The sequence below is a fragment of the Saccoglossus kowalevskii genome, chromosome 6 (assembly GCF_978046115.1).
Source record: "Saccoglossus kowalevskii chromosome 6, keSacKowa6.1, whole genome shotgun sequence".
NCBI classification, from domain to species: Eukaryota; Metazoa; Hemichordata; class Enteropneusta; family Harrimaniidae; genus Saccoglossus; species Saccoglossus kowalevskii.
Window position 1 is genome coordinate 23,484,697 of NC_140646.1, and position 288,358 is coordinate 23,773,054.

The window sequence follows — 288,358 nt, forward strand, 5'->3', positions numbered from 1 at the left end:
GATACTTCAATGCATATTGGTAAAATAAAATGTATTGACTGATGTATTTATCCAGAGAAACACCAAACTTTTATATTAATAGTAGTTATAAACATACGTGAAAGTCCAAGCAGTCTATGTAGCTTGGCTTGATATGTGTATTCATCCCAGATAACTACGGAATAGACGTCAAAATCGCCGAACTCATCAAGAGCGCCACCGGCGTTAAGCTTACATCCCAGCGTGAGAGCATCGTAATGGGTATTGGTGAATTCATCTGTGTACTGAACGCTGTCCGGCTCCCGAACAACGCCATCCACGTACAATGTAATGTTTTCGTTCGCGTTCCATGTAAACGCCAAGTTAAACCATTTGCCATAAGGTATCACCTGTGATACAATTAGAAGGTAAACTATTGATATGTGCTATTACAATTAATTGTAAATCAATTGTTGTTGCCTCAGTTGCGTTGCGTATTCAGTTCCTCTAACCCTCATGACATCAATTATCAGCCAGTGTTTTAGGGAAAACTGCCAGTCCCATTTTAAGTCTTTATAGTTGCTTCGACTTCCGTATTACTCCCAATACACATTAAACGTAAATGGTCGCGACGATCTCATGAGAAACCATTTCTGATGCTCCCAACCCCAACTTGTGAGCTTGTTTCCCAAATGTATGTCGGGTTCATTTAACTCCCACGCGCACACAAATTACAATTCCTATTTCCTTCTTTGCGTTCAAAGGAGTAAGGTAAATTGTTCTAAAAAAAAACATTAACAATTGTAAATTGCTACACCCGTTTAATAAACCAGATATTGGAAAATATTCTTTTGTTTAGTACATATATATATATTGTTAATTATGATGTAATACATCGCGAAAACAAAAAAATCGACACCGACTACAGTGACGTCAAACACCTAAACATTGAAATGGTGTGTCGCGTAACATTGAATAAACTTATACTTTAATCTACTTTAAAAAACAGAACTGAATATTTATTTCATTTATATAGTAAGTTGTTATAGGTACTCTAGCTGTGGTTTATAAAGTATTTAACTCACCGCCATTGAAACCAAGGATTCCCATTTATTGGTTGTATCACGTACTGTAACAATCAGTTTACCATTATGTATCACAAGACTAAATCCCTCCGCTGCAACGCCGTCTGGTGCCCCAGACCTGTATAAATATAAATACATTTACTTCACAAGCACAAGTATACTGAGATACTATATCTGCTCTGTATTAGTTTAGCATAATATAGACGGACTGATATACGCTATACCATACAAGTATGGACAGTAATGGACTGATATGGACTATATAATATTAGTATAGACTGTTATAGAATGTATAATAACAGTATGGACACTCAGGTATAAAATAGATAATATTAGTCTGGACTGATTTACATTGTATAATATTAGTATGGACTGGTGTGGACTGGTATAGACTATATATAATTTTAGTGTAGACTGGTTCTGATATATATTACACAATACATACAGTATTAGTATAGCGCAAAATAGATTACATAGTAGTATTGTTTTATTTAATATATAACGTTGCATGGATGGATATCGATTAAATAATAGACGTATGGACTGATATAGTCTATGTAATACCAGCATATACTGATAAAGCTTATAGTATAGACTGACATTGACTGTATAACACTTGTGTCTATCGATATCTTTCATACAGCAAGTATTTGATTGCGACTTAGATATATATATATATTATATATACGATACGTGTACCATGTAATAGGAAAAACTCTCGCTCGTTTCGAAACACATGGCTTTAGTACATTGTGTTATGCTGTGAGGGCCCTGCCCATGTATTGTAATATCGTGTTTGTCAGTCTTGTCACTGGTTGTTCCATTGCTTACACGAATAATGAATTTTATATACGTACATCAAAATAGTTTGTCTCGGAGTGCCTGGATCTGTTGCATTCTCCATTCGTATCCACAGGGCTACGCTCAGTCCGGTCGTACACACGCTCGGGTTTTGAAGACACTCTCCTTGGAAATTACCTGAAAATGAGAGAAGAACGAAATAAAACTGAACTCATATATTATAATTTTGAAATTAGTTAAGAAACTCGAGTTCACAATTATTTGTGTTTCATGATATAGAATCGACATATTTATCGGAAATGTCCATTTCAATTCACACTGAACAAGTCCTTCAATTGTTGTTGTTACAAAAATGTATTTTAATTTTTGGTTTTATTATAGAAAAATATATAACTAAATGACAGTGGTAAATGCATGTAGAAAACGTATCTCAACCCAGTACACGCTAAGTTTATGTTTATATTTTATTTACCTTAATACATTCAAAGCGGAGGGTCGTCACCTGCGCACGTGCGGAAATTGAGTTCCAAGCGACGATAACAACTTGAACACATGCTGAAAACGCAAAGGTTCACGGGAAGACGCTTGTTTGTAAACAATAGACATCTGACGCATGCGCAGGTGACGACTCCCCCCGCTTTAATGTGTTATGGCGTGTAAAATTATTATAATTTATACAATACCTAAAACTATGCATGATTGATTTACTAGTTTTATAATGTCTTCATCCTCCACGATAACATTACTATTTGGACCGATGGGTACCTGCTCCGTCAACTGTTTCTCGCTTAGGATTGTGAAGGAGGAGCGGACAAGAGTGTGACCTCTCCAATAGTAGGACGCGTCGTCATAGTTGCCATTATCTACGAGTTGAAGAGACATAATAAAAATAGAAATCTGTTTAGTAGATGATATGGGAAATATGCAAATGATATTATATTCAATTATATAAAATATTCTGGAAAGGATCTAGCTCGAGATGCTCGCAGTATACGTAGCATTCATTTATGTTCAAAACGTTTGATTTGTCTTTTTATTTGAAGGGCGGTGGTCATCGCGCAGCTCGTGTTCGAATTTCATGTAAATAAACAATGTACACATGTATTTTACACGCGTTGTATACGTCGCTAGGAGTCCCATATCGAACAGGACGCGGCGCGACGACCACCATCCTTTAAGACATTACTACGCAGGTACTCGCCAGTTAAATGAAACACTTCTCTAGCCTGCCAAGAATCTACAAATCGCTCCCAGTATGAAAGTGTCTCAAATGTCACATTGGCAAAATTGTCAAGAAAATCATTTCTTCGCCCGACGATCACTTTAGGGTCGAGATCGAGATCGCGTATTTTCCTATATCCTGTCCAGTCGGCAGCGACGAGTTTTCCATTCTTGAAGAACATCAGACCTTCTCTTGGTCGCCATGACAACGCGAGATTCACCCAATCGTCTACAAAAAATAGAATTGTGCAAGTTTAATATCGAGTGTCAACGAATTGGTGTACGGCACTTTATTTTAATAAATGCATTGCTTTTGGTCAGTTTTTTTGTATCCGTTTTTCATCCTCCTATTTTAGTATATACCCGCCAAGCAACACATGTATAAACAAATAGTTACGGAAGTAAAGATCAATATGTCTGTTTTTGAAATTGCGAAATGTATAAACGAATATTGTGAGCTCAACCTTTGACGTTTTGTTTTCAAAATGTAACCATTTGAATGGAGTACACGAGTGCCAAAGAAAAGAGACTAGTAATTTTCCCCTCGAGTACGAACGCATACATACATACATACATACATACATACTGCCATAGGTAATAATGGGTGCCTACATTCACGGCAGCATTTCAAAATAGTTTAAGCAAATTAACAATCTGCACAATGAACAAATAACGAATTAGTACACATGCCTTCTTTAACATTATACTGTAGCTCAATAATCCAACGCCTTGTGCCATCAGTAACTCCAATACCAAGATTTCCGTCCCGTTGGTAAAAACTAAAACCACGCGTGCCTTGCTCTCCTGACGACAAGATAAAGTGGTGATCATCGTCTTCGTGGTTCTGTAGCTTCACCCAGGTAGAAACCGCAAAGCCATTCACACACCTCGCCGGATCGGTTATACACTCGTATTTAAACTCTCCTGTAAAGAAGTATATACATATATATATACTCTGTTTAACTGCGAAATGATTAAAAAATTGGAGATTCAACAATTAACATATTAAAAAAAAAATTAGTGAGTTTGTGATGATCGTTATTTTAAATATCTTACGAAATAAAACCTACCTAACAACAGCCAGTCATAATTTACGCCCTCTATGTCAACAGCAGCACCTTTGTTGTCGCGTCCAATCGTCATATTTAGCGTTCCCTCAATGGGAATGTACATCGATAAATACGGCGCATGCGTGGCCAGAGTTTCGTGGTCCCTCCTGAAATATGCATCAGTTGTCCAATAATAGTCGTCATTCGACATATGGTAGTATTCTTCATCTGAAAGTACCAAGTAAGGAAAGTTTTTGAGTCATAAAAAATCACGAAACCAATACTGCTTTTATTATTTAGTATAGATAGAAATTGAGTATATGTGGTTTTGGTGTTTTGCACAATTTCTGTTTTAACAATACATTTATGTTCTATTTTGTCGTGGTTACCATGATACACTAGCGACAGTTTTAGATTTTGTCGGACAGTAAGGGTGATTTTATATCAGTATTATAAAAAAGGTGTAAGTTGACAAAAACCAAGCAGGCATATATAACTACTGAACCTTCCATTTTATTACACTGAATTCCAATTCATAACTTTTTTTTAAATGCGGTTGTTTTTAAGTAGAGTGCAATGGCAGAAAAATATGTCTAATGACACCCTCTTCATTTCTACTAGAATTTAAACTCAAAAGGAAAATATGCAAAATATCGTAAATAGTAGATGAGTGTAAATGTTACTTTTACTTCACTGCCATATTATAAGCAAGATGGCCAAATTGCAACTACTGCGACCTTAAAATACAAATGTATAACAGTATATAAATTGTGGGTATTTTGTGAAATATCAGTTTAGATGTTTACCTGTAATACCCAGTAGTTTAAAACACTCGAACTGATACAATGCCCTGCTCCATATAACGAGATCTCCAAAGATGGCGCCGGGTACACTGTTACCATACTGACTGCCGATAGTAAACTTTAAGTCGGAGTCCGTCCCGTTTGTGACGTATGAGTACATATTACCGGTTACCTTCACGGCGTTTATATATACCGTGATGCCCACATCTGGGTGCCACGTAAATGCGTAGTTTGCCCATCCGTCCCACACTAGTCTGTTGCTAGAAACACTGACGATGTTTTCTACAACTCCATCAGCAACTTCAAAAATAGAACAGTGCAAGTTTAGGAATTTAAGGTATAAATCTGTTTATAATTTAGGGGAATGTTAGTCAAATATCATCGCAATGCTTTAAGAGCATAAGTAGTATGTTCAGTGTCAGAGAAATGATCTTGCGATCATAAAGTACCATATAACATTAATTTCATTCCGACCTGTTCGTATTTTTAATCGCATATTTTATTTGATAAAAAAAGCTGAAAAACGACACGAATCCTTGCAGTCGTGGTATTTAATGTGACAGTTATAACGCCCTGAACGTTTTCTCGTTTGGGATACAACACCGCCACGTGTTAATCAAGATCCCCTTTCTAATTCGTCTAATTTCCTGGAAACTAACTACTCATGGCTAATCATATAGCAGACGCAAAATATGCCTGAAAAGTAGGGAAAGTGACACCTATCCCACAAAAACGAAGATACGATGAAACCATACACAGCAATCGCCTAGATACCAGACAGCCGTTCCTTAGTTATCTTCTGTCTAACAGTTCGGGGATCTGGCATCCAGGCTAGTACAGCCCTCTAGTACTGTCGACTTAACAAATATTTGATTTTTGAAAATATTCACAAATTTCAAAATTTTAAACTAACGTGAACAAATTCTACTCTTGGCGCAGCAAAGGCAGTTCCTTTTATCTTTTATACATATTTAAAAAAATTTAATGTCAGTTGTATCAAATCAGCTAATCAACCAGCACAGTGCGAAATGTCATTTGAAAACGTTCCAATGTTATTCAATCGGTCAATGTGATATTCATAAATATTTATATAGATGAAGGGGTGCCTTTGCTGTGCTGAAAGTATTGGACGATGATATAACGTTGGAACATTTTCAAATAGTGTCATCGCGCGCTCGTCTAAAGCAATTAGTTTAAGTTGCTGTGTTGGCATAATATCGCAATACCATTTTTCACGATTACGCGATCTTACTACAAATATAACTGGCGTAATAATGAAACGCGGTACGACACGTGAAATAAATACAAACCGGATAACGTTCGTTGACGATAAAAACATTTTCAACCCGCATTAAGTCACGTGAATTCCAAAGTAGTTTATTGCGAGAAAAATTCCCTTCAGAAACCCCCGTTAACACCATAACAGATATCAATATGCCTATCGATATTTTTGTTTTTGTTTTGTTTGTCCAAATCAACTGTCTTCATGAATAATTAATCACATGACGTAGAGCATAGTGACGTAATTAATCACATGACGTAGAGCATAGTGACGTAATTAATCACATAACGTAGAGCATAGTGACGCAATTAATCACATGACGTAGCTCGTAGTGACGTAATTAATCACATGACGTAGCGCGTAGTGACGTGGTTTGAAAATAACGCTGTTCCTTTAAATTGCTCATCCAAATACGCGGCATGATTTAGCTCCTCCGTTAATACGAATAGAATGACAATCGAATAATTTACCAAGAAACTGCATTTGATAAGAATCGTCAATCTGCATCGCCATTCTGTTATTTGTCTCTCCTCCTGCGTAGACGAGCACATTCGTTTGATTATCTTTACCCGACTCCTGTAGGTAGAGCCAAAGTGACACCGTAAACCCATCATGACAGGTACTTGGACTATTCACACAGTGAGTGATATCGGTATCAAAGTACGTGTATCTAGAGTTGATATTCGGATATGTTCCAATCGAGGAACGCCCGAGCGCTGGTATATATCCCCTCCCATGTACGGTATATTGTGTATCCACAGCCAGGTTCCTGTACACGTCGGCTAGCTGGTAGTATGGGTTAGACAGAACACTTTCCGCACCTACACAAAATAATCACAAACCTGTATCATGAATAAATATAAATATACGGTAGCTAAATTAGATATATCGTGAATTAACTAAATATTCGTTAGCTCAATCAGCTAGATCATTCATCAACGGGAATATGTAGCTGAAATAACACCGTGTGTACACTATATTTAAAGGGCGGTAGTCGTCGCGCCACGCATGCACGAGGTATATGGTCTCAAATAAACAAAGATGGCGACTTTGACAGTTGCGCAGATCATAGGTGTTTTGTAGGTGGTTGAAAAGTATCGAAGTCACCGGCGGTAATAAGTGCAAGTCGCATCCAGGTAAAACCTCATGGCGCATTGGAGTGTGGGAAAACCAATGTTCATCAACAAAAATGTCGCACATGCGCAGCGCGACGACTGCCGCACTTTAAATTTAATTTCTGGCATGTTTACGTGTATACAGTTTGTAGTACAGCACTTACCTATGGCAACTCCGTCCAAATGCTGTGGTTTGATCTCTAGTATATTGCTGAAGTTATAGTTAGGTGTAATATCTGGAACGGAAGAATCGTTGAGTGCAAGAGTCACGTGGAACACATGAAATCGAAAGTACTAATATGCAGTACTGTACATCTGTTTAAGTATACTAGTAGGTAGCACATCGGGACAGGGGGGGGAGTGTTTTGTGGACGTAGCCCGAAACAGCTCCCTGATGTCCCGTGGTGCTACAGCCAACCACACCACTGCTCCACCTTCTCAAGAACAGCACTGAAACATTCGGGGCAGGTACTTTAAAATATACAGCAGTTTATTATGGCCAACAACACCATGCCTTGTCTTACTTCAACAAATAACCAGCTGTAACGTTATTGCTCTCAATCACCTTTTGGTTTTTTCATTTTCATATTGAGAGTTGTTAGCTTCTATATTGGTGTGGCTCGTTACATCACCAAATAGTTCAGCTAGGACAATGCAAATGAAATTTGGGGAAAACGTACATCGACTTCCATTTATATAACAACAGTTTTTTTAGATGGAACGGGAAATGTGCAAAAGTAGTAGAAAGGATTAAGCTTATTTTTATCGGGTAACATTTTTATTTTAAAGTGCGGATTCCACTCTAGTATATAGATCCTGGGAAAATTAATGTTAGTCGTAATAATCGTTTCCGTGCGATAAACGAGGTAGAACGTTTTACGAGAAGCATTAGCGACTGCACGTCAGCTCTCAACTACTGCAGAACGTACATCGTGTTAAACACTGGAGGTTTGTTTGTAGGCATCACGGTTTGTCAAAATACAATTTTGCAGTTATTTTCGTGAACTATCAATAAATGCACACGAATCGGGTGCTAGAAATGCCACCCTCATATATTCATGAAATCATACGACACCCACTCACCGGTTTCACAGTTTATCCCATCATAACCGAATACGCATTCGCAAAAGTAGTATCCATCTTCATCGTGACAGGTGGCGCCATTCCGACATGGGTTTGAGATGCATTCATTTAGAGCTGTATTTTGTGTGAATAACAACAAATACAGCGTTACTGAAAATTGGTGATCAATGCATATTATATGAATAGTACCAGAGGTACATTACTTGGGGTTTGCAACTCGCATAAATAACTGTATGGTGACATCATGTCAAGATCCCATTCACGTCTCTTCTCGTAGATAGCGAGACTGAGGCTACGACCTTCTGACATGACGCATATCAATGTTCAAGGTTTGTAATGAAAAAAATAAACTTTTCTTGTCACTATCATAGTGAAAAATGTAATACATCGAAAATGTACGTAATCCGTCATATCGTGGGCAGCTATTTTGATCCACCTGGACATCACACAAAAGGTTTCAGCTTGATTTTGGAGGTGGACGCCCCAACATTTTTTGAAAGCACTTGAAAGCAACCAAAGTTGTAGTGACAAGTATAATCATTATGATATTGAGTGTAGAGCATTGGCGAGTAGTATTAGTGTCACGTGATCTATTCCGTCTGGGTACGTCATCGCGATCGTCATTTTGTATTCAAATTTGTAGCTTGTAATGTGCTATAACCACTGAAATAGTGCTCCAAATCAATGTATAACTATAACACGGCGGATTCTGGATTTATTTTGGATTTGAATTACATACGAACCAAATGATCCTACGGGTTTACAATCCAGCTTTGTGGGTATTAGAATATCTCAATAAACGTATGTAACAGGTATAGCAAACAGTCCAAAGCATGATAATACACACTTATAAATTAAAAGTTCAATGTTTAAAAAAAAATAAAACAGGCTTTGTGGTAAATTAAAATAGTGTTTCTCATATATTTCCTATTATTGTGAAAAGCAAACCAGAAATGTCATTCAACATATAACTTTTATATTAATATCACATAATTTTGAACAGAATCAAAATATTTTAATGATAGAGGGACTGTGTCTAAACTAATAAGTTCTTACCTATCTCACACAACGTGCCGTTGAACCCAGGGGGACATTCGCAGTAATAAGCTTCGTAGCCGTCATCATGGCATTCCCCGTTCACACACGGTCGGTGTGTACAATTGTCGCCATCTGGTGACACGCGGAGTGCAAATAAGAGTCAATGCGAGAGAATGTTACGTGTAGCAACACATATTGAATAACACAGGAATGTTCATCAACAAGGTAGTCACAGATATTATTATATTCAGAGATGGACTAATAATTCTGCTTCTAGAATGTTCGTTTCCTTTATAGTGGCACATTTCTGTCATAGTGAGGATCATGTGCATTCCTTCGTGCAGATTTATTTTCTGTTTTACTCTGCATTTTTTTATTCTGAGTAAAGTGCAGCCACACCACCAAACGTAAGATCTAATCATACTTTTTACCAAAAACAGGAACTATAAACAATATGGACAATACCCATTTCCAGTGACGATGGCCCGGCTCTTTAACTCACCGTTTCCACCCATGAACACTAGACGCATATCAGCATCTGGTAGTTCATCTATACTCTGTAGCCACATAACCAGTTCGTCGTATTTCCCGGTAGCAAGCTCATCCATAGCACCAGTTTCATTTATTCTACATCCAAGAGTCAATGTGTTATCACTAGATGGAACAGCATTCGATGAAGGCACGTTCTGCTCTTCGATGAGGTATCCGTCAATGAAGACCTGCGACGAATATTGTATTTATTTATTTATTTATTTATTTATTTATTTATTTATTTATTTATTTATTTATTTATTTATTTATTTATTTATTTATTTATTTATTTATTTATTTATTTATTTATTTATTTATTTATTTATTTATTTATTTATTTATTTATTTATTTACGCAAAAACACAAACAATTACAGATCTTGATTAAGCTGTGACAATGATGTTGTGAATTTTTCATTTGCATTGAGTATAGACATAGTACCCGGGACCGATAGTTTTACGTCTCCTCCGACTAGATGGCATATTCCCAAACCGGGATGTACTATTTTTTGTTCACTGCTAAGTGGGCAGTTGGCCACGGGAGTCGAACCCACATTCAGATTCAGTTGGTTGATTGACATCGCTTGGCTTTTTTATCACCCACAAATTTAATAATACTCACAAGTTAATCCTCCTTCGCCACGAATATAATAAAATGAAAATTTGGCATATTTACCGCAGAATTTAAAGCGGAGCAGTTGTCACCGGCGCATGCGGCAGTACAAACAAGCGTCTACCCATGAATCTTAGCGTTTTAGCGCCGTTGTTATCGTCGCTTAGAACTCAAATCTCGCACGTACGCATATTGTTACATTGGATGTTGCTATCACATTTTGATGATGGTAACTGACCTCCAGCCCACGATTGCTCTCCCATCTGAATGCAAAGTTCCTCCATATGTCATACTCAATTGGACGAGTCAGGTTAACCAGCCATTCTTGATTCCCATCGTTTACAATCACCTGGAAATCTGGACCATTCCTTGAAACCACAAACCCATCCGAGGACGGTGCACCTGTGTGTGGATAAAAAATAAACCCTCAACATAAATACTATTGTCATTCTCATATCCCAGCACGCCAAGCTGATTGGAGGAGAGACGGTCACGTACAATGAAATAAATATAAATCAGTTTCTATATCCCCTCTAATGGCGTCCAAAGGTTGAACCACAAACTACACGTAAAATAAGATATTGAATGCAGTACTGTTGTCCCAGGACTGTTGTGCAAGCTTGTTGTAAGTTTGGTGATGATGAGTGAACGCGTTTTACAGAAGTAAATAGAATTGTTTTAACCTAAAAGTATAAATATGTACATTAAAGCGTGGGAGTCGTCACCCGCGCATGCGTCAGATGGCCATAACGTGTCATTGTTTTTCAAACAAGCCTTTGCGTTTTTAGTGTGTGTTGTTATCGTCGCTTGGGACTCAATTCCCGCGCGCGCGCAGGTAACGATGCCAGTTCTGTCTCGGATATTGTTACCACATTTTAGTACAACAATGTATTTGTTAATGAGACTCAACTACTTCAAATTACCTGAGGTGATGATAGTTTGGCGGCCATATTGGCTGAGCTCGTCGATACTGAGACGAATCCACAGTGCTACAGTGAGTCCTGAGACACACTCTGACGGCTTACCAAAGCAGGTGGTAGAAACATCCCCAAACTGGATACAGTCGTCGTTAAGTTGCTGAAAAATGACTGCCTTGTCATCAATGCCGGGTTTATACACATCGGTTGTTGTTAAGTAGCCATTATGAGCGCCATTGGCATTGAATTGTGGGTAATATGGTCCCTGTGAGTCAGCTGCGTCTTCCACGGTATCAAAAGACCAGTAGAATGAGTCTGGTATATACGTGGTCGTTGTTACTTCGTACGAAGCATCTACCGAATCCAGATTTAGAAAGAACGGCATTCATTTGGGTAAAGTTTATGATAGATACATATATTAAACAAAATGTATTATGTTGCATTCTTATCAAAATATTGTTCAGTAATAACTGTTTAACGCTGCAAGTGACAAAAAAAATCAAATTTGAGTTCAACGTCAGATGGGACATTACTGAACACTGGTTCTAATTGATTTCATTAAGTTTAATCTCTTATTATTCATATATTAATTGCGCGTTCACTCACTATTTGTATAGTTATTCTAGGCATGAGATTAGTTTTTTGTTTGCAGTAGATTTTTGTCATATGGTCTACGCTATCTACTTACATGAACAATTGGTATATAAATTGTTTCGTGTGGAAACAACAGGAATACCCCCCCCCCCACACACACACACACACATTTCACATTAATGATCATTCATTAATATGTTTATATATTTTGTTGAATGTGGGCAGGCCAACCATACATTCACTATAGTATTATCCCGAGAAAGGAGCAGGGTATACATATATTAACTATGTTATTATATTGCTACTTCACTATTCCACTAAGACATGCTTACCGTTTTCGCACTGCAAACCATAGTAACCATGGACACAAATACATCTATATTTGTTAATGCCATCTTCGCAGTTACCATGGGAACTACAATCGATGCCATCACAATCATCAATATCTGAAAATATCAAATAATAATTGTTTGTGCAAACATGTCATTCGGCGTGATATCATAATTGGTAGAGGAGACGGGAATTATACATATATACTGCCACCGGTTTTAGATCAAGATTCCTAAAACAAATTAACCGTTAGATGATTGACAAGTGGTGGCGTGAAATGAGCTTACTTTCACATAAGTTTACGCCATCACCGGCGTACCCATCTTTACAAGAACAACGAAAACTTCCAATTGTGTTGGTACATGTAGCAACATCGCTTGACAGACAGTCATTAGCATCGGTGACACACTCATCGTCGTCTGTAAAACAAAAAAACAGTTCCAAATTAATTATTCTTTTCATCCCTGAATGTAGTCTCAAGTTCAACCAAGCTAGCGGTGTAGTATAATTAGTATTCACACCTCCTATCTCAAAAACTACGTCAAGCCAATAAATGTTGATGCTGAAAAAAGCACGTGACATTTTGTCCTCAAATTCTACCACTGACAAAAATGTAAGATTATTCCATTATTTTCAAATTTATCAAGTAAATGCATTACATCGAATATATAGATCAGCCGTATTTGGTCATACAAAGTTGTGGTCATTCACGCCATTGAAACATTATAAAAATACATTAGACGAATTATAAATGAGCCAAATGATTTATTTCTCACCTAAACAGGTGACTCCATCGCCGCTAAAGCCAGTGAAACACACGCAGTCAAACGAGCCATCTGAGTTGGTGCAAGTGGCGTTGTCATGACAGTTGTCACTTTGCAAAACGCACTCATCCTCATCTTGAAGAAAAACATGTTTAAATGAACTTAATATACTAACTCTGTGTTACATCCTTTGCCATATTACTATAGAAAATACTTGGCTACATGATTCTGAAAGATGTGATTAATTGCACCAGCATCATTTACTCACATCGGGACATCCGAATTATGTATTGTGTAGCTTTGTTTTCCGGATCACATATTAAAACAATACCGAATTATTGTCGAATTCCTCTTCTGGAATTATAGGAAAGTTCATTACTTTTCAGATCTGATGGATTTCAGATTTCATGAAATAAATTAAAAGCAAGGATCGGACAAATACCAGTTATCGCTTCCGTTCATAATCAGCTATATGTTATGTTTAATTTAAAAGTAACTTTAGCTTCCACTTACTAAGGGTGAAAGTTAGTACATGATCAAATAAGGCCTTTCCCGAGATCAAGTGACCTACCTTGACAACCGGACGCCTGTTCCGTCGCGAGCCCATCACCATCATACCCATTGGCACACTCACAATTATAACTTCCATCAGTGTTCGTACACAATGCCAACTCGTCACAGGGTTGGTCGTTGATACATTCATCATAATCTGTTAAATAAGTACAATTTATTGTCAATGACATTGTCCCCGTTAATAGCATAGAGACGCCAAGGCAATCAAAGCAACAAGAAACCAATTATGTCAAAATATAAGCAAAATTGACCTAATCACGTAAACTGTTCCATAATTTAAACAAACATGTCAATATGTAAGCAACAGAGGTCAAGTGTGTCCTAAAAATGGGCTAGAAATTGAAATTGAAAAACAAAACAACAATTTGCTGCCAGATGGTTATATCAAATAACATCAACAATTAAAAAGAATATTTGAATCATTATGATTTGCTATGGTAATCAATATAAAAATCGGTTAAAGCGAAACAAGTTGGACAACATGGAGGAAAAAATAAATCACTGTTAATCGTCAATTTTGAATCAAATCATAAAACAAAATGAAGTTCATCAATAATTCACTATGGATTCACAATATCAAGTCCAATGTATGCCCGAGAAACGGCTGACGACATGGTGAATTAAGTTTTTGATTCAGATCCAGTCAATTGTCAGCAAAACAAGAATAAATCGACATGCAAATGTTTACTAAATGTGTAAGTCCTTCCTTTGTAGCAACTTACAAAATTGTTCAAAGCATGTCCGGGAATTGAGATTTGACAGACATGCACTCAGTGGGATGAACAAATGCTTTGATAGAAGTAACCCAAAACATAGGTTCTCGTTTTTGAATACTTCCCCTTGGGTCTAAAAATGTGTCACACGTCAAACTGGCGTTATTATCACTACATAAAATAATAAACGCAAATAACGAAATTATACTTTATGTCAATACTAGTAAATTCGTATATAATGAACCAAAAAACCCCACCTTCACACCCACTTCCGGTAGAGAGACCATCGCCGACGTATCCGTCCCTACAATTACATACATAACTTCCGTCTAGATTGATACAAGCAGTTAACTCCACACAATCATTACCAGTGGCACATTCGTCAATATCTGTGTTGAGCGAACGAGAATGAACAAAAACATTTAAAAAATGTATTTGTGACACTTAGGCAAACTACAATATCTATTTAACAGAATTAAATAATAATTGGACATCATATTTAACATTTCTTGATACATGCAGTCACTCCATCACCATCATATCCATCAGGACATGCACCACCTACCTGTACACACAGTCACTCCATCACCATCATATCCATCTAGACATGTACCAGCTACCTGTACACTTAGTCACTCCATCACTATCATATCCATCTAGACATGTACCACCTGCCTGTACACACAGTCATTCCATCACCATCGTATCCATCTAGACATGTACCACCTATCTGTACACACAGTCACTCTATCACCATCGTATCCATCTAGACATGTACCACCTACCTGTACACACAGTCACTCTATCACCATCGTATCCATCTAGACATGTACCACCTACCTGTACACACAGTCACTCTATCACCATCGTATCCATCTAGACATGTACCACCTGCCTGTACACACAGTCATTCCATCACCATCGTATCCATCTAGACATGTACCACCTATCTGTACACACAGTCACTCTATCACCATCGTATCCATCTAGACATGTACCACCTACCTGTACACACAGTCACTCTATCACCATCGTATCCATCTAGACATGTACCACCTACCTGTACACACAGTCACTCTATCACCATCGTATTCATCTAGACATGTACCACCTATCTGTACACACAGTCACTCTATCACCATCGTATCCATCTAGACATGTACCACCTATCTGTACACACAGTCACTCTATCACTATCGTATTCATCTGGACATGTACCACCTACCTGTACACACAGTCACTCTATCACCATCGTATCAATCTAGACATGTACCACCTACCTAGACACACAGTCACTCTATCACTATCGTGTTCATCTAGACATGTACCACCTACCTGTACACACAGTCACTCCATCATCATTGTATCCATCCAGACATGTACCACCTACGTGTACACACAGTCACTCTATCACTATCATATCCATCTAGACATGTACCACCTACCTGTACACACAGTCACTCCATCACCATCGTATCCATCTAGACATGTACCACCTACCTAGACACACAGTCACTCTATCACCATCGTATCCATCTAGACATGTACCACCTACCTGTACACACAGTCATTCCATCACCATCGTATCCATCTAGACATGTACCACCTATCTGTACACACAGTCACTCTATCACCATCGTATCCATCTAGACATGTACCACCTACCTGTACACACAGTCACTCTATCACCATCGTATCCATCTAGACATGTACCACCTATCTGTACACACAGTCACTCTTTCACCATCGTATCCATCTAGACATGTACCACCTATCTGTACACACAGTCACTCTATCACTATCGTATTCATCTGGACATGTACCACCTACCTGTACACACAGTCACTCTATCACCATCATATCCATCTAGACATGTACCACCTACCTGTACACACAGTCACTCCATAACCATCGTATCCATCTAGACATGTACCACCTACCTAGACACACAGTCACTCTATCACTATCATATCCATCTAGACATGCACCACCTACCTGTACACACAGTCACTCCATCACCATCATATCCATCTAGACATGTACCAGCTACCTGTACACTTAGTCACTCCATCACTATCATATCCATCTAGACATGTACCACCTACCTGTACACACAGTCACTCTATCACCATCGTATCCATCTAGACATGTACCAGCTACCTGTACACTTAGTCACTCCATCACTATCATATCCATCTAGACATGTACCACCTACCTGTACACACAGTCACTCTATCATCATCGTATCCATCTAGACATGTACCACCTACCTGTACACACAGTCACTCTATCACCATCGTATCCATCTAGACATGTACTACCTATCTGTACACACAGTCACTCTATCACCATCGTATCCATCTAGACATGTACCACCTACCTGTACACACAGTCACTCTATCATCATCATATCCATCTAGACATGTACCACCTACCTAGACACACAGTCACTCCATCACCATCGTATCCATCCAGACATGTACTACCTACCTGTACACACAGTCACTCTATCACCATCGTATCAATCTAGACATGCACCACCTACCTGTACACACAGTCACTCTATCACTATCGTATTCATCTAGACATGTACCACCTACCTGTACACACAGTCACTCTATCATCATCGTATCCATCTAGACATGTAACACCTATCTGTACACACAGTCACTCTATCACCATCGTATCCATCTAGACATGTACCACCTACCTGTACACACAGTCACTCTATCACCATCATATCCATCTAGACATGTACCACCTACCTAGACACACAGTCACTCCATCACCATCGTATCCATCCAGACATGTACTACCTACCTGTACACACAGTCACTCTATCACCATCGTATCCATCTAGACATGTACCACCTACCTGTACACACAGTCACTCCATCACCATCGTATCCATCTAGACATGTACCACCTACCTGTACACACAGTCACTCCATCACCATCGTATCCATCTAGACATGTACCACCTAACTGTACACACAGTCACTCTATCACCATCGTATCCATCTAGACATGTACCACCTACCTGTACACACAGTCACTCCATCATCATCGTATCCATCCAGACATGTACCACCTACGTGTACACACAGTCACTCTATCACTATCATATCCATCTAGACATGTACCACCTACCTGTACACACAGTCACTCCATCACCATCGTATCCATCTAGACATGTACCACCTACCTAGACACACAGTCACTCTATCACCATCGTATTCATCTAGACATGTACCGCCTACCTGTACACACAGTCACTCTATCACCATCGTATCCATCTAGACATGTACCACCTACCTGTACACACAGTCACTCCATCACCATCGTATCCATCTAGACATGTACCACCTACCTAGACACACAGTCACTCTATCACTATCGTATCCATCTAGACATGTGCCACCTACCTGTACACACAGTCACTCTATCACCATCGTATCCATCTAGACATGTACCACCTACCTAGACACACAGTCACTCTATCATTATCGTATCCATCTAGACATGTGCCACCTACCTGTACACACAGTCACTCTATCACCATCGTATCCATCTAGACATGTACCACCTACCTGTACACACAGTCACTCTATCAACATCGTATCCATCTAGACATGTGCCACCTACCTAGACACACAGTCACTCTATCACTATCGTATTCATCTAGACATGTACCACCCACGTGTACACACAGTCACTCCATCACCATCGTATCCATCCAGACATGTACCACCTACCTGTACGCACAGTCACTCTATCACTATCGTATTCATCTAGACATGTACCACCTACCTGTACACACAGTCACTCCATCACCATCGTATCCATCTAGACATGTACCACCTACCTGTACACACAGTCACTCTATCACCATCGTATCCATCTAGACATGTACCACCTACCTGTACACACAGTCACTCCATCATCATCGTATCCATCCAGACATGTACCACCTACGTGTACACACAGTCACTCTATCACTATCATATCCATCTAGACATGTACCACCTACCTGTACACACAGTCACTCCATCACCATCGTATCCATCTAGACATGTACCACCTACCTAGACACACAGTCACTCTATCACCATCGTATTCATCTAGACATGTACCACCTACCTGTACACACAGTCACTCTATCACCATCGTATCCATCTAGACATGTACCACCTACCTGTACACACAGTCACTCCATCACCATCGTATCCATCTAGACATGTACCACCTACCTAGACACACAGTCACTCTATCACTATCGTATCCATCTAGACATGTGCCACCTACCTGTACACACAGTCACTCTATCACCATCGTATCCATCTAAACATGTACCACCTACCTGTACACACAGTCACTCCATCACCATCGTATCCATCTAGACATGTACCACCTACCTAGACACACAGTCACTCTATCACTATCGTATCCATCTAGACATGTGCCACCTACCTGTACACACAGTCACTCTATCACCATCGTATCCATCTAGACATGTACCACCTACCTAGACACACAGTCACTCTATCACTATCATATCCATCTAGACATGTACCACCTACCTGTACACACAGTCACTCCATCACCATCATATCCATCTAGACATGTACCACCTACCTAGACACACAGTCACTCTATCACCATCGTATTCATCTAGACATGTACCGCCTACCTGTACACACAGTCACTCTATCACCATCGTATCCATCTAGACATGTACCACCTACCTGTACACACAGTCACTCCATCACCATCGTATCCATCTAGACATGTACCACCTACCTAGACACACAGTCACTCTATCACTATCGTATCCATCTAGACATGTGCCACCTACCTGTACACACAGTCACTCTATCACCATCGTATCCATCTAAACATGTACCACCTACCTGTACACACAGTCACTCCATCACCATCGTATCCATCTAGACATGTACCACCTACCTAGACACACAGTCACTCTATCACTATCGTATCCATCTAGACATGTGCCACCTACCTGTACACACAGTCACTCTATCACTATCGTATCCATCTAAACATGTACCACCTACCTGTACACACAGTCACTCCATCACCATCGTATCCATCTAGACATGTACCACCTACCTGTACATGTATTCACTCCATCACCATTATATCCATCTGGGCAAATACAGGTGTAGCTACCGATGATGTTATTACATGTTGCTAATTCCCAAACAGTCATTCCATCACTATCGTATTCATCTAGACATGTACCACACACGTGTACACACAGTCACTCCATCACCATCGTATCCATCTAGACATGTACCACCTACCTAGACACACAGTCACTCTATCACTATCGTATCCATCTAGACATGTGCCACCTACCTGTACACACAGTCACTCTATCACCATCGTATCCATCTAGACATGTACCACCTACCTAGACACACAGTCACTCTATCATTATCGTATCCATCTAGACATGTGCCACCTACCTGTACACACAGTCACTCTATCACCATCGTATCCATCTAGACATGTACCACCTACCTGTACACACAGTCACTCTATCACCATCGTATCCATCTAGACATGTGCCACCTACCTAGACACACAGTCACTCTATCACTATCATATTCATCTAGACATGTACCACCCACGTGTACACACAGTCACTCCATCACCATCGTATCCATCCAGACATGTACCACCTACCTGTACGCACAGTCACTCTATCACTATCGTATTCATCTAGACATGTACCACCTACCTGTACACACAGTCACTCCATCACCATCGTATCCATCTAGACATGTATCACCTACCTGTACACACAGTCACTCTATCACCATCGTATCCATCTAGACATGTACCGCCTACCTGTACACACAGTCACTCCATCATCATCGTATCCATCCAGACATGTACCACCTACGTGTACACACAGTCACTCTATCACTATCATATCCATCTAGACATGTACCACCAACCTGTACACACAGTCACTCCATCACCATCGTATCCATCTAGACATGTACCACCTACCTAGACACACAGTCACTCTATCACCATCGTATTCATCTAGACATGTACCGCCTACCTGTACACACAGTCACTCTATCACCATCGTATCCATCTAGACATGTACCACCTACCTGTACACACAGTCACTCCATCACCATCGTATCCATCTAGACATGTACCACCTACCTAGACACACAGTCACTCTATCACTATCGTATCCATCTAGACATGTGCCACCTACCTGTACACACAGTCACTCTATCACCATCGTATCCATCTAAACATGTACCACCTACCTGTACACACAGTCACTCCATCACCATCGTATCCATCTAGACATGTACCACCTACCTAGACACACAGTCACTCTATCACTATCGTATCCATCTAGACATGTGCCACCTACCTGTACACACAGTCACTCTATCACTATCGTATCCATCTAAACATGTACCACCTACCTGTACACACATTCACTCCATCACCATCGTATCCATCTAGACATGTACCACCTACCTGTACATGTATTCACTCCATCACCATTATATCCATCTGGGCAAATACAGGTGTAGTTTCCGATGATGTTATTACATGTTGCTAATTCCCAAACAGTCATTCCATCACTATCGTATTCATCTAGACATGTACCACACACGTGTACACACAGTCACTCCATCACCATCGTATCCATCTAGACATGTACCACCTACCTGTACACACAGTCACTCTATCACCATCGTATCCATCTAGACATGTACCACCTACCTGTACACACAGTCATTCCATCACCATCGTATCCATCTAAACATGTACCACTTACCTGTACACACAGTCACTCTATCACCATCGTATCCATCTAGACATGTACCACCTACCTGTACACACAGTCGCTCTATCACCATCGTATCCATCTAGACATGTACCACCTACCTGTACACACAGTCACTCTATCACCATCGTATCTATCTAGACATGTACCACCTACCTAGACACACAGTCACTCCATCACCATCGTATCCATCCAGACATGTACCACCTACGTGTACACACAGTCACTCTATCACTATCGTATCCATCTAAACATGTACCACCTGCCTGTACACACAGTCACTCCATCACCATCGTATCCATCTAGACATGTACCACCTACCTAGACACACAGTCACTCCATGACCATCGTATCCATCCAGACATGTACCACCTACGTGTACACACAGTCACTCTATCACCATCGTATCCATCTAGACATGTACCACCTACCTAGACACACAGTCACTCCATCACCATCGTATCCATCCAGACATGTACCACCTACGTGTACACACAGTCACTCTATCACTATCGTATCCATCTAAACATGTACCACCTGCCTGTACACACAGTCACTCCATCACCATCGTATCCATCTAGACATGTACCACCACCTACCTGTACATGTATTCACTCCATCACCATTATATCCATCTGGGCAAATACAGGTGTAGCTTCCGATGATGTTATTACATGTTGCTAATTCCAAACAAATATTCGCATTATTATTTTCACACTCGTTGTAATCTGTAACAAACATAAGTCGTGTTTGTACATAGGTAATTTTATAGTATTATTGATGAAGAAAAATGTCACTGGCTAGCAGTTAGTGAACATGTACTTATGTGGGACCTATGTCATCAATTTTGCAGTCGTTTTCATACGCCATTTAGTGGTGAAAAACAGTTTTTCTCTCGGTTGTGCAGTCAGCTAAATTTACCCATCAATCTGTAGAAAATCTTTTAGTTGTTATCAGTGAATGCCCAGGTCTATTCTAGACGAGAATTGCTTGAGCTGATTGACCCATCACTTTATATTGCGAAAACGTGGTTGTTTTAGTTCTAGTTTTGGAGTATACAATCTATTGTATAGGAAGAAACTCTGCCACAAACATGCCGATCATCTATAGACAGGAATACAATGTAATAAGACTTAATTTAACTTTAAATAAATTGTGTTTGTTCACACGAGTGTGTGCATTTCTCGGATATTGGCTGATTTGACCCAGGCTGGCAGTGGCAGCGTTCCAATCAAAGAAGGTCTATTGATGGCGTTTAGAATATAATGCTTCCAGTCGTATGTAAGACATTCATTTGGCGATGTGATACTTTGGAGATATTATATGTTATATAATCAATTGGATGTTGGTCGGTTTGTTTTCAGAGAAAAAAATCTGTCTTTGTCAATTATCAGATAATTTGAATGAAACTAAAATATTTTGAACCTTATAAGTGTCTTTATTATGCAACCTGAGTGGCATACATTTCATATGTACGACCATTCAACCGATCCTTCTAGTACTAACTCATACACAACTACGAATTTATCAAAGAGGGCATCCATAGCCAAATCAGGGTTGGACTACATAACCACAGAGTTGGATAAATCACCGCAGGGTTGGACCAAATCAACACAGGGTTGGACTGAATCACCGCGGGTTGGACTAAATCACCATAGGGTTGGACTAACTAACCACAGGGTTGGACCAAATCACCACAGGGTTGGACTAAATCGCAACAGGGTTGGCCCAAATCACCACAGGATTTGACCAAATCGCCGCAGAATTGAACTAAATCAAGACAGGGTTGTACTAAATCACCACATGGTTGGACTAAATTACAACAGGGTTGGACTAAATCACCACAGGATTTGATCAAATCACCAAGAGTTGGACTAAATCACCACAGGGTTAGACCAAATCACCACAGAGCTGGACTAAATCACCACAGGGTTGGACCAAATCACCACAGGGCTGGACTAAATCACCACAGGGTTGGACCAAATCACCACAGGGCTGGACTAAATCACCACAGGGTTAGACCAAATCACCACAGGGTTGGACTAAATCACCACAGAGTTGGACTAAATCACCACAGGGTTGGACTAAATCACCACAGGGTTGTACTAAATCACCACAGGGTTGGACCAAATCACCACAGGGCTGGACTAAATCACCACAGGGTTGGACTAAATCACCACAGGGTTGGACCAAATCACCACAGGGTTAGACCAAATCACCACAGGGCTGGACTAAATCACCACAGGGTTGGACTAAATCACCACAGGGTTAGACCAAATCACCACAGGGTTGGACTAAATCACCACAGAGTTGGACTAAATCACCACAGAGTTGGACTAAATCACCACAGGGTTGGACCAAATCACCACAGGATTGGATTATATCACAACACGGTTGGACCAAATCACCACAGGGTTGTACTAAATCACCGCAGAATTGAACTAAATCACGACAGGGTTGTACTAAATTACCACATGGTTGGACTAAATTACAACAGGGTTGGACTAAATAACCACAGGATTTGACCAAATCACCAAGAGTTGGATTAAATCACCACAGGGTTAGACCAAATCACCACAGGGTTGGACTAAATCACGACAGGGTTGGACCAATTCACCGCAGAATTATCACTCCATCACAATACTATCCATCAGGACATGTACAACCTAAATCACGACAGGTTTGGAATAAATTATAACTAGATTGGACTTAATCACTGCAAGGACGTTTTTTTGCATTCGTTATAACCTGCAAAAATAATATTAATATTGCGACGCGTTTTATGATCACTACATAATTCAAGAACTCAAATACCATAACTATACCCTATGTCTACACTATTAAATATTTATTAAAAAGAACGTCTCACCTTCGCACCCACTTCCGGTAGACAGACCATCGCCGACGTATCCGTCCGTACAATTACATGCATAACTTCCGTCTAGATTGATACAAGTAGCTAACTCCACACAATCGTTATCATTGGCACATTCGTCAATATCTTGGGACGAGAATAAAAACAAACAAACAAACATCAAAATAAGTATACCAGCTCCCGAAATTGTGTGTTTTTTGGTATCTTCGCGGTGAGTCACCACAACATATTGTCTATAAACTACTAGTGTAACTGCATATTGTTTAGTTAACTATAGGGGGTTTGTGTGGAGAAACATCACTCAAGAATTGTTTGATTCAATCCAGTCTACGTTTGCACGGGTCTGAAAGATGGCTGCCATTCAAACGCAAATCGGCCAAATATGACAACCTTGTTGCGTCTCTTTCTTCTATTGCTAATAGTGCTTGCAGGCGATGTTGAAGTAATTTCTGATTCAGATAACTCTCCTTGTTCAGAAATAGAGTCTATGAAGTCCTCACTTTCTCATGGATTTTCTAAAACACGACATAAATGCTAAAATCAATAAATTAACAGGAGAAGTTAAGAAAATTAGAGAAAAAATATACACAGAAAGGAAAGCCAGTGACAAACAAGAAGGCCAGATGAAACCTGATAACCTGATTTTCCATGGAATCAACTAAGAAGATATCAAGCATCATACGATGAATCAGAGGAAAAGTATGCGAATTTATACTTAATTATCTTGACACCGGAAACACCAGTGGCGGATCCAGCAAAATGTATTGGAGGGGGCCAAGCTACGCTTAAAATTACGGAGCGTAAATCGCAGAGAAGCTATGCGTAATCCAGATGATATGAATTGTCATGCATTTGGAGGGGGCCATGGCCCCCCTGCCCCCCTGGATCCGCCACTGGGAAACATCAATATTGGATTCGAGCGTATACATCGGTTACCAGGTCGTTATGAACTCGCCAAAGGCCTTCAAGCTATCATCGCAAAGTTCAGCTATTTTAAAGACAAAGCTCGAGTATACAATTTATCCAAGAAACTCCATGATTTGAAATCCATGTATCGTGTCAATGAAGATTATTCATCCATGGTTAATGAAGCGTAAACTTGGTACTATGTTAGTCGAGGCAAGAGCGGAGGGAAAGTGAGCGACGATGTAATACGACAGACTTGTTATTGACGATGATATCTACATATATCAAGACAATGTCGACGAATTCGGTTTAATAAACACTTATAAATAGAGGTTAGACCATTGCTCAATTACTAATAACTTTGGACGTGGTGCTAACATTATTGACACTGCTGACGACGATAACGACTCAGACAACCCAACTCAGTTTTGCATCTCAGTTTTCTTTGTTGAAATGTTGGTGGCCGAAAATACAAGCTACAGAACCCTGACTTTTGTGATTTTCTGCCAAATTATGATATAGTCAGATTATCAGTTTTAAATGTGTTAATATTGTCAGGGATAACCCAGATATAACACCGTTATTGACAGTAAACCACAAAATGGTACGTCTCAAGACATATTATAAATACAAATTAACAGGCAATACTGTGAATTATTACTTGTAGGCATAATTTATATTTCACCCGAAGGTTCTACATATTCAAATATTACTATATTCGAAGTGTTGGGAAATATGTTAGTAATATTCAATAATTTTTCTGATTGCAAAATTATTTTGTGAAAGTCGATTTTGGTTAACTTAACGCAGAGATATCATACCATGAATTAACTAAAAGCATTGATAGTCTCAAAACCGGTAAAGCACCGGGTTTCGATGGTGTTTGTCCTAATTATATTCCACGTCATTTACCAGTCCAATTTAATAATTTGTTGTTAAAACTATTCACTAAGATACTAAATGATGATTGATTTGCGCATGAATGAGCACAATCTATGAATTATCCATTACATAAAAAGGTAGCAGAGAGAAAGCACAAAAATATATACTTCTATTTTATATACTAGAATCAATAAATGGATTGAATTGAATCCTCCAATTGTTAACGAGAGAAGGCTGGTTTTCGTCAAGGATATTACACTGTTGATATTTTTTTTATGTTATACAATCATTGAACGTTATCTGTCATATCCCTGGTAGAATGTATTACATATATGTGAATTATGAAAAAGCCTTTGATCGCATTGACCGCCATCGTAAGGTAAGGCTTTTAAATGGAATCAAATCAATGTACAGAATGCAAAAACATGTACTCGTATCTCCAATGGTTTGACAGATTATTTTTAATGTTTTCGTGGGGTTCAGCAAGGTTCAATTTATTCACCTTTGCTATTTTTGTTGTATATTTAAAAAAAAATCGGGTATTCATATTAGCGTTCTGAAGTTGTTCTAGCTACTTTTTGCCGATGATCTGGCTATATTTTACAGTAATGTTATAGGTTTACAGCGTATTTTAGACCAATTTGAAAATTGGTGAAATGAGTGGAAATTATCAGTGAACAAAAACTGTTATGATTTTCATGTAAGGAGCTAGGATCCGTGCAACAGAAAAGTGGTTTCCTAAAGGAGAAAGTAAACCGGTTGTGTCTCATTACAGTTATCTTATCAAGTACAACAAATTGTACAGACCACAGATATATATACCTGTGCGATCAAGCCCTTAAGGCTCTATTTTCGGTTAAAACTTCTCTTTTTAAATTTAGTGAAGTGTCAGTTGAAACCATTATGTCTTTTTTTTGAAGGAAAAGTTGTATTAATTGTAATGTATGGATCCGAAGTGTGGGGATTTGACGAATCAAAGGATGCGGGGATAATATGACGCACGTTTTGTGAATAGGTCCTTAAAATCCCATATAACGCATAAGCCTTGCTGCTATGGGTGAACTAGGTCAACCGCGTTTCAACTTCACCCAAACAAACAATAATGACACATGCTGGGCTCGTAATTTTAAATGAATGTTATTATCCTTTCGTTTTGGTGATTCCTGTATAAATCAAGGAGTTGGTTGCGAGCAGACATTTTTTTAAATTATTTAAACAAAGATCGTGCGACATGGATTTCCAATGTTGGCAAGAACAAATCACCTCGAAACTCGAAAAATATACCAATATATATTTTTTTAGCGAGAATCGAAAGAAGTTGTCCATTTTGTGTAAATAACACCGAAAAAGACGAATACCATTTGTGTCTCATTTGTACCACCTTTCATAAATGACGTGTCAAGTATATCCCGTTATATTATCGTACTGATTATTATCCTTATCGAACTCATGAGTTGTTCTAAAGTTGCCACCGTGACTACGTAATACAGCTTCACCTCGTGTTTAAGAAACGAGACACGCTTCTCGGAGTATATTATTTATTGTGTCCTGTATATAGTGTGTTTCCTCAGTTATTATTGCTAAACTTGGATATGACTGCGTACCTGTGCAGGTAGTCACACCGTCACCCTCATATCCGTGAGAACATATACAAATATAGCTGCCTATGGTGTTATTGCATGTTGCTAACTCCAAACAAGCACTCGCATTGTTTTCGCACTCGTCGTAATCTGTAACACAAACAGAATGTTGATAACTCAAATGAATAACAATTTATAAAAGATTATAGTCTGAAATACACACACACACACACAGATTACATATACATCAGATGTCGGGGGTACCAGTCAACTGCGCTTTGAGGACGCGCGCGCAAAACTTCCGCGCCATAGTACACGCTTGAAAAAAAAATAAAGAAAAACGAAACACAAATTTTATTTTATTACAGTATTTTTATTCGACTAAAGTAAAAGTACATGTCATTGTTGTTCATTGCAGGATTGTAAAATGTTTATTTCATAAAACCAAAGAAATTCAAGATTAGTAGTACGTACCTGTATGGCGTTGTTCCCATGACTGTATGTGAACATTACCTGTTTTCACCGGAAACAGCCGGGTTCGGCTGCTCCCACTTCTTTCATGACTTCAAGACACATTCCAATAACATCAATACATGCAAAATAGTATTGGCAAAAGACTCGGTAGACTCAGCTTTATAGACATTACTCCTAGTTTTCTTGGCTGTGACAGTTCCTCAACCAACTCTGATCATGTCTGATCCGCTCAACCTAAGAAAACTCGTTTTTTGAGAAAATGTGTTCACAATAAAGAGATTGTCCCAACCGTAAGTGCAGCAATTAAAAAAAACAAATCAATAATCAGTATGCTATGATCGATTTTATAGTGTGTTATTTCAACATGGGTCTCGAATTACCTAGAATCGACTGTATGGGAACTAACTGTAGAGCTACAGCTGTCAGTATGCAGTACTGTATATTGTTGTCAGTGTTGAAATACAGTTAGTTCTTGCTTTTCATGACATAATGTTACCATGGAAAAGATTCGAATTGGCGGCTATCCTAGCGGTGAAAATAAAAAATTACGACACGAGCTGATGTCATCAACCGGACGTTTTTAGCTTCAGCTTCATTCCTATACGAATGTTTCTTTATTTATTGCGGGAGTTTGGGAATATGCCACGCTTTACCCAGAAAGAGTTTTGTGCAGATCGTGCGTCTGCCCTCATTAGTGTTTTGTTCACTGTAGCTTAAAAATGCATGGCACGCCAGATATAAGTACTGTTTCTCTTTGCTTTAACTTAAAGACAGAATATTTGAATAAAAACAACGACCGGCCATGCACGATGCGGTACACCTCGGACAACTAATAATTTTATTAATTGGCTGAGGGTACACGGACCATAGTATATACACACATACACACATTGCAAGAAAATCAGCGCCCTCTGTCAGAACTAGATGAAATTGTGAAATTGCGTCGATTGGTATTGCCTATGAGTGACCAAATGCATTGAATGGTTTTCAATTTCTATGTTGTTGTCGACATGAAAGTCGCCTTACCCCTTTTAAATCGCAATAAGAACAAACCCAAATATATGCCGAGAAGCTCCCAGACATTCAGAATTCAAACAAAAATACACACCAAATGTAAACAGCCAGCAAAAAAATGTCGAAAATTTTTTTCATCTGTGAAACATGATTTTTCCTGTATTATATTCGTGTTTCAATAATTGCAATTATTTATGTATTCTTGCATATCTCGTTTCAGTGAAATGACGGCAAACGTCTGATACCATTTAATAATTAATAAAAAATATAGTATTTATAGTACATACGTGTAATGTTCATTTCTTCAGTGGTTTGAGCATACGTTGATTGAATTAAAGAACCAATGCATACAGTAATAACCAGTGCAATCTGATGCCTTGAGATCTTTTGAGAAGTTAAAAAGAGAATTTAAATGAAAAGTACCTATGAATAAGCTACAGACAGGAAGAAAGAAATAATAATAACGTAGTCATGTTTATAGAGCAGATTTTTCATCAACAGTACATTCAAGTACTGTAGAATACTTTATTTTCGCTTGGAATTTATTTTTTGCTATTTTCGCTGAAGGGATGATTCCTTGAAAATAAAATCCAGCGAATATACTTTTTTTCCTATATTTCACATTAAACTCATCAAAAATCAGTGAAAATAAATTCCAAGCAAAACGCCCAAAAAGCCTTTTCAGCGAAAATTAATTCCAGCAAAAATAAAGTATTCCACAGTATTAAACGTAAGTCTCACGTGACCCTTGGACAGCAACATTTCAATCAAATTATAACAAATTCATTGTGTTATATATCAGTAAATTGATTTCATTAATAAAAGTTAATGTATTCATGATTTCGTGACATATGGCTGACTAATGTAATATAAGATGGATAGATAGATGAAGTCTGTTTGTACTTTTAATGTAGATTGTAATATATAACGTCCTTCCAATATTCCCGCAAAGAGCCTGGTGCCCTATGTACACCTCTTTATTTTGTTTGGATGAGAACTGGTATCTGTTTGTTGCCATCACAACGCATCACATTGTGTTACTATGCGCTAAACATTCCGGGGGTTGGTAGAATATGTGACTATAACAACAAATATACAAAATTTGCGACAAATTTTAATTTTCCCAGTGTCAAAGAAAAATGTACGCTCTTCCAGTCAACCATTTACGTCACAAAATCATTCCATCACTAGAGATGGAAATTATTCACAGTATCGCTGCATCAGAAAAAAGACATGTCAGTCGAGTCGACTCGGATGCATAGATAAAAGCAGGATTTGGTGAGTTGAAAACAAAACTGCCCAATAATTACAAGCTACTCTCTGATTGGTCTGACTGTTGGGTGTTAGGATCACCTTTTTCACATAATTCACTAAATTTGGCAAAATAATACTGAATGTATTTTTCTCACGAAACAACACAATGTTTCTGAAACTATGCCGTTGCTACACACCCGATAATGATCTCTAAGTTAAACAAGTCGAGACATTCTTCTAGTCCACCCAAACACCATGAATAAAATCGTTGCATTGCGTGAATTCATAATTATACTCATTCGCAACCGTGACGTATAAGTATTATTCAAATCACATTAAGATAATAATAACATAAATAATTAATAATAATTATTAAATAATTCTACTCACCTTATATACACATCTGTTCATTGTAGCAATCTCCATGATACATGTGATATATAATTATGCATAATAAGAATCTATGGGACACGACGTGTATAAGCGGATTACCATGGTTACCATCTACTATCAAACATGATCGATTCAAGTAAGTCCAATTATTTACCGAGCCTAAGTTTAATAATAGTTGTAATCGATTGATTTTAATTTCATTCACGTTATGATCAATCGTAAAACGACATCGATCTATATTAGATACATATGTAAGTTAAAATATACAACAAATTGAATAACTACTGGGAACAACTGTTGTTATCTTTCAATTCACAAAGTAATCCCTCATTATTTATTGCGCATTGTTTAAGCATTTGACCGAGACATGACACTAACTCAGAAATGTGTTCATTTAAATAACACATGAAAACGTGAAAAATATTGCTGCAGCACCAAATATTTGACACGGAAAATATGGCGATCGAAGAATTCAAATATCATGCAATTCCCACGTGTTCACTGTTCTGTCGTTGACCAAACTGCATCGCCAATCTGTGTCACGTGATGCGGGATATACTAGTACATAATTACTTCGCTCAGGAATTTAAAAGTTAGTCATATCAAATATAGACATTTGTTCCAATGAATGTATTTTTGTTTGTACATTGATATTTACATAATTTATATAACCTTCGCTCAACAAAATAGGTAGTGTTTATAAATGTTCTTGATATATTTCTAATTAGTATGCACTCTGAATATTAATAATCCAGGTGAAATTCGTCTAGTCCGAGTCGTTACACGGTGTGCCTTCAAATTTCGTGTCAAATAAACAATGCATTTATACGCGTTCTATGCATTTTGCTACGTTAATTGTGGTGCTTCGATACATCTCTGTTATTCGAACGAACACATGGATTATTTTCTTGCCTCGAAACAAATATACTTTCACAGTATTTAAATATTGATGGAAACCAACACATAAATATTAGTTGCCTGTGACACACGACACAAATCTTTGAAGCAACTAAAGCAAAATGCACAATTTATGAGAAATTTGCAAATAACTATTTTTCACATTTCACACTAATTTTACTATTTACCGGTATATATTATGTACTGTCAATCTCAAATTGTTTGAATAATGATGAAATGAGAAAAAAATACATATTTTTGCAGATAAATATGCAATACATGTTATAACATATCTACATGTATATTACATCACTGGAAAATAAGTGTCCAGTATTTGTAAACAATTATAATACAATTGGCCTTCCCATTGAGTCTGTGGCACACTCATCCAGGGCAGGGGTCGACCCTTTTTGGTGTTCACTAGAGGGTAAAATATGTATCCATTGTTAAAGCGGGGGGGGGGTCGTCACCTGCGCATGCGTCAGATGGCCATAGCGTGTCATTGTTTACAAACAAGCGTCTACCCATGAGCCTTTGCGTTTTTAGCGTGTGTTGTTATTGTCGCTTGTGACTCAATTCCCGCGCGTGCGCGGGTGACGACCCTCCTGCTTTTAACTTCCGGCGATCTATTATAAATTGAACATACACACAAAACAAACACGCAAATCACCAAATAAATGGATAAATATTCATTGAACTGTGAAGTGAATAATGAAAGAAACAATTCAATGTTTTGCTTTCCCTGCCACGCCTGGCTGAATTATTTGCAGTGTGGACGTTGATATATCATTGTAAGAACTCATTATGTATGCATTATGACGTCATGGTATTCAAATTTTAACACGTGAAGTGTCACAATTACGTATTCCCCTACTACCTCCGGTCCTATCAACGCGTGTGACAGTGTCCGATGAGGGCGCAATATACATTTCTTCAGCTACATTCATCAGGTAATCGGCGTATTCTTTTGTTATAGCAACATTTGACACTTGTCAATACATGTACCGAGAGTGTGTCCGTGGGTGTGAGTATAGATTGTCTGTCTGTCTCGTTGTGCGCCAGACCTTCACGGCGGTCGACGCACTCACAAACAAAGCATCCTCAAAAGAAAAGGAAGCACTTTACACCCCTTCAACTCAACAGACTGGCTTCGATTTTTTCCCACTGAAAATCACAACACCGGTTATAAGCAGGTAGCAGCTGAACGGAAAGGTAGGTAATTATCGCATGCACTAGATATCCCGGATATACAATGCATTGATTTTTTTTAAACCGACAATTATATATTGACAATATTTAATTTCCGTACCGTTATGTAATACTTGGGTGGGTGGGGGTGTACAACTTGAATGACCTGGATGGCGATCACTAAGGTGTACGCATTTATCGTATTCTTTCCATCTCTCAATGTGTGTATGTTCGTTCCCACAGGAGTATTGGCGTGTACAACCGGTGACGTACGTATCAACACGATCTGTGAAGCTGCGTTTGCCGACTCGGTCGTGATTGCTCGATATACGATCTCAGGTGTTCTCGTTGCCTGCCATTATAATACACATCTGACCTTCCGTGTAATATATGACTAGCGTGAACGTACGTTGATCACTGCGCTTAAAGAGAACCGTTGGGATCTGAGCTTCGGGGAAAATAGAGGCGGTGGCAGCACACGAAATCATTCTGCAGACTTGATTTTGAATTCAAGGAGACAGAGTGCAACGTTCCCGTTATAGGATCGGACGAAACACGGCGGATTTGGGGGAGCTGACAACTGAGACAAGACACCCCGTGATATGATTGCAGTAATGTTGTAATGAGACTATGTCAGCCAAAGCAGTGAATTGTTATATACTGTTCTTGCGTGAGTATTTATTCCCCTTCTGTTACTTATCAACTGCATGACGGGCTACCTCGTATAACCAGCATCAAACGACTAGTATTCGGTTCACTCTCACCACTACTACTGTCCCACTGTATCCATAATATCTGAGGTATACCGGTCATAATGACGGTGACCCATTATCATCCGACCTATAATAGAGAGTGGCTCTACGGGGTATGTGATATACGTTAAAAGGTTTAATAGATCGTGCTTAAGTACCGTCTTTGTATTTTTATTTTCAGTTACCTGGACCGTTGAATTCACCGCACAAGTATCAGGTAGGTCAACGCCCATTCTTGTTTTTACTTTTAGCCCGGACGTCGCGTCTAAAATTTATTATAGTCGAAGATTATTTTTATGTATTTTAACGCGACATGTACTGGCTTCTAATAAATTGATGCGACGTTGTTGTCAATGTATTCATAGCGAGATAGATATTTGCAATATGCTGCTAGATCCTGTTTTCTGTCGATGATAGCACTAACAGCGCTATAGTCATTTCCATAGCAACTCTATTGCTACAAGAAAAAGATAAATTACTGTTAACATCAAACGTACATTGTTTTGGAAACGCAACCCTATTCTGAGATTTGAGCCATTGCTAAACACATTCCACTGCCAAGGGACTATTCATTGTTATAGATCGTTTAAAGACAGTGCTATCAACGGTCCGGTGATGCAGAATAACTTCTCACCTGACTTCTCGCTTTCGGGTCTGTTGACCTCGACACCCGAGAAGTTATTTATGTGTTTTTGCTTAATAACAGTCCGCCTGACAAAAGCTGCGAACTTTGATCCCAAATAGAAATCTCAAAACGTTCCCGTGTTTTATTGAGCGTTTTACTATCTTTTTGTGGTGGTTCGTTTTGTTACTTTCACATGTCAGCGACATCTATAAATTTTGAAAGGTCATTGACCATACTTTCCCCAAGTCACAACGGGTTTTTCACACGCTGTTTCGAGGCTGTCTAGGTGTGGGTCAAACATCTCATGCAATTTATTCATATTATAACCTATGTTATAACAGAATCTTGTTTTACAAAATCGAATATTCTAGTTTCTTCATGCGTTCGCGATGGCTTTTGTAAACAAATCTGATTATTTCATATGTTTTTTTTTGTTGAGGCGGGGGTGGGGTGGGGGAGTAAGCTATGCAAGTATTTTTATACACAGGCGATTGCAATATCTGAAAATATTAATAATGCAAAACTACATCATCAAAACCATGTAAAGAGGCCGCAATGTTATCCCAATAATACACCACGCATAAAGTTCCTGCTTTTAAGACTAAGAAATGGTGACATAAATTCCCATATAAGAATGTATATATACTCTTACTGCCATACTGTTTTTGTCGTGGGAGCGTCCTGAGACTTGACGAACAACGGGAAATAGTAATACAACTCTACACCAAATTGAATCGAATTAAAATGTAATAATAATTATTGAAAAAATGTGCACAGTTTTACATGATGCTATAATGTAACAAAGATGAAATCGATATACGTGTTGGTGTTACCATGTAGATTTCTATTTATATCTCCATTATATCACAACGTTATTATTACTTTATATCGATCTCATTCTTTGAGTTGTAAGCCATTAATTACGTAGACGGAACAAAGCAATGTCGTGAAAACAATTGAAGCGTGACATCATGATCCCAGAACGTTGAAGAGGAGTCGAACAATACACACGGCGACGACTTATATGAACAAAAGTCCAATTACGATGTTCCAGCATTTCATAAAATGCATTAATTTTAATCAAACCACGTTGCCATGACAATCAATAAATGGATGTTTTCTAGCACAACATCAGATTGTATTGGTGATATGTCGCGGCGGTGTTTATTGCAATATTAAGCAACTTAGTGTGTAATATAGAAAGAAATGTGACGTCACATCACGTAAGAATCTTGCATATTTACAGATTAATACAAATATAAATAATGTATATTTTAAATTAATGTAAGTGTCGCCGCGTGGAGCAATGGAACTCTTTCGATGCGGTAAACAGTGTTCCGTTTGTCGTGTCGTTTATCGAGAACGCGATGTCCTCTATAATATTGCGAATGGCATGGCATGGAGCGCCTCTATTTTGACTCTGGCAACGGGATTGGATAGCACGCCTGCCATTGCTGCTGCAATTGTGCACGGTCCTATTTTGCAAAAAAGTAACAATATTGTCAAAATTCTACCAAGTTCAAAATGAAGGAACAGACTGTATTGCGTTTATTCTGACTAGAACAAAATGGCGCCATGTAACAAGACACGTAATAACCTTTCAGCAGATATGCGGGTGTTATTATTACTCAGCTATATTTTGAGAAAACACTCCAAACATGACGCAATATCAATCTAGTTTATTGTGCCAAATCGTTTAAATGTCGATCTGTGTTCTCCTCTCAGAGGCAGAATTGGTTATCGTTGTATACATATGTTCGACGATGCATTAATCTGCATAAACATAAGGAGCCACTTTATGCCTTTTAATCGCTACGGGGTTTATTAAATTATTAAATATCCAAGTCAAATCGACCCGGATATGACGTAAACGTTACAGCTGATACATGCATGGACATTATTCATTACATTGTTCTCGCTAACCACCTGCTCACTAGTAATAAGTAATAAGCTGAATAAGTCAATAAGTAAACTCACTAGCAAGACAGTTTGCAACGAAGAGTTTTGTAGATATCTGTTGATATCCCGTTTATCCAAAATACATCGAATACAGGCCACACATTACATTATATAGGGATTGACATTAGAAATGTACCCCGGGATACCTGCCGATTTCCGGTCATTCAGAGTACATTACTAGTACTAGTATTATTATATTATAGAGGGGCTGTGATGGAAGATATCCCCCGCGATACCGGTCGATCTCCCGTTTAGCCGGAGTATATTGGAGCACAGTCCTCTATGATATGATATAAAGACAAAGATTAGACACTATCCCGGTTATCGCGAAAAAAATAGAAATATCCACGCTATAATTGGCGATAACGATTGATTTTTCAGATAATAAACTGAGTTTTTGCAGCGTTGGTGTCAAATATTACCACAGTAGTTATCACGTTTCGAATTTAAATCCAATTCTAACATAATTTTGTTTTTCGTCGCGAAATATGGCTACTGGTTTGGCTGATTTGACCGTGACGCACGTTTGATTTTTTTATGTTTTTGCTTTTCAACTTCATTTCTTTGTGTACATATTTCAGCCGTTTTTTTCTCCAAACCACTCGTGCCCCTTATTGCTTTCATCTTCTATTTATAATTACTAGCTTTATTTTGAATAAAGTTACCCGTTGTTATAAAACGTCGTGATTTCGGAACAGGCTTACATTTGTGGTCAGATTCGATGTACCCTGACTATTGGCAGTGAATAAGCGAACCTTGAGCGCGGTAATTGAGCACAGTTTGGAAAAACGTCTTCAATCTTCAAGGGGGAGGACAATAAACCTATTTGTGAATGATGATTTTGTCAAAGATATTATTGAATGCACGATATGACCAAAGCCTCGTAATTGCTGTTAGGGGGCCTACGTAGCGTCATTACGGTGCGTAAAGTCACGTGACTATTCTGTGATCGTCTTCATTACTGCGAAAACGAATAGAGGGCGTTCTTTTAAATTGAACATTCGTGTGATACTTTATCCGTGTATTTCATTTCATTTTGAATACGAATTACGTCATGTACAAGTTATTCTAGTGTCTCGTTTGTATATTGAGCTCATTTTAATGGTAGGTTTCAGATTACAATATTTTATTATTGTTAGACCACCCTCACGTTCTCCTGAGATGGAAAATATCCACATCGCGGAAAACTTTCAACAAAAGTTGGGGAGGGGCTGTCATCTTACTACTTTTGCTTTTATAATAGATTCCTGTGATAAAACTATTTTGTGAGGTGGCATACTGTCAGAATGTATACATCTTGAATACCGGGTACTATTTATTGTCTTGGAATGAACAACTATATTAATAAAAAAAACATGCTTGTCAATTGCGGTGATTGCACTATGGAATCATGGGATACCATTGCCTAGACAATTAAGAAGTTCTTTGTTTCCTATACTGTAATTTACTCCGTCGGCATTTGCCGAGCTATTACGATTATAAAGCACCATTCGTCTTGTTTGACATATATAACGGCAATCCAGATGTGTGCCGACTTTGCTTTGAAAAGAAACGATGACCTATTCTTACCTTCGTACAGAAAAATAAGCAAAACGCGTGCAATTTGTCAAATAAATCGACAATCTATTTACAGAACGAGAAAATCGAAAGTCATGTGAGCAAATGCCATTTTTTTCTAATCGCTCGGATAATGAAAAGTATATATTCGGGGATTATACATACATTCTATAACATATGCGAGGAACCGTTAATAGGATAAAACCTTATTGTACGTGTTGTGCATTTGGATTTGTTTTGAAATTGAGATGCTAACACTCTATTTGCTCTATATTTAATCTGGGAATACATTGAATATGATATTATCTCCTCTGAGGCGAATGTTACATCATCGATTTTTTTTAATCTGGATGTATGATGTTGTCATAGAAACAGACATTTTAGCTTGACTGTTCGCAAAAATTGTAAAGGCGATTGTGGTTTACGTTACGTCGGCATGCGTGAATGTTTCTTATGAATAACATCACTGGTTGAAAAATGAATCGCGTGCGCACTGGATTTCACGCACCGGAAAGCAATCCCCAGTCTTACCATCTATTCACATAGGTATCGTGACACCAACAACTTTAATTGATTTTCCCTGAGATGTATTACTTGTGGGGGTTCGTGACTTAAAATAAATCCAGCAAAAGAGTAATTGATTAGACAGGTCATTCATTACAGCTAGCGTGCGGGAGGGAGTCTTTCATTGATATCTGGTTTACTGAAACGCAACTAACTCTTAAAGGTGGAATATATTATGTAAGTCACGGTGTCGATGGCACTGCATCGTCGACGGATGAGTCACGGTGTGGATCTACCATTTGTTGCCGATTCGATATATCTCGACATTGTGTTATGTCATTATTTTCTCAGTCACGCACATTGCTTCAAATAATGTGTGTTGGTCTCAATATTTTTATTAGTTAAGAGGTCGACGACGACGTGTTCTGATACGTTGTACGTGAACGCACGTCTCCAACTCTTCGCGCGACCTCAGTACAGATTAATATGTGACGATAGCTTTGAGTTCTACGCGAAATATTGTTTTAGACACAATTATATGGGCAAAGTGCTAATGCTAATGCAAAACACAATGCCTATGTCACATAAAATGCGATGTAGAAAGTAGGGGTCAAGCAGTAGACGTGTTGTTGAAATCGGTCACGTGATGCGGACCATGGAAAATTTTAATGATGCACTGTGCACACTGTCATGCAAAATCACACATAAATTCAACGATGAGAGACCTTCGGAGAAGAGTCTCAAGATAGCGACTTATTTAATAATATCCCGGTATGTTGTCATTTTGTGCCGTAATCTCTGTGGTTCGCTTGAACAAAACTATATTTCAATAGATGACGCCCTCTAGAAACCTAGATTCAAACCCCGCGGCCATTTTTTTTCACAAGCAAGTGATTTAAAGTGCGGTGGTCTTCGTGCAGCGCGTGTTCGTGTAAACAAAAAATGTATTTTACACGCGATGTGTAATTCGCTATGACCACCACATTTTAATATACAACGTCGGTATATAGCGTACGTGGTATGCGTTCAGTGCTCACGTCTCCGTGATGTCCTTTACAAATTTGCACTAATGAAACATGAACTGTAAATACTAGTAGATCAATTGCTTTCATATTAAAGCGAAGGAGTCGTCACCTGCGCATGCGTCAGATGGCCATAGCGTGTCATTGTTTACAAACAAGCGCCTACCCATGGGCCTTTGCGTTTTTAGCGTGTGTTGTTATCGTCGCTTGGAACTCAACTCCCGCGCGTGCGTGGGTGACGATCCTCTCACTTTAATTATATACGGATTGTATGTGACTTTTACAGTTGCATAGACCAACGAGAACAAACTGAGAGGCTCAGGCTACCAAGCTTTAATTTAGGTATTTTTTGTTTGGTTATTGCAAGGTATCGAAGGAGTTACAGGTGGTTATTAGTGAAAGTCACGCCCGGATCAAAACTCGTAACCGTGATTTTAAAAGAAAAGCGCATTGCATTGTGAGAAAATCTATCTTTATCAACACAAATGTCACACATGCGCGGCGCGACGACCACCGCCCTTTAACATGTTAGGCAATAATAATTTGTACATGTACCAGGTACCTCTCTGTTCTGTTTAGTTGATCTTACACTCATCATCACTATGAATAGTGCGCACAGTGATCCAGATTCAGTTAGATAATTTAGCCAATCAGATGGCGAAAGTAAACCTGACATATTGAGACTCAGATTCGTCCCTATCATTCGATGACATTGGCATGTGACTTAAAATCCACGATAATATAAGTTTTGTAAAATAAAAAAAACGTCGTTTATAATACTGACAGCACGTGACCAATGCACTATTTTAACTAGTGAAAATATTTAAATACTCGGTATTTAATTTGCGACTACTCATGACGATCAGGGGTTACATAATGTACACATGTGAAGCATGCAAACAGTAAAATTAAATTTAAAATAAAACTGATGTCCTGTCGCCTTTTCTGATTACCTCGACGACGGTAATTGCTTTGCAAGTCGTTAAAATATACGTAAAACATCAGTGGGCATGAGACTCTAGTACGTAGTCATTATGTTTCGTCGCTGTACGTTTTATATTGTTTTAATTGCGTGCCCGCAAATTTGTTATAGTTTCTTGATACTGTGATGAAAGACATTTTTTCCATCCTTAGTTTGGCATATGTCCGTGTACGATCCAACGCTACGTTTCCGCAGACTTTGCATTGCATGCCGTGTATTGTCCACGCTAGATGTGATTCTAATGGTAGGACAAGGCAACTTTAAACAGTGATCAACGCTTATAGTGTTTGAATTTAAAGCACGGTGGTTGTCGCTCAGCGCGTCTTCGCATTTCATGTAAATAAACAATGTATTTTGCACGCGTTGTATACGTCGCTATGAGTCCCATATCGAACAGGACGCGGCGCGACGACTACCGCCCTTTAACAAACGTATGTCTCCACTTCGTATTCAATGTGGCTTCCATGCGATATATACAACTGGCGTATAAAAATTCCGAACGCGCGCTGCGTGACGACTGTAGTCTATACCATTCCCTTGTCCGCTTTAAGCGCGGTGGTCGTCGCGCAGCGCGTGTTCGAATTTCATTTAAATAAACAATGTATTTTACACGCGTTGTACTAGTATACGTCGCTATGAGTCCCATATCAAAAAGGACGCGGCACGACGACTGCCTCCCTTTATGATTTTTTTACAAGAATACTCCAAACATATACTAGTACTTTATGGAGTATATGTATCAAGTCAATTCATTTGACGTGTTCATAAAAATATCTCATAAATTCTATTTGTTAGTTACAGATAGTTACTTCGCGTTCATAGTACTTCCTAAACGATTACCCCTCACAAAATCGAAAAATAATGAACCGTACATCCGAGATAGTGTCATGGGACCAGTTTCATTTAGACCGTTCCCTGGGGTAGTATATAAGGAATCAGTACACGGAGAACAGTGAAACATGCGGTTAAATAGTGCTTATGTAATTTAATAAAGTTATTTAAATCCTTGTCAACTTGTACGCATGCGCATACCATCTTACGCTAATTTCAATTTATTTCCATCCGCTGTTTCCGTGCAAAACTGAAAACAACGCTATTTACTATTAAAAAAGGTAATTCTAACATCAATGAAAAATACTCACAAACTAGGTAAATTTGTCGAGAGAAATGTTTGACCTTTTGGATAAATTGACATTTGTGATGATATAAGAAAACGAGTCCTTTTATGACACACCGGAAATCGGTCACTGTCTACGCAATATACGGAGACAAGTAAATGAAACGAAACAACAGTGTTGTTGTTGCGTATAGCATTACTAATACATCGTTATCCAGAGAAACGTTTATTGCCATGAAAACAAATTAATATCAGGCCATTCATATGTTTTGAAGTTTTTTCTTAACAACATCATGATGTGTCTTGATAAAATAATAAAATTAGTTGATTGTGTATGTCCAGCAAGTCACGACCTAACAGTAGGGTGTTTTCTTTGACTGTTTGGTGCGTATTTTGAATTAGAACCATTGTTGACTGAGACTACACCGGTAATAGCGTACCGCCTGAATACGTGATGACGTGATCCCAGAGTAAAACATGTCTCCAATTTAATAAGGTCGGTGAGCATCGATGTGTATCGTGCAACCAGGTGTAAATTCAATTTACCGTATCCATCTGTCAGATCGTGGTTTATCTACACAGTGAATGAGAGCTGTGTGACTGGAATGCTGACTTCCATCGATGACGTCACCACTGCCAGTCTGATATTCGTAGCTTGGCGACTCAGTATTCAGATGTGATATACATGTATGTGAATATACGTTTATAGTACACCTACCCCGTTTTATAGTACACCTACCCCCTCCGCTAGCGTACGATTACACGTTCCCGGCTTCTCCCGCTATTAGCGCTGTGTCGAAATAAGCGGGCATAGTGATCGACGCCCGACTGGCTTACAAAAACTGATTAAACTTGAATCAGGTTTTAGTAGCGACATGATCAACTTAATGCGGTATGTATGTACAGTACAATCAGTGAAATGTAATACATGAGGGAGTCACACTACCGAACATATCTGAGTTTTAGTTCCAGCAATTAAAACTGAAAAAAAAAACTTTTCTGGGGAGTATATGTACCTTTATATGACTATCCACTAACATATCTCATGTTTGCAAAGGACACATGAGTTTGGCATACAAAAATCCAAAGGCAATACATGTATTTGTATTCAAGAAGGAATTAAGTAATAAAGCATCAACAATATAAAGTATATTTAAAATTATTTATTTTTCGTTCGCGTGTCCTAAAAATGGTAAGTACATGGTGTTTCAGTTTATAACACATACAGAGAATCTAAAAAGTTAGCCTCGAGGAGTTAAACCAATTTAATGATGTGTTAACTCAACACATTACTTTTTAAACACAATATGCAAGTCGTTTGAAATAACATTACATGCGATCAAATCAAGTTTTATAAGTACATAGTTGGATGGGAAGAAAATGGGAATTTTACAATATAGAAAGATATCATGCAATAATGTGTAAATAAATTATCTCTGGAATTATATCAAATATTAAAATCGTGCCAGAATTCCCTAATATATGCACGCCTTTGCCACACCTCGCTGTTCAACTCGTAAACGGACATCTGTAGAAAAAATAGAATTTTCTTGTTACAGTTGTGCAAAGTACAAAATCAATGCCATTGAGCCGAGTTTTCATCACTCGTTTCTCTGAAACAAAATCTTAAACATGTATTATCTTTTGAAAAAAATGAATTGTGTGCCAGTACTGGTGAAATTTGCATATACTAGTACTTGTAATAAATTAACATTAGATACAATAGTGGTAGATAGTGGTAGATAGTAGTAGTACTCTCTATTACAGTATATGTGTCTTTCCAATGTATTACACTGTTTTGTATGATCTTTACGCATACCTGAGAATTATGTTTGTTCCCACACACGCACCCTCGAGGTTAGTCGGGGTGTATTTTTTTTCCGTGAAATGAATAAATAAATAAGCATAAAATAGACTTGGTTATTGGTTGATACGCTACTTAAGTTTAAAATACTTCATAATTGAATGTTGCCATCAGAGATATCTTGTAATCTAATATTTGAAAGTGTAACTGAATACTCAGCAAACAACGTGTTATGAAATCCCCGGAGACTGCATTACGAAGTACACGTGTGTACGGGACATAGAAGGTTTAGAATGTGTTGCTATTGCCCCCATAGAATATACTAGTACATATTAAACATGTTGCCTTCAAAACCTGACAATGAAGCGATCTCAGTAGCATGATTAGATTCTTATGGATCAGTAATTAGGCTTCGCTCTCAGTGATTGGTCAATAAGCTCTAAGAATATTTTATCAATAATAACGGGATTATATTTAACACTATAAAGAAGTATGGCCATCTACCAAGTAGGTATGAACTTTTTATTTGGTTAGTCTAACTAAACTGATAAAGCAAGTCATTGCATGCTTCCTTATATTCTCATATCATTGTTTCAACATATGTACCTAATTTAAAAATGAAAACCCCAGAAATGCATGTGTTCTGTATAATGGCGATAAGTCTACGTTGAACAGGTACCGGATTGTTAATGCTTAGGGCATCGAAGCGAATTAATAGATATTAACAGTTGTACGCAAACTGAACTCATCGATTGGAAAAGTATGTCCTAGTTCACGAACTGTGTGTCATTGGTCGACCTACTTACATACGCGTTTTTGAATACAATATAATGCAACTAACTTTTACATTAGAGCAATATTTCTGCCTCCCTCCTACAGGGCAGTGCAATGGAAGCACGCTTGAATTGGATGCACTCAACGTCACAGAAGGGATTATCACTTCGACTCGTCTCACCGACCACTATAACAAAAGTGACGTCCGCTGCAGTTGGTTGATAACGGCGCCCCCTGACAGACGAGTTACACTGACTGTAAGTCTGAGTACACTGCGCCCCAGGGACTCAAACGGAAGGTGCTCGCATCACGTGAGAGTTTTAGACGGTAAGAGAGACATTGTTATTACACTGTCAGAAGTAATTGCTTATTTTTGAATCCAATATGGTCGGTCCACGGGGGAATAGAAACATAGTCTATTTAATTGAGCTCAGTATATCCCGGCACATCTTGTTAATGTAACTGTTTGTTGTAACGTGCGGTGTTCCCTCATATCTCCAGAGATATTATCAAATCCCTTGACGCCATCTACGGTATAAACATATGTTCATACATGGCAAGGGGCATTTGGATTCGACTTCCGCGGATAACTCTCCGTGAGTAAAAATTAGGGGTGTTCAAACTAACTCAAAATATTATATATTACTGGGAGAAATTATTCATTAACAACATTATACAGTAATCTCTCTATATCCCTGGTTTATGAAATGTAATGTAAATTCATTTATTTTCAAGGAAACAATGAGTTTTATTGTTATTTTACATGTTCACGAATTTAATTCATTTGATTTAGAATTTAAATTCCCTGTCAGACGCTATAGATGATTTGATAATAATAAATGCCCTGTCTGACGCTATAGATAATTTGATAATAATAAATGCCCTGTCTGACGCTATAGATAATTTGATAATAATAAATGGCCTGTCTGATGCTATAGATGATTTGGTAATAATAAATGGCCTGTCTGACGCTATAGATGATTTGATAATAATAAATGCCCTGTCTGACGCTATAGATGATTTGATAATAATAAATGCCCTGTCTGACGCTATAGGTGATTTGATAATAATAAATGCCCTGTCTGACGCTATAGATGATTAGATTTAACAATGTCTGACTGATTAGATTTAATGCCCTGTCCGACGCTATAAATAATTTGATAATAATAAATGCCCTGTCAGACGTTATAGATGATTAGATTTAACAATAAATGCCCTGTCAGACGCTATAGATAATTTGATAATAATAAATGCCCTGTCAGACGCTATAGATAATTTGATAATAATAAATGCCCTGTCAGACGCTATAGATAATTTGATAATAATAAATGGCCTGTCTGATGCTATAGATGATTTGATAATAATAAATGCCCTGTCTGACGCTATAGATAATTTGATAATAATAAATGGCCTGTCTGATGCTATAGATGATTTGATAATAATAAATGCCCTGTCTGACGCTATAGATTATTTGATAATAATAAATGGCCTGTCTGACGCTATAGATGATTTGATAATAATAAATGCTCTGTCTGACGCTATAGATAATTTGATAATAATAAATGCCCTGTCAGACGCTATAGATAATTTGATAATAATAAATGCCCTGTCTGACGCTATAGATGATTAGATTTAACAATAAATGCCCTGTCTGACGCTATAGATGATTAGATTTAACAATAAATGCCCTGTCTGACGCTATAGATGATTAGATTTAACAACAAATGCCCTGTCTGACGCTATAGATAATTTGATAATAATAAATGCCCTGTCTGACGCTATAGATGATTAGATTTAACAATAAATGCCCTGTCAGACGCTATAGATGATTAGATTTAACAACAAATGCCCTGTCTGACGCTATAGATAATTTGATAATAATAAATGCTCTGTCTGACGCTATATATAATTTGATAATAATAAATGCCCTGTCAGACGCTATAGATGATTAGATTTAACAATAAATGCCCTGTCTGACGCTATAGATAATTTGATAATAATAAATGCCCTGTCTGACGCTATAGATAATTTGATAATAATAAATGCTCTGTCTGACGCTATAGATAATTTGATAATAATAAATGCCCTGTCAGACGCTATAGATGATTTGATAATAATAAATGCCCTGTCAGACGCTATAGATGATTGGATATAACAATAAATGCCCTGTCAGACGCTGTAGATGATTTGATAACAATAAATGCCCTGTCTGACGCTATAGATAATTTGATAATAATAAATGACCTGTCTGACGCTATAGATGATTTGATAATAATAAATGCCCTGTCTGACGCTATAGATGATTTGATAATAATAAATGCCCTGTCAGACGTTATAGATGATTAGATTTAACAATAAATGCCCTGTCTGACGCTATAGATGATTAGATTTAACAATAAATGCCCTGTCTGACGCTATAGATAATTTGATAATAATAAATGCCCTGTCTGACGCTATAGATGATTTGATAATAATAAATGCCCCGTCAGACGCTATAGATGATTTGATAATAATAAATGCCCTGTCTGACGTTATAGATGATTAGATTTAACAATAAATGCCCTGTCTGACGCTATAGATGATTAGATTTAACAATAAATGCCCTGTCTGACGCTATAGATAATTTGATAATAATAAATGCCCTGTCTGACGCTATAGATGATTTGATAATAATAAATGCCCCATCAGACGCTATAGATGATTTGATAATAATAAATGCCCTGTCTGACGCTATAGATGATTTGATAATAATAAATGCCCCGTCAGACGCTATAGATGATTTGATAATAATAAATGCCCTGTCTGACGTTGTAGATGATTAGATTTAACAATAAATGCCCTGTCTGACGCTGTAGATAATTTGATAATAATAAATGCCCTGTCTGACGCTATAGATGATTTGATAATAATAAATGCCCCGTCAGACGCTATAGATGATTTGATAATAATAAATGCCCTGTCTGACGCTATAGATGATTTGATAATAATAAATGCCCCGTCAGACGCTATAGATAATTTGATAATAATAAATGCCCTGTCTGACGCTATAGATGATTTGATAATAATAAATGCCCCGTCAGACGCTATAGATGATTTGATAATAATAAATGCCCTGTCTGAATGTTATAGATGATTAGATTTAACAATAAATGCCCTGTCTGACGCTATAGATGATTAGATTTAACAATAAATGCCCTGTCTGACGCTATAGATAATTTGATAATAATAAATGCCCTGTCTGACGCTATAGATGATTTGATAATAATAAATGCCCCGTCAGACGCTATAGATGATTTGATAATAATAAATGCCCTGTCAGACGTTATAGATGATTAGATTTAACAATAAATGCCCTGTCTGACGCGAAAGATAATTTGATAATAATAAATGCTCTGTCTGACGCTATAGATGATTTGATACTAATAAATGCCCTGTCAGACGCTATAGATAATTTGATAATAATAAATGGCCTGTCTGATGCTATAGATGATTTGATAATAATAAATGCCCTGTCTGACGCTATAGATAATTTGATAATAATAAATGCCCTGTCAGACGCTATAGATAATTTGATAATAATAAATGCCCTGTCAGACGCTATAGATGATTTGATAATAATAAATGCCCTGTCTGACGCTATAGATAATTTGATAATAATAAATGCCCTGTCTGACACTATAGATGATTTGATAACAATAAATGCCCTGTCTGACGCTATAGATAATTTGTTAATAATAAATGCCCTGTCAGACGCTATAGATGATTAGATTTAACAATAAATGCCCTGTCTGACGCTATAGATAATTTGATAATAATAAATGCCCTGTCTGACGCTATAGATGATTTGATAATAATAAATGCCCTGTCAGACGCTATAGATGATTAGATTTAACAATAAATGCCCTGTCAGACGCTATAGATGATTAGATTTAACAATAAATGCCCTGTCTGACGCTATAGATAATTTGATAATAATAAATGCCCTGTCTGACGCTATAGATGATTTGATAATAATAAATGCCCTGTCAGACGCTATAGATGATTAGATATAACAATAAATGCCCTGTCTGACGCTATAGATAATTTGATAATAATAAATGCCCTGTCTGACGCTATAGATGATTTGATAATAAATGCCCTGTCTGACGCTATAGATGATTTGATAATAATAAATGCCCTGTCAGACGCTATAGATGATTAGATTTAACAATAAATGCCCTGTCTGACGCTATAGATGATTAGATTTAACAATAAATGCCCTGTCTGACGCTATAGATAATTTGATAATAATAAATGCTCTGCCTGACGCTATAGATGATTTGATAATAATAAATGCCCTGTCTGACGCTATAGATGATTTGATAATAATAAATGCTCTGTCTGACGCTATAGATGATTAGATTTAACAATAAATGCCCTGTCTGACGCTATAGATAATTTTATAATAATAAATGCCCTGTCAGACGCTATAGATGATTTGATAATAATAAATGCCCTGTCTGACGCTATAGATGATTTGATAATAATAAATGCCCTGTCTGACGCTATAGATGATTTGATAATAATAAATGCCCTATCAGACGCTATAGATGATTGGATATAACAATAAATGCCCTGTCAGACGCTATAGATGATTTGATAATAATAAATGCCTTTTCAGACACTATAGATGATTTGATAATAATAAATGCCCTGTCTGACGCTATAGATGATTTGATAATAATAAATGCTCTGTCAGACGCTATAGATGATTGGATATAACAGTAATGCCCTGTCAGACGCTATAGATGATTTGCTAATAATAAATGCTCTGCCATGGAAACAAGCTACAATCAATGTTTAAATGCAAGCAAGTCGGATTATCCGATTTTGCGACACGCAATTCAATTTGTTTTCCTGCAACACAGACTGTGTTGTCAATTTAGTCTCGTATCTCTTTGAAATGAATTTATATGATTTGTGGCAGGTTGGAATTCAACGTCGCAGCTGATAGTTGAATGGTGTGGTGTCGAAAATCCCGAATCTATAACCAGCTCTGGTGGCGCCCTTTACGTCGAGTTCGTTAGCGATGACGTCAGCATATCCAGTGACGAGTATGGCTTGTACATGACGTACTCAAGTTTCGGTAGGTCGTTCAGTTGTTTAATGCCATTACGCTTTTTATCGTCTACCTAATTTAATTTTTACGTTTCCGCCATTATTATGTCTTGGTATTTTGGTAAGTTGCATGCTTTCATGAAAACTATAATTTTGAATGGCAGGTAGTTATTGAGCTATTGGGTAAAGCTATTTTTTAAATGACGACACAGTCTGAAAATGGCAGTGAAAGAGTACTTTAAAGCGGGGAGGCGTCGTCACCTGCGCGCGCGGGAATTGCGTTCCAAGCGACGATAACGACACACGCTAAAAACGCAAAGGCTCATGGGTGGACGCTTGTTTGTAAACAATGACACCGTTGTGTCGTCACCGGAAGCGCTGTCCAGCACAAACCTCATTCTCCTTCCCAGAGTTCCTTTCGGTTAGATCACCGAAAGTATCACTCTCCCTTGCAGAGTCTTCTTGACCTAGGGAGCCACAGAGAGCTGCAACTAGACTCTGCCACAGGTAACATTTTACACCAAAATTGTTGGTATTCCGCGTTTTTTTTAATTCATTTGTTTCTGATATCCTAAGCTTCTGTTGAAAAAAATGTGTGTTATTTAAAATAAATATGTCAAATATTTTTACATTCAGTGCTAAAATCTTTTCAAAATGTTAAAATAATGAAAAAGTAGGTCGTGAGGTAGGAGACGTAGATGTGAATCGTCAGTTCAAATCGTCTGTGCGTTCGCGTAGTTGCCTCGGGGTGACGCGGGCGCCTCGCGCCTGCCCAGTTTTCGTTCGCCTGCTACTAGTATTTGACGTCACAACTGTTAGAAAAGAGATAGCGAACTAGGAAATCGATAAGTACAAACGTGTTTAGGTAATTTTCTCAAACATAAAATGCCAGTGGGCGTGATTTCAAAATAAATTTTATACATTTTATACGATTTTCGCTCACATAGCAACGGACCAATACATCTACTTTCTGCCACGTCGTTTGGGGCACCCTCACGGAGCGACGCGAACGCACTCATGGCAAAGCAAAATGTAGGTCCGGTCATTAATATTTAAATTAGTCTGTGGGCATTGACGCTGTAGTTCGGCGTCTTCTACACCGATCACAGGTTTGTGTTGGCTGGTTCCCGTCTCAAGTGTCATGGCGTACCAAGCCACAAGAGGCCGGTAACTAGTAACGAATCCGGCATTCTGATTAGTACATCACTTTCTCGTTGCTTGTTCCATTTCCCTTAGCACAGTCCCTCAACAGGGACTGTGACCTTAGTTACCTGACGTCAGCGCTTACGCTCGTGGCCGTTCAGGGGTTTCCTTTTACTTTCGAAAGTTGGGCGAATAAAAAGAATTGTTTCTTTTGTTATAAATTTGCACAGAACATATCAAATCTGTAAATCTAAGTAGGCAGTATGTATGAGCAAGGCTTTATTGTAGCATTACAGACACGTTTACGCAAAACGGAACTTGGAATGTTTTCAAATTACGTCACCCAGTCGCGTTCCTTCCGGCCGGAAAACCGGCCCAAATGGAACAATATGGCGATTACTAGTTACCTGCCAATCTCCTTCCCAGAGGCCTTTGCGCTTTACGCAATAGTGCCTCTGCCACAGGCAGTCTTCAATTTTGTGGTCAATCACCTCACTACGCACGGCCATTTTTCCGCGGTTGTTTCATTTGAAACCGAACTACAAAAAGTGGGAAAAAACGTACGTGACATCCGAACTATTTATTAATGTCAGACTTAAGTAAAAACAGAGGTACATTACTTGGGGTTTGCAACTCGCATAGTACTGTATGGTGACATCATGTCAAGATCCCATTCAAGTCTCTTCTCGTAGATAGCGAGACTGAGGCTACGACCTTCTGACATGACGCATATCAATGTTCAAGGTTTGTAATGAAAAAAATAAACTTTTCTTGTCACTATCATAGTGAAAAATGTAATACATCGAAAATGTACAGAAAATATAGTTCTCGTAATCCGTCATATCGTGGGCAGCTATTTTGATCCACCTGGACATCCCAGTATCCTAGTTACCTCGGGCATGCGCATTCGCATTTTTTCTGAGTTGGAACGCTTATGCGAGAGCGAGATTGTGACGGGATCTTGGTATCATGTCACCGTAGTTACAAACCCCAAGTAATGTACCTCTGGTAAAAACGTAAATACGAACCATTTTATCGCGGACTATGTTTTGCAAGGTAATGTTACTGTAGTGAAATGGCGCACGTGATACACTAAAACTTGGAAGAAAACAACGTTCTGTTATCGTATATAGTTGGGAAAGAAACATTAAAGACTAATTTAACTGAAAAAAGTTTCCTAACATCTCCGTTCATCTTGTATACTGGTAAATATATCAATACTATTTCTGGCTTGAACGGGTTCGATTTTGCGCGTCTAACAGCATTAGAACACACAGGTTCTAGTAAGTTTATAAAGTTAGTCATTTAGAGTAGAAACTAGTGCTTTGGCATGTAGGAAAGGATTGTAATTTTCTAACGCAAGTCATGTATATTTTGTATAAATAACTGAACATTTTATTTATAGTCAGGGCTTGAAACCTCTTAATAAAGTGATTAAAGTAACCGAGTGACTTACGCATAACTTTGTTAACCGACAGGATCTTGTAGTTCGAACATATTCGAATATGCAAATGAGTTCTATGAAAAGCTGCTTTGTGCAGTGATGATAAGTAACGCGCATCGAACTGTGCAGAGTTCGCACAAACCTGTGTCATATGACGCCTTACTAGCCGATTTTGGCTAAAATAGCGCTCCGCCGCCTCTTTACACTAGTGTTTATACACGGAACTTTTTTTCCAATTTAAGTTGCTTTTTAATCCCATATTTTAGTGAAATATTGTTTAGTGAGTGAAATATTAATGTCATAAATAATTAAATCGTGGAAATAACAGAAACCAAGACATGATAACGATAATCAAATTTGTGTTTGAAGTTCGAAAGTACTTGCGTAATTTCCGGTTTCAACTAGTTCGAAAATAGAACGTCCTTTAACGCGATAAAATCACGCGTAGAACTTCTTCCGAACCAGACACTAGCAGCCGTAAACTCATTGCAAATTTGCGCAATGTTGGGGCCAGTTTGTCCTTACAATATTTCTAAGTTTCATTTATCATTATTTAGTAAACAGGCCCCTGAAACGATTTAATTTATCCGTAAAATACGTGGCAATCGACGATTGACTTCGAAACGTTCGAAATTTCGAACAAACTCCCGGCACACCTTGCGCGATATGCGTCAGATCTGTTTAGAAGACGCCGACCTGCGCGTCAATGCAATGACACGCTATGGTTATCTGACGCATGCGCAGGTGACAACTCCCCCGCTTTAATAACGAGGCGTGCATATGGCGCAAAGCGCGCGACGCCACGCCACGCCACGCCACGCAACGCGATGTGACATGACTTGACGTTGCAATGGTAATGCAGGAGGTTCTAATAAAATAATTCAATGAGACATATTACTAATGCAATATGACATTGCAATCTCTTTAGTGAAATTATACATGGACTTTTTAATCTGTTAACATGTGTGCGTGTTTTTCTGTTTCAGTTGTCGGCCATGATTGTCCGAACGGTTGGACGCTGTACAACGACCATTGTTATAAACTGCGTAATTTAATCAAACAGTCCTGGCAGAATGCCCAGACCATGTGTACATACGATGCTGCCAATCTATGTAGCGTGGCAGATGACTTGGAAAACTATTTTATGGCAGGTTAGTCTTAGACTTTTATATAAGAAAAAATACAATTACGCCACAGTTTTGTCCAAAGGCACGCCTTTCAGTATTGTGATATTTTAACCATAAGGACAGGGTTTTAAAGTTGTTAGTAAAACAGTGAGTTATATCGTAATGTTTCGTGACCATATGGATTTTCAGCTACAAGAGCTAATCTCAGTAAAAAAAAAAAAAAAGTATTTACTGTAACTGCGTATGTTCTTCGTCAATGTTACTGTATAAATGCCGGAACGTGTTGTCCTTACATCATCGTTACTCTAATACGTGTTCTCTTCTTCGTCATTGTCACAGTAATACGTGTTCTCTTCTTCGTCATTGTCACAGTAATACGTGTTCTCTTCTTCGTCATTGTCACAGTAATACGTGTTCTCTTCTTCGTCATTGTCACAGTAATACGTGTTGTTTTCTTTATATAGATGCCTTTGGTGCCTTTGGAGAAGACAGTGACTGTGCGTGGATTGGCCTACAGGATTTTTCAACTAGTCAACGCTCCTACGAATGGGTTGATGGTTTAAACTCTACGTATTTAGGGTATATATAATAACACGATATCACCGTCGTTACAATTACAAAACGATTATATATTATATAACACTTACAGATACTCAATCGTCACATTATATCTCTAAAATGTACAAAATATCCCCTTTTCATCATAATCATTCTCCAACACCGTTCCTTTTTCGAAAAATTGTTTGGCGACCTCTTTATTTTCATTGTCGGCATCCGAATAGCATTAACCGATGCTTAAATCGGGGGAGTCGTCACCTGCGCATGCATGCGTAAGATGGCCATAGCGTGTCATTGTTTACAAACAAGCGTCTATTCATGAGCCTTTGCGTTTTTAGTGTGTGTTGTTATTGTCGCTCGGGACTAAATTCCCGCGCGTGCGCAGGTGACGACCCACCCGCTTTAAGAATGCATGAAGAAAATGACATATATACTTTAATTCGTCTCGAACGTATTTAAGTCTAAGCCAAACTGGCGACTGGATTAGAGAAAGCTACCTCGAGGCAGATGGGTCTTGTCTTGGTGAAATAGTATCCTTAGGGCATTGGCTTTGCAATAAAGTTCTGAAAATCTACATAAGTATAGCCGCGATTTAACACGTAATAAATAATATCTATGTTTGTGTCCTGACACATCATATCTGCGTTGCACGCCGGAGTACACCATAGCTGAAGTTCTATAGCCCCGGCGCTTGGTTTTGGGTTATTTCAGGTTTCGAGTTAACACCACGACGAACGAAGTAGCACGCAGCGAAAGCAAGAAACTGCTAAGTATTATTCACATCCAGGTTAACAGAAAGCACGCCAACGCCACCAACGATCAAAGTTGTCACATGCATCTTATAAATAATCACTGTCTGTGTCACTGGCTGTGTGAGAAGTCTTATTGAGACTTTCTGTTGTTTTTTTTCTTTCTAGATTTTCATACGACTACTATGAAGACTATGCCCTCTACGCCTGTACTGTCATATGCTTTTCTGACGGCTACTGGCACAAACGAGCCTGTGGTAGCCGGCAAAAATACATTTGTAAGAAACGAATAGGTGAGCGAAAGTACATTTTATTCATATTCCCATATGTCACCGCACGCATGCGTACTGTAAAAGACAGGTTGCTACTCCTCTCGAAATAAGCGAGGCTTGGTGGTTACAACCACAGTCAGCTGGCGCACACGTGATAATAAAATAAATGCGATATTTACTATGGGGGGCGTCATCTTGAATACGGCATACAACTAAATAAGAGACAAGTTGTGAAACGCTTTTTTCAGATTCTTGCAAATCAGACAAAAAAAGAAAGAACTTCCACAGCCAAACGATCCGCTGGGGATAATATTAAGCCAACCGCTAACGAAATTCGGCCGAATTCGTCGTTTGTGTGTGAAAAAATACTAACACCTAATTAGATGAAGAACATATAACACTTTCCTGGGTTATTTAAAACCAAAAACTGTCACTCCAGGGTTTCAAATACCCCGGGAAACTATTCTATGTTCTTCGTGTAATTAGTTGTTCGTATACTAGAAACTCTTTGTGGTCGTCACCCTGTTCGCTGTAGTAAAATTAACAGTAATTTATTGCATAACATGAACAATTCTATCATTGTTAGCAACAAATATATACGTAACAAAACTAAAATGAACTACGCCACTCCCACCCCACCAGGTAGAAGCAAACACAAAACAAACTTGTTCCCATATAGCTCACTTATGTAGTCATTAATGTTTTGATTTATATGTACATGTAATGGTTTCGCATGTTTTTTATGTGGTCAGTGTATTTGGCTTAGAGCCCATGTATGAATACCCCCCCCCCCGCCATTTGTTCACGTTGTGTATCTGTTTATTTTGCAGACGGCACTACTGTACGACACACTGTGCCCCAAACTGCCGATTTCTCTAACGGGCTGGAATTTGTTGCCATAGCAACTGTGGTCATAATGATTCTCATCTTCATTGCACTCGTGTGGTCTTTTATTATTTTAAATGCGAAGTCGTGTAAGAAATATCGTTCCAAGGGAGACATTTTAATACCGTCGTACAGTCGAGTCAAAGAGCACCCAATGGGTACGGGGGTGGTTCATGATCTCCCTAGCGTCTCGGATTCATCGGATTCCAAGTACGGGGATGAGGAGTATGTGAACGGGGCTTGTGCCACTGCGCATGACGGGCCAGAGTCCTTACCGACAGTTGCCATGGCTGTAAGCAAGATGACCAATACTGGTACCGACAATTCCGTAGATCTGAAAACCATATCAGCTGCGACTTTACAAAGCGTTAGCGATGAGGATTTGTTGACGCCGGGAAGGCGACATTTGTCGTCCAAACAGAGACTGTCACCCGGCACGATTGAACTTAGACCCCTTGGTGGCGCTATGAATACGTACAGACGACTGCCATTGGCGACATCGACATCGTCCTGGGAGACTACAGAGTCGCCGTTATCTTTAGACTATTCTCCAAGTGACGATTTGAAAGATGGTTCAGAATCAAAACATGGAGTATTCTTTGTATGAAAGGAATATTTTTATTAAAAACATATTTCCATTAATATCTAATTCTAAGGTTATTTGTAATATATAGATATATTTTCATGTAAACAGTGTAAAACATGTTAAAATGGTTGTCAACTTTCACTTTCCTACAACTTATCACACTGCCCGACAATCGTAGTCTCGTCCATAATTTCAACCACTGATTTAGTGATTGGCAAAACCGGACTTCACCATTTTATTCCATGTACATGGAATAATTCCTTTGTACTCAAGAGTTACCCTCATTATCATATAAAAGTATTTGGGTACTCTAACAAGATAAGCTTGTATCTTTCAAATTTGTGTTGTACCGTTTATGTTCAGATGGTCACTTTGAGTGATATATTTTTGGAAAAAAGTTTTTTTTTGCCAGTGAATTGTTCAAAATTTGAATTTGTATATAATAAAGATTTCTTTTATTGTCCATACAGTATTGTGCGATGGGATAACACATGACTTCACATACATACCTTCCAAGAGTCGACGTCTTACGTCACACACATCGTGCAATGAGATTTACACATGGCGTCGACCCACCAACCACATATCGTTCGTAGTCAAACATAAGTAGAACATGGCACTAATTGGGAACTAACTGGTGTGACCAGGCTCTGGAAACTGATGGAAGACAACAAAGTGCATTGCATAAGAAATTATTTAAAGCGGGAGGGTAGTCACCTGCGCACGCGCGGGAATTGAGTCCCACGCGATGATAACAACACACGCTAAGAACGCAAAGGCTCATGGGTAGACGCTTGTTTGTAAACAATGACACGCCATGGCCAACCATGGAAGGTACTAACATTAGTACCTTCCGTGGGTTAGCTGACGCACGCGCAGGTGACGTCACCCCCGTTTCAATGCCACACACGTGGAGGCTGATCACTGGGTTGATGATGTCCCAAATCTATAATAGTAAAAACTATTCAGTGCATGTTGACAAACGGCACGTACACCCGAGCATAAAACACCTCGACATACCAGTTGTGAATCTATACAGGAGACTGAATGAACATTTCGAAATTATATTCATCCGCGCATGGAGCTCCATGATCCGCGTTAGTGATTTACAGTTGTTGTGATTGACTGAACGGATTTCAACTGTCTTGCTAATTTTTCTCTGGGGTATATGTTTTGATTGCACGGTGATTGCATTATTGCTACATCGATATGCAGCACAGGTCCGCTCTATGTATATCCCAAGTTCATTCTGAAAGCTGAAGACCATGAATTGACCGAGATGTTCGGTTGTCTTGTCAACAATTATTAGCAGTATACGAAGATGGTACTACCAGTTTCTCCCTGCATTGATGCTACATAGAGAAAGCAGGGAGCTGAATAAGAGATGATTGAGAAGTCCATGTTCTCTTAAAACGACTTCTACAATGAAGAGTGCACCCTCGCAGTGTCGCCGTACCCGTCTACTACACGACAATTGTGCTGTAAAAGACTAATTCACACCATACTGCAAGCCATCGAGATAAATGATCTGGTGTGTGTGTGTAGACATGGAAGAAGATGGTTTGTAGCATGGTGTAATGTGTGGTTTCTTTTAAAGCACAGCATTTTGGGGGTGGTGACATGATGGGTCAAGGTTTGCATTAAGGTGGATGCAACACAACCTTTGAATATAATAACAATAACACAGAAGGCGAGTTATGTGGATGAAATGTGGGTACGATCTTTGCTACGGATTTGTATGCCTGGTAGTAACATGTCATATCATCAATGGAAAGTTTTATACAGTCAATTGCAATGATCTCCCCAGTCACGATCTTTAGTCATATCTGAAACTGTTGCCTACATCTTCAACATCGCTTTCCCACTCACAGGTGTTTTTTCTCTATATGGTAAAACATAGTAATTCCATCACAGGTGTAGTTATTGCACTTCTGCTTTTCATAATCAGCTTGAGTTTGTCTCCTACAACTATGGTTATTAATGAGGTATTTGGTCCATGGTGATGTACACCCACGGGCATTCTCTGTCACAATCAGTGGTAGAATTATGTTGCAGCAGTGGACATTTGGTGAGTTTCATCCACATTAGCATTCAGATTCTGGACAAGTCTTCCGGAGATGTCATAAGGTCTCTACTGTTTATTGACCCAAGTGAGCTTATAATGGCGGTTGCATCCTGCTGTCTGGCCATTTAGGCTATAGAAGGAGATATGTCTGTGAGTGCACTCAGAAAGGTTTTTACTTCAGTATGGGGGCTCATCATGAATGCATGATCAGCGTATCAGTACTTTAGCAAAACAACACTGACATACAGTATGTCTTTTAACCAAGATGGTTTATCAACTCAGTTATATTTAAGCATAACGTCTTCTGGATCGCTCCCTCTACTTTTTACACCACAAGGGACAATGATGCCTTGTACTCGTTCAACTCATAGTCGAGACACAATACTCAAAATTTGCCATTTGAAAAAAATATTAACTGTTGTTTTATAAGACGGGGCTTTATGCTTTTGATATAGATGTAAATGAATTTCAACACAGTGTCTATATATCATGCATTCAATTTACTTTTGGTACAATATAAACAAGAAGCAAAAGCTCCACTATTAAGATGTGCAGGAATTAGCAGGTTAACTAAATATTACCGCTTTAACCACCATTTAAGGCAGTCACCTTTTGAAAGATCGCCAGGCTAGTATGCTTGGGATTGGCTAGTTTCAAAATGCTAGTTGAGTTTGACCCTTTTAAAGTAACCCAATGTGTGGCCACCCCTAAACAAAGGGTGGGCAAGGGGGTAGCTGGTACAGTTTTACGGGAAATAAAAAGGGTTTTTTACAATTTACCAAGAAAAAAAAGACGTTTTTACAGTTTACATTGAATGGTCCGAAGAGCTCTCCGACTCTCCGTGTGTAGAGACGCATAGCATATTACCCTTGTAATGCTCTTCATTCGAGGGCCTTTTACGTCTTGACATTCAATTTTGCAGTGAATTGTGTCATCTAGTCGTTTTACAGTTTCTATAATGTAATTTCCCTGGATTATTCTTTACGATTTTTTATTTGGATGTAAATTCTTGTACGTACCGAGAAACAGGACACATTTTTACAGTGTACGAAAACAATATTTGATTGATTACGTTGTACATCTAGCCTGTGATTACAGAATTACGGAATTTATTTTTTCAATTTACGTTGTACGAACCAAAAAATATTGCAATTACGTTGAACGAAAATAACCCTTGCCCCCCCCTAAACAAGCTCACTAAAAATCTAATGCACTGTGACCTGGTAGTCCCTGTTATGTCAATGGACAGCCCAAGTTTGATTACTAGTCTTGTGAGGGACAATATGGACTTCAGTAAGAAGATCATCCGCAATATCACTAGCTTGCTTGCAACCCCTCTAAGGCAGACTTGATGGTTTGCCCAGAGGAAGCGTAACTGGCCGAGCAATAACTTCCATAACTTTGAAGTAACATTCTGTGTACAGCTTTTGTAGGTTTACAATAGGGCTGGGTGAAGAGCCATGGTAGACCCTAAACACGTGTTTGTTATTCATCAGCACAAAGATCTATTAAGATGGTATTGTCTGGCACCAAGCTCAGCTGGAGAAAATTCGAAAACTTCAAACGCAAGATGAGTGAGTAATTTTGTGAGAAAACTATCAGTAATAGCTTATTTAAGTCCATGTATGTCCCATGACGCAATCTTTAATTGCTGTTTATGACTATTCATAAAGTTTGGAAGTAGTGTGGTTGGAAGAAAGATACCGGTTATATGTTTGTGACCATGTAACGGTTCTGCAGAACAATGCATATCACGCTGGTACCAATTTGGCATTTGCATTTGTTATAATCCTTGATTTCCATGATCCTGGGTATTCTCATTGTTTTCAGGCTTGAAAGCCCATTGTTATTGCTTTATTGCTACCAATTCGTGATTAGTTAAAACATTGAAGTGCTCAATCGCACCACGTTTTTGAAAAACATTCAAACAACTAGTTTATAGCTACTTGTTCAATCGACGTGACATTTGATATATGGCATCTTCAGGGGAATCTTTCCAAAGTGACTTTTTAAATCTTTGATTTTGTAATTAACATAAATTGACCAATTATCCATAATCCTATGATGTTACATTTGGCATGTTGCATCGACTCTACTAGCGCAGTCTACCCTGTGAAAATTGTGTTTAAAGGTTGTGTAGTTTGGCTGCCATATTCGTTTTTGTGGAAAATTGAAATTGCTTATTTTTGATTTGAATTTTGTTTTGATGTCATTTGCATATTTGTTATTGAAGAAAAATTCTAAAACAGTATCTTTTTCTCCACATAACCCAGTCGTTCTATTGAATAGTAATACATATTACATTAATAGGAAGTGTTCATTCCAAATTTGCGTTTTTAATTGGAATTTCTTTTAATCACATGTATTAGCTTTCAATAAAGTTGGTGATTGGAGTTGCTCATTAATATGTATATCTGCAATATCCCTAGCAGTGTATCAGATAGAAACATGCAATCACTGCTATATTGCAGGCATTATACATTTCATATGACTAACATAACATTTTAGATGACCACATATTTTATGTTAACTCATTATTATGCATACCTGTAATACTTTCAGCACTTTTGCAGATAAGGACACACAATCAGTGCTATAATGATGGCATCAGGCAAAAGATACGACTAATTAATATGCATAATGATCATGAAACTAGTGCCATAGTGATGATAGTGGACAAGAAACATGACTAACATATCGGATAACAATTTATGATCATGTAACCTAATTAATATGACAATATGACAAGTGTCATAATGTGTGCGCAACATGATGACCTTTTCTCCCAAATACTGATGACAATCAGACAATATATACATATTTGGTTTTGATAGCTCACTTAATAAATAAATACAAGCCAAATCATTTATGATCATCATCAGTGCAAATTGCATAAACATTCCACTTGCCTATTGATGCCTTCGCTATTCAAACTTGGAGTTTCATTCTTGGCAAAGTGATCATGTGATCATCATTTATGAGTTGACAGTTTAAGCTGCAGTAACCTGGTTATGGCATGGTATGGTATCAGGGGTACTGACAACTCAAAATCTCTGATAAATTAACTAATTAGGATCGCAATTCCCTCATACGCGAAGCCCGCATCCCTTCATGGATGCTGCACGTAACCACTCACCCTCGGAAACAATCACCTGACCATGATTTAACTCGTATTCTGCAACTCCTGGAAACTTAGTGATCGTGCGACGGGCACTACCTATATTATAAAATTTCAGAATAGACCTTCTAGAACACCCAAAGTCATGTAAAGTCAAAAGTCAATAGTTGCTGGCAACCAAGTTGGCATGAAGTGGTTGTCACCTACAATTTCTACATCATCATCAGGAGATTTGATAACATCGATTGGTTATCTTTGGATGCATTGTAATTCCAACAACTTCTTACATTCACCTTTAGGTACTATAACTGCTTTCTGCCTATATTTGAATGTACCCCCTATAACAAGCTGCTGATTCACTTTTAATTCTTAATGTCCTATGTTATACCTTCTTTCTGTGAAAAATTCACGACAGGTTGTCTTGTTATGTAGATTGTCAATATATTTTGACCTGTTTGCCTAGGAATTGGTGTCCCAGGATCTGGATTCTAACCTCCAGAGCAGAAGATTTGCTCTCCTTTTTTTATTCTCCTGCTTTAATTAACATACTTCTATATTCAATACCACATCAACACGGACACAAGCAGTTTTTCCCAGTGGTTCAGTAATCAGTTGGTAATGCTTGATTACAGGTTCACTAAATGTTAATACACCACCATTCATGATCACTTTGGCCATGACAATGTTGTTGATAACTCAACTACAGGAAGGTTGAACTTTCGTTGTTTTTTTTAATTTATAAAAAGAGAAAAGTTGATAGAAAAGAGCACAGTTGGACAGTTCATAACACATAACCTCTTTCAGATTTATATCTCTTGATCTTGCATCAATCACAAGACATCCAAATAGTTCTCAGTCAGCATTTAATGTATGTACCTTCTCTTCTTTTTTTATTTGTTTACCATTTATCGAATTATCAGCTTGGTAATGCATTCCGGATGTCTCCGTGATTGTATTCAACCTTCTTGCAATTACCTCCTTCATCTGCTCCTTGCCTAAGGTATATGATTTCAGAACACACTCTAAACGGCCTTCTGGTATTAGTTTATTAGTGTCATCACTAGTTTTGTCAAGGCAGAATAGATCTGTCATGAGGCCCGATGTTATGAGTGAGAGCAACTTCACAACATCTTCCTCTTCTCTTCTAATTCTGGCTGAGGCACCTTCTTTATGTGTACAAACGTTTTCGAAATCTTCAATGCCACACAATTACTTCTAAGATATTTGTAATAAATCCTCAGTCATTGCTTGTTGAAAACCAACGTTCAAGTGCTCCTGTTTTTTGACTGGTACCAATGATGCCTCTTGTGGTTTTTGAATCCAAATTAATGGATTGTTCAAGGACCATGTCTGCCCATACTTGAGCAAATGGTTCCATTGCAAAAAACATTAGGTATCATTGCAGCAGTTGATGATAGATGTAATTGCTTGTCACCAGGTCTCTCTGCCTTGATGAAAATAATTATAGGACTATATCAATATAGTAATCCCAAAATACAAAAAAAAATAGATCTAAGTTGAGCTTTCTTTTTGAATGCATTGAGTTGATGTTCCACATTGTTTACTTCTGCAATGGCATTCTGTGTGATCTTTTGTATTCATTCCCCTTTATTTATTTTCTGCATCGATGTTCACTCTCCATTACTGTGTTTTTATCTAGATCACCAGCAAAAAATGTCACTGTAGACGAAACATGGCTTCCATTACAAACTTGTGTGCCCATACTTCTCTATTATATAGACTTGTTCATCAAAATAACTGTTGTGGTATTGCTTCCATGCACACCTGATTCAATGCTTAAATCTTCTATTCCTGAACATCCATACTATTCCTGGGCAGGGATAATTAGTTGATTGCAATGTGGAAACCTCCCATCAATATCACCGTGTTTGTAAATTCATTGAGAACACGATATTGAATGACTTTGGCCTTGACATAAATAGCAAGGTCTTTTTAAGGCTGGCCATTATAGACTCCACATTCTTAATTATAGTGCATACTTAATGAATTTAGTTAGTGAACCATTTATCATGAGACAGTAGCCAATATTATTTTGTATAGGTAAACAGGAATGGATCCACTCAAGTTTGTCACTGTTCTACTTATGTTTGCGTGATTTCCATTCTGAATAACAGGGTAAGACATTCTTACTCATGCCCAAGCTAGGTTCATAAGCCTGTCGGGTAAAAGCTGGTGTACATCGGGTCCAAACCATTCATCTTTTATCTTGCCTATAGACACTGAACTGTTGGACGTTTTACATAAGCACTAAATATCAGCAATAGATCTAAACTATCTTTTCTGAAATAGGACAAGTCTAGTGACATATATAGTTCTCTTCCCGTCAAGGTTTCCTTCATTTATATCAATGTTGTTTCCTGCAACCTGTACAAATTGACCAGGGGAGGTATTGGTAGGAATTACAACTCCAAATATAACGGAGATTTAACAAATATTTCTCTTGCAAGGCTGGTGTCAATAGCTACGGCATCATCATGGGATGCACTGTGGCCAATACTATTCAAAATTGTAGTAAACTGTAAAAGTTGTAAACTGTCAAATATCAATTGGAACGTCTTGCCTGTCATAATATGTGTTATATCTTCTGCTAATTCATTTGATGCTAATCATAATTGGCTGTTCGTTGTATGTTGTGAATTCATAGATGCTCACATTTGATTTGCTAACATAAAATGGATAACATGTCTTATAATACAGCCACCGGAGTATTAATAGCCTTGCATCATCATGTTTTGCTTTGAAATGTACATTTTGTACTTGAATCCACCAAGATTTTCATTTTCACGTTTATATCAGGGAGAAATTCTTCTGGTCTGGGGGTTCTCCAACATGTGTCAGGGGGGAATATCGTCTGGTCTCTATATCTCGTCTGCTTGAGGTACCGGACCGGGAAAGTCACTTAAGCTTTACAGTCAAATAGACGCACACAACATAATACGTTTCAATAGCTAGTCTTCAGCCACATCGAGAACACCTCGAGGCAAACTGCCTTGTTGGGGTCTCTCCCCAGCACTCTCTAAGACTCTCTCGCCTCATGGAGTTCTCTCTCTCTCTCTCTCTCTCTCTCTGTGACCAAAGACTTAGACTGTTTATTACGTATCAAAACTTAACCCATTACAAAGCAGTTAAAAGACTCTAAGGCGTGGCCTTCATACATTCAACTTACACATAGCCAATCACACTAAGTACTGGATACGTCATATCTTTTGATTAATCGTTCACTATATTAATAAACTACAAATACCAAACGTTAGAAATAGTAGTCCGGATGGTGACGGTTATATCGTAATTAGTTCCAAATCACTGAGTCAAGTTCCGTCCAGGATTTCGCATGAGCTTAAATGATGACATATATAACACAGCCATTCACTAGTAACTAGGTAAATAAGTCAGACAACAGATACGTGAAAACTAACTCATGACATTTATATAATACACATTTCATTCAATCAGCAGGTGTGGTCGGGATATTCGGGGAGTTATGACAGTTTCATTAACATCACTAATAGTGGGGCCGATAAGTAGCGAATTTAGCAAGAATCGTGCATTTTGGGTTAAAAGCATGAAATTTGGCACACATATTAAGTTGACCCTACTGATCATTTTCGGATATGAACCCACGTGAACAGCGCCCCCTGGTGGCCGCTAATGCAATCTTTCTAAAATGGCCGCTAATTGTTCAAAATGCATGTAATTTCGGATATAGGACAAGCATACGGGCAATAGAAATGTTGAAAGGGAGTATCAAATATGTTAAATAGTGGCTATAAAGTAAAACCTAATCGGCTTCTTCATTGTTGTCTTCATTTTTCTAATGCTGTTCCCGAAAACTGACCGCTAATTATCAGAAATACAAGAAATTTCAGGGTATACACTGTGCATGTGTGCAATACACGTGCTGCAAAGAAACATCAAATTTCTTGATGGCTTTTAAGTGACACTTAGAGATCAAATGAAATAATCACTGATTATTTTATAATACAGCCAAGCTGCCGAAAAACAGATGAATAAAACTATATCTAATTGTTTAATATTTTCCGGTCATGGGGCCTAGCAACATGATCAGAGACGTCTATGATACGAATAACAAACAATGCATCTTTTCTTTGTTATAGGTAAACGTCTGAAGTGAAGAAAGTCAAAATCAACAATACTAACAATTATTATGATGGTGTTGTGGTGAGGTAGATAGATAGCATGTCAAGACAATACAGGCTTGTAAAAAGTACATCATCAGGTTGTACTGAACAGAGTATCAGTCAAACGGACTGGAAGTTATGTGTACTTTGTCAGGTAGAAACCTCAGAGACATTGCAATGTCCAGCATATTCCAAACGAAAAGATGTTGGTGTCGGGTATAAGTATGTTGCTGATAACTTCAAACAATTCCATGAACTTGGGGAACTCCCTGATGGTATAAATATACAACACTTAACCTTGGATGGGAGCTTGGAAGATACACTGCATGAAAATGCAGCAGCCTGGCACAAGTCCTGTAGAAATAAAATAGGCAATGATAAGCTACAGAGGGCGCAGAAGAGGAAAGCAGAAGAACCAATGGAAACAAGTCCAGTGAAAACAAGACACTCTAGTGTCGAGAATCGGGAACAAGAAGAGCTGAGAAATCTATGCATTTTTTGTGAAAAGGCAGCAGGAAAAGATGGTCTTCATAAAGCTGCCACATTTGACATTGATTTCAAAGTCAGGAACTGTGCAACAGAACTCCGTGACACAACGCTGTTGGCAAAATTGGTCGCCGGGGACATGGTAGCTATTGATGCCCAGTACCATGCAAAATGCTTGGCAAAACTATATATACAGGCACAGCTTTCAAAGAAAGACTTGTCAGATAGCTCTTCTGAAAAACTGTTGCATGGCATTGCCCTTGCAGAATGAGTCTCATATATAGAGATGCACAGGGACTCCATGGAAGCAAGGTCAGTTTTTAAAATGGCGGAATTGAAAAGCCTTTATATATCAAGGTTACAAAAACTAGATTTAAGTGAAGTCAACGTCCATACAACACGGCTCAAGGATTGTCTGTTGTCTGCAATTCCTGATCTCCGAGCCCATGCTGAAGGCAGAGATGTTCTAATTGTGTATGACAAAGATATTGAAGCAGCTCTTAAACATGCACACCATAAAGATTTTGACTCTGAAGCACTCATCCTTGCCAAAGCATCCAAGATTATTCGACGTAATATGTCAAAATTAACACACACATTCATTGGACACTTCCCAGTGGATTGCCAGGAAAAAGCAGTTCCCCCCTCACTGACAGCTTTGGTAAATATGATACTGACAGGACCTAATATTAAAGACCAATCTATCCAAGAAAAGGTTACAACCCGTGCAGGTCAAACTATTGCACAACTGATTTTTTTCAACAGTGTGAAATCACCTGCCGTGAATAAGGTTTCACAGGGAGTTACAATGCATCGTCACAACAGAGATAGGGAAACACCAGTACCCATTTACCTTGCGTTGAAGATCCATGGAGAGACAAGAAAGAGAAGACTGGTTGACACTCTTCACAGTATGGGATTATGCATTGCCTATGACCTTGTCCTTGGAATTTCTGCTGATGTAGCAAACAATGTATGTACTATGTATGAGAATGAAGGAGTGGTGTGTCCTCCCAAACTTGCCAAAAATGTATTCACTGTTTCTGCGGTAGATAACATCGACCATAATCCTAGTTCCACCACAGCAAAGGACTCATTTCATGGAGCAAGTATATCATTGATGCAGCAACCATCACATGATAATATGGGAATACCACGAGACATTCCAGTAGTTGCTGAAAATTCAAAGTCGAAAAAGAAGATTCCATCACTTCCTGCTGCATACACCAATGTACCACCTACAGCTTTGACTAGATCTTATCCGATTGTTCCTAAGGTATGTGGTCCAATTCAGCCTGCAAAAACTACTACAACTCTCAGGCTGTCAGAAAACAATGGTTGGCTTAAACATATGCGAGAACTTCTCAGAAAAGAAAAGCTGGACGACAGTGACTCCCTCTCACGGGCTGCTTATCATGCATCCATGCAGCAGGCATTGTCCATTTCTTCTACTGGTGTGGCCCTCATGCCACTCTTCATGGAATGTGCACATTCTGTAACCATAATCCAGCATGCCATGAATGTAGTGAAAGCTGTGGTGGAATTCCTAAATCCAGGACAGATTCCTGTGCTTGTGATGGACCAACCACTTTATGCCATTGCAAAAACGATTCAGTGGAACTTTCCTGCAACACACGGGGAAGACACATATCTCATCATGGCTGGTGAATTACATATAGAAATTGCAGCATTAAAGATTGTTGGTGACTGGCTAGATGGCAGTGGTTGGACAACTCTCATTTGTCATGCAGGTGTTGCTACTGGAGGTGTTGCTGACTCGCTGTTGAAAGCCTCACATGTCACAAGAACCAGACATGCCCATCAGGTTACCGCTGATGCCCTCTTCATCTTACAACATGATGCCTTTGAAAAGTATAAAGGATCTGTTGCCATTGGAGATCAACCATTGAATTTTTTTCTGAATGGTGTGACAAAATATCATTAGAGCGACCCCAGTTTAAATACTGGTCACTGGTACTTGAGCTGGAGCTGTGCATTCTTCAGATCATAGAATCAATTCGAAAAGGAAACTTTGACAGCTATGTTGAATCACTCAAACTGTTTATCCCTTGGGTATTTAGCCTTGATCATATCAACTATGCAAGGTGGCTGTCAGTACATATCAGCCAACATGTGCAGCCTGCCCAAAATGCATCCTACCCTTTATCAGGAATTTGTTTCAGGGGGGGGGGTTTGTGCGAAAATTAAATCACCTGTTTTTGGCCATGGCCATAAATTAGGCACATGAACAAGAAAATGGTCTTGTCAAAGGAAATGGTGGTGCTGTTGGCCTAACAGACAATCCACATGCCCTACAACGTTGGATGGTGGCAGGCCCCGAAGTATCCATAATGATACAAGAATTTGAGGTTGTCAGACAAACCAATGGTGGGACAACAAAACACCACGAACAAACAGCTGCAGTGCAAATTGCATTTGCTAAAGAAGTGACAGCTCTTGTTGGGGTATTCCAAGAAATGGGAAACCCATTCATGGAAGATAGTGGTGATTTACTTGCCTTGGACACAAAGGAAATTCTTGACGCTGGTATTCACAGGACAATCCAAAATATTTACAATGTGGGGAGTAAACAATATGAGCTGTTCGTTAAAGAAAGGTTTGTGGATCAGAAAAAGTCAATAAAAGATCCAATCAAGAAAATTCAGCTTCAGTTGTTCTCCACAAAACATAAACCCAAAACACAGAAATCTCAGGTTGCAATCAAAGAAGACTGTACACTGTTCTCAAGGTTATATATTGCATGTCAATCTAGAGAAGGGAACCTTGGAGACTTTTTTGCACACGAAAACCAGCCATGACCTCTTCTCTGTCCAAGTCAGGTGATATGAGATCAGGCAGCAAGGCAGATTTGCTGGAAAACTTGGACTCATTAGCGCAGCCAAAGGAAGCAAGTCCAAATGTGACTGGACTCCTTTTAGATGGTGCAGTAATAGTTCAAATGTTGTCCCCAGACAACTCGGACAATTTTGCAGATTACATAAACAATGTATTCATCTCATATATTGAACATTACCTACAGAATGTTGACAGACTTGATATAGTGTGGGATGTTTATGACCACAGCAGTCTGAAGTCAGCGACCAGAGAAAGAAGAAGAAAGGGAATCAGGAGGAGAGTAGAAAGAAAGGTGCCTAGTAACTGGCAAAGCTTCCTTCGTGTGGATGATAACAAAACAGAACTTTTCCAACTGCTTGCAAAGGAGGTTACAAGCAAGGATTTTTCAGACAAGTGTACAGCACGTGTGGTGAACGAGTACTATCTTCACCAAGCAGAAATGACAAAAGTAGGATTGAACCATGTTCACATGAAGAGGCGGACACACGCTTGGTACTACATCTCTTTGATGTAGTACATGTTGGTCATGGGAAGATTATGGTTAGAACATCTGATACGGATATTGTAGTCATCATTCTTTCCAATCTGTCCAGCATTCCAGCAAGTGAAGTGTGGTTGTCTTTTGGAGTTGGGAGGCATCACAGATATATTGCTGCACATGAACTTGCAAGTGCTCTGGGCCCAAAAAAAAGCCCCAGCTTTAGCAATATTCCATGTCTTTACTGGATGTGATACAACGTCATTTTTTGCTGGTAAGGGAAAAAGAACAGCTTGGGCCACATGGGCTGTATATCTGGTATATCCTGATGTAACAGACGCATTCCTATTCCTGGCTGATGCACCACCAAGTATTCCAGATCATATCTTCAATGTTCTTGAAAGATTTGTGGTCCTTCTTTATGACAAAACATGTGGTCTTTCTGGGGTGAATGAAATAAGACAACATCTTTTTGCCAGGTCTCGGGCATTGGAGAACATCCCCCCAACACAGGCAGCCCTAAAGCAGCATATATTGAGATCCATTTACCAAGGAGGGTTCATATGGGGGCCAGGTACTTCAAAAACAGCCCACTCTACCAAGTCCTGCTGATTGGGGATGGCTCCAAATTGATAGTACATGGAAGCCCAAGTGGACAACCATTGCTCAGGCCCAAGATGTGTGCTATGAACTGATACACTGCAATTGTAAAAAAACACGCAGGGGTCTGTGCAAATGCAACAAGGCCAGTCTCCAGTGTACTGCTCTTTGTCGATGTAAAGGCAATTGCTACCAAGAGTAGCCTATTGCCGGATGTTTTTTTCAGTCTAGTTGTAATCACCAGTTACACCATGAAATATACAATGGTTGCCCTGTTATGTGCAGTTCAAAAACCTTGATGTCTTGGATTAAGTGCATTGGATACATTGATATGTCCCCCTCATGGGAGACCATTCATCGTAAATGAATACTTTTCGCTGGCAGAACATGGGACCACTGTGCATGTATATGTATATATGCCGCCACTTTTAAAAGATTTAGCAGTTGTTCTCGTAGTTCTAGCTAATAATTTGGTGACCCCCAGTTTCCATGAACTTATAGTTTTGGGCACTTTAATTGGTGATATACTTATTCTATACCCTAATTATACGCATTTCAGTTGATTAGCAGTGTGTTTTTATACAAATCGCATTGGCAGCCACCAGAGGGCGCTGTTCATGTGGGTCCATATTCAAAAATGATCAGTAGGGTCAACTTAATATGTGTACAAAGTTTCATGCTTTTAACCCAAAGTGCACGATTTTTAACTTATCCGCTATCTAAACGAAGAAGATATTATTTGTCTATGAATGTAGCACAAATTGTCCTTACATATTTGCACCACACCTTGAATGCCAAACAACCCAAGAGCTAGAAAGATGTGAAATATATTTTTCAAGACGTTTAAATACGTCACGCTGAGTTTTCAATGCTGAAAACAATGATTCCCGTATATATATATATATGGGATTAGACTTACATACTGCCTACTCATATAACTATTTCTTACCAACAGGTTTGCTCCAAGTTACAAACAATATTATTTATTCCTTGAAAACTATTTTGTAATTTTGAATAGTTATTTTTTGCGTTTGCATGTCTCAGAAAATCGCACAACGAAAGACAAAAACGAAGCATAATCTCAATTCTTACCTGAGATTAGGTGGATGAACTAATAGAACAACACAAATTATAGTAAGAACAATACAATCAAAAGTGTGGACCAGAATATTAATAGCTCTGTAAATACGATGACACACTTGGAACAACACTCGATCAATTCTAAGGAAAACATGATGTGATTTATTATCATCTCAGTAAATAGTGGAAAATAAATTGTTTGTGGATGTATAGTTCGATATATGGATAGTTACAGATCGGACTACCGATGTAAAACATCTATGTAAATTATTAGTAACCAACTGTACGACCAAAATTCACTGAAACAAAAAAAAAAAAAATTACGCACCTTCTTACACGAAAAAAAAACAACCCATCAACAATGCATCCCATAAATTGAACAGAGGAACAGAGTAGTGAATTACATTACATCATCGTGGTATAATTAGAACTATGAAACTTTACCAGATAAACTCGCTAGTTCAAGTAGTATTAGACAATGAACAACGAAATAATGCGTTCTAAAAATGGCTATATATATCTAACACATGGTATTCTCAATATTGTTATTATTTCCAACAAGTTCAAGCTACTAAAACATATTTTTATATTCCAATAAATTGTATTTTGTGAAATACCCTTGTAGTGACTTCACAGTTTACAAAACATAAAATTGACACGGAGTTCGATCTTTGACTTATATTTGGAAATATAATGTAATCCAAACGACCATAATGTGAAAAATCTCCAGACATCAACAACTTGACAATTGAAGTAGTATTGGCCAAATAATACGCAATTATATTAATTTTAATCGAGGTAATTGAATAAATATAAATAAATAAATAAATAAATAAATAAATAAATAAATAAATAAATAAATAAATAAATAAATAAATAAATAAATAAATAAATAAATAAATTAAAGATAAAGATTTTATTCAATATGATGTTTAGTTGCAGATTTCCATAATGTTTTTTGTCAATGAATAATCAGTGTATGATTTTGAATGCCAAAGACATCAAATTGACGGAAAGCTTGTAATTAACTATTACCAAAGGTACATTACTTATTATGTATGGTGTTACTTGATCTCTCATTTTAATTTCCCAGAGTTCGGAAACCGGTTACCGGTAATCAGTTGAAATTGCGCCCTCTATGTAAATACTGATTGTCACGTGTGGTTCCCGTAACTATATAATAGTACACTGTATTGGCTGGTTTCCGCCTCAAGTGTCATGCCGTACCTGCCATTCGCAAAGGACGCCGGGAACCAGCGAATACACTGTACAGGTCAAATGACTGTGTCAGCACGACCTTTACTCTACTCTTGATGCGGGAAAATGTGCAACGCTGGTGCGAATATGAAGTTAGACGAACTAAAGCAGATGATCGGAGGATTTCCTGACTTTCCGAAGCCTGGAATTCTCTTCCGGTTAGTGCCACGCTATTATTTTAAACTGTACAAACCACAGACTGGCAGAGGAGTTTGTTAAGATTTAATTTTTATACCTCCATGAATGAATGAATGAATGAATGAATGAATGAACTGTGTGTGTGTGTGTAGTATCAACGTTGTGACGACTTTCATTTAACTTCACACCTACCAAATGACGACAGTACAGGATTGAATTATTTTGATTTGGCTGTGATCGGCGGTGGTGGTGATGGGTGGATTGTGGTGAGGTGGTGGTGCTGTGTCTGGGGCAGGCTACCCTCACAATGTGCTGTTGTCTGTTGATCGTCCACCATGTCAGTGCATCACAAGTCAATACAGTTGTTGTTCTATATAATCATGGAGCAACTTAGATGTTATAAGGGAAATGAACTCGTAGAAGAAATGTAATGGCATTGACGAGGCAGTACATCATTGGCAGTTTTCAAAATCTCGAGACAAGAACCAAAATGTATTAAATTAACATGAAAATTGGATGAATTTATGTTGAAGTTATGATGAGTTTCAACATTTTTCAAGTAAAGCTTAATTTCATATTAGTGTTGATACCATAAACTTTTATCATGGAATATTGTCACATCAGTAACCATGATGACACATGATGTCATCTCCCAGAAAATGTTCCACTAACTCACCAAGTATTATCTGCAGAGCAGATATCAGTAGTCTAGCAACAAAAGTCATCATCATCAATGGGAGTTTACTCTCCTTTTTTTATTTGCATGATCCACTGGCCATTTTACTGTACCATTTAGACAAGTAATAATAAAATATTTAAAGCTCAAAGATTATGGAATTATATCTAATGCAGCCTAGTCCTACCAATACCCTGAAAATATGCAATCTACAAAGGTTTTAACATTAATCCCACTTTTTTATAAACTTAGATAGGATTAAAGTTAATCATTTTTGACTCCTGTGTGCAAACCATACTATGGTAGTTGTTGGGTTAGTGCATATGTATGTGTGTCTGTATTTAATGAAACTTGCTACATAGATGATCTGGGAAAATGCTCAGACCTGATTATTTTTTGGTTGATATCTGTGCATATTAATTAACTGATTTGCATATTAATTTTTTAATGGTTTTTAATTCACTATTAAATAGATTTCAATGGGATAATTTGCAGTATGTGTGCATTTCTGGTATTTAACCCTAATTTCTAGTATCTAGTAATTGCAATATAATTTTCTGGGTGCCTGTTAATAGTATAGATGTTTTTCATGTTTTCAGGTATACCTATCAATGCAGCTGATTTTATTCATTCATTCATTCATTCATTCATTCATTCATTCATTCATTCATAAATAAACTTATATGTGTCTTGTATTTTAATCAAAATCAAAATAATGGCAATTAAATATTAGGTTGTAGGTGCACATTATTTGTATTGATTATTGTTGACTGGTGGGTATTTTGTTTCTCTGACATACAAGTTTATGACGAAATATTTTCAAAGTTGGAATACAGACACTATTTTATTAAATACTTGTCCACCCCTTTTTTTGTCAACCTGATAGAAGTTGTCCCAGTGGCAGCCTTTTTATTAATAAAACAGTTTATTTTTAAAACTTTATTTTTAGAAGAATATTTGTAATTGAATTGCATATATAATGAAGAGCATAAAGCTGGTTGCAGTGTTTGGCTCTTGTGCAATGTTTAATTAATTTCCACCATTACAAGTTGTTAAATTGAGAGAATAAATGTGTCAACAAATATTTGACACTTATTTAGGTGTAAAAAAACATTTCCACCAGTGCAAAGTTGTTAAAATAATGAAATAAATACACTGGTATCATTGAATATTTGATGTAATTGTGAAACTTTAAAAAAAAAAAATTTTCGAACCCTCTATCAACAATTCAATGACTAGTATAATTACCACTACACCACAAAAGATAATCAGAATTGTTTTCAGAATTGTTTTTGTAATATAGGGCATGCCATCGTGACACTTTAAAGTGCCTGTGAAATGGCTGCTATTTTCACGCCTAAAATTATCAATTGATAGATAAATATTATTAATTTTTATGTTTCTAAGCATGAATTATTTTTTTTAAGTGAAAACATGTGTTTTAAACTTAGTCTATGGCAACTTTATTTTTGTGTATTTTAAAACGAGGCTCCTCATTAGCTTCTCATTTGCATACAGAAATTTCCCTTGTGACGTCAGAAGGGGAAGTCGCATGGCAGCTTGCATTGCCGATACGTGTAAATAAGGCAAATTTCTTGTGCAGTTTTCTCGTCTTTGACTATATTGTCACTTATGTACTTGTTCGTCGAGGAAGAATGGACCATAATGAACACATAGTATCAATTTTTGTTGCATGGGGTTGAGTCAGATGCGAAATATGTTCGTTCTGGTGTAGCTGGTCACCGTGATCGTCACCGACACCGGCGCACGTTTGTACACTGTTGCTGGACAAAATAGAATTTGACGTCGGAATTATCTCGTTATTTAGCAGGTTACTAGGCACGTCACTACACTTTTTTATTTCATCAATCGTCTGAGTAAAACTTTCAAAATTAAAATAAAAGAGAACATATTTTTACATTCTAAACATTAGACTATAGTGATCACTATAAAATAATTAAAAAAACGACAAATCACAGTTACTAAATAAATGACAGCCGTGTGGAAATAAATTGACATTTTGTTGAAATAGGTAAACGCGTCTGGTCGCGGCGAGGGCAAGTGCGTTAAAAGCGGCGTTTAATTGGATAACAATAATAATCGAGATCGACACACATACTGATACATTCAGAGTGGATTTGAGTTTAATAGCTTGATTCATGGCGTGATTGTCATAATTATAACATCGTATTAAAACTTTATTTGGTGGAAACCATTAACCATAGACCCTCAAACACATTGACCAAGCCCGGATTCTTATTTCATAAATTATTACGCAGATCAAGCTGCAAGCATGGAGGTAAAAAAGAACAGAGGTGTGAATTCGACATTCAACACCAATCACCAAACAATTCAGAAACTTTTAGCCTTCGAAAATGAAAACAGTTAGCAGTGTGTAAGGGCTGTGTAATTTCCTGTTTGTCCGACGCTTCGTTTTCGTGTCACTGTCAAAATTATTGCTACCTTTTACTTAACAGGGACTATTAAAATGGTCTCTATAAAACGATAATCAGGATCGCAAAAAAAGTCAACTGACTTGAAACACTTGCCAGACGTCTCTCTCTCTCTTCTGAAATCCGCCTCGGTGATCATGGGCTGGTCCGGAATCTATTTCTTTCAAAAGTGTTGCGCCAGGTTTACGTTGTTGGCGTTTCTCTTTAAACCTAGTCGTTTTTTTATAGACGAGGACAGTTGAATGAATCTAAGGTTAAGTGATGTCGCACCTTTGGATCGATTAGAAACGTGTGAATACATACACTATGGCTATACGTTTCACTGCAACTGCCCACAACACAACATCTAAAAACTCTCTCTCAAAAAAAAAAATAGACAAAAAAAAAAAGAAAAAACGCCGACCGAAAAATGTATATCGTTTAAAAGTATACTGAACGACCAGTGTTATTATGGCTCAGGGGTATGACTTCCTCTCACATTTTGTCATTTGGTGGCGCACTTTCGGCGAGAGTCGGAAATCCGGAAACAGTCGACCGTTTCACGATAGGTGGGCGTGGCTACAACACGAGAAATATCCCAAATTTACTTGGATACGAGTAATCATTTTCAGCAAAAAAATCAATAACTACCCTTTTCAGTGGGACACAGATCTAAAATGGGAAACGTGAGGGTGGGCATTGCACAGGCACTTTAATATCTAGCAAAACTTACCTTGTCTTCTGTTTCTCTCTTGTCACAATCTGGTAACTGTTGAACAAATTGCGCGACGGTCAGTTTACATCTAATTCCTGTTGATACTAGACCAGCCAATTATTCACTCTCAATTATCAACTATGCTTTTGGTTCATATTACTTTATTTTTGGCATAAATAACATTTCCCCTAATTCCAACGGGGACTATGTCATTAACAATGACTTGTTTACTTTTTATGGTTTGATAAGTTTCAGTTTATTTGATTTCCATTTTTCTCGATAGCTCTGAGCAGGCCACTTACTGACTACCTTTTCAAGCTAATTTTGTTTTACGTCAATGGCATGCTTGTGTACTACGCCACGACGTTGGTCGTTGAGTGGTGTTAATTTTTCTAACTACTTCAATGTCCTGATTAGTTGAATAGAAAAGCCAAAACGATCGCTTTAGTTCCGGTGAGTGTTTATCGAGTAAGATTCAAACCCTTGACATTTGTAGTAGGCAGTTTTTCATTTCCCATGTTTGCCACGTCGTAATATGCGACCACATCCCCGTTTTATACAACTTTGTGAGTGTTTATTGATGTCTTCCTCATGCATCGCACCATGACCTAGTTTAAACCACACAGCCATGTTGCAACAAAGTGTGTGACCCGACTGACTATATGATCGTTCTGTTTAACTGTTAAGCTAGAATTTATTACCGTTATTATCATTATATTGTCACATGATTTGTTCCACCTCATTGGTAATATCTATATTGTAATTTGTATATACCAATTCGTATATACCGAGGAAACTACCCCGATTGAAGGGCATGCATCTTGTGACATCATCAATTCTTTGTATATACAACTTATAGAATTGTGCCCAAATAACTATTTATATTTAAATTTGAACGAGATAAAGATGTTTTAAGCTAAGGTACAGTTTTATGCCGTTCAGTGTTCACTGTAAATTAAAAATCACATTTGTTATACTGTAAAACACTTTATTTTCGCTTGGAATTCATTTTCGCTATTTTCACTGAAGAAATGATTCAGTGAAAATAAAATCAAGCGAATATATACCTTTTTTTGTATATTTTACATTCAACTTGTCAAAAATCAGTGAAAATAAATTCCATATCAAACACCCAATAATTCCAGCTAAATTAAAATAAAGTATTCTACAGTATATTGAATGTTTAAAATATTACTTAATTTGACAATTCTGTAATTTACGTAAGCCTATCTTTCTGATTTTATAGTGCTGAGTAAATACTCGGCTCCAGGAATCAAACTCACAAACGAGGTGATGCGAGGCGATGATGTGAACCACTGTACTGTGTCAATAAGGCATTTCAATCTTGTTGATAACTTTCATCACCAAAGTTGTGTTTTGAGGTTCATGATTTTTACATAACACAACACACCCTCGACAGAAGAAGGTGATTTTATCTTGTTCAGATCTCACCTTTTGTGAGAGTTCAGTGTGTTTGTGATTGGACTGTGGGGACGCTATTTGTTGTATCATTCGTGATCAACCCTTGTTAACAAAAGCTTTCTGATTACAACTTTTTGCTCTATTTTAATGAAGCAATCAGTCTGAAAATAGGGACTTGTGCTTGGACGAATTAAGTTCAGATTCTACACATACATCAGTCATTATATTTTACATATGCACATGCATTTGTTTTATGATCTGATTCAAGATGGCCGAATGGCAGCCATTTTCACCAACATGGTACAATGGGACCTTGATGCATGTCATTTGATTTTCCAGATCAGGTTAAAAATGGCTGACTACTGGCCAATTTATTCTAAAGAATGCCATATATGCCATGATTCATATATCTGACATACTTTGACCATTTAAATTTCACACATACATCAAACATTATATTGAACAATATGAACATGAATTTTTGTTTCAAGATTTGATTCAAAATGGCTGAATGACAGCCATTTTGATGTTAAAAAATGTATCCAAATCACACATTTTCACCATTCCAGAACCTTATCTCAGTCGTGCATAGACAGATTCTTGTTCAAAATTGATACATACATTTAACATAATAAGACCTTTATTTTTCAAAATTGGGTCCCAAAATGGCCAAACCAATGAAGTTTAAATTTTACACATACATCACATATCAGGTCATATATCTTGTGTCTACAATACAAACAGGGACTATGTTATTGACAATTAATTTTTTACTCCCATGTGCGAAGCACAAAATGGGAGTCTTTGCAGTTAGTGTGTGTGTGTCTGTCTGTGTGTGTGTGTGTGTGTGTGTGTGTGTATGTGTGTATGTGTGTATGTGTGTCCGACTGTTCCACTGCTATCTCAAGAACCATACATCGGTTTTTGATGAAACTTGGTGCATAGATGCTCTGGGCCAATGCGCAGATTTGATTAGGTTTTGGTAAAAATCCATGCTCGTTAATTACCTAATTTGCATGATAATTAGCTAATTTTTAGCTGTTCTATGACTGTTCCACTGATATCTAAAGAACCACTCATTGGATTTTGATGAAACGTGGTACATAGATGCTCTGAACTAATGCTAGGTTTTGATTAGGTTTTGGTTAAAATCCATGCTCGTTAATTACCTAATTTGCATGATAATTAGCAAATTTTTAGCTGTTCTATGACTGTTCCACTGATATCTAAAGAACCACTCATTGGATTTTGATGAAACTTGGTACATAGATGCTCTGAACATATGCGCAGATTTGATTAGTTTTTGGTAAAAATCCGTGCATATTAATTACCTAATTTGCATGATAATTAGCTATTTTTTAGTGGTTCCATGACTGTTCCACTGATATCTAAACTTGGTACATAGATTTTCTGAACTAATGCTAGGTTTTGATTAGTTTTTGGTAATAATCCGTGGATACTAATTACCTAATTTGCATAATGATTAGTCAATTTTCGGTTTTTCCACTGATATCTCAAGTACTAATCATCACATTTCAATGAAACTTGGTACATAGATGTCATATGACACTGCACAGACCTGATAGTTTTTATGGTAATATCAGTACATGTAATTACCTAATTTGCATAATTAATTAATTTTCAGCTTTTGATATAAGTAATGAGCATTACATTTCAATGAAACTTGGTACTTACATACTCAAGGACTATGCAGAGATTGATTGTTTCGGATAAATATTTGTGCATATTAATCACCTAATTTGCATAATTAGTTAATTTTCAGCTTTTCCACGGGTATCTCAAGTACTAATCATCGCATTTCAATGAAACTTGGTACATAGATCCTTTAGGACTATGCAGAGACCTGATTAGTTTCAGGGTAAATAATTGTGCATATTAATTACCTAATTTGCATAATTAATTTTCAGCTTTTCTACTGATATCTAAAGTACTAATCATCACATTTCAATGAATCTAAAATTATGCAGAGACCCAATTAGTTTTTGGTAAATATTTGTGCATATTAATCACCTAATTTGCATAATTAACCAATTTCCAACTTTCACACTGATATCTCAGGTACTACCGTAATCATCACATATCAATGAATGTTTATACATGGATGCTGTAGGACAATAGACAGACCTGGATAATTGTGGGTTAAAATCTGTACATATTAATTACCCAATTTGCATAATTAACCAATTTTAAGCTTTCACACTGATATCTAAAGTAGTAATTTCCATTTTAATGAAACTTAGGACAAAGATGCTCTAGGACAATGTACAAACCTAATTAGTTTGGGGTAAAACTCTGTTCATATTATTTCCCCAATTAGCATAATAATTCATAATTTTTTGGTTCTAATCACATTTCAATTAAACTTGGTACATAGAGTTGTTGTTACATTGCGCAGACCTCATTAGTTTTACAATCAAATCTGTTCATGTTAATTTTCTGATTTGCATAATTAGTTTTCAGCTAAGTAATTTCAAATTATATTTAATGTGTCTCCAATACTCTCAGCACATGGGAGTTCTTTCTAAGCTTTCTTTGATTTTACTTTGTTTCACTTACAGTGATATTTTCCCAATTTTCCAAGACCCCAAGGCAGTAGAATCACTGGTAGATATTTTGGTTGAAAATGTGAAACAGAAAGTTGAAAAGGTAGATGTAATTGTTGGTAAGCAACTAACTTAGCTATTAGCAATGTATTTCACAGAACCCCTCTCAAGATATGACATAAATTTGATAAATTTTTCACATAAACACATGCAGCCTGGTCATAATGCAGCAACACTAAAGAAATTGACAATTTAAGGATGCTGTACACGTTTTTTTAGCTTTGAAACCCCAAATTCTACTTTTTTGTATTTTTCAATGCTGGACCACAGGGAGCAAACAATCAGTAGGAAAAAAAATGAATTGGATGTTTTTATAGGGTGTAAAAATCAATTTTTGTTAATTAAAAACAAAAGCACATGTCATTGTTTTGAAAGCTGTGTTTTAATTAATCAGCCATAAGACATAATAGACAGATAATTTGCATAATAGTCACCACCTATAGCAAATATAAACAGTCTCTTGCGTTCAGTACAAGCTCAGACTAGTAATACAAGTATTAGTAGTCCGAAGTACAAGTTACACGCATTCCATTTACGATCGTCCACAAATTTAATTTCGTTGAATTTCTCGCTCTTTAAGCAGTCGACTGTGAACCTGTTGACTATGACAGTGACGAAAGAAAACGAATCCAAGGAAATTCGGAGAAGAACGTCGACAGTATGTAAAACGATTATTATGAAAATTTAATCATGGAAGTTGCTAATGTTAGTACCTTCCACGATTTAATCGATCAGAGCATGAAGGTATAAACAGAAGGTAGAAAATTTGAGCACATGGCAGACTTAGTTTTTGTGACCAAATTACGTGTTATGGACTCCGACCACAATGAGTCGGAAGTGAAACACTTGGCCCCGGACTTGGCCACACATAAAGCCTGAGACAAGCAGCTGTAAAAGAAAACGTACATGTCTGTGTGTGTAAGCATCCTTGTTTTACCTGTTTTATTTTTCTTAATCTTGACGGATTCAATGAAGTTAGATTTGTTATACATAGATATTGAAAGTGAACTGAATGTAAGATACCAGCAGTAGTCCCCGCCAGCGGTTGTTCCGTTACTATGTGTTACGCGTTGAAGATGAAAAAAGAATCATCACACTAATTTTGTCACAACAGTTTTGTGAACTAAAAAAGGAAAACACGATTTATGGCGAACAGTTTATTTTACAAATCTACAAAATAATAACAGGACAAACAAACTAAAAAATTCACCGCCCTATCGACAGACAACTTCAAACCCAAGCGATTGTATCTCCCGATTCAGTTCAGCACTTGCTGTGACTTCTCTCCCCCTCATTCAGTCACGGTTATTGATTCAGCAGCGGAGCAAGAGAATGATCTTCCATGGAGGGCAATGTATGGTAATGAGTTTTCCAGAAAAAGAGTGTCTCCTCCCACAACTTAATAATGAATATGTAAATCATGACGTCATTTTGGCGCGGCTTTGTCACGCCGTGGAACAGTGATTCCTATTGGATTCGGGAGCATAATTTCGTACTGTATAACCAATTGTGACCACGTATATTCACACATCTGCGTGATTATGACAGACAGATACTATGACTCGTCGTTACGTATTTGTTTTGATCCAAGGGACACATGGATTTTGAGTTAGCCGACGATACGTTGCTGCTAAATTGTTTTTGCTGTTTTCTCTGTTAAACAAAACAGCGATTCACGGCAACTGCAGGCCTTTGATCTCGAGTTTTAGTGGACGCATTATACTAATTTTTTGCACAGACACTCTTCGATATGTTCCCTCTCAAGCGGCGCTGGGATTTTTCTATTTTCCTATTTGTTTCGAAATAACGTTCTAATTTCTGCATACCGGAAAGAACCAGATTGCATTGTTTTTTCGAGATAGCTAAATTATTATTTCTTCTCCAACTATCATGTAAATATATATATCAATCAACGAGGAATGGTGGTGAGCGTCGTCTGAAAAACTGTTTTGTTGCCAATGTTCCAATAAATTCGTTTATTCATTGGTTCAGTTATTTGATTACCGAAAATGGCTTTTTGTGTTTACACAAAGATCACGTGACTATACGTCCATATACACACTATCTTGTCGATTTCATATCCAGTGTGAAATAGGCTTTCCATCAATATATAGCTTTGTGTGATTCAGTAAATATTTTATATGAAAATATCAGTTTAAAAAATCAATACCAAAAACCTGTAAAGCATCCTTAACTGTTGGGACATGCGTATACACATGTACCCCGGTATCTCGGACATGCTTGGACCAATCACCTTCAAACTTCATACATACATTGCATCTTGGGATATATATGTTCTGTGACCTGATTCAATATGGCCAAATGGTGGATAGCTATTATTGTGCTAAAACTTCATCAAAATCAATTGTTTTAATAAATGCTGTTCCAGAGCCATATCTCTGACATGCTTTGATCAATCATTTTCAAACCTTGTATATACATCATGTCACACGTAAGTACATGTTATCATTTGGCAATCAAATTCAGAATGGCTCATTGTCGGCCGTCTTTATTTTTAAATTTCATCAAAATGAAATATTTCTGCCGTTAGGGATCCAGATCTTGGTCATGTATGGACAAATTTCAATCAAACTTGGTACAAACATCAGACATTACAAGACCTTGATGCAATTCATTTTGTTTTCTCAGATCAGATTCAAAATGGTCGCCATTCATCGTTTTTTACAAATGCTATTCCAGAGTCATATTTCGGACATTCCCTGACCAATCATATTCTAAATATACATTATGTGTTCATTTGACAATCCAATTCAAGACTGATTTGCAGTCTATTTTTTAGATTGGATTCATATCTGCCATTCTAGGGCCAGATCAAATCACACTTTATGCCTAACTTATACATCATGTTGCTTTTTGAATCAAATGGCTGACTAAATTCAGTTTTGCACATTATTGGCTTGACAGGGACTGTAACATGTCAATGATTGGATGAGTTATTAAGATAAGTTAGTTTATTAAGCATCAAGCTCAAATTCATTTTTTATTTTGTTTAGTTTGTTTCTTATCCTCTTAAAATTGTAGTCTTGATTTTTGTTTTGACAAAAGCTCTTTGTATTTGCAGGGCTGGAATCCAGAGGATTTCTATTTGGACCATTAATGGCCATCAAACTTGGAGCAGCTTTTGTCCCCATCAGGAAAAAGGGCAAATTACCGGGAAAATGTCATAAGGTCAGCTACTCATTGGAGTATGGTACGGTATGTGACATAAAAGCTTGTTGATAATTTATTTTCTGTTTAGGGTGCCTATTTAAATCTAGGGTTCAACTGTGGGCCAAGAGACTAATAATTAACTACAAAGTATAAACACAGAATTGTGAGAATTAAAGTAGATCATTGGCATAGGAGTTTACGGTTATATTTAAACATTATTTAGAAACCTAAAATGGCATTTGAAAATCGTTGACCAATCACAGCATGGAATTTCGACACTGATGTGGATGAATATAATGTCATCATCTTATCAACAGCCAGTACTTTGCATCGATGATGGTGGTACAAAAGAACGTTTTATTTTGCATAACAAAAATTTACAGTTGACAACATCCATCATATATATAAATGTATCAAAATGAGCCAAGTACGGGTGAAAAGTACGGGACGTACTTTTCACAAAATAGCGAGTACGGGTGATATTTGCAGCGAGTACGGGTAGTATTTGCAGCGAGTACGGGTGGTATTTGCAGCGAGTACGGGTGGTATTTGCAGCGAGTACGGGTGGTATTTGCAATGAGTACGGTGGTATTTGTAGCGAGTACGTGGAGGTAATTTAGCGATATACGATTGATAAAATGTAGCGAGTACAGGGTGGGGGTATTGTGGGGTAAAATGTATGGGATTTATACAAGAATTACGGGTTCAGCAAAACATTCCATTGAGAAAGAAAATATCGGAGGTACAAACTGAAACTAGTTCAATCTACTGAACCGAAACTAGTTCCATCTTATGAAAACTAAATGTGGACGTGAAGCAGGCATGTTTAATTAATTATATATTCACGCAGTTTGACCCCTATGACGTAGCAAAATGGACGCCTCGTAAACAAAAGTGTCCCCTAACTGACCAGACAAGTGTAATCTTGGAGCTACAATAATAAATAGACTCATTCCCCTTGACCTGACGAGAGTGACGCAACAGTGTTCGTAATAACACTTTTGTCTAAATATAACATTGTTTCACTGTAGTGTACATTTTTGTTGAGTAAGCTGTTGAATCTATGGCACGATTAACACCTCGGCGTCGTGGTGTGATATCTTCAAATCTCTTATTTTGATGAATATTTTTGGTAAAAAGTGATATTTTTGACTTCTTGTTAAAAAACGCTAGTCCAGTTGCTTTGATATTATACATATAGGTCCTACAGGTAGACCTTTCTCAGATTTGTTCATTTCATGATGATATCTTCAATTCTCTAATTTTGGTGAAAATTTTTGTAATTTTTGGTAAAAAGTGATATTTTCGACTTTTTGTTAAAAACCGCTAGTCCGATTGCTTTGATACTATACATATTGTTCATTTTCTAATGATATCTTCAGTTCTTTAATTGAAATGTTCATTGCTAACAGCGGAGCTATCTCAGCTGACAGGCTGCTTGTTTAAGGTAGCGGGACTATTATTTGCATACTTGTTTTCATCTTCTAATTGTGACTAAATGACTACAAATAGACCCGGGAAAGTATATATTTTTAGAATCGCCAGATTTCAAGCTTTTCACAAGTGTATTTTGCATGCCGGTATCTGCATTCTACGACGTGTTACTCAATCAAAGGTGAAAAATTACTTTTTCTGTAAAAAAAAATAATTACGCATTTATGCTGGTGATAAGAAGTATTTTTTTCACTTTTCCTAGTTGTTCAATAGTCTGGTAAATTGAATGTGTCTGGTCAGTTTTATTCAAGCAACACGTTTTAAAAAATAGTGTGCTGAATTTCAATTACTGTTTTAGTCGCATTGCTCCCAACTCAAACCACAACTCGTTGGTAAATAATCGATGAAATAGTTTGTCTGGACACATTCAAGTTCCTCTCATTGTCACCTTAAAGCTGTGAAAATTTGGTGTTAATCCAACGAAAATAAGTATACGTTATTTTTTGTTAAAGACCTTGTATTTTGAAAAACATAAACTCCTAGAAAACGTTCATGAAGTAACAGCAAAGATTTTCAAACTTGTTTATCGGCACAATCAATTTGTTTTCCCATCAAGGTCTGTTTTAACATGTGTAGGGACATCCAAATGTGTAAGGCTATTGGAAACCAAAAAAATAAAGGAATGGGATAGCTATAATTGGATAAATTCGGCATATGAAAACACCAAAATCAATGATTTTTTTTTCAGTGGCTGTATATATTTTTTATTAGACGCATAAAATCCTTAGGAAAGGATAAAAAGGGTCTTACAGAAAGAAATTAAAAAAAAACAAAAAAACTACAATCTAAAAAAGAAAACAAAAAATAAAAACTTTTCTAAAAAAAAAAAAAAAAACAAGTCAAAAACAAAAAAATACAATTTGCAGCCAATGGTGAATACAGAATATAGAATGAACACAAAATGTAGCCTAATACACTGATAGTTGTTGCTGTTTTGTTCCATAGCTGTTTTTTAAGAAGACAGCTAAGGCTGGTGCTAGAGTATGGTTTGCCATAATCAAAATGAATTTATTCTGACTATTTTCTTTATCAAAATTTGTATGACCTTGTGTCTGACACATTCATATGCAAATGACTAATCTGTGAAACAAACAGGGGCGGAGACAAACCACTCAAATGTTTGGAAACACTCATTGTGTGTCAGATAGCTACTGATAACACATCCTAACATTGCTTTGTCTTGAGTTTATCTTTGAAACTTATAGGCACACAGATTAAACCTGTGTTGTTGATTTTGGAAAACACTACTGAGGCTGCCTTGCTTCCCTTCAGAAAATCTACATTTTAACCAACTTACATGACATTCTATGTTATGTTGACTTTATCACATGAAAGTTTATAGTGCATTTCATCAATTAATAAATAAATGTGGAAATCGTAATTTTCAACACAAATAATAGTCTCGCTACCTTAAATTTGGTACATAAATATAGCATCCTAGGACCTAGATAACATAATTTTATATATGAATACATTTAGTTTTGTTTTCAACACCCTGCCTATTATCTTCTTGTACATTACAGGATTCATTTGAAGCACAGTGCAGTTCCATAAAAAAAGATCAGTGCGTCGTGATTGTCGATGACCTCATTGCCACAGGCGGTGAGTAAATACTATGAGGTTATTACGAGGATACCTAAAAGTATGCATGAAGACAGTACATCGGGAGTATCGACCGACGTGCAGCAGAGTTTGATGCATTGGTGTACTGTCTGTGTGCATACTTTGAAGTAATCTTGTAATAACCTTATTATTATACATCTTTTTCTTCCAAGGATACATCATAGGTATGACGAAATTCAAAAAGTTTAGAACAGAATCGGCAAACTTCTTTGTGTGGAGTCCGGTCAAACTCTGGTGGTAGCCATGTTTGTTTTTAAAGGATGCTTACGTGCGTAGTCATTCCATATTTGGAATTTGCATTTCCCTAATATGGTTGGATGAAAATACCCCGTGAAATACCGCAAAATTACGACAAGCTGTAACTTATGGCATTACCGTGACAGATGTATAATAATAAGTATTATTAATCACCGTATGTTATTTTTTCTCATTACAGGGACTATGGCAGCAGCCAGCAAACTGATCACTGATATGGGGGGAGATCTGAAACTGTGTATAGTTGTGATTGAGTTGAATTGTTTGAATGGAAAAAGTAAACTGTCACATCCTTTTCTTTCACTCCTGCAGTACTGATCTTATAAATTATATTTTTTGGCATTGAACGGTTGTTGTTGAAGCCTGGATGCACAGACATTCTAATTTAATTTCATCCGACAACCATCCGTCAGTACTGTATAACCATATATACTGAATTTTATTCTTACATGTACTTAAATACTGTACTTATTCTGGACTCACAGCTAACAATTATTTCTGTTTTCCAACCTTGAATGGAAATTTCATTGTACATGTAATTCAATAATTTATTGGAATAATTACTGATAGAAAATGAAAATTATTTCACTATGGTAACGAGCAAATACAAGAATGCATACTGCCGTTTCTAACTCGAAAATTCTGACCATATTTTGTACTAATTACAATATTGCTCAGAGTAATAGATTTGTGATTTTTAATCGGGTTTTTGTGATCAATAAAAGACTCATTAAGGTTACTTTCATCACCACTACAATAAAACAGCAATGTAATTGCCAGTAAACTTCTGCTTATTTTTTCCTGGTACTGTGGAATACTTTATTTGTGCTGGAATTAATTTTCGCTGAAAAGGCTTTTTGGGCGTTTTGTATGGAATTTATTTTCACTGATTTCTGATGAGTTTAATGTGATATATAGGAAAAAAAGTATATTTGCTGGATTTTATTTTCACTGAATCATTCCTCCAGCGAAAATTAATTTCAAACGAAAATAAAGTATTTTACAGTAGATCAAATGATTTTTACGTGGGTGCACTATTATGCTAAAAGTGATCAGTGTAACACAAACTCATTTTGAGAGAAGACAGTTTCTGTAGTCTTGAAGTGAAATTGCCCTTCTGAATAAATTTTTATAAAACTCTTGTATCATAAATGGGAATATTAGAAATAAAACAAACATATTTGGAACCAAAAGTTATGACCACAGCAACAACATTAAAAGCATCCCGATGACCTGTATAGCTGACCATGTAGTGAGCGTGTAACACTGAGACTATACATCATGTTTTTTTGTTTTTTTTAAATAACTTGTATTTTTGTGTACAGCAATTTGGATACAAATGGATAAAATAAGTTGAAAGGAAAGTGTTTCTGCTATTGAAATTGTCCCTCAGTTTTAGGTTTCATTTTGGTTTGACCCAACCAGCTCTAATCAGATCTTGATCTAGCAGCAATTAATTGCAAATAAAAATAAAGTATTTTACAGAACAGTAAACCACTTAATTTTTGCTGCTAAGAACGTTACACTGACATAAAAAAAGCTTAAAATATTTCAATCTGATTAAAATCTGATGTAGTGTACAGGCTTTAATTATTTTGGCCATAAACTTATTTTAATTTTATTTTTATTATTTTTGTTATTAATGCCTTTTTATTTTACTTTGATTTTGTGATTTTTTTTAATTTGTTGGCTTTCGCAATTACCAAAACTTCAAAAAATAAATACTAGATCAAAATAAAATAAATATACAAAAAAAAAAAGCCGAAACTAGGATCTTATTTTAATCAGATTGAAAATACATCAGCACTGGTGGTAGCTATTACGTGACTTTTACCCGCATGAGAAAGCAGATATGAACACAAAACTGGGCTTAATGCAGAAGCTTACTCCTACAGGAAAATACCTATAATTTATTCGTTTTGCAATAAATTGTACTCCAGGTTAATATAAGGATATCAGTGATCACCAGCCTATTGTTTGATAAAATGGTGGTTGTATTTTTAGTGAATACTGGTAGTGGCCATTTTGTCAGTATTATAACATTAATACCATTAGTTCATTGATATGACAGAAAAATTGTGCTATGTCTCAAATTTTAAACTTGTGACATAGGGTGAACAAATCATGACTGGGTACTTTTTGTATAGGATGACAACAATTTTTATGGAATAATTTTAAAATATCGTGACTGCCTCGCTAAGTCGCATTAGTTGGCTCCCAAAAATTCTATTGTGTTTTGTTGAAAGTTTTGAAGTAAAAATAACTAAAGTAGTTTGTTTCATCGCATTGTGTATTTAATTGGCCGTTAAAGTGCAGAAGGAGACAACTTAACACCTACTGTCCATCCAATTACTGAGAAACAAAGGGGTGACAGCGGCCTAACTCGAAGGTGTCGACGTGGGTGTCAAGTCGCGACTTTAACATCTCAGTTGGTCACCCTGCTATAGCTCTGTAAAGCTCAATACAATAAGTTGAATCCATCACTCTGATCTCTAGTTCTCAACTGAACAGCATGTCTAAGCGAAAGCTATCCCGTCTGTTCATACAAGAAAAACTCGCAGCAATTGACTGCGATACGCGACTGAAATTGAGCGAAAGTATCAGACAATGATGACATTGATAAACCTATGGCTTCAAGAATGGTCTGTTTGAAAAATTTACAAGAACAATTTCATTGAACCAATGAACATTGTCATGGGATTTATGACATGTGGCATTCTCAAAACTTATGAGTAGCCTTCCACATTAAGCGGCATTATTTGATGACCATTCACAAAGAGTTTGTAAGGCTAGACTTTTATTATCCCTTGTTTTGCGAACCCGCCGAATGAACAGGAGCCGAAAATGAAATAAAAATAGAATTTTATTTCAGCGTAATTTCTAGTGCCCGCTGACTTGTAGATGCAAATGATTGCTAACAAAATATTATTTTTATCTTCATTTTTTTACCACCCACCGCATACCAAATCCAAGTTGCATTTTGGTGGGAGTATCATGATCAAAGTACCGAAGTCTCTCGCAGACGAGAAACAAGGTTATACATGGAATAAAATTTTATTTAATTTCTTCTCTCCAATCAATGATCTCACTTACAATTCTTTGAGAATCACACAAATCTAATGGGGAAAAAAGAATTAATTTTATTTTTCGCCCTCCTCAAAAAAAATTTTCTTATAAAAACTTGAGAAACAAGGAATAAAAAAAAGTCTGGCCTAAGTGAATTGAGGTCATAAACTCCATTTGAATGTCATGGTCAACTGTATTCACAATGAACTTATTTACATCTGATACCTCTATACCGGGTAATAGTTTGCTTGGAATCACTTGTATGCATATTAAAGAAGTCGCATGACCACCCAATCATACAGTTGTAAACATTGTTTCCATTGGCGTGGTCGTTAATGTATGTTAATGTATGTCATGTGCATACCGAGGAAAGCACAAGATAGGTTATTTTTTAAATTAAAGCGAAAGGGTTGTCACCTGCACATGCACTGAAATAGAGTCCCAAGCGATAACACATGCTAAAAATGCAAAGGCTCATGGGCAGACACTTGTTTGTAAACCATGACACACTATGGCCATCTGACGCCCACAAAATAAAACTAAGAGGGTAATATACCATAGATCATGTCGCAATTCCAAATTTTGGTGCATTGAGGGATAGCTTTGACCGATTCTCACCCTTATCATACACAACTTGAAATTCAGATATGGTCTATGGCTAAGATCTGTGCCTTAAATTTGATTCTAAGAGCCAGCTTTCTACTTTTTGACGAGATAATTTTAATTTCATCAATTTTCAACACCTTTACAGCAATATCCCACTGGAGTGCACATATCCAAACTCATTCACTATGCATGGGCCCATAGTACATATGTAGTACTTTGCAAGAGAGCCTCAACTTTCCAAATTTGTGTTGGCAGATATAACAGCTTATGGTTAACACTGATGTCACACTCAGATGATATCAATGTTACTTAACTTGGGTTTTACATAGAAACCAGAATAAACCATGGTTCCACAAGTGATGCAGAATGTGCTTACTTTTTGAAACTCCTCATTTCATGTATACCATTGGGTCCAAACATCTTTCTTTTGCCGAGAATTGGCTTACATGCAAATTAGGAAATTAATATTCGAAGTTTAAAGCAAACGTGCTGTTAATATGCTCAGATTTCAAACTAGAACAGCTATGTACCACGTTTCACTGAAAGCTTTAAAAAGCTAATTAATATGCTCAGATTTAAATCAGGTCTACATTATCCTCGTGCATCAATGATCAGTTCTCGAGATGTCAGTGAACAGACGCATAGTCACATTGCAAAAACTATCATTTCGTGCATCATACAGGAATTAAAAAAAAAAACACACTCTTGTTTCTGGAGATCATTACAAAATTTAAGACCCAAGGTTTCATTGAATATTAACTACAGAGATGCATACCGGTAGTTTCATACTAATATACATCACCACAATTCAGTGGTGGGGGGGAGAGGAGGAGGCAGGTTTGTTACAAGCTTACAGCGAGCCAAGTAAGGTTTCTTAAATATACTATTCATTACTATTCAGGCTTAATCAAAAACAGAAAATACATGTATTGTCTTTGGTTCAATCCATTCAACATTCTTTCTGAAAACTAGCTCACCTTTCATTGATAATTTTGCAACAATTTCTGCATTTTTTATTCCCAGTTATTTTCAACAGCTTGATTTGTATTTGTGTCCTACACACATGCATCATTTTCAAATTCCTCTTGGAAATCTCAAGACAGTGCTTGGATACCAGAAAAACTGGTTTAAGCCGTGACAATTCCCAGTTCTTTATAGACACAGATAATCAGAGCTTCATGTAATTTAATCCCATAAAAGGACAAAGTTAAAAACATTTGTAGCAGGTAAGTTTACAGTACACTCACTTACACACAGAGAAATGAGAGTCAGTGATGCATCATTTCCTTCCATTCATTGCAATATTCTACGTTATATGTGAAATCGTACATAAAAACACCTTCCAGCTGAATAACGTGCTATACACATACACAGTCAGTTTGAAGAAGTATGGGCATCTCAATTGAATGCGATACCCCCCCCCCCTGAACGTTCAGCATTTCAACACTGAAGTATGAAAAAAGAAATTTAAGTACAAAATCAAATCATTTGTTTTTTCAGTCGACGTCTTTCACGCATTACGCGAGATTTCACAGTAAGCAAAAAATCCACCTAGTATCCTTTATTTTATCAAAATCTGTATTTCTTTTATTTTTTTAAACATAACATCAAGTAGTTAGTTTTTTTTTTCATCTCAGCCAGTAAAATAAAACAAAAAAAAAGTCGACTACATAATAGTGTCATATATATAAATACTACTAGATGCAAAAGCATTATCTAACGGTACATGGGAATCTACTCTAAGTGCTGACACAAGAAGATAGGTTGAAAACTAAACTATTCTGCAAGGTGAGCTGTTGACTGTTGTATTATGGTATGCTGAATTTACTTCTATTTAGGTATGTGAAATTGATCAGTGTCAGTCATAATTAATGTTCGACCGGTCAGTTGACTAGATGATGACCACCTCGGAGTGCCAAGACTAAATGAAGAACAGAACCACCTTGAACTTTGTAATCAGCTGCTGTTTTATCGTCATTCCTGAAAAGCAGAAATATGTCAAGAGATTATTCTGATGAGAATTTGGTAACATTGTGTGGTGAATGTGAGCTTTGTTTTCAGAACTATCCATGCTGCATATATTATGGCAAGTCAATATGAATGCAGAATATATAATCTCAAGTAAACAGTCAGCAACAAGGCGCGACTGTGACATAAATAATGATTTGATCTGAAGTAATTTTTCAACATATTTTTTCAATCTAGATGTCAATTATTTTGATAAATGTGTATTGTTACACTTATAGACAAGTCATTGAAAATGACACAGTCCCCGTTAAATTTTTGAAAGTTCTCTTTGTGCTCGTCATATTAAAGCGGAGGGGTTGTCGCGAGCGTGTCCTTGAAACTTGAGTTCCAAGTGGCGTATACAACAGATTGTTTATTTACATCAAAACACGTATTCCGTGTAGTAGTAATATGGCCAAAAATAAAAACAGCCGTTATTCGGCCATCTTTGATCTGATTATGAAACACACTGATATGTATGATGTATGTGCCAAATATGAATGAAAATACATAAATTGTGCAAATATAGTCGTAAGGCCAAAAAGTCGGATGGCTGTCAATTGGCCATTCTTGACCAGATTTTGAAACAAATTGTCATGGACATGCATCCTAACATGTATAAAGTACATGTATGTGCCAAATTTGAATGAAAACTGACAGAGCACGTCAAAGATATCGCATAAAAAAACAAAATTTTCAAAAAACAAGATGGCTGCCAGTCGGCCATTTTGAATTGAATCGCTAAACCACTGCATGTGCATATGTCCCACATAAAGTACTAGGCACATGCAAAGAATGAACGGAATCGGTCCAAGGGATTCTGAGATATGACTCTGGACGGACGCACGGACACACATACAGAGACCGAATTATAAGTCCCCGTTTTCGGACTTCGTCCGAACGGGGACTAATAAATATAAATACATAAACAATTTAATTTTAGCTTGTTAGTTATTTGAGTTCTGATGTGCTTGTTCGTAAACTGGTTTATTTTTGTAGACTATGGTGTACTAGTCGGTTAAAATTCAGAATGATACCGTACTCGACCGCGTTAGCGCCCAGGGGCCTCAACTCAGAAAATCACGATTTTGTAGGGGTGGGCGCTTACCCGAGCACCCCCCTCGAAAAAGAGTGCAAATGAAAATTTTGATTCATCAAGTGACAGATTACGTCTTTGAGGGAAAATCAAATTACTTAATTAATTTGCATCGTCATTGATTTTCACAATGAAGAAACAGAAATGATCACAAAAAATATGCACGTTTTATTACAATATTAATTACGTACCACCATAATTTACGGAATTAAAAACATTTGAGTCTGTAGAACACAGTCGAAGTCAAAATTGTCATATTATTTCCACTAACGAAGTTGTTGGATCGTACGCAAACTCTTGATGAAAATCACTTTCCGCCATGATGCAATTGCAGATTTGACCTACAGCAGCGTCGTTTGACCTAATGGGTCAAAGTTGGTTATTAACTCATCAGAATGCTGTGTTGTACTGACGCAATTCTTCGGAAATTCCCGAAGACTTTCCGGTAACGCAATGCGGGAGTGAATAATCGATGTCGAAGTACGATCTGTTGGAATTGATTTCAGCGAATAAACGACATGGTTTTTCCAAAAAACTAGTAACTAGCCATTTTTGAGAGGTAAACTGAATATGGCATGAAATATTTATCGCATTTTACTTGTATTAACAGGTCATTGTCGAAGCGTAGTTTACGCACGGTTACCGTGTTCTACGCATTCACAACATATTCACAGCGATCGATGTCCACGCTGTATCATACAAAAACGATTACCAAGATTTGTTACGCAAAACCAAGTTTTAAATTAGTTGCATTTTGAAGGGGTGGGCGCTTTGCCGAATGACACCCCAAATATAATCAAAGAAAGCTTAGAAAGAACTCCCGTGTGCTGAGAGTATTGAAGACACATTAAAAATTAATTCAAAATTACTTGTACATGAGATATTGATAGAAAAGCTGAAAACTAATTATGTACATCAGGTAACTAATATGAACAGAACAGAACAAAAAAATTATGAGTTATTATGCTAATTAGAGAATTAATATGAACAAATTTTAACCCAAAATTAATCAGGCCTGTCTATTGTCCTAGAGCATTTATGTACCAAATTTTATTCAAATGTGATGATCAGTAATTGAGATATCAGTGTTAATTATGTTAATTAGGAGATTAATAAGCATAAATATTTACCAAAAACTAATTGGGTTTCTGCATAGTTCTCTTTAAAAGTTTCATTAAAATCCAATTTGTGGTTCTTTATATATCAGTGGAACATTATGCAAATTAGGTAATTAATATCCAATTAAAACTAATTAGGTCTCTGCATAATCCTAGAAGATCTATGTAGCAAGTCTCATTGAAATATGATGATTACTACTTGATATATCAAAAGCTGAAAATTAATTAATTATGCAAATTAGATAATTAATATGTACTCATATTACCCTAAAAACTATCAGGTTTGTGCAGTGTCCTATGACATCTATGTACCAAGTGTCATTGAAATGTGATGATTACTACTTGAAATATCAAAAGCTGAAAATTAATTAATTATGCAAATTAGCTAATTAATATTTACTGGTATTAGCCTAAAACTATCAGGTCTGTGCAGTGTCCTATGATGTCTATGTACCAAATTTCATTGAAATGTGATGATTACTACTTGAAATATCAGAAGCTGAAAATTAATTAATTATGCAAATTAGGTAATTAATATGTACTCGTATTACCTTAAAAACTATCAGGTCTGTGCAGTGTCCTATGACATCTATGTACCAAGTGTCATTGAAATGTGATGATTACTACTTGAAATATCAAAAGCTGAAAATTAATTAATTATGCAAATTAGGTAATTAATATGTACTCATATTACCTTAAAAACTATCAGGTCTGTGCAGTGTCCTATGACATCTATGTACCAAATTTCATTGAAATGTGATGATTACTACTTGAAATATCAAAAGCTGAAATATAATTAATTATGCTAATTAGGTAATTAATATGTACTCGTATTACCCTAAAAACTATCAGGTCTGTGCAGTGTCCTATGACATCTATGTACCAAGTGTCATTGAAATGTGATGATTAGTACTTGAAATATCAAAAGCTGAAAATTAATTATGCAAATTAGGTAATTAATATGTACTCATATTACCCTAAAAACTATCAGGTCTGTGCAGTGTCCTATGACATCTATGTACCAAGTTTCATTGAAATGTGACAATTACTACTTGAAATATCAAAAGCTGAAAATTAATTAATTATGCTAATTAGGTAATTAATATCTACTGATATTACCCTAAAAACTTTCAGGTTTGTGCAGTGTCCTATGACATCTATGTACCAAGTTTTATTGAAATGTGATGATTAGTACTTGAGATATCAGTGGAAAAGCCAAAAATTGATTAATCATTATGCAAATTAGGTAATTAATATTGCACAGATTTTTACCCAAAACTAATCAAATCTGCACATTAGTTTGGAGCATATGTGTGCCAAGTTTCATCAAAATCCAATGAGTGGTTCTTTAGATATCAGTGGAACAGTCATGAAACAGCCCAAAATCAGCTAATTATCATGCAAATTAGGTAATTAATATGCATGGATTTTTACCAAAACCTAATCAAATCTGCGCATTGGTCCAGAGCATCTATGCACCAAGTTTCATCAAAAACTGATGTATGGTTCTTGAGATATCAGTGGAACAGACGGACACACATACACACACACATACACACATACAGACAAACTAACTGCAAAGACTCCCTTTTTATGCTTCGCACACGGGAGTCAAAAATTGCGCAAAAGTGGGGGATGGGCGCTTGCCCGGGCATGGGGGCTAACGCGGTCGAGTACGGTATATACATGTAGCGGGTGCTGCATGTAGAGCATTATGTACATCCTAATTACTAGTACTAACACCCCCACCATGAAAATGTGACTTACATTTGTTTTCCACTAAAAATTAATCGCTGCTGCGGTGGAGGGATTCCTTCTTTCTCTTCTACTCTTTCTTTTATTCTTTCAACCTGTAAAACATAGGATTGATAAATTTAATTAATAAGTACTTCCAATTACTTCACTATTTTGATATTTTGAGCATACTCATATGAAACAACCATTTTTATTTTACCGGTACATGTTCACACAGATTTAATTTAGCAAATTTGACTGATCAGCAAAATTTAAACCCAGTGACTAATTAATACATATGCAGTGTCCATAGAATACATGAAATTATGCCGTAATAGAGAATATTGTCATCAAATATTCGTCTTTTCTTTAACTCTACCGCTTGGTTATTTTTAAGTAAAGTGTGTAAATACGGCAATATCTGGTACATGCAAGTGAAACTGAACTCACAATCGCCAGTACCCAATGAACTCACAAAGGGAAATATGAGGCTCCCTGCAGGGGTCTGCCCAGCCTGATTTGAGTGACAGTCTCTAATTAATATTCATGAGTTCATTAATATTCATGAGCTAAATAATAGTCATTTTTCCCATTCTACAAGCTACGGTTTAACTACTTTAATTATTTTAACTTTTATTTTAAATATTTCAATGTAAAATTAATCTGCGTTGATAAAAGTGAAAAACTATATACACTTTATTTTTCCCATTAACATTAACCTCTGACCTGGCAGCCATTTATTTTGTCAAAGCATGTCGTCAGTTTGTTTTCTTTTCCAATGGAATGCTGGTAAATCACATTAATAGTGAGAAATAAGTATTCCTTGTATTGCTGACTGAATATAGCTTATGAATTTAATTTTATGAACGAGTCATGAAGCCAAAAACACCAATGAAGTTTACTACACTCGATTGCAAGTGCAGATTAAATAAACAACAGCTTGCCGCATCGCTGCCGATTAAGTGAGCAAGTTATTGTTCAACTCGACAATTCCTACACACAACTAAACTTGCGATGGTAATCCTTCCTTCTGTTTATTTATCGTTGTCTTCCCTTCCATTATCTTGATGTAAGACTTATTTTGATCTGGTTCGTTTGTTAAGCTAACAGAATGTCAATCAGAGAAGGTTAAAACAAAAACACATTAGGCCGATGTCACACGTACGATGATTTTGAACAGCAGTGTCTTCTTTCATTAAAGTTTTGTTGTGTGTTAATTTTTTGCATTGTGTTGTGTGTTAAATCCAACAATGACAATAGAATGATGGTCCAGTGGCCGACATCCTGTGAGTATCATAAAGAAATAGAATTGTGTCGGGCGCCAACTTTTTGTCCTAGACGGAAATTCTGATTGCCGGTCACTAGCGACCAGCGCCGACCAGCGTGGGCAGATATTGCCACATTTACATACTTGCAGCACTACACGCCTTAACGTTTAGTATATAAATCATAACACCAAAAAATATTATGAACCATCATCCAAAAGTTATATATATGAAAATGTGAATACCTTATCTGTTGGTTCTATGTCAATTTCTATCTGTAAAATAGAACAAAGAAAGATTTGAAAATGAAACAGATTTTTTTTTAGTCTGGCCTAAGGCTAGGACCAACGCAATGTTGATGCTGTCTTTTCTGACCTGTTCTACATCTCTGCTTGCCAATCGCCCTCAAACGTGATTCATGGAGATGCTATTGTGAAAACTGACAATTACATGTCATGTTGCATTTCATCACATAGACTTTCCAAATCCCATAGCCTCTGTGCATTTTTCTATGTCAATCACAAGAATTTCCCTTCATTTGTGGTAAACCGTTTGCTACAGCCAAATTGATTGGCTGAAACAGTGGACATCTACTCCAGTTAACTTAAATTTATTACGCAACTTAACAATCTGTGGGTTTAGTAAGTTAAAAATAAATACAAAGACAAATAAAATAAAATAGGACAAACTAAAACACTAAAATTAAAAAAAACATTAAAAGCCAATAAAAAAACCTGAATGTGGAAACATGATTGTATATTTTCTCGTCATTAAGCCAATAACAATCCCACAAGGCGTGGTCTATTATCTTACTGCATTTAGTATAATTTATATTTACAATAAATGTTCAATTTAAGTTCTGTGTGTGTATGTGTAGACAACTTGTGATGAAAATATTTTGCATAAAATGTCAGGCATGCAAGCAACCAATGTAATCATAAATAGGAGTCTTATTCAGTATGTTTGTTTTTGTGAGAGTGAATCCTGAAAAATATGCAAATTAGTCCGCCATGCTTGCCTCTGATTCTGGGGAGAACACTGTAGGACCACTCATTGTGAATGAACACGCGATATTTGAACATGCATTTGAATTATATTTGGGTGTTCTAGCATAGAAAATATGAACACACCCAAGAAAACATGTGTTGTCTTTTGAATGAGTCTTTGAAAATGGTAACATTGTTACCATACTTCCCAGATCATAAGCCCAGGGGCCTCAACATGTAAAAGTCAGGAGTAGCTTTATACTTGAGAACCACCTCAGAAAAGAAGATTTACCGGTATTTGGGTTTAACATTGTAGCCATCTTGCCACCATGAAAAATCACTCAAATTTTTCCCCCTAAAAACTAGTGATTCTCTAAAGGTAAACAAAGTGTGGAGAAAGTATTTAAACATCTATCACAGTCGCCAACAGGTCAAGTCAAAGAATAGATTACTCATTCACACCCCATTCATGATAGTCTCAATAGACATGATTATTCGGAAAGGTAAAACGATGTCCAATGACCAGGTTTCATGACTTCATGGTCAAGCTATTGGTGTTTCGAAAGCTACCACTCAATGAGATATGGATTACTTCAGTATTGCAACATTGGTGTTCATCCTGAGTAAATATAGGATGCGAACCATGTAGCGTACGTTCCCCATGCACTAATAGGTGATTTTCCGCACAATTGCGAGATCTCGCGAGATGCATGAAAGACGCGCGTCTAACGTCTGCTGTAAAAATCAAACGATTTGATTTCCAACTCGAATTTCTTTATTTCGTAGCTCACATCGACCGGCCGATCTTCGACAGAGGAATATTGCTTCCGAATACCCTCACTTAATCGAAATTGCCTATCATAAAATGTGGACAGCACATTATTAAGCATGGAAATGTCCCCCAAAATACTTTCACGTTTGTCGAATCCCACGCGATGTTTGACGCCACTACGACGCTATGACCTTTGTTTGTCCTGTTTTTACGTTCGATTTCACGCATAACGCGTGATTCTCGCAGTGAACGGAAAATGGTCTATTAATGCGAGCTTTCTCATACATGTAAACGCACAAACCAAACTACTGTACCAATCATGATTTTTATGCAATGAAACACACTTTTTACACACATATTTTAATAAATGTTGTCGACGCCCAGTAAAAACACCCTGGGCCTATAATCAGATATGCCCTCAACTATTATTTGTGATATATTGATTACTTTGAGTCCCTATCTCAGCAAGGTATTCAGTTCATGAGCAATCATAATCAAACGTTTTCTTCAAAATGCAGTATAAAAAAAGCTGTTTTCAAAATATTATAAGCTCTCATCAATTTTTCATCTTTAAAATGTTTACAATCTGTTTTTGATTTTTATCTCATGAGACAACTTCCGGTGTGATCCAAGTTTAGACAGTATCAGGACGATCCGGCCCTGGTTTGTTGCGGCCCTGGTAAAAAAAAAGACGATCCGGCCCTGGTATAAATTATATTCGATACGTGTTCATATCTAATGTTAATACATGTATATTAAATGCATAACGAATGCTTGACTATCTTGTTTAACAACTATTTTTCGTCTTTTGCAGGGCATTTTCACGATTTCACACCATATTTTACACAATGCAACAGATGTTTTTTTCATTTACTCGCCGCCTTTGTACTAAGCACCATATGGCCCAAGTGATTGTCACTGTGCATGTGGACATGTGTGGCCCGCAGACAGATAACTTGAATACATATCTAATACAATCCGTTTTAGTCAGGGTTCGAATACACATTTGTGGTTTGTCACGTAATGAATTAAGAACGTTAATCAACAAAGGAAAAGAATGTAGAAGGCAGACAAAATGGTTTTATTGGTCTTTCAGTAAATAAACAAATAAACTGTTTCTTTGTACGTTGTGCTTCTGGTTGTTGAGCAATACATTTTAGTTCCGCACATGGTCCGCGTTTGTGTGGTTCGTTTGCATGTGTTTCCATGGGGAATTGCGTGAATAAATTAACAGCAGAAGTCGGAATGTAACAATGTAGCAAGATGCCTCACTTTGTCGCCATGTTAAATGTTCGACTTTTTGTACTAAAAGTAATCGTGATTATACGCTAAATTACAAACAATGACCTGTCGGTTGGCGGTAATAATAAATAAATCGTCCCATGTTACAGTACGTCGCATTATATCAGTCCCACTGATAATAAATAAATCGTCCCATGTTACGGTACGTCGCATTATATCAGTCCCACTGATAATAAATAAAACGTCCCATGTTACGGTACGTCGCATTATATCAGTCCCACTGATAATAAATAAAACGTCCCATGTCATGGTCGTATTATATCACTCTCACTGATTATAAAAAAAACTCAAACTAGGCAACAATGAGTCAGGTGGTGCCTGATGATACCACACTACACTGCATGTACTGGTAATGTGGGACCTAGTGCCGGAGTGATTTTCTATATGATGTATAGCAAATGTTTCAAACGAAATATATTGAAATCAGCAGATTTAATGCTATATTACGTTTGCAGAAAACTAATCATGTTGATTAGAAAATTGATTCCCTACACTTTAAATATTCGTGGGTACTTTGACACATTGTCTCTGGAGCTTGTTTGCTACATTCCTCATTTCCATTACAATGATTGTGTGTACTTTGACGTTGTACCGCCCGACTGGAAGGTGTGTACGACCCTTGCATTGTGCTAAAACGTAAGTGTTAAAATTGGCTGCAATCTTTCCATGAACTCTGATAAGTCCTACAAAAGATGGAAAAAAAAATTGTGGATAAGATAGTCACACATTTAATATATTGACGTTCATTACGCGACAAACCACGAATGTTCATTCGAACCCTGACTAAAACTGATTGTATTAGATGTGTAATCTAATGTCTGCCGCTGCCGTTCACGTGCTGGTGGCGAATAAATGAACATACATCAAACACTGTGTGAAATCGTGAAAATGCCCTGCAAAAGACGAAAAATAGTTGTTAAACAAGATAGTCAAGCATTCGTTGTGCATTTAAGGATGCTGTGTAGGTTTTTTTGCTTTGAAACCCAAAATTCTACTTTTTTGTATTTTTCAATGCTTGACTACAAAGAGCAAACACTCAGTAGGAAAAAAAGTGATTTGGATGTTTTTATAGGGTGTAAAAATCAATTTTTGTTAATTAAAAACAAAAGCACATGTCATTGTTTTGAAAGCTATGTTTTAATTAATCAGCCAAAGACATAATAGACAGATAATTTGCATAATAGTCACCACCCATAGCAAATATAAACAGTCTCTTGCATTCAGTACAAGCTCAGACTAGTAATACAAGTATTAATTTCGTTGAATTTCTCGCTCTTCAAACAGTCGATTATGAAACCGTCTTGGGGTCGACTATGACAGTGACGAAAGAAAACGAATCCAAAGAAATTTGGAGAAGAACGTTGACAGTATGTAAAGCGATTATTATTAAAATTTAATCATGAAAGGTACTAACGTTAGTACCTTCCACGATTTTATCGACTAGACCATGGAGGTATAAACAGAATGTAGAAAATTTGAGCACATGGCAGACTTAGTTTTCGTGACCAAATTACGTGTCATGGACTCCGACCACAATGAGTCGGAAGTGAAACACTTGGCCACACCACCGTCCCTCAACACGTGGCCACACGTAAAGCCTGAGACAAGCAGCTGTAAAAGAAAACGTACGCGTCTGTGTGTGTGAGCATCCTTGTTTTACCCGTTTTATTTTTCTTAATCTTCACATTCTCAATAAATAACTTGACGGATTCAATTAAGTTAGATTTGTTGTACAAGATATAGAAAGTGAACTGAATGTAAGATACCGGGAGTGGTCCCCGCTAGCGGTTGTTCCGGTACTATGCATTACGCGTTGAAGATAGAAGAAGAATCTTCACACTAATTTTGTCACAACAGTTTTGGGAACTAAAAAACGGAAAACTCGATTTATGGCGAACAGGTTATTTCACAAATCTACAAAATAATAACGCAAAAGCAAACAAACTGAAAATTCATGGCCCGGTCGACAGACAATTTTAAACCCAAGCGATCGCAACTCCCGATTCAGTTCAGTACTCGCTGTGACTTCTCTCACCCCCATTGCCATTCAAATCAGATAATACAGATCTTCGTCGAGACATCTCGCGTTGTAAAAACAAAACTTGGAAAGAAAACTACATGTAGTTGACTCTGGTGGTGTGTTCAGCCACGGTTACTGGTTCAGCAGCGGAGCAAGAGAATGACCTTCCATAGAGGGCAATGTATGGTAATGAGTCTTCCAGAAAAGGAGTGTCTCCTCCCACAACTTAATAATGAATATGTAAATCATGACGTCATTTTGGCGCGACTTTGTCACGCCGTGAAACAGTGTTTCCTATTGGATTCGGAAGCATAATTTCGTACTTTATAACCAATTGCAACCACGCATATCCACACATCTGCGTGATTATGACAGACAGATACCATGACTAGTCGTTATGAGTTTGTTTTGATCCAAGGGACAAACGGATTTTGAGTTAGCCGACGATACGTTGCTGCTAAGTTGTTTTTGCTGTTTTCTCTGTTAAACAAAACAGCGATTCACGGCAACTGCAGGCCTTTGATCTCGAGTTCTAGTGGACGAATTATACTAATTTTTCGCACAGACACTCTTTGATATGTTGTCTCTCAAGCGGCGCTGGGATTTTTCTATTTTCCTATTTGTTTCGAAATTACGTTCTAATTTCTGAATACCGAAAAGAACAAGATCGCATTGTTTTTTCAAGATAGCTAAATTATTATTTCTTCTCCAACTATCATGTAGATATATATCTCAATCAACGCAGAATGGTGGTGAGCGTTTTGTTGCCAATGTTCCACTAAATTCGTTTATTCATTGGTTCAATTATTTTTTTACCGAAAATGGCTTCAGTGTTTACACAGAGATCACGTGACTTTACACGTCCATACACACACTATCTTGTAGATTTCACATTCAGTGTGAAATAAGCTTTCCATCAATATATAGCTTTGTATGGTTCAGTAAATATTTTATATGGAAACATCCGGGCAGAGCTCCAGAAGGAGTACCTACACTTTATGCAAATTTTTTTTAAATTATGCTAATTTATTCATGACGTAGCAGTTTCTGTGCTCATGAATATTCATTAATTTGTGGGTCAATACATTTTTAAAGGGGCGATATATTATTTTTGGGGGAAGAGTTAGAAAGGGGGATTAGCAATCCTTAGGGGGTCAATACAAAAGAAGGGACCCATTTGGACAGCAGCCATGCTCCTCGTGTCTGTTGTTGCACGTGACCTACAGCTGTCAACTGTGTTCGTTCTTCAACTGTGTTCGTTCTTCGACGACTTCCATGTGGGGTAGTATTCTTGTGTTCTGTTCTGACTTGAGTTTTTGAATCCGCTGTTTATGTTTTTAACGTCTTTCATGTCTTTTGTAGGATTGTCCAATCCGTGATTCGAACTTGTGATCTTTGAGTTCCCAGCGCACTGTCTTGTCCACTGTACCACGAGTGTCTTCACACAGGAGTTAGGATTTAAGTCCTATTCATAGGAGCACTGTCTTCACTAGCATTCAAAAATCTAACTAAACATACTGGATTCGAACCAGCGATCGCTCACATTGCTGACATAGTACAAATCAACTGAGCTATGTGGGTAGTCATGCAAATTAAATAATTTGTTGTCGTATTTAGCTTTATTGCCAAATGGTGTTTGCGAGAAAAAGATGGGCAGGCAAGGGAATTGAACCCAGGTCCTCCTGATCACTATGTAGAGAACTGACCCACAAGACCACAATGGATTGACTGGATGTGTTTGCATTTGATAAGACTATATAGTGTGTATATATATATAGAAATACAACATATTTCTATTATTGAGTTACAATTGTCCAAAAAATTGCCAATTTTGTGTTTTTACTTGTGTAAACTATATGCATGCCATAACTCGTTAGTGTACATCTTGCCAATTGGGTGTTTGCCATTTGCGTTGCCCATACTTGACCCGACCCTAACCCTAATGTCAAGACACGTTCCTGTTAATAATTCCGTTGCCCATACCTGACCCGACCCTAACCCTAATGCCAAGACACGTTCCTGTTTATAATTGCTCAATAATGATACTCTGTTGTGCACTGTCTGCGGGTAAGTTGCATTGATGTCAACTGATTAAACAAGTCGCGTTTAAGTAATTTCCACTATTAACAAGTGGTTAAATTGTGACAATAAATGTGTGGACAAATATTTGAGATTAATTTTGGTGTAGACAACTCTCGTTTAATTATTTTACACCATTACAAGTTGTTAAATTGAGAGAATAAATGTCTCAACAAATATTTAATACTTAGTTTGATGTAAACAACTCACGTTTGATTAATTCCCACAATTACAGGTTGTTAAATTGAAAGAATAAATGTGCGGACAAATATTTTAGACTTATTTTTATGTAGACATCTCTCGTTTGATTAATTCCCACAATTACATGTTGTTAAATTGAGAGAATAAATGTGCGGACAAATATTTTAGACTTATTTTGGTGTAGACAGCTCTCGTTTAATTATTTTACACCATTACAAGTTGTTAAATTGAGAGAATAAATGTATGGACAAATATTTTAGACTTATTTTGGTGTAGACAGCTCTCGTTTAATTATTTTACACCATTACAAGTTGTTAAATTGAGAGAATAAGTGTGCGGACAAATATTTTAGACTTATTTTGGTGTAGACAGCTCTCGTTTGATTAATTCCCACAATTACAAGTTGTTAAATTGAGAGAATAAATGTGCGGGCAAATATTTTAGACTTATTTTGGTGTAGACAGCTCTCGTTTAATTATTTTACACCATTACAAGTTGTTGAATTGAGAGAATAAATGTGCGGACAAATATTTTAGACTTATTTTGGTGTAGACAGCTCTCGTTTAATTATTTTACACCATTACACGTTGTTAAATTGAGAGAATAAATGTGCGGACAAATATTTTAGACTTATTTTGGTGTAGACAACTCTCGTTTAATTATTTTACACCATTACAAGTTGTTAAATTGAGAGAATAAATGTATGAACTAATATTTGAGACTTATTTTGGTGTAAACAACTCGCGTTTGATTAATTCCCACAATTACAAGTTGTTAAATTGAGAGACTAAATGTGTGGACAAATATTTTAGACTTATTTTGGTGTAGAAAAGTCGCATTTAATTTACTTCCACAAATTACAAGTTGTTAAATTGAGAGAATAAATGTGTGGACAAGTATTTGAAACTTATTTTGGTGTAAACAACTCTCGTTTGATTAATTCCAACAATTACAAGTTCTTAAATTGACAGAATGAATGTATGGACAAATATTGACCATTATATTTGTGAGTAAATACCTGTTGTTTAATTAATTTCCACCTCTACAAGGTTGAGAGAATAAATGTGTCGACAAATATTTGATACTTATTTAGGTATAAGAACTCGTGTTTGACCAACTTCCACCATTGCAAGTTGTTAAAATAATGAAATAAATATACTGGTATCATTGGATATAATTGTGAAACTTTCTAACAAAATGTTAACTGCTGGCTTTGAACCCTCAATCAACAATTCCGCAGACACAGTATAAATTCAACAACACCACAGAAGATATTCGTCTGTTGCCTGAATTGTTTTCGTAATATAGGGGACGCCATCGACACTTTAACAAAACTTACCTTGACTTGGGTCTTGTTTATCTCTTGTCACAATCTGGAAACTGTTGAACAAATTGCGCGTCGTCCAGTTTAAGACGTTAGTTATTTTATTATTTATTCATTTTTGTATGGTGGAGTTTTGTGAGGTTTATTATTTTTTGGCGACGTTCTTTGTTTACTTGTTTACGGTTTGAGAGATTTCAGTTTATTTGATTTACGTTTTTACGGTAGCTCTGAGCGGGACTCGAACCCACTGTCTTTTCAAGCTAATTTTGTTTTATTTTGATGGCACGCTTGTGTACCACGCCACGACGTTGGTCGTTAAGTGGTGTTCATTTTTCTAACTACTCCAGTGTTCCGATGAGTTGAACGGAAAAGCCAAAACGATTGCTGGTTTCTGATTGCTTAGGTTCTGGTGAGTGTGTATCTAGTGTGATTCGAACCCATGTCGTTTGTATTGGGCGTTTTTTTATTTCCCATGTTGGCTACGCCGTAATATGCAACCACTTCCCCGTTTTATTGTGATTTTGAGTGTTTAATGATGTCTTCCTCACCCGTCACGCCATGATCCAGTTTCAACCACACGGTCATTTTGCAACACAGTTCGTGACCCTCGGCGTCACCCGACTGACTATATGAGCGTTCTGTTCAACTGTTAAGCTACATGTAGGATTTATTACCGTTATTATCATTATATTGTCACGTGATTTGTTTTACCTTATGTGTAATGTCTTAAGTATCTTTATTGTAATTTGTATATACCAATTCGTATATACCGAGGAAACGACCCCGATTGAAGGTCATGTATTTTATGACGTCACCAATTCGTGTGTAGGTACTGCTTCTAGATCTGTGCCAACATCCGTTTAGAAAATCAATACCAAAAACCTATACAGCATCCTTAATATATTAACATTAGACATGAACACGTATTGAATATAATTTACACCAGGGCCGGATCGACCAAACTGTTTTGGGGCCGGAACGTCCAAACCAGGGCCGGAACGTCTTTTTTTTACCAGGGCCGCAACAAACCAGGGCCGGATCGTCTAGAAATCGTTTAGACATGTGTCACAAATGTCATTTCATGGTGACTAGACACAATACCGGCAGGGTATTTTGATACATCACCACTGTGGCCGTTTTGTAATATGTTAAATAACAAGCAAACTTACCTCCTTCCCCGTGAGTGTCTGTCATTGTCGAACAATGAGGGGTTCATTGATTGAGTGGTGGACATTTATTTCCAATCAGGCGACATCGAAAGCAATTTTGAGAAATAAAGAAAAGACGAAAATTGTATAACTTTTGAGTATTTCGCTAAACAACACACCACAAGTGGTAAAATTTACAATGAGTTAATTAACGATCGACATAGACTGTGAAAAATAGAACGAAATTGCGTTTACCTTAACTTTGATCAGCATTGTGACGATATTGCGGGTTCTTCGAGTGTTCTTTCTCTCTTGGTGAGGTCTTTCTGAATTCAGTTTATGAAAGGAGCTGTGTGATTGGTTGGATCACAGTCCCTCTATCATAGATAGAGGGACTGTGGTTGGATTTATATTCGCGTATGACTAAATAATGATTAGTTTTATAGCTTTATACCTGTTATTTTTAATATTTATCAGAATGAATAATCGCATGATATGGATATATAATTATTTAACTGTTATATGATAATTTATTGAAAACTAAAATACGACAGTTGAGTAGCTAATATGGACCAATGAAAGAGCTTGTTGTGGAACATCATAGGTCATCATTAGAAAGAACCCGGTATTTGAACTCTGGGTAGGTCAAAGGTTTCATATCCGCTCACGCATGTTTTGGCGGGGTTGAATGTGTCTAAGGTTGTAAAACAGCATAAAGTAACGTGTACATTGCCTGGATAACCATTTCGCAATTCCAGTATGCCGAGAATCGACAACGACCTGAAGCTAGACTTCAAAGATGTGTTATTTCGTCCCAAACGAAGCACACTGAAGAGTAGATCTGAGGTATGTAGTCGAAATGCCGCAACACTGAGTCGAAATGCGGTCGGTTATGTTTTATACAATGTTAAAAATAATTTCTTATAAATACCACCCACGAATTCAGCTGTAATCTCCTAATACTTGTACTTGGTTGATTCCTCTAAATTAGTGTCAATATTATTCAATCTAAAGGAATGTTGACCGTGGCTGATTAGAAAATTAAAGGTCGGTAATCGTCACGTCGCGCATGTGCGACATTTGTGTGGATAAACATTCTAATGGAAATCACAAGTGTGAGTTTTGACTTGGGCTTGACTTGCACTAATTTTTGCCGGTGACTCTTTTGATACCTTCCAATCACCTCAAAATATACCTAAATAAAGCTTGGTAACGTCTCGTTGATCTGCAAAACAATCAAAGTCCCCATCTTTGTTTATATAAGACCCATATCACATGCACATGCGTGCCACGACCATCACCGCCCTTTAATTCTCAAAAGAAAAGTAAACAGAACAAAATATTTGACTGGAATAATTGACAGAAAAAACTACTTCTTCTAAAAATGTCAAAATAAATTATGTGTAATTTTTAACTACTTTTAATACAATAATTTAACCACTTATACCATGGCTTTGTGGAGCATTCACTCATTTTATGTTCTCCCCCTCAGATTGGTGGATCTGTACAAAAATATTGTGTAAACATTTATTGATTCTTGAATTCTTATTTTAAAAATGTGCGAGTATACTTCAAGCATAAATCTGTATTATTCTTGTAAAACCTCAATGATTTTTGCCGAAAATGTGACACTATTTGCAAATTTCATGACACAGTATAAATATAAATATTCCAAGTTTGAGAATATTTACACAGATCAACCCATAGTGGAGTTGAGGTATGTCAAAAATCCAAAATTGTCAACAAGGATAAGCTGTCTATCAATTATTTTCCTCTGACTGTTATTGTTAACAAAGCATTTCCAGTGCCAAATTGTAATTGTGATAGCGATAACAGACTGGCCGGGCCCCTATTCCAGCACCACAGGAAACATAGGCCGAAATACAATTGTGCTTAAATAAATCTCTCAAGACTAAAAGTTGTAAAACTGATCGATATTCATAGTAAAATATCTAAATTGACTTTTGTTTAAGTCATCTGTCTTCTGAAAACGTGTTTTCCGCTTCAAAAAGTGGTAAATTGTCGCCCACCTAGTCAATATTTCAGCGACTGTTACGCCATCTTGGAGATTCTCGAGCTACACGCGACCTCTTCACATGCGTGATCGAGCACCGGATATGACATCATTTTCGTACAGCACAAGTCTTCGCTATATGTGAAAGGTGAGTGCCGACGTTTATTACGTTTATCTTTTTAATTTTCTTGAAAAATATGTAATTTTTGGAAACCATTCATTGTGAGAGTTATTACTAGCTATTGCAGAGCCTGCCGCTTATATCCACTTGATAGGAGCAAGATAGACTGTCTTTTAAAATGAATTCTTGCGTTCGATTTATGTATGTTATCAGCGCAATTGAGCGCAACACAGTTTTCTAAAGCCGGAAGTACTGACCCCTTCACAAGGAAAACACGTGCGACAATGTTTTCGTAGAACGGCGTCTCGCTATTCATTTGAAACAATGGGATGAATAGAGTAGTATCTTAGTAACAAAGACAATGGCATTGCTCACTACTGGAACCAATTTCTAAATCTTAAGTTTAATTAATTTCAATGGTTTAAGTAAATTACAGCTAGATTGGGCTTAACTTGAGGTGGCTCTTTAATGTTGTACACATTGTAGTTAGCACTAAACATGGAATATCATGAGTTCATAAATGCAATAAATATGCTAACAATTTTAGATTAGCACTTCATTATTAAAAAAATCACATACATATGATAGCCGTTATTTGTTGCCATCAATGAGTATACATGTAGTTATTAATCTTGTTTCAGTGCTAATCATGAACAATATTATTACCCACTTGTTCCAACGCATGGTCAGTGGACCAAATGCTAATCTGCGTGTTGTGCTACTGCGAGCTAAACTACATGATCCAACAGTTGTCTGCAGTCCACATTTCAAAGTTACCCATACTATATTTCACTATCTTGATATTTTGCTGAATAGTAGCATGTGTGAAATAGTTCTTGTGGTTATTGAAAGTATTTTTGCCAGTACTAAGGAAAACTGCTATGTTAGCATTCATGACATTGGTGCTAATTTAGTTATTTATGTTCATGATAATTTAAGTACATGTCAACCACTGTTACCAGAAGTATATTGGGAACTTGACAGTTTATTTTATTTTACCAGTACTGGACAGCTTTTTTTAGCTACATCGAGTGAGTCAGAGTCTGAGTTATGAACGGACATTGTTGTGAATTATTTTGAGTTTATTTATTGTGGCTAAATTAACATCCTCGCATTGTAAATGCGTGTCTGTGTATATTACTTTCATGGTATACTTGATGTGAGGAACAATTCCTAATCATGTAGAGCACAGTAAGTCCGATATTGCTAAAAAAATAACTGAGACACTCTAACATGTAGCAGTGGCTTTATTCTTATTAATATTTTACCTGAATTGTTGTATAAACAATTTTTTGCATGATCAATTGTGCTCTACATCATTGGTATTGTATTTGTAATAAAATTTGCATAATATAACTCCACATGGATTTGTGTTTATATCAGTTAATAGTTGAAAGGGTTAATAAATTATGTTTGATAATAAACTATAGGAATTGCACTTCTAATGATGAACCAAGATTTGTTTGAGACGGTCAGTATGGAGGATACGCTAACCAATGGTAAAGTGGTTGATTACTTTAAGGAGTATGGGCGAATGGAAACTGCGAAATGGTTGCAGAGTTGCCATAACGTATCTGAAATATCGTTTGCAACATATCAGAAGTATGTGACACGTGTCATTACTTCATATAGAAAGTTCAATAAAAATAGAAGCAGAGTTTCTGGGCTGGAAGATTTGAACCATTTTCGGCAAAGTACATTAAAATTGCCTGATATGCCAGTGAAGAGGAAGTCATGCTCTCCGAAAGCTACAGAAACAACTCAGCCAGCTGAAGTTTATGGCAGTGTTGCACTCTCTTTGGCACAAGAAGTGTTTACTTTAACTGAAGAGCGACAACAAGATCTGAAGAAACTGAAAGTGGTGAAAGAACAGCTCTCAGAAAAAGATGAGAAGACAGAGGGTTTGAAAAAACGAATTGAAGAGAAATCCAAACAAGCCAAACGAGCACTGGATAGAGAAGACTACTGGCGGAAAAAGTATTCTAAAAGTGCTGCAGCCAGACAACCAGGCAAAAATGAATTGCAGTTACTGAAAGATAGAGTTACTACCCTGGTTGACGAAAACAAACACCTCCAGGAGGAGTTAAATTTATTTAGATGCCAAGAAACAAATGTAGACCTTTACAACACTTCCTCTCGTTGCTACACTGCAGACCTTCAGAGATGTGTCTACACTTTGTTGGAACATCAAGTGGGAAGTCAACATGTTGGTCCTGTGATTCAAGCCTGTTTGAAGTTGGTAGGTAAAACTGCCAATCGTCTTCCGTCAACTTCAACAGTGAATGAAATGAATGTACAGCGGCTGTGGTTGTCCCAGAAGCAAATCTCTGAAGAATGTCTATCTCAAAAGGAAACAACACTGCATTCTGATGAGGCATCAAAATATGGAGATAAATTTGGAGCATTTGCCCTTCGCAATAAGGAGGGAGGTTATCTTTGTCTTGGTTTAAGGGAGATGCCCACAAAATCTGCACAGGATACCTTAGACACTTTCAAATCCATCTTGGATGATATTGATGAACGAAGTCAAGAGACAAGCAATGATGCTGGGAAAAGAATTCTGTGCCAGATTGCCAACACTATGAGTGATAGAGCAGCTACCGAGTGTAAATTTAATAAACTGCTAGAAATTTTCCGTCAAGAAATTCTTCCTGAAATTAAGGCAAATTATGCTGATCTGAATGATGAGGATGGCAAACCTGTGGATGCCATTATGAACTTTTTCTGTGGGCTACACAGTTTGGTTCATATGGCAGAGGCGTCAAAGACCGTGTTTTTGGAGGTGGAAAAGTCCTTTTTCGGTTCAGATTCTGTTAAAGCTGGTGGTGGTGAATCTTTCATGCCTAATGAACCAGGAACTCTCACTTTGGTCAGACTCTCCTGTAAAGCATTTGCTAGAGGAGCAGATGAAAAGTCGGGCTGTTTTCGCAGCTTTAAAACTTTTATTAGTGATTTCTTGAAAGAGAACAAATTTTTTTCTGTTCCCTTAGTTCCTTATCGTGGCAATAGGTTCAATATTTTATTTGCTAATGCTGGTCATGTTTATTTTCTCCATGCTAGGATGAAAAGTTTTCTTTCTATTCAGTCACGAAATCGACTAACAGAATGTGTATTTACTTTACTCAATGAAGATTTCTATGTTGCTGGTTGTAGAGCATTGGGTTTAATTTCTAAGTTTGTGTCTACTCCATTATGGAGATTGCTTGAGAGTAAAGAGGTTCATGTACTAGACATGAACTACTATTACCTACAATTAGTTTCTTTTCTTGAGGATGCTGCCTTGAATGTGGAGAACTTCATGTTGGGCCTTATGGTCCCATTTGAAAATATTGCTGTGAACAAGGATGCTGTCTTGGATGCCTTGGTCATGCACAGTCAAGAGTATGATGGTCACACTCGAATGATTCTGGGGTCCTTGTTACCAGCTCTTGCCAAGTTACTAAAGAAAGAGTTTAAAGATCAGCTTCCTGGTGGCCTTTATGAGGTAATAACACCTGAATTCCGTGAGCAGACGCTTAGTGTTGATAAGCACAATAAGTATGTGGAGCGTCTGTTTGGGTATCTCGATCAACTGATGCGTTTCAGGCCCAATATAACCGTATTAGCCTCAGAGGCCTCTACAATGTTTCTCATGAACAAGACTGATCAGTGGTTATCATCTCAGGATGATGAGACAAGTAAAAAATTGGTTGCTGCTGCCAGGAAGGGAGTGAAGTCTCTCAGAGTTGAATTTCAAAAGAGAAAAGAAGAAATTGAGAGAAGAAGAAGAGAAATTCTGGAAGAACAGAGGCTCAAAGAACAAAAAAAGCTGGAAAAACAGCTGGTCCAATTAGAACAAGACACCCATCAGATGCTTTTTTATGGTCTTTGGCAAACTATGGGTCAAGTTGACTCCATGTTAGAGTCAATGCAGTCAAATAAAGAGAAGGAACAAGCTCTGAAAGCCCAACTGCGTTTTCGAAAAAATGTATTAAAACAAGATGCAGGGGACAAATCTGTCTTCAGCTTTTCTCGTAAACAAGGCAGGAAGAGAGTAAACTTGTCCTGGAATGAATTAGCCAGTAATGTTAAAGTATTAGTCAATCATGCCTGTGATCTGTCGGATTCTCCAGACCCAGAAACCTCTTTCCTTGTCGGCAAAAAGGTGCGACATAGGTTTGAAGAAGGTGGGAAATTGGTAGATTACAGAGGCACAGTTCTTTCGCAGGTATGATCATAACAGACATGATCATTTACCCAGATAAACAAAATGAACATAAAAAATAAAAATAAACAAATGAAAAAATAAAAGTAATAATAATGTGTAAATGTAAGATATGTGTAAATTTTATATTTTTAAGTTAATAAGCACATTACCAGTATCTCACCAGTACATGTATCATGAATTTAAAGTATTTTCATTGGCATATATTGTACCACTCATTCCGCTCCATTCTAGGTAAAATTAAGTCATAAAATTAATTTTTTACTCATTAGTGATGCATTTACATTGTAGTCCATTGGTAATCTCATTGAATCATTATGTGGTAATATTTTACCCGTATGGCAGTTATCTTTGGCACCTCAATAATTATAATACTTTACTATATATTTCAGGTGCCTGGATTCCCGAAATGGTATAATATAGTTTATGAAGGTGACAAAGTGGAGGCAGTATACTCTTACACATTACAGGATGACATGAAAAATGGAGACCTGGAAATAATAGTTTGATTTAATTTTATTGTAAATAAAGGTCAGTTTTGACTCTTGTATGTGAGCTGATAAAGTTACTGTGTCTATCTGTAATTTATAAATGTATGCACATTTATTTTAAACATTGGAATTTGAAACATGTGGGTGAGCTAATCTGAGCACCCTATATTTTGTGTCATGTGTGTATAGAGTTATGTGCATAAACCGTCCATTTGGTATTTTACATACAATTGATATGACGGCATGTGACCCATATCGCATAATCTAGTACATTTAACTTTAAATTACAACTAAATCATTAGTCTGAATAAGACAAACACATAATAATCGTGTTGGAAATTTATTTCATAATAATCAAATGTCATATAACGGACTGTATTTTCTATATTATTGTGCACTTAAGAATTCAACAAGGGAGTTATTGCAGCCCAAATAATTAAATTGTTTGGAATGATTACACATATTTCAAGTATAAACAATGTTATTTGCATAATTTTGGCAGATAAGCTGTTCAGGAAAAAAGTTCTGTAGTTTTACTATAAATAAAGCTCAGTGACACAAAAACGGACGGACAACGGACAGACAACGGACAGTTGCCCAAATGCCATCAACCCACCATGTTGCCGTACTACCTCTTAAAGCCTCCACTATGTTATGGTTAAAAACAAAGAATTACAAAATAGGTGGTTTAGTAGTTGCAGTTCGCGAAGTGGTCCCAGCCGAAACTGCCAACCTGCAACTGGGTACTTTTGGACTGATATTACACCCTATGCATGTGATCAAGATGGAATTCTGGATAATACTGAAATCTTCTTAACAGGTCTAACATATGGCTACATTTTTTCGTTAATTTAATATGTAATTGTGCTCTAGTTGATGATTGTTTGCCTAAAATGGAAAAAATATCCAAAATTGGAGATTTGAGAGGCAGCCATATTGACTAATTAGCATATTTTGATTTCTTTTGTGTTGATTAGTGGTCAGACATACCACCTCCTTCAGATGCCATGAACTGTTTTGAAGAAATTAACATAACAATAAAAGTGTCTGTTATACCTAATTGTGATATGGACACTGAAATCACAGCGAATATGCTACATGTATATATCAACGTTGTACATTAAATCACTTGCAAGTGTTGTCAACTTACTGGGAATCCTGGGTGAAATGTCGGCGTCTCACTCGCGATTTTATGTGCCAATTCTTATACCGGTAACAGTGTGTGTTGTGCATCATACATGTAATACATACATACTAGTACATACATCATACATACATTGTCTATTGGTGTGTCTGGTGACCGTTCTTAGCAAAAATGATAAATATTCAACCTTCAGTTTCACATCACATTTAATGTGATAAGGCTATTGTGTATGGTGACTTTGACATTCTAGAACAGTATTTTGACCAGATTTGGTGATCTTTAAAAGTAGTTTTGCTCAGTATTATAGTTCAGAGGTTTATAGTGTGTTGTACAGGTATGTAGTATACCATAGTTTTTAGCATTACCCGGTAGTTAAAAAATTACAATAATATTTTGGTTTGTTCTAAGTATGCCAGATGGGTGTTTCAAATCCCTAACCCTAACCCTACAATCGAGAGCTACTGTGTGTTCTTGGCTTTCCTTTCGTAACATTACGATTCATTGTATTTATGTTTGCCATTCTATTTTTAGGTTGATTTAACAAGAGAATTTATATTTAGAAACTCCAAAAAAGTGTACAATGGTATCCCGATTATTGCTGCTAATATGGATTCAGTAGGAACATTTGAAATGGCAAAAACCTTTGCATCTGTAAGTTTTTTTTTACTTGTTTTTTTTTCAGTCACTATCATGACATTTTAAAAATTTTGTTTTGTTATTTATTTCTGTTGAAACTCAAACTTTTATTTTGTGCCAATTACTGTAGAATACTTTATTTTCGCTATTTTCGCTGAAGGGCTGCTTCAGTGAAAATAAATTCCAGCGAATATACATTTATTCATGTCTCACATTCAACTGATCAAAAATCAGTGAAAATAAATTCCATACAAAACACCCAAAAAGCTTTTTCAGCGAAAATTAATTCTAGTTAAAATAAAGTATTTCACAGTAGTTGATTTTTATCTTATTTTTTATGCAAATTAGCCATGTTTTGCTCACAAAAAATGCCTTTCTTATTTTACTTTTGATGTCATACGTAGCTGCCAGAAAATCCAATATAATGACAAACTTACAATTCATACTCATTATTTCACCATCTTCCTCGGATACTGTAAAAACATTTATTTTCACTATTTTGATGTTTTTAGCATATTCACTGTGTTTTAATTTCATGAATTTGTCAAGGATACAATGAGTTTTGTTATTTTTTTACATGTTCCTGTAGATTTGATTTAGAGGATTTTACTTACATGTATCAGTGAAAATAGTGAAATTAAAACCAAGTGAATAATTGATGCATTTACAGTAGCAGAGATAACTGGTATATAGCCAAGTCAACAGGCGATTTGATAAGTCTGTATTATAAATCCATGATTGTGATAAAAATAACTCTTCTTAACTGTTAAAAAAAATAAACTAAAGTAAAAATCCCAACAGTAACCTACCTACACAATATTCTTAACTGTTATTGAATTTAATTTTTTGTAATTTTAGTTTAAGCTAATCCAGTTGTAATTTTAGTTTAAGCTAATCCAGTTGTAATTTTTGTTTAAGCTAATCCAGTTGTAATTTTAGTTTAAGCTAATCCAGTTGTAATTTTAGTTTAAGCTAATCCAGTTGTAATTTTAGTTTAAGCTAATCCAGTTGTAATTTTTGTTTAAGCTAATCCAGTTGTAATTTTTGTTTAAGCTAATCCAGTTGTAATTTTAGTTAGCTAATCCAGTTGTAATTTTTGTTTAAGCTAATCCAGTTGTAATTTTAGTTTAAGCTAATCCAGTTGTAATTTTTGTTTAAGCTAATCCAGTTGTAATTTTAGTTTAAGCTAATCCAGTTGTAATTTTAGTTTAAGCTAATCCAGTTGTAATTTTAGTTTAAGCTAATCCAGTTGTAATTTTTGTTTAAGCTAATCCAGTTGTAATTTTTGTTTAAGCTAATCCAGTTGTAATTTTAGTTAGCTAATCCAGTTGTAATTTTTGTTTAAGCTAATCCACTTGTAATTTTAGTTTAAGCTAATCCAGTTGTAATTTTAGTTTAAGCTAATCCAGTTGTAATTTTTGTCATTCCACAGCATTGTTTATTTACCACTATCCATAAACACTATTCCATTGACGAATGGAAGGAATTTGCAGACAATAATCCCAGTATTATAGAGGTAGGTTGGATTTTATAATCATTGTATCATGTAATTCCTGACTTCTGAGCTGCTAATAGCTACTCATTTGCATAACCATTCCGAGGTTTAAAAGCGTGGGGGCGCACTGCGAGTGAGGTTGTTTTTACGAAAGTTCCAGAAATTCTAAAATTTACCAAAATCGTGTATAACTTGCAGTAATAGACGAAAGGCGAAGCTTATTGAAATATCACTCCATTGAAGCCTGACTATCATGAAATATCGAGTAAGCCCCATCGTATTTTGCAAAACCGTTGTATGTAAAGTTGAAATTTACTTTTTCATTTTTTAACAAGGTGCCAGGAATTGAAAAAAAAACGCCACCAATAATAATTATGTGTACATATCATATACTTATTTGTTACGAACTATACCGGTATGTAAATACATACTATAATCTGTGTTTTTTCATTATGTTACCATCATAATTTCATTTCAGAACAGGTGCCTAAAAATTGGTGGCTGATTTCATGGGCAAGGGTAGAATGTGGTGCAACATCTGAACATTTGTTATCCACTCCCTCAACATAAATTCTGTGTCCTTCTAGCCTCCAGTATTTCATATTTAATGAAGTTGCTTACGCTTTTTGGTCGCTGCGCCACACTAAATCCTCATCTTTGTTTTGGGGGTTCATAGTTATTAAGTATCGCACAGTTTCCTGCAAGTTCTTGATTTTCTCTACTCTCAGTTCTGTCTGCGTGTTGCAATTGCTTGAGTAACTTTTGAAAATGTCAGGTCGGGGGTGAACTGACATTTTCGAATTTCATTTTTCTTCCATTCACTAATTTTGATAATTCTATGTTGAACATGCATATATAAACATGGCCATTCATAGGTTTAGTTATCATTATCATTATCGATTGTATGTCTCTTGAAAATAAGTGTGGCAGCTGACATTCCTTTATTTGGCCATCATCTCATGTTCTCAGTATGGATTTAAAGTAATGTTAAATTCAAATCAATATTTAAAATCTTCTCTCTTTTTATTTCAACAGAATATAGCCTGTAGTGCGGGTACAGGTGAATCTGATAGGGACAAAATACGTAAGATCATAGAGGCTGTGCCCAAGATCAATTACATATGCCTGGATGTTGCTAACGGTTACTCAGAGTACTTTGTTGAGTGTGTGAAACAAGTCAGAGCGGAATTTCCAAAACATACTATAATGGTATGTACTCAACAAATTTATTCATATCTGTAGATGAGTAAGCACAGGTTAAGTCTGTCAGAAAATAAGTATGCAACTTAGAAAATGCTTGATGTTAAAATTAAAACCCCAGCAAGTCAAATCGTGTCCCCCTAAGTTGCAGTATACAGTATGGTCAACTTGTTGACCCCCTAAGTATCCCCAAAGTAATAAATTTCAATGACACTAATTTAATAATACATATTTGTTAAAGTTTCTAATGTGGTGTGTAGACACAATTCATAAAATAATACAGCAGCCCAGATGACATATCATGACTGATTTTTGAAATCTTGGTTCTAATCAATTTTAATTTTTTAAACCATGAAAAACTCACAAACTTACAGAGGTGTCTAATATCGATACTACTGTGGAATACTTTAGTTTCGCTGGAATTAATTTTCGCTGAAAAGGATTTGTGGGCGTTTTGCTTGGAATTTATTTTCACTGATTTTTGATGAGTTCAATGTGAAATATAGGAAAAAAAGTATATTCGCTGGATTTTATTTTCACGGAATCATCCCTTCAGCGAAAATAGCGAAAATAAATTCCAAGCGAAAATAAAGTAATCTACAGTATTCCCCTACTTTCGACCTCACCAATGAATTATGATAATAATAACTTTTTATTTAATCACCATGTTTTTATCAATTGTTAGCAATGGATGAAATGATTGGTTTGATCAGAATTACAGCTGAGTACTCAGTGGAGTTTAATTTTATACTTTTCTTTCAATTTGTGTACATATTGGTTCAACAACAAAGAACATTAATCTAGCCCAAAGCTGTTTTCCTGGTATATTCACAGTTGCCTACCAGCTATTTTCTACATCCCTGTACATGAACATTTCACCCCATGTGTATTCACTTAGTATCACAAAGGTTGTTTTGGCACAGTATCACATGGATTAAAGAAAAGCGTCCCATGACCTTTAAATTTAAAAATGCATTTTTACATTACTTTTTACCATTTTGTTCCATGGAAACCTTGCATGCACAACAATTTTATTCATAGTTGGTCACATGACATCAATGAAATTGTCATGCCAGTTTTGTAGCACTTATCTAAAAACAATAATGTGTTTAGTAGGTTTTTACAAAGAATTGTGTTAAGGTAGAAGCCTAGTCATAATTTTTGACAAAATTGGTCATAAATCGCATGTCAATGTTCATTAGTTTATTATGTACAATCATGAAGCTAATGTCCCATGGTATAATGAAATAGCATTATTTTGTGTGTTACAGTAATGCTTTTTGAGAAACGTGTCCTAATATTTCTTGAAAATTACATTTTCTGACACTTTATAAAACCCAGATTTTTTAAATAATTCAGAACAACAAAAAGTACTCCATCATTAACAATATATGATTTTTTCAGCCTATGTCACCAGGTTAGATTTTGAGATATTGCATAATATCTCTGCCATAGGAACATGTGGTAAAAGTGTTATAATAGTGTCAAAATAGTGACTTTCCACTAAAATACAACCATCATTTTCTCAACAACAAAAAAAGGCTGTTGACCCCAAAGTTTTTTTTAAGTCAATATCCTTGTATTGTGTTGGAGTACAATTTATTGCAAAATGAATATATTCTGGGTTTAGAGTAGGCTTCTACCTTAACCCCCATATTCTGAACCAACCCCCCCCCCCCCCCTTCCGAAATAGAACATGTAATATATTGCAAGTTCCAGTTCATTTTCTTAACAGGACTTGCTACACAAAATGCTAACATAATCCCTTGTTTCTACCCTAATATGTGTAGGAAGTCAGAAGGGGAGAAAATTTACATGGCTCATCCCCATTATTATATCTTTTATTTCAGGCTGGCAATGTTGTTACTGGTGAGATGGTTGAAGAGTTGATTTTAGCCGGTGCTGATATTATTAAAGTTGGTATAGGACCAGGTTCTGTGTGCACCACACGTAAAAAGACTGGCGTTGGATATCCACAGTTAAGTGCTGTGATCGAATGTGCCGATGCTGCTCATGGTCTGGGTGGTCATATTATTTCTGTGAGTATGAACATGTCACGCTTTAGTACTGTAATAACTGATCTCTGGGTTTCAGTACCGTTAAAATCCTATTGTAAACCGCGGTTTATACATGTATTACAATGTATGAAATAAAAAATTGGGATCAACAGCTCAAGTTCGGGGTGCGGTTTCTATTACGTACATATTGCAATCACTAAATGGGCGTGGTCATTTTTTCCCCACATCACTTGCACAAAACAAACAATACACCGTACATCTTTTGAATATAAGGGTAACTCCAATTTAGATGTCAGGGAAGAGTGATAAGCGTCACGTCACAAAGAAACTGTTCACATGAAAAAAAAATACTATATTAGTATATTTAATGTAATATGCATTTATTTTTTTTATTTTCTTCGTAACGGAAAGTATATTCTGACACGAGTTTCAAATAAAAACAAACATTAATGCATTGCTTAGTAGAAAATGATCATGGTACAACACTAAACAAGTACGGTACCGTTGTACGGTAACGCAATCCGGCCATTCTTCGGCTCACAAGTGATAGACTTACTTGTTTTCGAAGTGTTGAAATTGTTGATTATTACTCAGTAGTGATTATAATAACGCACGAAAAATAAATTTGTTTGATTGTAATCAAATGCAAGTAAAATTCAACTTAGTTTCATCGTAAGCGAATTATTTCGATCACATGTAAACGACCGATGCGATACGACATCTGCCATGTAGTTTGAATGCACACGAGACGTTACTTGACCAGATAGATCAAGTCGCTAATTAACCAATCAAAATGCTGGATGGTGCCCACATGTTCAAATTACCTTAGTTCATTTAAATATGTTAATGACAGGTCACCGACTTCAAGTGAAAAGAAACGCGGAAGCTATTTACCGATAATGTAGTGCGATCTTTTGCCTTTGGGAAAACGACATGACTTTTTTTTTAAATCAAGAAATTAGTTGTTTTCGAAAGATAAACTGAGCATTGAAAAAGAATTTAACAGTTTCTCGGTGATAACTGCTCATTGTCGAAAATTTGCGACACACTGACGTATTCATAAGGAGTATATTGACAAAAGTTGTCGCAAGAACAAAAGCGTGTTTGACATCCTAACACTACTGAACAATAAAAAGGTGTGAATATTTTAGGCACGTTGCCGAAACAAATGAATAGGATTATGAACAATGTACCAGCTGGTTGAAACAAAGTCAATCACGGTCTTGTTGAATTGGGGGTGCGGTTAGTAATGGGTACTTTTCATGTTTTCAATTTTTGTTGAGAACTCTTTAACACTGAAGCCAAAATCAGGGGTGCGGTTACTATTCGGAATGCGGTTTATAATAGGATTTTAACGGTAGGACTTCTATGAGTTTATTCTAAACATCATTAAATGATCTGATTCAAACTCGCACAAAAATAGGGCTCCCAATGTATTTTAATTGTCTTAATTATCAGTGCATTTAATTTGACCATAGCGTTATTTGCTGTATAAGACTATTCTGGATTGCATACTACGTCATATCTCTCTCCCTCACCCAAAATTGACTAAATAGACTCAATGAGGCCAAAGGCTTAAACAGTACTCATTTTGCTCAACCTCACGCCTGCTTCCGCTTTTCAATCGCTTTTTTTTACTCGCTTTTGCGACAACTTGTTTAATTCGACAAAACTGAAAATGGGCAATAGCGTTAATTACAGATCATTTTAAAAGTGTGAAACTTTTAGAAGGCATTGTGGAAAAACTATTCAATGGAAATACTACAAACTTTTGTTCTATAATCATAGTGAATATATGTTTTAAACAAGTCAAACGTTCAGAAGTTAACCAAAAACGTTGTTGTACGATCTTTTTGCTTTGAATTTTATGGGAAAACAGCATGATATTTTTTAAATGAAAAAATTAGTTGTTTTCAAAAGATAAACTGAGCTTTTGTCAAATAATTTAAGATTGTTTAGTAATAACAGCTCATTGTCTAAACGAAGCTTACCCATTTACACTAGTCACAATAAACATCATATTCTTGAATAGGTAAAACGGTAAAACTTAAATTAGACTATTTTAGACGTCAGGAATGATTGAATGTCTGAAAAATGACACCAAAATATTAAAAAAAAAAAACCTTAAACAAATACCGAAAAAGAGCCCTGGGCGATTTCTTGGTCCCATTTTTTTTTTTTTTTAAACCCAAACCACCGTTTAATGGCCCAGGTTGAATTTACGGCAGGATCGGTACTTCAGAATTCTGTATACAGAATCACCAATAGTTTGAACTTAGTGTGAAATAAAAAGCCTTGAATGTTTTTCTGATACTTCTGTTTAATGCTGCGAATATATATACCAAGGGTGATATAAATGGTGTATATTTTGTCTCTTTCCCTAGGATGGTGGCTGCACATGTCCAGGAGATGTATCCAAAGCATTCGGTATGTACACAATATCAGGTGCTTCACCTCCCTGAATTAGCATTGATAGTATTATTAGTCCCTGTTCCGATGAAGTCCGAAAACGGGGACTATTAATTTGGGTTCGTTCCATCTGTCTGTACGTCTGTACTATATCTCAGACACCCATTGACAGATTTCATTCAAACTTTACATGAAGACAATACATAATGTCTTACATATGCGCGTCAAGTTACTTTATGATCGGAGCAAAAACGGCCGACTGGCGGCCATTTTGGATGTAAAATTTGCTATTTCTGATACCTAAACGTGTCCGCAGAAGTTTCTCGGAGATGACTGGGCCGATTTGGATCAAAGTTAGTATGATGATCATACATATTGGGTTGTAGGTGCACGTCATTTTTTGTGTGTGATTCGAACAAATATGGCCAACTGGCGGCCATCTTGTTTTTCATTGTACCCATGCTACATTATCTTGAATGCAATGAACATTTCTGTTTAAATTTTGTACAAAGATAGTATACCAAGAGATACATCTGCGCCAACATGATTTTTGTGATTTGATTCAATATCAAATTGACTGATGCCCAAATTTCACATAAAAGTGCTAAATCGTCATTTTTACATGTCTGAGGCTGTTTCTCAGAGATGACTAGGCCTTTTTGGATCAAAGTTGGTATGGTGATCATACATATTGGGTTATAGGTGCACTTCATATTTTTTCTGTGATTCAAACTGGTGGCCATTTTGTTTTTCATGATACCCATGCCTACGGTACTTTCCCATGAATGCAATGAACATTCCTGTTTAAATTTTGTACAAAGACAGTATACCAATAGATACATCAACATGAACATTATTTTCGTAATTTGATTCAATAATTTGAATCATAATTTTTTTCAAATCCATCTCCTATGAATGGTTTCAATCTAATCTCAATGACTTCATCAACATCAAATTGATATGTCAGATCACAAAATTTTGGATGGGGACTGTTTTATTAACAATGACTTGTTATTACATGTCATGGACATACCTGAATCCATCACATCAAACTGTATACATATCAAGGATTTATAAATTGAGGATATGCAAATGATGTGCTATGTGATGATGTTCTCATGCAAATTAAAGGAGATGCATGAATTGCCAGATGATCACAAAAAAAACATACTTTTCATAAACATACTTTTCTAAAAATTCTGATGCAAATGATCAAATCTATGAATAAGCTCAGATTTTTATTTTGGACTGTGCTTATTCCCAAAGCGTATATTCTGTGTGTTTTGCATTGTTAAATATGCTGTTAAATCATACGTATTTCATTTAACGCATTAGAAACTTTTCATTGTCACTATTAGTAAGAAATAAAATAACTTCACATATACATGGATACTGTAAAATACTTTTTCGATTGGAATTAATTTTCGCTATTTTCACCGAAGGAATGACTCAGTGAAAATAAAATCAAGGGAATATTCTTTTTTCCCTATATTTCACATTTAACTGGTCAAAAATCAGTGAAAATAAAATCTATGTAAAACACCCAAAAAGTCTTTTCAGCAAAAATTAATTCCAGTTTAAATAAAGTATTTCACAGTATTCACATGCAAGTTTCATTTCCTTACAGATGTGTGATCATGTATACCAGTATAAGTTGTTCACTCATGTAACAATAGATGCTTGTTTTTTTTTATTTACACAGTTGACATACAAAAAATAAAACTCATATACATGTTGTGGTTCACAGGTGCCGGTGCTGACTTTGTTATGTTAGGTGGGATGTTGGCAGGACATGATCAGTCAGGTGGCGAGACTATAGAGAAAAATGGAAAGAGGGTCAAACTATTTTACGGCATGAGTTCAGCCACTGCAATGAAAAGACATACTGGAGGCGTGGCAGAGTACAGGTGAGCAGTTCAGTTATGCCTTGCAGATTTTGTTTAATATGAACGTGTGTGAGTTTCGTGCGAATCATATTGTTTTTATAAAACATGAATTCTCAAAATTTTGTAACTGAAGATGTTCTTCAAGATCACTATGATTTTCTCAATGAGTCATTTGCATATAATTAGACACATCAAATAACGGTATTGGCCAAGCAGCACCGCAGAATAATTAATTCATTTTCATAAAATAATAAAATTATTCCTACCTACCCTACTTTTGTTTTCAATATCACCAGAAACAAAGTATTAATTTTATGTGACCTAATCATATAAAACACCCACATTTTTTATATGTATCCATGGTGATAGTGCTTGGACATAAATGCTATTACTGATTATTCTGCAAAAGATGAATATTTACTCACCACCAGTTAATGTGAAATGCAGTGTGGATTGACAAAAATTAAATATCATGTTAGTCCTTTAAAAAAAAAAAGAAAAGATTTTGCGTCCCATCATCACGTGTCAGTCTGAAACTTTTTTTTTTGAAATTTTGTGTACCTGTAAAACATTATCATTACGGAAATGTTTGTTTCCTTTTCAAATCAATAAATTGTAAAAGTTGAAAATGTATCTTGCTGTTCTGGGATTGAATAATCTTAAATTACACCACATAATTTTTCAATTTGCTGTGGACAAGGGGAAAAATCTCTTTTGTTTGGCTATAGTGAATACCATGTATAACATGCCGATCACTGCAGTGTGGTGTAAAAAGTGAGCAGATCAAAAACCCCTATATCTTCAGTGTAATGTACCTCACTGCCAAACCTTTTTTATTGTACGTGCTGCCTGAAGGCGTGGCGGCAACAAAGTTACTATACAAGCGTGCGAAGGTATAATTGTACTCAGTGTTACTTCAGTAATAGTTACACTGTCAACACTTCCCCATCATTATGTCATACTGTGGAAATATGCATCTGGTAAATACAGACTCGCCAGAAAGTATTTACGCACCTGTCATTTGATCGTTTTCGTAACTAAAAATAACAATTCCGGGTAACATGATGTGTTGACTTTAAAATATACTAAATTTAAGAAGAACTAGTGCATTTTAGTCAAAATAAAATGGTTGATTTGTGTTTAGTTTTTTTGTATGTAGACGTTTTTTCAGTGAGCGAAAATCGCCATGGTTAACTCTATGGGAGCGCGCTCATTTGCATGTCATTTGCATCTCATTAAAACTTCGCGCCATAAAACATGTGCGATAGTCATGTCCTTTCTCATGCAAATTTGAACCAATTGGGAAGCTGAAATTATTTCAACACGCGCTTCTGGGCGGGAATACCTGTCAGTTGTAGTTCATGAATATTCCTATCGAGGTCATAGTGTCAGATACGTATTTTTTATTTACAAACATTGAGCCATGCCGAAAGTTAGGGAATTGTCAGAATTTACTAAAGGGAACATTGAAGCACTGTATACAAAAGGAGTGTCTAATAGGGAAATTGCAAGAAGACTGGGAATTTCTGAAGGCTCCATACGTTTCAACCTGCGAAAACTTCGTCTGCGAGGTAGTATGGTCAATCGTCGTCGATCAGGTCGACCAAGTCGTACAACGCAACCCAAAGACCAGCTACTCATCAGCTCGAGTTTAGCGAATCGGTTTCACACCGCCCGTGATTTGCGTGCCAATTTTAATCAACTCACTGGGAAAAGATTGAGTTTGAGCACTATAAAATCAAGACTATATAAGGATGGTAATCTTCGCGGCTATGTTGCAAAAAAGAAACCAAAACTACAACCTCGACACATCGCAGCGCGGTTGCAATTTGCCAGACAACACATCAACTGGACTCCGGTGCAGTGGGCTCAAGTTATCTGGTCGGACGAATCAAAGTTTACGGTGTTTCGTAGCCGTGGAAGATTATTTGTACGTCGGAGACCAGGTGAAGAGTACGAGCTGAAATGCATTAAACCTACAATAAAATTTGGTGGTGGTAGCGTCATGGTGTGGGGATGTTTTTCGGCTACCGGCTTAGGGTCGCTGGTCCGTGTACCGACGACCATGAACCGATGGAAATATTTGGATATCCTGCAAAACGAAATGATACCGTCGGCACTAAGACTCGTTGGACCCAATTTTCATTTCCAACAGGATAATGCCCCCGTTCACACAGCATTGGCAGTGAGGGATTTTCTAAATAATCCACAAGAGTACGGATATCTTTTCGACAACTTTACCACTTTGAATTGGCCTGCACAGTCTCCAGATTTGAACCCTATAGAGAACCTTTGGGAGTTGATCGATTTAGAGGTGCATTCCCGACCAGTTGCTAACATCGAGGATTTATACGCGAGTATAATGGAAGCTTGGGGACAGTTCCAGGTGAACATGTGTCGGAAACTCGTCGATACCATGCCAAAACGGCTCAGAGAAGTCATCCAGCGAAGAGGTGGACACACGCATTATTGACAATCGCCGCGTTCTATGTCTTCATGAATATTCAAGAGCTTGCGTTTACACGGTATTCTCCATAGAGAATTCAAACGTTTTTTCACTGTTTCGTTCAGACTGCCGTTTTTATTCAATCCTGCATGACAATGACAATTTTGATGTTTTTATTGTGTGTAAAAACGCATATTTTATTAGATATATAAATATATTTATTCAAACCGTTATTGAGTTTATTTTATTGTATGATATCGTAGGTAGTAGCTGTCTGTAGTGTGGTGCGTAAATACTTTCTGGCGGGTCTGTATATAATCTCACAATATTATGTTGATTTCAGCTGACACATGTGATTACTGTGGTTTAGATTAATACAAAACTCTGGCAGTATCGTAATCACTAATGTCTGCTGACGTCAATCAAAGTGAAGATATTGTGGGATTATCTATAAATATTTACATGTACATGTACCAGTAAGTTGTGAAACTGTACTGGTCATGAGATGAAACCTATATTTGATCACACTACTTCATTGTATATTCTATCAAATTCCTTTTCAATGACAAACATTTCAGTTTCTATGCTATAATCTCCAACCCCCCTACTACAGGATTTTACACCACTTGGATGTAACCATGGTGACAGTTAATTAATTTACTAATATAATTGATGTTATTGCTAATGAGTGTTTAGGCAAATCACCTTTGGTTTCCCTATGTGATGTTTATTTTTCTAAATTCACTTTCAGAGCTTCTGAAGGAAAAACTGTCGAAGTGGAATACCGAGGCGATGTTGAACACACGATTCTTGATATCCTCGGTGGAGTTCGTTCTACGTGTACATACGTAGGGGCACAAAAACTCAAGGAACTGAGCAGACGTACAACTTTTATACGCGTCACCCAGCAAACCAATGATATATTTGGCAATAAAACATAGAAGTCATACAAGACACGTACTTGTTATAATAATAGATATCTGCTCATCTAGGTCATCTTTAAGCGTTATAGTCAGTGATGTTGTCTTATAGAAAATTTAGATATAATTTACATAATTGCAGTGCCTCATTTGTGAAATATTCATGATCTAATTCTATGCTTAGCAGGGGTAAAAATGAATTTCAGAACATATTCTTTTTTTAGTTAAATGCTTACTACTACCGACTTTTGCAGTTGTATTCTATTAATGATATGCTTTCTTGCTATGTACAAGTGCATGAGATGGCAGTGTTGTATTAGTACTTCCCTACTTTGTTTAATGAGGAAACTGATAATTGTGGATAACTTAATTGCCATGACATTTCAAAAACGACTGAAATTTGATTTTAAATTACAGAGAATACTCAAATTGATAATCATTGCATTCATGAACACTCAAAATGTATAGCAGTACATATATAACGCAATTTTTAAAACTACATCTCACTATTTTGTTTTATTTATACTATTGCCATAAGCTACACTAATTCTGATTGAACGTGTCCAATTACAGAACCATGTGCTCTACTGGATGTGTAACATGCTGTATTATACAACTGATTTAAACTTGATGAGACGTAACATGATCAAGACAATAATACATTTCTGGTAATTTTAATTTATGTTCAAATGTGTGAATTGAAGTGAATAAACAAATATTTCAACTTGTGATTTATTCATAAGTCTACTAAGTGATAGATAACTCTCCATCTTCAAATAAAAAATTGTAATAGATTAATTGGATGCTGTGTTCCTTTAATAAGCAGCAACAGCTGTGATTCTGGTCATACGAGTGACTGTCATTGTCAAGGTTTTACTTTTCCGACGACTTCTTGAAAATTACAATTCTTATTGCTTTGATACCTGGCATATATGTACCTTAGGCAGATTTCTTAGATTTGTTTATTTAGTGATGATATCTTCAAGTCAGATTGCTTTGATACTATAAATATTGTTCATTTTCTAATATCTTCAGTTCTTTAATTGAAATGTGCATTGCAAACAGTAGAGCAATCTCGGCCGACTGGCTGCTTGTTTTAAAAATGTAACTACACAGCGTAAAAGCATAGGGAAATTAGACACTTAACCTATCAAGATGGCAATGTATTTGACTTTTCTTGCACAGTCACTTGATTCAATAGATGGCGCCCTCTGAAGACCTGGAAACAACCCTGCAGCCGTCTTTTTTTGCAGGTGATTCAATGTACATCAGTATATGATATGCTTTCAGTGTCCACGTTTCAACAGTAATAACACAAATGGTTTTTATCAGACAGTTACAGCTAATGTCCCTTTAAGAATGTGAAATAATTGAATTTGGAACTTAAGTAATAACACCGCCATTACAGTGCCAAAAATTGAGCGTTATTATTGCTAGCCATTGATCAGTCACTTCCCTCAGCCATGACAGACCAGCACACTTTGGTATTTCTGAGAAATAATTCTGTCTGTCGAACTGTTTATATCCATGTTCATAACTATATTTATTTTGTTGAATAGCCTTCCAAAAATACACACGACTGAAATGAACAATAGCTAATGGGACACAGGAGATGCAATTGTTGTATACTAGTATATTAATACATAAATGAATAAGCTTGTGAAAAATAAGTTTAAATTTAAGACTAAAACAGACTGGATGTAAATAGAATAAAGTAGCATTTAAGAAAGTTTTTGCAGTGTATAGTACTGAATTTGCATTTCAACACATTAATGTGCATAAAGTTAGTGGTACATTTGAGATGTAGACTTCACATACAGAAAATGATTATATTATAGTCGATAAAGAGAAATACGGTAGTACCCATTACTGACATATATCAAAGCAATAAACATTTCAGTAATGAATACTTTATTAAAATAGATGCCAAGTATTATTAAAGTTGATTTCCATCTGTTGGAGATGTCATCTGAATCTTGGAAGCTCAAGTGAAGTTCAATCTTGTGTTGGTGCGGCCCGACTACTTTGCTGCGTGTTCATTCTCAGTGTATGCATATGATCCAATGCGAGTGTCAAAAATGGACGTATTGTGTTTATTTCCATTAATGATAGATTGTCCAGCTAAAAAAAAAAAGAACTATATTGTACTTGTGTAATTTTAAAATGGCATTCCTATGACAGAACTATCACACACCCTTCAACCAATGTCTAAATGTGTGGATGCATTGGTATTAAAATACATACATGCACTTTTGATTCAAAAAAGGAAACTTACAGATTTGTGAATTGTCAGACATGTGCAGACCATTTTAGTTCAAACCAGGTACACAGATAATGGCATTAGAGATACAATGTCACATATTTTCTACAATCTAATTGATGATGGTTTTACATTTTTAGAAATGAAAACAAAAGCCAAGTACATTTTTTGTATCAAATCTTGTACGTAAATTATTTTTCGGACTATGTTAAGGCCCACAGTAGCCTAGAATCTATGCTAAATTCTGCATGTTATACTTCACTAGTACCGCGATATATCACTAATGAATATTGTGAGCTATTGTTCACAAATAGATTCTAGCGTGCATAATGAGATATTGCGAGCATCTTTCCTAGGCATTAGTAGAGTGAGATTGATTGGAACACTGCATAGATTCTAGGCTACATAATGAGATATTACTAGCATCATACCTAGGCATTAGTGGAGTGAGATTGATTGGAACACTGCATAGATTCTAGGCTACATAATGAGATATTACTAGCATCATACCTAGGCATTAGTGGAGTGAGATTGATTGGAACACTGCATAGATTCTAGGCTACAGAATGAAATATTGCTAGCATCATACCTAGGCATTAGTAGAGTGAGATTGATTGGAACACTGCATAGATTCTAGGCTACAGAATGAAATATTGCTAGCATCATACCTAGGCATTAGTAGAGTGAGATTGATTGGAACACTGCATAGATTCTAGGCTACAGAATGAAATATTGCTAGCATCATACCTAGGCATTAGTAGAGTGAGATTGATTGGAACACTGCATAGATTCTAGGCTACAGAATGAAATATTGCTAGCATCATACCTAGGCATTAGTAGAGTGAGATTGATTGGAACACTGCATAGATTCTAGGCTACAGAATGAAATATTGCTAGCATCATACCTAGGCATTAGTGGAGTGAGATTGATTGCAACACTGCTTAGATTCTAGGCTACATAATGAGATATTGCTAGCATCATACCTAGGCATTAGTAGAGTGAGATTGATTGGAACACTGCATAGATTCTAGGCTACAGAATGAAATATTGCTAGCATCATACCTAGGCACTAGTGGAGTGAGATTGATTGGAACACTGCATAGATTCTAGGCTACATAATGAGATATTGCTAGCATCATACCTAGGCATTAGTAGAGTGAGATTGATTGGAACACTGCATAGATTCTAGGCTACAGAATGAAATATTGCTAGCATCATACCTAGGCACTAGTAGAGTGAGATTGATTGGAACACTGCATAGATTCTAGGCTACAGAATGAAATATTGCTAGCATCATACCTAGGCATTAGTAGAGTGAGATTGATTGGAACACTGCATAGATTCTAGGCTACAGAATGAAATATTGCTAGCATCATACCTAGGCATTAGTAGAGTGAGATTGATTGGAACACTGCATAGATTCTAGGCTACAGAATGAAATATTGCTAGCATCATACCTAAGCATTAGTAGAGTGAGATTGATTGGAACACTGCATAGATTCTAGGCTACATAATGAGATATTGCTAGCATCATACCTAGGCATTAGTAGAGTGAGATTGATTGGAACACTGCATAGATTCTAGGCTACAGAATGAGATATTGCTAGCATCATACCTAGGCATTAGTAGAGTGAGATTGATTAGAACACTGCATAGATTCTAGGCTACAGAATGAAATATTGCTAGCATCATACCTAGGCATTAGTAGAGTGAGATTGATTAGAACACTGCATAGATTCTAGGCTACATAATGAGATATTGCTAGCATCAAACCTAGGCATTAGTAGAGTGAGATTGATTAGAACACTGCATAGATTCTAGGCTACAGAATGAAATATTGCTAGCATCATACCTAGGCATTAGTAGAGTGAGATTGATTAGAACACTGCATAGATTCTAGGCTACATAATGAGATATTGCTAGCATCAAACCTAGGCATTAGTAGAGTGAGATTGATTGGAACACTGCATAGATTCTAGGCTACAGAATGAAATATTGCTAGCATCATACCTAGGCATTAGTAGAGTGAGATTGATTAGAACACTGCATAGATTCTAGGCTACATAATGAGATATTGCTAGCATCAAACCTAGGCATTAGTAGAGTGAGATTGATTGGAACACTGCATAGATTCTAGGCTACAGAATGAAATATTGCTAGCATCATACCTAGGCATTAGTGAAGTGAGATTGATTGGAACACTGCATAGATTCTAGGCTACAGAATGAAATATTGCTAGCATCATACCTAGGCATTAGTAGAGTGAGATTGATTGGAACACTGCATAGATTCTAGGCTACAGAATGAAATATTGCTAGCATCATACCTAGGCATTAGTAGAGTGAGATTGATTAGAACACTGCATAGATTCTAGGCTACAGAATGAAATATTGCTAGCATCATACCTAGGCATTAGTGGAGTGAGATTGATTGGAACACTGCATAGATTCTAGGCTACAGAATGAAATATTCCTAGCATTATACCTAGGCATTAGTGGAGTGAGATTGATTGGAACACTGCATAGATTCTAGGCTACAGAATGAAATATTGCTAGCATCATACCTAGGCATTAGTGGAGTGAGATTGATTGGAACACTGCATAGATTCTAGGCTACAGAATGAAATATTGCTAGCATCATACCTAGGCATTAGGAGAGTGAGATTGATTGGAACACTGCATAGATTCTAGGCTACAGAATGAGATATTGCTAGCATCATACCTAGGCATTAGTAGAGTGCGATTGATTGGAACACTGCATAGATTCTAGGCTACAGAATGAGATATTGCTAGCATCATACCTAGGCATTAGTGAAGTGAGATTGATTGGAACACTGCATAGATTCTAGGCTACAGAATTAAATATTGCTAGCATCATACCTAGGCATTAGTAGAGTGAGATTGATTGGAACACTGCATAGATTCTAGGCTACAGAATGAAATATTGCTAGCATCATACCTAGGCATTAGTAGAGTGAGATTGATTGGAACACTGCATAGATTCTAGGCTACAGAATGAGATATTGCTAGCATCATACCTAGGCATTAGTAGAGTGAGATTGATTGGAACACTGCATAGATTCTAGGCTACAGAATGAAATATTGCTAGCATCATTATACCTAGGCATTAGTAGAGTGAGATTGATTGGAACACTGCATAGATTCTAGGCTACAGAATGAAATATTGCTAGCATCATACCTAGGCATTAGTAGAGTGAGATTGATTGGAACACTGCATAGATTCTAGGCTACAGAATGAAATATTGCTAGCATCATACCTAGGCATTAGTAGAGTGAGATTGATTGGAACACTGCATAGATTCTAGGCTACAGAATGAAATATTGCTAGCATCATACCTAGGCATTAGTAGAGTGAGATTGATTGGAACACTGCATAGATTCTAGGCTACAGAATGAAATATTGCTAGCATCATACCTAGGCATTAGTGGAGTGAGATTGATTGGAACACTGCATAGATTCTAGGCTACAGAATGAAATATTGCTAGCATCATACCTAGGCATTAGTGGAGTGAGGAATTATGAATGCAGTGGTACATAGATTCTAGGCTACATAATGAGATATCGATAGCATCATAATTAGGCATTAGTGAAATGAGGAACATTTTTGTAAGGGACCTCATTGAATATATCGGACATTAAAAAGCTGGTACTAGTGCCACTGTTTCATTGACTTGCCATTTTTAAAATCATTATCCCTAATGAACCCCATGTGTTTTTATATTGACTTGACCACATAAAGGTTAAAGGAAAAGAATCAGCATTCATCCTGACATGCACAATCCTATGCATCAAGTGATTGCAGTAACATTCATGGAGCTTCGGTACAATCTGAACTATAACTCTGAAGTCGACTGTAATGACAAAAACTCACCCTTGCATGGGTTTCTTGATCACTAACAAATCGGTCAATACTGCTCCTAAGTTTGGCAATCCTGACATCCCAGATATCTTTTATTAATGTCCTGACTTCATCAGCTCTCGGGATGTCGTTCGCAGCACTATAACATGAACAATTTTGCTTTAATTAACTAAAACTTAGGAATTTGGGCTCAAAAATACAAAAGCAAAGTTTGCAACAAATTACCAATTTTCAATGCCGTGTAAAGAAATCATTCTCAACTTGTGGAAAGTAAATTATGTTTGAGAATGGGGGATCATGGGATTATTTTATTGCAGGCGAACTTTGATTATTGGGGTCATATTTTTAATAAACGAGAAAATATTGATGTTTTCAAATGACTCTTTTGTTATATTGAACATTTCAACAATTTGATCAACAAACCATACAAGTACATATTTTAATTCAACCTTTCACATGTATTCAAATTTAGCAGATTTTATTGATTGGTGAAAATAAAAAAAATTTAAATTAATGTATTTACAGTATGAATGGGATACACACAAAAAAATGAAATCCAATGGAAAGACTTAATAGATGAGCATTCAAACTCTTACCCCGGTACTGTAAAATCTGTATTAGAAGCCGCGGCTTCTATTAAAATGGTACAAAGCAACAGAGGGAATGCGGCTTCTATTAGAGCATCTACACATATGAGAAATGATGAATTTTTGGTTCTCAATTGTACAAAAAGATTGGATGCGACTTCTATTAGCGATGCGGTTTATAATACAGATTTTATGGTACAGCTATTCATCAGTTTACTCCACCTTATATTTAAAATCTCATACAACAAAGCACCTCAAATAGAAGTCTACGCTCCAGCAGGAAAAAAATTATCTATGTACCAAAAATCTTGTGTTGGCTAATTATTTACACACTCATCCTTTACCATTAAACAAAGCATCTGAGAACAACCTAAAGTAGATATCTTAAGATGCAGACTAAATAATCATTTTTTTTCAATATGTTTTATGATAAGTGTCATTGAGCATCACTGATGGATGGATATCAGACACTATAAACTATAATTTATTATTATTTAGCATTTTATAGTCAAACTGTTCTCTCATCTCACAGTGTCAGCTCTACCTAAGCTTACCATTTAATCAATAACTGTGCCACTTCCATGTAATGTTCGTTTAACATCGGCTGAAACACTTGAGATCCAACTTCTTCTTTCTTCTTCTCTTCCAATATTTCTGGAGCAAAAGAAATAAAACATTCCTTTAATTAAATACTGTGTTTTGGTTGCCAAAAAGACTCGACTCTGACAAGTGTGACAAGCAAAACTGGGTGTTCATTTGTTAAACAGAAAAAAACTGTTGCACTGTATTGCACTGCACAGGTTCTTTATGAACCCTTGGTAGGATACAATTAGATTATTATTATTCGCTGTTTCATGATTCAATACCATTCTTAAGATTTTGTTTAAAATTCACAGAGATCCTTATTAAATTTTTGCTGCTACAAAACTACATGATTTTCAATGATTCAAGAAAATGACTATTATAAAAGTGCAAAATTGATCATAATTTTTTTTTAAATATTTTGATCTACCAGGTGATTGATTTTTTGACACATATGAACTCTTATGATTTTTTTCTAGTATAAAATATTTGTTTGGAGAAAAAACCTCCTAAAAAATGCAAAACTGGACAATTCTGGAACAATTTCCATCGGAAGATATGTTAAAGTATATTGTGTCCCTAAAACCTATCTGAAAAGTCATGAACCAGCATAAAATTTCAGTTAAACTATGTACTCTATTATAATACTATCAAAATCTTTCAGTTGATTCTATTTGATGAGGTGCAGTTTGCTTTTAATAAATAGCCACCAATGTACATTGCCTCTGAGTACATCTGACTGAATAATTATGCAAATCATGTCCAGTTACTGTATGACAGTATTTTTTCAATCCTACTAAACTTACCCACATCCATCCAGTCTGGAGGTTGTATTCTACATTTTTGTCTTTGTTTCAAATTAACAGCCATCCAGAGAGGGACTTCTACAGGTAAGCCAGGATTGAATGGTCCTACATCACCCTGTTGATTGCATAAATAGAATTATTATACATCTGTCACCGTAACGCCATAAGTTACAACGTGCCATAATTTTGAGGTATTTTACTAGGTATTTTCATTCTACCATATTAGGAAATGCGGAAAGATTACGCACGTAAGCATTCTCTAATAATAAAAACAAACATGGCTGTCACCAGGGTGTTATCGGACTCCACACTAAGAAGTTCATCGATTCTCTTCTAAACATTTTGGATTTCGGCATTCCCATGATGTATCCTTGGAAGGAAAAGATGTATAATAATAAGGTTATTACGAGGTTACTTAAAGTATGCACTCAGACAGTACGCCGTTGCATTGGTTGATACTCACGCTGTACTTTCTTCCTGCAAACTTTGAGGTATCCTCGTAATAACCTTGTATATTACCCGGTACAACAATTGTGTGATTTTTTATAATGCTAATTTGTTAGAGGTAACCTATTTGAAATCAGGGACTGGAGAAATTTGGAAAAAAAAATTGCATGTGGACTGAAAAAATATTCCAATGGCTCAAAGATATAAAAAAAATGTTCAAAAAGTGCAGACATGCTCTCAGGAAAAAAATCCCTACCACATTAGTGTGATCAATTTCTTCCAGCTCTCTCAAATTGCAAATGAGTCACCCCTTATTTAAAATAAACCGACTATAAAAAATGATTTTTTATCTGGAAAAACTATGCAACAGTAATAGAAGCCACTACTGCTGTTTTATCCTTTGCAGAAGCTCAGATTGAGTACATTTCTTGGGCTAATGAGAGCCTGTGAAGAAATTGTTAAACTAGATCTCAAGCTGTTATCTAAAGTGTCCTTGCATAATTATGTATTACTGTATTTGCTCTATTGGAAGCGCATTTCCAAAAGAAGCACATATAAATGTAATTTACGTAACATGGAGCAAATACGATACAAGTATTTCTCTCATTTCTGTTTTCGCAATCCAAGCTTTCCCATGTGATTCCATTTGATAGAACAATTTTGATTGCGGCAAACATATGTGGCTCATTCGCATAGCTCCACCATATATGGATATCAAAGTTACATATCCTTATATAAATCTCTGATTACATTACAATATGACATAGTCTCATACATACAGGTCAAATGTCATAAAGAACCAAATGTGGTGGCGTTGATTGGGACCCCAAGTTGAATTAGGACTAGCAGACATCTTTTAAAGTTGCTTTCATATTATTACTACAGAACACTTTCCACTGTCATGTCCACCATGAGAAATGATAAAATCTGTTGGTTTGGCGAAAAGAAGTCTTTACTGTGAACAAAAATTCAAACTAACCAGCAGTATTGCAATATAGCTCACTGTTTTGCTAGAAAGTAGCAGTATTGATATTAGCCCCGAGTACAGTCCTGTAGGTTGGCCTCCTTCGCTGATCATTCGGCCCCCACAGTACCGGTACTGGAAGGAAGTCAACCTACAGGACTGTACTTGGGGTAGCCGTGGTTTCGCGGCGTTTTGGGTCCGGGAAGGTATCAATTATATACACATCGTCGGTATACATCGACGATGTGTATATAATTGACAGACGAAGCAAAATACCTTCTCGGACCCAAAACGCCGCGAAACCACGGCTATACTCAGGGCTATATTGATATCGGGTTACCATAACATAACTGTTACATTTGAACTATCAATATTGCTATTTTGTTTTCAAAACAATAAGTTACATATTGCAATTCTGCTGGTTGGATTGCATGTTCGTTCACAGCATGGAACTATAAACTATGTTCACAGTAAGGACCCAAATAAGTTATAGGCGGAGAATAGAAATTAAAAAGTTTAGAAAGTGGGAAATGCGACTTATAGAAACAACTTTGATTTTCTATATTTTGCTTTCAGAAAAAAATCAAAAAGAAAACTTTGAATATTAAATCACATATTTTAGCAAAAAACCCCAATATAAAAAAAAGTTTGAACCGTAAATCATGTACAAATTCAATATGGGTATAATATTGATTCTATCAGTCATTCTATTTTCCAAATTTTACACGAGCGGTGGATCCGCCCGTCCAACACAACAGATGCATACATACACTGATTAAATAGACCTTGTCCTGTGAAAAATTTGGAATGATCACAACTTTCTGCTTTTCTGATAGAAATTCTACTTCCGATGGATCCATATGGCAAACATTGAATTTTAACACAAACGCTTACAAAATAAAACGACTTCCATCAGCTGATTAATTCGCGGGAACTTTTGAACGAAAACGAGGTTACAATCAGGACTACGTAACTTTTGCTGAATTAATACGAGAATAATTTATAAAAACATTTGAGATGGCACAAATCTTTCCATACTAGATAATTTACATGTCATTTATATATAATCATCTTTATTAATTTCTATGGCAATTATTATAATACTTGGTTTGCGAAGAGTACACTATTATTTTTGAATATATAACCACCTCACAAAAATAGAGCAAGTTAAAGGCTCAACAATTTCCCATGGTCCATTGCACGAAGAGGCAGTTTCAAATTTTAGAAATAACTGGTTGAGTCATTTTCCCCCCGACGCTCAAGAAATTCCGCGTTTGGATCAAAATAAGGGGAACAAATTGGATTTAAAACAATGGATCCATTCACTCAGGTAGGGCAGTTTCTTGTTACTGTGTTGTAGTAAATTCCGTAGTTACAAGTGAATTTGAGAATGAAAAATACGAGTGCGGGCCGACTGCATGCAGGCAGCAATTATGCCTGTGGATTTTTGTGTTATTAGACTCAGTAAATGGCTTCGAATTTTTACGACGATGTTAAGGATAAAAATAGTGTCTGGTTGCTAAACAATCTTAATTTTTGAAGTTCCATTTTTTGTGTGTATGCTGATACTTGTATATGAAGTGTGAATTCCCCCAATGATGTCAACATTCTATAAAATGTTCGGCAATTTGTTTTTCTCATTTTTTTCTGTTCAAATTTTAATAGCAATTTATTTACACCTAACAGAAAGCTGTTCATTGTGTTTTCGGTAGAATTGCCAGATTCGTCCTAACTTAGGTATCGAAACTATTTTTGTTATTCAAAATTAAATCTCCCGACAATGGAATGCATTGTGTAAACAATTTTGAATTGAGTGTCAGACAAATGACACCATTGGGGGTTGGGTCATTTCAATTTTAACGGACCAATAAGGTATGTCGAAATAAATGAGATCACATTATGAACATGGCTGTATTCAGCACCATAATATTTGTACTTAGCAATTTTTAAATAAATAACACCAAGACTGTGAGTTTATTTATTGAGTACTGTGGATACTTGTATAATAATACATTCTGTTTAATATTTTCATTATGTTTTGAAAATAGTGGATGATAATTATATTTATTATTTTTCATATTACTGTACCATTTCTAATAAGTGTTTGATGTGAATAAAAAAAAATGATGCATAGTCTGGCGTTTTTCACGAAACTCGTACTACTTATAGTACGGTACTTCATTACTCCACTTGTTACTTTGCGTGAGTACTAGTAATAATAAGACTTCATACATGCTGAATGTGTGCATACTTTTGTTTTATAGAAACTTTTGGAGAGAACCCGTGCAAGGAAGGAGAGTTTGCAGAAGAAAATGAATGAATCAAATTTATCACCAAGAAAAAGGGTACCTCTGACAGAAGGAAATATAAATTGCCAGGAAAGAGAAGGTAAAGAGTCATATTTGGGATATTACAAACATTATTCTCCAAACCTGAAGCCAGTTATTAGTATTTACTCCTTCAATGTTTTATGGCTGATTGTCATTTGAGTGAAGTAGTGTCTCAGATAACACTAACTGTTAAAACTAGGCAGTTGAGATTTTCAAATCTGCAGAAACAGTAGGAGGATTGAATTGAATGAGTTGTGTACGAGCATGATAACCATTTTTTTTTTGTGAGTAGAACAGAAAAGTTCATTTATTGCTTGTCAGACAAATAATCTATTCCTTTACAGTTTGCTGTATGCCTTACATGTTCAGAAAATAAATTGACCTAGTTGAGTATGCATGTTGTCTCTATTGTAGCATATACATTTACCATATATGCATAGTGGACAGAATATAAGTTATACATCTGGCAGCAAAAAAGATTCATCTCTGTAAAATGATGTACGAACTATTCAACAGTGCAACATTACATACAAATGTCTTCCTTATTTTAAAAATGTGTTCATATTGGAACACTTTTCTTTGTTGCTTCATTGGACGCATAATTTAATGTAATCAGAGATTTATATAATATTATACTGCACGACTGAAGTAGAATCCCTTCACTGATTGTAAGTTGGTGCAGGTGTGATTACTTTTCGCTGTCATTTTGGGCTGTTCTATCACACTAAATTATGAATACTTTTAGGTCGAACTGTACCTCTGCATTCATGCGTTGTTTTTTTTGTTTGTTTTTTTGGCCGACCAGGTTTTCTTTTTTTATGAGGAACTTACGATATAAACGTGTTAGCACCGGCGGCAGCCATGTTGTTGATGTTATGACTGAGTGGAGCCTGCGCAGAACTTTCAACGAGAAGGAGGCAGTGATTTGCATAATCCTCTGTCAATCTATTTTAATTATCCTCGAAAAACAATGACACGCGTAGCTGTTTATCGTCGCATTTTTATTAATATTTAACCCTTTTCCATGTACAAAATTAACTATTTTGTTTTACTGGTGTGAAGATAATCTTGCAACATTTAAAAATATACAAAAATAAAAAAATGTCCAAAAATATGCCACGAACCTGTAATGTTTACAGATAGACCCCAGTCACAAATTAGCAATGAATGGATTTGCATATATTCATTCACTTTAATGTAAACTGTTTCGTATTTTTTATTTTTCATACAAAAGTTATGTTTTCTGCTTGGACCAAGTTCAGGTTGATTTGTATGAATGTATTTTTCTTTTCAAGTTTCCCTCGGTAAGAAGCCAATTCAAATGAACGACAGAATAATTGAAAATGAAGTCAAACCAGATACACCAGCTGTTCCATCAGTCAAAAGCAGACTCCGGCACTTGAGTCAACAACGTGCTGGATGGGATGACTGTGATTGCCCAAGTAAGACCTAGTTTTCCCCACGAAGCATTTTTCGTAGACTGCATTAATCAAAAATAAAATTGCTTCTGCACTGAATGTATAATTATTAGAATTACTAAAGACTCCTAATTGCACTCGAAACATTTAGTATTGCTTCTTAGAATGTAGTAAATGTAGAATGTAGTTTTCATCACAGTCACATCAAAGAAAGATTTTCTGACTACACACGAGAAATTGCATTGCAATGTTCACTTAAAAAACTTGAATGTCTGATTTGCAGATTTGTACCATCTTGTGAATGTTGTGCAGCTTAACATATTAACGTATTTATTATGCCAGACTTTTTTTCTTGTTTCTCGGGTCTTTATAAGGCAATTTTTTGAGAAGGGCGAAAAAAAAAAATTAATTCTTTTTTCCCCATCAGATTTGTATGATTCTCAAAGAATTGTAAGTGAGATCATTGATCAGAGAGAAGAAATGAAATACAATTTTATTCCATGTATAACTTTGTTTCTCATCTGCGCGAGACTTTGGTACTCCCACGAAAATGCAACTTCGATTTATGCGGTGGGTGGTAAAAAATTAAGATAAAAATAATATTTTTTTGCAATTTTTTGGGGGGCGCAAGGAATTACGCTGAAATAAAATTTTATTTTTATTTCATTTTCGGCTCCTGTTCATTTGACGGGTTCGCGAAACGAGGAATAATAAAAGTCTGGCCTTACTGTAATATATTGAATCACATAGTTTTAGGGGTTTACTACAAAGAATGTGCATGGGGGTAATTTTTATGCAACACTGGTGCTCTAAAACTGGCTCTGAGAAAATTCCTGCAATTTAGCCAATTAGTTTTTAAACTAACTGAGCATATTCAGGTAATTGAACAGTTACCTAAATATGCTCAGTCTACTTATTTATGTTGCATTCCCATGTCTAAACATTGGGTGAACTATGCAGAATGTGAAGTCGTGTGTAAATACTCAATTTAGCGAGAGGGTCGTCAACTGCGCACATGTGGGAATTGAGTCCCAAGCAACGATAACACATGCTAAAAATGCAAAGGCTCATGAGTCGACGCTTCATGCGCAGGTGACGACTCCCTCGCTTTAATGCTTTACATTTATACTAACATAATTTTATCCTAGGTGACAGTCATAGCAAGTTGAAAGATGAATATGTGCCAAGTCCAAGGAGGACTGAAGACAAGATTTGTACGTCATCCAAACCGGCAGAAAATGCACCGCAACCAGTTGCAAGGAAATCCAGACTAGCTGCACTGGCTGCTCAGATCAATGACTGGGAAGATGATACTAATCATCCAAAACATCAACCAGAACCTGAGAAGACAAGGCCACAACGATGGCAACCACCTAAAGCTGTTGCAAGCCCTGCCAAAGAGAAGATACCTGTTGCTGCACCTAGAGTAGCTGCAGCTACCACTGCCAGACCAGTTAATAGTCCAGTTAAGGAAAACAAGCCATTTTCACCTAAAAATGCATTGAGTCCGACATCAAGTTACAGTCCTGTAAAAGGTAGATGGCAACCTGTACAAGCACCAGCTAGCCCCAATGCCAAGAAATCTGTGGAAGCTGCACCAGCGAGCCCCAGTGCCAAAAAATCAGTGGAAGCTATTCCGAAAACATCTGTTCGTTCATTTGCTGATAGAATGGTAAATGGCATGTCTCGATTTAATGATCCCAGCAACAGGCAGCCTGTCAACAAAACTGAGGATAAACTGTGTGCTTCTACAAAGCGACCAATTTCTGCAACTGGAAGCATAAATGATGTGCAGCCATTACCGTCAAAGCGTACTCGACAACCTTCTCAGCCAAGTACACAGCAGAAAAGACAAGCGCCAACAAGGCCAGCTGCACAGGCACACAAGAGCAGCAGAGTTCGAACATTTGCTGAACAGATTGCACAGAGGAGTCAAGATGTCATTGTTTCCCCAAAGAGTGTCGCTGCCAAGGCTAAGTCAATTCAAGAACAGCTGGCAAAACAGCAAACAGATGGGTGGAAAAAGAATGAAATAAATTCCAAAATTCAGGTTTGTACAACTTGTCTAATACACATGACTGCGAGTTCAGGGATCGCATGGATCTTGTCGGATTTAATATAACATCTAATTAAAATACAAACTGCAAATAAATTATTTCATGCTTCAAATCTGTTATTTTTCTTTAGTCGGAAAGAGAGGCTGAAATGGCCCTGTTAAGAAACAGATGGAAAGTTAACCCTGAACTACCTACACCAATGGAACCAGGAAGTGATGACAGCAGTACAGATGAAAGAAATGCTGCTGATGACGATGTTGATGATGATGCTGATGATGGTGACGTAGAATCAGATGACAGTTGTGAAGAGGATAATGAAGAAGAGGAGGAAGTAATCCCATCACCACCTAAGAAACAAAAACAGTCCCCAAAACCAGTATGTGAAATTATTTTGAAATGAGACTTTTAAAGATTTGTTAGTTTTTACTACCATTTATTTGTTTGCATGAATGTTTTTTTCTCGTCTATGTTTAGGAACCTGAGAATCACCGACTAATTTGTGTCATTCCTTTGTAATAAATAACTGAGCTTAACATGCCTTTCCAGACTTCTCACAGTCAAAGTACCTGGCAACCTTCGTCACCAAAAAAGATGCCTGCGATTCATGCAGACACAGAATCATCTGGGCAGAAAAGACAGGCACCGCATCCTCCAGCTGGATCAACTCACACAGATACAGAGAGAGGTACAAAACGTGTTGAATCATCCAACACAGGTACTAAATCGCAGTCACACAGACCACACCCTCACTCATCAGGTTATAGAAATTACACTCCAGCTGTGGCTAAGCTGGGTATGATCCCCAAACCCATGGCACCACCCAGGAATCAAACAATACAAAAAAATAAAGCACAGGCAATAGCTGAATACATGAAAAGGCAGGGTAAGATATCAAGTTAAAAAAACTTCAGCACAGTAAGATGTCTATTTCTGGCCTTTGATCTGTCTTTGCTGCCTGCCTGTCTCCTTGCTTTACTTACCTCTACAGGTGATTTACTTAGTATACTCCTGTATACATGCATACATACATACATACATGCATACATACATGCATACATACATACATACATGCATACATGCATAGTTTTATGGTACACTCATTTAATGCACATTTACACCATCTTGTAGAACTTCTAATGTCTCGTTATTTGATCGGTAAATCTTCTCACACCATATAGTCATATGCACTCTTGGTTCATTATTCATGATTTATCTTGCACTGTGCACCGAGTTGTTACTATTGGTCGAAACGTGTTATAACTATGATCATTTTGGTACGTGGCATGATAGTATTGATAAGTTGTCTCAGAATTGACTTGTTCATCACCTCCATACAAATCTCAGGTACTGTAAACGCATTAATTGTTCACTGGTTATTAATTTTGATAGTAAAATCTGTTTGTTTGCAATTCAGCGGCACCACCAAGTGGGGGAGATAGGGTTCTCCCTACCAGTGTGTGGAATTTTTGTTAATTCTATGTTAAAATGGAGCATTCTATGGCTTCCTTGGGGCCAAGTTTACTATCGACAGATCACAGTTGAAGACCGTGGCCACATGTGATCCCCTGGTCAATCAGAATTTTATGATTGCCAGAGGATCTGTTCCCCGAGGTAAGGGGGTGGGGGGCGCATGGCCATAACATGAGGGGGCTTTGTACATTGTTCAAAAAAATCCATATGAGCATGTTGAATAACAATTCATTGTTTCTCTACCAAGTTTGTGAACTTTTAAAACCCAGTGAAATTGCCTAAAACATCTAAATAGTGAAATGCCAGTGAAAATAAATGATTTTACAGTATTCAATGCAACACATTTTAAGTAATGAATTGGAATGTGTGCATTAGTCACGGACGACGCTACATGTCAGGTAGCAAGTTGGTTCAAAATTGCAATTCACATAGTCAAAATAATTATTTCTTATTTAGCTGCTCCTCAGCCTGAATTACTGACTACCCGTGTCCCAGTAGAAATGGAGAAAGAAATAATCAGAGCTGTCCCAGAACCTAAGTTACCAAGAGAAGTTCTTCATGGGAAAATTGAAGAGAAAATGAAACCAGTTGATGTTGTTCAAGAGGAGTATAACAGTGATAGTGATTCTGACTCTGAACAGGATGAGGATGATGTGATGGGTGAATTAGATGACCTGTTGGATGAGGCAATGGCTAAAGAAGAAGAGGAGGATAGAGAAGAGGAAATGAGAAAGAAATCACAGCTGCATATGAAAGAAATAAAGCCCATTGTACAACAGCAAAACGTAAATAATGCAGAAGTTATTGGTGTCTAATTTAGTTACCGTTAAAGTCCTATTATAAACCGCGGTTTATATTACAATGTATCAATTTAAAAATTGGGATCAAAAGCTCAAGTTCGGGGTGCGGTTTCTATTACGTACATATTGCAATCACTAAATGGGCGTGGTCATTTTTTGTCCACAACACATGCACAAAACAAACAATACACCGTACAATCTCTTGAATAGGCGTCGGGGAAGAGTGAAAGGCCTTATTTTGGTTCTAAAATAGGCGTTACGAAATGTTGAAAAATTACGATCAAAAAAAAATTCTACATGATACAAAAAATACTCAGTATTTTTAATGTAATATGCATTTATTTTTTTTAATTTTCTTGGTAACGAAAAGTATATTCTAACAGAAGTTTCAAATAAAAACACGAATGCACTGCTTAGTAGCAAATGATCACATAACGGTAGCTCGATCCGGCCATGCTGCTGGTCTCAAGTGAATAACTTACTTGTTTTCGAAGTGTTGATATTGGTGATTACAATAACGCACGAAAAATAAATTCGTTGAATCGTTATAAAATGCAAGTAAAATTCAACTTAGTTTCCCCGTAAGCGAATGATTTCAGTCACATGTAAACAGCCGATACGATATCCGCCATGCTTTTGAATGCTCACGTGACGTATTATTGACCGGATAGGTCAAGTCGCTAATTAACCAATCAAAATGCTGGATGGTGCCCACGTGTCTAAATTACATAGCTCATTTAAATATGTTAATGACAGTTCAGCGACCTGATGGTGAACGCAACACGGAAGAGATTTACCGATAATGTAGTGCGATCTTTTGCCTTTGATTTCCATGGGAAAACGGCATGATTTTTTTTTTAAATCAAGAAATTATATGTTTTCGAAAGATAAATTATTCTTCAATGCTCAGTTTAACACTTTTACGGTGATAAAAGCTCATTGTCTAAAACTTACGAAACACAGACGTATTCAGAAAGAGTATTGACAGAGGTCGCCGCCAGAACAAAAGCAGTTTCATTGCCTGTCTGACATCTTATCACCGCTGAACAATAAATAGGTGTGAATATTTTTAGGCATGTTGTCGAAACAAAGAATAGGATTAGGAACAATGCCGTTTTGGAACAGCTGGTTTAAACAATGAAGACAGTCACGGTCTTGATGAATTGGGGGTGCGGTTAGTAATAGGTACTTTTCAAGTTTTCAATTTTTGTTAAGAACTCTTTAACCCCGAAGCCGGGAATTGGGGGTGCGGTTACTATTACGTATGCGGTTTATATTAGGACTTTAACGGTACTTGACCCTATTTTCATTGTTTTATTTTATGTTGCGTTTTCATACTTATGTGATATTAGCCCATAGTGTCCAATTTAATATTTGGCTGGTATTTTATTTGGTTGAAATTGAGATGCTTCATTAATAGCATAAAGTTCAGTTTTAGCAAGCCTGTGACTTCATGGTCCAGTCTATGTATGTTAGGAAAAGCAGTGGTGCGAGTATCTTCTGGAATCGCATTAAGCCTAGATTCAATATGATGTCCATGGTTGAGTTATCTTTCAAGGTAAAGTACACTTAAGTAGAAAATGAACACAATCTGCTATATTTGTGACTGTTATCTTTTGTTTCATTTTGCAGACTGTTCCAGAAAATGTTAGAAAAGTAGTGACAAAATCCAACTCTGCTGATAGTATCCACCCAAGGATAGAAAATAAAAGCACCACATCCTTGTTATACAGTGTAGAATGTTACAGATCTCAAAGAAGAACACGAACTAAGCCTCCAGCACAGCAAGTTGTGAAAAGAGATCCGCCTAAACCATGTATTGAGAGACAGGAATCAAGGGTTATGATACACATGTCAAACAAAGAACAAATTCAGGTGTGTGCAAATGAATTACACCATATATTTAATTATAACCAGAAAAAAAAACAAAAAACAGTTGGCTCTCGACAAAATAAACAGAAACATTGAGAACAGGAAACATTGTATGATTAAAATACATCTACTGCATGAATGCACTGTTTAAAGCGAGGGGGGTAGTCGCCTGCACGCACACACGAGAATTGAGTCCCAGGCAACGATAACGCAAGCTAAAAATGCAAAGGCTCATGGGTAGATGTATTGTTTGTAAACAATTACACGCTATTGCCATCTGATGCATGTGCAGGTGAGGACTCCCCCGCTTTAATCTTCAAATGAATGACTTACATTACACTGTAGGTAATAACCATATAAAGCTAAATTTACTGATTTAATCATTAACTGGACACTACAGCCGATGTCAAGGCTATTTGAGGTGCTTGGCTACCGTTAAACAAATTATCAGATTTCACCGGCGTTTACAGTATGGATTTATTTTATGCTGTTCACAAAACTACTTTCTTCACAAAATGTATGTCAAACAGCCATAGAAATGATGTTTTTTGAACCATTTGCAATTGGTTTCTATGGTGAGAACTGCTCACCATATCTGAAAACTGTTTAGTTACATATGGTGAAAAAAATGTGTCGTTAAAGATAAGTAATTATTGTTGTCAAGAATAATTAGGAAATTCTAATAACTACTATTCTTTTTTTTATAAAATAATCCTTTAACGTGGCTTCCTGTAAAAATTGATCCAAAACTGTTAATTTTTGCATCTTTTTAGGTAGTTTTTCTTTTCATACTAGGATAAAAACCTGAAAAGTTGATATGTCATCTTTGAAACAAAATATATGATAAATGTTTCGCAATACCAGTAACACAATGTTTTCCTAGGATAGATCAATGTCAATTTAAGTATGTTTAATAGATTTTTTTTATTTGACAATTCAGACATTAATGGAAGAGATATCTGCACAGCAATCTATTATTCACCAAACCAGTCAAGCATTGAATCTGGTTGCCGCCAATGGTGATGCACTGAAAGGTACAGAACAAGAAATAGAAGCAGAGAGACTCTTAGCCATTGCCAGTAAGTAGCCTTTTATTTTCTGTTCACTTCTTTATAGTGCTGTGATTATAATGCACAATATTCAACAGATAGTTTATCTGCTGCATTAATGCTACTGTACTTTCTCTATTAATTAGTACATGTAAATTAACACTCGCATGTATTGTATACTTACTTATTTTCACCGTACATAAGCGTCTTTCATTTACCGTAAAAAACTCCAAAATTTCGACCCCTCTAAAAATTTGAGCCGTCTAATTATTTGCCGGGTTTCGGTTTTTTTATTTACCTCCAAATTTTCGACTCCACTAAAAATTTACCGACTCATTCTTATTCGAAATTGCGACCAGTTTTGGTTTTCCCCCAAACAAAAAAAACAAAAAACGATGTGAGCGTCCGAACGGGACTTTCCCCGAAGGCATGAATCCGGGTTTCTGATTGACTGAGAGATTTTTATTTTATTGGTAACAAAGTATATTCTAAAACAAAGTTTCAAATAAAAACGAACACAACACACATCTTCTACATAGAAGCAAATGATCGTGGTTGCAAAATCCGGTCATGCTGAGTTTCTGAATTGTTGATTATTACTCAGTAGTGATTATAATAATGTATACAAAATAAATTCGTTAAATTGTTATGAAATACAAATAAAAGTCAACTTAGTTTCATCGTAAGCAAATGATTCCGGTCTCATATAAACGTTTGATGCTGTAGGATATCCGCCATGTTCTCTTAGGTCAAATAGGTCAAATTGCTAATTAACCAATCAAAAAGCTGGATGATGCCAACGTGTTCAAATTACCATAGCTTATTTAAATATATTAATGTTATTGAATGCAATGCGGAAGAGATTGATGTTGTAGTACGATCTTTTGACTTGGATTTTGATGCGAAAACGGCATGATTTTTTTTTAAATCAAAAATTAGTTGTTTTAAAATAAAATGGGCATTTGAAGAATAAATTAACATTGTTTACAGTGATAACAGCTCATTGTCGAAACGAAGCTTACCCATTCACGCGAGTCACGATAAAAATCATACTCTTGAATAGACGCCAATGACTACGGTAAAACTTACTCTATTTTGGCCGGCAGGAATGATTGAAATGTCCGAAAAATGACGCCAAAATACACCTTAAAAGTCCCATTTTATTTTCTTAAATCCCATTTTATTTTTTAATCTAAGGGCGAATTTACGGCAGAATCTGGTTCCTCAAATAGGGGACACATGAGCTTTGATTCTAACCGGATACATTGCACTGGGTCGGGAAGACAGTTTGCTAAACTTACATGTATCTTTTGTCCAATGGGTACCTGTACTTCGAACATTCGCAAGTTTTCCTATGTAGTGTGAGACAGCTTTGTCTTTTGACCTATTAGTTTTATGCTGACCTCTTTTCCGCGTCTTGATGTTTTGTTTTCCTTGTCATAATACTCACTGATTGATGACTTTGTTTTGATTTTGAGTTGTTTAGCCTACAACTCGGCCACGACCTTTGCTTTTACCGTGAAACATGGGGAAGTTTACGTCAATTGGCGGACATTGCATTTTTTAAAAACTAACGAAGCACACTGTCTATCATCCCCATTTTTTTCATTTGCTGATTTATATTCAGAAAAATTGCACCTTAATTTCGACTCTAAAAACACGTCACATTTCCAACACAAAAGTACTTAAAACCGGTCGAAATTTTGGAGTTTTTTCGGTAAGTGAATGCGCTGCTAATAAATAAAGTGTGATAGTTTGAGTTGGTATCAAACTTGTATTTATTAACCCTGCTCTGGTATCATCAATGATACTGAAAACTATCAAGGAGATGAGACTTGTGTAGTAAGCTAATTACCAAATATATTGTATTTGCTAAAGTTATTGTGCATGTGCTTTATTAGTCCCCGTTCGGACGAAGTTCGAAAACGAGGACTTCTAATTCGGTCTCCGTCCGTGCGTCCATCCGGAGTCGTATCTCAGAATCCCTTGGTCCGATTCCATTCATTCCTTGCATGTGCCTAGTACTTTATGTGGGACATGTGCACATGCAGTGGTTTAACGATTCGATTCGAAATGGCCGACTGGCAGCCATCTTGTTTTTTGAAAATGTTGTATTTTGGACATGCTTTGTCAGTTTTCATTCAAACTTGGTACATAGATTATATACGTTAGGATACATGTCCATGACGATTTATTTCACAATTAGATCAAAGATGGCCGACTGGCAGCCATCTTGTTTTTTGAAAATGTCATATTTTGGACATGCTTTGTCAGTTTTCATTCAAATTTAGTACATAGATCATACATGTTAGGATACATGTCCCCGACCGTCCGTGAGTTCCTGAGTCTGTCCATCCGTGTGTCTGTCCATCCGTGTGTCTGTCCATCCGTGTGTCTGTCCATCCGTGTGTCCGTTCATTCGTGCGTCAGTCTGTCCATGCGTCAGTCTGTCCAGAGTCATATTTCAGAATCCTGTGGACCGATTCCATTCATTCCTTGCATGTGCCTAGTACCTTATGTGGGACATATGCACATGCAGTGGTTTAGCGATTCGATTAAAAATGACCGACTGGCAGCCATCTTGTTTTTTGAAAATGTTGTATTTTGGACATGCTTTGTCAGTTGTCATTCAAACTTGGTACATAGATTATACATGTTAGGATACATGTCCATGACGATTTATTTCGCAATTGGATCAAAGATGGTCGACTGGCAGGCATCTTGTTTTTTTATATGTGGTATCTTGAATGTGCTCTGTCAGTTTTCATTCAAATTTGGCACATACATGTACTTTATACATGTTAGAATGCATGTCCATGACAATTTGTTTCAAAATCTGGTCACAGATGGCAGATTGACAGCCATCTGACTTTTTGGCCTTACTACTATATTTCCACAATTTATGTACCATTTTCATTCGTATTTGGCACATACATCATACATATCAGTGTGTTTCATAATCAGATCAAAGATGGCCGAATAACAGCTGTTTTTATTTTTGGCCATATTACTACTACACGGAACACGCGTTTTGATGTAAATAAACAATCTGTTGTATAAGCCACTTGGAACTCAAGTTTCAAGGACACGCTGGGGGCAACTCCTCCGCTTTAATATGACGAGCACGAAGGGAACTTTCAAAATTTTAACGGGGACTGTGTCATTTTCAATGACTTATGTTAATGATCCTGTATTCAATAAAGTTTATGTGCACTTTTTCAACATTTCTTGATCTCACTTTTGCAGCTCAGAGACGATTGGCATGTTTGAGTGAAATTCAACGTTTGAAGCATCATTCAGCGGCTCAGAGTGAAAATTCAAGGGCTGCCAAGACATGTAAAGGATCTCTCACTATCAACGATATTAGATTACCACTTAAAACTGAATATATATTTACTATGGGATCCAAACAAGGTGAGATTTTTGGGTAATTCTAAGGTGTATTACTGTACAGAATGAATTCAGGAATTTTCTCAAATGCACTGTGATGATGAGCTACCGTAAAATCTGTATTAGAAGCCACATCTCTAATAGAAGCCGCACCCATTCTTTTTGAACAATTGAGACCCCAAAATTCACCATTTGAATTATGTGTAGATGCTCTTATAGAAGCTGCATCCCCTCTATTGCATTGTACCATTTTAATAGAAGCTGCGGCTTTTAATTCAGATTTTACAGTACTGATGAAGTCTTACCTGTTATTTTTTGTATTTCAGATCGTCAGATTCATCATTTCTTTGTGTTAGTTCGTAACGGAAGTCATGTTTTAGCATCTCATTTACTGTCTACACATGATGGTTTATCTGGAGATTGCTTACCATTCACTAATATGATGACAATGTAAGTTGATTTATTGCTGCTGGTGCATGCCTCTCTACAATGTAGGTGTAGTCATCAACCACATTCATTTCACCATGCTGTATTTCCATATTGCAAAATGCGTTTACAAATAGTTTAATCGCTGCAACACTTGTATTCCTTCCTTGTACACAAATCTTTTTAATTGTCCATGGTTTGATACATAACCATGTTTTTATCTCAAGTTAATTCTCTATGAAGTGGGTTTACTTCATTTTAGCAAGGTCTCTTATACCACATATTCATTTGCTGCAGTTTTATTTTTGGTCTAGCTTAGCACGTCACCTGGTGATATTTCAAGAATGACTTGTTTTTTTGAAAGAGTCTTTCATTGAATTGTAGACAAATTTAGACTAAGTACAGCACTTCTAGAACCATCATACTTAGTACAATCAAAGTAATTTTGGCACTTTGTACACTGCAATAATCAGCATACCTTTTAAACAGGTTATAAATACCTAAAAATCGTATGAACAAGATTAATACTGTTTTGTAATTTCACTAGGAATGACATTGGAAGCGATTTCTTACTCGATATTGAAGTGTATAGTATGCAAACTAAAAAACCAGATGTCAAAGAAAAGAAAGGAAACCTATTGAAAACTATTACTCCAAGAAGAGGTTCCAAGGTATCACAGTCAATTACTATTTCTAAACTCTTTCATTGTTTGATACTTACCTGCCAAAAATGATGCATTTCCAAGGTGTCTTTGTTTGGGTTCAGTGATGTATCTGCTTTATTTCGTTGAACATACTGAATGGATATTCAAACTTTTGATACATTATAAGTGCCAACATTTGTCACATTTTATTTATGTGTTGATAATTTCGTTGAAGTCGCTTATAGTACTGTAAAATACTTATTTTAGCTGGAATTAATTTTCGCTGAAAAGACTTTTTGAATGATATTCATGGATTTTTATTTTCACTGATTTTTGATGAGTTGAATGTAAAATATAGGAAAAAAGAGTATATTCGCTGGATTTAACTTTCACTGAATCATTCCTTCAGCGAAAATTGAATCCAAGCAAAAATAAAGTATATTACAGTATGCTTCTTTAAAGAAAGCTATTGAGTGTATTATTAATAATCTTTACATAAAAATGTCAGGAAGCATTCTTTCTACATTCCTTTCATGCATACCGAAAATAATGTGAAAGGTCAAACTTTGTGGAAGGTTGATTTTTGTATGAATTACTATTATTATTGTAAAATAATGAATTGATATTTCATTCTTTTTCAGAAAGGTAACATGATGTCTCCAGGTGTCAGCAGTCCAGGTGGACCAGGTGCTGTAAGAACGAGCAGCTTTATATTGGTTGGTGGCACTAGAGTAGCTTTGAGCAACGTCAAGAACACAAAGTTTAATCTTTCCAAAGTAAGACATTCGCATATAAACTTTGACTACCTGTGCTGAAAATGTATTAACATGCAACACTGCAGTCATATTGTCAAAGCATGTCACATGGTACCCATATCGGAACAAAGTGCTGTGCAGTTTAATGGTTTTACATTCTTACATCATTGTATCTTGTCTTAATGGCATTATTAACTTTTTGGCTAAATGTTTTTGAGGTAGCTCCAAAATCTGTAATAAAAGAAATCTATAAACCACCTATCCATAACCTGTCACTAGAGGGCTTAACTCATTTCATATTTTCCCCATGTCTGAAATGACGGTTTATGATTGAGATGAGTTGTATCTTTTATTGGTTGTATATCTGATTAATTTTGATTCCATTTGAGGTCTACTTCATTTGCTCTCGTATTCAGCCTCATAATGGCATTTCTGTGTTGTATTTTAAGCTATGAAATTTTTTAAAATTGTGATTTACAGTAACTACTTATCTCGATTATGTATTTTGTTTTCCAATATGGCGTTGTGCGATCATACTGAGCATGCGATTTGCAAAGAATTGTGGGAAACTTTTGCCACCTATTATGCGAGCCTATGTGTTTAAACAAACACTCACCAGAGTTATTTTCAAACAGTTTGTTTGGTTACCAAGGGAATGTCTGTCTCTTCAAAATTTTAATCGCATCGATGACCATTATGTCAACGACTGATGTATAGTTTAATGATGAAAGGCTACCTTTACTTGTGTCAACAATGTTTTAGGGTTACCTTGATCACCAATATAAACTCAGACGTCCATGTATTTTGTATCTAGGTGCCGTTCTTGTGTCCATTAGAGGGTTCCATTCACATGAAAGTGAAGTGTTATATTGAGACCAAAGTTGAAGAGAGGGGATTTCTAACTATGTTTGATGACGTCAATGGTTTTGGTGCATGGCATCGTAGATGGTGTGTACTGTCTAACGGTTACGTGTCATACTGGAAATATCCTGATGATGAAAGAAGAAAGGTAACATTCAGTTTATATTCTAACACTATTATAATTATTATAACTGCCTTGTTCTGGGTGTTCCTCCTCAACTTGTATGTGAAAATTTTTGTATTACAATGAAACCTGTGTGAACTGAACTCGTTTTCCCCAGCCACTTTCTCCATAGACTTTATTAAGAAATGTAAACAGTTTAATGTTCACTGCGGGAAATATTTGCTGTCAGGTTTTGATGGTATTTATAATGAAAAACTTTTGCACATTTTAATGTATTTTGTGTAATAAAAATTGACTGGGATCCAAAAGACATCGACTTGTCTTCGCTTTCGCTCACTCCATCAAATCATAAAAATTCCTAGCGGTGAAAATTTAGTTTCAATGTACCATCTATTAAAACTATATATTGTATTTGTCTATTAGTATCAGATGTACTTATGTAAATAACAAGTATATCTATGGTTGAAATATTTTAACATTTTGTAATCCAGTATATTGTATATATATTTGTGATATGCTTCTAATAGAGAAAATATGATACTCCATTTTGTTGGTTTTCTTTACTACAATATGACATTTACGTTTATTATGTGCTTCTAATAGAGAAAATACGATACTCCTTTTCTTAGTTTTCTTGCTGCAAAATGACATGTACGTTTATTATAGGCTCCTATTGGTAGTATCTCTCTCAAAGAATGCTCAACACAGAATGTGACAACGGTGGCCAGGGAATATTGTGCTAGACCAAATACTGTTGAACTTGTTACAAGGAGACAGTCCAGAGATTCAGACGAAAATAATTTGATTGTCACTTGTTTTGGTGACTACACAGAGATTAAGTAAGTCTTTTTCATCTTAAAAACTTCTATACTTTCATTGGATTTTCAACTGAAATCGATCTAAATCCATAGCAATGTTTAAATGTAGCATGAATTATTGTGTATTGCATAACTACTGCACCTTACTTTCTCACACTCTTTTACACTACACTTGGTCTACTTCAATTTCTCACAATTAAATGATAGATACCAAAACTAACATTTGTACCTTATTTATGGTTTATGACAGAGAGCAGTCTATTGCAATAAACTTGACTCAAACCCAAGATTTAAGTTGTCCCCAAAAAAGTATGAGCACGAAAAATCACAATGTCCCTGTTGATTTATTTTTACAAGGAAAAACTCGCGTTTAGAAAAATATGTGAACAAAAGCAAATGTCTCTTTGCTATAAAATCATTGTACAAAATTTGTGATTATGGAAAATAAGAACACTCGTATACATATATGAATTCGATGAGGGTGCTCAAATTTGAAATAGAATTGTATGTTTTTGATTAAATAAGTCATCGTTAAAATGTAAAACACTTTCGTACTTCATAAAACGTTTTCAGAATTATAGGTTATGACTTATATAGGTCATTGCACTATGACATAATTTGTTTATATTTTTGCTAACCAGTAGTACTGTAAAATGACTAATTTTCACTGGGTTTAAATTTCACTGATTTACCATTTCAGGCATATTCAGTGGGTTTTAAATTCACGGTTTCGTCATTTAGATAATGTGTTCTATGCTCAATTTTACATATTTGCTGGGTTTTAATTTAGCGCATTTTCCAGTCAGCGATATAAGCAAAATTAAAACACAGTGAATAATTAACCCCTTTACAGTATTTGTAAATATCTGATAACAAAGGGAATCACTGATCAGTACTAGCTTATCTGCTATCATGTATGTGGTTTTATTTAACAAGAATACATAACAGTAGTAAACAATGTCACTGGTTTTTCTATGGGTACAAATGTCTGGTTCTTTCCAACTAGTCATTGCACTCGCATATTACCTACATTGTACCTATACCTCCATTCAATAATAAAAAAAAAAAATAGCTTTTTCGATTAACCTATTTATTATTCTTAGATGGTGGATGTCTGCTGATACGAAAGAGGAGAGACAACAATGGGTTAACAAATTAAACAAAGCCTTGGTTAATATGAGGCAGTGGAGTAGAGACAGCACTAGATCTCAACGAAAATAACTCTCATCTTATGCCATGCAATCATGAAAGTTGACAAGACAATGTGGTCATTGCTGCGGGATGAGTTTTAAATATTCCAAAAAATAATAGACAGAGACAAATCAAAATTAACAATTATGTACAGTTAACTTTTTAATTGAAATTCTCCTTGTATTAATTATCTTGTAGTTTTATTTATCATTAATATTAAATACAGCATCATTTATGCAATTCTCTAATAATATTGCACATTATATATTTTGATCTTATTATTATTCATTACTTGTGTATTTATCAGAATTTTCATTTACAATTGTAAAGCATGATATTAATTTTTTAATACTTCATATATATTCAATACTACTAAAAATCACAATTACTATTAATCACAATATTTCAGGTTGTTTTGCTTAAGATTGAAACGTTTTCTATAAAATAGGTCATCCTATCAAAGAATAATCTGGGTATATCATTACCAACAACGAACAAGTTATGACTTTGTTTCTAACCTATCCTCTTTCATTTTTCTTGTATAATCCTACAGTATTGTCTGATAGTTAAGAGTGATTACCGCCAGAGTTCTGATTGTAACATTTTCCCTGAGTTTTCTAGAAAATAGGTCAGGGTATATCAATACCATGACAACAAATGAGTTATGAATTTGTTTCTAACCTATCTATCCTCTTTCATTTTTTTTGTATAGTCCCACAATATTGTCTGATAGTTGAGAGTGATTACCACCAGAGTTCTGATACTGCACTGGCGGTAAACATTTGTGCAGTTTATAAGCAAATTTTGTTTGTGTAAATGCGATTATGTGTTGTTTTTTTGTGTGGTCCACTCATTTTTCTTCCACAATTTGCTCATTTTTTCAAGCCATATAACTTCACCAAAATAAATTGTGTACCAGCTTTTATATAAACTGGATTTAGAAGTATAGTTTTTCACTGCAATTTATTCCCGATATATAGAACACGTGTAAACTTTTTAAATGCATTTGCCAGCTTTCTATTCAACAATTGGGGTGTACAAATAGATAACTTTGCTCATAGTGTTTTGATAAAATTCATGAATGGGGTTAGTTGTATCGAGTGCAATAGTTTGGTGAATTTTTTTTTTAGTTTCTCACCTTATTTTTTTATAAATATATTTTCTAATATTATTGCCTACATTTTATTCACATAGCGAAGTTTGTCATATAATATAGTAGTTAAATGTTAGTCTCAAAGTAGAATATCGCTTAATAAAACATAGTTGTGCTACCTTTTGTCTTGTGCCCATTGTTATAAGTAGATGTGTATGCTTAATGATAGCTGAAGAATACAAGGATGCTAATGGTAAAGCGGTCTCCAAATTTGAACCTATATTGGGAATTTTAGACATTTTTCTGTGAATTTGGCGGCGGGTTACCGAAAAATCTGAATTGGAAAGAGCTGTGTGGGGGCATGGTCACTTAATTGAATGACAGGATTAGATGTATCAGACGGAAGTCATTGGTGTAACTAGCCCTGCGTACAGGGACATGTTCGATTGTTATGTGCCCCCCCCCCCCCCCCCACAGTCCTGCGTACCTTAATCCACAAAGTCCGGGACTTTGAAAAATATAACATATTTAATGAAATGGCATGCTCAGGTACCATGATCGATTAATGCGTACATCTGCGAGTCCAATTGTGGATGAAATCTGCTACTTTTCCCAAAAAACAAACTATTCTCTTGATGGACGATTCCTCAGTACCTATGCGACATCTATCAACCGAACTCGTCCCCGTACACATGCTGAGACAATACAACCCAAACCAGGGTTGCAGCATATCCCTGAAAAGTGCGTTAATGACGAAATTCTTCAATGTATGCTTCTTGCCATTTTATTTTTTTCATGAAAATATTTTTAATTTACCAACTCAAACTACAATTTCAGAAGGGATTCCACATTGCTGCGTCAGTCATATATGCCTTCCAGAGATTTGAAACTAAATACATTCAAAATGCATGATAAAATGGAAAACTACTTGTATAAAGTTGGTTTTATTTCACAATGGAATTAGAGATCTACAGTAAATATATGTAGTGCATTAATCAATATGAAGTTTATATACATTATCCCACTTTGCAAAATTAACCCAACAAAGACCATGACTGATGCTTGGTACCACAGGCAAAGAAGTATTGTAATTTGTTAACTTCAAAATAAACCCTGCAATGCATAAGTAATTGAACACTTGTCAGAGAATAATTCCCCAACTTAATCAATGCAGCCTTGTATACGTCGCTAGTACCAAGCACCATGTTCAAATTTATTAAGTTTCAATTATGGCTTTAATATAAAACTAAATTGTTTAGATTCAAGACTCTCTTCCATACAGTACTGTAAAATCTGTATTAGAAACCATGGCTTCTATTAAAATGTAACAGAGGGGATACGGCTTCTATTAGAGCATCTACATATATAAGAAATGATGAATTTTTGGTTCTCGGTTATTCAAAAAGAATGGGTGCGACTTTTATTGGGGATACAGCTTCGAATACAGATTTTACGGTATATACTACTAGGCCATTCTAAGATAATTAAACTGACAAACACAGGACTTGAGGCTACCCATGAAATGTACACATCAGGTGATCTGACTGGATAGACTTGAAATTGATAACCTGTGCTTATGAAGTACGCATGCAAAACAGACATACAAACCCTAAAAAAAAATAACTAATTTCAAAAACTACAATACAGAAATATAGTTATGGCAGCAATATAATGTATAATAAAGAAACTTGAAAATAAACTTCAAAAAACCTGAAAAATCAGATGATTTTCTCACACTGCGTGAAAGTTAGTTACATATTAAAAACTTCCATATGGCGCACCACATTTGCTCCAATAGAAATGCATGCAACAGTGTCATTGTCTTGTTATGGAACAAGTTTTTATGCAATTTGCATTAAATACTTTAACAGGATTTACTAATATTTTTAATATACACAGCAAAAAGATAAGTTTTACATGGTTGCACTTCTAAAGAAGCCAAAAAAAAAAATCAGTTTTTACATATGCTTCTAATGGAGCAAATACAGTACCTGTGAAAGAGTATATACTGGCATTACTTGCGTGGTATCAGGGTTATAATTATGATTGCAGAATCAACAAGCTTAGGTGTGAATTTTCAATCATCAGTTATCAAATTTCATATCAACACCATAGCCAAAGTGATATTCTGTGGTGGTGGTGGTGGTGGATGTTCTCAGTTTTCATTGGAGTAAAAACATTGGATCATAGATGGCAATACTGTTGCTGGATCAGTTCATTTTATTAGACATTCTACCATTTTGTTTATTCTTTCATCACTGATATATGTAACTGGCACACAGCCGCGACCCACCACCATTATATGAATTGCTGGGAAATCTGGGATGCAGATACGTCATGTACATCCACGTCCGGAGTCCACACATTGGTAACATAATAGCACATGCATGAGAAAATGTTTGCATCTACAGTATTGAACTGAGAATTTGAATCACAATGACCACATTTTCTACCACATGTATTGTAAATTAACTAACAGGTAGACCCTTTCTTTAAATTTAAAAAAAAAATATTTAAAAAAAACTACATACGAGTGAGCTTTTATAAATGAAGTGTTATTAAAGCATGCAGCATTTAAACTTGTACAAAATATAAGACTTCAAAATTATCATTTATTTACAATTCAGATTGCCAGATCTATGATTATTAAAGGGCAAACTACTTTTATGCTGGATAAGGGGGGGGGGGGGCTAATGTCAGACGGGAATGATAAAAAAGTGGGGGCGTTAGAATGACAAGTTAAACACACGAAGTTACCCCCTATCTGTATCAGACACCAATTCACATTTAAGTTTAAAATAAGCAGACCCTTTCGTAACATTCAAGTTTCAAAAGTTTCAACAGTGCATTTGAAATCACTGTTGGAAATTAGCACCAAAAGATACAGCTGGCGACAAAAAAAGTGCTTGTGAAAAACACACCTCCTCAGTAGTTTCCCCAATTATACATTACAAGCAATCTTTATGACCCTCTGGCATGTGGGTTGTACTATCATTTGAATAACAAAGTGAAATTATGTGTTGGATGTTCCTGTCACAGGTGGGTTATAATAAACTGCGTCAGAGGTACATTACTTGGGGTTTGCAACTACGGTGACATGATACAAAGATCCAGTTACAATCTCACTCTTGCATAAGCATTCCAACTCAGAACAAGCAGCCTGTCGGCTGAGATAGCTCCGCTGTTAGCAATGCACATTTCAATTAAAGAACAGAAGATATCATTAGAAAATGAACAATATGTATAGTATCAAAGCAATGGGACTTGCCGTTTTGAACAAGGATTTAAAAATATCACTTTTCACCAAAATTGACAAAAACAATTATCAAAATTACATAATTGAAGATATCACCACGAAATTAACAAATCTGAAAGAGGTCCACATGTAGTACCTATATATGTAATATAAAAACAATCAGACTTGCGATTTTCAACAAGAAGTCGAAAATATCACTTTTTACCAAAAATGACAAAAATATTCACCAAAATTAGAGAATTAAAGATATCATTACAAAATAAACAAATCTGAGAGAGGTTCACATGTAGTACCTATATATGTAATATCAAAGCAATTGGACTTGCAGTTTTTAACAAGAAGTCGAAAATATCACTTTTTACTAAAAATGACAAAAATATTCACCAAAATTAGAGAATAGAAGATATTACAAAATGAACAAATCTGAGAGAGGACTACCCAAGGTACATATACACCAAGTATCAAAGCATTCAGGCTTATAGTTTTCAAGAAGAAGTCAAAAAAGTAAAACATTGACACAGACGACGGACAATCACTCATATGATAAGCTCCGCTCAACAAAGTCGACAGCGAATGTGAATGCGAATGCCCAAAGTGACTAGGATACTGGGATGTTCAGGTGGATACGACAGATTACGATAACTATATTTTCTGTACATTTTCGATGTATTACATTTTTTCACTACGAGTGTGGTAATACATGTTTTATTACAAACCGCCTATGTCATGTCAGAAGGTCGTAGCCTCAGTCTCGCTATCTACGAGATGAGACTTGAATGGGATCTTGGCATGATGTCACCATACAGTACGATGTGCGTTGCAAACCCCAAGTAATGTACCTGACTGCGTACATAATTTCCTGGCATAAATTCAATGCGCTTTCCTGCCATACTTTATTAAAATGCAAATGTACAAGAGTATTAGCTTTTTGTTACGAACAGTATAGAATTACCGCCAGCAATTCTCCTTTGATTACTCCAATGTAAGGAAAACCTAATTGGAATACTGCAGCTTCCACCTGACTATTTTTGCTTCACACTGATACATGTGGACCTCTTTGAGATTTATTTATTTTGTTATATCTTTAATTGTGGTGAATATTTTTGTAATTAATTACTAATTATACACGCTAGCTTTCTTCCCCTTTATAGAAACATAAACTTGCACCTGCCTGTATATTTAACAAACTTGAGATTAGGGGAGGGGGGGGGACTACCTCCATAGTAGAGTTTTAAATCAGTTGGTGTGTGCCAAAATGGATTCTATGGAAAGTTTTTTAAACATGTCTTTCAAAACATCACCTCCATGGATACACTATATTCCTAAATACACAAGATGAAACAGTGTCAGCAGGTTTTGAGAAGATTGGTATTTTCGCCTCAGAGATTTGTACGAACAAAACTGATGAAGCTTATAGAATGCACTCAATAATTTTGAGCTAATTTTATAGGAGATAAAAGTTTAGGCTTCAACATTGGTGTGTAGGATCTAAAGATGACATACTGTAAAACTTGTTTAAATAGCTACGTGCCATTTTAGCAAATTTGATTCCATGCATGAATTAACTGAATTTTAATTTAGCTAAAGTGTCAACAATCTTACTGTGAGAATATATTTTAAATTAGTGACATCTTGAATTAGCGAAATTACAGATTAGCTAAAATAACATGCTAGCTAATAATACATGTTTTACAGTATGTTGCATTAAACAAAATCCACAAAGATTGAATGGAACCATACATGTTATATTAGGAGCATAAATTGCCTTTTCTGTATGTTGGTTCATTATGACTAAAGACACCTCCATTATACAAGTGCATAGACGAGTAAAAAAATTAAAAATCAGAAATTCTAGAATCTATGAACTTTGACGTTGAAAATTACATGATTGCAATCTTATCTACTCAAAATGAAAAGCTCAATTTTTTGAAATGTTTTATGGTATCCATGAAAAGTTCTGCCAGGTATTATTTTGCCCGATCACTGCTCTAAAATAGGTTGGAAAAAGTTTTGGCTTAGCTACCGCGTGTAAAATAATTTCAACCTTGTAAATTTCAGGGGTCCCAGCATTGTGGTCATTCATCTTAGGAAGTTTTTTTAAAACTCTAGCTTCAGTTTGAAAGTTCACAAAATATTTGTAAAATATAATACAAACTATGTTTATTACTACGGTATTAATAAGTATGTGGGGGATATGTTTGCTACAACTACCAAGGAAGAGTATCCAACTCGGGGGTGGGGGTGGGGGGGTATTGTCCCCAAAAGATTATTTTATTAAAGCATGCATATCGCAACCACAATACTTGATACTGTTCGTTGTGAATTCCTTGTATGTAAAAAATGATAACTGAAGCCTCCTTATTTGTTATGCAAATTAGTTTAGAAACTTGCAATACTTGTTTTTCAGAAATAGAAAAAACTGAGAAATGCTGAATTGGTAATATTGGATAGTTGTAACCACAAAACTAAATATCAAGCATATACAAGATATGGGTATGTAACTTTGATGTTTTCGCATGCAATGAAGATGCATAATCTGTGTGCGCTTTGTTGCGTCTTTCTAACCAATGGCATAACAGAGTGGATGTACAGAAATAAACAGAAATGACATTAAAAAAAAAAAAAATTTGAGAATAATTATGTAAGGATATTAGCGAAACCACAAGAGACTAACACTAACCAGTTATTTTACTGGCTCACTCATTTGCTAAAGCGTTTTTAGAAAAGAAAGCTCGCCACGCGATTTTGTGATCATGTATTTTGCGAGACTCTTTCAATTCTTGTGAAATATTCATTGCACACCACAATACTTACATACAACCATCTTATATATACCTGATACATCACAAAAAATTAATTTTTGGGGGCAATCAATAAGACAGATGGTTAAAATAACAGTTGCAAGTACGAATACTGCTAGTCCTTGTAAAGTGTTATCAAAAATATGTCTATTTTAGTATGGTACTCTCTTTTATAATTTACACAACTTCCCTAAAATATAAATACAGACTTGTGCAGAGATTTCAGAGATTTACTGTAGGTACTGCAATGTAGAAGCCAGATGTGTCACATTAATCAATCAAACACATCATTAATTAATGCATGCATGTATGCATGTCATTAAATCCTATTGTCAGTTGATCAATCAACACCGATAGCAAACTACCATGTACTCATTTGCCTAATAGCTAAGCCATGGTGTCTTGTGGTTCTTGTTTGATCATAACAGATGTACCATCTGGCTGTACTAGTACATATTGTTTACTTGGGGGATCAGAACTATTACTCTCATCTGACATAATAGACGGAGGACTCTTAGAAGGCTTCTTTTTTCTACCCATTACAGCGTGTCCTTTCACAGCCTTATAATTAGCCGATTTACGTTTTCGAAACATGTCCTCGTCTGACACCGCCACTTTATGCACTTTAAACATGTGTTGTGCTAAGTAGTCTGTTCTAGCGTATCCAGCACCACAAACGTCACAAACATAGGGCCGAAGGTGCGTATAGATATGATCTCGTAAGTGATTCATGCTTTTGAACCTAGCATTACAAGAGTTGTATGTGCACATGAACGGTCTAATGTCACCTGATTTGGGATCAAGTGGATTTGGTACTCTTATGTAGAATTTCTCCAACTGAATTGGTTCAGTGTTAGATCCGTGTGTGGGAGTATCGTTTGTAACATCAACAGCTGGGCTGTTATCCTGCATGATTACCTTGGGGGTGAAAGTTCTCGGTGTTGCATTCTGCTGGTTGTCTGGTATTTCTGTCGGCAAAAACCCCGGCCCATTTGGCGAGATAAGAGCCTGAGGCACGTAAATCGGTGAACTCACAGCATCAACATTCGGCAATACATTATTGGTCACTATTGGAAGATTTTGAAATTCAGCCTGTGTTGCTAAACTATGGGTCACAGTTGGAGGAATTGGAGTATTCAGGGCTGCCAAGAAAGCGCTCTGTTGTCCAACCACCAGGTTGCCATGGATATTGTGTTGAGAGACCAAACCACCACTTTCCCTGATTGGATTCGCAGGAGTATTACTATTACTAGGAATGCTGCTAGGCAGAAATGACAATTGACTTGCACGACTTTCATCAACCTGCTGTGTGAAAACATGAGATGAAGTTGGTCGAGACGCTGGCCCTACGTCCATATCTACCTCATCTTGAAATAATGCAGATCGTTTTGCAGAAGGTGCTCTGACTGGTGAGTAACATTTTCGCTTGTTACCTGTATTCTTAGAAGGCATTGTACCATAAAAATCAACCAATGGTTCATTTTCTTGATCATCTTCACATCCGTCGATCTCATTTTGTTTTTCAGCTGCCAAAAATTCTGGAAAATCTTGTTCAGTAACAATAGGTTTCACGTCGTCTTCCTGAATGTCTCTATAAAGAAAGTTATGCTTGGTAACTAGATGTCTCTCTAAATACTTCTTACGAGTAGTTGCCCAATCACACACTTTACATCTAAATGGACGTATGTGACTAGCGATATGGTCGTTCAAGTTATTTTTTCTCTTAAACGCTTTGCCACACATAGGACATGGAAATGGCCGATAAGGTGAAACACTGAAGTCCTTCATGCCTGAACCAATAAGCCTGTTGAAAATTAAGGGTGCAGGCTTTTCATCCTCCTCTTCAGAAACATTTATTATCCTACTTGCATTGAAATTGTCACTAGTCTCAGTAACATTAGACATTGGAGAGGAGCTCCTAGAACCATGGTTTTCATCTGGCAGAGAGATTTCCAACAATGTTGATTTTTCATCCTCTGCTTTCTTCATTAGTGCATCGTGCAGTAGAGAGGCAGCTGAACTTTGTTCAGATATAGATGCTTGGCCATTAGATGTGCTTCTGTCTTTCCCAGTCTCCCCATTAAGTAAAGTATCCTCATCGTCATCTGCCATACCACCAGCATCATCATCATCATCATTACCAACATGCGACTTCTCATTCCCAGCTTCTTCAAATTCATCTTTCTCCTTCAATGCTTCTTGAACATCAGCATCCGTTTTTCTTGGAACAGTTTCTTTTTCCATCAGTTGATCACCTTTAGAAGTGATTTCTGGTTTCTCGTTTTCAACTGTTTTCTCATCCTCTCTTAAAGACTCAGCATCTTCAGCTTCCAAAGCAGTTTTATCTTCTTCATTCACCTCCTCTTCTTCTTCTTCTTCTTCTTGGTTAACTTCCTCAATTGTGTCTTCATCACTTTCTTCTTGTTCGCTCTCACTTTCAAATTCAGGTGATGAAGGACGTCTTCGTCTTTTGTTGCGAGGCAGGTACCTGGGACCATTATGCTGGCGTTCAATGTGTCGAGCAACATTATCATTTCTAGCATTGCGCCAACCGCAAACAGAACAACTAAACGGTTTCAAATGACTTTTAATATGTTCAAAGAGACAATGTTCCGAACCAAAATTTTTGTCACACGTTACGCATATATGTGGCCTTCCCTTCTTCTTTGGGTCAAGTTTTCCATATTTGGCTAATACTGTTTTTGTATCGTACGTTACTTCTCTGAGAACACGAGGCATTCCGCCCTTTTTCTTTTTTATTTTCTTCATGTCTCGTTTCTTTGTTTGTTTCTTCTGTACATTTTTTTTCTTTATAGCTATAGCGAGTCTGGACATAGACTTGCACTCTATTGTATGTGTCCTTAAAGCACTGTAGTAAGCAAATTGTTTGGTGCAGTTATAACATTTGTATTTTTTCCCCACTGGCTTAGTAACCACTGGTTCTATAGTTTTTTTAGCCGGGCTAGAGACAGCTTTACTACTTGCTGTACTAACAGGCACATCATGTACATTTTTACAATGTTCTTCTAAATCTTTCACCGACGGGAACAATAACAAACAACGAGTACATTCACTTGGGTTGGGCGCAGTCTTACAGGCAGTAGGATCTCGTGTCTCAACAACTGTTCGTGCATGACCTGTAACTTTTTCGGCACAGATTCTCTGCTCATGTAATATCATAGAGGATTTGAACTCAAATTTTTCATTGCACCAACTGCATGCATGAGGCTTTACTATGTTAGTTAGTGCTTTTGAGACCCTGCATGACTCCACATGGAATTCATATGATGTTTCGGTTGAGAACAATCTGCAGCACTTGCTGCATTTATAAATAATTGATGAGATTTTTTTCTTTTCGGGAAGTCCTGATGTTGGATTTGTGTCACTTGGATTTGTTACAGTGTTTTCAGTCGTATCGTTTGGTGTGTTCTTGGAGATTATGGGCATCGAAGTGGTAGTTTTATTATCAGAAGTTGACTGGCTTTCTGAATGTTTTGGAATAGGATCAACACTGCTTGACCCAGCAGTCCCAGATGCTTGATTCTCTTGTCCGAATGAAATAGAATTAGCCACAGAAGTAGACTGAAGCGATTTCATCATTTGAACCAGGTTTTGTGTGGCGGTTGTGTTTTTGTTATTTGATTGTTGTATTGCAGGTGGGAAATTAAGCACGCCATTACTGAGAACACCTTTACTCATAACACCACCGGATGTGGTTGAAACATTCTGCTGTGGCTGATACTGTTGTGGTTGATACTGCTTGGGCTGCTGACTTGCTGGTTTAGGTTTGGGTTGAATTATTAGTGGGCCAGCCGGCTGTATAACATTTGCCACTGGTGGACTCACATAGTTTTGCGCTTGAGGTTGAGGCTGGGACTGCACAGTTGACTGAGGCATGTAGGCAGTGACTGCAGTCCCTGTTAGAGGTTGGGACTGCACGGTTGACTGAGGCATGTAGGTAGTGACTGCAGCCCCTGTTAGAGGTTGGGACTGCACGGTTGACTGAGGCATGTAGGCAGTGACAGCAGCCCCTGGTTTTGGTACAACAACATGCTGCGTGTACAAGGGTTTCGAGATTTTACTTTTTTGAGGAGCAGACGAGTCCAGTTTCTCTCGAGTTTGGATGATGACAGACCCCTTAGTGTTAGGGCCGGAAATATTCTGAATGACTATGTCACCGTTCATGATAGTAATATTAGTGTTACCGTGTTTCACAACAACAGACTGATTTGGATTGATCTGTGTCATAGGTATGATGATGTTATTCCCTTGCTGGAGTACTTTAAGTGGTTGCGGCTGTGGTGGTGGTGGAGGTGGAGGGGGTGGTGGTGGTCTTTGTAATGACTGTGTCATTTGTGGAGGTGATATCACTTGGTTACCAAACAACAGCTGTCCCTGTCCAATCCCTCCACTACCCTGCTGAAATGTTGCTTGAGCCAATTCAGCTCTTCGGTTCACCATCCCTCGGAATACAGTTGAATTAGGTATCTTTGGATTGTAGATAGCAGGAGGGGCTTGTAAAGCACTTAATAATTGATTCTGAGCAGTGGTCAGAAGCTGCTGTGGTGGCGGCTGTAGCTGAACAGGACTGGGAAATAAAGCTGATGCGGTGGAATTTGAATGACCATACAATTGTGGTACAGATATATATCCTACCCCAGAGTTTGCAGTTACTGGTAGATTCATGCCCATTTGGCTGGCAGAGCTTGTTTGAACAGTCAATGGATGGCTTATGGATGATGACAAAGCCCCAGCCATATCCCCTTTATCCACTGTGCTGTCATTTAAATTTGAACCGAGGCCGTACGCCGCAGCCAGATCAGAGTAGTCATCCACCATATCAGCCCAGCCCTTTTTCTTTGTTTCTTCTGTGGTATTGCCAGAGGAACTGATTATTTCTTTTTCTGTGACCTGGTTGTCTTTTACAGTATTATCGTGCTTACTAGTTTCCTGTTCACTTTTATCAGTTTCCTTACTCACAGAATCATTCACAACTGAATCAGCATTTTTATCAGTATTTCCACCATCAACATTCGAAGCATTTAAACTGGGAGTAACAGAAACATCAATCTTTGAGTTCCCAGATAAAGGTCTTCCCTGATCCATATCCATTGGAACCTCAGCTGGCTCTACTACTATTGTACCAGGAGGTAGATCTGAGGGAACTTTGAAGTTTTCACTTTCCTCAGGCTGTTTTTTCTCTCCAGACTGCAGCTGTGTTAGCCTCTGACTGATAGCATCGAGTCTAGATTGTTTGACTGCCTTTACAGCTGGGTCCTTTTTATAAATAGAGAAATTAGGACTTGATTTACTCTGCAGAAGACCAACAGGTGACACATTATTACAGTCTGATTCATCTGCACTTAAGGTTTCTGGTGTACTATCGCGTACATGTGGATCCATATTTTCCTCCAGGACATCTTCAGATTGTGTATTGTCCTTTTCTGAAGACTGTGAATCATCTGGTTTCTCAGGCATATTATTATTGTCATTGGATTTCTCGGGTGTAGCATTATTGTCTTTGGAGTTCTCAGTTATATCATTATTGTCAATGGATTTTTCATTATTGGTGGTTTTTTCAGTCTCCATGCCTTCTGAGTCTTGTAGGACATCTACATTAAATATCTCATTCCCAGAGACCGTCCAAAAAGTAACCTGAAATAAATAAGAAACATTTCTTAAGCCTTTGACATACATAATTATGCATTCATCAAAATATTGCTAAATACAGTAACATATCTTTGCCCTTAGATGCAGACCAAAAAAAATTCACTCTTTCTCATTTCACACACCTGCCCAAAAAACATGTGTCCGGGGAATTTTTTTTTTTTTTTGGGGGGGGGGGGGGGGGTAAAAATACATCACAAATGGTAACAAGTTGAGCAGTGAAAATACTACTCATTTTAAGGTAGCGGGACTATTATTTGCATGCTTGTTTTCATCTTCTAATTGTGACCAAATGACTACAAATAGACCCAGGAAAGTATATATTTTTAGAATCGCCAGACTTCAAGCTTTACAAAGGTGTGTTTGCCATGCCCGTATCTGCATTCTATGACCCGTTACTCAATCAAAGGTGAAAAATTACTTTTTCTGCAAAAAAAATAATTACGCATTTATGGTGGCGATAAGAAGTATTTTTTTTCACTTTTTCTAGTTCTTCAATAGTCTGGTTAATTGAATGTGTCTGGTCAGTTTTATGCAAGCAACGCGTTTTAAAAAAACAGTGTGATGAATTTCAATTACTGTTTTAGTCGCATTGTCCCCAACTCAAACCACAACTCGTTGGTAAATAATCGATGAAATAAATAGTTTGTCTGGACACATTCAAGTTCCTCTCACTGTCACCTCAAAGCCGTGAAAATTTGGTGTTAATCCGACGACAATAAGTATGCGTTATTTTTTGTTAAAGACCTTGTATTTTGAAAAACATAAACTCCTAGAAAACGTCCATGAAGTAACAGCAAAGATTTTCAAGCTTGTTTATCGGCACAATCAATTTGTTTTCCCATCAAGGTCTGCTTTAACATGTGTAGGGACATCCAAATGTGTAAGGCTATTGGAAACCAAAAAAATATAGGAATGGGATAGCTATAATTGGATAAATTCGGCATATGAAATCACCAAAATCAATGATTTTTTTCAGTGGCTGTGTGACCTTGTGTCTGAAACATTCATATGCAAATGACTAATCTGTGAAACAAACAGGGGCGGAGACAAACCACTCAAATGTTTGGAAACACTCCCTAACATTGCTTTGTCTTGAGTTTATCTTTGAAACTTATAGGCACACAGATTAAACCTGTGTTGTTGATTTTGGAAAACACTTCTGAGGCTGCCTTGCTTCCCTTCAGAAAATCTACATTTTAACCAACTTACATGACATTCTATGTTCTGTTGACTTTATCACATGAAAGTTTATAGTGCATTTCATCAATTAATAAATAAATGTGAAAATCGTAATTTTCAACACAAATAATAGTCTCACTACCTTAAGGAGTTTTTAGCAAAATTAAAGATTATAATATCATACTTATATTATTATGGGTTCATGCCGTAAGAATACAGAAACTGGAAAAAAAATCACCGAAAATATAATAAGTGTCTGAAATGTCATGAAAAATAGCATTCTTACACTGGTACCTATGACAGGATTATTTCTTCATATCTCAAAATTTTGCAGTGTCATAGAATGAAAAAGTTATTATTTTATATAAATCCCAAAACGACGGGAGATTTATAAACCAAGCCAAGAATAAAGTACTATGTTAATTTACACATTGGTATATTTTTTTTTTTTATCTGAAATAAAGGCTAACCATTATCAACATTGTTTTAGACATTTTCCTTGAACCAGCATGGATAAACGCCACAAATATTAAGGCTACCGCAATAGAATGCAAAAAGGGCATAGGAAACAATTTCGCTAACAGGGTTCTAGCACTGTGACATCAACAATAGAAGGGCAGTATGCAACACTCTTTTAACCTGGGGGAAAAAGTTTTTATCTGAACGAGTGGCTGCTCATTTTCTTATGTAGCTACATCGTCTATTAATAGCATAATCACCACGAACAAATTTTTTATAGCAATATACATTTTAACTAGTCAGGGAAACCCACAATTTATTGTAAGCAGTGAATTGTGGTTTTTTTTCATGAAAATTTTTTTGTGTGAAAATGTAGCACTTGAGAATTCTGATTTTATTTTTAACACTATTTACTGTAAAATACTTTATTTTTGCTTGGAGTTTACTTTCGCTAAAGCAATGATTCATTGAAAATAAAATCCAGTGAATATACCTTTTTTTCTTATATTTTACATTCAACTTGTCAAAAATAAATTCCATACAAAGTATTTTCAGCGAAAAATTAATTCCAGCTAAAATAAAGTATTTTACAGTAACTGTACTACGGCAAAATGACAATTGAGAGAATAATTTGATCATTCATAAGAAAAATTTATGTTAGGATTTTTATGAGAACTTGATGGTATGAGTACGTGTATATGGAAAATATTTGATATTGTTTTTCTGAATTACAGCAGTTAACCGGAATTCGTTAAGCTGAGACGATTTACAAATTTTTGTGAAATACTTCACGTGATACGACCACAATAAAGCTTCTAAACACATAACTACCCTATATTTATTGAACTTTCTCAAATTTTTAGCTCCGCGAGCAGACACGTAGTTTCTTCTGTGAATTTCCAAATTTTCAATACTTACAGGTGCTGATCAAAATGAAATATACAGACGTATTTATAAACATATGGGCAAAGTGACGATGTTGAAATTGTGGTGTAAAACGTGTTCTATTAGAAAAGACCGCCAGAAGCTGTCGTAGCACTAAATAATTAACATTTCCACCAAAAGGTCGACTCGACTGTCAGTCTGCATTATTCAAATTGCAGTCTTGTTTTCCCATAGGTAATTATTTCAAATCCTCCAAATACTCTACTTGTCTGACTTAGCAACCAGGGTACTCCGCTCAAGAAATTATTGAAATGACAATTTTCGCTCTTTATGTGCCAAATTAGAAGAAATATATTGTGTCCTTTGGGGAAAATAAAATTGCGAAATGAGTCGTAATTAATTTCAACAACATTTTTTACAATGAAACAGAAATGTTCACAAAAAATACACACGTTTTATTACAATATTATTTATGTACCATCAGAATTTACAGTGTAAAAATAATCAGGGTGTGTGGGAAAACAGTCAAAGTCAAAAGCTTCTTCATTATTTTTGTAGTTAAATGTTCGATTACATGCAAACTCTTGATGCAAAACAATTTCTGAATGATTTGACCGACGTCAACACCTCCTGACCCGACAGGTCAAGTCTGTTATTAAGCATTCAGTGTCATACTGACGTAATTTTCCAGGAATTTCCCAATAGTGACAATCCTCGGGGGCGGACATCCGGGCATTTTCACCGCCTGGCAACCCGCGGCGGTGAAAACAAAGGCCCAAAACTCGCAGAAAACGGTACTTCGGGATGATTGTTGAGACTCCTCTGAACAGTGCAACAAAATTAGCCCTACGTGTGTAACATATATAAATTTGGTTGTTCGGGATTACTTTAAAGTTGAGTTTGTGTTGTTTTCTCGAATTTTCATCGGCTCGACCGGCGTTCCACAGCAGCGCGCACAGAGCCCATAGAAATGCATGTACAGTGGTGCGCGTCTTAGCAACGTGGAACGTCTTGTGACGTAGCACCGCCCCGAGGATAGCATTTTCTACAACCAAATGTGGAAATGAATTGCAGATGTTAAAATATGGTCTCTTGGCACAGATTTTGAAAACAAAGAATGTCAAGATCTTTTTTAAAAACGAATGATTCACAATTTCTGAAAGGTAAACTGATGGTGGAATAAGTATTCAACACCCTTCCTGGCCGCCAACAGGTCAAGTCGAATTGTAGTTTAATCATTCACACTCCAATGACAGTAGTCATAATGGACACTTGTAATCAATCTGAAAAGAAAAACAACGCTCAACAATGTTTCATGACTTGACGAATAATTTGGAGTTTCGAAAGGGTTAGATAAAATCAAATGAGACCACCACACCCCTAAATTGAGGGTGGGCGCTTAGTTGAGCATGGGTGCTAAGTCAGATGAGTACAATCTTGTAACAATCTGTTAATTTTAGACCTACGGAAGTCCCTCCTACAATGCTAGACAATAGTTGTCCACAGCGATGATTTTGTGCCTTTAAAATTATCACAGTGCAACTTGAAGGCAAACAATGAAGTATGAAATGCACAATATCATTATTGGAATGTAAACAAAGCTTGTAAACCAAACGAAACATGTAGATTTGCAGATGTGTGGTTAATTAGAGAGCAGCATACATAATTAAACAAACCACGTCGGTCATCGTCATCGTCATCGTCATAGTGATCTCCACGGTCCAGCATTTTCCACAGCACCAAAGTTGGAAAGGTGGTTTATTTGCATAACAAAAGATAACATGCTTAATTTGTTCATTACAATGTGGCCTATGGTTCCTTTTGAAACAAGATTGGCGTTCTCCCCACAAAAATAGAGCTCAACTTAAAAGCATGAAGTAATTTAAAATACAGGCAAAGTAAAACAATAACGGCAAATTTGCCGTTTATTAAATCATTTCTAACAATTTTATGGAAGTACCAGTATATACGTGTACATGGTAGCACAAATGAGGAACAGTGTTTGATGCAGACAGTTTTTATGAAGCCGATGCATTTTACAATCAACTGTACAAGTAAAAGTTAAATCGGTTCTTGATACTTTTGTCAAATTTTCACAAGTTTATTGAAACTCATGTGTAGTGAAGTCATCTGCTTGTTGCAAAACCGAGTGTATACATAAAGATACAAGAGTTTCGTTAAGAGCTGGCCACCGGCCATATGACCTGCTACAATCCGAAATGGGCAGTCTACTTTCTGGTCTCCCCCCTCCCCAATCGCCTACGCAGGTCTTGCTGCAGCTCTTCGTACAGCGGAGAGCCTTTTTTTTTGACCTGTTGTTACAGGATGATGGCCTGCTATTATTAATACATTTGTGACACCCCTGACGATATATTAAAGAAATAAGCAAAACAGTCAATGACTGAAATTATTTCTTCTAATCTAGTAGAAGAGTGCTAGACTAATATATTATGCGTTACAGTATATTGTATTTGGTTTTTGTCAAATATATCAGACTCTGAATGTTTTTTTTGTTAAATTTTGATTTATTAAAATTTTTCTGACATATTGGACGAATTTGGTACTTCAAATAATATTACTATCAAGCTGCTTAATCCTTCATTATCACAGCAGACCACGTTACCAAACTTTAATTTTATTAAAGTTTCACCACATATTGTAATTTGACTAGTGATCTCTTGTCTTGGCTGCATTCCTCCCAGCAAAGTGCTTGGGCAACACAGCTAATTTTGTTTACGACAGTCATGTTAAATCGAAGAATACTGATGACCTAAGAAGGAAATAGGCTACTAAGGCATGTTTGCACTAGAGAAAATTATATATGCGCAAGTGTGCCTTGTCTTTAAAAAGGATCTCATATGCTACGTTCACACGACAGCATTTTATCGGAGCCCAACGACTCGAGCCAGCAAAAATTGCCGTATAAATGCGTTTGGCTCAAGCTAAGTTCGGCTCCACTAAACACTCAGGGTTGAACTCCGATAGGGCCGAGTCCCGACATGGCTCCGATCGTGTAAACGCATCAGGGCCCAACTATTGGAGCCAAATCACGCCCTCAATCGTCTTCTTCGAGTAACCTCTCATTTCAATTATGGGGTAGACAACATCTTTCGTAATTTCACGCAATTTCTGACTTGACGAAGAGCTACGCGTCCTAATATATGGTAACGAATTATTGCGATAGATTGATAGCTCAACGGGAAACAAAAAATGGCGTACGAAATTATGCAACAAAAACTTGAAAGAACAACTGAATGGAAACTTTTTAAAGACACTAAAGATAAAAATCGTAGAAGCGATCGCGGTACGGTGTTGTGTTCCTGGTAGTTTTAGATTCTTCCATAGTCCTCTATGATAGATAAAGGGAATCTGTGATTCTTCCTAGTAATTTAGATATCACTAATTTTGCATGACAATAACTTGAGCGAATAGGCTGTATTAAACGCATTTTAGCTGCTGTGTTTCCTGTTTATTCGAGATACTAATACCTAAATCATAATACCAGTCATTGTCTTTTCTACCTCCATGCTCAGGCTCGCGACTGTTTCTTTTTTCTCCTAGCTCAACAGCATCATGCCATGTAAAGAAAAAACACAAGCACAACACTAAAATCGTTTTCAGTCACTAATTATTCAAGGGCACTGTTCCGTTCGGCTCTGATCGAACTGAATCGAACTGAATCGAACTCTCGAATGCATTGGAGATAATCTCCTGCTAATCCGTGGGAGGTGCAGTAGTTCGGCCCCAATAGAATGCTGCCGTGTGAACGTAGCAATAATCTTGTGTTTACACCAGCTTTTTTTTTTACAAGATGCGCAAATATGACAGCCACTAAAATAATGCACACAAAAGCACTGACTCGAGATAAGCAAAGTTTTGGCTCACTACATACATTTTGTATTTCAAAAAAAACAAAAATGCATGGAGTTTTATGGAATGGTTATTTTTGGAAATTTTCTCTAATATTATGGTGCTATGAAACTATGACTACCTGATTGTAAACAATCAATGAAAATTACACATTTCCTTATAATTTTTCTCCTGAACCTCCACATCAAGCATCACGGCTAATTTACATAACAATACATCTGATATTCATATTTTGGTTATTTGCATAATAATAAGTTTCCCCAGCTAATAACTGTTAATATAAAAATTAGTCAATCTAAAATCTACAAATAACTAAAGACGAGATATTTTTATATCTGATTAGGCCACACTGATTTAATTTTATGGATGACATCCTCTGAAGACCCCAAAACTAATGCGGGAGGGCGAAAAAAAAAAAATTGGCCAAAAAAAAAAAGCTGCTAAAACCACAGGACTACGGAGCTATTATTACGAATTTAACCACAGTGTATCAAAAAAACAACAAGTCTTCATTTGTAGGAGGCACATGCTGATGTACACATTTCGTACTGTATTACTGTCACAGGTATCATCACCTTTGATTTTGAAAAGGCAAGAGGATAAGGCAGATGTTAGCTTTGCCAAAGGCATACACATCAACTCAATAATAAAGAAAAACTTACTGTGTTGTATTGAAAAAAAAAATTAAAAATGAACAATAAGTTTGTCAACAGCAGCCTGGAAATTAACTTCTTTGACATTCAAACTACAGCTTTTAAAGTGACACTTAAGATAGACTAAGTGTAGACACAAATGCTCTAGAACTACTTCAACTATGTAACAAATTATAAGAGGCTCGATATTGAAAAAAAAAACACCAACAGAGAGTCAACACAAATTTGGATGCAGAAAATTATGTACATGTATCTTGATGAAAATGGGTCATATGATCAAAATATTACTGAATGTGTGTGCAAGCAAATTATCCGAATCAGAAAATGAAAAAAATAATAATAAACTTTTCTTCACCCCGTAAGGGGACTTCGGCCAAGGAGCTTCTGCTGCTTTCGTTGCAGTTTTGTCGACTTCAATGCAGACAAAGCAACCGAACTGATTTGTCGCCTGACCGACTTTTAGGCCACCGTACACCTCCACTCCTCTCCCATTTCTCTCATCATTGCAGAAGAAATGCGGGACAGCCACTCTGGACAATATGTTCTCAAAGTTGTCTGGGCGAAACTCGTTTGCCACTACCGACCTCTCGTATAGCTGTGTAAACGTCTCTCTGGCCAATGTCAATTGCGTACCAGTCTACAACAATCCCTCCGTTTTACCTCTTAACTTTTATGCTCACGTATTTTGGTGGTGTGATCGCCATGTTGGATCATTTATGGCAAAATTTGCATTTTATGAGGCAATCTCTTTCCCATAGGTCTCTGCGCTTCACGTAACGCGCATCTAACTGTGCGGAGTTTGGTTTTGAAGTAGTTTTACGACAAGTCGGCGCTTTGCGACAATATGAGTCGGCAAGTTCCGGACAGAAAACCGATCTGTGGAGACTCGTCATTGGAGATTTTTTTTTTTTTTTGAGAACAGGCGAAAACTAATGCGCGCGCGCGGATGTCATCCATAAAATTAAATCGGTGTAGCCTTATTGATATACATGTACATGCGTACAAAAAAAAAAAATGAAAAGACTTATGTTATAGCCAGTCAGTAAATATATTGTTCATGGAGGTAACTGGGTCATCATTATTTTGTGTACAACAAATACAGTTAGTTTTAGTGTCACTGTCAGTTAATATAAACTCAGGAAAAACATTTTTTGGTTAAATTTGTAAAGTCTACGAGATTGCGAGTTACATGTATCAAAATATGTTGAAATTAATAAATCAATAATGACAAAATTAATTTTCTTCTATGGCATTTCAGCTCACAAAGTCATCAATTTTATTATTGACCTATACCTTGTGGTGACTCTACGATCAACAATCATCGTAACATTGTCAGCGGATGGCATTGCGTTGAAGGGGTATTCACCGCTGCAGTTACGATCATCGGCATCTGACTTTTCGGAGTAAAAATACACAAATTTAGTTTTGTTAAATAAAATGATTCATTTACGATTATATTAGACATTACATCAAAATCTCCAACAAGATGTTGTTTTTAAACATCGCGGAAACACATGCATACTGTGCTGCCATCTTTGTTACCTCAATTAGCCCTTGTTACCCAGCATCCTCCGGTTTATATCACCTTAGGGTGACCACAGTCCCTCTATCCCCGGTCTGGAAACGATAATTGTATTAGGTGTGAATTGGCCTCCTTGCGGGTATGGGCAAAGCATTGTCACATGATCAGTATACAGTCGGTCACTATTTTTGACATCGTCAGTGTTATGTTTTTGTTTTTTTAAACTTGGTTTTTTATTCCAAAATTCAAGCTTTTTCACATAATTGTTTAATCAGGATATTTGTATAAGGTCATATTTTATGCAGCGACTAGTTCTTTAATTCATCTATTTTACCAGCAGCTGCACATTTTCGCAACAAATTTTCATACTTTTATACCCAGAAATTTTTCGTGTTTTGGGGTGATTAAAATGAACTCTATTTTATTTGCCCTACTTCTCGGCATGAAACCAATATTTGTCTTCGATTTTGACATTTTATGGTCGAAACATATTAAAAATTGGTGGGCTGATTTGTTATTTGTCACACTGTATTTTGTTTACATTAAATTTTTCGATCGTAATTGCAAATGGCGACATTTTGAAATGACAATGTACTCTATTCGGTGCTGAAAATATCATTTATATACAAAAATTGAAGCACTTTTGCATCAGTTGTTTTATAGTCAACTTAAACTGTTATGAACCCCCAAAAATCAGAAATATGAACATGAACGACGCCAAGTTTTTTCCCAATTAAAACTAGAAAAAGAACATAATTTCCTATATTAATCGTTGCATGACAGGAACTGGATGTTTATGAGTTTGGAGACTAGTTTTGATACGTACGTATCAGGGTTCAAAAACCACAAATTTCATAATGCTAATTTTGTTTACCCGGTACATGTTTTGTTTACATTGTGGTTGCCCGAATTTGAGATCAAAATGAGGTATTGCTTTGCATGACAGTGAATTTGCCGATTTTAATGAATATTCTGCCGGTATTTTAATCTGTCTGACTTCCTGACTCCCTCGGCCCGGGTGTGAATGGTTTGTATACCCGCAATGCAGTTCAAGACAAAAGGACACCAGTCTGGGGATAGAGGGACTGTGGGGAGACATTCTTCGGTACTAAAGCACTCTATGAATGAGGTATTTCTTCAAGGTTTGTTTTTTTCTTCGGCCGTCTCGTCTGCTGTTGAATAATTTTTGCTTTGATTTATTTACAGTTTTTTTTACGTGCGACTTAATTTTACTTATTTTTTTTTGAATTTTTAGTAATTAGTGTCACTGGCGATAGAGTAGTAAAAAACACAAATAACCGCAGTACAGCAAATCGGGCTAGATCTTCCCGTTGTACGCTGCGTTTCTGATACTTGTATTGTCACATTGTTGGCCGTTATATGCAATAGGAAAATTATTATTAATACCCTAGTATTTGTTTTCGATTTGGAGGCTCTGCACCTTCAAAAGAATTGGTACTTCTTGCAGACTTCCGTTTTTATCACTGTCTTTGTATGGCTAACAAAAGCGGGATTACCTTTCGATCAATACATGTTGTTTTAGATTTGTGCAAGACGAGGCATGTTTCGGCTGTTGATTTTTTTCAAAGGTAGTTGTTTTTCTCGGGAAAATTGCACATAATAAATGCATTTAATAAACCTTTTTGTACTCATTTGTACAATTTAAAATAAACATAACTAGTTTGCTTGTTACATGAAAAATTTCAAGGGGCTCAATTTTTGCTTATTTTACCTGTCCTGCAAGATAGTGTAATATTTTACTTCCACTTGGAGTTTATTTTCGCTGAAGGGACAATTCAAAAGAAATAAAATTCAACGAATGTCCCTTTTTACCTATACTTTACAACAGCAGAAATGCTTATTTACAATCAATTTAAAAACACTTGGAACATCCACAGCCGAAACAGCTGCTTTTGAAAAAATCAGCAACTGAAATATCCAGATCAGAAACGTCTGTGGCCAAAGTGTCCAATACATAGATATAAACGTATTGAAACCGAGAGTTTAACAAACACAAGTCAATAAAATGGCCCAAATTGCCTAAAAATTCAACACATAAATAATGACTAACTACTTTGAAATAAGTTAAACATAAACATAGTTGACAATAAACTCAATTCAGTTAGGATGCCAATGCATAATACTTTGCTATATTTAAACCGCTTTACACGAGCGTAATACGTTCACACCTGTTTTTAAGCTGCTGCAGCAATTACGTAATAGATAAACTGGTGCTTCGAGGGGGCTTAAACTCTGCCGTATTTAGTCCGTTTATGCCTCGTACCTCTCATTATCTGGTTTACTCTTGCGATGCTGCAATTTATTTTAATTTTATTTCACAACTCCATGGAGTGCTGACCTTATTATACAATTAACATGTTTATTCACATGTTGTAAAAGGCAAATACATTTTGTACATAGTGGAGTTGACTAATTACATGCACACTGTGGCAATTGATTACACATTTTCAGGAACAGAAAAATTTACGAAATTATCATTACCAGGCATTCTCTAAGAAAGACCCGGAACAAAAACGAGACAAAAACAAAAGATTTTTCAAGTTAGCATAGGGGAAATAACATTGCTAAGTACTACCGTCAAGGAATGCTATTGTTTAAGCTAGTCTGTGATTGGTTGTTGGCAATGTTTGGGAGATTTTGACCAGTTTGTGACGTAGGCTTGACTTAGAGAACCCATTGTATCGCAAAGTCAGTAGACAGTATTGAGGTATTCGTGTGACTAGTTTATGCACCCTTGCGGCAAGTTGAAAGCAATTTTGACACTGCAAACTCTCATGATGAACTCTTGATTTTACACCTGAAACTAGGTTTAATTCATGACACTTAGAAATTACAATTACAGTCAAACAAAATAACATTCTGTACCATCCACTTGTAATAGAATTCATGTTGGAGCAGGAAAAGCATGCAAATAATTTTGCAAGCATACATCAAGTACTAACAGGCAGCTATGTACAATGCACGATAGTAGGTGTGCGAATTAAGTCACTTAATCATGTAGACAAAATGCATGGACTAATGACATACACTGCTTATACATGAATAGGTCACGTGACCACACACTGAACATACATTAGCATAACAAGAACATTGAAATGTTGAACAAATAAGTTTGCCAACCTAAAAATGCATTCATTAAAAAAAACATGGAATAATAATTACCAAAAGAACCAAAAAAAACGCAAATATATTTTTTTTAATTGAGTACAAGAGTTCAAATTTCATAGCAATTTTGTTTAAAACAAGTTAACGTCATACGCAAGTTGCCAATCGAGCTAAAAAGCGTTTGGAAAACAATAAAGTAACCAAACATAATTTCAAAATGTGACACTTTTTAAAATTTTTAAATTGATTCAAGACGGACAGAGCCAAAGCAACAAGATTGTCGCATTTGCTCTATAAAAATTCGCATCTCTAATAGAAAGCATATACAAACAAAAAATTTCAAGCACTAGACGCTAGATCAAATGTGACGATAGACTTGTTTCTATAAGCACATTTCATAAGTTTCTAATTGAAGCAGGGATCTGCGCTAGCGACCAACACTCAGAATTTACGACCAGGAGAAAAAGTTGCTGACCTGCACTATTCTATTTGTTTATGATACACACAGGATGTCGGCCACTAGCCATCATTCTATTGTCCTTGTTGCTTTTAACAGTACACACAATGACAAAATTAACACAGAACAAAACATTAATGAAACAAGACACCTCTGTTCAAAATCAACATACAGTGTGACATTGGAATAGGTCATACATCAAGATAATAGAAATGAAGACATTGATAAATAACCAGAAGGAAGGTTTAACGATTGCGGTGGTCATAACAATGAACAACATGCTTTGAAAAAAAATTTCTCAAAATACGTATTTTAGATTGTATTTAAATTGTATCTATTTTTTCATTTTTATCAAAGCAGATTAATTTTACATTGAAACATTTTGAATAAAAGTGAAATATATTAAAGTAGGTAAATCGTAACTACTACGATGGCAAAAGAAATATTAATTAGCTTATGAATATTAATGAGATCATTAATATTAATTAGCAACCAGCACTCAAATCAGGCTGGGCAGAACCCTGTAGAAAAAATACAATATTTTAATTTTTTTAGCGAAAAAAAATCCCATCTAAAATTAGGTTATCAAGAGAATGTGTACAAATGCACGGTGGAATCGACTCCTTCTCTACGATCGACAATACAAATTAAAATAAGTGACCAAATTTGCATTTAATTCCGAGTACATACTGTAAAATACTTTATTTTAGCATGCAATTTTTTTTCGCTATTTTCGCTGACAGAATGATTGTTAAAATAAAATCTAGCGAATATACCTTTTTTCCTATATTTTACTCTCAACTTGTCAAAAATCAGTGAAAATAAATTCCCTACAAAAAACACCCAAAAAGTCTTTTCAGCGAATATTAATCCCAGCTGAAATAAAGTATTTTACAGTATACTGTTATTGTCACCACAAACAACTGACTTTGACAACCAGCCACCCCAATCTGCACATGCATGTACTGGCATTTCTAAACAAACATATAATGTCTCTAGGGTAATGTCTGTATTGAACATAATAACCGAAGTCAGCCCAAAACAAGTGACGTAAACAAACCAGCAGTAACTGAGCGACAAGATAATTTGGAAACAAATTGAGCAATCAGTTACCAGATATCTCTGTGATAACAGTAACTGATATTTCACTTTGCATTTTTGTCTTAAAATAGGAATAAAGCCTGATTTACATTAAAAAAAATTCTAAAATTTGTTTTGTACCTTAAATTTTTATAATTAAATTATTCACAATGAAAAGCACATACAAATAATAAATACTACAATGAAAAATTGACAGAACATTGTAACCGCAAAAACCGAAAGCATTTCAAAGAAACGTATAGCGGGTGGTGGTTGGCCGACATCCGGGCAAACAAGCTGACCTGCTTGTAGCACCAGTGACGTCAGATATGCTGAAAGATTAGCATATATGATCACATGTCAGGTCATGTGATGGAACACAAATTTGCATACTACTAGTATGCACATATAGGTTTCGGGGAGCCACAGGGAATCGTGCAGCCTGATCAGGTTTGACGGCAATAGTTGGCTTGCCCTGTGAATAACACGCAATACAGCGACGAACTTAAATAAGGGCAACAGAAATAAAAATATATACAAGTAAATTAGAATCTAATGTATTTCCAAGAAACAAAATTAACGAAAATCAATTAACCAACATAATTTTTTTTAATTCACAGAAAAAAATATTGTTGATATGTAAATTTATTTGAAAGCAACTATATTCGTTAGGCACAAGTTTTATTGTAACTAGTGGTTTAACAAGCGAGTATTTTATTTTAGACTACATGGTACAAAAAATAATTATTAGACATAACTAACAAAATGTAACATAAATTGTATAAACAACAAGGTTATGTAAATTTTGGATAACATGTTATTAAGCAAAAAAAATGTAATTTAATACTGATAAAAATTCATTTGATTAATTTGGAATAAATATGTGTCATTCAAAGAGAATATTTTGGGTGAGCAGTGCTAAAAAATTCCCAAAATTTTGGATGATAAAATACTAAACGATTCACAAGTATTATAGAGACCAATTTTGCTTGCATGAAGTGGTATAGTACGATTAGTTATTTTACCTTGTATATTTTGATGGAACCAAACTACCAAAATAATTCCGTATTTACATTGAAAACACAAACTGCCTAGCCAAATTAATAGCTCTTTGCAGAGAAAATCATAATACAATACTTCCTAAATAACTTAAACTCTACCTCAATGAGGGCCTGTTGTCTCCAAATGATGTGACCTTCACACATAAAGTTGTATTACAAACCAGAAATACATTAATTTTACATTTATATATCTAGAATCGACAACAATGTAAGAGTTATTAAAAATTTGGCACCTGGGTCGAACTAACCAAGCGACATGACAACTCAGCACTAACGAATTGACACGAACACTTGGTAACCAAGCATCATGGCTATGACGAGAGCCACAGATAATTTAGCACTTAACCGAACAATTAGTTCATACCAGATCTCCGAAGCGAGCACTGGTCTTGTGATAACTGGTTTTTCACTATGCATATTTTAAAATGTGAAATGAGAGTAAAGTCTGATGAAACACTATTATGCCACACACATACTAAAATAACAAATTACATTATCGCAAAAAATATGTTTCACTAAAATTAGCCGTTACAGTACGTTATAATTTTTTTAATTAAATTAATCAAGCCGAAAAACTCATCAAATTAAAATTTGGGCAAAAGCGTGCAATAAACAACAATAAATTGACGATACACCAGCATGCTATGTTCAAAAAAATAGAACATTGTAACAGCGAAAAACCCAAAGCATTAACAAGTTAAGGAAACGTATAGCGGGTGGTGGTTGGCCGACATCCGGGCAAACAAGCTGACCTGCTTGTAGCACCAGTGACGTCAGACATGCTGAAAGATTAGCATATATGATCACATGTCAGGTCATGTGACGGAACACAAATTTGCATACTACTAGTATGCACATATAGGTTTTGGTGAACCAATAAGGGAGCCTCAAGGAATCATGCATCCTGGTCATGTTCGATGGCATTAGTTGACTCGCCCTGTAAATAACACTCAAAACTCTGACTGACTTCAAAATTGCAGCAGAATTATAAATATTAAATAAAAAATATCTATCGTATTTTGAAAAAAAAAATTATGAGAGATATGAAAATCAATTGACTAACATTGATTTTTTTTAATTTATAAAAACAAAATGTTGACGCTTGAACAAATTTGAAAACAACTATTTACAAGATGCAAAATTTTGTTTCGTTTATCATGTGACTTGAAATAAGCAGTATAAAAAATTATTTAATATCGTTGAATTTACTATAACAAATCATAATAAAATGTATATACGAAAAAATGTTTTGTAGTTTATGGTAAACATGTTATTGAGCAAAAACTTGTGAAATTTTATTTCTTACGAAAATTTATTCACGGAAAAGTAAAAGTATAAATGATTCAAAATATATAGAATTTTTCGGGTGTGCGATGTTTCACGCAGCAAAAATTTTTATTTGGTAATTATTTATAAATTTTAATCTCACAAAATTGTGGACGATAAAACAAAGTTTCACAACTATTCTTATTGAGATCAATTTTTCGCAGGATGTGGTATATACATGTAGTAAGATTAGTTATTTTATCTAGTGTACTCTGATGGAAGAAAATTATCAAAATAATTTAGTTTGTACATTGAAAAACACTAACTGCCTAGTCAAACTTTTCTCTGAGGCTCACTTTGGGAAACCGATAGCACTTTGGAGAGAAAATCACAAAACGGTACTCGTACTTCCTGAATAACCTAGACTGTGCCTCATCGAGGGTCTGCCCTCTCCAAATGATGTGACCCCATACACATACGAAGTCGTATGACAAACCAGAAATTCGTATTATTTCACATGTATACGACGTCAGCCGAATCGGCGACAATGCGAGAGTTATTAAAACATCGACAATTATTAACAATTCGTGGTTGAACTTAGTTGGCAGTCGAATATAACACACGGGTCAGTGCAGGGAAGGCAACACCATGATATACACTAACGGGAAAACTTACTTTTTACCGTGGATCTCTATGTTATTACAAACGATCAATATCCACATCTGGGTGGGAGTTTCAGCGGCTAACTGGCAAGTTATTGAACGTTGAAATCACAGAATCAAGAACAATTACACCCCGTACTAAAGCAAAATCCGACTGCACCCTTTCTGTCGAGCTGTCGAGAAATTTAGTCTGCGTCTGGCCTTCATCATAATGTATGCAAATAAGGACCGCGCCAAATCATGCATGCATGCCGTGGAACTACGCAGCATAGAAAAGCAATATTTTGAAGCATCCACAAGTCACAAATTGCAACAGTTTTTCAAGGTATATCTGTAGAACTCTTACCTCTTCCGAAGTGTTATCTGCTACATTATCAGAAGACGTATTATCTGACTGTGGTCGTACATTTTCACTGTCCGTCGAGAGCTCCGCACTCACTTCCGCCATCTTGTCGCTGTTCTATTTACGGGCACTAAAGGATTGTGGGTAGAATGGGTTGCAGGGAGGGAACACATCAGTGACCCAAGGCAATGAAATAAGCATTGCCAAAATATGAAATTTCAAAAGTTTCTAGTTAGTTGTGTTAGAGAGTAAAATGAAGATAAAAGTATACAACATTTAAATAAATGTTATTAAAAAGACACCAGTGGTTATTTTGACAGCCATCGCTTCGGCAGACGACACTTTAATATAAGCTGTATATATTTTTCTGCAAATTAATTTTTTGCAAAAGATTACTCGTAAAATGCTTATTTTAATATTTATATATACCAAGATATATCAAGTTTTATACTTGATACCTAAAATATTTGAATCGTCTATGGCGGTTTATTTACCGATTCCAAAATAGCCCCAAAAAAATGCTCAAACGAAATGTTACAAAACCAGACATATAATAATAATCATTTCCGAACATGCAGTCACATTAAAAAAAAATCATTCATAATCAATAAATTTTCTTACAGTGGATGGCAGAAACCTGAAAACATTATAAATATGTTTTATAAATATAAATTTTTATCAATCAAAATGGATTTTAGAATTGACCAATCGAGAAATCATATTTTGACAATATCGCAAATTCTAATTAATAATAACAAGTTAGTTGAACTTCATTCAATTAGTAAGTGCTTCATTTTAAATGGAATTCTATGTTAAGCGAAGGCATGCATTTGGTTCATGGGCATATACTATAGAGGGGGGCAAGGGGGGTAGCTGGTACAGTTTTACAGGAAATAAAAAGGGCTTTTTACAATTTGCAAGGAAAAAAAGACGTCTTTACAGTTTACAGTGAATTGTGTCATCTAGTCGTTTTACATTTTCGAAAATGTAATTTCCCTGGATTATTCTTTACGACTTTTTTTATTTGGATGTAAATTCTTGTACGTACCAAGAAAAATTACACATTTTTACAGTGTACGAAAAAAATATTTGATTAATTACGCTGTACGTCTACACTGTGATTACAGAATTATGGAATTTATTTTTTCAATTTACGTTGTACGAACCAAAAAATGTTGACCGAAAATAACCCCCCCCCCCCACTATAATGTTGGGCGTTTGAGGCAATCATTATTTACAATTTTTCATAAATATGTTTGCAAACTAAGATACAGTATTCAGCCATTCACTGTACCTCTGGCAATTAATGTTTTACAATGCTGGTAAATATAATCACTTTTTAATATAATGACATTCTGAGTAAAAATGTACTACAGAAAGTAAATATCTGCAAACGAATAATGCCCTCCCAGAATTTTGAGGAACATTTGTATATTTATTAACAAATCATTTGAATATATATTTGCAAAGACAAAGATAACGCAAAGGAAATTGTCTCCAAATATTGTATACCAACTAATTTGTATTGGGATTTCTTGAAATGTAGGTTTGTCTTGCGATTTTATGAACATCTTGCAATTCGTGCGACTATTTCAATTTATCTTCATCACATATCACTTCCTTCCATAGCCTCATTTTATAAATCTTTAGTTATATTCGATATTTTAATAAATATTCATTCAACCAACATTAAAATGAAATTAATATTTAAAAAAAAACACAATGCATATTCATGTATTATATGAGAGGGTCCAAGGTTGAAATTCAGTAAATCTGTATGTTTAAGAAATACATTTATGATTAAAAACTTTTTTTTTTACTTTTTGAAGAATACAAATCATGCTAATATGAAAATGAACTTTTCAATTTTCAGTGAAGCGTATTCAAAAACGGGTCAAGAACTAATTTTTAAGTCTTTATTCACATAACTATAAGTGATTTACATAATTAATGAGGGCTGCATCTATACGAGGATTGTCTCTACATGCAATACTGCACATAACTTTTGATGAGACATTGAAAACATTTCTGTATATTGAAATTCTGGTACAAAGATCGACGTTGATTATGCAAATATTTGTTTATTTTTGGGCATTCAACAAGAAATTCCATTTGAAAAAGTTTCAACACCGCTTTTTGATTGTATTTATTTTGGTGTGTCTCCTCAAAACCGTGTCTGCATTTTTTGATAATTTATCCAGTTTTTATCTTTAGGTACATTTTTTAAATAACGCCAGTAAGTACAAAGTCAGATAAAATGTGTTCAATTTATTATTTAATAATTTTGAGATAAAATATTGTTTTTTTTAACCCCAAATCAAGACAATTTCATGAATCATAAATAACAGCATTATTTGATAACCTGTCATATCCAGCTGACTGAATATGACACGTCTTAAATGACATCTGTATAACTCATTTAAATAGTGTGATTGAAAAGGTGTTCATCTCATTCTCAATAAATTTTATACATTTGAATTTACCAGTATTTATGTGATCGTTATTTTCGGGGGATGGAGGGGGGGGTGGACAGACATCCAAGCAAACACTCACAAAACTGTACTTAGGGCTAGCTGTTGGGACGTATATAAATTTGGTTGCTCAGAAGTACCTAAAGTTGAGTTTGTGCTGTTTTCTCGACTTTTCTTGCCGTTTTCACCAACTCTTCGACCGGCATTCTACAGCGCCTCGCACAGAGCCCATAGAAATACACAGTAAAATGGTGCATGGCATAGAACATTCTGTGACATAGCTTTGCCCTCAAGAATACAGTTAATAAGTTCAATGTGTTCAACAGTCTTTAATTATGCTGCGCCAGTGTTCGATAATGGTCTCATACTAGATGTATGTAATATGTTAAATATTTGTTACACAGAATGAAATCAAATCACAGGAACAGGTGCATCAATTACAATCAATAACTGGGCAATGGTTGATTAAACAACTAATCAGTATCCATGTTATGTTAACTTTGAATGAAATTGTGATAGCAAATATGAAAACAGTCAGGTTTATGTGTGAGAAAAGAAGAAGACAATTCAACATGAAATAACAAAATTTTATTACATGTAAAGTTGACACATGTCAGTCATTATTGCTTGACGTAATTAAAAATCGAATAAATCAAAACTCAGAAATATGAAATATAACAGCACTGACACAAAATGTAACCAATCAAAATAATTCGGGATGCGGACGCACACTATTTAAGCGGGTGTGAAATGTCTGTCACACGTCATCTGCGCATATAACAGGAGGAGTCGAAAAAAAGGTACCAGTACCAACAACAAACACCAGTCATGTTTGCATGAATATACAGGCACAGCAATAAATTGATGCAAGCACATACATGTAGTTTTATTTTTAAAATTTTCATTGAATTTTTTTTTTAATTATGAAAATTGATTTTTCCTTGAGCTGTGATAAAATTGTTGATGATGTACATGATGGTTAACCCGAAACATGACTGTTTTTTTTTTTGTTCCTAGCAAATGGTTCCTGAATACCTTTTTTCGATGCCTATTGTATGATAAATAACACAGCACCACTGCAGTTCAAAAGACGCATAAATGCTGAGCTTTTTGTCACAGATGTTTCAGCACCAGCTATTTTCAGGTGGGCGTTTCAGCCACAAGTGTTTTTTTTATTCGTATTAGTGTAGTAAATTTCTGCCATGAAAGTCTTTTTTTTTATGTTACATAAAGTATATTTATATTTATTTACGTATATATCACAAATTTCATTTTTCAGGTGAAATGTTTTGACCGAAATGTCTACCAAGAAAAAGACACACTGTCACTTTCACAAAAACAGAATGTGTCCTCGCAAACACAATTAAATCATCAAATCAAAAATTCAGTAGCATATGTTAAATTTGCTCGACATACAAGTCAAATTGGACTGAACTTCACGCATATTCTTCCTCTATGATACAATTATTTTAATTCAAGCTAAACAGTTGCAAGTATCAGTTTGTAGTCGATTATTTTTTGAAAAAGATTATGAAACAGATGAAACTAAAGAAAGATTCAGCAACTAACTAACCAGCAACTAACCAATTATAGAGACACCATAGTGCATGTGAAAAATAAACCATTGCGAATTAAGTAACATAGCTAGGTAAGCCCATTTCCATGATCTCCTTAAGTTAGCGTAAATTTAGCCATAAATAGTAATTACTCATTACATTTTCCAGTCCCAGGGAATACACATTTCCCCATCTTCTGAAACTGAATAGAATTTTGATATTTTGAGTTTGAGTCCTTGTAAGCTGATGCCCGCCTCGTAGGGATGGTCAAGAAGTCTCTGACAACACATCATTATTTCTTCGGGAGTCACTGCATTGTCTTTTGTCAGTGAATCAAGTTCAAGATCATTCTGACAATGCCTCATTATATCTTCCATTAATTTACTATACCTACAAATAAAAAAAATATTTTCTTAATTCATTTTATTTATTTTTGTTTATTATTACAGTTTTACAGCTGTTCCAGGAGCCGGAAATGCAATATCAGATACAAGTCAATAAAATTACAAACAACAAGTCATGCATAGTTGGAACCTAAACATGTCAGAAGTATGGATTCAGAAGCTGATGCTTGATTATGATTTTTTAACATTAAAATGACTGACATTCAGTCATCTTGTATCTAATCGTCGAATGAGTACTTGTCCATATTGGGAGATATTGCTCCGGAAGAGCATCAATTAAAACAAAATGGCCACGGTCTGCCATTTTGAATTGAATAGTTAATTAAACCAATATATCTGTATATCTATGACATGATGTATAATGAATATATAAAATTTGAACATAATCAGTTAAAGCATGTTGGAACCGCATTCACTAAAACAAAATGGCCGCCCGTCAACCATTTTGAATCCAATCTGAAAAAAAATTAAGTGCATCAGGAACCCATAATGTCTAATGATGTATAATCACTCAAAGCATGTCAGAGATATGGCACTAGAACCGCATTCACTAAAACAAAATGGCCGCTAGCCTGCCATTTTGAATCTGATCTGAAAAACAAAATTATTTGCATCAAGGTGCTATAAAGTCCAATGTATGTACCAAGTTTGAACAAAATCCATCTGTAAACAGCCGAGATCCGGTTTCCTGAATGCCAGAAAAAATTTGATGATTTTTCAGCACAAAAATGGCCACCAATCAACCATCTTGAATCAGATTGTGAAACAAACTGATGTGCATACGTATCATATTATGCATGATGTATGTGTGAAGTTTGATTTAATCAGTCCAGGCATGTCTAAGATACAGGTCCAGACAACACACGCATGCACGCACGTACGTACGTACGTACGTACGGATGCACGCACAGAGGTTAATCATCCATATAAGTTCCAGTTTTCGAACTGCGACCGAACAAGCCAGGCACAGTTCCTGTGTAAATGCATTTATTATTCACTGGGTTTTAATTTTCGCTGATACATGTGAAATAAAAATAAAATTATTTCCTTTGCAAATTTGTGAAATTAAAACACAGGAAATAAGCTCAAAACATCAAAATAGTGAAATTAAATGTCAGTGAAAATCAATGGGTCCACAGTATTTCAGACCTTCAGTGAGTTCGAAAATGATATTACACATGTGTGATATCTGGTTCCAGATTGTAGTGCATTTTAAAAACCCTAGTGCCACCAGCAGGTTGTTAATTGGATGATAAACTTGACTGCGACATGACTGAGATTCTTACCTGAGATATTCCTGTTTTCGATACTTAGTTTCGTCTTGTTTATCAAGTATATACTCCAGCAACAAGACAGGTGGGTAGGTAGCTGGTACAAGAAACTGACCGGTTGATAGAAGTCTTACATCACCTGCATCACTAAGATAAATCATACATACGTTATGAGAGAAGACAAAACATTGCAGTGGCTGTATCAGCTGATATGTATTGCACAGATAAATAAATGTGGTATCAGTGCAGTATACTAAATAAAGGACGACTCACTGGCCATTATTACATGTATTAGAGGTTTTTATGACATCATTGTACATTATCACACTATTATTTCACAAGTAAATTTATTTTTAAGAAAAATCCCCAAATTTAACTAAATTTGTTCAATTGTGATGGTGGTGATTTATAACAATAATAATGAACCCTTGCAGCGTTATTCGATTCAGGGAAGGGTTGAGATGCGATAATGTGTTTGGCTTTGTCTGACATATTATCTTGCCATAGACGCTTCCCATCATCCAATATGGCGCTGTGGAGGTTCATTACTGTTTAATTAACAGGGCAGGGATGGTGATGTGCACAATTTAAGCAAACAACCCGTCCAAGCCCTGTTATCATGCTATAATAGGCAGTGTGGAGTCCATTATTTCAATTATATTACCCCAAAATGTTGAAAGATTGAATATACGTGATGCAGAAGCAGAAGCAGGCCATTCACGAGCATATGACATGCAAAAACCATGAAATGGAATAACCAGGATTTTTTTAAACACAAATGAATCATGGAGGTTTTGTTTTTTAAATGGTCCATACAATTATTGTACTGGATATGGCAAACTCAGTCTTGTTTGTATGTTCATGCAATGACCACAAGCACTGCCCAGTTATTGTCTGATAACAGGGCTACATGTGGTACCGATCCACCAATGAGAACCTGGCATTTCAATAATGGGCAGTGTTCGATATTATAATTTGTACATTGTAATAATGATCGTAAACGTCGTAGTTGTGGTCAGCATGTTGTAAATGCATGAAGCCATGTATGTTATGATATTGACCAAAACAGTAAAATTTTAAAGATTCAGAAAGCAGTTGATTTGTCCACCGTCCCTCAACACCGGTTGAGGGATGGTGACTTGTCATATGCACAGCACTGAGTTACGGTTAAGTCACATAAATGCAAAAAGTCTATTATATTGTAAGTATTGTCATTTGCCTATGAACAATTTAATACAAGTGAAAGAATAACGTAAAGATGTCAATTTTCATTGAAGAACCAACCAAATTCCCGTAAGGTTACTTTCTGTGGTTAATGTGATGGGTTTAAATCCCTGCCCTTTATCTCATTATCCAGACATTGCCCCTAGACTACTAGTAATGTTGCAGTCCTAACTAAGGTACAAGGTCTGGTCTATACAAAAACAGTGTAGGTTTTCAAAATATGTGAGATTTGCAATAGCGTTTGACAAAATATGCGAGTTGATGCAATGCGGTTTACAAGTTATGTGAGCATTACTACAGCGAATCACAATCTGCATATGTATACAACCATAGCAGTTTACAATCTGCATATGAATATAACTGTAGCAGTTTACAATCTGCATATCAATACAACTGTCGCAGTTTACAATCTGCATGTGAACACAACCATAGAAGTTTACAATCTGCATACAAATACAACTGTAGCAGTTTACAATCTGCATATGAATATAACTGTAGCAGTTTACAATCTGCATATCAATACAACTGTCGCAGTTTACAATCTGCATGTGAACACAACCATAGAAGTTTACAATCTGCATACAAATACAACTGTAGCAGTTTACAATCTGCATTATGAATACAACTGTAGCACTTTACAATCTGCATATGAATACAACTGTAGCATTTTACAATCTGCATATGAATACAACTGTAGCACTTTACAATCTGCATATGAATACAACTGTAGCAGTTTACAATCTGCATATGAATACAACTGTAGCAGTTTACAATCTGCATATGAATACAACTGTAGCAGTTTACAATCTGCATATGAATACAACCATAGTAGTTTACAATCTGCATATGAATACAACCATAGTAGTTTACAATCTGCATATGAATACAACCATAGTGGTTTACAATCTGCATATGAATACAACCATAGTAGTTTACAATCTGCATATGAATACAACTGTAGCAGTTTACAATCTGCATATGAATACAACCATAGTAGTTTACAATCTGCATATGAATACAACTGTAGCAGTTTACAATCTGCATACGAACCAGTTTCATGATACATGACATACTTACTTTTCCACAAGTATTTCACAGTCTCGCAAAGCTCCTTGCTTTGGTCGGTCAGGTCCTTCACTCACATCACCATAATATGACCCGCTGTACTCCGAAATATACATGTGGTTTTTCATCCGATAATAATTAACAACAGAACGTAACATTCGAGACAACAGATTATGATATGCCTCTGCCAGCAATATGCGTATATTCTCGCGTCGAATTATCTGAATGTCTCCAAGTTGTGTGGAGAGCGCCCTCTCTAGTACAGGAAGTTCATCTAACACTGCTTCATATTTGTCCACTGATCCAAGTAACTACACCAGGGGAAAGACATAGATAAAATGTTGCTATAGTTATTATTTTTTATATAAACTAGCATCCATAGTAAACCAATGCGATGGAGTATGCCTGCATTGGTACATAGACCTTAAAATGTATTTTAAGGTCTATTATTGGTCGAACTATTTTGAAAGTGATTCAGTGGACCTATTGATACCTCCAAATGCTTAAAGCAAGAAGGTTGTTACCTGCGCACACGCAGAAATTGAGTTCCAAACGATGATAACAACACATGCTAAAAATGCAAAGGCTCAAGGGTAGAAACTTGTTTGTAAACAATGACACGCTACGGCCATCTGACGTATGCGCAGGTGACGACTCCCCCCGCTTTAGAACTCAATCACAAACAAATCAAAATTCTCATTTGCGAAAAACAGATAATACTTTTCGACAATTCGGAGGATATCGCAAAGCATGATCATGTATCACCCAACACATAGCAAAGGTCAATGCGGCCATGTACTGCATACTTTGTACATCTTTTCAATAAAACCACTAGAACTGAGCAGGATGGAAAAATTATGGAAACTTGTTATGAATTTTGTTTTCAAACATGTCTGCTACCTCAGAAATATTGTGTAATTATTGCATATTTGGAATTTACATTTCCTAAAAAAGATAGGAAGCCGGTACCCTGTACAATATTGAAAAATTATGGCACACAATAATTCATGAAGATACGTTGACAGACAATGTTAAAGGCTAAAACACAATATAAATCTGATAATACAACTTTAATTACAAGAATGATTAATGAAAATTAAGTTTCATAATCTGTGAGAAAGTGTCAGAAAATAATTATGAAACTTTATGTCCAGTGAGGTTGAGATTCCGAAAATATGTCTTGTTTTTTTATTCACTTTATTAAGCTACCAGGGTCTGCTCTATTCACTTACCATAAGCCAATGATGTGGGACATCCATGTTGCTTAACACAATACTACCATTTCTGTCAATACCTGTATTGCTACTGAATACGACAGAGCGACCTGAAATTTGATAAATATCGCACCAATATTCCATAACTATAGTGCTCTAGATATGCATGTTCTCAGTACATCTCCCAGAAACCATAAAATATGTGAGAGAATAAGATATTTTCAAAAAAACAAAATGGCTGCCACTTGGCCATTTTTGCTCTGAACATGAATTACAATGTAAATATGTTCTCTCCAACATTGTCTTGCTGTTACTAATTTCGTGAATAAAACGTCAAGGAAACAATGACATACATACACCTTTGAACATAGGGAAACATAAAGGCAGACGATTGAACAACCTGATATTGATCAAACATTTTTGTAAACACATACTTATGATAACCACAATGCATCACTGTGTAAATATCAGAGTTACACCTTCATGTATGATCAAGTTTAGTGAGCACTGAATCTAATCATTGAAGTCCTCTTTCCAGCCTTAACCTTTTCACTACCCGTGTCCTCTTTCCACAAAATAGACCCGTTTATAGTCTGCACATTTCTTCAGAAGATTGAGACAAAAATAGCCAAATGTTTTGAGTAAAAACTGGAAATTGACTCAAATTTTGTCTGTTGGCTCCAAAATTAGAGTTCATTTCCAGAAACATTGAAGAATATAATAGAAAAAGTGCAAAAAAAAAATATGGGCGGGAAAGTCTAAGTGTTAAATTAGAATACTTACCTCTCAGGACATTCAATTCTGCTGCATGTTGTTCAGTTAATCTACACAAACTGTTGAGACACGCCCTGTATGCTGATAACCCCCATCCACTGTGCCAACTTATATTTCGTATTCCATATTGCTTACATAGAAATTCACGAACTTCTTTGATCTCTCTTTCAAGGGGTTTATTATCTTCTAATTTCTGACGTGCTTTGCTTATATTCGTCTGCATCCAGTATCTAGAAATGGACACTACACTAGTCAGTCGTGCTGGTTATACCCAATATACACACACACAACAATGGCAAGGATTTCAGTCAGCTGTTTTCTGTAAAAGTGATTAAGCCTTTCTCTGTCATAAATGTCCTGTCTCAACTTTATAACTTTTTTGAGCAAAAAAAGACATTGCCCAAATCTTTTTCTTTCTTTTTAATCCTAGTCATTGACAGCAGATGATGACAGATTCTTGATATGCTAGCTTTGTCTTAAAAAGTTAAAGGGGAGTGGTCATTGTGTGCTCGATATGGACCCATCGCATGTAAAACGCATTGTTTGTGTACACAAAATTCAGATACACGCTTCACAATCTTTAACACTGATGTCATTTCATTGATCATCAATTAATTCTCAATGTATAACAATGTAACAGTATTCAGTAAAGAAGTAAAAACTAACTCACTGAATAACAAGTCATTGAAAATGACAGTCGCCATTAAATTTTTGAAAGTTCTCTTTGTGCTCGTCATATTAAAGCGGAGGGGTTGTTGTGAGCGTGTCCTTGAAACTTGAGTTCCAAGTGGTGTATACAACAAATTGTTTATTTACATCAAAACACGTATTCCGTGTAGTAGTAATATGGCCAAAAATAAAAACAGCCGTTATTCGGCCATCTTTGATCTGATTATGAAACACACTGATATGTATGATGTATGTGCCAAATACGAATGAAAATGGTACATAAATTGTGGAAATATAGTAGTAAGGCCAAAAAGTCAGATGGCTGTCAATCGGCCATCCTTGACCAGATTTTGAAACAAATTGTCATGGACATGCATCCTAATATGTATAAAGTACATGTATGTGCCAAATTTGAATGAAAACTGACAGAGCACATCCAGGATACCGATCCAATTGCTAAATAAATCGTCATGGACATGTATCCTAACATGTAAAATCTATGTACCAAGTTTGAATGACAACTGACAAAGCATGTCCAAAATACAAAAAAAACACAAGATGGCTGCCAGTCGGCCATTTTGAATCGAATCGCTAAACCACTGCTTGTGCTTATGTCCCACATAAGGTACTAGGCACATGCAAAGAATGAACGGAATCAGTCCACAGGATTCTGAAATATGACTCTGGACAGACTGACGCACGGATGGACGAACACACGAACGGATGGACGGACAGACTCAAGAACTCACGGACGATCGGGGACATGTATCCTAACATGTATGATCTATGTACTAAATTTGAATGAAAACTGACCAAGCCAGTCGGCCATTTTGAATCGAATCTCCAAACCACTGCATATGCATATGTCCCACATAAAGTACTAGGCACATGCAAAGAATGAACGGACGGACGCACAGACGGACAAAGGCCGAATTATAAGTCCTGGTTTTCAGACTTCGTCCAAACAGGGACTAAAAAAAAAAATTTTTATACCTTAAAGTCTGAGGTTTAGGTTTTGCTTGTTGATAAATCCTGTCACTGGAGGGTGCCGTTTTGCCGGTATATGTATAGTACGTAGGATCCCATCTTATCGGCCTCGGAAATGATCCACCCCTTCTCTTGACGGGTATCGACTCTAGCCGATCCGTTGAAATCATACATGACTTTAGGATATGTTTGACGGTTGAACGCACATTGTGAGATTTCACAGTAAATGTGACTGGGTGTAAATGGTTGATGGCTAAGAGGAGAAAACAAAAAACAGTATACTATCCTAGTAGTTATGATTAGCACATTGCATAGAAACTGTTCATAACAGTTTCCTGTTGAAGGGGCCTTTCAGGTGAACAAAAAAAAAAAAAGTCTCTCATTTTTACTGCATTCTCAGAGATGGACTGGAACAGGAAGTCAGTAGAAGACAAGAAATTTGTGTGTTATTTTGGGGGAGAGTTGGTTCATGTGGGAGAAAACAGAGGTGTTAAAAATTCATTGTCTATTTTTGTTTGTGATTGGCCCTGGCAATGTTTGGGGGATCGTTACGTAGCTCCATTTTTGAGAATAAGAAACTGTTTAAAGGTGAGAAACACTTTTTATTTTCAACTGAAATCAGTGTGTTCAATTATGATGTTGTCTGTTTAGCCTTGGGCTGGTAGCTAATTTTCAAAATTTCCGAGATACTACTAATAAAATTATAATAACATTGATTTGCCATGAAAAAAATTTCTCACATAAAACTGTGAGGGCGCCAGACTTATTAAAAGAGTCTATCAAAAGTGAACCACACTGTGAGTGAACTAAGTTTTGGAATCTAATGATAATGAGTCAGTGACGTTGACAATCTCAAAATTTCAAATCAAAGTGCAGATAAAATGTGTAATATTGAAAAAATGGAATTCACATGTGTTACAATATAACATACCCGCTGTATGTAAGGATTCCTTGGCAGTGTTGTGTCTAAGATAAAAGGTCAGAGTCAGCGGTTCAGGATATGTTTCTCCCTGAAGAGAGTCTAGATATGAATTCAGCTGTTTCAAGGATGTTTCATTCACATTCTGTAAAATAGAAACTTTCTATTTGTCAATGTTGTGTTCACACAAAATACAAAAACCATTTGATATTCTTTGCCAGTTACTACCGGTATCAGATTAGTGTTTTCCTGGATGAGAATGCTAGAAAATGAACTAACACACTACATACAATTAAATGGTCACACGTAAATGCTGCATGATCCATAAAACCAACAAATAGTATAGCATCATTGAATTTCCTTTGAATTCCATGATTGCTATATCAGAGGAGCAGCAACCATTTCAACATACGGTAATAACCACTATGCTTGGATTTGTTGGAAACAAGAGAATAAATTAACATCTCCGAGAGAAGAGAACATTGACTGATATGATGCTATGATAACAGTAAACAAGCAGCCTGTCGGCTGAGATAGATCCGCTGTTAGCAATGCACATTTCAATTAAAGAACAGAAGATATCATTAGAAAAAGAAGAATATGTATAGTATCAAAGCAATCAGACTTGCTGTTTTCAACAAAAATTTGAAAATATCATTTTCCCCCAAAAAATATTCATTAAAATTAGATATTTGAAGATATTATCACGAAATGAACAAATCTGAGAGGTCCACATGTAGTATCTATATATGTAATATCAAAGCAATCAGACTTGAGGTTTTTAACAAGAAGTCGAATATATCACTTTCCACCAAATGTTACAAAAATATTCACCAAAATTAGCGAATTGAAGATATCATCACAAAATCTGACAAACATCAAGTCTGAGAGAAGTCTACCCAAGGTATACCAAGTATCAAAGCATTCAGGCTTGTAGTTTTCAAGAAGAAATCGAAAAAGTAAAAAGTTGACATGGACGATGACGGACAATCACTCATATGATCAGCTCCGCTCGACAAAGTCAACAGCAGAGCTAATAATGAGAACACTAGCCACCACGACCGACAAACAACAACTTTCTGTTGGGCTTACTCATCAATTATAAGGAGGAATATGAAATAAGCTATGAAAACTACACATCAAATAAAAGATGTCACAATTTTACATCCTGCATTTAAGGCTCAGAAAACAAAAAGTTTTTGGTCAATTTGTATTCCACATGAAAATTTAATTTCCGACAAAAAAACAAAAACAAAGCTGTGAAAAAGACATTCTTAACTGATATGCATAACAATCTGAAAGACAACTATTTTTTGCTAGGCCTAATTTGATTTCAATCAATTTCAATCAAAAAATCACATTTTGTGATTATTTCAAATTTATCATGGTACAGATCACTGTGGTGCTGTCATACATTGTATATGATTTTCTTCTAAGATTATCCAACTTACTCTCTCCTTGGGGTATTGTCCAAACAAATCAGGATGCACAGCAAAATAAAAAGGCCTCAGAATAGTGGACGCCTCCGATGTAGTCAGATTTCTTGTTGAAATTTGATTCAGAATAAAAATTTTATTGCACACAAATCTGTTGAGAAAAAATAATATAATTATTTTATTATTATTATTATTATTATTAATACATTAAATATGAAGTGTACTGTAAACCATTTTAATTTCGCAACTGACAAATTTTTCGTGAATCTTGTTTCAAACACCAAAACAGCAATATTGCTAGCTGACTTGCTGACTGATTAGCTATGCACATCTATAGAGAATTACATGATCAGATCAAGTTGAATCAAACATGGTTACCGGTACTAGAAGAACCCTGAGACAAATGAACCTCAACAAGAGACAGGGGTTTTTCTAGAAACAAACTTTAAGAGGGAGCACACCTTTGTTACCATTGGTAACACTATATTTGTTATAACTGATCATGATCTACTGACTGTTCCAGGTTCGGTAAGAGAGCACAAACCGGGGGTATGAGGGAGCTGCTCCCTGTCTGGAAGAACCCCCGGGGGATATCATAGCAAAACTCAGACATTTGAATATATAAAATAGAAGATCATTATGCGATTACTATTCAATTTTTAATTATTTTACCAAAAGTATAAATTGCTATATGATAAATTTTTAAGTTATCCAAGCAAAATGTATGGACTGACACAGTTGTCTGAAATGTCAAGACACAATCACTGCTGTGTCTAGTGCGTTAACACGCAGGCATTTAAGCTGAACAACACACCCTCATAAACATGGATTGTCAGTTCTAATCACGTAATGATCTTGAGACACGTGCGTAACAAAACAGTCATCAAATTAGCTGACAATGTTGCTGTTTTGGTGTTTAGAACAATAAGGAAATGACAGAAACATTACCAAAAGTGAACTCACAGTAAAGTATTATTCATTAAAAGTTGATATTCCAATTAAGATAGTTCAAAATGGCATCAAACTTGTCATCATATGCTGATCAACGTCAACATTTAGGATTACCTATGGATTTGGAATGGGGGGCTGGAGGAACATACATTGTATATTCATATTTTATTCAAAAGTCCAGGGTAGTAATTTTTTTCTAATTTTTTTTCATATCATACAACAATATGAAATATGTTTTTCTGACAGTCAGCTGACATATGTGAGGAGTTTAGGGTTCTTTCTACATCGCGTACCAAACATGCCAGTGTTTTTTTCTCTCTTCAGCATTTTATTTTTACAAACATTTTTCAGGAACACCTAAAGTGTCAGATCATGTGAGTTATTAATGATTTACTACAATCATGCACATCAGGTGACCAGGTGCTCCACTACTGTAAATGATATAAACAAACAAACACAATTTGTTGGTATTCAACAGTAAGGCCAGACTTTTACTATCCCTTGTTTCGCGAACCCGTCGAATGAACAGGAGGCGAAAATGAAATGAAAATCAAATTTTATTTCAGCGTAATTTCTCGCGCCCGCCGACTTGTAAGTGCAAAAAATGGCTAAAAATTATTATTTTTATCTTCATTTTTTTCCCGCTCGCCGCATAACAAACCCAAGTTGCATTTTCGTGGGAGTATCATGATCAAAGTATCGAAGTCTTGCGCAGATGAGAAACAAGGTTATTACATGGAATAAAATGTTATTTCATTTCTTCTCTCCGATCAATGATCTCAATTACAATTCTTTGAGAATCACACAAATCTAATGGGAAAAAAGAATTAATTTTATTTATTTTTCGCCCTCCTCAAAAAAATTGCCTTATAAAAACTCAAGAAACAAAGAATAAAAAAGTCTGGTCTAACAAGACAAAACACGGCAACAATAATACTTGCTCGTGCTTGAGCAAAAACGTGAGTTACATGCGTATGTCATGGGAAGTACGCAGGGCTAGTTTATGAAACCAATTACAGCTCCCTGAGACGAACTGGCGTAAATCTTTTTTACGAAACTTACGGCAAATCAAGATTGCTAAACAATACAGTAATATAACGTATTTACAAACAAATCATGCCATAACATAACAGCCATAGAAATATGAAAGTTATGGAAGTTAAATTAAATCACGTCATGGACAAATCTGACAGAGCTCCACGTGAGCTAAGAACGTGATCGTTATCTGTGTCAGCGGGGTCACACGTGAAATTGTTATATGCGTCGGCAGGGTCACCCGTCAAAATATAAAAAAGTGTTTACCTCCTAAACAGTATCGTCATATCCACGAATGTAAGGGACAAAATAAACTGAAAATGAAATCAAACCATTGAAAAGCATCATTTAACAATCCGATTGCGTTGTAATCAACGTAGGCCGTATCCGACTACGGGGAAATGACAATAGCGCAGCAATACTGGAGAACAACTCGTAACCCCATTCTCACGTCGGCCATCTTTGGGATACCCCTGTGACGTCAAGTCACGCTGTGGTGAAGACTGCGACAGCAAATTCCGCGAGATATTACGAGACTGCGGTGACTTAAAAATAATAATAATTACGGAATTTAGAAAAAATAAAATTAAATTTTTCCAATTCTCCCCTTATAATATTTCAATGTTGTCTGTTTTTGTTTTTGTTAATTATAAGGTACTTTAAAATAATTAATTTTCGATGAATAGACTTTGTGGATGTTTTGTATGGAATTTATTTTCACTGATTTTTGACAAGTTGAATGTTAAATATAGGAAAAAAGGTATATTCACTGGATTTTATTTTCACTGAATCATTCCTTCAGCGAAAATTAATTCTAAACGAAAATAAAGTATTTTACAGTACTGTAGAATACTTTATTTGCGCTTGGAATTTATTTTCGCTATTTTCGCTGAAGGGATGATTCCGTGAAAATAAAATCCAGCGAATATACTTTTTTTCCTATATTTCACATTGAACTCATGAAAAATCAGTACAATGAGAATGAAAAATAAGATGATTTTTTGGTCACTATATATATCTGCTGCAAAATCAATTTTATTTTGAATTCAAATTTTTTTTTATAGCTGAATGTCAAAATGCTGAACTTTGAGAGGGCAGTATTACGTTAACATATCCTATAACACATCATTAAAATTGACCATCATCAAATGTGGACAGCACATTAATATACGTGGAAATACCTCCTAAATGTTTTCGCATTTATCAAATCCCTATGGTATTTGACACTACAATGTTATGACCTTTGTTTGTCCTACTTTTAGTTCAATTTCATGAATAATACAGGGTCTAGTGGTGAACGGAAAATGGTCTATTTAAAGCGGGAGGGTCGTCACCTGCACACGTGTAGGATTTGAGTCCCAAGTGATAACACACGCTAAAAACGCAAAGGTTCATGGGTAGATGCTTGTTTGTAAACAATGACAATGGCCATCAGACGTATGCGCAGGTGACGACTCCTTCGCTTTAAGGTCTCATAATTAACATACCTTATAGTTAGCAATGTGGACAAGTACCACAAATAAAAGTGAATGAACACACATACACATATATACAAAAATATTTTATTTCACTCCAAATGAAGCCCATGGCATGCATTATCACTAACCAATTAGATGAATTCTAGCCAAGTTTGTATGAAATAGGTCCATACACGCTGTAGAAATACCAATTGATATGTTTACTTTGATGTCTTGTCTTTGTATTGACTTTGAATTGGGGAAAACGGGAGAAAACATTTTCAATTAGATAGTAATTAACCCACCAGGAATGATGTCAATTCCATGTTTGAAGGAAATCGAGCCAGACTATCATGTTCAAATATTGATTTTTTGATCAAATGTCAACAAATTCAACTAAAGTTGTCTTTGTAGCACCTTTAAAAAAAAAATCAGTCAATGCATCTGAAGGACACTTGAAAATGAAACATGATTGCAAATCCCAAAATAAACTGATGTCAGCTGGGGGTTTTTCAGGCATACCATTTTTTAAACTTGTTATGAACATCAAACATGGTGGATCACCGATGCACAAGTTCAAGGGTTGATTTTTGGATGAAAATTGCCACCAGTTAAACAAAACTCAACAAAATGAAAAATGTGTTTAGCTTATGTATATCATTATATCTGGTCTTAGCATCAACATTGAACAAAATTGTTCAAGGCAAGTCACAGACTGAATGTTGCTGGACAGATGCACGGATGGAACCCAAAACACTAATTTCATGTTTTGGACTGATGGTTACCTTATATTTGCTTTATTAGTAAGGCACATGGTAAATTTGTGGCTGTGTGCCTCTAAAAAAAACAAATACAGAAATTCAATATATGGGTATAACAGACAAGCTACAAAACACTGAGATAAAGAACTCATTCAATATACCGGTATATCACAAAACTATCTTTCTTAATATTTCATATCAAATATACAGTTCACTATAATGCATAGATTTACATTGTCAATGTTCACAGATAAAATGACAGTTACAATTAACTGGTAATTAATTTTAAGTTGAAAACTAGCACAAGAAAAAAAGCAGAACAATATGCTCAAAAATAAAAATAAAAATAAAGTATTAGAGAAAAGTAAAGTGAATTTGTGCAAAAAACAATTAATAAACATTGAAAAAAGTGTTAAAATTAAAATGAAAACTATAAAAATAACAATACATAAGGCATATTTTCCAAAATTTACAAAAGACAAATTACTTCTTTAACCAACTATAAATGTCTCTGGGATTTTGCTCTATCTACCAACAAAACTGTTAAAAATTTGACTAAATGACTGGATGCAAACAAATAATAAATAATATTTTTAAAAAAGATGGCTGAATAAACAACTTGTGATATGGATACCACAGAGGGCGCCATGCAATACCTGTTTGTTACCTGTGGTTCACTTAGAAAGAAAAAAAATTGTTTTACTGCTTGCCTGTAATTTAATATTTTGGCCAGACATTTATAATAAGTCAATTTCATCTAATTACTATGGTATGCAAAATTAGTTGTATATTATTTTTATCTACACAAAATTGAGCAAACATTGACCAAGGTCCATTAATTTTTCATTTAAAAACAATTTGAAAATCACTTGCATTGAACATAAAACAAATGAAAATTACATTTAAAAAAAATGATATGCAAAATTATCAGGGGAGATACTTAAACGATTAATTATGTAAATGCATTATTAATATGCATTTTAGAACTTATATCAAAAAGTTTCAAAAAAGAACCCATTCACCACATATGGAGACAGATGCAAGTTACACTACGTATTCAGTCAGTCTATTGCTTGGTGTGGAAATACAACTCTGCGATTCTTCCTCCGAAGTTTCAAAAATATGGTCCATATTACCATGGTAACACCACTGATTAAATAGATAGTGATCACTGTGTTCTCCTTAGGAACAAAGCACTTATTGAAGGAAATTTCGTCAGCAGAAATGGTTACCTAGAAACAATGAGAGAAAACAGAAACAGTGGATAAAAGAAAAAAAAAATACCAATAATCTTTTGAAATTTATATGAATTCATACTCACCAACACAAAACTGGGATTATTTCGGTTTCTCCAACTAAATGATGGTACAGTTATTTCCGGTGTTCCATCGTCATGTTCAATGTAACATCCATGATGTATATGCCCACTTAGTATAAATCTTGGTCTAATCAACCGAAATAACTGTAACGGAGAAATAAAACATAGCGTAATTATTACAACCTTGTCCATTGAGAAGCTAGATTAAATAACAAATTAATGATGCATTATCTTTTCTTTGCATGGCAAAAGTGAGTACAAAAATCCTGAAAAATGCAATAATATATTATCTAATCATTTTGTGTGTAAAATACAAGCGAAAATAGTCATCATAATTACCGGTACATAAAAAAATTGTTAATATTCGGAATGTATTATGTACAATTTCCGTGTTTGATTACGACGATCATCTCACTTATTTATATTTATGCAATCAAACCTTTCCAAGGGTTGAACAATTTGTATTTGTCGGGAGGGATCAGGAGGAGTGACACTGGTACCGCCCTGGAATCAACAAAAAATAACCAAAGCCAGGATGTTATCCCCTTGGACGCCAAACAGAGACTCCAGTCATTACATGAATGGACAACAAGAGCATTTTAACAATGACACAACAAAATAAGCGTAAAAAAGAAAACGAATCAAAGTATACCATAATGTATTATGCAATAAATCTAGACCATAGTAAATAATACTACATGTACTGTAATCATCTCATTAATATAACTTAAATTGTATAACAAGCAGCCTGTCACCTGAGATGGCTCCACTGTTAGCAATGCACATTCCAATTAAAGAACAGAAGATATCATTTATTGTTATTTGAGAGAGAGGTCCACATGTAGTACCTATATATGTAATATCAAAGCAACTGGACTTGCGGTTTTTAACAAGAAGTCAAAAATATCACTTTTTACCAAAAATATTCACCAAAATTAGAGAATTGAAGATATCATCATGAAATGAACAAATCTAAGACAGGTCTACCCAAGGTACATATACAACAAGGATCAAAGCATTTAGGCTTGTAGTTTTCAAAAAGAAGTTAAAAAAGTAAAACATTGACACGGACGACGGCAGAACAATCGCTCATATGATAAGCTCCAAAACAAAGTTGACAGCGAAGCTAAAAATTCCTAAAAAAAAATAGGTCAGTAATTTATCTATTTAAAGCAAAATTTGGCGAGGAAAATACGAGCCAATGCATTCCTCAATTGTACTGTATTAATTTCAAGAAACTTATAGTGTGTTCCTTAATGAATACTACATATACTGTATTAATTTCAAGAAACTCATAGTGTGTTCCTTAATGAATACTACATATACTGTATTAATTTCAAGAAACTTATAGTGTGTGCCTTAATGAATACTACATATACTGTATTAATTTCAAGAAACTTATAGTGTGTTCCTTAATGAATACTACATATACTGTATTAATTTCAAGAAACTTATAGTGTGTTCCTTAATGAATACTACATATACTGTATTAATTTCAATGTAAATATAGCATGAATTGTAAAAAAATTAAGAATGGCTGCTGTATACGCACGCTAGATAATACTTGCAATTCACCATGCCGACAAAATGATAGTGAAGCAACATAAGTGTTTACTACACTTGACAGATGAATGTCCACTTAAAAAAAAACCTAAATATATTTACAATAAAATTTCAATTATACCAACTCAGTTTTCTAAGCTAAAAATATATAATACAGTTTAAATTACAGATAAAAAAAATTATGGATTAATTGCTAATGATACCTTTATATTAGTTTGGAAATTTCGATAATGGCCAAATAATACTGGTTTGAATATTTCTTAAATTTACTCCATTCCATATTGTGTGAAAATTTAAATTTGAGATTTATTTATTCTTAAACAGAGCATTCATAAGATGATGTTCACGCACAGAATACATACATACATACATACATACAATAAAACTCAACAAGTCATTGTCAATGACACGTCCCCGTTCCGTTCATATTTGAGTGACATATACATTCAAAGCAGATCATGACCGAAATGCACCTGCATATGTACAACACATTGTGCTAAATCTGAACAAAATCCATCCATGCATGACTGAGATCCGGTTCTGGAATTGTGAAAATACGTGATTTTGATGCATTTTCGGCCTTAAAATGGCCATCATTCCGCTATTGTTAAGCAGATCATGAAACAAAGGCACATATCTATTTGTGACATGATGTACCATGTGTGTGTGAAGTTTGAACTTGATCAATCCAGACATGTTTTGGATACGGATCCAGAACTGAATTCTTTAACAAAATGGCCGCCAGTCAGCCATTTTGAACTTGATCCGAAAAAAAAAAAGACGTGCATCAAGGTCCTATTATGTTTAATGTATGTACCAAATTTGAACAAAATCCATCCATGCATAACTGAGATACGGGTCCGGAATGGTGAAAATGTGCGATTTCAATGCATTTTCGGCCTTAAAGCGGCCGCCATTTGGCTATCGTTAATGAGATCATGAAACAAATGCACATACATATTTGTGACATGATGTACCTTGTGTGTGTGAAGTTTGAACTCGATCAATCCAAGCATGTCTCGGATACGGATCCAGAACTGAATTCTTTAAAACAAAATGGCCGCCAGTCGGCTATTTCGAACTTGATCCGAAAAAAAAAATGACGTGCATCAAGGTCCTATTATGTTTAATGTATGTACCAAATTTGAATGAAATCCGTCCATGCATAACTGAGATCCGGGTCCGGAATGGTGAAAATGTGCGATTTCAATGCATTTTCGGCCTTAAAGCGGCCGCCATTTGGCTATCGTTAATGAGATCATGAAACAAATGCACATACATATTTGTGACATGATGTACCTTGTGTGTGTGAAGTTTGAACTTGATCAATCCAGACATGTCTCGGATACGGATCCAGAACTGAATTCTTTAAAACAAAATGGCCGCCAGTCGGCTATTTCGAACTTGATCCGAAAAAAAAAATGACGTGCATCAAGGTCCTATTATGTTTAATGTATGTACCAAATTTGAATGAAATCCGTCCATACATAACTGAGATCCGGGTCCGGAATGGTGAAAATGTGCGATTTCAATGCATTTTCGGCCTTACAGCGGCCGCCATTTGGCTATCGTTAATGAGATCATGAAACAAATGCACATACATATTTGTGACATGATGTACCTTGTGTGTGTGAAGTTTGAACTTGATCAATCCAGACATGTCTCGGATACGGATCCAGAACTGAATTCTTTAAAACAAAATGGCCGCCAGTCGGCTATTTCGAACTTGATCCGAAAAAAAAAATGACGTGCATCAAGGTCCTATTATGTTTAATGTATGTACCAAATTTGAATGAAATCCGTCCATACATAACTGAGATCCGGGTCCGGAATGGTGAAAATGTGCGATTTCAATGCATTTTCGACCTTACAGCGGCCGCCATTTGGCTATCGTTAATGAGATCATGAAACAAATGCACATACATATTTGTGACATGATGTACCTTGTGTGTGTGAAGTTTGAACTCGATCAATCCAAGCATGTCTCCGATACGGATCCAGAACTGAATTCTTTAAAACAAAATGGCCGCTAGTCGGCCATTTCGAACCCGATCCAAAAAAAAAAATGACGTGCATTAAGGTCCTATTATGTTTAATGTATGTACCAAATTTGAACAAAATCCGTCCATGCATAACTGAGATCCGGGTCCGGAATGGTGAAAATGTGCGGTTTTGATGCATTTTCGGCCTTAAAATGGCCGCTATTCGGCTATCGTTAATCAGATCCTGAAAAAATGCATGTGCATATGTCCCATATAATGTGTGATGTATGAGTGAAGTTTGAACTTAATCGGTCCATGCATGTTCGAGATACAGGTGATCACGGACGCACGGACGGACGGACGCACACAGGGCAAAACATAAGTCCCCGTTTTCGGACTGCGTCCGAACGGGGACTAATAAAAATCTATGGCAACAATTTAAAATCAATATAACAAGTAAATAATATGAGGTTATAACAAGGATACCGCAAAGTATGCAAGAAGACAGTACAGCAGAGTATAGACCAATGCCATGTTTTTGTTTTGTTTTGTTTTTTTACATCTTTTCCTCCCATAGATACATCATGAGAAACACCCGAAAAGTAGTTTTGTTGAATCTCACATGATGTTTTGATGCAACTAGGATGCTATGCTCATTGTTTGTTCTTATTTTTTGTTTGATTTAACCCATAATGATCGGGAAATGGTCTATTCATGAAAGGCCGGGTAAAAGTGGAAACACTAATAAATAAGCCATTATGTTCCTGGTAAACAGAAGTTTTGAAAAAGTGTTTTTAAATCAAAATCAGGGTAGGCATTCAAAAGTTAAATAGTTTTAAGTGCACTTTCACCTAAAATGCATGATTTTAACCCAAAATCCACACCACTTAATATGGTATCATAGTACATTATTGTAAACCATAAAACTCAAAAGTTTAAATAAAACTCTTTCAAATGATATATAACTTGATGTGTACAAATTATATTTTACTCGTGTAATTACAGTAATTAGAGCCAATTAGAAATATAGTCTCTCAACCTGCATCTCTACCTTAAGCTAGTTTATATCTTGCAGGCATTTCAAACTACATGCTGTGATGTCATTTCATCCTCACTTGCTGTATCTGATTATAAATATATTCATCGTAAAGAAATTAAGTGTGAGTAGACCTACACTAATACAAGCAAATCAAATAGTTTGGATTTTGATTTATGTGTCGAATAAAATGTTCATATTAACCAGGTCTGCCACAGTCCAATTCCTGCCTGGTCCATTGTTGGTAATCTCACAAACTTAGGCATATCTAATCCAGGTCATATTGGGCAGTGAAATTCACTCATGCATGACATCAACTTAAACAAATTACCTGTTGACTAGATGCTTTGGATAATACTTCCCACTTCTCTCGATGTCTGATTACTTTTTCTTGGGGTGGGGCAGCGTCCTCTCCTTCACACATAGCATCTGAGTCCCGGAACATTGGAAAATGCTGATTAAAAAACAAATAGCATACAATAGATTGGAAAGACCTCCCAAGTGTTGAGCACATTGGAGGCATGAAAGTAGATATAAGCAGAGGTACATTACTTGGGGTTTACAACTACAGTGACATGATACCAAGATCCCGTTTCAGTCTCGCTCTCGCATAAGCGTTCCAAGTCAGAAAAATTCGAATGGGCATGCCCAAGGTAACTAGGATGTTTGGATGTCCAGGTGGATCAAAATAGCTGTTCACGATATGACGGATTACGATAACTATATTTTCTGTACATTTTCGATTTATTCCATTTTTTCACTATGAATGTGGTAATACATGTGTTATTGTTTTATTACAAACCGCCTATGTCATGTCAGAAAGTCGTAGCATCAGTCTCGCTATCTACGAGATGAGACTTGAATTGGATCTTGGCATGATGTGACCATACAGTACTATGCGCGTTGCAAACCCCAAGTAATGTACCTCTGATATAAGTGATATTTAAAATTAATTGAAAAGTTTAGCCTGTGAAACAAGATCAGCTGCTGGCTATTTATATAGTTCCGCTCATTGAAATACACAATGTGAATACAGTCAGATCCACAATAATGAATTTGATAATACATTTATACAAACAGAAAATAGCTATGTCTAGCTATAATATAAGACAAGACATAAATGTTATCGTATATGTGTAAAAGCTGCAATTTGTCTGATTGTGCTAATTAAGTAATTAATATATATGTATTTCGACCAGCAGTTTGTGGAATATACTCCCAGAGCACCCATATGTACTAAGTTGAATGAATTATGAGATCTCTGTTAAACAGTTAAAATAAGTGACTAATTTATGCAAATTAGGCCTAGCTGTAATATGATGGTGATCTTGCTGTAATATGATGGTGACCTACCTGTAGCAAAATGGGAGCACTATGAGCAATTCTGGTGTAGAGGTCACAGGTTGCATGGTGGTTGTTGTAGAAATGGCTGTCTCGTGAGCAGTTCAACCTTTGTGATATTTCATGAAGTTCTTCTTGAGCTTTTTTACACATGAAACACTGGTCACCGTGCATTGACATACTATTCACCAATACAAAGCTATCGGTATAATATAATTGAAATAAACTGTTATGGTACTGCTACCTACACAAATTCAGTATTATTAATTATGCCCAGAAAGAAGTAATAAAAAATATTTCAGGTTAATTCGTTGTCTAGTTGAAACAGGTGCATGTTTTTTTTTTAATCTTATTATCAAATTTGTCAACAAAAATTTGTTTTTGTTGTTGTTGTTGTTAAGATGAAGCTGTGATTTGTCATTTTTAATGAAGTGCACAACGATTAGGAAATGTGAATAATTTTATTCTGAGACTTCTAAAAAGGTCAATTGTCAATTCCTACAAACATTACATGCACTTGAAAAAAATGGTTTAATAGCATATAGTATTAACCACCTCTTCCTTTACTAAACTGGCTCCTCACTTAACCAATATTTCTTTAGCCAAATTTATATCCATATTATGAAAAATATACATGCTAGTCAAACAAGTTAAAAAATATTAAGATAACAAATGTTTGAGTTAATGAACTCGCAAGAACTGACAAAAATATTACCCTGGTAAAGCTACATTTTTACTTTATTGTGAACAATTTATGTGAAATCAAGATTCTACACTGTTTGATAACATATGATGGTGAGCTAGATGTTGTCTATGATCGTGAGGCTTTGACAAATCTGTGAGTGATAGATTAGTGAATTGGTCTGAAGGGTTGTTGACGAGCATTACCTATGGGTCAGACCGTGCATGCATGCATGTTCTCATGATAAGACAGCCAATCAGTGATGACACAGAAATCTGAGTCGACTACATAGTTACTGTACAGGCTGTACCAGGCCATTCTAGAAATGGTACCCAAAATGGTTGGATTCCAGGTTTTAAGTGGATGAAAAAGACTGAATAACAAATATTAATATACATCTGTCACTGTAACGCCACAAGTTACAGCGTGCTGTAATTTTGCGGTATTTTCGGTATACAGGGTATTTTCATCCTACCATATAAGAAAATGCAAATTCCAAATAATGGAATGATTAAGCACGTAAGCGTCCTCTAATAATAAAAACAAACATGGCTGCCACCAGGTTTTGACCGGACTCCATACAAAGAATCTGCTGATTCTGTTCTAAACCTTTTTCAAAACTCCTGCTGTACTGTCTTCGTGCATACTCATATTATGAAACTCCAAAAACAACAACATAATTTTTGCTTCATATACCTTTCCCTGTAAAAATTCATCGCATTACCTTATGTTTTTAATGGTCACAACTTTGACAGATGGCACATCAAATGCTTTCTCAAATCTGTCCAACAAATGACTATTTATCCTGAAAAATAATAAAAAATAACAATCTAAATATTATGTTTACTTTGATTACAATCACAGTAAATGTCTTCACCGACATTCACATTTTCTATTTCTGTACATTTTGATTTGGTGAAATGTTTTGCTATCCAAAACTTGGCTGCCACATATTTTTTACATAAACACTGGTCGTGAAACATTACGAGTTATAATTCTAAGTCATCCCATTAAAAAAAGATGTTTTCACAATTACCAAAACTGGAAAAAAAAAACAGCAAATAAATTTGAATGAATAAAAGGAAATATATTAAAAAAAAACATAAACTAAATTGTATTTTGGAAAAAAAAACCTAACTAGAATCTCATTTTAATCAGAATGAATTCTAAGCTACTGAAAATATTAAACCTTAGTTCAAAAAAAGATTGTGTCTGGTCTTTAGATTTGTTATTTCTGTTTGGGCAGAAAAAAAATCGAAAAAGACGCACACTGACAAGAACCATCAACTGCTATTATAATTTATACCACTTTTGTTCATGTGATCTATGTTGTGTTAACTCCTGTAGATTTTGTAATCGCCACAGTTTTTTTTCATATGCAGATTAGTTACAGCTACAGTTTCGGTTTGTGCACATGTAGATTAGCAATTCATACACTTATTAGAGTCAAACTTTTCTGAAATTAGAGCTTGGCTCAGTGTCAAGGTTTGGAATTTTAGAAGTAACTGATAGTTCTTTCTCAACTATCGAAGAAGTTGGCCATTACTTTTGTATTGATAGCCAATACCTACAACCTCTACTCTGTGAGGGTTTTGATTGGGATACACAATAATAATTTATTCCAGATCTGTAAATCTAAGATTGTCACTAATTAACAGTAGCTGAATGATGTCATCTTACCCATAATGAAACCCAATGTCATGGTTACCAACGACAACATGCAGCTGTGCATCTTCCGAATGTCTAAACATCCACTTGAATCGCCCAACCGAATCATGAAATTCCTAGCAATTGAATACAATGACATACACCGGTAAATAACAATTACAATTATCAACACTTCATAGCCTTTACAAAGATGTAACCTTGGTTACAAAATCAAATATGTATGAATAATTAATAGAGAAACAATTCAATTATTATGCTACGCAATTTCCCATGACTAGGAAAAAGTGCTGTAGAATACTATATTTTCGCTTGGAATTTATTTTCGCTATTTTCGCTGAAGGGATGATTCTGTGAAAATAAAATCCAGTGAATATACTTTTTTTCCTATATTTCACATTAATCTCATAAAAAATTAGTGAAAATAATTTCCAAGCAAAACACCCAAAAAGCCTTTTCAGCGAAAATAAAGTATTCCACAGTAATTCGGTTAAGGTGCCAAAATTCAGCAAATCAAAATGGCCATCAGAGAGAGACATACATGCACAAAATAATACAAAAATCCCTGTTACCATGGAAACATATTTTTTTAATTGCAAATATATCTAAATTGAATATATCTCAAAAGTAACAGTACTAAAAATGTCAGTATAATTGACTGAAAAGAAATGCAGGTGAAAAAGTCTATTTGCTACTACTAGTACACGATTTAATGTATTATGTCATCATATGTAAAGGTTGAAATAAATTGGCCATGGCATCTCTGAGAAATGGTTGCAGAACACTCATGTATTAGGACCAAACTATTTTTAGCCAAATGAAAATGTCATTGACAAGTAATGTGCATTTATACATATCTCGTAAAGAGACTGCTGATCACAGACAGATGTACCCATCTACCGTCAGAGGTGTTGATGAGAATCATCATTATAGCATAGTCAATTAAAGAAACTTATATTAATATTTATGTTTTGTATACCAACCAATCTGTTGACATATATGTTTTACTGGAGAAATGCATTAATTCCGGCAATTTTGTTCAAATATGTTGAAAAAAAAAACAAGAGAGAATTAAGACAAGTAGTTTGAATATACACGTACCTGATCTGAAGCCCATTTCCCTTCATCTAACAAATCACCAAGTACAAAGATTGCCTCTGGTTGAAATATAGTATTAGCTGTCTGGAATGATCTCTCCATCTGCCATTCTCTGGAATGAAAAATATCTAAATTTATAATGGAATTCAATCTGACTAAAATCTTATGTAAGTATAGAGGGGGGCAAGGGTTATTTTCGTTCAACGTAATTGCAATATTTTTTGTTCGTACAAAGTAAATTGAAAAAATAAATTCGGTAATTCTGTAATCACAGGCTAGACGTACAACGTAATCAATCAAAAAATGTTTTCGTACACTGTAAAAATGTGTCATTTTTTTGGTACGTACAAGAATTTTCTAGGTTTTCTTTTTTAATTTGCCATAAAATGTAAAATAACCTTTATTTTCTCTGTAAACTGTAAAAACGTCTTTTTTTTCTTGTAAATTGTAGAAATCCTATTTTATTTCCTGTAAAACTGTACCAGCTACCCCCCTTGCCCCTCCCTTCAATCAGTATAGAATACAGTTTTATTGTTAAATAAAAAAATTGGGGTATATTATGACCAACATCAGATTTTAACCAAATTCAATTATATTGTAGTTGGTCAACAGTGGAACTGTCCCTGTGATTGTAGGATTATGTCACCATTATTACTAGTATTTTTAGGGTGAATCAGATTGCAATGCTAACAATTAGATGTACCAGGTACCGGTAGTAGATTTATACATTTTTTGTACTCTCACAGGACCAGAAAATATCGTGCAAAAATGTGTTTGCTGCAGCTATTCAACATGTTTAATCTGGATAAAAGTCCTTTGTTTCATCTGGCAAAAACGTTCAAAGTTTTGAACAAAATCCGGGTGCGATATGCTTCAGATCGGTGTAAAGAAGATGCCGACCTGCAGTGTCAATGTGGTCCAATTGTGCCACTGAACTTTAGAAAATGTTAAACCGATTTGTTCATACATGTAGAACCCGGTACCAGTATTCTCAGCGCAACAAATGCATTTTCTTTATAAAAATTTCACAATTCAAATTGAATCAAGAGGTTTCTATTTATCATATTTTTTGGGTGTTAGATGTAAAATGTTGCATGTGGCATAGACTGACTCTGGACCCTCAACTACGCCACCAACAGCAGAAATCAGTAGAGGCTTGGCGAATACGTTGCACACTGAGCTCTCTGATTGGCTGGTTTGATTCAACTGCCATTGAAATTTATAAATACATGTATTTATAGAAATTAAGAGAATACCTTTGTTGCGCTGAGAGTACTGTATTTCTTCGTAAATTACACACTTGTTATATCTGATTATACTAGTGTCCCTCGCAATTGGGACAGTAATATCAATTCAGTTACAGTCTGCTACATACCTTCGCAACTTGTCAAACCAATTCCCCTCTCTGGATCCCAGTAAGTGTGGATCGGAAAAAAAGAGAGCTTTCAACTGTTGATCATCCGGTGTTGAAGTTTTTTCTAACTTTGGCCAGGAGCATTTCAAAAAGATGGAATAATATATCAGATACTCACAGAATACAAATGTAAATGTAGTTAACACAGTCAGATTAGTGAGGTGTTTTAGGCTGATAAACATAAATAAAGATGTCTACAAAAACAAACCGTCAGTCGATCAGCTGCAGCGAAAATACGCCAGCTCTCGGTAAAACTTGCGTGTCGAATATAAGTACGCGTGCTGATATTATACTTTAAACTTTAACCTCTGACCCATAACCAATGACTGATGGGAAATGTGAGAAGCTGGGTCATGCGATAACTCGGCTCGACGGAAGCTAGCTATGCGATTGTGGTAAGAATATGACATTTGATAATATACATTTCACAGATAAAACTTGCGATGATCGATGTCGTATGTCTTTCGTCTGGCACATGGTGTATTGGTTTTTGACTGGCGTATGTTTTTTTTCTTTATTTGGGGATTGGAGCTCGCGCGTTATGTTATTTTTTAAATCATTCATTCAGTTGTCTTTGTAAAATTCGCACCTTAATTCAGTGCTTGCATCCAAGGGCTCGCTTATCATGAATGTTGTTCATCCTAAAGTTCTGATCTCCACTGCATTACGCATTGTTTACGACATATATAGCTTACTATATTTTTTTTTGAATGATCGGTTTTGTCATCAGCTGAGTTGACGCAAAATGTTTTGTGTTGCACTGTTACCGACGGACCGTGCAAGGACAAGGCTGCCTATTACAGCTGCAGTTCGATATTTACATGTAAATAGAGGTACTGATAGAAAGTGAAATAAACATGTTGATGAAAATCTATTCTTAGACTTGAGATCAGTAGCATTGGTGAGGTCGTTCTTCATTGTGTTGGTGTGCGCCATGGGTAAACAACTGACATATTTAAATAATGTATATCGTCAGGCTACTGATATAATTAATACAGCTGATAATATTTTTTTTAATACTTTTCCTGCATTGAAGAACATATTGAAATATGAATGAATTCTATAGTTTTCGTTTTAACCAGCTGACTACAATAATTTCACCTTCGACATCCAAGTTTTGTTTATTTGGCCGCGTCTTCACTATTATAGTACGTTCGTATGGACCGTGGAGCTTCATGTATGGACGTTCAAATGTGGTCGGCTTCAACGAAACTGTGCGAATCGGACGATACAATAACTCTCACTTTCCCTGTTCTATGAATAGCTCTATGATGATTTTTTTCTGAATTCAGATTGCATATAATAATTACTTTTTCCCCAAAATTCACAGATTTCAAGGTAGCTGTGAGTTACGCGCTATGGTCATCATAGCATTGTAATTTGACGAGTTCAGCATGGCTGAGTGTAATGTTGATGACGAGTCGAAGGGAGCCAAAGTAAAGCATGATGATGTTATTCCAGGAAGTGAGCGGGAAAATGGGAAATCCCCGCTCAACAATGACGGATCAGAGAGTGAAAATGAGGAACTTAATTGGAAATACCCACGTGACAGAAACAGTGGGGATAGCGGGTGCTTGTGTAACGGAACGCTGGATACAAGTTTGACAAAATTAGTTACAAATGGTAATTCCGACTCTGAGGAACTCAATGAAGTTGATGATGATGTCTTCATGCATTCAGACGATTTGAATTCAGACTGTGAAGGGGGAGACATGTTGGCAACTGAAAAAGCCATACATCTTTGTAATGGCACCATGGACATGGCTGTTAATGTTTCTGCTTGCCAACCCTGTGGAACTGACCCAGTATGTGCTATAATTAAGCAAGATTTCTCAAACGAACATGACAGTTTGACTGTATACTCTGTGAATTCAGCGTGCCGGGTGTTTGATTTTATAGACGAAAGCACAGAGGCAGATTCAATGCCTCTAGGAGAAAATGGCTCGTTGTCCGAGTGTTCTGACAGTTCGTGGAATTCAACGTTTAGCACAGAAAGCCACCAAGACGAGTTGTCTGTCCAATGCAAAGAATTCATGGCAATATTTGTGCATTTAATATTCAGCAACAGGTAAGTTCAATATATATCATGGTAATTTTCGGATTTTGATCAAATACTGTAAAGGGGTTAATTATTCACTGGGTTTTAATTTGGCTTATTTCGCTGACTAGAAAAATGCGCTAAATTAAAACCCAGTGAATATGTAAAGTTTAGCATAGAACACATTATCTAAATGATAAAACAGTGAATTTAAAACCCACTGAAGATGCCTGAAATGGCAAATCAGTGAAATTTAAACCCAGTGAAAATTAGTCATTTTACAGTATAGAAAATCTATTTCAATAGTTGTCTGTTTCGGTTTCCGTGAAATGGCTTGTCTCTATTGAAATCATGATTTGAATTTTAATGAGTGTGTTCACTTCCATTGTTAACTTTTGGGCTATTTCACTATATTTCTGTTCAAAATCTGCTGATTTGGTAAAAATCTATATGAGAAAATATCATGTTAAGGTACATACATGCAAATCGAGCAAAAGGGTTGGATTACTGTAATGTTCAAAATTCTTAAATAAAAACATATTGTCATCAAACTAAGTTTTCCACAAAATGACCTTAAGAACTAATCAAAATGCATGTTTTGAGTTTGGTTCCTATGGCAGAAACATCATTTCTCAAAATTTTGTTTGGTGACCTTTGCTAAAAAAAATGATATGTAGTGATACATGCTACATATGGCTGTCATGAAAAATTGGAGAATTTTGAATATTAGTTATCCATGGAATAATTTGTTTACATGGAATCCTTCCAAAGGTTTCAAAATGGCCGCTTTTCCCCAAAACACATCCTTCTTTCTCTATAAAAACTTTGACTTGCATGTATGCAAATTATCAGACAAAAATGGTTAAATGATTTACTCTGATCAATTTTGTCTATGTTTTAGCAAACTACTTTAAGTCCGTTTGGTTCAAAATTAAAACTAGAAAAACTTTCTACAAAATTTGGGGGAAAACAAATCCTTGCAGGTTTGGAATGTTGTCCAACTTGTACTTACTGAATCAGCAACAGTCGTTACTGCAGAAGTTTGATAATTGATGCACAACAACTTTTTTTATTCTTGCTAATAAAATGCCATTTATACTTCCGGCATGTGTGGCCTTCCAAGTGGTAACAGCTGAGGTAGTGAATAGAAAGGGAAAAACCATGTTACTAATAATAGTTGTTTTAATCGTTGTTTTAGCATTATTAATGCAACCCTGGATGTTTCATTTTATGATGGTATTTTATACATTGAATTGGGAGGATATTACTGTGTTGTGTAAAAAAAACATGTGACACATACCCAGACAGTTCAATTTATTCATAAATGCAGTGTTGTGTATTGAAATATTATGCAAGAGCTTGTGGACTTTCACATGTCATCATAACGTACCACAAGAAACAGAAATCAAATTTATTGTCTAATTTTAATGAAATAAATTAAATTTTTTAATCAAAGTACTCAATAAGAAAAAATTGCTTCAAAATATTTTTAATATATGTATATAAGCTTTTATTAATATTATTCACGTCTGGTGTCCCAGTATTTAATTTACATGAGTGTAATTGTTTCCAGCAATTTTGTTTGCTGTATTTCCTTCAATCCTAATTAATACACCGCCTGCTGGAGCTTTTTTATAAATTAGATATCACCAATTCCTAACTATCCATAGATGTTAAATTGAAATTACTTTTGCTTTTCTGATATAAACTCTTTGCACAACAGTCACTTTTAAAAACTGTTTATATCCCATAATTTTTCATAAATTGTCATCAGAACCAGTAGTCATTGGGGAATTTTATGTCCGTATTTGATCCCAAATTAGCAAATAAATTATAGAAAAAAATTCATAAAAATATTCAAATTTTTAGTAAAATTATGGCATTATATGGGATAAAAAAGGAGAAGCTGTCTTATTGATTATCAATTTAAATAAGGAATAGAAAACAGGAAATGAGATCCCACAAATAGACAATATATCCCAGCATACATCTTTCTACTTCCTGTTAATCATTTTATCATCACTGTTTTATACTGTAAACTATTTTAATTTGGCAGTGGACACATTTTGTGAATCTTGGGGAGCAAAGTAAAATAGGAAATTAGAAACTTTTGTTTCGTAGAAAAGTAGTCAGTGTCTTTTAGAAAATGTATTCCTCATTAATTGAAAATGTATAATTAGACTTTTCATTTAACTAAAATCTTTTCCAAAAATTTGAAAACTTCAGATGTTTACATAAATATTTAAAAATATAATGGAGACGTTGCATGTATGTGGGAAATGTTTTCAGTTGAATAATATTTATTTATTTATTAATTAATTAATTAATTAATTAATTAATTAATTAGAAAATTAGAATTTATTCAGTCTTCAGTCTTCTTTTGTATAAAATCTAAAAATATTTTATTTTTAATTTCAGCAAAAATTGTTTGTAATTACGGTATGAAATCAAAGAGTTCAAAAGTCAATTTCTCATTTATTAGTTTGCCCATCTGTCATCGTTTATTAATAAAACTGGCATTTAATACATTTTTTTTTCAAATTGATAAATGTATGGCTAACGTTTCATATTTGTTTGGACAGAATAGTTTAGCTGGTATAAATTCATGATTATATAGCTTTTGAGGCTGAGCATGGACATCATAATATTGGAATATTTATCAGAATTAAAAGAAAATTTGTTTACAATATAATGACTATTGCTTTCTTTCTCAACAATAAACTTGAATATCGTTATATAATTTTAAACAATTTTTAGTCGTAAACATTAAGACAAATTTTATTAACATACTAATACTAGAAATGTATGTACTCCATTTCTAGTACTGTGAAATACTTTATTTTAGCTTGAATTAATTTTGGCTGAAAACCTTTTTTTTGGGTGTTTTGTATGGATTTTATTTTAACTGGTTTTTGACGAGTTGAATGTAAAATATAGGAAAAAAGTTACCAGTTTATACGCTGGATTTCATTTCCACTGAATCATTCCTTCAGCGAAAATAACAAAAAATAATTCCAAGCGAAAATAAAGTTTTTACAGTAGTTGGATGAATGAAATGTATCTTTTGACATGCATTGATGTTGGACTTGACTTAAAAAAGGCTGTGATTGGTCAGAAGCAAACTGTTACATCAACATTTTGGTGGAACAGATAATGGCATTCTAATGATTATAGGAGATCACTGTTATCCCAGTTCTATGAAAATGAACATTTCATCTTGTCTTGATAAAAATGCATGGAACTCGTTTTATCTCTTGTTTATAGAACAAATCATTCTGAAATTAGCTCAGGGAGTCTCATCAGTACCATGGTTTGAACACTCATATGTCTTATATTAAGAATAATGTCTTGTGGTCATGTGATTTGTCTGTAAGGGTGCTGTACCGTGAAGAAGAAATCCGTCCTCTGTTTTTGCTTAGCAGCTCTGATATATCAGCAATGGGATAATAATGGTTTCAATAATGATAAATTATTTGTGTAGCGCCAGTATAAGTGGATTCAAGTACTGTAGTCCTTCTGTTTGTGATATATTGGATCCCACGTAACACGAGTGTAATATATTGTTTGTTTGCTACTCAATATTCAAATGTAAACTGTGACGAGCTTTCCAGTTGATATTCCTACCGGTACTTAGAATGTATAATACATATGAAATTAGATTTATTGTGAAATACTTTATTTTTGCTTGTAATTAATTTCAACTATTTTCACTGAAGAAATGATTCGGTGAAATAAAATCCAGCGATTATAGCTTTTTTCCTATATTTTACATTCAACTACTCAAAAATCAGTGAAAATAAATTCCATACAAAACACCAAAAAAACGTTTTTTTCCAGCGAAAATTAATCCCAGCTAAAATAAAGTATTTTACAGTACTTAAATACAGTTGCCTGTAGCACTAAAATTCATTTTAGGACGCCAATACACTTACAATATCCTTTGTGAATAGTCACTAGAGTTGCCCCCTTGTATTTTAAGCCCTGATGTAACATGTTTTCAACTGTTTTTATGCTAACATAACTATTAAAGAGAGTTTTTAATATCTGTTGTTTTTTAAACCATTTTACACTGACTTAATGTGTTCACATTTATTTTTCTCTTACGTCAACATAAGTTACATTTACTTCACAAAGGGACACACAAAAAAACAAATGAGGATACGGTATATGATTTACCATGCACGCATTTATTACACTATTTAATTGGATACATGGGAACAATATACATACCCATGGGATATGTGTAAATATGTGAAATATATCTTGGCTTTTCTGAGGACAGGCGCTAATTTAGTCTTCAAGTTTTTTTTTATAGCTGTGTGATTTTTAGGTCAATGTGATGGTTTCATAAAATTTAATGGTGATTTTTGACTCCCATAGTTTAGCAAAATAGTCACTACTCTATAAAACTCTATGGCTTCAATCAGAAATGTGTAAACGTACTTCAATAGACCATTTTCCGTTCACTGCGAGAATCATGCGTTATGCGTGAAATCAAACGTAAAAACAGGACAAAAAAAGGTCATAGCGTCGTAGTGGCGTCAAACATCGCGTGGGATTCGACAAACGCGAAAGTATTTCCAGGACATTTCCATGCTTAATAATGTGCTGTCCACATTTGATGATAGGCAATTTCGATTAAGTGAGGGTATTCGGAAGCAATATTCCTCTGTCGAAGATCGGCCGGTCAATGTAAGCTACGAAATAAAGAAATTCTCGTTCAAAATCAAATTGTTCGATTTTTGCGGCAGACGTTCGACGCGCATCTTTCATGCATTTCGCGAGATCTCGCAATTGTTCGGAAAATCACCTATTTACAATATAAAAGGTCTATGCTAGATCCGGTATTATGTGTGGAAATGTGGAGACAAAGGATCATGTAGGATTCAACAAACACAACAATATTTTCGGTTTTTGGTCATACATACATGTTGATGGTCAATTTTGACAAAGTAATGGTGTCGCAAGCCGATATTCCCCTCTGAAACATCAACATTTCGATATTTATTATATTAAAAATCAAATCATTTATTTTTGATAAAAAGGTTTAATCATTTAATCATACATAATGTGAGATCTCACAGTAAAATTATTTATTATTAATCCTTCTTCAGATACAAATGATTTGGTGGGTTCAAATTAAATTCCCGCAATTTTTTTCACTTTTTAATTGTTTTTAATAATACTATCAGAGTAAACAATTTAATTTTCACTGTTAGAAATGTTCACAATTTCAAGTTCGTATGGCATACACGAAGAGAAAATTTCACCAAATTCAGACTCTATTGCAATTTTTTTTTCGACACCAGAGAATTTATCACGACTACAAATTTTTACTGATAAATTAGATACTCTATTTATGAAAACCTCATTTTGGAATATAATTAGAATGAGTCTGATTTATAATGATAGTTTTTTTTGAGCCAGGAAAAAAGTAATGGGTAACCTGATATTTTAAAATGTTATTTTTCTCTCTTGATATAAAAATAAATTATGCAGAAATATTACTGATCATAAATTAAACAATGTGATTCTTATGCGCATAAAAGATTGCATAGTGAATTGTGGGACTACGAGTCATTAACATGTAGTACCAACGTGTAAATGAAAACAAATAAAATCTATGTGATATATAAAACTATCATCCCACCAACATGGTACCAAAACCTTTAAAGTTGCAAAAAAATACATATACATTTCGTATATGTCTTTCCTGTTCAGACACTTTTTACATTCTTTAGAATAAGTGACAAAGTCCAGAGGCCTTCCCTCCTTTCTTGATGGCTGCCTGCACATCTTCCAAAACAGTGCACAGACTATTTGTACTTGATTTGTTGCCATTTATTGTTGAACTATGATAAAGTCAATTGTCCCGCTACATAAATTGCTCTGATTCATTACATAAGTAGAAACAACATCAACATGGTAGCGCATTGATGGTGAACTGCATGTGATTATCTCAAAACCTTATACTGTAAAATACTGTAAAGGGGGTAATTATTCACTAGGTTTTAATTTAGCTTATTTCGCTGACTGGAAAAATGCGCTAAATTAAAACACAGTGAATATGTAAAATTTAGCATAGAACACAATAAATGACGAAACCGTGAATTTAAAACCCACTGAATATGCCTGAAATGGTAAATCAGTGAAATTTAAACCCAGTGAAAATTAGTCATTTTACAGTACTTTAATTTCGCTGAAGGAATAAATCAGTGGAAATAAAATCCAACGAATATGCATTTTTTCCTATATTTGACATTCAACTCGTCAGAAATCGGTGAAAATTAATTCCATACAAAACACCCAACATTTTTTTCAGCGAAAATTAATTCCAGCTAAAATAAAGTATTTCACAGTACTCATAAATTTGCCTGTTTGAATTCACAAGTCTGCGATTCTGGTTGTAGTACTTGTATAAGCATAAGAGCGAGTACACTAATCTGTGTGTGGGTGTGTATGATTGGTTGTGACATATACATGCACCTCTTTAAAATAAAAAGCATTCCATAGTTTCCTAAGAGATTGGAGTTAACAAACCCTTATCACACTTAAATTAGTCTGTTGAGAGAACTACTGGCTGTATGTATGTGCACTTGTATGTGATAGCCAGTTTGTCAGTCAGTGTAACCCCCCCCCCCCCCCAATTCTCCAACGTCATGTGTATGCATGCAAGCGTGTATGTGTGCTTATATGTGTCTCATCAACATTGTGACGACTTCCATTTAACTTTACACCTACCAACTGACGACAAATCTACCAAGTGACGACCCTCACTATTTTTTTATGATTTGTATTAATATTTAATCAAGTATAGTTTATTTTATTTGACATAAAATAATATATTTAGGTACATTATCTGTGGTCAAAAGACATTAAATATAATAAAACACAAGTACACACACAAAAGAAAAGAAAATACATAAAAGCAAAAATCTAAATAAAATTACTTATAGTAAAATATAATGCTGTCAATAAATTTACTACCTGGCAATGAACCCTTCTCTTGAACTTAAAATTTCTGCAAACATTTGTTGTTTTGATAGTGTAAGTAAACTTTCATTATAAATGCTAACTGTATTCAGAAATTCAGTGCGAGCAATTGATATTCCAATATGGTTACAGTCTAAAAGTGCATGGATTTCATTGCCAATAGCCCCATTACAAAGCTGGCACTTTGGAGGTATCTCTTGATATCTAAGTTTTTCAATTGGTAGGGTATGTGCAGAAATCCTAAATTTGGTGAAGCTGGTTCTATGTTGTACATTTTTTACTTGATTCAAATATGGTTCAAATTCATATGTAGGTTTGAACTGAGTGTATGTACATGATTTATTGTTTTGGGTTTTATGGACTGTTGGCAGCCAAACATTTTCATTATTTAAGTCAAGTTAGCAAAGAGGGAAGGTTTGGTACACTTAATATTAATATAACTGTACCATACCCACTCCCTTTACAAACTTAAGTCACAGGATGTATGATGTTATTTCTACTTTGTTTCATTTTTATTTAATTAAAATGATGCAATTCTATGTTGATTTGCAATGTAATTGAGTTTAATTAAACTCCAATTAAATCGCAACCCTATATTAGAGCGAAGGAGTCGTCACCTGCGCATGCGTCAGATGGCCATTGCGTGTCATTGTTTACAAGCAAGCGTCAATCCATGGACCTTTGCGTTTTTACCGTGTGTTGTTATCGGCGCTTGGGACTCAATTCCTGTGCTTGCGCAGGTGACGACCCTCCCGCTTTAAAGTGCAACTATATTAAAATCCAATCCAATGTGTGTCGTCACAACGATGGTTAGATGTGTATGCACATGTATCTGTGTATGCGTGTGCATATGTATGTGTGTGTGTGCGTGTACGTCAAAGTCAGATATGGTGACCATTGTGAGATCCAAGCTTGAGACATCCCCCCCTAGACATTACAAGTACAGGATCTCATGCTGGAAGCGTGATGAAACATGACATACAGCCCAACAACACTTTCATCAACCTACTAGTACTTTCTAGTGGCTATAGTGCTGACAAAAACTATTTGTAAAATTATATATTCCTTTATTTATATTCCGGTACCAAAGTTCTGTATTGGTAAAATAAAGAGTCTGTTTGTTTGTTTTTGAATAACAGTTAATATGCATAAATTACTTGTAACATTTGTATTTCCTGGTATGACCTTTATTGAGTATTTCCATTTGCAAACTTTTCTATGAGTTTTTCTTCCACAAAATATTCTTGATCAAAGTATTTCAATTTCCCATAAAGTTTAATAAAGATTTTAAAACTAATCAAATAATTAATATATCATTCCATTATATTTCAAATTCATACTGATCCTAAATAACATTTGTGGTATCAAATGAACACACACACATAATTTTATATAATAAATATTCTAACATTAGATCCTTCATGCTATGTATGTACAAAAAGCACCTTGACAGCTCAAAATTAATTTTACCTTCAGAAAAAATCATTTACCAACTATTTACATACTTTTATTTTGAATAATGTTATGTAACGTGACATATCACTATGTGTTTACTCAGTATTAAATTTTAGTTTACAACTATCACAGTTTGTGACAATACTCAATAAATCGACCCATAGCCCATCAGGTCCTCAAATAGACAAGTATCGCAAATTTAATTTACGGAACCTGGCTTCATTTAATTATTCGCAGAACATATTTGCATAAATTGAAAAATATATTTTGTTTGAATTGCTGGCAGCCATTATAGTGTACATTTTATCTGCACCTTATTGCAGCGATTGTAGATTCCTCTTATCAAATAGTTTTATGTGTTCTGGAAATGTCACAGACTGATAAGAGTCAATAACCAATACCAGCTTTATCTCTATGGAAGTCAACAATGTTGTTTGCTCTGAATTTATATAAATACCGGATTTCTGTCATCTTTATTTACATTTTATCACTGTAGGTGGCCCTATAGTTTGCTGTATTATTGTTGTACTCAAAACGATGTTTGTGTTACATGCACAGCAGGGGCACAATGTTACACTGGACATTTCATGTAAGGTCTTGCAAAACTATTTAATTTCAGACACCGAAATATTTTGATTTTTTAAATTGTAAGTGTGTTTTCAAAATTGTATTGAATTTATTCAACTTTTATAAATGAGTTTTCCAAAATTATCTATTTTCAGACTTTTTGAATAATTTTTTTTAATGCATGATTTACTGATCGGACTACTCTTCTAAAATTTCAACAGTTATTAGATCTTTGAACAAATTTGTTGACATAACTATCTATAAAACTTGTAATATCGTTTGACGGTAATTGTATAACGATTCATGTTGTTGAATGCTGAAAGAAAACTAGGGAATAAAAAAGATATATTGAAACCAAGATGCCCAACATTCTCATTTTGGGTTTTATAACTACTGTAAAATACTTTGCTGAAAAGACTTTTTGGGTATTTTTGTATGGAATTTATTTTCACTCATTTTTGGCAAGTTGAATGTAAAATATAAGGGAAAAAGGTATATTTCCTAGATTTTATTTTCACTGAATCATTCCTACAGCGAAAATACCAAATTTTTACAGTAATGGGTGTCTGTATGTCATTTGATAATATTATGGGATGCAATATTGCCTTTTTCAATGCTGCTACGTGTCCAGCCATACAAGTGAAATTACCAGATCAATGCAAGAACAATGTGCCATTTCAATTTTTACTTGAAATATTCTCAGTTAATTTATTCAGAAATAGATCATTGCTTATATATTGTCAATACAAGTTTAGATAATTCCCCACTCCAGTTATTTGATTTGTAAGATTGAATCGGCAGTCAAATACAGTATATGGGTAAACCAGCTAGACCAGTTCTATTTCAAATATATTTGATCGCATCATAAAAAGGTACTTAAACTAAAACATACAAAAGTCACTTTGAATAGACTGAAGTTGATTTAAGGGCCGCACATAAATTGTACCAGAAATCGTAGTATTGTACGCCATTGAACTGTTGTTTTTCTCACGCCCACACCAGACTTGCTGGATCACTGCTTACACTGGCTGGATCACACAGAGTGAAGTTTTAAAAGATCGCAGGTCGTCATACGGCCGTGTAAACAATGTATTTTGCACATGTTGTGTTCATCATATGGGACCCATATCAAACACGCACTACACAATGAATACTATTGAACTCTAGACCCTATGGTATGCGTTAGTTACGTGTCTGTCACCCATCCTGGGGTATAAGCCGCAAAAAGGATTGCTCCAGAGTTCTTGGTTTTGGGCTTCGACATAGACCCTATGGTGAAATGTATTTATTTATCAAATTCCATCACCACATGCTTTTGAGTGCAGTCTAATTAAAAACCATGTACAAGGCTTCTGAGTTTCGCAATTTCAAACTAGAAATGTACATTAAATGTACACGGTTTTGCTAATTATCTAATGACGATGAAACAAAATAACAATTCACCATTTGTGAACGAATGCCACCTGTGTAGAATTAAATAATTAGTGTGTCCTTTGACCAGTATCCTGACAGTTCTCTGCTTCCAGAAAATTGAATATTTTACTGAAATATATATTTGCAAATGATTACTTTGAAGTGTTTTGAATAGACTGGATGAGATCTATGTTCTACAAAAATTGAAAAGATAAAGAAACTCATGGATGATAGGCAGTACAAAGAACCTTATCATCAATGAACATTTATTCTGATTTGTCAGGGTAAAAGTATTTTAAAAATGAAAACTGTTCACACTTTCTGAAAAGCATTGCAGCAACCCATATTAAATTTAAAACAGTGTTTGTTTTATTATATTTCAGTGGTTCGATCACCCAGACTGAGAAGGCAAAGTTTGGTCGTCTTTGCCAGGTAAGTTCTGCTATTTAGTTTTGTTTCTATTTAAATTGCCTTCATTCTTGGTTTTTGCCACAAATTATTATAAAAATAAAAAAAAAAATATTTTCAGTTAATTAAAAAAAAAAATTTGTGTCCGTCACCGGATATATTCTGATGTGAACTTTTACCAGGTCATATCAGCAATTGTAATGTCATAAAAGTATGCATCAATTCGCTTTGACATTTGCCTCATCACATGCTTATAGTTCAAATATTGTATTGGATACAAAAAGTTTTATAACGACAGAAAAAAAAATAATCGCATTTATAAAATCTGATTTAAAAAAGTGTGAAGCGCTGGAGGCATACATAAAATATGCAGAGTTGCAACGATCTTTGCCGTTTACATCTTGCATTTATGCCTCCAGCATTCGTATGAAATAAGATAATCACACACAAATAAAGATATGATCAGGAAGAGGCGTCTTTGTACTATTCAGTGTATACAAAGGTTATAGTGTCGTCTAGACAACAGACAAGGAAATAGACGTCACTAATATTCATTGGGTTCATAACAGTAATTGTCATACAACATATTCGATTGTTGATTACATATTTACGGATTTCTGCTCGTATTAGATCTGTTTGTTTTCTTAAATTTACTCACCAAATTATACCTACAGACATGGGTAATAAATTACTAGTGGTAAAATAATCTGAACATAGTTTCACCTTATTTTATAATGCATCTTTTTAATTTATGTGTGAAAATTCTAATATGCGTAATTTATATTTTTATGATAAAATTTTAAGACTGCAGCTGTAATATGGTTGAAGAGAAATATCTCTGTGTACACATATCTTATTTTAATTTATTTGTTTCACAGCATAGCGCAGGACGACTCTGGTTTTCTAGACATGTCAACGCACAAAGAGTAAATTCGCAGAAAGTCAGCGAGCAGATATTTTATCGATTAGTGCAGTTTTTTGCTGTCTGTTTATTTGAGTAAGTCAAAACCATACAAGTGTGTATATGGGTTCAGTGTATGATGTTAATAACAAGAAAGAAAGAATATTGATTTTTTTTTTCTATCAGTTGTTTAATTAATTAATTTCTGCCCTGTTGACATTCATCACAGGGCAATTTATCTCAAAATGGCTTGGTCATCATAATTTCCCTGTCAGAATATTCATTCAGATATTTAAAACTTAATAAAAGTATAAGGCATATCTGTCAATAATTGAAATGTTTCACCCCCCCCCCCCCACTTCCAACGCCCACTCACTCATGTCAAAGTTGTCAGCCATTCAATGACCAGTATATGTAGACAATAAACAAAGACTTCCATTGTTTTTTTCCCAGACAATTTAGAATCTAATTAAAAAATTGCAGAAGAAGAAATATAAACTCGGTTTAATGTTAGTGGATTTGATATCGCTGAGAAATTCACTAGGTTTTTAAATTCACTGGTTTGTGAAGGAAACAGTATATGCTATTGTTAAATTTAAATATTAACTGGGTTTTATTTATCAGGAAATGAATCAAAATAAAACCCAGCTGATAATTAAGCCCTCTACAGTAACAATATATTTTCTGAATTTAGTATTTTGGCTGTTGGGGCATGTTCATTTAATTCCACACTGCGTTGATGCAATATATACCAATCATAAAACAAGTGATTAATTTCATTTAGCAGACTTAGAAGTGATATTGGGTAACAATCATTCATTCACAATTGCAATCAATAGTACTTGTATATTATAAATTATGGAATTTGAGATGTCATCTTTTTTGCTAATATATTTGAATATTTTCATAACTATTTTCTAATTTTTTTATTATTGTGTTGACAAATTTCATTATCCTCATTTGTCGTTTCATTACAGTGTAAAAGACATATTGTTATTATAATATTGAAAAGAACATTTAAATCTATTATATTTTGATTTATAGAACCACTTGCCAGTCACTGCTCTGATTGTAAAACTTAATTTATAATACAGTTGAAACAAGATCAAAAATACCTGGTTGTTCAAACAAGTTTTTTTTGTTTAACCCCATGAACACAGAGTCACCTTTCACATTATAGTTGTTGGTGGTTACAAAATCAGTCAAAGTAATTTTAGGATCTTGCTCGGACATCTGCACAGCAAAAATATATGTACTACACAAAAGTGGTTGTCCAGGCAGGACAAGGCGACGACTTTTGCACAACGCACAGTGGTTTTCGTTGCCAGTTTGGATGTTATTTCTTATTAACTTATTACCGTAAAATCTGTATTAGAAGCCGCATCCCTAATAGAAGTCGCACCCATTCTTTTTGAATAATTTAGAATAAAAAATTCATCATTTCTCATATGTGTACATGCTCTAATAGAAGCCGCATCCCCTCTGTTGCATTGTACCATTTTAATAGAAGCCGCGGCTTCTAATACAGATTTTACAGTAGTACAAGCATTGAAAAGATATATGATACATGTAATAAGATTATCATGAGAATACCGCAAAGTATGCACTCAGGCGTTGTCGCTACACGTCTGCCTTCTTGCATATTTTGTGGTATTCTCATAATACTAATCTTTATGGACTGTATACGGTTTTGTCGACCCGAGGTCGTGTCGTGTGTAAGCCGGATGACCGAGGGCAACAAAGCTGTATTCAGTCCATAAAGGATTTATCATATACCTTATATGTGTAGTTACAATTCTACCACAGCATGACCTCAAACGCACGACGTAATTTAGAATGACGCACTTTGTTTATATTGATGAAAACCAAGCGCGCTGGGCTGGGCGTGTTATGGATTATTATTGCCCTGTTGTGAGGGCGCACTTTCCATAGCGTTATGAGGCTGGGCAATACAAAGTATATGATAACTCATATAAGTGCCAGCAGCTACTATAGCCTATAACAAACACTCCATGTTGTATCTTTTTCAGATGTGACAATGCTGATGATTTTGTTCCTGCCAAGTCTTTAATGAATATGTGCTTTACTTTCTACCATGAACATGAGGGTAAATATAATCCACCATTTTGTAATTCAATTAAGGGTACACCATATGTAATTTGGGAGGGAGGGGTTCTTTAATTGGTAGGTAAGGGGGTGGTGAAATACTCACTCTGCGATGTATTTGTTCACACCATGGTAATTGCAGACTCTTTTGTTTATTATCACAACGTAATGTCTCGAAAACTTTTGCTTCTGCAAATGAACGTACTTGCTACCTGTAGATAGTTGCTATGAATGATTTAAAAGTAATAATAAAAATTTGAAGTTCTTTTTTCGCTGGATTTAGGGAAGTTAAATATAAATGAAATAAGGGTGGTGGTTGGCTAACACTGTTATGCAGGAATGCGTTGAAACTAATTTTTTGAAACAAGTTTTGACCTGAAAGTTTTGAACTAATTTTTTAATTAAGAACCTCAATTTTATCCATCAGGACACATTTTCAATCCAAAATGCTCACCAGAGTAGGTTTACATTAGAAACAGTGATTTGATTAGTTTTAGTAGAAATTTATGCATAATAAATGAATGAAGTAAGTTTATTCCAACAGAAACAATATATGCATGTGTCTGAATTAATAAATACAATACAAATAAATAAATAGATAAATAGATAAATAAATTTATTAATCAATAAATAAATAAAATAAAGTAATATTTAGATAATTAAATTACATTTCATTATGATTGAAACACATTGGTCACAGAAATAATTATAAAATTAAAATAATAAGGTCTTATTCAACTGTAAAATAGTCTGATTATAGCATGGGTGGGCAATGGGGCAAAATAATGTAAAATAAAATTTGTAATTTGCATATTAATTATGCATCTTTTCAGTGTAAATCATCTATTTTTGTTGTGTTGATTGTAATGTTTTAGCCTTTAATAATACTGTACAGTAATATTTTTGTTGGTGTGTGCTCTAATTTGTGTCCATTCCATGTTTCAAAGTTGTTATGTGTGTATAGTTTTATGTGTGAGAAACCATAAAAAATGTTTTGCTTGAGTTATTAGTTATTATTATACTGTCACAATGCCTTCTTAAGTTACAGCATGCTATCATTTCAAAGTATTGCGCAGGGTATCTGCATCTAACCATATTAGAAAATTTAAATTATAAATTGTTATTGCGTGGTATTTTAAAAAATTGTGGATGTTTCTTTAAATAAAATTAATAGCAAAAAAGTTCCAATAATTTTAATTATAATGCTGTATTTGGCTTACCACACCATCAGGAACATGTTTAACAGTACGGTTATTTTAAGGATACCGCAATGTATAAACCCAGACATCACATGGTCGCATTGCAAGATTTCGACATAAATTTAAACACGAGATGGTCCCCAACATATAATAATATTTGAACAGAATATCACTGATCACCAGTCGAATCTTTTTATTATGCAAGTCCAATCATTTTATTTTGTGTTTTTGTTTTGTAATCTGCTTGTACTAACTATTATGCTCTGTGTAACTAACCATGTGCTGATACGTATAGCTACTATTGTTACTCTCATCTCTGCAGCCAATCGTTCCCAACCAATTCCTGGCTTAACTATCACTGCCACAGGTATTTTTGCAATTTGTTTTTATTTGGCTGGCTTTAAATAATTCACTTTTTGATTCCTGGTTGTTTTATGTATTGTAAATGACGGTATTGCCTTTAATAACACTGTATGACCAGCAAGTTGAACGCATCGTGACAACAATATTTGTACTTGATGTGTTCCATTTGCCAAGTTCTGAAATAACGGCAGACATCATTGGCAAATCATTTACCGGTATGTGGTATGTTGTATTTTTGCCAATTTGTGATAATTCACATGCAACTTATGAAGAAGGTGGTATCTTCTTTGAATGCAATTTCCACTGAAACAACAATTCAGCAAAAATGGAATTCTTGGTGTCAAATCAAGTATTCAACAGTATAACAGCAATAACTTGACGTAGGAATGAATTCTTTAATCTGTAGGGTACAGGTAAAATGTCAAAGATAAAAACAAATGTCTCAAACTAAATAAAACATCAACCCCCCAGCTGCTGGCATACATTGTATGTCTGTATCAGCCTGACATTTTCAGTTTGTTGATTTCATTTTATAGTATGTGTGCTGAATTAACACAACTGCATGTCTTTGTATGTTTTATCAGTGTTTGTACTGTCTTTTATAAGTTTAGTGTTTTGTATAATGTCACAGTGCAGTGTGTAAATTTCTGGTATTCAACGAGCGGGGGTGGTGGGTTATGTAGTAATTTCTAAACTGATAATATTTGGAAGAATGTTTATAAATTCACTAGTCATGTTAAAATCAACAACAGAAGCATATAAATATTTCAGTGTCAAGTTGACATTCCTAACTCCACCTCAGTGTCAAGCTGACATTCCTAACTCTAGCTCAGTGTCAAGCTGACATTCCTGAGTCTACCTAAGTGTCAAACTGACATTCCTAAGTCTACCTCGGTGTCAAGCTGACATTCCTAACTCTAGCTCAGTGTCAAGCTGACATTCCTAAGTCTACCTCAGTGTCAAACTGCCATTCCTAACTCTACCTCAGTGTCAAGCTGACATTCCTAACTCTACCTCGGTGTCAAGCTGACATTCCTAACTCTACCTCAGTGTCAAGCTGACATTCCTAACTCTATCTCATTGTCAAGCTGCCATTCCTAACTCTACCTTAGTGTCAGCTGACATTCCTAACTCTACCTCAGTGTCAAGCTGGCATTCCTAACTCTACCTCAGTGTCAAGCTGACATTCCTAACTCTATCTCATTGTCAAGCTGCCATTCCTAACTCTACCTTAGTGTCAGCTGACATTCCTAACTCTACCTCAGTGTCAAGCTGGCATTCCTAACTCTACCTCAGTGTCAAGCTGACATTCCTAACTCTATCTCACTGTCAAGCTGACATTCCTGAGTTTACCTAAGTGTCAAGCTGACATTCCTTAGTCTACCTCAGTGTCAAGCTGACATTCCTAAGTCTACCTCGGTGTCAAGCTGGCATTCCTAACTCTACCTCAGTGTCAAGCTGACATTCCTAACTCTATCTCATTGTCAAGCTGCCATTCCTAACTCTACCTTAGTGTCAGCTGACATTCCTAACTCTACCTCAGTGTCAAGCTGGCATTCCTAACTCTACCTCATTGTCAAGCTGCCATTCCTAACTCTACCTTAGTGTCAAACTGACATTCCTAACTCTACATCAGTGTCAAGCTGGCATTCCTAACTCTACCTCAGTGTCAAGCTGGCATTCCTAACTCTACCTCAGTGTCAAGCTGGCATTCCTAACTCTACCTCAGTGTCAAGCTGACATTCCTAACTCTATCTCACTGTCAAGCTGACATTCCTGAGTTTACCTAAGTGTCAAGCTGACATTCCTTAGTCTACCTCAGTGTCAAGCTGACATTCCTAAGTCTACCTCGGTGTCAAGCTGGCATTCCTAACTCTACCTCAGTGTCAAGCTGACATTCCTAACTCTATCTCATTGTCAAGCTGGCATTCCTAACTCTACCTCAGTGTCAAGCTGGCATTCCTAACTCTACCTCAGTGTCAAGCTGGCATTCCTAACTCTACCTCAGTGTCAAGCTGACATTCCTAACTCTATCTCATTGTCAAGCTGCCATTCCTAACTCTACCTTAGTGTCAGCTGACATTCCTAACTCTACCTTAGTGTCAAGCTGGCATTCCTAACTCTACCTCAGTGTCAAGCTGACATTCCTAACTCTATCTCATTGTCAAGCTGCCATTCCTAACTCTACCTTAGTGTCAAACTGACATTCCTAACTCTACATCAGTGTCAAGCTGGCATTCCTAACTCTACCTCAGTGTCAAGCTGGCATTCCTAACTCTACCTCAGTGTCAAGCTGACATTCCTAACTCTACCTCAGTGTCAAGCTGTCATTCCTAACTCTACCTCGGTGTCAAGCTGACATTCCTAACTCTATCTCAGTGTCAAGCTGACATTCCTAACTCTACCTCAGTGTCAAGCTGGCATTCCTAACTCTACCTCAGTGTCAAGCTGACATTCCTAACTCTACCTCAGTGTCAAGCTGACATTCCTAACTCTACCTCAGTGTCAAGCTGGCATTCCTAACTCTACCTCAGTGTCAAGCTGACATTCCTAACTCTATCTCATTGTCAAGCTGCCATTCCTAACTCTACCTTAGTGTCAGCTGACATTCCTAACTCTACCTTAGTGTCAGCTGACATTCCTAACTCTACCTCAGTGTCAGCTGACATTCCTAACTCTACCTCAGTGTCAAGCTGACATTCCTAACTCTACCTCAATGTCAGCTGACATTCCTAACTCTACCTCAGTGTCAAGCTGACATTCCTAACTCTATCTCAGTGTCAAGCTGGCATTCCAAACTCTACCTCAGTGTCAAGCTGACATTCCTAACTATCTCATTGTAAAGCTGCCATTCCTAACTCTACCTCAGTGTCAGCTGACATTTCTAACTCTACCTCAGTGTCAAACTGACATTCCTAACTCTACCTCATTGTCAAACTGACATTCCTAACTCTACCTCATTGTCAAACTGACATTCCTAACTCTACCTCAGTGTCAAACTGACATTCCTAACTCTACCTCATTGTCAAACTGACATTCCTAACTCTACCTCAGTGTCAAACTGACATTCCTAACCATACCTCAGTGTCAAGCTGGCATTCCTAACTCTACCTCAGTGTCAAGCTGGCATTCCTAACTCTACCTCAGTGTCAAGCTGGCATTCCTAACTGTACCTCAGTGTCAAGCTGACATTCCTAACTCTACCTCAGTGTCAAAATGTCTCCTCAATGTCAAGTTGACCATTTCTCTCTCTCTGGGGATTAAGATAAGTATTAATAAACATTGATTAACAGGAATAGGGTATATCAACTCCATGTCAAGCTGAAATGTTGATTGTCACCTCAATGTCAAGTACATTTATGTTATATATTCAATTTATGTCATATTTCATGGTCTGTTCTCTGTGGTAAACTTAAGGAGGGCATGGGTTAATGGAATAGCAATCAAACAATCACGTCATTGGTTACTAAGTGTAGTGCTCTTCTCGGAACTGTGCATGTCTATACTATAAAGAATATGCATGGATACCTGGTAGCTATTGTGGTACGGTATCTCATTGATTGTGGGTAGATAAGGTATATGGATATATAAAATCAGAGATACATATAAATTATGTTAATACATAATTTTATAAAGTACAGAATCCAGATTATGTTTTACAGAAAACTCTCAGATAGCATGCATACACAGAAATATTTAACATATACATGTTCATTTGTTTTGCAGGTTTCCCAAGAAATGAAGCAAAGACCACAAGAGGCTACTTGTACAGTTTCTTGAAAGATCAACCGATATGGCAATCGCTACGTTTCTGGAATGCTGCTTTCTTTGACGCTGTACACTGCGAGAGAGAACAGAGATCACCAATTCACAGGTATGAATAACTTGGTGTATTTTATCTTACCCCAGTATAGTCTTCTTCTTCCATTGGTGTTTTAAACACTGTCAGTTAATCAGTTCTGTATTTTATCTCGTTTTGTCTAAGGGGACAGTTGCAAACATTGAAAGTCTCCATTTTCTCGCCAGACAGAAATGTCCACTTGAAACATGCATACAGTGCATTTTACCACAAACCATGTTCTATTTCTGTGATAACATGACGTGGTGACACCTTCCTATCGCAATAGCTACATGGTAATCTAAAATAATCTTTTTAATCAACCTTTCAGAAAGACACCTGTAGACTTTAACTAATAATCTCCCAGTCTACAGTCTTCAATTGTAGTGCTTCAACCTGTGAATCGTTGACAAATGTCATTCATTTGTTTTTTAATGTCTCTGCTGTGAAAACATGGCAACATATCATGGGAGCATGTAAATAAGCGTAATTGCGTAATACACACAACTGTATTTTTTTATTTATAGTCAGTCGCGCATGGCCAAGTACTAAATATAGGTATTAACAACATGATTATGGTTCATATATTTCGTAGGGAAAATTGGCGACGCATGACATCAGCAGAACGCGAGGATACTCTACAACAAGACGAGAATATCACGTTTGGACAGCTGGTTACTTTCACTAATAACATGATGTCATTTGGGCTTACCAAAGACCTATGCCTCAAGTTCTTTGAAAAACAGAGTGTAATTGGGAATCTCAGCGAAGGTAAGTTATGCTGCCCAGCCTAAGACAAACTAAGACAAATCAACTACCGTAAAAACCATCAAATAAGAGCCACTTTGTAACACTTTCATTTCTGGGTGGTGCTTATTTGAGGTAACATTTTGACAACTTTGTAGCCAGTGGCTCTTAAACCAGGGTGATCAAACTTTTTCATTGTGAAATGGGGAAGGGATAGGCAAACACACACACAACCAAAACAGACAAATAATTATTAATGATGTATCATTGCAATTAATTTATTCTGTAAAAATACTGTTATGGGAATAACAAATGTCAAATAAATAAGAACGGCTGCTCGCTGACCGTGCTGCTTAGCGTGCACGACGATTCGACGTTTCACCGGCAATGTGTAGCGATGCCTGAAGTCATGTTTCACTGACAATGCGTAGCGATGCCTGAAGTCGGATTCGGTAGCACTCTCAGGGTCTGACCCACACTTGTACTTCCGTTGTACAATTGTTTACCAAGTCTGGTACGGCAAACTCCAATTTTTTTCTTGAAAACTGGGAATAACTTGCGTGGCTGTGGCTGGCGTGGTGGTTGATTTGGTGACGATATAAAATAGTTTTGATAGAATTTATCTGACCAGCAGCGACAGGAGCATGGAACGAATGAAAAAAATTATGCGCAATCATTTGTATTTATGGCAAAAACAATAAAGAAAAACACGTTTTTCTATAGATTTTTACAGCTTGGGTACTTGGGCATTGTTTTAATTGCGCTAGACGTCTGAAAGTACAGCTTTGGTTTATATATTTCCCGTTTCATAATCAAGCCGGCTTATGATATGTTAATGATATTCACGTACTTCACTGTCCAGGCAAACAGGGTCAAACTATAGCCCCACCCCTATATAACCAAATACGAAACGATACCGAGAAAGTAACAATTACATGTATCAAAAATAATTTCCTGTGACCAATCGGAGAGACTAAATCATTTACGAAAGCCCAGACCTGTTACAAGGCATTTTCTAATTGGTACAAGTCCAGATTATTTTCAATTCTCACAAATAGCTAATTTAAATATTTGGGTCAGGCGGGTCACGTCGACTTCGCTTTGCTGTAAGACAAGTTGATCGCGCAAGTTTGTGGAACTAATCCATTCGACTTCAATTTTGATTATTTTTGGCAAGAGAGTCCTCTCCAAACTAATGCCAGTTATTTTGTCACTTCCCTGAACATTTTGTCTCGAATCACCCCAAAACGAACATCTCAAATGAAATGCCAAAAATAACCCAAAATCACGATCAGCGAGAGTGGGCTGTGTAATCATTACATTCTCACAGTAGGAGCTTAGTTACGATCCCTCAAACGTTGCCAGGACCGGATTAACACCTCTGTTTCCCCCCACGCTAAGGAAAAAATCTTTTGTTTTCTATTGACTTCCTGTTCCGGTCCGTCTGTGAGAAAGTATTTTCGATGCCTCCGATTTTCCGATAAAGGCGTTCTAAAATCGTGACGTTTTTTACTTGGTTATGAAGACAACATTGGCAATGAATATCTCAACGTGTCCTTCGGTGTTTCGGCAAAAAACATAGTTACTACTAAATAGTTTGTGAATTGGTCGATTGTGTGTCAGAAATTTAAAATAGACAAGTTGACAGTCACATTCGCGCTCTCAGTGCATTTCTTCCATCTGTCATTCTTCCGTTCTCAATTATACTGGACATCAGGCAAGCTATGGGGATAATCTTTATTTGTCTCACACCTTCTGTGGGGCAATAAACAATGCAGGGTGGAAGTGAGGCCCGACAAGCTTGTGTCTGCCTGATTGTAAACAACCGGGCGGCTGGCGCTTATTTCTGGTTTCTTATTGACAAAACCACTCAACTCTTGGTGGCTCTTAATGGAGGGTCAAATGTAACAAATTTTCACTGAGTGGCTCTTAATTGAGGGTGGCGCTTATTTGCGGATTTTTACGGTAAACTGATTTATGAGAGATTTATTTATTTTATTTTGTCTTTTGTCAATTCACTGACCACCATTCAAGGACTCTAGAGGGCGTGGTTTAACACAAGCTAACTTTAAATACGAAGATTAGAATAAAAATGTTTTTTTTCCCCTCATATTTTTTCAGATCAAAAGAAATTGATAAAAGATAATATAGAAGAGCTGTCAAAGTCACAGAGAAAATCAGTTGAGTCTTCTGCCAGTCGAGGAATACTGTCATCGTTAAATATTATGAAACGGTCAAGCAGGCGTCGTAGTAAAAGTAAAAGCACATAGGAAATGAATGCGACTGTAAATCTGGTTAATGTGGTTATTGAGTCCTTGTGAGGAGCGCTGTACACTTGTGATGTCCAATGCTTACCATGTAACCTTGTGCTCTATTGATTGTGGTTGTGCAACATGAAATCTGAATTATGTTTCATTTCCTGGTGTCAAATCATATCCTTTATATAGGTCAAATAATAATTACATATATATGTATATATATTATGAAATAATAACAATGTTAGAATTACATAGATTTTTGTGTTTTGTTAACAAAACTGTATGGTCCATAACTCTTGTCTTCAAATCATTTACATATACTGTACTGTACATATACTGTGTACTGTGACTTTTGTTTTGATTAATTGTGTATATCGATTATATATTATGATACTTGTTAGGAATATGCAGGAGATATACTTGGAAGGTGTGGTCTTAAAACAGGATATGCTGTACAGCAAGCTTGAATGGTATCGGCATATAGCTCACATGAATAGTGCGTCTACATTTGATGTAAAAGTCGCGTCTATCTTCCCGATTTAAGCCTGCGATAGATCCAAAGGTTTTTATCTCACAACATTGAAACCTTCACTGTACTCATTAACTTTGCAATTGTATTGCAAAGGTCACGTGGGTGGTTGACATGCCAATTGCCTTTCTTAGGTGAATTTTAAAGAAAATTAAATACCATTCATTCATTGGTAAGACAAACCCATTAACTGCAACGACAGAAAATGACATTACTGTTTTGAATCCACCAATCAAATTTAGTGGTTGACCGTGAGGGTGTCAGTGGTGAAATTCCCATTCTGAAATGAGCATAGATTCTGGGCAACATTGCCTTCAATGTGTCTAAACAAATCTAATAATCAATTGTTTTTTTTATTAGGTCATTTTCTGTCAGTTATTGTACATGTGCACTGTTAAACTCCTGTAGTACCTTAATTTAGCTAAAAAGCCAAAAAAATATGACCAATTGAGGTAAAAACGGTATTATTTAGAGAATGTTATATGAAAACAGGTGTATTTGTTTTGTAGCATTGTTTGCTAGGCAGATGATGACAAGGGTGAAATAAAAAGTCGTGCATTGTTTGTATCATGCAATGAACTAATTGTTTTCTAATTTTCAAATTAGAAGGTCAATATATTAATACAAATAATTACAAGCTTGATTTTAGTGAATGAGTAACTTTTATTCTTTCCTGTTGTCAGAATATTGACATAGATACAATGTACATGAGGAATAACTGAAAAGACAGAGACTTAATTAAAGATCTGATAATATAAGGATTTTCCCAGTCTCAATAAAGGAAATCAAACTCGGTCTTGCCAAAATAAAATTCTGAAATATTCGACGCAATGACTTGTATTTGACTATATTTAGGAAATTACGCTAACACTCTGCCTGATGTATTAAATTATTTAATATAAAAAAAAAGATTATTTATTATATTATATAATATTATAATGAAAAATTTGCTCAGGTTGCAAAGATGCAGTCTTGTGTAAACGTGAAACCAGTTTTCGGGACGATGATATTGATCAACTTACGGTTATCACAAGCCGGAATGTACGTATAAATATTGCGTATATTCATTTCAACATTTTTTGGTATTTATTTATGTCTTGCCAAATAAATGTACCTTTTAAAATGATCACAAAATGTATATCACAAGAGTTCATTCTTTGCATATTTAATGTTTTTCAGTGAGGTAATGTTTTATGTATTTTATTTACTGTGTCCTTTATGTTCATATTTTTTTTTTCAACCATTGGAGAAATGTATCTAAGCTTCCATTAAAATTGTATTTGGTTTAATATCTTGTTTTACGTTTACGCTCTGCCATACATGTAGCCTCTTTATAATATTGGATCAGGAGTATGTTGTCAATGGAGAAATAAATCAGTGCATTTAAGCTTCAAGGCATGTAAGCTTTCATATAATTGGAAGTAAAGAATGAAAGAACCAAGTACTTAATAGAACTGTCTATCATGCATCATTAAATTCCTGAACTGCTGGTCATTTTACGATTAAATCAGCCCGTAAAAATTTAGTCTATAGTGACATAGCTGTTCACAACCCCAGACTGTCTGAATACTTATACTCTAACTTTGTGGTAATGTATGGTGCCCTCTGTTGATGAGTTATACATTTACTTTTGTCTTAGCCAGCTGCACTATTTGTACAGTTTGTTTTTGCTTTATAGTGTCTTGTGTCACATTTTATTCGAAAGTGGAATAAAATTTGTTGAAAATACTGCTGCTCCATTTGACAATGTTTTTGTATGCATATAGATTATTATTTACACAAACTTCCTTCCAAACAAACTTTCCTTTCATAAACTTCCGCTGTTGTCATAAATGACAGAGCAAAGCTGTTCATATATTTGGTGATTGTCTGTTGTCTTTCAAGAATTGCATTTTCAACTTCGTGAAAACTACATGTTCAATTGCTCTGGTATGTGGGTGCTAGTTGTGCGAATTAAAGTTTCAAGTTGTCCAAAGAGAACAACACCCCTGTGAACTGGGTTCCTCGATATTTTGAAACGTAAAGCACTTTTATAACGAATAAGCAAAAAGTACATGCTACACAACACATATTCATTAGCGTAAGGGGTGGGCAGGAAATGTTTGACCTGTTACAAGTGTTCGTGGGTTACACGTTGTATTATTATACAAAAATATAACACTGGAGCAATAATGATTTAGTAATATATTTCCACACAGGTGGGCAGGAAATGTCCGACTCCTTACAAAGAGTTATGTTATATTATTACAAAAAAGCGCCTAAATCAGGAATGTAGAAAATTGTCTAACATAGAAGCATGCATAAAACAATAAGACAAATATGAATAACACAACGGACGAAAACAATACAGGCGATCGGACACTGCTTTACCTATGTATAGTTTCTTCAAACTTTATGAAAATGAGTCCAATATTCTAAATTTATAGGAGGGACGTCCATGTTGATTTCCTTACACCACGAAGCACATCAGTAACTATGAACATAAATCAGGAGGTTAATCCAGCTCAAAACCAAAATCAGGAAATTTAAGTCATTCACTGGTGCTGTAGGCCGGAATTGGCCAATAGTTATCCTTATGATGCACAGTCCCACCAATCATATGTGAATTTGTATGACAATACACAGTGCATTATGGGTATATGCACAATTACTGGACGCATGAAAATGAATGCATCAGAAATGTATCATTTGGTCAAATATAAACATTCACATCAGGGTATATCAAAGTCCATTTCTCCAGTACTATTAGAAACATCTCGCCACTATATATATTTAAGACTATCAGCAAAAAACATCAACATCATTATGACAGGTACCTTAGGTGGACTCCTCAGATTTGTTCATTTCGTAACGATATCTCAAATTCTCTATTTTTGGGAAATAATGCTATTTTCTACTTCTTGAAAACTACTAGCTCAATTGCTTTGACAATTGGTACGTAGGTTCTTTAGGGATGGACGTGTCAGATTTGTTTCATGACGATAACTTCAATTGGCAAATATTGGTAATTTTAGATAACAAAAAAAATTTTAACTTCTTCTTTAACACTATCAACCTGATTGCTTCGATATTTGAAGTGTACAATGTTTGATAAAGTTGACGTGTTCTCAACAGCCAGAACCAAACACATTTTCACATATTGGTGTGCGTTTCTCTCCTTGACTTACCACAATGTTCTTGTACGACAGTGGAGCTATTATGAACACCAGGTCGCTTGTCAATTCTAGTTTATAGAACCCACATGAATAGGTAAAACAACACAACTATTTTTTGACTAATAATTTTATTTAATAAATTCAAATGCAGCAACACGTGTGTTAAGTACACAAGTTTATTTACAAATTATTGAAATATTTCAGTTGCATCACTAAACACCTGCGTCCATGAGCAGTATATATTCACACAATTTCAGAGTTCAAGATTATTACATTAATCCATTCTTTATAAAAAGTATAAAGTACACTTGTGAGAATGCTTGGCGGTATTATGGCTAGTGATTAATGTTTGCACATTCATTACTCAATGAACACAAGTACCGTAGTTCTATACCGACATGCAGTAAATGCAAAGTTTTACAATATACTGCTACCAATTATTAGCTGAGCTCATGCCTCGCTACAATAGATACGCAAATCGTTTGGTTCAATCCTTAAAAAAAACAAAACACTATGGAACGGTTTGTTTTTCAACTCCTGTATACTTATGGAGTAATGTATACATATCACGAGGTGGATGTAATATGTGGTTTGGGTCGTGGATATTAAAATAATATGCAAATACAGTTATCATGTCCTTGTTAATGATATTGAGGTCAATGAATTGTTTAAGATCAACATATTAGACACATGGATCTAACTGAATTGGATTACTTCTAGCACTTTCTGTTGATGTTGTCCATAGAATGAATGTGCACATGTGTGAACCCACTGTTTACTGCATTAGAAGCAATTCTGCATTAAAGTCTGTCAAAGTCATGAGGTGACATTCCACTAACGAGCTGTGTGCCTCTAATCATGAAGCCAAGATGAATGCATAGTTTTGTACTGGAGTACAGTGGCCAAGTTATCTATGAATTCCATTGAAAAATAAACTGGTCCACATCTAACACTACCTAACACATACAGTGTTGGTTCAGACTTCAACAACTGGTAGACAGTACACCACTGCATGTCTGGTGGTGTCTCCAGCGTTGTATTCAAACCATAATATTTACTCGTATTCTTTGATAAGTTTATTCTGAATGGCAAACCTGAAAGATAGTGAAAGGAGATATAAAGAATGATTACAAGTCTAAATGCAGCATAGATGTGGGATATTAGACAAGAATGTGAAAGGCCCTTCAAAAATATGCTAAAAGCATGACTTTGGGCATTATATTCAACAAAATTGTAAAAGAACAAAATACCCTTTATAGAAAAGGAGTACATAAATGCCTTCAAGGTAGAAAAATGCTGGAGTAAGACCAAACCAACACCATGAAACAACTACAAGCACCAAATTTAACATACATTGTAACATGCATTTGCTGGCCTAATCTAATATTACGGAACATCAGAAGTAACAACCAGTTTTCTAAGGCTTCCAAAATAATGTCAAGCAGCTTGGCCTTAACTCTGATTATATGGTTGTCAAAATTAAAAGTCATTAACATTCTATTGCATCTTATGCCCAATAATACTGAAACCAACCACGCAAGGTTTGTTGGTGTATACAGAAAGTATAGCCGAAGGAGTGGGATTGGGTACATTGTTATAAAGCCCCTTTGTCCTTGGTTCTATCAGGCTTTGAAAACACATCTTGAAATTTCAAAGTATAATTTTTCAGCTCAGTATGTTACAAAACTATGAGAAGAGAAATGTCAAAGTGTGAACGTGATAACAGCAGAGTTAATGTTTAATGAACACAAACAAAAAATAAAACATACCTGCTGCAAAGTAGTAAGGTATTAAACTGCTAGCAGCAAATGGTGTGAACAAAAAATCATGAGTTGGCGAGAGCATTCGCCATGCAGGGTGCAAGTCAGTCATTATAACACTCACTGTATGTACTTTTATTATAAAGCAATGACACACAATGTACACCAAAATCCAAACAGAACCTATCCATAAGTTTTGATTCAATGAAACAAAACATATGGTAATACTACAGGACACAGCAGATTAATAAAGTTATTTTACTTACTCAAATGCATGAAGGGTCAAATAGTGATGTATTGTCAGTGCTGCACGACTTGATTTTTGTAAGTGGCAACTATCAGAGTTATATTATTGTCAAAACAATACCATCAGTATTGCAACAGGCAGACGTAAGGCTATATATATAATATATATATATATATATATATATGTATGTGTGTGTGTGTGTGTGTGTGTGTTAATGTTTCCGTAGTGAAATTATGATAATGGTGGGAATGTAGCACCTGCTGCTACAAAGCAGTTAAATTATACAAGTGTCATGTTGATTTAGTTTATTCCTATAAACTTCTGACACATATGATATTGCAGAAGTGAAAATATTCATCTTTGATAATTACAAGGCAGTCTGATTTTTAAAGGTAGTTGCCAATCACCAGTGTACATTCAGGTCTTGTGGGACGAGCAACCAATCAGAAAGTGCATTTCGAATCTACACTGCTTTCTAGTAAGAAACGCTTGAATTTGTTGACAAATCATGTCAGAGCAAACCAGCCTGAATCTGATTTGCATATTATTTTGGTTAGCTGTAGTACACCAGAGATCAAAATTAAAAGTAGAAGAAGCTACCACATTAGATTTTAATTAGATTCCAAAAATTATCAGGGGACTTCTGCGAGTGGAGATACAGGAGCGAACAGTAATCATATGAAAATAATTATTATATTACATTTCTAGAATTATTTAAACCAGCCAAACATTTTCCACCTTTTTTCAGATGATTTGTAAACACTTTCTCGTTCATAGTATTCTCTCTCGTATCCTTCTTCCAGTTCTAGGTCGAATTCCTCCACATTTGTGACTAGTGAAGTAGGCCGTGTTGGTAAATTACGTAGAGCAGCATCTAATGGATGAACAGTTAGCAGCGAATCACTATCCGTTAAAATTCCATAGCTTTCTAAAAGCTTGACTGGTTCATCAGAATCAAATTCTACATTCTCATTGGTTTTCTCATACACCCAATCTTCCACCTTCTGTTCAAGCATAGATGACGTTATGCCACCTGAAATGTGATAAAAAAAAATATTTGTAAACACTACATCTAGAGAAAATCAGCAGAATAATTAATGCTCCTTGTATATTACAGAATACATGTACCCGGTAGTTTTTATATTGCAATGAAGATCTAGATATGCCCATAAGGGTATTCCATTGCCTGGCAATGTCGTACTTATTCTCAGGTAAAATTATTTCATTCACAACTACCGAAATAACTAAACTAAATCAAACACAAGTACAGAACTTGGAACATCATGGAGGCATCCATAGTCTTTGTGCCCTATTTTACCAGTATTGAATTTTGCCTTGAAAATGCGCGTGTCCTCTACGTTCAAGCCCAATAATTCATTATTTTCTTCCCAGCAAGTTTCCATTTGTGTGAAAATAACAAAATTGATACCATGATAAAACTTACAAATATTTCTGAGTTTAGTTCTACTGTAAGTGCTAGTGTGTGTGACTGAAAGATGATTATATCAAGTGGGTTCTGAAAACCTCCATCTTTGATGAACCTGGTAAGTTGTTTTATAATAAAGTTAGCTCAAGTTTTGACACTATCTATACCTACAAAGTACTGTGAAAAGTAACCCAAAAAATTCCTTTTTTCTGAATACAGTGGGTCAGAGAGAATCAATAAATTTATCCCCAGCATACATATTGATCTTTGACAACCAAAATGAGTACAGAATTTGTATGTAAATCACTAGAACAATAATGCATTTTTGTACATTTTTGGCATGTTAGAAAAATTTAAGAAATTCCAACAAGCCAATTAAAATGCACAAGAATTTTCCAAAAAAGTTAAATCCACAGCCATGGCCAGTGATTGTTAAAAGCATTACAATGACAGACATTCACAAAAGGCTGTATATTAAAAATGACGGAAGACTACATCATAATTTAATTTTATGATGGGCATTTTCCACACAACAAAAGTACTGACCTGATTTAACTGGATAGACCACAGATGGTCCATCTTTAGCTCCTTGTTCCAGGTGAGATGGCGGTCTTTGTGCAAGCAGGAAGGAATAAGTTAAAATAGTCTCCTTGAACAGTTCATCCTCCGCGCGATCCACTAGCAAAGTTAATAGTCCACGGTTATTGGCAACATTCTTAAAATACAACATTCGTGACAACTGCGCTAGATATCTATTGTGTCTGTTTTTATAACCAGTCCAAGCCTGAATACCGACAATTCCTGTTATGGAGACAACCAGGAGAGTCCACTGGACTTGCATGTGTGCCATGAAAGTCACAGCCTTCACTAACAAAGCTAAAGCACCAAGACCAATTGAGGTGCTCAGAATATACTTATCAAGTACTGTCATTTTAATTTTGCCATCTGGTAGCAACTGTTCCAAAGCTTTGATGGGAACTTCTTTAAACATCTTCAACAGAAGTTTCTCTTCTGTTTTTGGCCGCACGGCAACAACCACACGCTTGTAGTAGTCCATAGGCTTCGTATCTCCTGTTTCCTTAGCAAATAATCCAGTGAACTTGCGCTGTAATTTCTGAGACATTGTGTAACGAACAATTGGCGTTTCACGTCCTAAAGCCCAGTACCTTAAGACGTCATACGAGTTAGGATCAACGCTCACCTGACAAAAAAAAAGGATGATTTATGCTTATAATGCATACAATTTAAGTGAAACAAGGCATTTGCAGAAATGTTTAATATTGTAATGATGATCCAGATAGCATAGAAAATATTGCAATTCCAAATCATAGTGTATTGTTGGATAGTTTTGACTGAATTGAACACAACTCCGCCAATCACAAAGTGTGCCAACTCGTCCAACCTGACATAACTACCCAACAATGCACTGTAATTTGGAATTGTGTAATAACCTATTGCATTTCCTCACAACTTCAATACTGTTACAAACTATCAGGTTAATTTACTTCATTCGTACATACCAGAATAGAGTAACTGCTTTTTCCAAAGGGCAATTTTTTTTTTGAATCTTATCAGTAACAAGTCATTGAAAATGACACAATTTTTGAAAGTTCTCTTTGTGCTCGTCATATCACAGTCCTTCTATCACCAGTCTGGAAACGCTTATTATTCTATTGTACTAACCCTCGTAACGGGCAAATAAATCGTTGACACCTTACGCCAAGTTATCCCGAAAATAAACTCCCATTGATGTAGTCGTGCATATCATTAACCCACTGGAAGTTACCATGATACTTAGCGATTTGGGTCACTGCGCATGCGTCATTACCAGCACACGGATCACAACATTACCATGTGGAAGGCTTACGGCGATTTTGTCGAGTTCAACGATGACAACATTGATTGGGATTTTGTTTTAAAAGACGTCATTGAGGAAGAAATCCATGAAGTGCATAAAAATAAACCATGTAGTTCAACCAGTGCCGAAAACATACCGGAGAAACCTTTTACGAGGCATGATTGCCACGCCTACACGGCTGTCAAAACTCCACAACTGCTGTCTGAACGTAAACTCTTTATTACATCCCAAACAGAATTAAACCACCCCATTAGTTTCAGAAGTAGTTTCTTTAATCACCAAATAAAAATGGAATTGGAGAATCACATCCATTCCCTTGTAATCGTAACAGAACCTAGCATTACAATTATACGACTGAGAGAATGATGTGATCCAAAATGGCGCCGTCGTGAATACAATGACGTGCAAAACCAAGACCCAAAAATCATACATCTTGTGACATTAAACAGTATTTCAATTGATTGTGTTGCCGATATACATAGTTGTTGCAATTAATATGCCTGAAAAACAAAATAAGCAGAAAAAAAAATTACCGAAGTAAAATGTGTACAACATCGTAACTGGGATCGGCCATTTTGTTTTTAACGACGCCGTTTACTTCTTAAAAATAAGTGTCATTTTTTGAACGAACAATCATCAAAATCGTATATTCAACATGACCATTGTGCTAAATGCATTTCAAATCTACCAAAAACACAAATGTTGTCATGTTGTCAAGAATGTACCGTTAATGAGAGGAACAGAAAAAACGAGTCAGTTTAACAAGTCACGGCACAGTCCCTCTATTACAAAAGGTGAAAAAGACATAATTTCACTCAAGAAAACGTCGAGCATCAACATATTGTATACAACGAAACTTACTCTCCTTAAAAAGAAAGAAGTTACGAATCAACTATGGTAAAAAATATTTGTATACGGTATTGAATATGTTCTGGAAACGTTAAAAAATAGATCACAGCACTGAACGCAATGTATCTCGAAGCTATCAACAGTATAGTATCGCGCTTCACGGAGAGCCGTTACAAGCGTTAGCCCACTAATCCCGCCGATTCACACGTAAAACAATAGGCGCGAGCGTGTCTTTGAAACTTGAGTTCCAAGTGGCATCTACAACACATTGTTTATTTACATCAAAACACGTGTTCCGTGTAGTAGTAGTATATGGCCAAAAATAAAAACAGCCGTTATTCGGCCATCTTTGATCTGATTATGAAACACACTGATATGTATGATGTATGTGCCAAATACGAATGAAAATGGTACATAAATTGTGGAAATATAGTAATAATGTCAAAAAGTCAGATGGCTGTCACTCGGCCATCCTTGACCAGATTTTGAAACAAATTGTCATGGACATGCATCCTAACATGTATAAAGTACATGTACATGTGCCAAATTTGAATGAAAACTGACAGAGCACGTCCAAGATATCGGATAAAAAAACAAAAACAAGATGCCTGCCATCTTTGATCCAATTGCGAAATAAATCGTCATGGACATGTATCCTAACATGTCTAATCTATGTACCAAGTTTGAATGAAAACTGACAAAGCATGTCCAAAATACAACATTTTAAAAAAACAAGATGGCTGCCAGTCGGTCATTTTGAAACGAATCGCTAAACCACTGCATGTGCATATGTCCCACATAAATTACTAGGCACATGCAAAGAATGAACGGAATCGGTCCAAGGGATTCTGAGATATGACTCCGAACGGAAGCACGGACACACAGGCGGACGGAGACCGAATTATAAGTCCCGTTTTTGAACTTTGTCCAAACGAGGACTTACAACAATTCAGTAACAATGAACATTTTATACTGGGGTCATGTGACATTCGTAAATTCCCTTAAAACATACAATTATTTAATAATCCATTTTTCAATAAAAATGTCGCTGGATATCTTCTTTGTATAACAACCTTTAGAATTTTTCTACACTTGTGTATCACTAACAGGTAACAACTGGAAAAAGATACAAATACATTTACGTAGAACAGGAGTACAGTGCAGTTGGAGTCAGTACTCAATGGGTACCCACCTTGACTCCTTCCTCAGCGGTGTGTTCGTCCAGTGCTTGTTCCACTACCTGTTTGGGTAACTCATGGAAGTTGGCTTTCTGCATCACTAAAGCTAGTTTCTGTAGCAACCAGAATTCATTATCCAATTTCTCTCTCCTTAACCACTTCCTGGTGGCTATCGTGTCTTTATCCGGATTGATGGGATCAAATAAAGCCTGGCAAATGGATGGAATAAATCAATATATGATTTTTTTTTAACACTTTGTGTATTTTTTTTTTATTTTCACAAATAAAGATATTAATCATAAACACCAGATCATTTTGTTATGTATTTTTTCTCTTCCCAGTTTATAATGTGATGTGGATGTACGATGAACAGTCCAGAACACCAGAGTGGTTTATTCTATTATGAATATACTGAGAAAGCTTCAGCTAATAACATTAAAAATCTATAATACACACATGGTCACTTATTCTGAAATAAATCCACCAACAGAGCACAGTTTCTGCGTAGTACAATGATAGTAACAAGACAATGATAATAACAGTGTGCTAGCTTCTGTGATCTTTTCTGTATCATTGATGAAGGAGCTTCCAGGTCATGTAACTAAATTATTAATTAAACTAATTCTGACCTCAAAATCATTGAACTAATACCAAGGGTAATGATAAAAATTTTATTTTAGTGAAATTTGAAATTATTTTCAGATATATATGCATTATAAAATTAAAAGACATTAGCATGTGATAATATCAAAGTATATGCGAGGGAAGAGGGGACTGAGTGAGTATAGAGAGGAGTGAATGAGAACATAGGGGAGGAGGATTTACCTTTAACTCTACTAGTATACTATGGTAATGGTTCGTTATAGCAGTATCAAGAGAAACTGCAAATTCCTCAAACTTTTTCTTCTCATCTTCTGTGAAGAACTTTTCTTCCTGAAGCAGATTTCTCATTAGGGATCGTCTTGATATAGGTATAAATCTCTCCCTGTGCTCATCCTCACCTGGGAGCTCAATGGATGGTTCCACTGTAGGTACAGGTTCACTGGGAGTGGTTGGTTGCGGGGAAGTACTGTACGATGCACTAACTCTTCCCCAGTGTGTTATCCTCAACTAATATATTAAAATACATGTAAGTAAGAAAAAAAAATAAACGGTACAATGTATATAGGGCAATCAAATCATGCAACAAAGGAAGAATAGTGCAACACGTGATAATAACTTTATTGACATTGTATCCACAATGGGATATTGATCAATACAATACAGGTAATATATATAAAATTATGACAAGAAAAAAAAAAGTTACAAATATAACTAAAACTAATACAATACATCACAGTTAAAAAAAAAAATTATAAAATACATTTATAATAAAAATACTGTTTCTTTGTTATGAGGCAGCTGGTAATCTTTTTTTAAAGCTGTCTTCCCTTATAATAAAACACTAGTGAATAAATTTACTTATTTTTTTTAATATTTTAGTTTTAGTATGTTTATCAAATTTTCATAGTCAGAGCAATTGTCCTGGAGTATGTTGTGCTTGTCAAAGAAGTCATCTCACTCTTTTTTGCAGTATTTGCACTTTAGAAGGAAGTGTGTCTCATCTTCGATCTGCATTGTTGCATTTTTGGGGGATCAGATCAATATTGTATCTTCCCATTTTTCTGTGAGAGTAGCCATTAGACACTAGTCAAATCACCGCATATTATTTGGAAATGAACGAAAACAAACTAAATATTGAACACTTATTAAATGGCCGTGAGAGCGACAGCACATTTCTATTCATTTTTCAGGCGAAAGAAATAGACTGGTTTGAAGCTCCATAGTCCTGGACTGTAGGAATTAGTTACTGGTGGCTTGAGGAAAGATATCATTTTAATCAGAGGACGCTCGACAGTTCACGTCAATTCGACCGGGCTGATTACCTAGGTACACAGGGCAACCGTAAATGATCAGTGTTTACACTGAGACAAATAATGGAATCTGAGGTTTACATCATAATATACCGGGATAATGTAGCTAACTTTTAAAAATGTTCAAGCACTGAAAGTCAGTCGACGTGTGTCGTCTGTCACCTGAGAGGCTGAGCTTTCAGCTGCCGGCAACGAAGATACTGCGAAAGCAAGTGGCATTCAATTTGTTCTATATGAAAACAGTAAAGACTACGCTGTACAACACTAATTCCCACAATAAAACATACCTTTAAAGCCGAGTTACACCTAAACATACGGGAAATCCTACTACCTTCCTGTAAAATCCTGCTGCAGGCCGCCATTTTGATTATACAGAACGACAGACACGTGACTGTGTCACAACAATGAATTGTGGGTACCTGGGCAGAAACAAAACTTTTTCCCCTAAAGTTGCAGACGACAGGAAGTAAAATCATAATCACTGATGACGATCTGGATTTTCCAACTTAAAAAAATAATTTTTAATGGATGAATAAATATATAAATAGTCATCTATGATATTAATTTAGTGAAAGTGTGGTTATATTTGATTTGATTAGTTACAGCAACCAAACATCCCATTTTTTTCTGAAAAACATATACATGCGATTTTCCCATTTAATTAAAAACTACAAAAAAGTAACGGTCATATTTTAAAAAACCTCACCGTAAATATAATTGAAAAAAAAAGATATAAAAACGGGTTTGCCGTTATCGTTTGATAACCATACTTTCCCATATATTGTTTACTACCGTAGTACATGTAACTGTATATATTTTTCAAGACTTTTTTTTTTCAAAGTACTAAGACAACTATGAGACAACACGACGACCGACATATATTGTTGAACTTTGAACTCTCTCTATCCACGGAATGATCTTATCAGTGATATAGGTCGATTCGTCACGGTATTTGTAACAACACAAATTATGCATGAGGCGGTTCACGGTAGAGCGCAGTGTCTAATACATCATAAACAATTACCTGTATCATCTCGGAAACTTTCAAACTTTCCTTCTAACTATACACATTTTGAAAAACGTACTTAAAATGGACTTCAAATTTTTAGTATTTGTATTGCTTCTGTCAAACTCTGTAGCGGCTTTTTACAAATCGACGAATCGTTCGCTGAAAGACGTGAATGGAGGGACAGATTGTGCAGGTGAGTGCTTCGAACCCTGGCTTGTCCGACTTATACCGTCCGTACTATCAACTAATAGCTGTGAACATGTGTGCGTGGAAGGGGGTATATAATTGATGTCAGGCACGATATAGTGAATATTCGGAGGGTATACAAATATATCTATTATGTACGTTCATTTTTGAGGACCACGACTGTCTCTCACGTGAGTTACGCTGTGTCTGCTTGATTAGATAATTTCCCGAGTAAGTGACATTTTGCTTATTTGGCAATTTGCACGGGTAGCTTTAGAAAGAATGTTGCCGTACCATCAACTGCCCTGCCTCGAAACCTACCGGTATATAACACAATATACTAGTAGATTGCGACCTTGATGCTGGTGATCGGAGACAGTGGTCATCGTAAACTTAAACTTCCATCTGAAATGTTTTTACATAAAACGCATGATAATTGCTCAGAATAAAGAAAAAGGAAAATACGTGACAATTATAGTCCAGTGCATTCTTCTTACTTCCTGGTTTATTCTTGTAGTAGATTCAATTGCATGTTACGTCACGGTGGCAGAGGTTTGACAAGATTATGGGTACATACGTTAGAGTGGGCCAATATTTAGGGGGGTAGATTATAATTACCAGAGATACAATTTGGTTGAGCATCTTTCTGCGAATAAATGATTGCGTTCGACTGAAACTCGTGGTCTCGTTTTACGTAGCTTCTTATTTCTCCAATATAATAGAACAGAACAAATGCCCGTTCCTTGCTATGACGTCACGGTAGCTGTTACGGTGACTTTCAATTCCGTAATTCTACACAATATGTCACAACATAGCCTTAAAGGACACGTGACATTCCAATAAACTCGTCGTGCTAACAATGTCTCTGACTGTCGTACACTGAAAAACCATGAATCTTAATTGTGCTGTAGTCGTGTTTTAATGGTTTACATCTGTCGACGTTACGCTCCGGATCAGCAGACTCACTGCGAAAGGGAGTTAACGGCGGCAACAATTGCGCAGGTTGGTGGACCATACTATGTAAACCCATGTACTTGTCAGACAGGACTAATTCCAATGGAGTATTCTTTATGATGTGTTTTTTTTTAATTCATCTACGTATTTTTTGTCGCTGTCTAATGAAATTGGTCACACAAAAATATATACGTACAAAAATAAAAATGTGAAACGTTAGTCAAATGTTCAAGGATGTTTGTCGAGGATTTTCTCAGTCAGTTGTTATTATTGTGCCAGTGTGACCTATACACAAAACAGTGTGGAGTAAGGACGTAAGATAACGTGAGATAACGGTGTAACATCACATGTTCCCTCAGTTGACCTTTGGTTTGTATTGTCCTTTATTGCGGAGATAGTAGTGAGTTTGTTGGCCCAGTAGTATGAGGCGACTTCTGTACGGGCTTCTCGAGGTTCATTCGTGAAGGAAAACCAAAATAGTCATTAGGTTCTTTAAATAAACGGACAAGTTGAATGCTTCCTCTTTTCTCAGATGTGTACATTCAATTACTGTGCCATGTGCGGCAGCCGAGGCGGAGGCGACCGTAGCATTTACAAAAAAAATGACGCAAATTTAGAGATTTCTCTTGTAACTTTCGTTTTCATTTAAAATTGAAATTAGTTTAATTCGAACTTTTCCTTTCATTTTAAATTCGTCCTATTATATTCATTTCATTGACATTTCAATTAAAATCTTTAAAAAAATATATTTTCATTGTAATTTTAAAATAGTTTTTACTTTCCAATCAAATTTCAATTTTACTTCCATTTTTATAGCATTCACAACTTAATTTATATTTATAATACATATATTCCAGAAAGGATTGCCACAATGAGTCCGCACATTCTTTTTCTAGATTATTAATATAAATAAACGTTTTGTTTACAGCTTGTACAATAATAGTGAGTTTAATAGATCAGTTGTCATTGGTATATTCAGAGAGTATCGACCAGGCTATGCAAAGACTGTGTGGGTATCTTCCAGGTAAGGCTCGTCAACTGTCAGTACTTCACGACCTATAAGTCAAATTATAGCGGTGCGCCGTTTACGCATGCGCGTAGTGTTATGAACGTGTCTATACGGAAAATACGGGAGAATTCAAACAGTAAGACATTAACTGTAGGAATGTTACAAGATCATACAAATATAGCACTTGCACTACAGACCCGATCGGCCCAGGAATAAATAAAACGCGTTATTATATTTGCAAACTTAGATATTGTTTGGAACAATGTAATTTCAACATCACTGTTGTAACTATACGGTTTTTGAAGCAGAATATAGATTGCCGTAGAGTATCAGTAACCCACTATTCTAGACAGACATGCTTATGGTAAAATTCTAAGATTAGAGTCATCGAGGTATACAGGTGTGAGTACATTGTGTCGAGGAATAAAGTACATATATTCGGACTTTTTAGAGGATAAATAATATCACAAACCATGTTCAGGATAGTAAACTTTTACTAATAGACCATTTTCCGTTCACTGCGAGAATCACGCGTTATGCGTGAAATCGAACGTAAAAAACAGGACAAACAAAGGTCATAACGTCGTAGTCGCGTCAAACATCGCGTGGGATTCGACAAACGCGAAAGTATTTCGGGGGACATTTCCATGCTTAATAATGTGCTGTCCACATTTGATGATAGACAATTTCGATTAAGTGAGGGTATTCGGAAGCAATATTCCTCTGTCGAAGATCGGCCGGTCAATGTAAGCTACGAAATAAAGAAATTTTCGTTCAAAATCAAATCGTTCGATTTTTGCGGCAGACGTTCGACGCGCGTCTTTCATGCATCTCGCGAGATCTCGCAATTGTACGGAAAATCACCTATTTATAATTTTGTGTAGGCTAAATATATGAATTTCTGGTAGTATTACTCGAAACGTTGTTGTCACCCTAGTTTATATTTTCAGATCAGTACAACACAGTGTGTAAAGAATTCATCTATGTAGCAGGACCCATTATAGTAGATCTGTAAGTATACTGTGTTTCCAAATGCGACTTCAATATTATAATACTTTATTTCTCCCCAAAACGAAAGAATTTCGCAATGTCGAAAACGGGAAACCTTTATCGTAGTGTTTGTGATAGAATAGATGTCCATGGGGGAGATAATGGTGAGCAAAATCGGTAACTACAATTTTACAAGTTAACAAAATTTTGCTCAAAGTATTAAAGTAATCCATGCGAGTGTTACACCCCTTTCACCCCTTAATTACACGAAGAACTGCAGTCAGATGTTGATAAGTCGTTACAATTGGTCAGGCAGTTTGTTTTGAAATTTACTTCATCTGTTCAAAATGTTGGCAACAACCCGGTGATTATCAAAGGCGTGATTGACAGGTCAACAACAACAAAATTAAAATGTAGCAAGGCTTGTTCATTTCGATAGACACCATGGCGACGCTACTAAAATTTAAAACTTCCGTCAGTTGAGTTTCATGTCAGTATCGAGGCAACTATTATAGGTCGTTGCAATGGATAAGCAAGGGGTGGAAAAACCCGCTGTAATAAGAGAGAGGGTAGTTCAGATTTATTTGGGAGCAATGTCTTATTCAATATTTAAAAAAACTGTTTTAATACAAGACAGCAGCACCTACATAAACTAAGCCAGTAACACATTCATTGTATACAAATTTTTATCTTTTTTTAATGCTTTTTTGTTCCCTTACTTTTTGTGTAGTTATTTTTCTTTTACTAATATCTGATTTGTAACCCTTTTCATCCCCTCCGGGGGATGTTGTGTGTTAATAAATAAATAAAATTCCGAGATCGGTCGACAGAGCGGTGTTTCGAAATAAACAGATCACACTATTGTGAAGCGATACATCGCAACTGGTAGCATTCTTCCTGGGAAACGTGGTGCTTGTCAAGTCGTCCACAATACATGTAGCCTGGACAAGCTTCATATACACACACTGCTTTTTTCGATTTCCTGCTTCCTTGTGTCCTCTATGGTGGCAATGTGCACACGTTGCTTCGACAACGTTTAATCCCGGTAAAGCTAACGGGAGTAGCGGCGGGGGTGGTGACTTTAGGTCAGTCAATTCGCGTTCAACCGAGATCTTTACTTGTGAAAGTGTGTCCAACTTGTCAGTTAATTTATTCTCCCGATCCTGTAACGATGGGGCTTTGTACGTCGGAATTTTTACGGGTGTTACCCTGTTGGAATTATCGGTGACAAAGTCAAGTCTACGCTTTCGCGACATCGAAGTGTCGTTGTCGGTGTCTACGTATTCTTTGGTCCCAGAGGACTTTATCGCTGGGGATTTCCCGTCCACCGCGTGTATTTGTAATTTCAGTGTCCCACTTTTTGAGCGCACTATGTTGTCAGTGAGTAGAAGTTTAAATCGGTCATTCCGTGGTAAACCCAGCTTTTGGGTTTCATCATCGAGTACTTGATTGCGTGTTGCTCCCATCCGACCGAGGTATTTGATTTCTCTGGTGATTAGCCCAACAAAATCTTCGAAAGACATCTGCTGTAACCGAGTTTCAGTGATGTAAATTGGGGTGATTCGTACACTTCCATAGTACATATAATGTACTTTGATTAACATCTCCGGCTTGTGAATTTCCATCATCTTTAATTTGTATGGCACAACGCGCAACCTACCTTCCGCATGTGTGGGAACGAACTGGGAATATTTGTTCTGTTATGCAAATTAGCAATAATGTTAAAGATATTGGCCAATCAGTTTATTTGTACTGAGCCGCCATGGTGTCTATCGAAATGAACAAGCCTTGCTACATTTTAATTTTGTTGTTGTTGACCTGTCAATCACGCCTTTGATAATTACCGGGTTGTTGCCAACATTTTGAACAGATGAAGTAAATTTCAAAACAAACTGCCTGACCAATAGTAACGACTTATCAACATCTGACTGCAGTTCTTCGTGTAATCAAGGGGTGAAAGGGGTGTAAGCAACACTTCCACATTAAACCGGCTGACACTTTGAATTAATGAATTCCCGTTCAGTGCGAGATCTCGCGTGTTGTGTGAAAGGCGCGGGCCAAACGTCTACCGCAAAAATCGAACGATTTGATTTTGAATTTCTGTTTTTATACTCAATGTAAAAATGTCGATCTTCGAGAGGGGAATATTTAGATTAGATACCCTTACCTCACCAAGATTGACCATCATCAAATATGTATAGCGCCCTATTGAGCGTGAAAATATCCCCAACATAATTTTGCGTTTGTGAAAGTGTTCGTTATATACAAAATGTATTACCTCACACCTCCATTCTACACCCACGCTCTTAGTCCCAGAATTGAAACACTCAAGTTGGTGTCTAATAATTATCCGGTGATTTTTTTTTCAATCGCAGATTGGCAAATGGCGAAAGTCCTGATGCTGTTTGCCACGCACTGACATTCTGCACAACAGACCCGCCAAACCCACCGTGTAAACTGTATCCCCAACCCCGAGGGGGACTGGAAGCCGGCATCAAACGAAGCAAACTCCGAGCGATGAAATATACCAGTAACCTAAGGGTACCGTACCACTTTCTCTCTCTCTCTCTCTCTCTCAAATCCAACCATGGGGTGGCGCTGTTCTCAGCTCCCACGGAAAACGCCACCACCGTCAACTCTGATTATTCAGATTACCAACAACATTTAAATATTTAGTTTCTTTTTTTAATTTCTAGAGATTTATTTTATTACCGAATTGTTAGCTCATAGAATGCTGGACATCATGAAATATTTATTCTTTGTTATCCTTGTTTTACAGGAACTATTGGTGAACTCTGACATTTGTAACATGTTACCCGGATTGAAACAAATATGTGAAATGATTGAAGGGTGAGTCTTAATCTTTACATAGCTTGGTGGCGCTCGTCACTCGTTCTTTATGCGCATAGAAATAATAAGACAATTGAAAATAATCAATAAAATATGTTAAATATTATACGCCTATCTATAACTTGTTTAATCGGTTTTTATTCTGTACGCAGTAAGCTAAATAATCACGAACCAGTGCTGGATATCGACAAAGACGGATTCAGTATAATAGACGTAAGTAACATGCATATGCGTAATATTCGGAATATATGTCGATTAAACGAGTGACAAAGTGACAAAATCGTTTAACCAAAGATGACTACTTGCAATATTTCGCCTTCTGTGCGATATCTACACTGATCTTATATTGTTTCACTGGTACATTATTCCACGTTCTAGAGTCTCCGAGGTTCATCGTGGCGCGGTAAAGATTGCGATGACAGTCGTGCTGCAGTACACCCCGGTGCAAGGTAAAGCAGATTTCCACCCACTCACCTCGATTCACAAAGTCAAATGTCACATGATAATCGTACGTCATCAAATCTGACATTGTTCATAGCTAGTTGTATTTTTCGTCGCTGGAGAGCCCTCTAAACGTCTATTACGTCACGAATTCATAAGGACATGTTCGATTTTTAAAAAATGCAGAAATTCTGAAAATTTTAGCACGAACCTTTGACCGTGCGCGCCGAAAACATGTAACTGTAAACGAAACTACTACAGATTACTGGCGTAATAGAAGAGTCTGAGTAGTAAAGGAAGAGAATAACAAGAAATTGATAAAGATTTACTACTCAGACTATCGATCCAGTAGAACACCAGTTCACCGTGTCAACTCTCCCCCCAAAAATATACAATATATTATTACACGTGGTGTGTTTCCAATAAACGTAAAATATTGTAGACTGAAATTCTGTTCTTTTTACGCAGACCAGTTGACTGGGATAGATATGAAGACTCCAATTGTAACGGCATTTATGTAAGTTAAACGCGCAATACGCATAAACTAATTGCATGATTAACACATGTATAGCGTGTATATGCTTATCCACATAATACTATGTACTTCTCCAAAATCTCTGGCCACATTGATTCTATATTTCATTGAAGCATTGTTTTTTTTAAAACTGCTTTATATTATACCGTTTTATATTCCCGATATTTACCATGTGGTTATATATTGCTTGGAAGTCCATCTTCCACGCGGCAACAATCATAGTCATATGCCTGTATTGTGATTCAACAGACCCAATCACGGATCCCAGCACAAGTCTTAAGTCAATGATGTCATGTTTTACTTCAAACTAATTACATGCCCCACACATAGCAAATTTATATTACTACCTAACTTACTTCGCATAATACTTATATTCATACATGTAGGGTGTCGATCCTGTCAGTGGGAAACCATATGAACAATTATTCTGCGGTGACTCCAAACCAATGGGCGTAGGTCTTTTGGGAGATTCAGCCGGTGCACACTTCCATATTCCTGCTGAATGGGTTACTCCAACCGTCATGGGCTTAGTAAGTGGATATATTATTAACAATGTAACAGTATTCATATTTAGACATCGTGAAAAAAAAAGATCGGCCCGCACTATGTTTTGGAATGCACACGCTGACTAGAAGCCTATTGTTGCTAGAACTTAAAAAGTATTACGATATCAAAATAAGATATACGTTCTATGAGTTCAAACCTCCAACTCGTTTCCACGACAGATTGTTGTCGACCGAAAACTGATAGTTGTCGCCCTGGCTATAAATGTACATATAATATCACTTCCAAGTTATCGTTTCTGTGATTATTGCCATGTTTTTTTGTTATCACTACAATATATTTCAAATTCCAGGACATGTTCGCAAATATCACATTTGTAGCCGGCAATGAGCTGGATTGGCCGTCCATGTCAGGAACTACCGGTGAGTCAACAGCAAATATAACGCTAGAGGGCGTTGTTCAATGACTGTGATTGGTTGTTTTCGTAATATCGAGTACGGAGTAAAGAAGTATAGTTTTATCTCTGCAGGTTATCAGAATTTGACCTGGCCAACAGTCCAGTGAGTATGTATTTTGTTTTTTCCGGAATTGGACGGGGTTACTCCAATTAGGTGATGTACACACCGTCTGATTTTTTCCAGGCCGTTAGAGCTCTAGAGATTGCATGCATTTAGGGTTGCTAGGAGTGGATCGGACAACATGAAATTCTGCAAAGCCCCGGGGTTTCCTATACAAATGTTTTGTATAGATTTACTTCCCATCAACCTTTGACCCAGCAAACCAAACCAAATTCTATTTCTTTCCAGTGGGTGGACTGATTCCGCGTATTTGCGATTACGTCAGCGAAATCTGTGCAACCACCGGGATTATCAGAACATAGCTGTTAACGGTAAGAATTATAACGATGAGATATTTGCTAAAAATAAAAATATATTCCGAGTTTTTATGGATTTATCAATATTGTTGGGGGCGGCAATTTGTGTGTCTATGTTCAGAGGCATATTGAGTTATGTTTTATTTGTTTAATGAATTGGTTAGACTGGCACAGTCTGCAGCTGGTGATTTATTTCTTTTTAAACTTAAAATCAAATAAAAAAAAATAGCGAAATGGAGGTGTTAACACGAAATCCCATGTAACCGCGAAATCTCCCAGACTGGACGTTTTTGCCGCGCCCTCTGTGGTGAAAGCAGGAACTATAATGTGTTTTCCTTCTCGTGTTTATGTTAATGAGCAGAATGACAGGCAAGAACGTTATCCAATCAGAGTAATTTGACCTTTAAACTATATCTAGTTAACCTTTGTACGCGAAGACTTCACTTTTCTTCAAGTTTCCCGATCATCAATCATAACAAACGAATTACTATTTATAACGTTCCGTACAAATTATTCTAATGGAGAGAAGTAGCCTGCGTGTAGCTTTATCTCGCCTGGGTTACAGTGAAGCGCGATCTGCACAGAAGACCCACAATGTTTATGCAGCGTGCACGCCCCCACTCCTTTTCTGTATCCGTTCAGTGATGTCACTGCATATCATGAATAAATAGTAGCAACAGATTCGCTGCAAATAAGGCCAGTCTGTGGTGGTTTCGCGTATTCACCCCACCTTTCGCAAAACTATTTTTTTCCAATTTTTGTAACTGAAAAAAATCACCACAGCTGGGCCAGTCTATGAAATGGTGTACTGTACGAATGTGCACACTGTTTTTATTTAATTGTACGTACCACTAAATCGGAGTGCACGAGCGAATGCGTAGTCAAATTTTCCATTTTGTGAAAAAGAAGAACGTTTTGTGTACGATATTAACCTGATATGTGCATCGCCTTGCAATATTGAACGAATAAACTGAAAAATAATCATTGTAAACCATAATTTGTTAAGTGATGAATGAATCACGTGCATGAAAAGTCACGGGGTCCATAACATATTAGTTATTATTTTCACGCTGCTGCTTTTCTGATAAATGTCAACCTCACTGTCTGGAACATGTTGCTGTTTTGCTCTTCTATATCATTATACGCTGCTTTGTATTGAATAATTATTGGATCCACAAAAAACAAGCTTCTCAGACAAGTATCAATTTATCAAAACAATAAACACTGCATACCAGTGCAATATACGCGTCATTTCATGGTAATATTCAGGCGTCCGATGTCGTATTTGCTGACTTCAACGTGTATCCATGACAACACAATAACCATCACACTACCATTCCAACGGTGCTAATATTGCTCACTTCTAGGGGCTCGGGCTAGCAGTGCCAACAGTACTCTTTCCAGAAGGTCAGTTCACCCAAATACATTAAGAACAATGTATAAACCGATAAAACCCAATAATCATAAAATTTCAATTTATCCAAACTTTTGACAGGCGGGGATTCTGGTAATACTAATGACAATGCAAAAAGGTTTGTGAATATTTCGTTAAATTCTGCGATGCGTGCGACTTTACTTATTCTACTAGAAATACTACATCTGAAAAAAAACAAGTATTACTTGAACTAAAATTGTTATTTTCTACCGAGTGTTGTGTTGCTGAGTTCTGTTCCCCGCGATCATCACCAGAAGTTATAAAATATTCAAAAAATAGCCGGTATACTAGTTTTCAATTTCAGCATTCGTGATATCAACTACAATTACACGACATTTGCCATTAGCCCCATTTTCAAACATAACTCGACAGTATACACACGTATTACATCATGATATCTTTCAATCTTACAGTTTATCTCGTAATCAAACATCGGATTATCCAATGATTCTTTTTTATTCGTTGATCGGAAATGACGTATGTAACGGGTAAGTGTCTGATCACGTGATAATTCGGGTTATATATCTTTGTATATCACATTGTAATATCACACTTACAACAGTTTAATTTGATTAAACCTTTCTAATATTTGGTCAAATTGATGCCGTGTGGCGTCGATTGGAGTAAAACACGCAGTACATGTTTACTCTGTTGGACAAATTATTAACCCTGTCGTGTAATTAGTGATAATTCGGTGAATGTATTGACAAAAAGTAATTTACGGTCTGGTAGTTGATTTAGTTTGTAAGGTCGCTCAATTCCAGGGAGTATTTCTGTCAATAATCGCGACATCGCCGATTTTTGTCACTAGCTTTATAAATTTTATTTTTATATGTAGTCACCCGGACACCATAGAGCACATGACAACGCCCGAAGTCATGAAAGCCAATGTCATCGACACATTAGCTTACCTGGTAAGTAACCTGACATTGATGGGGATGGGGGGGCACTTTGTTATGCTATAACGTAAAAGGTGTCATCTGCGATACCGTTTTTGTGGAAGGGGATCGTAAGTAATAATATATGCATGTCTATACATTACCATGCTGTTCAAGAAAACCAATATAAATTTTTCTAAAATCGCGGATTTTCATAGAACAGATATTCATTCCTCAATTACAAAAAAATGGCTCCTTCCACAGCTGTCTATTTTCCAACTATTTCTCAACGCCATTTTCTGATTGACGGCAAATTAGTAAACAATTTCTTAAGATCAACATTTATAACTGCATCGTTGTCGTTACTTACTTGGACCGCATTGTCAATTGTACATTTAGGACACCGTATTGCCAGCTGGGAGCGCTCTTATAATGACCGGATTGGCTGATGGGAGAGTCCTGTGGAAATACATGAACAGTAGATACCACCCCCTGGGCGAATTGCGTGGTGACGTCACCTATGCTGACTTATATGCCTACCTGATGTGTTTACAAGTCTCGCCATGTAATGGCTGGATGTCGTCCAATGAGACGCTGCGTAATTTCACGTCAGAGGTGAGAACGACCAATAAGAATAGACCTTTCAACCATGACAGTTTCAAGAATACGAGTCACGCGTTCGTCTTCGTTTTTATATAATGTTTTGATATGTTTTCTTGTTTTCTCTTCGCAATACCAGATAGTCTGCGGTTAACGAAAGCGTGCATATTACTTGTAAATTAATTACTTGTACTTTTGTTTTTCATGTCCGGTTTTGACACTAGAGGGCGGCAGCTCTGAGTAAAGTTTTGCAAGATCTGGCATCAACGAGAACTTATAAAAACTACAAAATACATTATATGGACTTTGCCTTGCACACAGGTAAATTGCTCGCGGTTTGTACACGCAACGACTTTGGGGTTGGGTGGTTAATTAAAAGCCGTGCAATTTTTTATCCTATGCAATACATGACCCAACACTTACATTTTTTTAGATTGATAAAGAAAAATATTTTATACTTTACCTCGGAAATGTCTTTGCTGACCACTTATCAAGTGTCATCCATAGCAACTTTAGCGGAAAAAAGTCAGTGACCCTCTTTGTTATGGTTTGTCTTAGTTATATCCTTTTTCAATCTCATATTTATCTCAAACAATCCACTGAGCAATTTGCTTAATCCAATGGATATGCATTTTATTTCATCACAGTAATCGACGAATGGGTCGCCCAAGGTGGGAAACCATGGGACTTGATCGAACCAGTGGACGGGTTCCACCCCTCACAGGTATGCAATATATATTTCGTGCACGGTATTTTATTAAATTACCAGGTCGTCTATAAGTTGAGGAAACTATTGCCAGCTTTTCAGCAGCACTCGGATCATATCTGATTCACACCTAATGTCGTCAAAAAGTTTTCGACTTTTCGAAGGAATGTCGTAGACCAGATGAAGCGATGTGGTTATACTAAGAATAAGTTTGTCGTTGTCATTAATATTACTTTTTCGACCGTAGCGTTCATCTGCGACAACTTCTGAAATATAACATAACATGCCCACTTGAAAAATGCATGATTCAAGCCATTACCCGACGACTCTACGGCCGACTGGGAACGCAATTTGGCTGACCCAACAGACTTAATAATTGCTAATGCAAACGGTACACTACATTACATTATACAACTCAATTGTTATTTTATTATACTATGCAGATTTCGCAAGCGTTAACAGCAGCATATACTTGGACTCACCTGATGCAGAATTTCCCGGAAGTACTTGGAAAAGAAAACCCACATAATGAACAAATAAGACAACTATTTGGAGACCAAGGCGGTCATTGAATATTAAACGCGCGGTTGTCGTTAATTATAATGCTTTCAGCAGCCAGTGACTATTTTTCAAGTGACCTTAATTTTACAATTACCAATTTTTTTTTTTTTTGAATTAGCTGTTATATTTGTTTTACAGGCTGAGCAATCAACCGGTGCGCCAAAAAAGGATAATTGATCAAAACGTCTAGCTATTTTTAATAGTTACTTAGGACAACGATATTGTTCACTATGTATTTTTTTTTAGTTCATTTCATTTTTGTTTCTTCCCACATGTATTGCTGTAATATTCCTTGTATATTCTAATAATGTGAACACCGTGTATATATTCGTCCATCACGTCAAAATAAAATACGATAATACACATACTATCCAAAGTGCATTGATTCAATCACTCATACTCTTAAAAAATCATTTTGTTTACTGATCGAAATATCGCCCGTAACACATGAGCAGTGAACTAATCTCTCTTCCAAATACAATCCTGACCCCAGACGTTTTCACATCGAGCATCTGTGATTAATAATAATATCAATTGTTCAATGTCCAGTTTTTGCCAATTTATTGAAACGGCTTTAAAATTAGTCATAAAAGCATTATTTTTATTCACTTTTGAATCACTATAAGTCCAAACGGAAACAAAACAGGAGCTGGTCCCGTGAGCCTCCTCTCAGTCTGTGACATTTATGCATATCGAAGCATTACGTCATCAATGCAAATTACCATTATATACGAGTATACAGTGAATGCATACAACTTAGTAGCAGACACAGATCAAATCAAGATTTCACTTTCTTACATCAAATATATGATAAGTACATCTATTGGGTTTGTTATTGTCATTGATATACTGGTTTTGTATAAAAATATATCAAACAAATAGTTTGAGACAGTAATGGTACATTGCGTTGTTCATTTCAACCCAAGCAGTTAGCCATTTCGCTAGCAAGTTTGCAAATTGGCTGCCCCAATACTTCTGAGACTCGCTGTAATCTTGGTATAACAAGCGAAGTTAGAATTTCTTTATCTGACAATTCCAGACCCTTTAAAGAATCACGATGATTGAGTAAAGGATGTGTTTGATGAAAACTAAATAAAGAATACAACAATTGCAGTTGAAGTGAAGTGGGACGCAACATTTAGCCAATGTATGTCTTTGTTTATATATTATTATATTATAGCATTGTCAATACCAGCGAATTTTATGACGTCATTGCCACAGATTATTCGCGATAATGTATTACATTATTGAGCATCACGGCCCCGCACCATGCATAGGAATATAATGTTGAGTTTGGAAAACAAATAACGAGGGATAATAAGGGAAATTGTGGGGTGAAAATGCAAGAAGATACTATTTGAATTTAGAGCCCCTTCCTGTCAACAATATTGATTTATGGCCCGATAAAATCTATTTTCACCCCTGTTCTATGGTCTTCGTGTAATTATGTGATCGTACGTGAAGGATTTTTCCACACACAAACGGCGAATTCGGCAAATTGTGTTAGCGACTGACTTATTGGATCTTTGGCTGTGAAAGTTTGGTATTTTGTCCTTGATTTGTATAGGAAAGTGAAAAACGTGTTTCTCAACTTGTCTTATTATTAGTTTCGAGCTGTAATCATATGTAAATACTGGTAAATTGATCACTTTTATTTTATTATCACGTGTACGCCAGCTGACTGTGCTTCAATCTTGGAAACAAAGACGTACTACACACCCAATACATGATGAATCTTAATACCCTCCTTGATCACCGAAAAGCTTTAATATCTGCTCATTGTTTGTGTTCACTCTTCCGAGAGTTTGAGGGTGCTTGGCCATCAGATTGCTCCATATGTATTCTGACAAAATTCGTTGTAACGTCTGAAATATATAATATTCATTTTTTTAAGATTACACAAAGCTTCCCAGATCAGAAGGAATATTGCTTTCAGGCCTTTGGTTCATATATCTGTGATACAGCCATATATGGTGATATTACGTGACGTCACAGGAAGCGCTTGTCGCTCAGAGTGTGGGTACTATGAGACATAGTGGGTGAGCTGTGTTGGGTACTACGGGGCGTAGCGGGTGCACTTACTTGTGCTGGGTGAAAACCATCCACTGATTCAAATATATCGGCTGCACTACCACCGTGATTGATGTAATTGTCAATCTCTAGAAAACAAATTAAAAAATCAGTGTTAAAATCGGGATAATAGAAATATTTCCACAAATTACAGCCCATGGCGAGACGCCATCACAGGTGAGCGTGACAAACTCTGTTATCCTCGGGGGCGACATCCGGGCATTTTTACCGCTTGGCAACCCGCGGCGGTGAAAACAAAGGCCCAAAACTCGTAGAAAACAGTACTTTGGGATGATTGTTGAGACTCCCCTGAACAGTGTAACAAGATTAGCCCTACGTGTGTAACATATATAAATTTGGTTGTTCGGGATTACTTCAAAGTTGAGTTTGTGTTGTTTTCTCGAGTTTTCACCGGCTCCACGGCGTTCCACAGCAGCGCGCACAGAGCCCATAGAAATACATGTACAGTGGTGCGCGTCGTAGCAACGTAGAACGTCCTGTGACGTAGCTCCGCCCCCGAGGATAGCAGATGCTTCCAACACAGATTATTTAGCATATGTCAATATAATATAATATAATATGATATAATACCTGCATTTATACCAATAGCGAAGTCCAAATAATAAAGTTTATAATTAGTATAGTTGCTTTTCTCCACCAGGTCTTGCAGAACCCTACTCAACGCCGCACCTCGCTAGTGAATAAACGACAAAACAAAAAATATTAAAGGCACACATACGGGTGGACGATGGACCATTGGACTAGGAGACACACATTTGGGTAAACGTAAATGGCGGACGGACGGATGGATGCATAGACAGGCAATGTCGTACCTCTGATGTGAGATTTCTGAGTGTTTCGTTTGCAGACATCCATCCATTGCAGGGTGATATCTGTAAGCACATTAAATACTCATACACGGTGGCGTAAGTGAGATCCTTACGTAGTTGCCCCAGTGGATGGAACAGGTTGTGCATGTATCGATATACAATGGTACCATCAAACATACCAGTGATTACTAGAGAGCTGCCCTTTGGAAGGACAGTGTCCTGGGGAATAAAGTAAACTCATTGATAATAAGTAATGCGAGAAACAAGGCGTTTTATGTGAATAATTCGTAGACCTTTAGATTTTGCTGTGGACAATCGCCAAGCTTAATATGGTATATTAGCAGAAATATTGAATGCGCATACGATTAAAATTGTCTGTACGTATATGCTAAATTAAAAGAACATTAACAAATCAGTATAAACTAAGACAAAAACGTTGACACAGTCTCACTAGTTCTTACTGTATGTGGTTGCGACACCCCTACCAAATTCGATGACAACAGAAACAAAATAACACTACTAGTACTTTTCCCTTCTCTGAATTGACGAAGCATATAGTAGACACATAGTACTACAGACAGTAAAAAGTATGTCGAGAAATAACACACTACAGACACAGTAGACAGTGAGGTGAGAATTAACAATATCAAAAAAAAAATATTTTTCAACACTCCGTTGTCAATTCATGTTAGTTCAAAAAAATGTAAATAATTCACAAGCTTGTAAGTGGAATCCAGTCTTGAATTTACACTATATCTGAAAATCCAGGAGAATTACGTGCCCCGACCCTCGCGTTTGTTTGTTCTACTGTATTTGGTATATGTACATTTTCGCAATAGAGTCGATGAACAAGTAGTTTGGCATTGACGACACTTGATGAATACTGGTGATAAGACGGAGCTAAAGATGACACTACTGTATCAGAGTGAAGCAAAGTAGAGATGATGTGCTAATCGGAGATTAGTTAATACACATGAACTCTCTGGTTGTGTAAGCGCCAATATAAGTCGCCCTCCGTTTTGGTAATGGGCATGGCATAACATTCCTTGAAGTCTGGTTTATTCAATGTTCTTAGGCAGACACAACAATTGCAAAGTAGTTACTCTGTTTTTTATTTTTCTGAAATAATATTATTGCATTTTCCCACTTGAACAAAACCTGCTGAAAAGACAGCAAGGCACAATTTAATGAAATGAAGCTAACTTTAGTGGTTTATGGTGGTTTTGAAATATAGTTTGGTGAGAGTGTGAAATATTGAACTACTTTTGGAAAGTAATTTTGACATTAATATGTTGCCGTTAAAACAGTTTACACCACACCATGCTGAAAACCTGGCAGTCGATAAGGGACTACTCCGTAGATGCAACTTTTCAATAACAAGGATTTTATATTAGATTGGAATGAAACAAAGGTTCCCCAAAGAACATGTTTTTGAAATGGTACGATATTACATCAGCAGTACCTTCAGGGTTAACGAGAGGTGTGAAATGAAATATTTTGATATTGTGGGACAGGAACAGATGATTGGGGGGGGGGGAGTTTGTTGATTTACATATTCACTTGAATCAATGTACAGAAAAACAGGTTGTTAAGGGTATTGTTTCACAAAGTTTTATTCCCCACGCACGGAGGAGGTAATTTCAGAGAGAGAGAGAGAGAGCATGGCTGGGTTACTATCTACTAATTACCATTCATAATAACAATACACACTAAATTGAAGGAATTTCAATAGAAAATAAACAATTTAATAATGACAAATGTAAAAATAAATACAATTTTTGAAACTGTTATTCAGTTCAGTTGTGTTGGAAGAAGTACTCTATCTGATGAAACAATTCTGTTGGGAGATCCACATGAGTCATTGTTGCTTATTTATTTTTTATTATTAGTAGTAGTTTAGCGTTTTATTTATATTTATTTGTTTTGTTTTTTTCATCTTAAAACCTTTTGTTCGAAATATTCAGAAGACTGAATATGTCATTGCCAACAAAAAAGGGAAATTAAATGCACATATCAAGAAACGGGATAAATTTCTTACTATATTGACTATGTAAAAGTATTTCATATGATTGTTAAGTAAAACTGAAATGTATGTTTTAAGAGACTTGACTCAATAAAAAATGCTTTTGGACGCGTTCAAGTATTGAGATATGAGCAATGTGTTCCTTAGCAACCATTCTGCCATATTTGATTTGATGATAAAGCAAATTTATGTTCATTTGCATAACATTGTATATACGTCTATTATGGCATGTCTGAGAAATGCCCGACAAAAACACAAATGAATAGTCCTCATTTCTGACAGGGACTGATAGTATACATACCAAATAATCCAGTGTGATCAGTGTTTCCTGTCTCATTTCCGCTGGTGTAGTCATGTGAGCAATGGTATCTGGATGCCTATATTATACGAGATAAATAAAGCAAGACTTCCCGATTTATGATTCTACAATGTGTTTCATTATATGGACTCTCAATGTATAATGCCATATCAAGGAACTGTTTAAAAAGCATAGTATTTTGCCAATCGATTACAGAATTTCATATTTTTTAGGTATCGTAATGTATAAGGCAACCAACGGCTTGGCGCCTTTATACTGTAAAAGGGCTAATAATTCACTGGGTTTTAATTTTGCTCATTTTGCTGACTGGAAAATGCGCTAAATTAAAATCCAGTAAAAATTTAGCATAGAACACATTATCTTAATGATAAAACCGTGAATTTAAAACTCACTGAATATGCCTGAAATGGTAAATCAGCGAAATTTAAACCAAGTGAAAATTAGTAATTTTACAGTATATAAGCGAAATGTTCAGTCCTATCTCCCAAACCCACAAGTATAGTACACGTTCCTCTCTTAAACATAATTTATGCATTACTAAATGGAAAACAGCCATGGGCCAGAGGACGTTTCGGTATAGAGGGGTAACCCTATGGAATAACTTACCACCCCATATCAGAAATTCAGCCACATTATGCATTTTTTTTTAAACTTACAAAATTATATCTTAGTGGAAAATTTGTTGTAAATGGCTCATGCCTATAGTGTGTATATAGTGTATTTTTTTCCTACAGAGGGTCCAATGAAAATTACTTTATTGTATATTGGCCTACCCTCTTTAAATAAAGTGTTAAATAATTGAATAAAAATCACTCTCACCCATTGCACACATCATTGGCCACCAATGAGTAGATGGCTAATACCGGGTAATCTTTTTGCTGGTTCCGGGATAAACTGGAAACAAAATATAGAATTCAATAACTTATGTAAAAACAGCTACTTATGTGTATTAATGAATTACTGAATCTGTGTTTGGTCATCATAGAGGTCAGTAGGTGTGAGCTAAATCACTCAGGCCCATAACATGGTCCTGTTTTAGTTTCCATCTGCTAAGCGTATAATAACACAATGGCTCACCTTTTCACAATTGTGTTCATGTTGCCGCACGCCCCACCTGTCAATAACGAAAAACATGTTGCTGTATTAAATTTTGTGTTCAGATGGTAGTTCGAACGACGCCAACTGGCGACTAACAACAGATACACATGTAAACAATAACAGAGCCAAAGCCAAAGAGGAGCCAGAGAATGTTCGATAGTTTCACGCATGAATGAGTTAGTTAGACAGTGGCGGCGGTACATGGAGGCAGAGAGGGCGATCGCCCCTTCGTAAAAAAATGTTAGGGGGGGCTGAAACACTATGTGTCAGCAAAATTTGGCCCTAAAAATACAGGAAATAGCTTTTCAGAAGGTCCAGATTACAAAGTTTGTTCAGGGGGAGCATGCCCCCGGACCCCCTAGTAAGGTCGAGCCTTCGACGCGAGGTTGGTGAGCAGATCTCGTCCCCATGCAGAATGTTGTGCCGCCGCTTATGTTAGAATGGAGTTGTTCTCAAGTGCATAGACTCACCGTTAACTGCTATGCTCTGATAATCACGATGATTGCACAAATTTCTCTGACGTAATCTTTGATACAAGGAGTCAGTCCAACCACTGAAGACAGAAATAACACAATGTCAAAGTTCCCATATATCAAGTTTTCTCATGCACCCAAGGGAACGATACGAAACTGGGGCAAATTTTTTCCCAAGAAAAATGGAATGCAAGAATGATAAAAACTTAAAGAATACCATTTTAAATAAAACTGCTCCAATTGTTAGGTGTTTCGGCCCTCCAGCGCACAACAATGATTATGTTTTATACTTAGTCTACTGAAAACCCATAATTATGCACAAATATGCGAAAAATCTAGATATAAATTTAAATCTTACACAAAAATCACGAATTACCGAAGTTCACGGATACACTTTTACACCCTTCTCTTAGCAAACAGCATCATAAAGAAATATTAGATGACTCAAAGGATTTCAGATCGTGCACCGTTTCTTGGGCGCTTTTTGGTATCAATTTAGTGTCGTTCAGCAAAGTGTGTTGTACACATACCATTAGTACGATGATGAGTGATATAAAAGCGTGTAAAGAAATTCGTCCAAGCTTGTATAAAAAGACGAATTACTACGGTCCACACGACACCAATGATGCGAATATATCAACCAAATCAGAATGTTAATTTTGTAATGGTCACCCACGAAAATAAATGTAGTTCGCGCTTCGGACTTACTGAATTATCGGCATAGTCAAATTTTGAAACCCTGTTTAGAGAAAAAAAGAAATAAACAATTAGGTAGAAGCAGTAAAAAATGATTAAACCAGCAGTTATTTACTTATTTATCCGGTGACGTAAATACGAAATGCATACGTATTATCTCATTCAGGTGGGTAATTAATTATGACAAGATAAAACTAGTTGTTAAATGTTAGTCTCGTTTTGCAAAAGCTTTAGAAATAACATATATCACGGTTTCCTAACCGTTCTTCTAGTAACCGTGCATATACTGATACACGACAGATGTTTAAAATATTTTGCGGCGTGGCCAATATGGGCCATGGTTGTGGAGATTGGGCGGCAAATTTCCGCCCAATAGTATCAAGCCGGGTTCGCCTCACCTGTTACTGCTGACATAGATGGCCAATCAAGCTCATTGCCAGCCACGAACGTCACGTTAAGGAACATTTCCTGAAAATAAAATGAAATAAAATAATATACACTGAGTGACGTTATATTACAAGCAACTGTTATTACGAAAGAAGTGGTGACGTACCATGTTCAAAATAGAGGGCGTAAACCATTCTCCGGGAATATGGAAATGGGCAGCTCCCGAATCTCCGAGTACGACAATACCCATCGGGTCGGAATCAGCGCACAGTAGTTGCTCATATGGCTTGCTACTAACAGGATCGATACCCTAATAGAAGAGATATACAGGTCCGTTCAAATAAATTCAAACTACAGCACATTTTTAATGAAACCCAGTCTGATCTGACATAAATCCTGGTACGGTATCCCTCGACCAATGCTCCGGGTACTGCACTTCTCACCGTACGCACCGCGCACGGGCACCCCTCGCCCAATGCTCCGGGGAATGGCACCCCCCGTCGTATGCCCCGGGGTATGGTATCCCTCGACCAAAGTTCCGGGTATGGTACCCCTCGCCCAAAGCTCCGGGTCTGGTACCCCTCGCCCAATGCTCGGGTATGACACCCTTCGCCCAACTCTCATTCTTGAGAGCATTAGAGATACTACTATACGGTATATTGGAATAGGTTCATTAACTATGGTCCAAACGTTACAGCCCGGTTAAGGTAGAAGCCTACCCACAAATGAAAATACCCATAATTTAGTCATTTTGCATAATTTTAATTATGCTTGTATTTTCGTGGATAGTTACCATTTTGGCAGTATCATAACGCTTTTGCCATAGGTTCTACAGATATTATGCCATATCTCAAATTGTAGGCTGGCGAATGGACTGAAAAAATCATATATTGTTAATGATGGTGTACTTTTAAAAATGTAGATTTTAAAAAGAGTCGAAAATGCAACTGTTCTTTAACATTGTGTTTTATGGATTTGTAGGGACGAGTTTCTCAAAAAAAACGTCAATGTAACACACAAATAATAGCTCCACGATTTTACATAAAAAGCCAATGAACATTATCATGCGATTTATGTCCAGTTTTTCAAAAATTGTGAGATGGCTTCTACCTTAACGAACAAAACATACGTGAAACATGATTCACATTTAAATAGCCCAAAACGGCGACAACCTGATAAAGGCAAAATTGGTCATCGTGTCATTATAACCTTTTTTTTCAGAATACGTGTACTCATATTTTTCACAGTGACATTTCCCTCCATTGAGCCACACTGCGCATACTCACATTCTTCCCAGTGATTTAGAGCTGGACTGTGCAGGTCTCATGCCACTAATCAACCAATGGCTGCTTAATTTAAATGCCTAGCAAGAACCAATGACATTTTTTAAATATTTTTTTTCTCAGGTGCTCCCTTTTTGAGGGCGTAATCACCTGAGTCAGAGGTGAGACCAACATGTGGTCTTTTGTTTACTACTTAGCGGCTGTGTACCTGTGGGTTTATTCTGCGTGTATTTGGATGTTCTAATCTTGGTGTTTTTCCAGTGATTTCTCTTGGTGCAATCCAAATACAGTAGGTGTGTCTTGTTTACCTGAGATTTGCAAGACTTTGAGCTGGCCAACATGTTAGTTTTTTTCATATGGTTGATTACTGGCATGTTGATTTCCCATTTTTTAGCCATATTTTCAACTTTCTTCGTCATTTTCATATAGCAATCTCGTCATATGTTAACATTGTCGTCTATGGAAATTCAATTAGTGGTATGAGCCCTGCATACCCGCATTCTTGACAGTAAATCGCCAAGGTTTTAAGCAAGGCTGATACTTGTACAATTCTGTGGCACGCATTGGCATGACTCGAGTCGTGTCGGTGCGCAAACTAGTCGTAAACAGGCGTAAACCCGCCGTGACTGTGTGCCATGTCGGGCGAGAATTTTGAAATGTTCAAAATTTTGGTCACGGCAAAATTTAGCGACCGGGTCGTGAACTATGCACAAACTATTCGCGAAGTCGTCGTGCCAGTTCGTGTCAATGTGGACACTGATGGGCACGCATTCGTGAACTATTCGTGAACTATGCGTGAACAGTACGGGAGTCTCCCAGTTCGTGCCCCAAAATGGCACGACTTGCCACGACAAAATCGTGGCCAAAAGTGGTGCAAGTGTCAACCTTGCTTTACATGAAGCACATACCCACATTGACCACAGCGATGTAATGCACATACTGTACTCACGTAAATACCGTTGCAGTTGGAGTCTTCATATCGATCCCAGTCCTCAGGTCTAACAAATCAAATAAAATAAGAAAAAGTATCAAAATATGTTGTTGATATAGAGACAATGGTAGGGTTTTTACCTTTCAGCGACTAATTATTGAACATCCGGGATATCGTGTGCGTCGTTACCTTGCTCCAGGGTGCAGAGCTGCTCGGCGATCGTCACAGTCTTTTCCGCGCCACGACGTCCCACGCAGCACCTGGAATTGTTCCATCAAACACAGTTTGGTATCACATGATATTTTTGTCTGACTACATCATCAAATTCTCCATTTTGTTCATTATATTTCATATCTCTGTGTGACCCCGTAAAAAATGCTTGATATATTCAAAGGTAATATACAATATACTAGTACATACACATGGTTGCATTGCATACTCACATCTAAAGTACTGTACCCGTCTCCGTCAAAGTCAACTTTTGGCATATATTCACCAGGCCCCGCATGTGGAAGTCTTCGATGAAAAACAAAACATTACTCGTCAAACAATTCGTAACACTGTACGCGCTATTTGCACTATAGAAACATTCTTCCATGTCCGGAATATCGCCATGTACGGTGACGTCAGCAATATCGCCATGTACGATGACGTCAGCAATATCGCCATGCACAGTGACGACCGCAATGGCGTTCGAAATATCGCCAAGTACATGATGGCGTCCGCGATATCGATATGCACAGGCTAGGGACGTCCGCAATATCGCCATAAACAATCACTGGCGGATCCAGAAATTCGGTAAGGGGGACGCTCCTATTGACGTGGGCCGGGTTTGTCAATTGATTTTTTTGCGGGCTGAAATATCCCATGCACGGTGACGACCGAAATATCCCATGTACAGTGAAGTCCGAAATATTGCCATGTGCAATGGCGTCCGAAATATTGCCATGTGCAATGGCGTCCGAAATATTACCATGTGCAATGGGTTCGAAATATTACCATGTGCAATGGGTCCGAAATATTGCCATCTACAATGGCGTCCGAAATATTGCCAAGTACATTGGCGTCCGAAATATCGCCATGTACAGTGGCGTCCGAAATATTGCTAAGTACAATGGCGTCCGCAATATCACTTCGCATAGTGACATCCGCAATATCATCCGGCACAGTGGCGTCCAAAATATTGTCAATTAAAATGGCGTCCACGATACCGGATGTCGTTAAATTCTTACCTGTCAGCTAATTTACATATTTGTTTTAATCCTGGTAACATGCCACAAATGTCGATATCTGCAATCTCCTGTAAAGTTACGAGGATAAATCAAAATTAAACATTATCAATTAGCAATACATCAGTTTCAAAGTTCAGTCACATATTTAAGGGAGACACTCACACATTTGGCATCGATTTCAATGTGCCATTTGTTTAACAGGTAGTCAAATGGGCAATTTGATCATATTTTAAATGGCGTTAAGTTCATATTCCGTTTTGTCCGAAAAATAAAATTCATCCATTTTCGAATAAATCAAATATGGGAGATCATCCGACAAGATTATAATCACAAATTCATTTTAACTACACCCAAGAGTTATTTGTAGGTTGTTCAAAGTCTTGCGATCACAGGCAACATCTAGGCTAGTAATGATGTCATAGGTAGAGTGACGACATGAATTTATTTCTCTCCTTCTTGTTAATATGACAGCTTTGTGCCAATTATCGTGTTTGGCATTATGATTACGCTAAAGGGTTAGGTAGATGTACTGTATATCAATCTAAATACCAAGACATGTATTTCCCCGAATGGTTTTTAATATAAATCTAAATAGTGGCCAAATCATCAAACTCAAATGTTCAAATCGTTTTTTTTTTACGAGGGCAGGGCCTTGTCTCAGAGACGCATCTGTGAGCATCGCGTCATCCCAGAGACACATCTTGTGGACAGCGCATTCTTTCAGAGACACTTTTTATAATACCTTCAATTTGTCGGAGTATTTCGTCATTATTTTGCTTCTATGAGCATCAACATGGAATCCATTTTTGGGTTTAGGATACATGTGGCATGTCGGGTTAGGTGGTTCTGTCTTGCATACTTGTAATGCTTGGCAAACAGTGTCTGGATTTTCTCCATTAGCTAAGCTGTGGGAAATAACAGAGTGCCATGTGTTATATAATTGCAAGTTACAAATAAACAAAAAACAAACAAACAAACAAGCAGATAAATAAATAAATGAATGAATACTTTTCCATCTATCAAGTACTCACAGGTCTATAATTATAGGTCCGGCTAAACTGACGAATTCTTTACATACACTTTTGTAATCATCTGAAAATACAATTACAACATACAGTAAATAAAAATGAAATACAAGAAATATCGACATTTTATACAGCTGACAACAAGAATCAGTTTTACCGGCGTTTGATTCAAGGACCAATAGATTATATTTGAGGGAGATCTGAATCCGGTTGCCATGGAAACAACAATTTTGGGAATGATTCTGTGTTGATAACTAAACAATTAAGAATGCATTTATTTTCAGGGAGGGGTTGCTCTTAAAATAAAGACCAATTATTTTGAATTTGGGAGAGATCTGGGTCTCGTCACCATAGAAACAAAACTGACCTGTATGATTATTCATTGCCAGTTTTGGTAGGAGGGGTGGTCTTCAAACGTAAACTAATCGATTAGATTTTAAGACAATCTGGTTGAAACGGAGACAGACATTTTTTTTGATAGATTATACACCATTGCCTGATAAGATCTTTCTCTGTTTCGTCGAGTGAATTACAATTACAGGTACATATTCGAATGAGCTGATAAATACTTACACACGCATTTAAACATGAACACGGGAATCAATCTCCCAGCACGGGTAATGCGCCTCATGACTGTAAGTTTACTACTATTCAATCTCAATTCAATGTGATATTCGTAAGAATAAGTAATTTGCTACTGATGTGCGGGATTTAATATTTATTGGTGAACACACTTTGCATTAGACATGGTAGGGACAAGAGTCACTGGCCCTCTCTTTTAGAAGATAACTTACCAAATAAGATGTGTTTGGCCAAGCATTATGAAATAAACAGAGAATTTGAGCTCTCGTTTTTCTAGAAACTAAATAAAGAACAGTTTGAATTGTTTATATTCTGAACTAATTCTTCGAAATATAAACTTGGGCGAGCATGGCAAACTGTCAATAAGTCCTCAAATCGAGTGTCTCAGTGGCATTTCTATACAACTGTATATAGCACGAATTGAATCACAATAGACCTTACTTTTGACTCCAAAACGTAACTAACTATTTGGGGGTTATTGTTCCCATATGACGATAATAATTTCTGATATTATACAATGATTGATGCCATTCTGTTCTGAGAGGGTATAATGGAGAATTTTTCATTCATATTTACAGTGAAATTGTATCCCAGTATGTGTGACATTTTGGAGGTCATGCATAAGCCCTTTTAAAGACGTTGACTAAATACCTGGTAGAAATGAACACAGTCGCTGCATTGCTTTGTCGATTCCCTCGGTGTGTACCAAAGCCAGCTGGTCGACAAGACTCACACTAGCCGTACAGGCTGCACATACAAACAACGCCACATAATTTATAAAATAAAATAAAATAAAACAAAAATAAACCTCGTACTACTTAAATGCAAAATCAGAGTACACAGAATTGAGGTAAATAAACTAAATATAGTAGTATTTGTTTGTCACCAGTGACCTGGCGTGATACGCGCGCGCACTTTTGATTATTAGTACGTACCAGTAATTCGTAGCGCAAACGCATTTACGTATTTAAAACATTAAGAAATCTCTGATGACTGCGATTTGAAATTATTATCTTAAAGTTTATATTATAACACATTGCTTGTAATATTATGCAATATCAAACACAGATAATATCCAAAGTCATTATATTACCTCCACATTTACATCTTCACCAGCCGAGGCCTGTATATTTGGCAACTCACTAACAGTCTATGGGGTCAATCAATGACCACCGGAAGTCGTGCGATGTTGATGATCGATTCAATGATATGTTTACAGGGGCGTGCTATTTCGCATTTTATTTAGTAACAGTTCCATTGGATGAATATTTGAGTAATTTAACAAAATGAATCTTTACAATCACAATCGATAGCTGACCGAGTCATAGCATACGTCAACATCCCGATAGTCCCCTGACAAATCACTTACCGATACAACTTGTTCCACCATTTACACTCGAATACACAGCCACTGGACTGGCTACTAGAAGTAGTAACATCGCGACATACATAGTGGAATTCATACATGCACGGACTTTAATAACTGTCTTATAAATGTCCCCTGCTCGACTGCTCAAACACGCGACCTTTGCACGGGTTTTTGTCACATTTGTAAATCTAAAAGATAATCTCCACGGCGTCTACGTGCTCACATGTCTGTCATATAAAATGTTGTATTCAAATTTATCTTACATTACGTTGATTATATGCTATATTATATAAGTTAGAAAATCATACACGGACCCTGTATAGTAATAGTATGATACTAAATACACAATTATTTGGCAGTTGATATTGCCAGTAACCCAGAGCCCCTTCCACACAACCTTATGCACGATTTATCGGCCATTTCGATGATTAATGTTGCAAGCCATGTGATTTGGATTTACTGACGACATGACAAGTTCCATGTTTTTTTTCCAAACTGTTTTATGTTCAAGCACAAGCAGAAAACAAACACAATGCTTCAACTTTAAACATTCGACTGTACATGTTTAACAAGTGTTTATGTACGAGACATGTACACAAGCTCGGAGTATTACTTAAACTCTTTTCTCGAAAAACAGTTTTATTTTGAATTCTTTCAAAACATGCATGTATACACTGTAAAGCACTTTAATGTTTTATAAATAAAACACACTGTTTAAATTAAAAACATGTGAATTATATTAATATGCATTTTAACCAAAACAGTAGAGTTGTAAAACAACTCATTTGCGATTAAAAAACACTTAATGTGTTTAATTATAAAACACTTAAAATAATTCTAATGTGTGGACAAAAATGAGTCCAATTTTAAAACACTCGCATTTACAGTGTACGACTATAAGTAAAAGGAACGAGTCGGTTGAAGTATACGAGTCAATATACGATGCGATGGTGAAGTATCTACACTAATGTTCAGCGTGTGGGTCAATTTCTGGCAGTTTTATTATCAAATCAAAGATACAATTGGAGAAATTTGAATAAATGATTACGTAAATTAAACCACGATTAGTGTACATCAAATAAAGGAACAAATAAAAGCAAATTGTGTAGCATTGTGTAAAAAATGAAATTGGTTCAGAAAAATCTAATTCAGAGTAAATTAATTAATTTATAATTAATTACAACATTAAGAACATATGCCAAATAAAAAAAATATAAAAAAAGAATTGTAAATAGAGAAATACTAAATTTAAAGCGGGAGGGTCGTCATCCCGTATGCACACCACACGCGAAAAACGCCAAGGCACCTGAGTTGACGTTTGTTTGTAAACAATGACACGCTATGTCCATCTGACGCATGCGCAAGTAACGACTCGCCCCTTCAAGTAAGCTCAGATTAGTGATAACAATACAATTTATTTATTTATTTATTTATTTATACCATATGTTGTAAGTAAGCTGTGATCACGATCCAATGATAGAGAAACGTCGACAAGACTACAAATATGAGAGTTCTGTAGAAAACTTCACTTTATGATTGACTGTAAAAAAAGTAAACAAGTGCCAGATTGTTAATAACCCCATATCCTACACATATAATAATAACGCCTTTCGTGACCACCATCGTTTATGAAAAATACCTCAAATTAATTGTTTTTCAATTTTATTTTGTTCACATTGTGCTGTATTGAAGATAGGCATAAAGACTGCGTCTCGTGTTTTTTCTTTATCTGCTCACAAAATTTAAACTGCTCACAAAAACCACATTCCAGAATGAATGTGGAGCCGGAAATCTCGCAAAGCGTAACATCATATTTAGATTTCAGACGAAAAGATTGGTAACCATTATGTATCAATCATTTTACAATTTTCTACCTACTTGTTAAAACAAAACTGATGCAAAGCAACTGTACAATGTAGATGGCATTATAACTATGTTAGACAATGTATGGTTGACGACATATTTGTCAAGTTTAATTTGGTAATATAGTTTTCAATACCCTGTCAACATTTCAATGGAGACTTATTGTGCTATACGACAACCGAGGTGGCTCACAATATGGCATTTTATAAAACTATTTATACAAATCATTTACATTTTGAAAATTCATTTTTATAACATAATCCCTTTTTGATAACCATTATCGGTACTGAAGCCGATTTTTATTACCCACTTTAGTTTCATTGAACTGTTTTTATTTAAAAAAGCAACTGTTTAAATCCATTTTCGTTTTAAAAATCCATTTTAATTTTTTTTTTAATCAGTTTTCATTACATTTTTCAGAATATGGGAATAATATTAAGACAGACTTAGCAATGGAACAAGTCAACAAAACAGAGAAAGCAATAGCAAGAGTAACCTTGATTGCTGACACATAGGAAATCTTCAAGGTGCAGCAAATGTTTGTCAGAAGTAGAAAGTCAATGTGTAAAAGATGTATTGCGCACTCTGAGGCCATTCCATTACAGTGAAGGAAGAAAGTACCATGTCATTAAAAAAGTGACAATGTCAGCATTTTACAATATTGAAGACTTGGATACACTCATGAGGCAAGTGATAGTGCGCCTATGTAGAAGGTCCAGTAATTTCAGTGGATAATGAGGAGGAAAAAGACTCTGAAATCGACAGTTTACCATATATCTAAACTTCAATTGCTTGCAACAAAAACTTCTACAGTGGCTGATATAGTGCAACAGATATAGTGTACATTCTGTGACTCATATCCTGTAGGTGACTGATATAGTGTACCTCATGCGGTTCATATCCTGTAGTTGACTGACATGGTGTACCTTCTGTGGCTTATATCCTGTAGTTGACTGACATGGTGTACCTTCTGTAGCTTATATCCTGTAGTTGACTGACATAGTGTACCTTCTGTGGCTTATATCCTGTAGTTGACTGATATAGTGTACCTCATGCGGTTCATATCCTGTAGTTGACTGACATGGTGTACCTTATGTGGCTCATATCCTGTAGTTGACTGATATAGTGTACCTTCTGTGGCTTATATCCTGTAGGTGACTGATATAGTGTACCTTCTGTGGCTCATATTCTGTAGGTGACTGATATAGTGTACCTTCTGTGGCTTATATTCTGTAGGTGACTGATATAGTGTACCTTCTGTGGCTTATATCCTGTAGTTGACTGATATAGTGTACCTTATGTGGCTCATATTCTGTAGGTGACTGATATAGTGTACCTTCTGTGGCTTATATCCTGTAGGTGACTGATATAGTGTACCTTCTGTGGCTTATATCCTGTAGTTGACTGATATAGTGTACCTTCTGTGGCTCATATTCTGTAGATGACTGATATAGTGTACCTTCTGTGGCTTATATACTGTAGGTGACTGATATAGTGTACCTTCTGTGGCTTATATCCTGTAGTTGACTGATATAGTGTACATTCTGTGACTCATATCCTGTAGGTGACTGATATAGTGTACCTCATGCGGTTCATATCCTGTAGTTGACTGACATGGTGTACCTTCTGTGGCTTATATCCTGTAGGTGACTGATATAGTGTACCTTATGTGGCTCATATCCTGTAGGTGACTGATATAGTGTACCTTCTGTGACTCATATCCTGTAGGTGACTGATATAGTGTACCTCATGCGGTTCATATCCTGTAGTTGATTGATATAGTGTACCTTCTGTGGCTTATATCCTGTAGGTGACTGATATAGTGTACCTTATGTGGCTCATATCCTGTAGTTGACTGATATAGTGTACCTTCTGTGGCTTATATCCTGTAGGTGACTGATATAGTGTACCTTCTGTGGCACATATTCTGTAGGTGACTGATATAGTGTACCTTCTGTGGCTTATATTCTGTAGGTGACTGATATAGTGTACCTTCTGTGGCTTATATCCTGTAGTTGACTGATATAGTGTACCTTATGTGGCTCATATTCTGTAGGTGACTGATATAGTGTACCTTCTGTGGCTTATATCCTGTAGGTGACTGATATAGTGTACCTTCTGTGGCTTATATCCTGTAGTTGACTGATATAGTGTACCTTCTGTGGCTCATATTCTGTAGATGACTGATATAGTGTACCTTCTGTGGCTTATATACTGTAGGTGACTGATATAGTGTACCTTCTGTGGCTCAGATTCTGTAGGTGACTGATATAGTGTACCTTCTGTGGCTCATATCCTGTAGGTGACTGATATAGTGTACCTTCTGTGGCTTATATCCTGTAGTTGACTGATATAGTGTACCTTATGTGGCTCATATTCTGTAGGTGACTGATATAGTGTACCTTCTGTGGCTTATATCCTGTAGGTGACTGATATAGTGTACCTTCTGTGGCTTATATCCTGTAGTTGACTGATATAGTGTACCTTCTGTGGCTCATACTCTGTAGGTGACTGATATAGTGTACCTTCTGTGGCTTATATCCTGTAGGTGACTGAATAGTGTACCTTCTGTGGCTCATATTCTGTAGGTGACTGATATAGTGTACCTTCTGTGGCTTATATCCTGTAGGTGACTGATATAGTGTACCTTCTGTGGCTTATATCCTGTAGGTGACTGATATAGTGTATCTTCTGTGGCTCATATCCTGTAGTTGACTGATATAGTGTACCTTATGTGGCTCATATTCTGTAGGTGACTGATATAGTGTACCTTCTGGGGCTCATATCCTGTAGGTGACTGATATAGTGTACCTTCTGTGGCTTATATCCTGTAGTTGACTGATATAGTGTACCTTCTGTTGCTCATATCCTGTAGTTGACTGATATAGTGTACCTTCCGTGGCTTATATCCCGTAGTTGACTGATATTGTGTACATTCTGTGGCTCATATCTTGTAGGTGACTGATATAGTGTACCTTCTGCAGCTTATATCCTGCAGTTGACTGATATAGTGTACCTTCTGTGGCTTATATCCTGTAGTTGACTGATATAGTGTACATTCTGTTGCTCATATCTTGTAGGTGACTGATATAGTGTACCTTCTGTGGCTCATATCCTGTAGTTGACTGATATAGTGTACATTCTGTTGCTCATATCTTGTAGGTGACTGATATAGTGTACCTTCTGTGGCTTATATCCTGTAGTTGACTGATATAGTGTACCTTCTGTGGCTTATATCCTGTAGTTGACTGATATAGTGTACATTCTGTTGCTCATATCTTGTAGGTGACTGATATAGTGTACCTTCTGTGGCTTATATCCTGTAGTTGACTGATATAGTGTACATTCTGTTGCTCATATCTTGTAGATGACTGATATAGTGTACCTTCTGTGGCTTATATCCTGTAGTTGACTGATATAGTGTACATTCTGTTGCTCATATCTTGTAGGTGACTGATATAGTGTACCTTCTGTGGCTCATATCCTGTAGTTGACTGATATAGTGTACCTTCTGTGGCTTATATCATGTAGTTGACTGATATAGTGTACATTCTGTTGCTCATATCCTGTAGTTGACTGATATAGTGTACCTTCCGTGGCTTATATCCTGTAGTTGACTGATATTGTGTACATTCTGTGGCTCATATCTTGTAGGTGACTGATATAGTGTACCTTCTGTGGCTCATATCCTGTAGTTGACTGATATAGTGTACCTTCTGTGGCTCATATCCTGTAGTTGACTGATATAGTGTACCTTCTGTGGCTTATATCCTGTAGGTGACTGATATAGTGTACCTTCTGTGGCCTTTTTCCTGTAGGTGACTGATATAGTGTACATTCTGTGGCTTATATCCTGTAGGTGACTGATATAGTGTACCTTCTGTGGCTTATATCCTGTAGGTGACTGATATAGTGCACCTTATGCGGCTCATATCCTGTAGTTGACTGATATAGTGTACCTTCTGTGGCTCATATCATGTAGTTGACTGATATAGTGTACATTCTGTTGCTCATATCCTGTAGTTGACTGATATAGTGTACCTTCCGTGGCTTATATCCTGTAGTTGACTGATATTGTGTACATTCTGTTGCTCATATCTTGTAGGTGACTGATATAGTGTACCTTCTGTGGCTCATATCCTGTAGGTGACTGATATAGTGTACCTTCTGTGGCTTATATCCTGTAGGTGACTGATATAGTGTACCTTCTGTGGCCTTTTTTCTGTAGGTGACTGATATAGTGTACCTTCTGTGGTTTATATCCTGTAGTTGACTGATATAGTGTACCTTCTATGGCTTATATTATGTAGGTGACTGACTGACCTATGAAATCGAGAGCAATATGTCCAAGCCAATGGTTATAAATCCATAATGCAGTCAATTAAATATGGTGTTTCTTATTTACATAAACGATCTACTTCTTCGATACCTTTCTTCCATTGTCAACTTTTTGCTGATGATTCTAATCTATTTCACTCTTACAAAAATTCTTTAAATGTTCCAGAAATAAATACAAACCTAACATTAATGAGTGAGTGGTGTCAAGCTACTAAACTAACAATAAATAATACTAACACTAACTATATTATTTTCTCAACTACTAGAAAACAGCTGTGTTTTTGTTGCGGTCAATTGCTGCAAACATGTAATTTAATTGGTTCACATTATTTGATATTTTTTCTCAAAAAATTAATTTATAGTTACTGTAAAAATGTCAACATACTGTTCACTGATTAAATAATTGTAGACAGATTTTTACACAAAATATAGTCACTACTGAAGACACTGAAAGATGCACAAAATAATTTGTAATGGAGCCTTGTATGTGCTAAACAATATATCTATTACCTACAATTAGAGGAGTTATTGTCTCCTCTCTTATGCAACCAGTTACTTGCATTTCCAGATCGTCATGAACAGTTTATACAGTTGGTACAATTAT

The 288,358-nt window shown here is 36.1% G+C and overlaps 12 protein-coding genes and 1 pseudogene across 16 annotated transcripts; 6 read left to right on the forward strand and 7 right to left on the reverse strand.

Moving 5' to 3' along the window:
• The first annotated feature begins 32,596 nt into the window (after window positions 1-32,596).
• LOC146742168 (uncharacterized) lies at window positions 32,597-56,205 on the forward strand. Its single transcript, XM_085500809.1, has 9 exons — window positions 32,597-32,803; window positions 33,023-33,449; window positions 33,713-33,748; window positions 43,981-44,202; window positions 48,842-49,000; window positions 52,546-52,710; window positions 53,151-53,265; window positions 54,162-54,286; window positions 55,096-56,205. Exons 2-9 carry the CDS (start codon window positions 33,410-33,412, stop codon window positions 55,755-55,757), a joined length of 1,524 nt encoding a protein of 507 aa, XP_085356935.1. The 5' UTR covers window positions 32,597-32,803; window positions 33,023-33,409; the 3' UTR covers window positions 55,758-56,205.
• A 15,607-nt stretch (window positions 56,206-71,812) lies between these two features.
• On the forward strand, window positions 71,813-86,864 carry LOC144352611 (adenine phosphoribosyltransferase-like). The gene is made up of 5 exons (XM_085500222.1): window positions 71,813-71,994; window positions 79,799-79,902; window positions 82,926-83,059; window positions 86,032-86,110; window positions 86,568-86,864. Exons 1-5 carry the CDS (start codon window positions 71,903-71,905, stop codon window positions 86,702-86,704), a joined length of 546 nt encoding a protein of 181 aa, XP_085356348.1. The 5' UTR covers window positions 71,813-71,902; the 3' UTR covers window positions 86,705-86,864.
• A 4,754-nt stretch (window positions 86,865-91,618) lies between these two features.
• Window positions 91,619-107,488, reverse strand: LOC102809727 (ubiquitin-like protein NEDD8). Its single transcript, XM_085500223.1, has 5 exons — window positions 107,366-107,488; window positions 107,132-107,149; window positions 97,524-97,553; window positions 96,047-96,129; window positions 91,619-92,038 (listed from the first exon to the last, which is right to left on the reverse strand). The coding sequence occupies exons 1-5, from the start codon at window positions 107,381-107,383 to the stop codon at window positions 91,942-91,944; spliced, it is 246 nt and encodes an 81-aa protein (XP_085356349.1). The 5' UTR covers window positions 107,384-107,488; the 3' UTR covers window positions 91,619-91,941.
• Window positions 107,489-107,755: 267 nt separating this feature from the next.
• Window positions 107,756-128,829, forward strand: LOC100375673 (GMP reductase 2-like). Its single transcript, XM_002735052.3, has 8 exons — window positions 107,756-107,956; window positions 115,616-115,735; window positions 117,153-117,236; window positions 118,251-118,424; window positions 120,266-120,454; window positions 122,818-122,860; window positions 124,590-124,749; window positions 127,926-128,829. Exons 1-8 carry the CDS (start codon window positions 107,870-107,872, stop codon window positions 128,113-128,115), a joined length of 1,047 nt encoding a protein of 348 aa, XP_002735098.1. The 5' UTR covers window positions 107,756-107,869; the 3' UTR covers window positions 128,116-128,829.
• Window positions 128,830-129,612: 783 nt separating this feature from the next.
• LOC100375818 (DNA replication complex GINS protein PSF2-like) lies at window positions 129,613-138,588 on the reverse strand. Of its 3 annotated transcripts, XM_085500228.1 has the most exons (6): window positions 138,516-138,560; window positions 136,459-136,580; window positions 136,211-136,325; window positions 135,377-135,476; window positions 134,248-134,374; window positions 129,613-130,215 (listed from the first exon to the last, which is right to left on the reverse strand). In XM_085500228.1, exons 3-6 carry the CDS (start codon window positions 136,272-136,274, stop codon window positions 130,090-130,092), a joined length of 417 nt encoding a protein of 138 aa, XP_085356354.1. In that variant the 5' UTR covers window positions 136,275-136,325; window positions 136,459-136,580; window positions 138,516-138,560; the 3' UTR covers window positions 129,613-130,089. The 3 variants fall into 3 exon arrangements, with proteins under 3 accessions (XP_085356354.1, XP_085356353.1, XP_002735099.1); XM_085500227.1 differs by lacking the exon at window positions 136,459-136,580 and having other exon boundaries at window positions 138,516-138,588; XM_002735053.3 differs by lacking the exon at window positions 136,459-136,580 and having other exon boundaries at window positions 138,392-138,582.
• A 208-nt stretch (window positions 138,589-138,796) lies between these two features.
• Window positions 138,797-158,102, forward strand: LOC100376420 (uncharacterized). The gene is made up of 15 exons (XM_085500225.1): window positions 138,797-138,951; window positions 139,886-140,009; window positions 142,518-143,419; window positions 143,557-143,802; window positions 143,973-144,309; window positions 145,353-145,681; window positions 147,329-147,571; window positions 148,509-148,647; window positions 151,864-152,031; window positions 152,334-152,457; window positions 152,981-153,104; window positions 153,719-153,853; window positions 154,647-154,841; window positions 155,484-155,656; window positions 156,739-158,102. The coding sequence occupies exons 1-15, from the start codon at window positions 138,934-138,936 to the stop codon at window positions 156,854-156,856; spliced, it is 3,375 nt and encodes a 1,124-aa protein (XP_085356351.1). The 5' UTR covers window positions 138,797-138,933; the 3' UTR covers window positions 156,857-158,102.
• Window positions 158,103-158,844: 742 nt separating this feature from the next.
• LOC100376572 (uncharacterized) lies at window positions 158,845-186,347 on the reverse strand. Its single transcript, XM_085500226.1, has 2 exons — window positions 186,213-186,347; window positions 158,845-169,631 (listed from the first exon to the last, which is right to left on the reverse strand). Exons 1-2 carry the CDS (start codon window positions 186,312-186,314, stop codon window positions 164,364-164,366), a joined length of 5,370 nt encoding a protein of 1,789 aa, XP_085356352.1. The 5' UTR covers window positions 186,315-186,347; the 3' UTR covers window positions 158,845-164,363.
• A 3,822-nt stretch (window positions 186,348-190,169) lies between these two features.
• LOC100376723 (T-cell activation inhibitor, mitochondrial-like) lies at window positions 190,170-202,656 on the reverse strand. The gene is made up of 9 exons (XM_002735058.4): window positions 202,453-202,656; window positions 200,215-200,350; window positions 198,776-198,908; window positions 197,851-198,097; window positions 196,198-196,418; window positions 195,433-195,524; window positions 194,213-194,511; window positions 191,927-192,058; window positions 190,170-190,626 (listed from the first exon to the last, which is right to left on the reverse strand). The coding sequence occupies exons 1-9, from the start codon at window positions 202,470-202,472 to the stop codon at window positions 190,392-190,394; spliced, it is 1,515 nt and encodes a 504-aa protein (XP_002735104.2). The 5' UTR covers window positions 202,473-202,656; the 3' UTR covers window positions 190,170-190,391.
• A 1,075-nt stretch (window positions 202,657-203,731) lies between these two features.
• LOC100376874 (metallophosphoesterase 1-like) lies at window positions 203,732-216,781 on the reverse strand. The gene is made up of 8 exons (XM_002735059.4): window positions 216,464-216,781; window positions 215,092-215,200; window positions 214,006-214,109; window positions 213,050-213,130; window positions 211,656-211,842; window positions 210,634-210,756; window positions 205,725-205,865; window positions 203,732-205,635 (listed from the first exon to the last, which is right to left on the reverse strand). The coding sequence occupies exons 1-8, from the start codon at window positions 216,682-216,684 to the stop codon at window positions 205,465-205,467; spliced, it is 1,137 nt and encodes a 378-aa protein (XP_002735105.1). The 5' UTR covers window positions 216,685-216,781; the 3' UTR covers window positions 203,732-205,464.
• A 37-nt stretch (window positions 216,782-216,818) lies between these two features.
• LOC102805805 (uncharacterized protein KIAA0513-like) lies at window positions 216,819-243,045 on the forward strand. Of its 3 annotated transcripts, none has more exons than XM_085500233.1 (9): window positions 216,819-216,897; window positions 217,833-218,570; window positions 229,352-229,400; window positions 230,255-230,373; window positions 232,308-232,384; window positions 233,905-233,949; window positions 237,672-237,819; window positions 238,379-238,554; window positions 240,652-243,045. In XM_085500233.1, the coding sequence occupies exons 2-9, from the start codon at window positions 217,897-217,899 to the stop codon at window positions 240,798-240,800; spliced, it is 1,437 nt and encodes a 478-aa protein (XP_085356359.1). In that variant the 5' UTR covers window positions 216,819-216,897; window positions 217,833-217,896; the 3' UTR covers window positions 240,801-243,045. The 3 variants fall into 3 exon arrangements, with proteins under 3 accessions (XP_085356359.1, XP_085356361.1, XP_085356360.1); XM_085500234.1 differs by lacking the exon at window positions 216,819-216,897 and adding an exon at window positions 216,929-217,001; XM_085500235.1 differs by lacking the exon at window positions 233,905-233,949.
• Window positions 243,046-244,583: 1,538 nt separating this feature from the next.
• On the reverse strand, window positions 244,584-254,082 carry LOC100377025 (transmembrane protein 143-like). The gene is made up of 6 exons (XM_002735060.4): window positions 253,991-254,082; window positions 252,616-252,900; window positions 251,805-251,999; window positions 248,452-249,106; window positions 247,218-247,512; window positions 244,584-245,566 (listed from the first exon to the last, which is right to left on the reverse strand). Exons 1-6 carry the CDS (start codon window positions 254,063-254,065, stop codon window positions 245,527-245,529), a joined length of 1,545 nt encoding a protein of 514 aa, XP_002735106.2. The 5' UTR covers window positions 254,066-254,082; the 3' UTR covers window positions 244,584-245,526.
• Window positions 254,083-254,793: 711 nt separating this feature from the next.
• LOC102806049 (acyloxyacyl hydrolase-like) lies at window positions 254,794-267,605 on the forward strand. The gene is made up of 19 exons (XM_078009546.1): window positions 254,794-254,905; window positions 256,781-256,876; window positions 257,812-257,872; window positions 260,227-260,392; window positions 260,631-260,701; window positions 260,854-260,914; window positions 261,080-261,150; window positions 261,611-261,659; window positions 262,064-262,207; window positions 262,534-262,603; window positions 262,711-262,741; window positions 262,988-263,070; window positions 264,423-264,462; window positions 264,904-264,978; window positions 265,329-265,404; window positions 265,768-265,983; window positions 266,193-266,289; window positions 266,616-266,692; window positions 267,118-267,605. Exons 1-19 carry the CDS (start codon window positions 254,794-254,796, stop codon window positions 267,244-267,246), a joined length of 1,725 nt encoding a protein of 574 aa, XP_077865672.1. The 3' UTR covers window positions 267,247-267,605.
• A 1,261-nt stretch (window positions 267,606-268,866) lies between these two features.
• Window positions 268,867-281,635, reverse strand: LOC102806164 (acyloxyacyl hydrolase-like; annotated as a pseudogene).
• Window positions 281,636-288,358: the final 6,723 nt, after the last annotated feature.

Bases quoted from the DNA above. Each gene is read 5' to 3' on its own strand.
- LOC146742168 (XM_085500809.1), top strand. From the start codon at position 33,410: ATGTCAGCCAAAGCAGTGAATTGTTATATACTGTTCTTGC. The intron at 44,203-48,841 runs GTAAGAGAGACA...GATTTGTGGCAG, and splicing joins TCACGTGAGAGTTTTAGACG to GTTGGAATTCAACGTCGCAG. The intron at 54,287-55,095 runs GTGAGCGAAAGT...TTTATTTTGCAG, and splicing joins CATTTGTAAGAAACGAATAG to ACGGCACTACTGTACGACAC.
- LOC144352611 (XM_085500222.1), top strand. From the start codon at position 71,903: ATGTGCAACGCTGGTGCGAATATGAAGTTAGACGAACTAAAGCAGATG. The intron at 71,995-79,798 runs GTTAGTGCCACG...TTTCACTTACAG, and splicing joins AAGCCTGGAATTCTCTTCCG to TGATATTTTCCCAATTTTCC. The intron at 86,111-86,567 runs GTGAGTAAATAC...TTCTCATTACAG, and splicing joins TGACCTCATTGCCACAGGCG to GGACTATGGCAGCAGCCAGC.
- LOC102809727 (XM_085500223.1), bottom strand. The intron at 96,130-97,523 runs GTATTCACATTT...TATGTTTTACAG, and splicing joins ACATAGAACCAACAGATAAG to GTTGAAAGAATAAAAGAAAG. The intron at 92,039-96,046 runs GTAAGTCACATT...TCTGCTTTTCAG, and splicing joins ATTTTTAGTGGAAAACAAAT to GAATGACGATAAAACAGCAG.
- LOC100375673 (XM_002735052.3), top strand. From the start codon at position 107,870: ATGCCGAGAATCGACAACGACCTGAAGCTAGACTTCAAAGATGTGTTA. The intron at 120,455-122,817 runs GTGAGTATGAAC...CTCTTTCCCTAG, and splicing joins TGGGTGGTCATATTATTTCT to GATGGTGGCTGCACATGTCC. The intron at 124,750-127,925 runs GTGAGCAGTTCA...ATTCACTTTCAG, and splicing joins GGAGGCGTGGCAGAGTACAG to AGCTTCTGAAGGAAAAACTG.
- LOC100375818 (XM_002735053.3), bottom strand. From the start codon at position 138,481: ATGGATCCATCGGAAGTAGAATTTCTATCAGAAAAGCAGAAAGTTGTG. The intron at 134,375-135,376 runs GTAAGCTTAGGT...TTCATGTTATAG, and splicing joins GCACAGTTATTGATTAAATG to TGCTGCGAACGACATCCCGA. The intron at 130,216-134,247 runs GTGAGTTTTTGT...TTTTTTTTTTAG, and splicing joins ATCAAGAAACCCATGCAAGG to CTGGACAATCTATCATTAAT.
- LOC100376420 (XM_085500225.1), top strand. The intron at 145,682-147,328 runs GTAAATAATGCA...TTCATTTTGCAG, and splicing joins CCATTGTACAACAGCAAAAC to ACTGTTCCAGAAAATGTTAG. The intron at 148,648-151,863 runs GTAAGTAGCCTT...TCACTTTTGCAG, and splicing joins GAGACTCTTAGCCATTGCCA to CTCAGAGACGATTGGCATGT.
- LOC100376572 (XM_085500226.1), bottom strand. From the start codon at position 186,314: ATGGCGGAAGTGAGTGCGGAGCTCTCGACGGACAGTGAAAATGTACGA. The intron at 169,632-186,212 runs GTAAGAGTTCTA...TATTTATTTCAG, and splicing joins CAGATAACACTTCGGAAGAG to GTTACTTTTTGGACGGTCTC.
- LOC100376723 (XM_002735058.4), bottom strand. From the start codon at position 202,472: ATGACGATACTGTTTAGGAG. The intron at 196,419-197,850 runs GTATAAAAATTT...GTCCATTTCTAG, and splicing joins CCTAAACCTCAGACTTTAAG to ATACTGGATGCAGACGAATA. The intron at 192,059-194,212 runs GTAAGTATGTCA...GATTTATCTTAG, and splicing joins TGTGAAATACTTGTGGAAAA to TGATGCAGGTGATGTAAGAC.
- LOC100376874 (XM_002735059.4), bottom strand. From the start codon at position 216,684: ATGTTTATCAGCCTAAAACACCTCACTAATCTGACTGTGTTAACTACA. The intron at 213,131-214,005 runs GTAAGATGACAT...ATTATTTTTCAG, and splicing joins GACATTGGGTTTCATTATGG to GATAAATAGTCATTTGTTGG. The intron at 205,866-210,633 runs GTAATTTGTTTA...TCTCCGTTACAG, and splicing joins CCAAAGCATCTAGTCAACAG to TTATTTCGGTTGATTAGACC.
- LOC102805805 (XM_085500233.1), top strand. From the start codon at position 217,897: ATGGCTGAGTGTAATGTTGATGACGAGTCGAAGGGAGCCAAAGTAAAG. The intron at 233,950-237,671 runs GTATTTTTGCAA...TTTGTTTTGCAG, and splicing joins CTTAACTATCACTGCCACAG to GTTTCCCAAGAAATGAAGCA. The intron at 238,555-240,651 runs GTAAGTTATGCT...ATATTTTTTCAG, and splicing joins AATTGGGAATCTCAGCGAAG to ATCAAAAGAAATTGATAAAA.
- LOC100377025 (XM_002735060.4), bottom strand. From the start codon at position 254,065: ATGGCGGCCTGCAGCAGGATTTTACAGGAAGGTAGTAGGATTTCCCGT. The intron at 249,107-251,804 runs GTGGGTACCCAT...TTTTTTTGTCAG, and splicing joins CCGCTGAGGAAGGAGTCAAG to GTGAGCGTTGATCCTAACTC. The intron at 245,567-247,217 runs GTGGAAAATGTT...ACTATCTTTCAG, and splicing joins TACAAATCATCTGAAAAAAG to GTTTGCCATTCAGAATAAAC.
- LOC102806049 (XM_078009546.1), top strand. From the start codon at position 254,794: ATGGACTTCAAATTTTTAGTATTTGTATTGCTTCTGTCAAACTCTGTA. The intron at 260,915-261,079 runs GTAAGTAACATG...TCCACGTTCTAG, and splicing joins ACGGATTCAGTATAATAGAC to AGTCTCCGAGGTTCATCGTG. The intron at 266,693-267,117 runs GTATGCAATATA...TATACTATGCAG, and splicing joins ACGGGTTCCACCCCTCACAG to ATTTCGCAAGCGTTAACAGC.